At 42.2% G+C, this 259715-nt stretch overlaps 1 protein-coding gene across 3 annotated transcripts; it reads left to right on the forward strand.

The window, feature by feature from the left end:
* The first annotated feature begins 68437 nt into the window (after positions 1–68437).
* On the forward strand, positions 68438–240802 carry LOC125453513 (NADPH oxidase 4). 3 transcript variants are annotated; one of them, XM_048533215.2, is made up of 18 exons: positions 68438–68780; positions 68937–69032; positions 104417–104527; positions 116650–116734; positions 119630–119727; positions 128663–128690; positions 129941–130013; positions 130137–130217; positions 137492–137696; positions 157561–157725; positions 161038–161100; positions 189811–189871; positions 197711–197792; positions 216742–216861; positions 222576–222684; positions 229205–229273; positions 231094–231194; positions 237273–240802. In XM_048533215.2, exons 1-18 carry the CDS (start codon positions 68724–68726, stop codon positions 237391–237393), a joined length of 1725 nt encoding a protein of 574 aa, XP_048389172.1. In that variant the 5' UTR covers positions 68438–68723; the 3' UTR covers positions 237394–240802. The 3 variants fall into 3 exon arrangements, with proteins under 3 accessions (XP_048389172.1, XP_048389173.1, XP_048389174.1); XM_048533217.2 differs by lacking the exon at positions 68438–68780 and having other exon boundaries at positions 68865–69032; positions 104421–104527; XM_048533216.2 differs by lacking the exons at positions 116650–116734; positions 119630–119727.
* Positions 240803–259715: the final 18913 nt, after the last annotated feature.

Consider the following 259715-nt stretch of genomic DNA (forward strand, 5'->3'; position numbering starts at 1 on the left):
TTGCTGTTGGTATGTGAACTTAACAGGGAAAGAGTCACACTATGCCCAAATGGAGTAAGAGAACTCATAGCCTCATATTCAGGAAGGTGCACACCCTAGAAAGCCCACCAACATCTGGCTTGGAACAGTTAAATGGCTTAGCAACATCTAAACCAGAATTCATCAAAATATCAAAAGGCCTCCTACCCTCCCTTGAACTCTTCATCTCCAACTGCCGTCAAGACATCAACCGCCTCAACCTCTCCACCCTTCTCACCCACTCCAACCTCTCCCCCAATGAACGTGCAGCCGTCTGCTCCCTCCATTCCAACCCCAGCCTCACTATAAAACCTGTGGACAAGGGTGGCACAGTTGTAGTATGGCACACTGACCTCTACATCGCCGAGGCCAGGCACCAGGTCTCTGATACCTCCTCCTACCGCCCCCTTGATCATGCCCCACCCCCGACCACCAAAACATCATCTCTCAGACCGTCCACAACCTCATCACTTTAGGTGATCTCCCACCCACAGCTTCCAACTGCATCGTTCCCCAATCCTGCACTGCCTATTTCTATCTCTTTCCCAAAATCCACAAACCTGACTGCCCCAGTCACCCATTGTCTCCGCCTGCTCCTGCCTCACTGAACTTATCTCCATTTATCTCAACTCCATTTTTTTCCACTCTGGTCCAGGAACTCCCAGCCTATGCCCGTGACACCACCCACGCTCTCTACCTCCCCAAGAACTTCCGATTCCATGGTCCCCAACAACTCATCTTCACCATGGACGTCCATTCCCTATATGCTTGCATTCCCCATGCAAATGCCTAAAGACCCTCTGCTTTTGCCTGTTCCACAGGCTTGACCGGTCCCCCCTCCACTGACAGCCTTATCCACTTAGCTGAATTCGTCCACACCCTTAACAACTCCTCCTTCATTCCTCCCACTTCCTACAGACAAAGGGGGTGGCCATGAGTACCTGCATGGGCCCAAGCTATGCCTGCCTCTTTGTAGGATACGTGGAACAATTCCTCTTCTGAAGTATCTCTGTCCCTATCCCCCACCTCTTCCTTAGTTACATCGATAGTAGCGGTGCCGCCTCGTGCTCCCACAAGCTCGAACAGTTCATCCACTTCACTAACACTTTCCACCCCAACCTCAAGTTCACCTGGACCGTCTCCAATACCTCTTTCTCCTTCCTGGACCTCTCTGTTTCCATCTCTGGCAACCACCTGGAAACCAATATCCATTTCAAGCCTACCGGCTCCCTCAACTAACTAGAATACACCTCCTCTCACCCATCTTCCTGCAAAAAGGCCATCCCCTATTCCCAATTCCTTTGTCTCCGCTGCATCTGCTCCCGAGATGAGGTAATCCACTCCCGGACATCCCAGATGCCCTCGTTAATCAAGGACCGCAACTTCCCATCCACTCTGGTCGAAAGCAGCCTCAACCACGTTTCCCGCAACTCATCCTTCACACCCCCTCCCCACAAATAACATCCAAAACAGAATCCCCCTAGTCCTCACGTACCACCCCACCAACTTCCGGATCCAATGCATCATCCTCCAGCACTTCCGCTATCTGCAATCTGACCCCATTACCAAAGACATTTTTCCTTCCCCAACCTTATCTGCCTTCCAGAAGGATCCATGACTCCTTTGTCTGTTCCACACACCCCACCAGCCCCAACACCCCCAGCACTTTTCTCTGCAGCCACAGGAAGTGTTACACCTGCCCCTACACCTCCCCCCTCATCCCCATCCTAGGCCCCAAGGAAACCTTCCACATCAAACAGATGTTCACCTGCACATCTGCTAATATGGTATCGTGTATTCACTGTTCCCGATGTGGCCTCCTCGACATTGGGGAAACCAAGTGGAGGCTAAGAGACCGCTTTGTGGAACGCCTATGCTCGGTTCACGACAAACGACTGCATCTCCCAGTCACAACCCACTTCAACTACCCTCCCACTCCTTGGACAACATGTCCATCCCAGGCTTCCTGTGCCACGACAACACCACCCGAAGGCTGCAGGAACAGCACCTCATGTTTTGCTCAGGAACCCTGGAGCCCAACGGTCTCAATGTGGACTTCACAAGCTTCAAAATCTTCCCTCCCCCAACCGCATCCCAAAACCAGCCCAGCTCGTCCCCGCCTCCCTAACCTGTCCGCACCTTCTCCCACGTATCCAGTCCTCCCACCTCAATCCCCACCCCCATCTATTAGCCTCATCCCTGCCTCCATGACTGACCAATCCCCACCCTAACTTGTGAGACTAGCCAAGAGGAAAAAGGAAGCATACATGAGATCTAGGCGACTGAAGACAGACGAAGCTTTGCAAGAATATCAGGAATGTAGAGCGAATCTGAAATGAGGGATTAAGAGGGCTGAGAGGACATGAGATATTGCTGGCAAACATGGTTAAGGAAAATCCCAAAGCCTTTTGTTCATATATAAAGAGCAAGAGGGTAACTAGAGAAAGGATTGGCCTACTTAAGGACAAAGAAGGAAAGTTATGCGCTGAGTCAGAGAAAATGGGTGACACTTTTAATGAGCACTTTGCATCGGTATTCACATAGGGACATGACAGATGTTGAGGTTGGGGATAGATGTTTGCTTACTCTAGGTCAAGTTGATATAAGGAAGGAAGAAGTGTTGGGTATCCTAAAAGACATTAAGGTGGACAAGTCCCCGGTCCGGATGGGATCTATCCCAGGGTATTGAGGGAAGCGAGAGAGGAAACTGCCAGGGCCTTAACAGATATCTTTGCAGCATCCTTAGACACGGGTGAGGTTCCAGAGGACTGGAGACTTGCTAATGTTGTCCCCTTCTTTAAGCAGGGTAGCAAGGATAATCCAGGTAATTATCGACCAGTGACCCTGATGTCAGTAGCTGGGAACCTACTGGAGAAGATACTGAGGGATAGGATCTATTCCCATTTGGAAGAAAATGGGCTTATCAATGATAGGCAACATGGTTTTGTGCAGGGAAGGTCATGTCTCACCAACTTAATAGAATTCTTTGAGGACGTGACAAAGTTGATTGATGAGGGAAAGGCTGTAGATGTCATACATGGACTTCAGTAAGGCATTTGATAAGGTTCCCCATGGCAGGCCGATGGAGAAAGTGAAGTCACATGGGGTCCAGGGTGTGCTAGCTAGATGGATTAAAAAAAACTGGCGAGGCAACAGGAGATAGAGAGTAGTAGTAGAAGGGAGTTTCTCAAATTGGAGACCTGTGACTAGTGGTGTTCCACAGGGATCTGTGCTGGGACCACTGTTGTTTGTGATGTACGTAAATGATTTGGAGGAAGGTGCAGGTGGTCTGATCAGCAAGTTTGCAGATGACACTAAGATTGGTAGAGTAGCAGATAGTGAAGGGGGCTGTCAGAGATTACAGCAGACTATAGATAGACTGGAGAATTGGGCAGATGGAGTTCAATCCGGGCAAATGTGAGGTGATACATTTTAGAAGATCTAATTCAAGGGCGAACTATACAGTAAATGGAAAAGTCCTGGGAAAATTGATGAACAGAGAGTTCTGGGTGTTCAGGTCAATTGTTCCCTGAAGGTGGCAATGCAGGTCAAAAGGGTGGTCAAGAAGGCATATGGCATGCTTTCCTTCATCGGACAGGGTATTGAGTACAAGAGTTGGTCATGTTGCAGTTGTATATGACTTTGGTTCAGCCACATTTAGAGTACTGTGTACAATTCTAGTCACCACATTACCAAAAGGATGTGGACACCTTGGAGAGGGTACAGAGGTGGTTCACCAGGCTGTTGCCTAGTATGGAGGGTGCTAGCTATGAAGAGAGGTTGAATAGAAGGATTATTTTCATTAGAAAGATGGAAATTGATGGGGGACCTGATTGAGGTCTAAAAATCATGAGGGGTATAGACAGGGTGGATAGCAAGAAGCTTGCCTCCTCCCCCCCCAAAAATTGGGGGACTCAATTACTAGGAGTCATGCATTCAAAGTGAGAGGAGGAAACTTTAAGGGAGATGTGCATGGAAAGTTCTTTACGCAGAGGGTGTTGGGTACCTGGAATGTGTTGTCAGCGGAGGTGGTAGACACAGACACATTAGTGTCTTTTAAGATATATTTGGACAGGTACATGGATGGGCGGGGAGCAAATGGACACAGACCCTTAGAAAACAGATGACAGGTTAGACGGAGGATCTCGATCGGCACAGGCTTGCAGGGTCGAAGGGCCTGTAGCTGTGCTGTAATTTTCTGTGTTCTAACTCCCCAACTACACTTGCCTTTAGTGGCTCCTTCCCTGCCTCCTTGACCTGTCTGTCTCCTCTCCACCTATCTGCTCTTTCACCCATGTTCCCCCTCTCTGTATTTATTTCAGAATCCCCTTCCCTCCCCCCATTTCTGAAGAAGGGTGCAGACCCAAAACATCAGCTTTCCTGCTCCTTTGATGCTGCTTGGCCTGCTGTCTTGATCCAACTCTACACCTTGTTATTCTCAGATTCTCCAGCATCAGCAGTTCCTACTACCTCTGTCAAAATATGTGGTTAAAGGTTCACCCACCTCTCATGGAGGGTGATACTGGTGCAGCGATATCGGTGATTGCAGAACCAGTCTTTATGACAAAATTTGCTGGGGACTCCACCCTTAACTTTGTGTAAGCCTCGGCTAGACTGAGCACCTTTATCAGGGAACCTTTACAGATTAAGGGTACAACCTTGGTTCTGATCTTGTATGAGAAGTAGCTGATTCAGTTTCCACTGACTGTAGTAAAAAGCTTGGGCCCAAGCCTCATCGTTCAAAATTGTTTGCAACACAGAAGCATTAAAAAAAAGGTACACGTGTAGGCTTTTCAGCCCTTCAAGCCTGCACAACCATGCTTAAAGTCACATAGCACAGAATCAGATCCTTCAGTCCAACCAGTCCATGCCGAACGTAATCTCAAACTAAAATAGTCCCACCTGCCTGCTCCTGGACAATATCCCTCCAAACCTTTCCTATTCGTATACTTATTGAATGTCTTTTGAATGTTGTAAGGGAACCCACATCCACTACTTCCTCAAATAGTTCATTCCACACAAAAAAAATTGCCCTTCATGTCTTTTTTAAACTGCTGTCTTCTCATCTTAAAAATGTGCCTACTATTCTTGAAATCCCCCATCCTAGGGAAAAGACAACTACCTTTAACTCTATCTATACCCATCATTATTTTATAAGCTTTAAAGGTTGCCTCTCAATGTATTATGTTCCAGTGTAAAAGGTCCCAACCTATCCATCTTCCCTTTATAGCTCAAACCTTTTTTACCCGGTAACATCCTGGTACATCTTTTATGAACTCTCTCCAGATTACTAATACCTTTACTATAGAATAGTGACTTCCCAATTTCTATACTCAAAAAGGACAGAGCAATGAAAGCAAGTGCGCAAACATATTTTTAACCACCCTGTCTAAATAGAACATAGAACATAGAACAGTACAGCACAGAACAGGCCCTTCAGCCCACAATGTTGCGCCGACCATTGATCCTCATGTATGCACCCTCAAATTTCTGTGACCATATACATGTCCAGCAGTCTCTTAAATGACCCCAATGACCTTGCTTCCACAACTGCTGCTGGCAACGCATTCCATGCTCTCACAACTCTCTGCGTAAAGAACCTGCCTCTGACATCCCCTCTATACTTTCCACCAACCAGCTTAAAACTATGACCCCTCGTGCTAGCCATTTCTGCCCTGGGAAATAGTTTCTGGCTATGAACTCTATCTATGCCTCTCATTATCTTGTATACCTCAATTAGGTCCCCTCTCCTCCTCCTTTTCTCCAATGAAAAGAGACCGAGCTCAGTCAACCTCTCTTCATAAGATAAGCCCTCCAGTCCAGGCAGCATCCTGGTAAACCTCCTCTGAACCCTCTCCAAAGCATCCACATCTTTCCTATAATAGGGCGCCCAGAACTGGACGCAGTATTCCAAGTGCGGTCTAACCAAAGTTTTATAGAGCTGCAACAAGATCTCACGACTCTTAAACTCAATCCCCCTGTTAATGAAAGCCAAAACACCATATGCTTTCTTAACAACCCTGTCCACTTGGGTGGCCATTTTAAGGGATCTATGTATCTGCACACCAAGATCCCTCTGTTCCTCCACGCTGCCAAGAATCCTATCCTTAATCCTGTACTCAGCTTTCAACTTCGACCTTCCAAAATGCATCACCTCACATTTATCCAGGTTGAACTCCATCTGCCACCTCTCAGCCCATCTCTGCATCCTGTCAATGTCCCGCTGCAGCCTACAACAGCCCTCTACACTGTCAACGACACCTCCGACCTTTGTGTCGTCTGCAAACTTGCTGACCCATCCTTCAATCCCCTCATCCAAGTCATTAATAAAAATTACAAACAGTAGAGGCCCAAGGACAGAGCCCTGTGGAACCCCACTCACCACTGACTTCCAGGCAGAATATTTTCCTCTACTACCACTCGCTGTCTTCTGTTGGCCAGCCAATTCTGTATCCAAGCAGCTAAGTTCCCCTGTATCCCATTCCTCCTGACCTTCTGAATGAGCCTACCATGGGGAACCTTATCAAATGCCTTACTGAAGTCCATATACACCACATCCACAGCTCCACCCTCATCAACTTTTCTAGTCACATCCTCAAAAAACTCGATAAGGTTTGTAAGGCATGACCTACCCCTCACAAAGCCGTGTTGACTGTATTTGATCAAGCCATGCTCTTCCAGATGGTCATAAATCTTATCCCTCAGAATCCTTTCTAACACCTTGCAGACGACAGACGTGAGACTTACCGGTCTATAATTGCCGGGGATTTCCCTATTTCCTTTCTTGAAGAGAGGAATTACATTTGCCTCTCTCCAGTCCTCAGGTACGACTCCAGTGGAGAGCGAGGATGCAAAGATCTTCGCAAGTGGCGAAGCAATTGCATTTCTCGCTTCCCAAAGCAGCCGAGGACAAATCTGGTCCGGGCATGGCGACTTGTCAATCCTAATGTTTGACAAAATTTTCAGCACATCAGCTTCCTCTATCTCTATCCATTCCAGCATGCACACCTGCTCTTCAAAGGTTTCATTCACTACAAAGTTCGTTTCTTTCGTAAAGACAGAAGCAAAAAACTCGTTTAGGGCTTCCCCTACCTCCTCAGGCTCCACACACAAGTTCCCTATGCTATCCCTGATCGGCCCTACTCTTTCGTTGATCATTCTCTTATTCCTCACGTAAGTGTAAAATGCCTTTGTGTTTTCCCGGATTCCTTCTGCCAAGCCTTTCTCGTGCCCCCTCCTGGCTCTCCTCAGACCATTTTTGAGCTCCTTCCTTGCCTGCATGTAATCCTCTCTAGCTGAACTTGACCCTAGCTTCCTCCACCTTATGTAAGCTACCTTCTTCCTTTTCACAAGAAGCTCCACCGCTCTCGTCATCCAAGGTTCCTTTATTTTGCCCCTTCTTGCCTGTCTCAGAGGGACATATTTACTCATCACTCCCAACAACTGTTCCTTAAACAGTCTCCACATGTCTATAGTTCCCTTACCATGGAACAACTGCTCCCAGTCCATGCTTCCTAACTCATGTCTAATCGCATCATAGTTTCCTCTTCCCCAATTAAATATCCTCCCATTTTGCCTAATCCTCTCCTTCTCCATAGCTATGTAGAATGTGAGGCAGTTATGGTCACTATCACCAAAATGCTCTCCCACGACAAGATCTGATACCTGCCCCGGCTCGTTTCCGAGCACCAAGTCTAGAATGGCCTCTCCCCTCGTCGGCCTGTCAACATACTGCGTTAGGAAACCCTCCTGAACACACCTTACAAAAACAGCTCCATTCAAATCTTCTGCTCGAAGGAGGTTCCAATCAATATTAGGAAAGTTAAAGTCACCCATTACAACAACCCTACTGCATGCACACTTTTCCAAAATCTGTCGACCTATGATTTCTTCAATCTCCCTGCTGCTATTGGGGGGCCTGTAGTAAACCCCTAACGAGGTGACTACTCCCTTGCTGTTCCTAATTTCCACCCATACTGACTCAGTAGGCAGATCTTCCTCGACAATGGAAGCTTCTGTAGCTGTGATACCCTCTCTGATTAGTAGTGCTACACCCCCTCCTCTTTTTCCCCCCTCCCTATTCTTTTTAAATGTTCTAAACCCTGGAAGATCCAGCAACCATTCCTGCCCATGAGAAACCCATGTCTCTGTTATGGCCACAACATCATAGCACCAGGTACTGATCCATGCTCTAAGTTCATCACTTTTATTCCTGATACTCCTTGCATTAAAGCAAAAACACTTTAACCGATCCCTTGGTTCCTTCCCAGGAAAATCCTTCCCACTAGCTGGTCTACCTCTTGCTACTGCCTCACCTGCATCAACGCTCACCTCTGGTATATAGCTCAGGTTCCCACCCCCCTGCCATACTAGTTTAAACCCTCTCAAACTACTCGAGCAAACCTTCCACCCAGGACATTGGTCCCCTTCCAGTTCAGATGCAACCCGTCCTTCTTGTACAGGTCCCACCTTCCCCAGAAGGCATCCCAATTATCTACATATCTGAAGCCCTCCCTCCTACACCAGCTGCGTAGCCACGTGTTCAGCTGCGCCCGCTCCCTGTTCCTCACCTCGCTATCTCATGGCACCGGTAGCAAACCAGAGAACACTACTCTGTTCGTCCTGCTCTGCAGCTTCCATCCTAACTCCCTGAAATCACTTTTTATATCCTCAATCGTATTTCTGGCTATATCATTTGTGCCAATATGTAACACGATTTCTGGCTGTTCGCCCTCCCCTTTTAGAACCTTATACACCCGATCGGAGACGTCCCGGACCCTGGCACCAGGGAGGCAACATACCTCCCGGAATCCCGATCTTGACCACAAAATCTCCTGTCGATTCCCCTAACTATCGAGTCCCCTACCACGAGTACTTTTCTATTCTGCCCCCTTCCCTTCTTTGCCACAGTGTCAGGCTCAGTGCCAGAGAACTGACTACTATGGCTTTCCTCTGGTAGGTCATCCCCCCCAGCAGTATCCAAAACGGTATACTTATTGCTGAGGGGAATGCCCACAGGGGATCTCTGCACTGTCTGTCTGTCCCCTTTCCTCCCCCTAACTGTAACCCATCTATCCTCGTCCTGAGCCTTAGGAGTGACCAACTCCCGATAACTCCTCTCAATTACCCCCTCTGCCTCCCGAATGATCCGTAGTTCATCCAGCTCCAGCTCCATTTCCCTAACACGGTTTTCAAGGAGCTGTAGTTGGGTGCACTTCCCGCAGATGTAGCCAGTGGAGACGTGTGCCACATCTCCCAACTGCCACATTCTGCAGGAGGACAAGCAACTGCCCTAGCATCCATACCCCACTTATCTGAACACCCACTCAATACTAAAGTAGAAAGCTTACGTCAAGTAATAATAACAAATTAATAACAAACTTATATTCAATAGAGAAAGTTTAGAATGAACCTTACCTTATTAACTAGGTTAGAGGAGGAGGGCGGGTGGGAGACTCTACAGTTGTAGAGTCTCGGGTTTAGCCACCTTGCTGATATATATGGTCACTGCTTTCCTTCCCGGCTGCCCCTCTGGTCCTCGTCACTTCCTCTGCTGCTCCCGCTCTTTCTCTGAAAGAGGAAAAACACCGCTGCCCGCTACCGGTAAGTAATTTTAAAAATAAACTGCTTTACCTTAGCTGCAGTCTTCGGGTCCGTCTTACCTCCGCTGCTGCTCGCACTCAAAATGTGTGACTCTAAATGTGACACAATTCAAAGAATTATGTACCTGAACCGCTACATCTCTCTCTTCTACAACAGTGCCCAAGGTCCTTCCTTTAATTGTAAAAGCCCTTCCCTTGTTTGTTGTATGAAAACACAATACTTCACATTTGTCCAGATTGAACTCTATCTGAATTTTTCAGCCCACTGACCTATTTGATCAAGATCCCATTATAATCTTACAGAATATTCACAGTCTACTATGCCACCAATTTTGGTGTCATCTGCAAACTTGCTAAACCATACCTTCTAGATTCTCATCCAGGCCCCTCTTTAAATATATCTAACAAACTGGCCCCAGTGTGGTAGAGAATTCCACAGGTTCACAACAACTCACCTCAGTCCTGAATGGTTGACACCATATTCTTAGACTGCGACCCCTACTGCCCTTAGGTGCAAAAGTAGGGATAGAAATCAGGAGGCTGTAAAGTGAAGGAATCAAACCAGTCCAGTTTGTGGAATGGGCAGCACAGGTCATACTGACTGTGAAGCCCAAAGGGTCGGTTCACCTTTGTAGGAAATTCAAATGAATGGTAAACCGCTTCTTACAGGTGGATAAATACCTAGCCCCGCACATGGAAGACTGATACACAAAAAAGGGTTGTCTTTCACAATGCTGAACTTGAGCCATGTGTACCTGCAATTGCAGTTACATGAGGATTCCCAGAAGTATGCTACAGTTGATACTCGTAAGAGTTATACCATTGTAAAAGTCTGCCATTTGTGGTATCATCAGCCTTTGCCATTTTTGATCAGATGATGCAGAACATTTTACAAGGCCCATCCTCGATCCCCATTGTTCAGGATGACATGCTAATAATAGGGAAGGCCAATATAGCACCTCAAAATCTTGGACACAGTCCTTTGACATTTCTCCATGGTGGGAGTATGCCTTAGAAGGAAAAAAATGAGGCAGTGTTTCAGATACCCCACGTGACATACATTTGCTACTTATTTGACAAGACTAGGTTACACTCATTTGAAGATACGGTGAACTTCAAATGTGCCCTGGCTCCCACGTCTGTACTGGAGCTTAGGTCTTTCCTTGAGTTGGCGAACTATTACAGAAAGTTCATACATAACTCGTATGCCCAGATAGAGAAGGAAGATTTGTCAGTCATCTTTGGTGTCATGATGTACCACCAATACCCTCATGGATGCAAATTTGTAATGGTAACAACCAACAAACCCGAGCTGGGGCTACTCAAAGAGGACAAAGCCATGCTGCCCATAGCTTCAGGTCGAATTCAGCGGTGGGCTCTCACACTAAGTGTGTAGAGTTCCAAGTTAGAATACCATCTGGGAGGCCAAGTAGCTAATGCCTTGCCTAAGGCCTTCAAGCACCTCCCGCTGGCAGATACACCGCTAGTGATGTTACTACTGGTTGAGTCCATTTTGGTTTCAAATTTTCTAGACACCCTCCGGTGATAGCTGATCATATCAATCAGACTGTGAATATGAAAATCTCCACTCCTGGCAAAACGCTGGTAGTGATGGGGGCAAAAGGGCCATCACAGCCTGAATTGAAACCTTTCTGGACTCAGTGAGACTAGATCTCCATAGTGGATGGCATTTTATTAAGGGCAGCAGGAGTGATGGTCCCAGAGCAAAGATTACCACTAGCTACTGGCTGAACTCCATCAGGATCATCTAGTTGTGTACAAAATGAAGATGTTGGAAGGAGCTGTGTGTGGTGGCCAGGATTAGATGCAGACATAGCCATAAAGTTGGGGCAGTGCCCAAAGTGCCAACAAGGTCAAAAATCACTGTCAGGATCTCTCTCACATTTGAGAGAATGGCCAGGTAAACCAGAGACTCAGTAGCATATCAACTATGCTAGCCCTCGCATGGACCCAACATTCTTAGTCATTGTGGACACTCAAAGAGATTGGACGTGCATTGAGTTCATTCATCAAACATGAGGAAAAGCTGCCAGCATTTTTTGCAGTATGGATTCTCCTGAAAGTATTGGTCACAGACAACAGGCCATCATTTACTAGCAAGGAATTCAAGTATTTGTTGAAGTTTAATTGCATTCGGCATAAAGGACAGCTCCATACCATCCACTGTCCAGTGGTCAGCCAGAAAGAGCAATCCAAACTTCGACTTGCAATCCTGCTTTCAATGTAGAAATTTCCCACCTGCGTCCTTAACAGCAGTCTCCATGTTTCAATGTTTCAAGGCTGTTGTTCAAGTGTAATTTGTTTGTGCAGTTACTGCTGAATCCTGACACTACTAAAGTGCTGTTTCGTTTTTGATATTGTCTGCATAGGCTCATTGGTCCCTTCCCTATGTATCCAAGCATTGAAGCTGTACTTATCTCTGTAGTTGCTACATGAACAGATGAGAAACATTTGCACTTGGAAGTCTAGGGCTAGCATTAAACACAAGCTGATATGGAGGTACTTCATACTGTAGCGTTTACAGCCTAAGGCACCATCATAATGTGGTAGGGATGCAGGAGAGCCACAATCACTCTTCTTCCATGGACTGCTGTGTAGATGAGAGGGGGGCAGTGGCATCACACTCTGTCCAGGGATCGTATCCAAAACATCCTGTCTGATGTCCAGTGTTTCTGCAGTACAACGCTTTCTTCGACCAAGGCCATTTTGGGTTTCATTACATTTTTCTTCCGCATCAGGTTTCTATGGAGGTTGTGTTTCAGGTTTTAGTACCAGTACTGTGTGGACAGAAGTCACCATAAATCAATAAAATCTCTGTTCCAAAAGCTGGAAGACGCACTAAGGCTAAGTGATGCATGATGAGGATCTGAGAGCCACGACAATGTGTGGAGTAAGAACACAGCGATGTTCAACTGGTACTGCACCTTCAGCATCCTACAGCTCAACAACAGCCAAATTAACACAGGCAGGACTTCTTTGTAGACCTCATTTAAATAGAACTGATTTACATAACGTCATCTTTCATGGACTAAATGTTTTAACATTGTTGAGATTAAGCATTTCCTGCAAAATCTTAACTTCAAGTGCAGCTTAATGATCTGATTTTCTCTGCATTCAAATTGTAAACTTAACTTACATTAAACAAACAGATTGAAGATTTCATAATATCTAATGTACCCTTATTCAATAATTACACCGTTTCATGTTAGGAATGATGCTATGGAAAGGATAAGTATCATTCAGTTAAGGTTGGTCAATTGTATAGCGTTGCTACCTTACTTCTTTTTGGTGCAGCTAAAATTATTTTGCTTATACAGATGATCATGAAAATATTGCCTGATCATGAATATATTTGCAAATGTGATAAGTATTTACAATGAAGTGTCACCTATGCTACTAACGATCCTTAGAATCTGTGCCCCCCCCCCCCCCCCCCACCGCTGCCACTTTCTCTCCCAATTTGTCTTGATGTAATCCCAGGTCCACAGCTAGGGTAGTTAAGAGTCTGCACAATAATAGGGCCTTTTGGTCTTGGGGTTTTTGTGGTTTCCACCCATGGACATTGGTAGCCTGAGTATGTCCTGCCCTGATGCAAGGTTGGTGTCCTTGGCTTGTACTCCCACAAGTTTGGACATGCAGGAAAGATAGTGGTGGAGGGTACAGGCACTTCGGAATGTCCTAATAGGAGATTTCTGGAGTGCCTGCATGTGATCTTTACTCCAGCCAGGTACCTACTAGCACTACTGGTGATAATGGGAACTGCAGATGCTGGAGAATCCAAGATAACAAAGTGTTATCATCATCCATATTGGATTAAAGTCACTGGAACTCCGGGAACTATGGCTGCAACTGAGTTAGGAAAAAGCTGACTGGAACAGACTGGGGAATATACAAGCCCAAGGGCAGATGTCTAGGACAGGGGTTAACCAAGTAAAACCAAAGGAAACTGCCCCACTCACCCCAACCCCATTCATGCCTCAGCTAAAACAATGCAAGCCAGTCTACAGGAAATAAACAACCACAACAATTTCAGACCCTTTGGAGCCTACACAGGTATCAACCATTGAATTCCAAATCAGTGCTCAGGCACAAAGTTACTGAACATTCCACATAATTGTGTTACGTGAAAACCTGTTTCACCTTGGAACCTTCACACCACGATGCAAACTGAACAGATACCCATCCAAAGGAAATGCTGGACATTCCAAACCCAGCAAAACCGTTCTTTCCAATAAAAAAAATCGATTGTCGCCACTCCAGTGCTCAGGAAACCTTTTCATCCCTGAAAGGAGGAACAATAGCTCACACATTTGGCAGGAGATAAGGTGGTGGTGGGCGGGGGGGGTGCAGTGGGGATTAACTGCAGACCCCGAGCCCAGCACAGGGCAAGAGAGTGTGAAATGAAAGGTGCAGCGAAAAAATGAAGGAAGGAAAAAAGGAGAGACAAAAAAAGACAGCGAGAATCCTACACTGTGAGTTGGGTATTGCGAAATCAGTACAGTGAGACCAACTACTGAAAACTAACAAAGAACCTCCACTCGACGTCCGAAGGCAACTGAAGGCATCCCGAGATACGACACACCAACCAGGCCAACACCAGCTACAACAACAACCCACTCACACGACCCGCAGGAGGAGGAAATCCAAGGTACTCACAAAGCCAGTCCCACACGTCTAACTGCATCGACAGACATTGTCCAACTAACTGACCGTTATCAGTACCTGCAGCCTTTCACGGAGTCCCAGCTACGGCAAACGACTACGGAGAGAGCCAGTCGAAATTGTGGTTTTCACACTTTGGGGTGGGCCTAAAGGTCATTGAGACCTCTAACCCAGCTGGGCTAGTCACAGACAGAGAAATAGGGTTTGGGGGTCAATGATGTAGGGCACCTCTGAGGAAGGAAAGTGGATTAGAATAGGTAATTCTTTTTCCCTTTTTCCCCATTAGTATAATAACATTCACTCATTGTATTTGTTTTACTCACTATTAATTAACAGGGAGAGACAGTCAGAGACGGAGGGGGTGGGGAGGTTTCAATTTGATACTCATGTTCTTGCTTTGTAAATATATTAATTTTGCTTGTTTGTTTAATAAAATCAGTTTTCTTGGCTTCTGAAACATCTGCCTCCAGTGTTTTTTCCACTACACCACATCACACATAATAGAGATAACAAAGTGTGGAGCTGGATGACACAGCAGGCCAAGCAGCATCTTAGGAGCACAAACAATGCTGCTTGGCCTGCTGTGTTCATCCAGCTCCACACTTTGTTATCTCAGATTCTCCAGCATTTGCAGTTCCCACTATCTCTGATACATAACATACATAAGCCCAGTTTCAAAACCAGGGAGCTGTTAAACAGTAAACAGGTAGTACTTCCTACATTAACAAGACTTCCAAGTTGTGCAAAGGAAGTCAGCCTTAATTCCATCATTAGTTTTTTCAAAACTTAACAACATTAAAGACAACGAAATGTGAGGCTGGATGAACGCAGCAGGCCCAGCAGCATCTCAGGAGCACAAAAGCTGACGTTTCGGGCCTAGACCCTTCATCAGAGAGGGGGATGGGGTGAGGGTTCTGGAATAAATATAAATTCCAGAACCCTCACCCCATCCCCCTCTCTGATGAAGGGTCTAGGCCCGAAACGTCAGCTTTTGTGCTCCTGAGATGCTGCTGGGCCTGCTGTGTTCATCCAGCCTCACATTTCGTTATCTTGGATCCTCCAGCATCTGCAGTTCCCATTATCACTGATACAACATTAAAGACAACTGTCCTAATTAATGTAGGATGGAAGGTCATTTCTCATTACATAACGTTTCCTTCTGAAGAGACTTTATGGTGTTTGTCTTTGAATTTGCCTTGTGAGTTGCGGCACTCTACCATTCTTTGAGCTAAATTTAACATTCAAAGAATTCTATGTTGTATGTTATTGTTGTGACTATCTGCAATTCCATTTTATGCTTCCATGCCGTATGGCAAGTGAAGTGGTGTACCTTGGCTAGGACTAGATTAATTAAATTCATCTTTTAGGTGAGTTATCTTCCATAACCTGTTTTGTCCATTGAAAGTCATGAAAGCTTTATAAGGTCTCGGCAGTTAGCTAATTGCATAATTGTTATTTAATTTAAACACTTACCCAATTCTAAGGAGGTTACTTGGCTATTGGCTAGTGTGGAGTCCTGGTCTGCATTAATTGAATTCCCACTCTGATCTTATTGTTAAGGACATTACTCTTCCATTTAAATCTGGTATTACTTACACTTTTATGCTTCCTGCTCCTGCTTCACTGTATCCGCATAACAGCATAATTCATTTTGCCACTATCTGTCACAAGTTGATTAACTTCAGCTTCAGCTCCCTTTCTCTCCTCAATCGAACAAGCTGATTCTATCTATCATTTGTGTGTCCCAATGCTCATAGTAACAGCTGCTTTCTCTCTATTATCAGACTTAATATCAATTTTATACAGTTTATTTTCTCTGTAAGTGATACTCAACTCTCACTAAGTATTACAAACCAGGCTTTCTCACAAGACCATTAGCTTGCACTTGCAGAAGCAGCTGTTTCCATCAGGAGACATATTTTACACTGAGAATGTAGTAGTGTGCCACTACAACAATTATCCCTTGACCACAATATGTTGTTTGTCCAGTTATGTTATAAAGTTATTGTCAGCAGCACACTATGGTTCAAATGTGGATAAGGCTCATTGGTGTCTCACAGTGTCTTCAACTCTTACTTTTGCTGCTAAAGACCTTATAAAGTACACCAGTGAACATATTCTGTTATCTCACCTCAGCTGATGAGCTAAAGGAAGTGAGTGTAGCATCAGTTTGGTCTGGTGTTGTTACAGTATGTCATCCCTGTAAGTACATGAAGATGAAAGAGACCCTTGTAAGAGGATATTGGTCCTGATGGCATACATTAGCAAATTTGTGACATGCCCAGGATACTCTCCTGATGAAGCGGACTTGTCGTCAATAAGCTGGCACAGGATTAAGGGCTTACTGAGTCACTTCACATTTAGCACTGAAATGGGGTAGCGTGATGGCACAGTGGTTAGCACTGCTGCCTCACAGTGCCAGGAATCTGGGTTTGATTCCACCCATGACTGACTGTCTGTGTGGAGTTTGCACATTCTCCCCGTGTCTGCGTGGGTTTCCTCTGGGTGCTCCAGTTTCTTAATAGTCTAAGATGTGCCGGCTATGTGAATTGGCAATGCTAAATTGGCAATTAAAGTGTAGGTTAGATGGGTTATAGGTGGATGGGTACGGGTGGGATGTCTGAGTTGGTGTGGACTTGTTGGGTCGAGGGGCATGTTTCGACAATGTAGGGATTCTGTGATATATCATAAAATTGCTGCTTACAGGAGAAGCAACTGGTACAACTTTGCAGTCACCACTCAGCAAGAGGAAGAAATGTGAAGAGTATCCAAATATATTGGTCAGATTTATTTATAAATGAGAAGATATATCAAGGTAGTAAGACATAGTTAAAAAAAAGTTGAATTAGCCCATTGGAAATTAAAATGCCTCTTTCAAATTTAGTTCTGAGATAGACTGGCAATATGTAAGGATTTTAACTAAGTTAGGGACGTCCTTGTACAATTTCAGTGGATATGTAAAAAACATAACCAATAACTTGAGATAACACGGTGTGTAGCTGGATGAACACAGCTGGCCAAGCAGCATCAGAGGAGCAGAAAAGCTTGATGTTTCGGGTCGGGACCCTTCTTCAGAAATGGGGGAGGGGAAGGGGATTCTGAAATAAATAGGGAGACGGGGGAGGCGGACAGAAGATGGATTAAGGAGAAAATAGGGTGAGAGGAGACAAACTGATCAAAGAGGCGGGGTTAGAGCCAGTGAAGGTGAATGTAGGTGGGGAGGTGGGGGGGATAAATCAGTCCAGGGAGGATGGACAGGTCAGGGGGTCAGGATGAGGTTAGTGGGTAGGGGTTGGGGCTGAAGGTGGGAGGAATGGTTAGGGAGGCGGGGACTAGCTGGGCTGGTTTTGGCATGTGGCTGGGGGAGGGGAGATTTTGAAGTGTGTGAATATAACTCTCATCTAAATATTGAGCGGTTTTTCTGCTGCCTCTGCCTCCGTGCTTATTTCTTTAATCATGAAACTGACCCTCCCTCTACTGACCCCTTCTCCCACCTCCAATGTACCCCCTCCTCGCGGACAGCACCCCAAGGCCTCCTACCCTCCCTCGACCTCTTCATCTCTAATTGTCGTCGAGACAGCGATCGTCTCAACCTTGCCACCCCTCTCACCCACTCCAACCTCTCCCCCACAGAACGTGCAGCCTTCCGCTCCAATCCCAACCTCATCATTAAACCCGCAGACAAGGGAGGTGCAGTTGTAGTATGGTGCACTGACCTCTACGTTACTGAGGCCAGACGCCAACTCTCTTGAGACCCCTTCCTACCGTCCCTGGGATCATGACCCCACCCACAAACACCAAACCATTATCTCCCAAACCATCCACAACCAGGTGACCTCCCACCCACAGCCTCTAACTTCATCGTTCCCCAACCACACACCGCCCGCTTCTATCTCCTTCCCAAAATCCACAAACCTGACAGCCCCGGTCGACCCATTATCTCCACCTCCTCCTGCTGCACCGAACTCATCTTCTCCTATATGGATTCCATTTTCTCCCCCTTGGTCCAGGAACTCCCTACCTACATCCATGACACCACCCACGCTCTCCACCTCCTCCAGAACATCCAATTCCCTGGTCCCCAACACCTCATTTTCACTCAGGACATCCAATCTCTATACACCTGCATTCCCCATGCAGGTGGCCAAAAACTCTCCACCTCTTCCCGTCCCACAGACCCGACCAGTCCCCCTCCAGTGTGGAACAATCCCTCTTCCAAAGCTACCTATCTTCCTATTCCCCCATCTCTTCCTCCATTACATTGATGACTGTTTCGATGCTGCCTCGTGTTCCCACGAGGAGCTCGAACAGTTCATCCACTTCACTAACACCTTCCACCCCAACCTTAAGTTTACTTGGACCATCTCTGACACCTCTCTCTCCTTCCTGGACCTCTCTGTCTCCATCTCTGGCATCCACCTGGAAATCAATATGCATTTTAAATCTACTGACTCCCACAACTACCTGGAATATTCCTCCTCTCACCCACCTTCCTGTAAAAATGCCATCCCCTGTTCCCAATTCCTTTGCCTCTGCTGCATCTGCTCCCAAGATGAGGCATTCCACTCCCGAACATCCCAGATGTCCTCTTTTTTCAAAAACCGCAACTTCCCCTCCACAGTGATCAAAAATGCCCTTGACCATGTCTCCCGCATTTGCTGCAACTCATCCCTCACACCCTCTATTCGCAATAATATCCAAAATAGAATCCCCCTCATCCTCACGTACCACCCGACCAACCTCCAAATCCAACACATCATCCTCCGATATTTCCACCGTCTGCAATCCGACCCTACCACAAAAGACCTTTTTTCCCTTCCCACCCTTATGTGCTTTCCAGAGGCACCACTCTCTCCATGACTCCCTTGTCCGCTCCACACTCCCCTCCAGTCCCACCACCCCCGGCACTTCCCTGCAACCGAAGCAAGTGCTACACTTGCCCCTATACCTCCCCCCTCACCCCCATCCCAGGCCCTAGGAAGACTTTGCACATCAAACAGATGTTCACCTGCACATCTGTCAATGTTATATACTGTATCCGCTGTTCCCATTGTGGCCTCCTCTGCATCAGGGAAATCAAACGGAGGCTTGGGGACCGCTTTGCGGAACACCAATGCTCTGTTCGCAACAAACAACTACACCTTCCAGCTGCAAACCATTTTAATTCCAACCCCCCACTCCTCAGACGACATGTCCATCCTGGGCCTCCTGCATTGCCACAATGACGCCACCCGATAAATGCAGGAACAGCATCTCCTATTTCTCTTGGGAACTCTGCAGCCCAAGGGTATCGATGTGGATTTCACAAGCTTCAAAATCTACCCCCCCCCACCACCGACCACATGCCAAAACCAGCTTAGCTAGTCCCCGCCTCCCTAACCATTCCTCCCACCTCAAGCCCCAAACCCATCCCCTACCCACTAACCTCATCCCGCCCCCCTGACCTGTCCATCCTCCCTGGACTGACCTATCCCCCCAACTCCCCACCTACATTCACCTTCACTGGCTCTAACCCTGCCTCTTTGACCTGTCTGTCTCCTCTCACCCTATCTTCTCCTTTATCCATCTTCTATCCGCCTACCCCTGTCTCGCTATTTATTTCAGAATCCCCTTCCTCTCCCCCATTTCTGAAGAAGGGTCCTGACCCGAAACTTCAAGCTTTCCTGCTCCTCTGATGCTGCTTGGCCCGCTGTGTTCACCCAGCTTCACACGGTGTTATCTCAGATTCTGCAGCATTAGCAGTTCCTACTATCTCTCTAACCAATAACTTGTTTGTTCAAGCAATCAACGTGAACTTTTTTCCTGTGATCTGACTGGATTATTTAAAAAGTGACAGGTTCCTTAAGGTCTGAGAACAATTCCATTGTATAACTAGATTCTCCTTCACATTATGTTATTATCTACCTGAATCTGAAAGAATTCTATTGTATAAAGTTGAACATGTTTTTGTTTGCACCGGAATATATGTGAATAATTATGTTCCTATCAGGTGTCAAAATGAATTTATTTTAAGGCAATATTTAATCCACAAAGACATATTGCAGGATGTTCTCTGCACACAAATATTTCTGTCAGATAATGGTTCATGAATCCTCTACATTATTCAAGACATGAACAAAATATTATAGTGTCGTGGACAAGAGTGGGAGGAAAACTGATTATTCTTTGGAACTCCTGTTCTAAGCAGTGATGGTTTTCAGAGCTGAACTTATGTTTTCTTCGGCTAAATCTAAGTTACATTGAGTTTTTCATTGTAAAGAGGGTGATCAAACAGTGACACACCAGTGACACTTCATCAAAACGGTTCTGAAGAAAGGTCACCGGATCCAAAACGTTAACTCTGTTTTTTCCTTCACAGATGCTGCCAGACCTGCTGAGCTCTTTCAGCAACTTCGTTTTTGTTCCTGATTTACAGCATCCGCAGTTCTTTTGGTTTTTATTGAGTCAGTCCGGGTTCTGTTCCTGTAGGTGTTCTGTAAAGTCAACCCCAAGCCTCTGCTTGGTTTCCCCGATGTAGAGGAGGCCACAACGGGAACAGCGGATGCAGTATACCACACTAGCAGATATGCTGGTGAACATCTGCTTGATGTGGAAAGTCTTCTTGGGGCCTGGGATGGGGGTGAGGGGGTAGGTGTAAGGGCAGGTGTAGCACTTCCTGCGGTTGAAGGGGAAAATGCTGGGTGTGGTGGGGCTGGAGGGGAGTGTGGAGCAGATAAGGAAGTCACAGACAGAGTGGTCCCTCCGGAAGGCAGTTGAGGGTGAGGAGGGAAAAATGTCTTTCTTGGTAGGGTTGGATTGCAGATGGCGCAAGTGTCATGTCGGAGGATGATGCTTTGGATCCGGAGGTTGGTGGGGTGGTACATGAGGATGAGGGGGATTCTGTTTTGATTTTTATTGCAGGGAGGGGGTGTGAGGGATGAGTTGCAGGAAATGCGGGAGACACAGTCAAGGGCGTTCTCGACCACTGAGGGGGGGACATTGCGGTCCGTGAAAAACGAGGATATCTGAGATGTATGGGAGGGAATGCCTCATCCTGGGAGCAGATGTGACGGATGCGAAGGAATTGGGAATAGGGGATGATTGGTGGGAGGAGGTGTGTTCCCAGTAACTGTGGGAGTCGGTGGGATTGAAATGGATATTGGTTTCTAGCAGGTTGCAAGAGTTGGAGACAGAGATGTCCAGGAAGGCGAGACAGGTATTAGAGATGGTCCAGGTGAACTTAAGGTTGGAGTGGAAGGTGTTGATAAAGTGGATGAACTGTTCGAGCTCCTCGTGGGAAAATGAGGCGGCACTGATACAGTCATCAATGTAACGGAGGAAGAGATAGGGTTTAGAGCCAGTGTAGGTATGGAAGAGGGATTGTTCCATGTAACCTACAAAGAGGAAGGCATAGCTTGGGCCCATGTGGATACCCATGGCCACTCCCTTTGTCTGTAGAAAGTGGGAGGAATTAAAAGAGAAATTGTTGAGGGTGAGGATGAGTTCAACTAAGTGGATGAGGGTTTCAGTGGAGGAGACTGGTCGGGCCTGCGAGACAGGTAGAAGCGGAGGGCCTTTAGGCCATCTGTATGGGAATGCAGGTGTATAGGGACTGGATGTCCATGGTAAAGATGAGGTGTTGGGGATTGGGGAATTGGAAGTTCTGAAGGAGGTGGAGAGCGTGGATGGTGTCATGGATGTAGATAGGGAGTTCCTGCACCAAGAGGGAGAAAATGAAGTCAAGATAGGTGGAGGTAAGTTCAGTGGGGCAGGAGCAAGCAGAGACAATGGGTCAACCAGAGCAGTCAGGTTTGTGGATTTTGGGAGGGAGAGAGAAGCGGGCGGTCTGGTGTTGGGATCTCTGAAACCATTTAACAAGTGATAATTCCTTTCAGAGATAATGGGAACTGCAGATGCTGGAGATTCCAAGATAATAAAATGTGAGGCTGGATGAACACAGCAGGCCAAGCAGCATCTCAGGAGCACAAAAGCTGACGTTTCGGGCCTAGACCCTTCATCAGAGAGGGGGATGGGGGGAGGGAACTGGAATAAATAGGGAGAGAGGGGGAGGCGGACCGAAGATGGAGAGTAAAGAAGATAGGTGGAGAGAGTGTAGGTGGGGAGGTAGGGAGGGGATAGGTCAGTCCAGGGAAGACGGACAGGTCAAGGAGGTGGGATGAGGTTAGTAGGTAGCGGGGGGTGCGGCTTGGGGTGGGAGGAAGGGATGGGTGAGAGGAAGAACCGGTTAGGGAGGCAGAGACAGGTTGGACTGGTTTTGGGATGCAGTGGGTGGGGGGGAAGAGCTGGGCTGGTTGTGTGGTGCAGTGGGGGGAGGGGACGAACTGGGCTGGTTGAGGGATGCAGTAGGGGAAGGGGAGATTTTGAAACTGGTGAAGTCCACATTGATACCATATGGCTGCAGGGTTCCCAGGCGGAATATGAGTTGCTGTTCCTGCAACCTTCGGGTGGCATCATTGTGGCAGTGCAGGAGGCCCATGATGGACATGTCATCAAGAGAATGGGAGGGGGAGTGGAAATGGTTTGCGACTGGGAGGTGCAGTTGTTTATTGCGAACTGAGCGGAGGTGTTCTGCAAAGCGGTCCCCAAGCCTCCGCTTGGTTTCCCCAATGTAGAGGAAGCCGCACCGGGTACAGTGGATGCAGTATACCACATTGGCAGATGTGCAGGTGAACCTCTGCTTGATGTGGAATGTCATCTTGGGGCCTGGGATGGGGGTGAGGGAGGAGGTGTGGGGACAAGTGTAGCATTTCCTGCGGTTGCAGGGGAAGGTGCCGGGTGTGGTGGAGTTGGAGGGCAGTGTGGAGCGAACAAGGGAGTCACGGAGAGAGTGGTCTCTCCGGAAAGCAGACAGGGGACGGGATGGAAAAATGTCTTGGGTGGTGGGGTCGGATTGTAAATGGCGGAAGTGTCGGAGGATAATGCGTTGTATCCGGAGGTTGGTAGGGTGGTGTGTGAGAACGAGGGGGATCCTCTTTGGGCGGTTGTGGCAGGGGCGGGGTGTGAGGGATGTGTCGCGGGAAATGCGGGAGACGCGGTCAAGGGCATTCTCGATCACCGTGGGGGGAAAGTTGCGGTCCTTAAAGAACTTGGACATCTGGGATGTGCGGGAGTGGAATGTCTTGTCGTGGGAGCAGATGCGGCGGAGGCGGAGGAATTGAGAATAGGGGATGGAATTTTTGCAGCAGGGTGGGTGGGAGGAGGTGTATTCTAGGTAGCTGTGGGAGTCGGTGGGCTTGAAATGGACATCAGTTACAAGCTGGTTGCCTGAGATGGAGACTGAGAGGTCCAGGAAGGTGAGGGATGTGCTGGAGATGGCCCAGGTGAACTGAAGGTTGGGGTGGAAGGTGTTGGTGAAGTGGATGAACTGTTCGAGCTCCTCTGGGGAGCAAGAGGCGGCACCGATACAGTCATCAATGTACCGGAGGAAGAGGTGGGGTTTGGGGCCTGTGTAGGTGCGGAAGAGGGACTGTTCCACGTAACCTACAAAGAGGCAGGCATAGCTGGGGCCCATGCGGGTGCCCATGGCCACCCCCTTAGTCTGTAGGAAGTGGGAGGAGTCAAAAGAGAAGTTGTTGAGTGTGAGGACGAGTTCAGCTAGGCGGATGAGAGTGTCGGTGGAGGGGGACTGGTCGGGCCTGCGGGACAGGAAGAAGCGGAGGGCCTTGAGGCCATCTCCATGCGGAATGCAGGTGTACAGGGACTGGACGTCCATGGTGAATATGAGGTGTTGGGGGCCAGGGAATTGGAAGTCCTGGAGGAGGTGGAGGGCGTGGGTGGTGTCACGGACGTAGGTGGGGAGTTCCTGGACCAAAGGGGAGAAAATGGAGTCCAGATAGGTGGAGATGAGTTCGGTGGGGCAGGAGCAGGCTGAGACGATGGGTCGACCAGGGCAGGCAGGTTTGTGGATTTTGGGAAGGAGATAGAAACGGGCCGTGCGGGGTTGGGGAACAATGAGGTTGGAGGCTGTGGGTGGGAGGTCCCCTGAGGTGATGAGGTCGTGAATGGTGTTGGAGATGATGGTTTGGTGCTCCGGTGTGGGGTCATGATCGAGGAGGCGGTAGGAGGTGGTGTCGGAGAGTTGGCGTCTGGCCTCGGCGATGTAGAGGTCAGTGCGCCATACTACCACTGCGCCACCCTTGTCTGCGGGTTTGATGGTGAGGTTGGGGTTGGAGCGGAGGGAGCGGAGGGCTGCCCGTTCTGCGGGGGAGAGGTTGGAGTGGGTGAGAGGGGTGGAGAGGTTGAGGCGGTTGATGTCTCGACGGCAGTTGGAGATGAAGAGGTCGAGGGAGGGTAGGAGGCCTGGGGGTGGTGTCCAGGAGGAGGACTTGTGTTGGAAGCGGGTGAAGGGGTCAGTGGAAGGAAGGTTGGGTTCCCGGTTGAAGAAGTAGGCATGGAGGCGAACACGGCGGAAAAACTGCTCTATGTCCGACCGTGACTGGTATTCGTTGATGTGTGGTTGTAGGGGGACAAAGGTGAGCCCCTTGCTAAGGACTGACCGTTCGTCCTCAGTCAGTGGGAGGTCTGGGGGGATGGTGAAGATGCGGCAGGGCTCAGTGTGGCTGTCTCCTCTGGGGTTGCAGGCTGTGGAGGTTGTGGGCGGAGCGATGAGGTCGTCCATTTTCTCCCCTTTGGTCCAGGAACTCCCCACCTACGTCCGTGACACCACCCACGCCCTCCACCTCCTCCAGGACTTCCAATTCCCTGGCCCCCAACACCTCATATTCACCATGGACGTCCAGTCCCTGTACACCTGCATTCCGCATGGAGATGGCCTCAAGGCCCTCCGCTTCTTCCTGTCCCGCAGGCCCGACCAGTCCCCCTCCACCGACACTCTCATCCGCCTAGCTGAACTCGTCCTCACACTCAACAACTTCTCTTTTGACTCCTCCCACTTCCTACAGACTAAGGGGGTGGCCATGGGCACCCGCATGGGCCCCAGCTATGCCTGCCTCTTTGTAGGTTACGTGGAACAGTCCCTCTTCCGCACCTACACAGGCCCCAAACCCCACCTCTTCCTCCGGTACATTGATGACTGTATCGGTGCCGCCTCTTGCTCCCCAGAGGAGCTCGAACAGTTCATCCACTTCACCAACACCTTCCACCCCAACCTTCAGTTCACCTGGGCCATCTCCAGCACGTCCCTCACCTTCCTGGACCTCTCAGTCTCCATCTCAGGCAACCAGCTTGTAACTGATGTCCATTTCAAGCCCACCGACTCCCACAGCTACCTAGAATACACCTCCTCCCACCCACCCTGCTGCAAAAATTCCATCCCCTATTCCCAATTCCTCCGCCTCCGCCGCATCTGCTCCCACGACAAGACATTCCACTCCCGCACATCCCAGATGTCCAAGTTCTTTAAGGACCGCAACTTTCCCCTCACGGTGATCGAGAACGCCCTTGACCGCGTCTCCCGCATTTCCCGCGACACATCCCTCACACCCCGCCCCCGCCACAACCGCCCAAAGAGGATCCCCCTCGTTCTCACACACCACCCTACCAACCTCCGGATACAACGCATTATCCTCCGACACTTCCGCCATTTACAATCCGACCCCACCACCCAAGACATTTTTCCATCCCCTCCCCTGACTGCTTTCCGGAGAGACCACTCTCTCCGTGACTCCCTTGTTCGCTCCACACTGCCCTCCAACCCCACCACACCCGGCACCTTCCCCTGCAACCGCAGGAAATGCTACACTTGTCCCCACACCTCCTCCCTCACCCCCATCCCAGGCCCCAAGATGACATTCCACATCAAGCAGAGGTTCACCTGCACATCTGCCAATGTGGTATACTGCATCCACTGTACCCGGTGCGGCTTTCTCTACATTGGGGAAACCAAGCGGAGGCTTGGGGACCGCTTTGCAGAACACCTCCGCTCAGTTCGCAAAAAACAACTGCACCTCCCAGTCGCAAACCATTTCCACTCCCCCTCCCATTCTCTTGATGACATGTCCATCATGGGCCTCCTGCACTGCCACAATGATGCCACCCGAAGGTTGCAGGAACAGCAACTCATATTCCGCCTGGGAACCCTGCAGCCATATGGTATCAATGTGGACTTCACCAGTTTCAAAATCTCCCCTTCCCCTACTGCATCCCTCAACCAGCCCAGTTCGTCCCCTCCCCCCACTGCACCACACAACCAGCCCAGCTCTTCCCCCCCACCCACTGCATCCCAAAACCAGTCCAACCTGTCTCTGCCTCCCTAACCGGTTCTTCCTCTCACCCATCCCTTCCTCCCACCCCAAGCCGCACCCCCCGCTACCTACTAACCTCATCCCACCTCCTTGACCTGTCCGTCTTCCCTGGACTGACCTATCCCCTCCCTACCTCCCCACCTACACTCTCTCCACCTATCTTCTTTACTCTCCATCTTCGGTCCGCCTCCCTCTCTCTCCCTATTTATTCCAGTTCCCTCCCCCCATCCCCCTCTCTGATGAAGGGTCTAGGCCCGAAACGTCAGCTTTTGTGCTCCTGAGATGCTGCTTGGCCTGCTGTGTTCATCCAGCCTCACATTTTATAATTCCTTTCAATTGGCTTCTTGTGCCACTTGGAAAAAGCATCAAAGGTGGAGTGAAATAATCTTGATGATGAAATGGTCCTTATTGGACTTCTCTTTCAATTCTGCCATACATTTCATCAATACCCAGATTGCTCAGAATTGTGTATGATTCTGCCCTAACCTTTTGCTTATTTATTTCGCCATTTGGAACAGGTAGCAGTCTGCTCACAAAACACTCTTGTTAGCAATTAACTGCACTATGTCCAAATGAAAAAAAACCCATAGCAGAGGCTATGGTCATTGTGACTCACAAGCATATGAGAAAGAAAGGCAAGAAGGAAAAGAATTAAATGAAAAGAAACTATAATTATGAATAACTTTTGAAAAGTCCAAGAAATGGTCATTAATTTTGATGAATAAAAATCCAGTAAGTAAACATCCATTAAAAAATTTTGCAGTTGGACAATCTTGTAGAAATCCTTGACATAGCAGTTTGAAGGTGGTCGCAGTTGAAGCTATAATAATATGATTCTTGTAGACTGGGAATTAGTTCATTTTTCAGGCAGGATTCTTCCTGGAAGTCACGTTTTGAGAGGGGTTAAAACTAGAGTCTAGCGGCAGGCCTAAGCTAAGCCTGGATTGATTGCTGTTCTTTGTTCCAACATTAAAAGCAAACAGATCAAAAAAGTGCATCACTGAAACATTTCAAAGATGAGATATGCTTCGGTCATGGGATAATATTCCTGGATGGGTTAGTTTCAAATTAACAAGAGAATTTTGATATCTCTAATCCATTTAGTGTTATTGGAGACAACTGTGGAACTCTTAGCACCACATCAGACATGACATGGTTAGAGGACTCTTCCTTTGTTATCACTGCATGCTCGGAGACAGAAAGTCTGTGCTCTTAGGTTTTAACTGCTTTGAAGTTAGACACATGATTTTCCCATTGGAGGCTTCTAGAAATGCCTACACTTTAACAAGATTGCACATTTTGTGGTTGATAGCAACCATTTAAGTTCAATTTTTAAATTAAACAGTGAATACAGTTTTTAAAAACAAATTGGAATCTCTGTCCATGACTTGTGGGCAGGAACAGGGATGAGAGAGAACTGAAACCTTTTTTTCCCTTTCCCAGACTAATCATATCAGAGTTTTCTTTGGAATAAAATGTGTATGTTTCTGAACACTGAGCATGTAGTCAATTTTTGGATAAATAACATCAAAGTTTTGTGAGTTTAAATAAAAAAGATTATTCATCCCAAAAGTCGAATTTCACATTAATCACTTACGCACTTAAGGAAAAATACAGAAGAGAGAAAAACGCACTTTAACTAGTTGTAAACAAAAGAATAGTTCATGTTTTGGCTCATTATATATTTAAAAAAACATCATTGAAAGCTCATTCAAAAAGGCGTTTTGAATGGTAACCTAGGTGCTTTCAATACCTGGAGCCATTTTTCACGATTATTGCAGGATTTTCTGAAAGAGATGGCTTTTTCTGCAGATTGTTCACTCTTCTTTTTCTTATCAAGAGATCAATTTTGTGTGTTCATGAAGTTTTTAAAAGGGAATGGCTGGCAAACTTTATGACATCTCTCTACTTAAAAAGGCATCAGTTTTATGCCTTTTTCTGCAGCTGCTCTGTTTTTGTTATGCTCTTTACAATCTGCCCAGTTTCTTTGTGGCTCTTGGGAGAATAGTTTTGTTATCTGCAGTAGGTTTTACAACACTTTTAATTTTAATTTTCCACCCGGCATGATTAAAAGGTAAAATCCATTGCTATAATCTGGAGAAGGGTTGGGTAGCGGGGTTGGCTGTTCATAACCCACTTACAATTAAACTGTTCTCTGTAACTGATTTTATTGAATATTGAGGAATGAGCCAGGTAGTCCCAAGGTAAAATCATGCACAAAAAAGTGATAAAACGAGGGAAGAAAGACAGGATAATGAGAGAAATAGAAGCAACAGTAAGAATTATAAGTTCGAATCTTATAGGGTTCCAAGTAATGTAGGCTTTAGTGGACTTTGTGACAGAATCAAGTGGCAAGTGTGACAATGCCCATCTTGACATCGAGATTATCTTACTCCATATTTTATTATATTCACCAGCAGTGTGCGGGATTGTCACTAGGCAGTGGTGAAATATCAATTGATTGGGATTGAATATTGTTGATCTCCTCTTTAACAGTACAATTTGCCTAACCAATATTCAGCGTCCTATTTTACCAAACTTATCAAACAAGCTCAATATCAGCAAAACACAAGAAGGAAACCAGGCAGAGTACCTGGTGGATGCAGTTTGCCACTTCCTCTGAACAACCTCCAAATTTAAAATCAGGCATCAACATATTAATATTGTTAAACTTGAAAGGATGCAGAAAAGAGTAACAGGAATGTTGTCACAACTGGAGGGTTTGAGTTATAGGGTGAGGTTGAATAGGCTAGGGCTTTTTTTCCCGTGGAGTTTCAGAGCTGAGGGGTGATGTTATAGAGGTTGATAAAATCATGAGGGGCATGAATAGAATGAATTGCTAAGGTCTTTTTCTTAGGGTGGGGGACTCTAAAATTAGAGTGCATAGGTTTAAGGTAAGAGGTGAAAGATTTGAAAAAGACCTGAGGGATAACTTTTTCACACAGAGGGTGGTGCGTGTGTGGAACGAGCTGCCAAAGGAAGTGGTGGAAGTGGGTACAATTACAACATTTAAAAGGCATCTGGATGGGTATATAAGAAGGAAGGGTTTCGAGGGATGTGTGCCAAATGTTGACAAATAGGATTAGGTCAGATTGGGATGTCTGGTTGGCATGGATGAATTACACTGAAGGGTCTGTTTTTGTGCAATATAACTGTATGACTCTGTGACTGTCTCAGGATATACTGCATGGGCACTAGTGACAGATACCCCATATCCACAGATATTGGCATCCGATATGTGTCAACCTCAATAAACACTTGTAGCATATCTCCAATGCACTTATAGTATGATTCTGCAGTTTAATGTGGCATCTTGGGGCCGCATTGAGAACCATCATTGTAATTCTGCAGCAAAGACACTGTATGCTCAAGGACATGCATCTAAATCATGGATTGTACATCCTGGGCTCTTTGCTCGCTGTCCTAATGCTCACTCACTTTGACTGTCATTGCTTTGTCTTGCCTTTTTGTGTTTTGCCCAATCAGCTAAAGCTGTACAGCTCAGAAGCCAGGAAATTTGTCAAGATTGTCAGCAGACCTCAGTCAAAGCGGAAGAAATCTGTGCTAAGGGGCCCTGTCTCAATAACCCAAGGGCAACCTTTCTTACAATTTCAGGGCCTGCTTCAGGTGGTCAGAGTCAGAATTCTCTTTTCATAAGGGATGAGGAGCCAAATGATGGGCAGCACACCACCCATCTTGACTCTTTTGGCCCTGTTTCGGGCTGTTTTCCTCTTGGAGTCAGAGGGAGGCCGATATTATGGAGAATCAAAGTGGGTGGCAAAGCTATTACTGTTAGTGTGGTTTGGAGAATTTCCTGAGTAAGTATGCAGCCATGCAGGGCTAGTGATCTCAGGAGTTGGGCTGGGTGAAGGGGAGTGGGCAAGGTGTTATGGACAATAGTAAGCATAGTCGAGCATGAGCCTTGATAAGAGGTGGGTGCAGTAGCAGAGATGTAATGAATGTAAAGTATCAGGGAGAAGATGGTGGCACTTGCGTCGACCATTGATCTAACTCCTACAGTGCTGGGCATTCCTTCAGATGGCTGGGATTGCTTTAAACCCAGGCTAACGTGATCTGAAGGCACAGCTTCCACTTCTTCATGTTGAGAATTCTCGGCATCTAGTTTATTCAGTAAATTTGATAAGAAAGAAAGCTACATATTAATGAGGAAAGTTGTGACTTAATAAGATCATCAGCAAGCAATAATTCCCCTAAATAAATAACTCACTGCTGCCTAGTGACAATCTCCGGCATCCAGCAGTTGCATAAAAAATGTGACAAGTTGCTCCCACTGTCAAGATGGACCTCACTGGACTTTGTAATTATTCTGCCACATTTCTCACCATAGCCCATGAAGTTCAGACCCTAATAAGATTTCACCTGTAAAAAATAGGTGCAGGAGTAGTCTATTAAACTAATTGAGCCTTTATCGCAATTCAATGTGATCATGGCTGATTCTCTTTATCAACACCATACTCCTCCTCTGTTCCCATACTCCTTGTTGCTTTTATTTTTTAGAAATCAATTTCTTTCTCAAATATTTTCAGTGACTTGACTTCAACAATCTAATGTGATAAAGCATTCTACATTTCATCGCCCGCATGATGAAATTTCTTCCCATCTCGGTCCAAGATGGCCTACTATGTATCCTGAGTTTTCATCTTCTTATCTGAGGAAGGATGTTCTAGGTAGAGAGAGCGTCCAATAAAAGGTTTACTAGACTGATTCTTGGATAGCAAGACTGATGAATGAAAAGATCAATTAGGATTATATTCACTTGAGTTTAGAAGAATGAGGGGGAATTTCATGGAAACCTAGAAAATTCTAACAGGCCTAGACAGAGTAAACATAGGAAGGATGTTCCCACTGACTGGAAAGTGCAGAACAAGGGGTCACCGTCTCAGGATAGGCGGTAAGCCAATTAGGACTGAGATGAGAAAGAAATGTCTTTACCTAGAAAGTGGTAAGCCTGTGGAATTCTCTGCCATAGAAGGAGGTTGAGGCCAAAATCTTTAATGGTTTCAAGAAGGAGTTACATATAATTCTTAAGGTAAAGGGCCCAAGAGTGTGGCGTGAAAGTGCGAACTAAGTACTGATTTGGATGATCAGCCATGACCATATTGAGTAGTGGAGCAGATGTGAAGGAATGAATGGCCTATGCCTGGTCCTATTTTCTATGTTTCTGACACTGTGACCCCACGTTATAGATCCTTCAGACAGAGGAAACAGCATCTGTGAATTCAGTCTGTCAAGTCCTATCAGAACTTTGTGTTTCAATGAGATCACCTCTCATTCTTTTCCAGTGAACTTTCTGGAACCAGTCTAGTGAAACGTTGCTTCACTGCCTCTATGGCAAGTATGTCCGTCCTGAAATAAGGAGACCAAAATTGCACACATTATCTCAGGTCTTACCAAGGCTCTGTACAACAGCAGTCAGACATCTTTGCTCCTGTAATCAAGTCAAAGATGATTTTTTAAAGAAGAAATCTTTTTAAAATTAATATTCAAAGGAACTAGAACCTACATTTTTAAAGTAAAATTTCAGGACTAGAGGGAATGTTCAGCAGTAATTAAATTATAACATGTTTAAAACACACTAACATTGGAATAAACAAACACCAATGTTTTCTGATGTGTTTAGCAGGTAGTTATTGGGTACATGCTGTTACCTGATTCTCTTCACAGCCTTTAAGACCAAGCATCTTGACAAGTTAGGGATGTAGCTGAGGAGTGTAGCGAAGGAACTCTGATTCTCATGTTTAACCATGCATATTTTCCAAGCTAATTTATGGTTTACTTCTATTTTTTTTTAACTTCTTTTTTACTTCTTAGTAATAAATGTTATTGTTGATTCTACTTCAAAATATGGACCAGCGCATTGTTGTCAGGAGCCAGGAGAATCTGGCTTGGTCATTAGCTTATACAGAGAGAAGAGTCTTTTATTGTAACCTCACAAATGACTTTTTAGTATATTAAACAAGACACATGTTGCTTAAATGTTTTTATCATAAGACTAGACCTTATATATTTTCTCACAAGGAGCTAGGACTACTTATATACCCACAAGAGTCCTCCGACACTCCCAAAGTAGTCACAGAATATAAAAGCTAATACTCCCGATTAGGATAGCTGCTGCTGCTGATGAGGGCTGATGCTGGCCAGGCGCTGTACTCGATGTTGTAACCACGTTTTTGACAGAGGGCCTGTTTCTGCAAAGGTTGGTGTCTGGAGTTTTTGTTGGCTGCATGCCCCGAGGGTCTTCTTTTTATTTTTTCTCTTTTCTCTCTCAAGTCGGGCTGGCTTCTTCCCGTTGGCTCAGGCTAATTCACTTATCACATGCCTTTACGTTATTAGCACTGGCCCAGAGACTTAGGTAGCGTTACCTCATTATTTCTCATCCAAATAAGGCTTTTGGATTACTTTATCTTTCTTACTTTTTGCAGAACTTAGTTAATTCAAACCGGCTCAAACTAGCACCTGGGTGCAGGTCATTTTTAGTTCACAAGCTGCTTCTTTCTTCGTGTCAGCATCTTTGCATTCAGCACTTCCTGTTAGCGATGTCAGCAGCTGGTGCCCCTCTCTCTCTCTCTCTATCTTTCTGCAGCCTCTGGCTAACATCTCCCCAGGAGGTGATGTCAGCAGCTTGAACCTTTCTCTATCTCTCTCTGATGCCCCGCAGCTAATAGTATTGACATCCTCCCAAAGAACTATCAAGTAAAATTAATCACATTCAAAAACACAGTAGAATTTTCTGTGTATTGAACCACTTGGCAAACACTTCTTCATACCTCAATGAGGTCAAACGTTTTCATTAGTACTTATATCTTGTAAAATTTGATGAACGCCTGGATTAAGTCATTTTCTCAGTTTATTATGTCTCAGACCAGTAAGGTTTGTTCTTGAGCATTTATTTTGCCAGCTATCTATCCTAAAATTGGCTAAGAAAAGTCACCTACCAGTTTAATTTAGCTTATTTGAAAAATATTGCACATTGATAGAGGATGAAAACATTGTTTTTGTCACATTACAGTACTTTTGATACTTGTCAAACTTCATTTTATGTATTCTATAGACTTTTGAGTACTTTAATCAACATTAAATTGTGAAAAACCTGAAAAGCAGAGATTGCATTTTAAAAAGTTAATCAGCTTGGAGCTCATTCTATCACTATTTATGATGTAATTTTATTGTCACAATGTCAAAATTTTGCAATGTTCTTTAATCCAGCTTTTGTTTTTAGCATTTCACATGAAATTAATAAGGAAATTCCATCTGGAATTTAAAAGAAATTAAATTAATTTAATTGATGCAAGAAAAATTGCTTTCCATTTTTACTTCAACTTTCCTTTAGGTGGCAATAGACATAAGAAAATGGCATTACCTCTTTAAAATTGATGTACAGAAAACAAAATTGAGAATAACCTATGTAAAACCTTATGTCTGTTTGTTATTTTCGTAAGCAGACCCTTCAATCAAACTCGTCCATGCTGACCAGGTTTCCTAAACTGAACTGTTCCCATTTGCCAGCTTTTCGTCCATATCCCTTTAAACCTTTCCTACTTACGAAACTGTTCAAATGTCTTCTAAATGTTGTAATGGTACTCACCTCTACCACTTCCTTTGATAGTTAATTCCATATACACATCACCCTCTGTATGAAAAAGTTGCCTCACAGGTTCCTTTCAAATCTTTCCACTGTCACCTTAAACCTAAGACTTCTAGTTTTGGACTCCCTTCCTACTGGGAAAAGATCTTGGCTATTCATCTTATCAATGTCTCTCATAATTTTATAAGTCTCTATAACGTCACCCCTCAGCCTCCTAATTTCCAGGGAAAAATGTCAGAGCCTATCCAGCCTCTCCTTATAACTCAAACACTCCAGTCTCAGTAACATCTTTGTAAATATTTTCTGCACCCTTTGCAGTTGAAAACATTCTTACCATAGCAGGGTGACCACAATTGCAAGCAGTACTCCAAAAGTAGCCTCATCAATATCTTATACAGCTGTGACATGATCTCACAACTCTGATACTCAGAGCTTGGCCAATGAAGGCAAGCATGCCAGACACCTTCCTCACCACCATTGAGGTCTACCTGTGATACCACTTACAAGATCTATGCACCTGTACCCTTAGGGTTGTACCCTCTGTTCTACAACACTCACCAGAGCCCTACCTTTAACTGTGTAAGTCATGCCTGGTTTGCCTTCCCAAAATGCAACACCTTGCATTTGTCTAAATTCAACTCCATCTGCCACTCTTCGGCCCAATAGCCCAGTTGATCAAGGTTTCAGTATTTTCTTAGTAACCTTATTCACTGCCCACTGTACCACCAATTTTGGTGTCATCTGCAAAATTACTCACCATGCCTTCCAATATTCTCATCCAAATTATTTATATAAATGATAAACAACAGCAGACCCAACACTGATCCTTGCGGCACACCACTGGTCACAAGCCTCTGGTCAGAACAACAACCCTCTAACACTGCTCCCTGTCTCTAGTTAATTCCTGAATGCATTGATCCAGAAAACCATCTCATACATGTTCCAGAATTCTTCCTCAATGACTTTGTAACTGATTTGATTTGCTCAACCTATACACAGATTAAAGTTACCTATAATTACAACTGTACCTTTATTGCTCGTGTCTCTAATTTTCTGTTATCATTACACTTTGGAAGTTTACATAAAACCCCCATCATTTTCAGCCCTTTGCTGTTTCTAATGTTTATCATATAGATTCCACTTCACTGGAGTGAATAACCTTCCTCACTATTAATTAATGTCCTCTTTAGCTAGCAAAGCCACCCACTTCCTTTTCCCTTTTGACTATCCTTCCTGAAAACTGAATAACCCTGGATATCTCTGGTCATCTTACTGCCACATCTTAATAATCCCATCTGTAACACACCTGATTCATCTACTTTATGGTGAATGCTCTGCACATTATTGCACATGGCCATAGGGCTTGTCTTTTTAACATTCTTAGTCCTGCTCATGTGATTTTGCATTGTGGCCCTGTTTGATTCTTGCCCTTGAATTCTCTGCCAATCACTATTTTTATTTCCCATTCTATTTTTTTCTATCTGCACTTGTTTCCTGCTCTTCTGTCTCCCTATAAAGGTTACCACCCCCCCGCCTTTGCCATTTTAGTTTAGACCCTCTCTAATCGCACGAGCAAATGTTTTCCTGGGATGTAGCAAGAACTGCAGATACTGGAGTCAGAGATAACACAGTATGGAGCTCGAAGAACACAGCAGTCCAGGCAGAATCAGAGGACCAGAAAAGTTGATGTTTCGGGTTAGGACCTTTCTTCAAAAGTCTGAAGAATTTCTGAAGCAGGGTCCTGACCTGAAATATCAACTTTCCTGCTCCACTTTCCTAGGATATTAGTTCCAACTCTAACCAGTTACAACCCATCCACTTTATACTGGTCTCATCTCTACAAAACTGGTCGCAGTGTTTCAGCAAATCTGAAATCCTAACCCCACACATTATCTCTTCAGCCATGTGTGCATCTGAAATAGAGGCAATTGCATTTGCAATTTTGTAGACCAAAATTTTGCATGTGTGCTGAAGACCCTTATATACTCAACCATGTATGTCCTACATATTCTGATATTTCTACTCTGACTAGCACATGGCACTGGTAGTAGTCTGAGATCACTACCTTTGAGGAAAAGTCACTGGACCCAAAATATTAACTTTGATTTCTTTTCACAGATGCTGCCAGACCTGCTGAGCTTTTCCAGCACCTTCTGTTTTTGTTTTATCTTTGAGGCCCTATTTTTCAAATTTGTTTCCCATCTCTCTATATTAGGCTTTTAGGACCTCATTTCTTTTCTTAACTATGTTGTTGGTACTAATATTTACTGAAACAAATGACCGTTCACTCTCGCATTCCAGAGTATCTTGTAGCCACTTCTAGATATCCTTGAATCTAGCACCCAGCAGGCAGTGTGTCCTTTGCAGCCACAGAAATGTGTATCGATTCCCCTTACAATCAAATCCCTATTACTGTAGCCTTCCCTCACTTATTCCTTCTCTCCTGTGCAGCACAGCCAACCATGTTATAACAAATTTAGCTGCTCTCAGAGGTCATTCCCCCAACACTATCCAAAGCAGCATATCTGTTTTGCAAGGGTATCATACAATCCTTACATCCCTGGAAGCAAACTATTCAGCCCATTGAGTTCACACCGACCCTCTGAGAAGCATCCCACCCAGACTAATACCTGTAATATCTGCTATCCCTGTAACCCTGCATTTCCCATGGCTAATCCACTTAGCCAGCATATCCCCTGGATGCTATGGGCAATGTAGCATGGTCAATCCACCTAATCTGCACACCTTTAGATTAGATTAGATTAGATTCCGTACAGTGTGGAAACAGGCCCTTCGGCCCAACAAGTCCACACTGCCCTTTGAAGCATCCCACCCAGACCCATCACCCTATAACCCACACAGCCCTGAACACTACAGGCAATTTAGCATGGTCAATCCACCTAGCCTGCACATCTTTGGACTGTGGGAAGAAACTGGAGCACCTGGAGGAAACCTACACAGACACAAGGAGAATGTGCAAATTCTAGATTGTCGCCTGTGGGAATAGCCATAAGTGACTCCTGCTTTGCCTGCTCAGTCCACTCCCTCCCTACCTGTGGGGTCTTAGCTTGCAATGTGACTACCTCCCTGTATGTAATATCCACCGTACTTTCCACCTTGCAGGTGCACCATAGTGTCATTAGCCACTGCCTCCACTCTGAAAATCCAAGAACTGTAGCTGGAGAGACTTCCTACATAGAGCAGAAGGAGCATACCATGACATTGAGCTCTCCTTCCATGACTTACCCCTTTAGATTAAACCCTTAGATTTCCCTGAAAATCAAATAATATTAATCACTCCTTCTTCTCTAGCACCTGGTAATATTGCCCTTGCAAATTTTGAGCCCAAAATAAAGACCTTCCAAGCAGAATGCGAAAAAATAGGATAAATACTCATTTGACCCTACTCACCCAATCTGCTTCCTCTTGCCACGTCACTTTATTGCACTCTTCCCAGACTTCTCCACCATGAAGATGCTGCAGGTCTCTGATCTATATGATAAAACACAACTGTGCAGTGGGCATTGGTGACTGGTTTTCTAAGATTAGGAAAAGATTTTAAAAAGACATGAGGGGCAGTTTTTGAACACAGATTGGTTCACATGTGGAATGAACTTCTTGAGGAAGTGATGGATATGAATACTTTTACAATGTTTAAAAGACATTTGGATAAGTACATGAATAGGTTTTGAGGGATATGAGCCAGGAGCAGGGAGGTGGGACTAGATTGGTTTGGGATTATGTTTGGCATGGACTATTTGGATTGAAGAGTCTGCTTTCTTGCTGTATAGCTGTATGAGTCCATGACTCTATGATAGACTTCAATTTTGCAAGGTAATAGTGAACTACGCCTCCAATATTATGTGCCTGTTTTTGGACTTCTTATTTTAAAAAATGCATGTAAATGCATTAGAGGCACTCCAGAGGAGGTTTCATAAATTGTCTTATGAGCATAAGTTGGACAGGTTTGTTTTATTTTCACTGAATTTTAGAAGACTAAGGAATGATAATGTTTAAAGTGTTTAAGATCCTGCCTAGTCTTGAAAAGTTAGATGTGGGAAGGATGGGCTGAATCTTACTAGAAAGGTCATTTTTGTTGAGTTTCAAGGAGTGTTTCTTGCCCCAAGGCCAAGCAAGTTTTAACACCTTATTAATTACGTGTCATATTACTATGGCTTCCTTTTTGCCCCTACTAGCCTGCTTCTCCCACTTGTTGCAGACCAGAGTACTTACCACTGCTGGGATGTCAGCTCCATATCTAAAAGGACATTGTGCACCTGATCAAGGACTGGCAGTCTAGAGCTGGCCTGCACAGCCCTTCACCCTGGACCTGGTAGAGAAGGGGAAAATGTCATTTCAGGCAGGACCTGGATGTGCTACTGGATTGAGTTGTCTGGGTTGTGCAGAGCAAGGCCTTCGTCTTCTCTGAGGAGACAGAGAGGAGGCCAAGACACCAGACCCTGCCAGCTTGACATTACTCATTTTTTTCTGACCACAACAGCCCCACAGACAGGTAGACACACACAAAAACACAAACACATTCTCTCTAGCTCTGCCTTTCTTTCTCTCTGTCTCTTTCTCATGCTCTCTCTACATTACTAACTCTGTACACTAGTCTACATTGCCTGCTCACTCACTTGAGATATCTCACCATCTTTCCACCATCTTTCCACCATCTGCACCAGCAATAATAGCTATTCACGTTTGCCTGATTTATTCTTTGTCTTTCCCGTCGTAGGAAAAATGGCCACTAATAGGGCAAAAAGTGTGAGGACAGTTGGTGAGGGGCTAGACATTCATCCCTTCACTTCCTATGAGGAGAGAATTTTGGCCCTAGCAGGTGAAGATTGAGATTGCATCTGTGGAGATGCTAAGACTTCCATGAACCAGCAATCAAGTAGGAATCACTTTTGTTCTGCTTTTGCATTACCCCAGCTGAATGTGTTTTTATCATGTCATAACTTCTACCCTGGGTCGCAATGATTTCTTTCTTCATTATCTTGTAGATATGAGCAGCAAGTCCACATTCTCTGTGCTAAAGAGGTAAGCGCTGCAGGCCCCACCCCTCCCCCCAGCAAGGAAGTGAACATGGACGCTTCAGGTGAAAAACTGGTTCGGCCCAAAGATTCACCCCCTTTGAGTAATGACGTTCCTCATCATCTCAATTCTAAACGGCTATCCTTTTATTCTTAGTCTGCGCCCTATGATTATGAACTCCAGAATCTGCAGAAACATCTTTTCTACACCAGAACTGTTTCTCCCTTTACAAATTTTGTAATTTTCTAAGAGATTACTTCTCATTCTTTTCAATTCCATAGAATAAAGGCACAACCTCCTCAATCTCTGCACATAAGATAGTTCTACTATCCTAGGTATAAGTCTGGTAAGCATCTGCTACGCTCCCTGTATGCGTATCCCTCTATTCCCTTCCTATTCATGTCCTCATCCAGGTGTTTCTTGAATACTGCTATTGTGTCTGCTTCCACCACATCTTCTGGCAGTGCGTTCCAAGCACTCACCACCCTTTGTGTGAAAAACCTGCTTTGCACATCTCTTTTAAACTTCCCCCCGCCCTTGCACCTTGAACCTGTGTCCCCTAGTAATTGACCCCTCCACCCTGGGAAAATAACCTCATACATTCCACTCTATCTACGCCATTCATAATCTTATAAACTTTCAGGTCGCCCCCCCCCCCCTCAATCACGAGCAAAAATACTTCCAGCCGATCCAACATTTCTTCCTGGCGAAAATCCCCCGTATCATTCAACATCTAGTAAACCTTTTCTGTACCCTCTCCAAAGCATCCACATCCTTTTGGTAGCGTGGTGACCAGAATTGTATGCAATATTCCAAGTGTGGCTGAACTAAAGTTCTGTAAAGCTGCAGTATAACTTGTCTATCCTTACACTCAATGCCCCTTCTAATGAAGATACATACACCGTAGGCCTTTTTTACCACCTTATCTATCTGTGCTGCCACCTTCAGTGATTTGTGAACATGCACACCCAAATTCCTTTTCAATATCAATACTAAGGGTTCTGCCATTCACTGTATAATTTCCATCCATACTTGACCTTCTAAAACACATCATCACCTCATATTTGTCCGAATTAAACTCCATCTGCCATTTTTCTGCCCATGCCTCCAACTGATCTATATCCTGCTATATCCTCTGACAATCCTCCTTACTATCTGCAACTCCACCAATCTTTGTATCATCTGCAAACTTATTAATTAGACCAACTATATTTGCTCCAAATCATTGATGTAGATCATGAAAGGCAGAGGTCCCAGCATTGATCCCCATGGAACACCACTAGTCACAGCCCTCCATTCTGAAAAGGATCCTCCCCACCCCAGGCCTCACCCCGTCCAACCCTCCATCTCATCCCCACCTCCTTTATCTGATTCTACCTGTCCGTCTTCTTCCCCAACTGTCTGCCTCACCTTTGCCCCACTACTCCTACTTGCATCCACTTATTGCCATCCCACCTACTTTCCTCCAGCCCCACCCCACTTCTCTCTATTTATTTCCATGTTCCCTTCCAACTCCTCAGTCGTGATAAAGGGTCTAGGCCTGAAATGCCTGCTCCTCTAATGCTGCCTGACCTCTGTGTTCCTCCAGCTCCACACTGTTTTGGTCTTGATTAAGACACACAACACCTCTTCACAGAATATTACAGCACCGTACAGGCCCTTCGGCCTTCGATGTTGTGCCGACCTCTTCCTTTTCATTAGTAACTTGGCATGGAAATTCAACATTTCCCTCCCTAAGATTATCTTCCACCAATACCTTCTGTCTGAGAAGTTGACAAGTTCAACTCACCTATTGCCACCCTTCCAACTTGGTGTCCCATATGCACAACTTCTCTGAACAAGGTCCACCAGTATACATTTTTTGATCAAATCATGGAAACAGAGGACGTTATTAGCAACTTCCTTCCACAAAACCTATCTGTTGAATGGGAGGCTTTGAACTGCTATAGCAAGAGTGATCCAAGTTACACAAGTTCGGGACCCCTGAGCAGCCCACTACCACCTTCAATGTGCAGGTCTTCAATGTGCAGCTTGTATGCCTTAGAGGAGAGTTAGAAACAATGATTCATCGTGTCACTTCAACAGAGACTAAGTGACTAACTAATCAGCTTAATCTCAGCATATGAGAAGGTGCTTGCTTGGCTCTGGGGATTTGCATTTGTTAAATAATAAACAAAAGCTCTTCTCAAGGGCAATTAGGATAAGTAATAAATGCTGGAGTTCCCAATGTTCAAATCATATGGGTGAATTCGCATAGATTAACATCAAATCCTGCTTCTGTCTGGGATTTTCAATAACCTAATATAGATATAGGAATTAAGCTACTGTCCACAAAGTCAGTATGGACAATTAGGTTGGATTTTATCAGCAATCTGAAGACAGACTGCAAGTTGGAAGGTTTTGTTGCCGCTGTGGGCTATTCCCACTGATGGGAACCTCAGCTGTACTTCTGTACACTAGTTGGAAGCAAGCAGCCAATTAAAGCAATTGTACAGCCATTTAAGGGCTATTGGCCAATGCTGCTGGTATTTTATAGGTATCAGAAGGGACCCCTGCTAAGTGAGGAATCCCTCAGTCAAATCCTGGTGACCTCTCAGCAAGTTTCCAAGTGGTAGGGAGAACTCTTTTGTATCATCTTCACGGGTCACAGCGGAGTCCCCTGATAGCAATAGTCATCCTTGTCTTGAAGGCAATGTACTGGAGCGTTCACTCCGTCCCTCTTTGACTACCATGTCCAGCCTGTAAGACCCTGGTATGGCATGGTAAGTAAAAGCTTACCTTGTCTTTGAGGCTGCTTTAGCATGGCTATCAAGATGCCAGCCTTTGACGGTGAACTGCCATGTTCAGTTTGCCCTGTTGCTGGCCATTGTCCCCATTCCACCTATGTAATATCTGACCAGCGTTATGGTAGTGGAACATTTGGACCTTTCAGAAAACTGATGCCTGCTCTAATTAGATAATTCAGTAACTCATCTACACCAGAAAATTAACTGATTTAATCACTGAAGATGTAGTTCATTCTGCAGAACAAGTTAGTATGGATTGACACATCAAAGGTAAAGAAAAATTACTTCATGATACGAACTTCAAAATTGTTCAGAAACTGAAAAATAGGACTTTAAAACTTACAGTTTTATTTGACTGAAAATGACAGGTGAAACTTAAATTTCCAAAGTATATAACCATCAGTTAGAAAACCAAATTTATAATATTACTCTTTTATTGCAATGTCCGACACAGCCTTGTTTGTAACCCAGTTATCAACCATATTACGTATTTTAATTGGCAATTGTGATGTTTAAACCTGGATTTCTTATCATATTTTACAAATTCTGTATAGTGATAAACAATCAAACTCACTTCCGTAAAGGCTACCAATTGTTAACCGTCAAGCTCTACAGGAAGTCTTTGAACACAGATATCCGTTATGACAGGATTGCGCTTGACTCTTTTGTGACACCTCTCTCCACTGATCCCCACACTCCTTTCCAATCCCAGTCCTTCACCATTGACAGCCCTTCCAATCCCTGACCCCAACAGATAGATAGCCTGTTGGTACTCACTATCATAGCTCAACATGAATAATTCTGATTCAATTCGTTTAGATTTTGAGAAGAGGAAGAAAGAGGAGAACACTGGCATGAAAAAGATCTTTTGAAATCTGTTAGAATGTATTTATTAAGATATCAATAAAGTAATATGTTATTAACCTACTTGCTGCATTAATTAAACAAATAACAGAAACCATTTATTTTGTAGATAACACAGCGTGGAGCTGGAAGAACACAGCAGGCCTGACAGCATCAGAGGAGCAGAAAAGCTGACGTTTCAGGTTCAGAAGGGTCCCAACCCGAAACATCAGCTTTCCTGCTCCTCTAATGTTGCCTGTCCTGTTGTATTCCTCCAGCTCCATACCGTGTTATCTCTGACTCCAGCATCGGCAGTTCTGACTATCTCCGAGTGAGTTGCTACCATTTATTTTAGGTAGGTTACTACCTCAACTAAAATAACATACAGGGGAATGGCAAACAAATGCATCATGTCTTCTCAAATCCTCAACACTAATCTATCGGTTTACATTACTATGTAACCTTTCCTAATCAAATTTAAGTTCAATCTTTATATTCAGCTACTTATATTCCAGTTGTGTAGTTAGAATTCACTATTCTGTCTATGTGACTACACTATTACTTGCTAAAGATTAAAATGGGTGGGTTAGTAAATTTGCAGATGACACAAAGATCAGTGGAGTTGTGGACAGCGTAGAAGGTTGTCAAAGGATTTAATGGTATATAGATCAGTTGCAGATATGGGCGGAGAAATGGCAGAAGGTGTTTAATCTGAGTAAGTGTGAGGTGCTGTACTTTGGGAGATCAAACGCTAAGAAAAAACTGTATAGTTAATGGCAGGTCTCCGACCAGCGTTGTCGTACAAAAGGATCTCGTTGAGTACAAGAGTAAGGATGTCATGTTGCAGCTTAGTAAGACTTTGGTTAAGCCACCCTTAGGGTATTGTGTTCAACATTTTGGGAAGGATGTGGAGGCTTTGGAGAGGGTGCAGAAGAGGTTTACAAGGATGCTGCCTGGAGTAGAGGGTATGAGCTACAGAGAAAGGCTAGAAAAATTCGGATTGTTTTCTCTTGAGCAGTGGAGGATGTGGGGAGACTTGATAGAAGTTTGTAAAATTATGAGATGCATAGACAGATTGACAGTCAGAATCTTTTTCCCAGAGTTGAAATGTTTAACACTAGAGGACATACATTTGAGGTGAAAGAGGGAAAATTCAAAGGAAATGTGAGGGGTAAGTTTTTTTACACAGAGTGTGGGAGTCTGGAATACACTGCCAGGGGTGGTAGTGGGGTATTTAAGGGTCCTTTAGATAAACACGTGAATATGCAAGGAATGTAGGGATATGGACATGGGTAGGCAGAAGGGATTCATTTCGTTTGATGTCATGTTTGGCAAAACATCATGGGCCAAAGGGCCCATTCCAATGCTGCATTTTGTCAATGTTCCATGTTCTAAGTAAACTTACAGTTACGTAGAGAGGTGTTACACATAAAGGTGAATGCAAATGTCCCTGCATATATCTAATTGCATGCGAGATAGATGAATTAGTTGCAAAAATAACTATTTATTGGCACAAAACAGAGTATAAATGCCATCGCCGATTATTGCAGAATGTATGATTCTAATTCTATGGAATTAGAATGACATAGTCAGAAAGAGTTTAAACGGAAGTTGCTGAGACAAAACTTGCTGTATTTTGGCATTAAGCCAGCTTGTTTTTTTTAATGATTGGTGGTATTTGTATTGTGGCAACAGAGGATTTTGTTCCAGCTGGTGCTGACTTGCTCTGTTAAACATGTGGTATATTGTCAGTTGGGCACGACACTGATTTTCAGACTGCAACAATGCTCTATTAGTAGTTAGATGTAATATCACCAATGTGATCATTATTTTTAAAGAAACCAATGAAGTATTACACAAATAAACTTTAGCTAATTCAAGTTCAACCATGAACTGTTGATGCATGAAAATGCAAATTAGAGTTCAGCATGCCTTGGATCAGTTCTTTCGGTTTTTCTTTGATCAGGTCTGATGACTAGCAAGAGTTAATAAGGCCTGGCCTTTATTGTTTTGATGCACAAGAAGAAAGATGAAAGATAGAAAAAGAACTTTCTGTCAACACAACAGAACCAGAGATCTATGCCGAGTCAACTAGGGTTGCAAATTGGCAGATCAACGTGGTTAGGCTGAAAACTTCTTCCTGAATTATGCAAATTCTGTAAAACTTGTGAAAACATATTTGTACCTCAAGTGTACATCAAGAATAGTAAGCTTTTATAATAGGAATGTACTGCTGAAGTTGGAGATCTAAAATAAATGCAGAAAATTCTGGAGAAACTCAGCAAGTCTGGCAGCATTTGTGGGGAGAAGCAGAGTTAACGTTTCAAGCCCAATATGCCACATTTTTGGATTTGTTCTCCCAAGTTCGGTCTATAAATTGTAATTGACTTGCTTTACAATTAATAGGAGCACCCAAATCAATGGTGGAAAAACTAAAATCGAGAATACTCAAGAGTCCAGAATTGTATGATCAAAAATATCCTGCAGCTTTATGGATCAGAGAGATTAAAGAAATGATTAGGGGTGTGGCCATAATGGCATTTGAACGCATAGTATTTTCAAGGCTTATTTGATCGCGTGCTAGTATGAGTTAGCAAGCACAGCGGTGATACAGAAAGAAGTACTTAAATTGTTAGGCACTTGAACTGCAGAACTTTCATAGACTTGATGTATACAGAGAGTACAATGTCAACACCAGTCATGAGTACATTGGAATAGGCTTGTTTCACATTCAAATATGTTAGCAAAGTTATGCACAGACTAGATTTAACTCACGCTTTAGTTAGGGAAGGAAGTGGAGTTAGTAGCTCGGGTTTGGTGTTTGGAACAAGGATTGAAAGTAATAGTTTCAGTCTTTCAGCATTTAATTGTGGAAAATTTCTGCTCATCCTGTTTTACATATTAGATTAGCAGCATGATGGTTATCAGTCATGGAGGAGTTGAGAGAGATGACACAGTATTGAGGGAACTGGGTGTCATCAGTTTTTGCATGATATCACTTATGCTTTAAATAACATCAAGTCCTGTAGACCAAAGTCAGGCAGGAGGGATCAATTTAGTTTGGCCTCATGTTTGACACAACATCGTGGGCTGAACAGCCTGTTCCTCGTGCTGTACGGTTCTATGACCAATGTTCTGTGTATGAGATAAAAAGAGGACACAAGCATTGATCGCTGGGGATGTCAGAGATCAAGGAGCGGAAGAAGGAAGAGAAGGCATTGAAATTGATTCTGTAATTTTGGTTATGTAGGTAAGAATGGAGCTAAGTGAGCACAGTTTCGTTCAGCTAGACAGCTGTGGGGACGAATGGGAAGGGAACAGTGATTAGATGCGACAAAGCTGTAGTCATTGTTGAAAAAGATGTGGAGGATAGTTTGTCAGTCATTTGGATACTACATGTGACATTGATGAGAGTTCTTCTGTAACTGTGGCAGGAGAAGAAAACAGTTTGGAGAGAAAACAGCCTCTATCAGCACTGTAGAGATTCTATTTTGCCTACTGAATCTGTACCAAACCTCTGAGCGTCCCATCCCCCATCCTACCCCATAACCTTGCTTTTACCATGACTAACCTATCTAGTCTGCACAACTCTGGACTCTGAGGGGTAATTTAGCATGACCAATCCACCTACACTGCATATCTTTGGACTATGGGAGGAAACTGGAGCACCTGGTGGAAACTTAACGCAGATACAGGGAGAATGCGCATACTCCACATATTCACTCAAGGCTGGAATTGAACGTAGGTCTCTGGCTCTGTGAAGCAACAGTGTTAACCACCAAGCCACCCTAAAATAACAGGCTTGTATTTTGCATACATTATTAAAATAAGAACTGGTGGGTTTTCTTGACTGCAGCTTGTGGTACTATCAACACTTATAGAATCAAAAGCATTGTAGTACAGAAGTATGCTCTTTGGTCCATCAAATTTGTTCAACTGTTTTTGTCTTTGATTCTGCCAGTGATATTTCCTTGGTTTCAGTGATTTTGGTTACTCCATTAACCATCTGAATATCCTTCTTTTAATAAGATTTGATCTACAACAACCAATGTCCACTTGAATGATAATTTTGAAGTGTATTACAATTCACTGGGGACCTGATCCATGTGTTTCTGTTTTTCCTCTAACGATGAACTGATCATACACTTGACATAATAGAGGTAATATGCTGTTTAATTTGTTTTTGAAATACAGCAGACTTACAAAGTATTCGTTAAGACTGGATTTATTTAATACAATTTGCTTATTGTTTAATCACAATAGAAAACAATTATTTAAAATGTTAACAAAGTACTGGAAAAATTCTGCAGGTCAGCTGAATTCTATGTAGAGCGGAATAGTTTATATTTCAAGTTATATTTCAACTGCTATTGAGTCCAATTTTCGTCATTGTTTAATTCACTAAAGAAGTCACATAACTGTTGTCGTCTTAACATGACCTTCCATAGATGTATGGAATCATTAAGTTCAACCGTATTGTTATTTGAGCTGACAATCTCAAAGTTCACAGTAAGTGCAAGTGCAAGTTTTTATATGTTTTCAATATTGATATGTGATGGCCAGAAATAGATCAAATACATTAATACCCAGTTCTCTGTTAGTATACACTATTCCTTCATTTTGCAGAAATCCTGTATAAGTCTTTGTTTTACTGACGCTGTAGGATGAATAAATGGATGTCTCCAGTGACAAAGGTTATATTGTTTTACTGTAGCTTGTTCCTCTGCTAATATGGTGGCTCAGTGGTTAGCACTGCTGCCTCACAGCACCAGGAATGTGGGTTCAATTCAGCTGACTGTCTGTGCAGAGTTCGCACGTTCTCCTTGGGTCCCTGTGGGTTTCCTCCCACAGTCCAAAGACATGCAGGCTAGGTGGATTGGCCATGCTAAATAGGCCATAGTGTCCAGGGATGTGTAGATTAGGGGCGGATGGGTCTAGGCAGGATGTCTGAGGTTTGGAGTGGACTTGTTGAGCCAAAAGGGCCTGTTTCCACACTGGAGGGAATGAATGAATAATAAATAATTTTACTCACAATTAATACAATGAAGATTACCTCTGAAGAAAGAGGATGACAATATCATATTTGTTAAAGAGCTGATCAAGGCCAATACTTTTAGAAATTGTACTCTGGTGCAAGGCAAGTTTACTAAATCCTCTACATTTAAGTTTGAGAAAGACGGACAAAAAATGAGGCCAAATTGTTTATTGTTTAGTTACAATGGAAAACAATTATTTCAAACAACCAGACACCAGAAGACCATAAAGGCATGGGAGCAGAAATTAGGCCGGTTGGCCTATCGAGTCTGATGTATCATTCAATCATGGCTGATAGGTTTCTCAACTCCATTCTCCCACTGTCTCCCCAATAACCTTTGAGCTCCTTGACAATCAAGAACCTATCTTTATCTTAAATATAAATATACTTTACGACCTGGCCTCTACTGCCTTCTGTGGCAAAGAATTCCATGGATTCACCACTCTATGGCTGAAGAAGATTCTCCTCATCTCTGTTCTAATGGGTTTCCTTTTACTCTAGAACTGCGCCCTTGGTTTCTCCTACGCATGGTAACATCTTCCCAATGTCCACTCTGTACAGGCCATTCCATATTCTGTAAGTTCCAGTTAGACCCAGAGTCAAATGTTTTTCATATGTTAAGCCTTTCATTCTTGGGATTACTCTTGTGAACATCCTCTGGACCCACTCCAGGGCCAGTGCATCCTTCCTGAGGTATGGAGCCCAAATTTGCGCACAATACTCTAAAATGTGGTCTAATCAGAGCCTTATAAAGCCTCATAAATACATCCTTGCTTTTATATTCTAGTCCTTTCGAAATAAATGCCAGCATTATATTTGCTTTCCTAACTACCAACTCAACCTGCAAGTTTACCTTAAGAGAATTGTGGACTAGGAATCCCACGTCAATTTGTACTTCGTACCTCTGAATTTTCTCCTCTATTTAGAAAATAGTCCATGCCTCTACTCTTTCTACCAAAGTGCATGATCTCTCAATTTCCCACATTGTATTCTGCCATTTTTTGCCCATTCTAACCTGCCTAAATCCTTCTGCACCCTCCGTGCCTCCTCAATGCTACCTGTCACTGCATCTATCTTAGTATCATCCGCAAACTTAGCCAGAGCACCCTCAGTTCCTTCATCTAGATCTCAACAATTACCCTTGTGGAATACCACTAGTCACTGGCTGCCATATAAAAAGGATCCTTTTATCCCCACTCTGGCTGTTTGGCAAAAAGCACAATCTGCTAACCACGCTGGTACCTTGCCTCAAGCACTATGGGCTCTTGTCTTATTCAGCAGCCTCTTGTGCGGCACCTTGTCAAAAGCCTTCTGGAAGTCCAGGTAGATAATATCCATTAGCTCTCCTTGGTCTAACCTGCTCATTACATCCTCAAAGATGTCCAACAGATTTGTCGGGTATGTCCTCCCCTTGATGAAACCATGCTGACTTTGCCCTATGTTACCATGCACTTCCAAGTATTAAGAAATGACATCCTTCACAATAGACTTCATAATCGTATCAATGACTGAGGTCAGGCGAATTGGCCTGGAAATTTTCATCTTTTGCCTCACTTGCTTTTTAAACAGGGGGGTTACATTAGCAATTTTCTAGTCCTGTAGGACCCTCCCTGACTCCAGTTGTTCCTGGAAGATCACCACTAACGCCTCCACTATCTCTTCAGCTATCTCTTTCAAAATTCTGGGGTGTAGTCCATCTGATCCAGGTGGTTCATCCATCTGAAGACCATTCAGTCTTTTTTCATACCTTCTCCCTGGTGATGGCAACCATACTCACCTCTGCCGCCCCACCCTGAATCTCTTGAATCTTTTGTATGTTACTCATATCTTCCACAGTGAAGACTGACACGAAGTACTGATTCAGTTCCTCTGCCATTTCTTTGTTTCCCATTACTACTTCTCCAGCATCACTTTCCATTCGCCCAATGTCCACTTTTACCTCTTTTACCCTGTATATATTTAAGGAAACTCTTGTAATCTTTCTTCATATTACTTAGCTTACCCTCATATTTCTTCAGCAGAGAGCGGCAGGAGCTGGGCGGAAGTGAAGTCGGAGCAGACAGGCAGTTGGGAAGGTAAGTGATTGTTATTTAAGCACTTACCTCCGAGCCCCAGGTCCTACACAGTAGGGCCTCCCTCCCTCCCTCCTCCTCTAACCTAATTAAAAGTCCACAGAGTCACAGCAGGAAGAGCAGGAGCATTGATCAGAGGCCTTACAGGTGGGTGAGTCTCTGCTTTAAAGATTAGAAAATACCTACCTTGACCGGCGGAGCCCTCCATTCCTGTTCCAGCAGTAGAAAGAGCGGGATCTCTAACCGAGAAGGACTCTCGTGTGTTGTTAAGGTAAGGCTTTTCAATTTATACTTCTTGTGTATTGTGCAATTGATTAAAAGTTTATTGTTTAATTGAAAAAGAGCGTAGCAGAGAAGTACTAGAAAGCATTTAATAGATAAATTGTAAAAGTTAACTAAATAAGTAGTAATGGCTGGACAGGTGATATGCTGTAGCTGTATGATGTGGGAGCTGGCTGATCCCATTGTGAACGGCAGCGACCACATCTGCAGCAAGCTTTGGTTGCTGGAAGAACTCTGGATCAGAGTAAATGATCTGGAATCTGAGTTTCAAACTGTGAAACATCCGGGAGGGGGAGAATTACCTGGACACTTTGTTTCAGGAGGCAGTCACACCCGGTAGGTTAAGTAATTCAAATTCAATAAGTGTTCAGGGAGAACAGGGTGTGACTGTAAGTGAGGCAGGTAGGGGGATTCTGAGTTCAGGAGTGCAGGAGCCTCAGTCCTTGACCTTGACCAACAGGTATGAGATTTTTGCTCCCTGTACGGATAAGGGAAAGGACTGTGGACAGGATGAGCCAGCTGACCACGGCACCGTGGTGCAGAAGGCCATTCAAGAGGGGGGAGCAAAAAGACAGGTAGTTGTTATAGGGGATTCTATTATTAGGGGGACAGATAGTATCCTATGCAAGCCAGATTGGGAGTCCCGCATGGTGTGTCGCCTGCTCGGTGCCAGGGTGCGGGACATCTCCGACTGGCTTGAAAGGATATTGGAGCGGGAGGGGGAAGATCCAGTTGTTGTGGTCCACGTTGGGACTAACAACATAGGCAAAGCTAGGGTAGAGGACCTGTTCAGGGATTATGAAGCACTAGGAAAGAAGTTGAAGTACAGGTTCTCAAGGGTCATAATCTCTGGATTGCTGCCTGAGCCACGTGCCAATTGTCATAGGGAAAAGAAAGTTAGGGAAGTAAACACATGGCTAAGGGATTGGTGTGGGAAAGAGGGATTCCATTTCATGGGGCATTGGCATCAGTTTTGGAACCGGAGGGATCTGTACCATTGGGACGGTCTCCACCTGAACCGATCTGGAACCAGTGTTCGAGCGAAAAGGATAAATAGGGCGGTCAGGACTTTAAACTTCTGAGTCGGTGGGGAAGGGAAAGTGAAAGAGACAGGGAGTATGGAGTTAAATGGAAAGATAAGCAACAGGACAGCAGGATAACAAAGTGTGGAGCTGGATGAACACAGCAGGCCAAGCAGCATCTCAGGAGCACAAAAGCTGACGTTTCGGGCCCAGACCCTTCTTCAGAGAGGGATAGCATGTGTATAGGTGGGTTTAAGCTCGAGGCAGACTAGCAATACAGCAAAAAGGAAGGATAGCTTAAGATATCTCAGGATTTCCGATCTCTCTAATAATGATAAAAACGTTAGCATTAAGGCACTTTATCTAAATGCTCGTAGTATTCGCAACAAAGTAGATGAATTAACAGCACAAATCCTCTTGAATGATTATGATGTTGTAGGCATCACAGAGACATGGTTGCAGGGAGTTCAGGACTGGCATTTAAACATCCAAGAATTCACAACATATCGAAAAGACAGGGAGGTGGGCAGAGTGGGCGGGGTTGCCTTGTTAGTTAAGAAGGAAAACGAATCTACGGCACTGAATGACATAAGGTCAGAGGATGTGGAGTCTGTGTGGGTGGAGTTGAGGAACCACAAAGGCAAAAAAACTATAATGGGGGTTATGTACAGACCTCCTGACAGTGATCAGGACCAGGGGCGCAAGATGCACCGGGAAATAGATCGGGCATGTCAGAAAGGCAAGGTCATGGTGATCATGGGGGATTTCAATATGCAGGTGGACTGGGCGAATAATGCCGGTGAATCCAAAGAAAGGAAATTCATGGAATGTTTGCAGGATGGCTTTTTGGAACAGCTTGTGATGGAGCCCACAGGCAGCAGGCTATTCTGGACTTAGTGCTATGTAATGAGCCAGACTTTATAAAAGATCTTAAAGTAAGGTAACACTTAGGAGGCAGCGATCATAATATGGTAGAGTTCAGTCTGCAGTTTGAAAGAGAGAAGGCAAAATCGGATGTAATGGTATTACAGTTAAATAAAGATAATTACAGGGGCATGAGAGAGGAATTGACGAAAATCGACTGGAAGCAGAGCCTAGTGGGGAAGACAGTAGAGCATCAATGGCAGGAGTTTCTGGGTGTAATTGAGGACACAGTACAGAGGTTCATCCCAAAGAAAAGAAAGATTATCCGGAGTAGGATTAGACAGCCATGGCTGACAAAGGAAGTCAGGAAATATATCAAAGAAAAAGAGACAGCATATAAAGTGGCCAAGAGCACTGGGAAATCAGAAGATTGGGAAGGCTACAAAAACAGAGGATAACAAAGAGAGTAATAAGGAAGGAAAGGATCAAATATGAAGGTAGGCACGCTAGTAAAATTAGAAATGATAGTAAAAGCTTCTTTCAATACATAAGAAACAAACGAGAGGCAAAGGTAGACATTGGGCTGCTCCAAATTGATGCTGGAAGGCTAGTGATGGGAGATAAGGAAATAGCTGAAGAACTTAATAAGTACTTTGCGTCAGTCTTCACAGTGGAAGACATGAGTAGTATGCTGACAGAGTTGAGTATGGTAGGCATTACAAAAGAGAAAGTGCGAGAAAAGCTAAAATGTCTAAAAATTGATATATCTCCTGGCCTCGATGGGCTACATCCTAGAGTTCTGAGGGATGTGGCTGAGGAAATAGCAGAGGTTTTGGGTGTGATCTTTCAAATGTCACTGGGGTCAGGGATAGTCCCAGATGATTGGAAAATTGTTGTTGTAACCCCCTTGTTTAAGGAAGGATCAAGGCAAAAGATGGAAAATTACAGGCCGATTAGCCTAACCTGGGCAGTTGCTAAAATTCTAGAATCCATTGTCAAGGATGAGATTTCTAAATTTCTGGAAGTGCAGGGTCGGATTAGAACAAGTCAGCATGGATTTAGTAAGGGGAGGTCGTGCCTGAAAAACCTGTTGGAATTCTTTGAAGAGGTAACATGTATGTTAGACCAGGGAAACCCAGTAGATGTTATCTATCTAGACTTCCAAAAGACCTTTGATATGGTGCTTCACGGGAGGCTGCTTACCAAGGTGAGGGCCCATGGTGTTCGAGGTGAGCTACTGGCTTAGACTGAGGATTGGCTGTCTGACAGAAGGCAGAGAGTTAGGATAAAAGGCTCTTTTTCGGAATGGCAACCGGTGACGAGTGGTGTCCCGCAGGGTTCAGTGTTGGGGCCGCAGCTGTTCACCTTATATATTAATGATCTGGATGAAGGGACTGAGGGCATTCTGGCAAAGTTTGCCAATGATACGAAGATAGGTGGACAGGCAGGTAGTACTGAGGAAGTGGGGAAGCTGCAGAAAGATTTAGACAGTTTAGGAGAGTGGTCTAGGAAATGGCTGATGAAATTCAATGTGAGCAAATGTGATGTTTTGCACTTTGGAAAAAAGAATACAGGCATGGACTATTTTCTAAATGGTGAGAAAATTCATAAAGCAGAAGTACAAAGGGATCTGGGAGTGTTGGTCCAGGATTCTCTAAAAGTTAATTTGCAGGTAGAGTCCGTGATTAAGAAAGCGAATGTAATGTTGTCGTTTATCTCAAGAGGGTTGGAATATAAAAGCAGTGATGTGCTTCTGGGACTTTATAAAGCTTTAGTTAGGCCCCATTTAGAATACTATGTCCAATTTTGGGCCCCATACCTCAGGAAGGACATACTAGCCCTGGAGCGTGTCCAGCAGAGATTCACATGGATAATCCCTGGAATGGTAGGTTGAACATATGACGAACGGCTAAGGATCCTGGGATTGTATTCATTAAAGTTTAGAAGGTTGAGGGGAGATCTAATAGAAACTTACAAGATAATGTATGGCTTAGAAGGGGTGGATGCTGGGAAGTTGTTTCCGTTAGGCGGGCAGACTAGGATCCGTGGGCACAGCCTTAGAATTAGAGGTGGTAAATTTAAAACGGAAATGAGATGACATTTCTTCAGCCAGAGAGTGGTGGGCTTGTGGAATTCATTGCCACGGAGTGCAGTGGAGGCCAGGACATTAGATGCCTTCAAGGCAGAGATCAATAAATTCTTGATCTCACAAGGAATCAAGGGCTACGGGGAGAGTGCAGGGAAGTGGAGTTGAAATGCCCATCAACCATGATTTAAATGGCAGAGTGGACTTGATGGGCCAATTGGCCTTACTCCCACTCCTATGTCTTATGGTCTTATATTTCAACTTCTCCCTACTTATTTCTTTTCTCATTGTCCTCTGTTGGTCTTTGTAGGTTTGCAAATCCTCTGGCTTCCCATTGCCCGTCACTGCATTATAGGCTTTTTCTTTTCATTTTATGCTGTCCCTGACTTCCTTTTTCAGCCATGGTTGCCTCATCCTTCCTTTAGTATACTTCTTTTTCTTAGGGAGTAATTTATGAGACAGCAAAAATTAATCCGAGAAACTCATGCCATTGCTGTTACACTGTGTTTCCTGCTAGGCTCCTCTCCCAGTCAATTCTGGTCAGCTCTTCCCTCATGCCTCTGTCGTCGCCTTTATTCAACTTTAAGACCATTATGTTTGATTCCGCCTTCTCCCTCTCAAATTGCAGAGTAAATTCTATCATGTAATGGTCACTGTCTCCCAAGGGTTTCTTCACCTTAAGCTTCCTTATCGAGTCTGCCTCATTGCAGATCACTAAATCCAGAATTGCTTGTTCCGTAGTGAGCTCCACCACAAATTGCTGCAAAAAGCCATCTCAGACATCCCACAAATTCCCTTTCCTGTGATCCACTACCAATTTGATTCTCCCAGTCCACCTGCATATTGAAATCCCCTGTGATGACCGTAACCTTGGCTTTCTTAGATGCCTTTTCTATCTCATGGTGTATCTTATGCCTCACATCTTGACTACAGTTTGGTGGCCTGTACATAACTTCCATTATGTTTTTTTTTAAACCTTTGCGGTTCCTTAACCTTACCCATGCAGATTCTACATCATCTGACCCTACATTGTTTCTTCCTATTGATTTAATTTCAGTTCTTACTAATAAAGGTAACCCCAACCCCTTCGCCCACTTGCCTGTCTTTTTGATAGGATGCATATGCTTGGAATATTTAGCTCCCAGTCCTATCCCCTTGCAGTCACGTCTCCATGATCACCACATCGTACCTACCAATTTTGATCTGCGTCACAAGCTTGTTTACCTTATTCTATATACTGCATGCATTCAGATACACCTTTGATCCTGTATTTACCATCTCTCTTCTCATTGTCATCCCTTTATCCAGAGTGCTTGAAGTTTGATTCATAATCCTTTCCAAACACTCCAACCTATTTTGTGTTCTGGAGACTTTAATAACCACTCCTGAGTTCTCCTTTTTCATACTTTTCCTTGAAGTTGAATCCACTCTCACAGATGTTCACTTGCTGCTTTGTTTCCCAATGGCCTTTATATTTATTGGAGTTTTAGCCTTCCCTCCCCCCCACTTTCTATTTTAAGGTCTTGTTAACCACCCTATTTGCATTTTTTCACTAGAACATTGGTCCTAGAGCGGTTCAGGTGGAGACCATCCCAACAGTTCAGATCCCTCCTGTTCCAATACTGATGCCGGTGCCCTCTGAGAAGGAACTTCTCTTTCCAGCACCACTCTTTTAGCCTTGTGTTTACTTCCCTCATTCGTGTGTCCCCATGCCATTTGCACATGGCTCAGGTAGTAATCCAGAGATTATAACCCTTGAAGACCTGTTCTTTAATTTAGTTCCTACTTCCTGATAACCCCTACACAGGTCCTCTTTCCTAATCTTGCCTATGTTGTTTGTTCCAATTGTGGACCACAACAACTGGATCCTCCCCCTCATATGCTACAAACACAAGGGTTAATTTCTAGAGGGATAGGACTGAAAAGCAGAAATATTTCTTTAAACTTGTAATAACCCTTGTTAAGCACTTGTTGTAAAGAGTGTATTAGATATAAAGGTAGTCCTCAATTAATATGGTAGCTACATATTTGAAAATTACTATGTTAAGTGATATTGCATAATATGAAAGATTATCTAGGTGGATTGGCCACGCTAAATTGCCCATAGTGTTCAGGGGTGTGTGGGTTATAGGGGGAGGTGTCTGGGTGGGATGCTGCAAGGGGCAGTGTGGATTTGTTGGGCTAAAGGGCCTGTTCCCACACTGTAGGGAATCAAAAAAAATTAACTCGAATGAAGCAATTGTTCCCACTCAAATCCATGGTCCCAGAATGTCAGAAATCAAGCACAAAATTAATACCAAAACAATAAAATAGATGAGAAAACAAGCAAAAAGAATATTTAGCAATGTTTCTTGCCTCATACAAGATTGCCTTTCTGGAAGTCGAAAGATGTGGATCTTCATCTAACTCATCTGCTCTAGAAGTTGAAGGTTGAAGATCATTAGAATACTCTGTTGTATCCTTTGAGATATTTTTTAAAACTTATCCAGCCTTAGCTGAAGCAGGTGACTGTCAAAAAGAGCTGAACGAACATTAATTTGCCTAGAAATGCTGGGTTTTGGTGTGCATTTTTCCTCTGCATTGCTGGGGGTTGAGTAAAAACCATACTATCACAAGTCAGTCATGTGTTATTGGCATGATGGGTAGTAAACTGATCACCTTCCCTTCTTGTGACCTGACGCACTTTCACCTACTGGGATCTGATCTGTCTCTGTGCACTATGTCACCCCAACAAGATCCGAACTCCCCCACTCCCCCCATCCTTTGTATCTGATTTCCCTCTGTCATCCAACTGCAACCACACCCAAAACACTGGGGCCTGATCCCCCTTCCTCTGCATGTGGACCAGACTGTCCTCTTGATCAAAACTACACCCGCAGTCCCTGATTGAGCCCTGACTACCCTGACCTGCATCATTTATTTGGCCCCCTTGCTATTTTGAACCCTGGCACCCAAGTCCTTGGCACTCTACCCCCTACTCAACTGATGTCTTGCTCAGCCTTGCTTACCTGGCACTATGACCTTCTGTTCCAGCATCCAAACTTTACACTTACATATTTACTCATTGACAGCAGCTATCAAAGTAGCTGTCTATGATTCTGGACCATTAAATGTCAGAATACAGCAGCTGATTGCTGTGGGAAGGGGGGCATGTTTTGCCTTCCTCCTAGCAGTTTCTGCACTATGAGAAAACTGCAGAATGGAAGTACGGCTCAGCAATTCTGAACGAGCCCTGAAAGTAATCTCTCCTGTCAGTAATGCAGAGCTCTCTCCTTTCGCAAAAGGATCTCCCCTGAGTGAGTTTGCCACTCCTCAAATCTGACCCAATATTTGAAACATGATGTCAGCAGTGTGAAGTTATAAATTGGGGTACCAAGGGGTACAGTGCAGTGTGCAAGGTGTTAAATAAGTGATTCCATGCACTTGGTGATTGAGTGAATTTTCTAAGTTATAAGAAAGTAAACTGCTGTGAAAGCATAGCAAGGAGAAAATGAAACTAATTTGCAACTTTTGAATATTTGGTGAGTCAGAATGGCTGTGCATTTTCCATTCCCCCTGCTGCTGTGGAAATGAAAGGAAATGTGAAACAGAATTGGATTTTTTTCCCCTGTTCTCAGTAGATAAACTGTAATATTTAGAGGACTAAATGAGAAACTTGAATTAAGAAATGCAACCTTGTTATCAGAGCTATATGAAGAGTAATATTAGTTATATTGCAGCCTAGATTTTGCTGAGAACAGGAGACACAGTCAAGAGAAGATTTGGAATTTTTGAAATCATACTTTGAATGCCATGTTAATGTTATTTTTAAAGGTAATGTGATCAACGTAGAACTCTCAGGAAGGGTAAAACTATTGATTAGTTTGTGATAGCACTGATATATGTAGCTGAATCTTAAGACCCTGCATCGCTGTAAGATGATTGAATCAAAATAAAATTGGCTTAGGCATAAGAGATCCTGCCATGATATCATGTCTGCTGAGAGAGGAGATACTTATTCTCAAACAAATTAGAGACATATGCAGAAACTCTTAAGCTGTCAGTCACCAGCTGGAGCATATAAATGATAGAACAATTGAGGTTTTGTGTTACACAGAGATATTCCTAGTTGAATGACAAAAACATGTCAGAGACAATGAATAAATATTTGGAGAAGAACAGCAGAAAGATCAGGGCCGGATGATAGAAAAGAATGCATCTCCATTATGCAGAAAACAGTGCTCTAACTGCAATAGGGCTAAATTACTTTGCATGCGTGTGTTTAACTAGAAATAAGAAAAGCAAGCCTATAGAATTGGCTGCTGAAGAGATATCAGCTGATGGTACTGTAGAATCTCTGTGCACCATACAACAGGTTGGCAGTGTCAGGTATAAAGACAATAAATTGTTTTTTGACTGTTAGACTTATGACTGCAGGGGAGAACATCAAATGAACGTTAAGCATCAGACACTGGTTCTTCAAGCAACATCATGAGCTTGTCAGGCCTGTGCGAAGTTGCTCAAGATAGTGACCCAAAATGAAGCCTTTGAAAAGATGGTTAAGGCTGTATTATGGACTAATACCCCAAGACGATAAACAATGCTGAGACCTCAAAGCACTAGAAAGAACGAAAATCTGTAGTTCCAAAATTCATGCAGCATCTCAGCTGAAGCAAGTCAAAAGCTTGGACTGTACTCCTTTGCATGCTGGAAGAGATATTCAGCACTTCTCAGGCCACTAAGTTGCTGACAATTTGAACAAATTCTAAAAGAGTATGAAAATGTTTTTACAGATCTTGACTGTATTCTTGCTGAACATCATCTCAAATTAGATGACAGTGTAAGAGTGCAACTTAGCATCTGCTGAGATTTCTAACTGCACTGCAGTCTAGACTGAAATGCAAAACAGAAGAACTGGTGACTCACTGACTCAGGTTCCCTAAAGAAATGGAAAAAAAATAAGAAAGCAAACAAATCGTTCTTTGAGGTGATGGCAACTGGTGAGAAGCAAGCAAAAACAAAACAGGCAGTTATCACACAACAACAGAAGAAAAAAAAGACAGATTAGCAAAGTAATGGGATAAGAATAAAAAATTGCAATTAAAGAAGCCTAAAGTCAAGTACCTAGGTGCTGTACTGTCCACAAAAGGCTTTAGTCTGGATCATGACAAGGTGAGAGCTGTAGCAGAGGAGCAGTGACCAGCAGAAGTAGAAGTAGTGCAAACATTTATTGGGTTCATTAACTATCTAGCAAGTTCTTACCTAATTTGTTATCACAATGCGAACATCTGTTTAAGTATGAGTTAAGGATATGCAATGGTATTGGGATACAGAATGAAAAGCAGATTTAATGCAAATCAAACACTAGTAATGAAAGTTTGGCATTCTCTGGAAGCCATCAGCCCAGCAGAGACATGGAATCTAAAATACCAGTGTCTCACTATGATTAAGCACTCACAGGAATGACACCTAAGGCACACCACACCAGGAATGAGCCGTTACCAGATGGACTGACAACAACTACCATGTCCATTATTAAAAGACCCTTAGAGATAATGGATGAAAGCATGCGCAGTGACTGATGAAAGCAGGTCAGACTAGAGATACAGTTTTAACAAATGGCATTTTTTCTTAACTCTGTAGATTGGATAACTTGGATAATTGTAGCTGCAAATAGTCATGCGTGCAATGTTATTTTCTGAAAAGTGGGATCTTCGAATAAATACGTTTGTGCATAGTATTCTACCACAATTTTTGCTGTAACTTGTTTTCACTTTTGTTTGTGACAGCCATTAAACTAATCACTTGAAGTGGGTTGAATCTAAAAGCACATTCTTCTAGTGAAGATGGAAGGGTGTACTTGATTTTGAACTTCAATTATTGACTTTTTTTGGGTCTCCAAAGTAAAGAAAGAGAGTTGCAGAGAACTGGAGTCTTTAAAAATTTGCAGACATGGCTAACTTCCTGTTTGAGACATCAGCCCACTGCTGCAAACTGTCCTGGCCTACAATCTGGATTGGGTGTGGAGCTTCTACTTGTGCTGCTAATTGGGTACAATCCCATTTATTGGTTATCTGACACCTCATTCATTGAGATTAGTGGGTCACTCACTTTCTGTTTCACCTCCTCAGTCTGCTGAAATCTAGCCCTATGTTAATCAAAATCGACTAGGAGTAAATCCTAAGGATTTCCTGGTTTGCATGAGTCAGTTTAAATACTTCAGTTGGAGAAGGACTTCATTCTAGGTTCTTAAAAGAAGTGGCTAATTAATCATAGCCATTCAACTCCTAAAATTCTCTCGATTCAGGAAAGGTTCCTTCAGACTGGAAAATCTCAGATATAACCCTTTAATTCTACAAAGATGAGAGACTAAACACAGGAAATTATAGGCCAACCAACTTGGTTGTGAGGAAGGTGTTTGACTCAAAATCGGTAAAGAGATTACAGCAGCTCCCTTAGAAAAGCTCAAGGTAATCAAGATCTTCTAAGGTAATCTTCTAAGGATGCCTACCCTGAAGAAGTTACCCTCCTCCCTCCAGAAAAGCTTCAGTGGATCTCTCTCCCACTGCAACGCTCTCAATCTCTTCGGCCTTGAAACTGCTCAATCACGTCCTGAAGCAAACCAGGTACCACAGCCACATCACCTTTCTTAGTACCTGCCTACAGAACCAGATCATCCCCAATGGACTACAGTCCACATTCAGGCCTTCCCAGTTTGGCCCCAACCATGACAACGTCTACATTCAGAACAATGAGATCCTTCAGAAGTGTTTCTCCCTGCAACTCCTGAAACACACACTTGCAGCAATGTGCTGGCATCTCCTGGCACTGCAATCAAGCCTACTCCAGCTCAGAGCCTCCCTCTCCCACACCTGCAAAGGACCTCTCCTGTTTTTTATTCTTCATAGGATCCACAGCCTAAACTCACAATTCTACTCAGCTTTATTGGACACGAGAAACTGTAGTACAGTAAACTTACTGGTGCCTACCACCCAAAACGGGCTTCCTCCACCTCCCAAATCCCCAACACTACCCAGGACCTTCCCACAATGTGCCCACTGCCATTGGCCATGTGACCACTGTTGGAGCACCCACAGATGACGTCACATCTTCCGCTGCTGGTGACACCACTTCCGGGACAGCGAACGCCATCGGCACTGCTGTTGATGCCACCGCCTCCATTTCTGAGGCCAACGCCATAGACAGTGATGACGCACCTGCCATCACCGCTGCTGCCACCAACATCACTCCCCCCACCGCTGTCGCCTCCACAACCAGCAGCTCTGGAGGAGACAGCAGTACCCAGCCCTGCCAGATCTTCACCGTCCCCCCCAGACCTCCTCCTTACTGAGGATGATCAGTCAGTCCTCAGTAAAGGGCACACCTTTGTCCCCCTCCACCCAAAAATCATTGAATTAGTTTGGTCACGTTTGGACATTGACCAGTTTTTCTGCTGCGTCCACTTCCGTGCTTACTTCTTCAACCATGAGCCTAGCCCTCTCTCTGCTGATCCCTTCTCCCACTTTCAACACACCCCCCTCCTCCTGGACACCACCCCAACGCCTCCTACTCTCCCTCAACCTCTCCACCCCCTCACCCATTCCAACCTCCCACTTCACCAACACCTTCCACCCCAACCTTAAGTTCACTGGACCAGCTCTACTACCTCTCTCACCTTCCTGGATCTCTGTCTCCATCTCTGGCAACCAGCTAGAAGCCAATATTCATTTCAAGCCCACTGACTCCCACAGCTACCTAGAATACACCTCCGCCCACCCACCTTCCTGAAACAAAAAGCCATTCCCTATTCCCAATTCCTTTGCCTCCGCCACATCGGCTCCCAGGATGAGGCATTCTACTCCCGTACATCTCAGGTGTCCTCGTTTTTCGAGGACCGCAACATCACCCCCGCTCAGTGGACGAGAACGCCCTTGACCGTGTCTATGCAATTCATCCCTCAAACCCCCTCCACACTATAACAACCAAAACAGAATCCCCCTCGTCCTCACGTACCACCCCACCAACCTCCGGATCCAATGCATCATCCTTCGACATTTCCGCCATCTGCAATCGGACCCCACCAAAGACATTTTTCCCTTTCCACCCTTACCTGCTTTCCGGAGGGACCAGTCTCTCCATGACTCCATTGTCTGCTCCACAATCCTTTCCAGCCCCACCACACCCGGCACTTTTCCCTGCAACTGCAGGAAGTGCTACACCTGCCCCCACACCTCCCTCACCCCCACCTCAGGTCCCAAGAAGACTTTCCACATTAAGCAGACTTTCACCTGCACATCTGCTAATATGGTATACTGCATCCGCTGTTCCCGTTGTGGCCTCCTCTACATTGGGGAAACTAAGCAGAGGCTTGGGGACCACTTTGTAGAACACCTATGCTTGGTTCGCACTAAACAACTGCACCTCCCAGTCGCGAACCATTTCAACTTCGCCTCCGATTCCTCAGACGAAATGTCCATTCTGGGCCTCCTGCAGTGCCATAACAATGCTACCCGAAGGTTGCAGAAACAGTAACTCATTCTGCTTGGAAACCCTGCAGCCCAATGGTATCAATACGGACTTCACAAGCTTCAAAATCTCCCCTCCCCCTACAGCATCCCAAAGCCAGCCCAGATCATCCCCACCTACCTAACCCCACCTTCCTCCTACCTATACCCTCCTCCCACCCCATTGACCTGTCCATCCTCCCTGGTCTGACCTAGCTCCTCCTTACCTACACTTACTTTTACTGTCTCCATCCCCACCTCTTTGACCAGTCTCTCCTCTCCACCTATCTTCTCCTCTATCCTCCTCCCCCTCTCTCCCTATTTATTTCAGAAACCCCTTTCCCTCCCCCATTTCTGAAGAAGGGTCTAGGCCAGAAATGTCAGCCTTCCTGCTCCTCTGATGCTGCCTGGCCTGCCGTGTTCATCCAGCTCTGCACCTTCTTATCTTTAATCAAGAAGAATGCATGGTTTCCTGAAAGGAAAATAACAACGTTAATTTAGTGGAGTTCTTTAAAGGAAAAATATGTTGGGTTCTTGTGGTGCAGTGGTAGTGTTCCTACCCTTTGATTGTGAGGCCCAGGATCAAGTCGCATTTGCTCCAGAAATGTTACTGCACACTTCTGAACAGATTGGTTAGGAAAAATAGGGTAAAATAAACAAAAAAGACTAATGTGTTGGGCTGTTGAAGTTCAGTGGTCATGCCCCTACCCTTGAGCCTAGAGTCTTGGGTTCAATCCCTACTTGTTGCAGAAGTGTGTAACAACATCTCAGAACATATTTAGAAATATCTATGAGCTTTACAATTCAGATGTAGAGTACAAAAGCGTAAAGTAGTAATGCAGGGCTTCTGAAGTGTAGTGATAGTGTCCCCACCTCTTAGTCAGGAGGACTTTGGTTCAAGTCCCACCATTTCCTGAGGAGGGTAAATAACATCTGTGAACAGGTTGAATTGAAAAGATATTACTTAGAAGGACAAAGACAGCAAATACACAGAACACCACCACTTGCAGGTTCCCCTTTAAGCCAACTACCAACTTGAGTTGGATACATAGCAATGTTACTTCCTATCTACAGTGCGGACAGAACACTGTTATTACATGAACCGCATCAGTTTAAGGAGGCAGCTCACCAGTACCTTACTCAAGAAACCTAGAAGCGGACACTTAGTATTGACCTTGCCAAAAATGCCCAAAGCTCAAAATTGAACGTTAAATATAGTAGTATGAGGGTTCTTGTGGTGCAGTGGTAGTGTACCTACCTCTGAGCAGGAGGACCAGATTCAAGTCCCACCTGCGCCAGAGGTGTGTAATAATACCTGAACAAGTTTTGAGATATACCATTAAACTAAGAACCGTGGTTCTAGACTCGTCTCCCTTCGGGGACATTGTTCCTGCATCTTTTCTGCATCTTCCTGCATCTAGCACGTAATCAAGGTGGCTAATGGGATACTATCCTTCATAATGAGAGGAATTGAATATAAACATAAGAATGAAATGCTTCATTTATTCAGGGCATTGGTGAGAACAAATCTCAAACACTGTGTGGCTGTGGTATGGGGACTGCTTTGCAGAAAGTGGAGGCTTGGGGACTGCTTTGTAGAACATCTATGCTTGATTCGCAATAAACAACTGCACCTCCCAGTCGTGAACCATTTCAACTCCCCCTTGCATTTCTTAGATGACATGTCCATCCTGAGCCTCCTGCAGTGCCACAATGATGCCATCCGAAGGTTACAGGAACAGCAACTCATATTCCGCTTGAGAACCCTGCAGCTCAATGGCGTCAATGTGGATTTCACAAGCTTCAAAATCTCCCCTCCCCCCACTGCATCCCAAAACCAACCCAGCTCGTACCCGCCTCCCTAACCTGTTCTTCCTCTCACCTATCCCCTCCTCCGAGCCACACCTCCATTTCCTACCTACTAACCTCATCCTACCCCCTTGACCTGTCCGTCCTCCCCAGACTGACCTATGCCCTCCCTACCTCCCCATTTACACTCACCTCTACAGGCTCCATCCCGCCCCTTTAACTTGTCTGCCTCCTCTTCACCTATCTCCACCCTCTCCCTATTTATTTCAGAACCTTCTCTCTTTCCTCCTCCTCCTCCTCCTCACCCCCCACTTCATTTCTGATGAAGGGTCTAGGCCCAAAACGTCAGCTTTTGTGCTTCGAAGATGCTGCTTGGCCTTCTGTGTTCATCCAGCTCCACACCTTGTTATCTCAAATACTGTGTTTTAGCCTCCTTATTTAAGGAAGGATGTAAATACATTAGATGTAGTTCTATGATTCAATAAATGGTTTGTTTTATAAGGATAAGTTGGCCAGGCTAACTTGTCTCCCTTGGAGTTTAGAAAAGTAAGGGGTGACTTGATTGAAGTTATAAGATCATGAATGATCTTGACAAGGTGATGTGGAAAGAAAGCTACTTCTAATGGGTCAGTTCAGGGGCATTGTTATAAAATTAGGAGTCTCCTTTTTGAACAGAGGAATTTTTGCCTCTGCCCATACTATTCTAAAAACACTAGCTCTTGTCTGATTTTAGAAGCTAAGCAGACTCAGGCCTGATTAGTATTTGGATGGAAGACTCCTGGGAATACCAGGTGCAACAGGCTTAAAGTTTTCAGGGGGACTCAGTGGTTAGACCTGCTGCCTCACAGCACTAGGGATCTGGATCAATTCCACCCTCGGGCGACTGTCCGGAGTTTGCATATTTTCCCTGTGTCTGCGTGGGTCTCCTCTGGGTGCTCCAGTTTCCTCCCACAGCCCAAAGATATGCAGGGTAGGTGGATTGGCCATGTTAAATTGCCATCGGCATCCAGGAATATTTAGGTCATTTGAGTTAGATATGGGGAAAATGCAGGGTTAGGGGACTGAGTCAGGGTGGGATGCTCTTCAAAGGGGTGATGTGGATTTGTTGGGCACAATTAATCCCTACAGTATGGAAACAGGCCAATGATTTTTCTCTCTGCGGGTTGTGCAACTTTGGGACTCTGACTCAGAACATGGCAGAGATGGGATCATTGAATATTTTTTAAGACAGAGATTGATAGACCCACATCTCTCTAAAACCTTCCTATTCATGTACCTGTCCACATGTCTTTCAAATATTGTAACTGTCTGCTTCCACCAGTTCCATTGGCAATTCATTCCATATGCACACATCTGTGTGAAAAAGCTATCCCTTAGATTCCTTTTAAATCTTTCCCCTTTCCACCTATGCCCTCTAGTTGTGGACTCCCCTAGCCTAGGGAAAAAGGGATACGTTATTTACCTTATTTATGCCCCTCATGATTTGATGAACCTGTATGAAGTCACCTCCACAACCTCCTACACTCCAGGAGGAAAAAAAAACTGTCCCAGCCTATCCAGAGATAATAAAAACTGTTGGTGTTGGAGTCAGAGATAACAGAGCATGAAGCTAGAGGAAGACAGCAGACCAGTTAGCATCAGAGGATAAGGAAAATTGACGTTTTGTGTTGGGAAGCTTTTTCAGAAATGGGGGGTAGAGAAGGGAACACAGAAATAATGAGAGAGAGGAGGGATGGAGCTGAGGAAGGTAGGTGGGATGGTGATAGTTGAGTGCAGGTAGGGAGTGGTCAGTGAAGTGGGAGGAGTGGATAGGTGGGAGAGGAGATGGACAGGTTATGTCAGGTCAATGAGGTAGGGTTGGTCATGGGATAAGGATATGGGTGGGGAGATGTGGTAAAATCCATATTTAGGCCATTGGGCTGTAGGCTCCCCAGGTGGAATGTGAGGTGCTGCTCCTCCAGTTTCCGGTGGCGTCATTGTGACACTGGAGGAGGCTCAGGATGGGCATGTCACGGGTCGGGGTGGAAATTGAAATAGTTCGCGACCGGAAGGTGTTGTCGTTTGTCGCAAACAGAGAGCAGGTGTTCTACAAAGTGGTCTTCAAGCCTCCACTTGATCTCACCGATGTAGAGGAGGCCACATTGGGAGCAGTGGATGCAATAGACCACATTAATGGAAGTGAAGTTGAACCGCCATCTTACGTGGAAAGCCTATCCAGACTCTCCTTATAACTCAAACCCTCCAGTCTTGGTAATGTCTTTGCAAATCTTCTCTGCAGCCTTTCCAATTTAATAACATCCTTCCTAAACTGGAGTGAGCAAAATTACATGCAGTGCTAAAAAATAGCCTCACCCATGACCAACCCTACCTCATTGACCTGACATAACCTGTCCATCTCCTCTCCCACCTATCCTGTACAACCATAACATGAAATTGTAACTCCTATAGTTAATTCTCTGACCAATGAAGGCGAGCATGCCAAAAAAACTTCTTCACCACCCAGTCTACCTGTGAATCTATTTTAAAAGAGCTATGTACTTGACGCCAAGATATGTGTTCAACAAAACTCCCCAGGGCCCTACCTGTGTAAGTTCTGCCCTGGTTTGTCTTACCAAAATGTGACATCTCACATTTATCTAAATTAACTGTATCTGCTACTCCTTGGCTCATTAGTCCAGCTGATCAAGATTCCACGCTAATTATTTCTCTTCAATTATTTATTTAATTTTATTCTTTCATAAGACATGAGTGTCAGCAAAGCCAACATTTGTTTGCCATCCTTTTCCCTTGTTTGCTAGGACAGTTAATAGTCAATCATATTGACTATATCTGAAGTCACAAATGTCAGGCAAGTTAATGATGGCAGTGGCAGATTTCCTACACTGAGGGACATTGGTGAATACTCAATAGCAGTTGACTCCCAGCAACAGACCAACTTTATATACCAGATTTATTAAATTAAAACTTCTACCAGCTGCCAAGGTGAATTTCAAACCTGTGTCCAAAACATGAGTGTGGAGATCTGGAAAGGTGATCTTGTGATGTTATTGCTGGACTGTTAATCTACAGGACCAGAAAACGTTCTGGCAAAGTTTTGGCGTTCTGAAGGATCACTCACCCTGACATGTTAACTGTAAATCCTGTCCATAGATGCTACTGGACCTGCTGAGCTTTTCCAGCAATTTCTGTTTTTGTTGTTAATGTTCTCAGATCAGTAGATGGAGGAATTTGAATGCAATAAAAATCTGGAATTAAGAGTCTAACAATGAACTATGTCCTTTTAGGAAGGAAATTACCATCCTTACCTGGTCTGGCCTACAGGTGATTCCAAATCCACAGCCATGTGATCACCTCCAAACTGCCCTCAGGGCCATTTCAGATAGGCAATTAATGCAGGACTAATCAGTGACACCCTGATCCTGTGAATGAATAAAAGAAAGATACTAGCTCAGTGATATTACCACTATCTATTACTTGACATGATTTATTAAATCAGAAATAGTAGTCATATCTGTATTTCCAAGCAGACTGTCTTCTGAAAAACAAAATACTGCTGTATACCTGTTGCTCTGTTCGGCTATAAAATTATTTTTAATCAACTTGTTATGTGGCACAACGCAAGGACAGGAGATTTGAAAGTACACCTCCTGGTCGAGAAGTAAGGACACTATCGCTGCGCCTCAAGATCGCTCGCTGTTATCAGTTTCATTTGGCTTTCTACCTACATGTGATGATGTACTGAGTGAAAATTACCTGCTGGTGACTTCAGACATTGGATGCTCGCGTTTACACCACAACGTTAATGCCATATACGAGCTGCATTTCATCTATTTTTGTGCAGCTATTTTGTCCCCAAATTCAGTTTTTCTAAACATTTTCATGACCTCTTGTATTCTAATTCTCTCAAGCCAGTGATTCTGTTTTGAGTCATTCTGGTGATACTTAAAGAAGACCACGTTGGTTTGTTTCTTTAGACTGCTGTCTCCACTCCCAACCCCCACATCAATTCCTCCCCCACCCCGCCTTTCCGATGCTTCTCAGTTCCTTCCCTCCCGCGCCGCCGTTATTTTACAACTTTTAAAGATGCTGTTGAGTGAGTTTCGTCCCGAAGGCAGAAGTTGCCGCTTCTGACCTATGCCAGGAAATGTACCCACAACAAAATCCTGGAAATCAAAGAGAAACAAGGGGCGGAAGAGCGCCATTGCAGCTCGGAATCTGGGAAGGTATTTAACGCCGTGGAGCCGGGAACCCAAAGCTTGAGAGGAAGGCAAGCATTCACAAAGCGCTGTACCATGGCTTTGTCCTGCAGAAGCTGGCTGTCCAACGAGGGCGGAAAACATCTGTTTTTGGTAGGGCTGGCGATGACAAAAAACGCTCCTCGCTCTGAGAATTACAAAGCATTTAAAAACTTTCTGAAGTAGGCGAATCGGCAATCTCCACTGTTCAAATAGCATAGATTTGATTTTAAAGCAGCAGCATTTTTCTTTCCTCCTTCTCCCTTTCAGCTTTTCTGGTTGGCGGTGAACGTGGTGCTGTTTTGGAAAACCTTTACGCTTTATTACTACGGTACACAGTATTATTACTTGCATCGGATGCTTGGGGTAAGTAGAACAAAAGATCCGTTTCTGTCTACTCATGGAGAAGCTTCTTTGGTGGCGTGGGGGGGGGGGGGGGGGGGGGCGGCGGTGCTGTGAGTCTGACAGATGAGCTTTTGCCAGTGAGCAGCTCCCTGTCTTTTGAACAGGCTGTTTCCGAACAATAGAAAGTCGGTATCATGAACCCTGTGACCGAACAATCAAATATTTTAAACAGTAAAGTTGGCATTCTCATATAATTAGTGTATTAATTGTAAGGTCGATTAATTCTCGTTGGTACAGTGACCGGAAAGAAAAGGACAGTGGCCTGAAGTTGGTGAATCCTTTTATGTTTGGAGCATGTGTAAAGAACTAGTCGTGGGCTCAAACTCTCTTTTGGTTACAAAGGAAATAGGCAGGGAGTGTACTAAATGATGATATTTGGAATAAATTTGTACCTAATTGTGTCAGTACAATGAACATTGTGAAAGAATATCACAATAGTATGGTTTAAATCACCAAACTCCTGGCTACGTGCAATGCGTGTAAACTCTCCTGGAAATAAACCAGGAAGAAGCTCTACAATGTGAAAACGTTTGTGCTACTGAGTAACTATGTTTTATCCAAATTGGATTTCATTAAGGTTGGTGCAAAGCAACTGTGGTCAGGAGAGGTGCAGGGTTTTCGAAGTGTTAATCCGAAATGTGGCCTGTGTTTTCTTTAGACTTGGTTGGCCTGGCTGGGCTAATAACTTTTGTGTAATGGGTAATATTGGCTATAGAACATAGAACAATACAGTACAGAACAGGCCCTTTGGCCCTTGATGTTGTGCCGACCTGTGAACTATCTAAGCCCATCTCCCTACGCTGTCCCATCATCATCCATCTGCTTATCCAAGGACTGTTTAAATGCCCCTGATGTGGCAGGTTAACTAAATCTAAGCATTAAATTTTGTTTTGTTTCCACTCAACACTTCAATTCAGACAGATGGTCACTTTCAAAAATGCCTCTATTTTGTATATTCATAGAATCCCTACAGTGTGGAAACAGGCCATTTTGGCCCAACAGGTCCACGCCAACCCTTGCAGCATCCCACCCAGACCCATCCCTCTATAATCCACCTAATCTACACATCCTTCAGCACTATAGACAATTTAGCATGGTCAATCCACCTAGTCTTGCACATGTTTGGACTGTGGGAAGAAAGCAGAGTCCCTGGAGGAAACCCACACAGACATGGGGAGAATGCAAACTCCACCCAGACAGACAGTCACTCAAGGGTGGAATTGAACCCAAGTACCTGGTGCTATGAGGCAGCAATGCTAACCACTGTGCCAACCCTTTGTGATAGAAACAGATCACTAAGTTTTGAGGTTCAATGTTATAACCAAAATGCTGAGATTTCAAAGTGGTTCTACTTTGGGTATTAGAGATAATGGGAACTGCAGATGCTGGAGATTCCAAGATAATAAAATGTGAGGCTGGATGAACACAGCAGGCCAAGCAGCATCTCGGGAGCACAAAAGCTGACGTTTCGGGCCTAGACCCTTCATCAGAGAGGGGGATGGGGGGAGGGAACTGGAATAAATAGGGAGAGAGGGGGAGGCGGACCGAAGATGGAGAGTAAAGAAGATAGGTGGAGAGGGTGTAGGTGGGGAGGTAGGGAGGGGATAGGTCAGTCCAGGGAAGACGGACAGGTCAAGGAGGTGGGATGAGGTTAGTAGGTAGCTGGGGGTGCGGCTTGGGGTGGGAGGAAGGGATGGGTGAGAGGAAGAACCGGTTAGGGAGGCAGAGACAGGTTGGACTGGTTTTGGGATGCAGTGGGTGGGGGGGAAGAGCTGGGCTGGTTGTGTGGTGCAGTGGGGGGAGGGGATGAACTGGGCTGGTTTAGGGATGCAGTGGGGGAAGGGGAGATTTTGAAACTGGTGAAGTCCACATTGATACCATATGGCTGCAGGGTTCCCAGGCGGAATATGAGTTGCTGTTCCTGCAACCTTCGGGTGGCATCATTATGGCAGTGCAGGAGGCCCATGATGGACATGTCATCAAGAGAATGGGAGGGGGAGTGGAAATGGTATGCGACTGGGAGGTGCAGTTGTTTGTTACGAACTGAGCGGAGGTGTTCTGCAAAGCGGTCCCCAAGCCTCCGCTTGGTTTCCCCAATGTAGAGGAAGCCGCACCGGGTACAGTGGATGCAGTATACCACATTGGCAGATGTGCAGGTGAACCTCTGCTTAATGTGGAATGTCATCTTGGGGCCTGGGATGGGGGTGAGGGAGGAGGTGTGGGGACAAGTGTAGCATTTCCTGCGGTTGCAGGGGAAGGTGCCGGGTATGGTGGGGTTGGAGGGCAGTGTGGAGCGAACAAGGGAGTCACGGAGAGAGTGGTCTCTCCGGAAAGCAGATAGGGGAGGGGATGGAAAAATGTCTTGGGTGGTGGGGACGGATTGTAAATGGCGGAAGTGTCGGAGGATAATGCGTTGTATCCGGAGGTTGGTAGGGTGGTGTGTGAGAACGAGGGGGATCCTCTTGGGGCGGTTGTGGCGGGGGCGGGGTGTGAGGGATGTGTCGCGGGAGATGCGGGAGACGCGGTCAAGGGCGTTCTCAATCACCGTGGGGGGAAAGTTGCGGTCCTTAAAGAACTTGGACATCTGGGATGTGCGGGAGTGGAATGTCTTATCGTGGGAGCAGATGCGGCGGAGGCGGAGGAATTGGGAATAGGGGATGGAATTTTTGCAGGAGGGTGGGTGGGAGGAGGTGTATTCTAGGTAGCTGTGGGGACTCCCACAGCTACCTAGAATACACCTCCTCCCACCCACCCTCCTGCAAAAATTCCATCCCCTATTCCCAATTCCTCCGCCTCCGCCGCATCTGCTCCCACGATAAGACATTCCACTCCCGCACATCCCAGATGTCCAAGTTCTTTAAGGACCGCAACTTTCCCCCCACGGTGATTGAGAACGCCCTTGACCGCGTCTCCCGCATCTCCCGCGACACATCCCTCACACCCCGCCCCCGCCACAACCGCCCCAAGAGGATCCCCCTCGTTCTCACACACCACCCTACCAACCTCCGGATACAACGCATTATCCTCCGACACTTCCGCCATTTACAATCCGACCCCACCACCCAAGACATTTTTCCATCCCCTCCCCTATCTGCTTTCCGGAGAGACCACTCTCTCCGTGACTCCCTTGTTCGCTCCACACTGCCCTCCAACCCCACCATACCCGGCACCTTCCCCTGCAACCGCAGGAAATGCTACACTTGTCCCCACACCTCCTCCCTCACCCCCATCCCAGGCCCCAAGATGACATTCCACATTAAGCAGAGGTTCACCTGCACATCTGCCAATGTGGTATACTGCATCCACTGTACCCGGTGCGGCTTCCTCTACATTGGGGAAACCAAGCGGAGGCTTGGGGACCGCTTTGCAGAACACCTCCGCTCAGTTCGTAACAAACAACTGCACCTCCCAGTCGCATACCATTTCCACTCCCCCTCCCATTCTCTTGATGACATGTCCATCATGGGCCTCCTGCACTGCCATAATGATGCCACCCGAAGGTTGCAGGAACAGCAACTCATATTCCGCCTGGGAACCCTGCAGCCATATGGTATCAATGTGGACTTCACCAGTTTCAAAATCTCCCCTTCCCCCACTGCATCCCTAAACCAGCCCAGTTCATCCCCTCCCCCCACTGCACCACACAACCAGCCCAGCTCTTCCCCCCCCACCCACTGCATCCCAAAACCAGTCCAACCTGTCTCTGCCTCCCTAACCGGTTCTTCCTCTCACCCATCCCTTCCTCCCACCCCCAGCCGCACCCCCAGCTACCTACTAACCTCATCCCACCTCCTTGACCTGTCCGTCTTCCCTGGACTGACCTATCCCCTCCCTACCTCCCCACCTACACCCTCTCCACCTATCTTCTTTACTCTCCATCTTCGGTCCGCCTCCCCCTCTCTCCCTATTTATTCCAGTTCCCTCCCCCCATCCCCCTCTCTGATGAAGGGTCTAGGCCCGAAACGTCAGCTTTTGTGCTCCTGAGATGCTGCTTGGCCTGCTGTGTTCATCCAGCCTCACATTTTATTATCTACTTTGGGTATTACTGTTTTTAATAAACTTGCAGACAGCCAGAGGTACAGCACTAAATAAAAGGCCAAAAGAATTGCGGATGCTGGAAATCAAACAAAAACAAATAGCTGGAAAATCTCAGATAACAAAGTGTGGAGCTGGATGAACACAGCAGGCCAAGCATCTCAGGAGCACAAAAGCTGATGTTTCGGGCCTAGACCCTCCTTCAGAGAGGGGGATGGGGAGAGGGGTTCTGGAATAAATAGGGGGAGAGAGGGGGAAGTGGACCGAAGATGGAGAGAAAAGATACGTGGGGAGGTAGGGCGGGTATAGGTCAGTCCAGGGAAGACGGAAGGTCAAGGAGGTGGGATGAGGTTAGGTAGGAAATGGAGGTGTGGCTTGAGGTGGGAGGAAGGGATAGGTGAGAGAAAGAACAGATCAGGGAGGCAGGGACAGGCTGAGCTGGTTTTGGGATGCAGTGGGGGGAGGGGATGAGCTGGGCTGGTTTTGGGATGCAGTGGAGGAAGGGGAGATTTTGAAGCTTGTGAAGTCCACATTGATACCATTGGGCTGCTGAGTTCCCAAGCGGAATATGAGTTGCTGTTCTTGCAACCTTCGGGTGGCATCATTGTGGCACTGCAGGAGGCCCATGATGGACATGTCGTCTAAGGAATGGGAGGGGGAGTTAAAATGGTTTGTGACTGGGAGGTGCAGTTGTTCATTGCGAACTGAGCAGAGGCGTTCTGCAAAGCGGTCCCCAAGCCTCCGCTTGGTTTCCCCAATGTAGAGGAAGCCACACTGGGTACAGTGGATACAGTATACCACATTGGCAGATGTGCAGGTGAACATCTGCTTAATATGGAAAGTCCTCTTGGGGCCTGGGATAGGGGTGAGGGAGGTGGTGTGGGGGCAAGTGTTGCACTTCCTGCGGTTGCAGGGGAAGGTGCTGGGTGTGTTAGGGTTGGAGGGGAGTGTGGAGCGGACAAGGGAGTCACGGAGATAGCTGGAAAATCTCAGCAGGTCTAGCAGCATGTGGAGAGAAAACACTTAATGTTTTGGGTCCAGTGACCCCTTCTTCGGAACAGTAGTTGTGTCTCCTTTGTCTCTAGTTTGTCTCCATAAGCATTATGACAGGATGTTGAAGATACATATAAGCAAATGAAAATTAGATATGTTTCTGGAGGTAATATCCACAAGAACTCTAACAGTGTCCTGCAATGACAGCTTTTGTATTCTCTAGTTTCCTGTGACATATTCAAAATACTAACCAATTGGCAATGTTTTTCTTATGGATGTGTTTGGGAAAAGGGTGACTATTTCTAAAACTGGGAAAATTTTTCCTGTTGCATTAAACCAGCTTGCAAAAACACTTAGTCTGTGTTTAAATAAACTAGTGAATTTTGTTTAATTGTAGGGTGCTTAAAGGAAATTGACAAAGTATCAAAAGCATTTGAGGAAAAATTATTTAAAAATGTCCAAGGATAAAATCATATTTAAACATTAAAAATCAGATGTTGACTTTCTAGCCAGAATAACCTTTCATGCTGAGTACTTTCTCCATCTTTGAGGAAACTCTCCTGCTTTTGGTCTTCATGTGTATAAAAAGTTAGTAGTACTGATTTGGTGTGTTAATATTTTGATTTTACTACAGCAGCAACACTACTGCTTCAGAAATAAAAGTAAACTAATCAGATTATTTTGATTATTTATTAGAAATGGTTTGGAAGAAACTGAACAAGGAGCCATAACCTTAAATTTTAGGTTAGGCTACATAGTGGAGGATTCAGGAAATACTTCTCTGGTGAGGGTGTTATCTACAATTCTCTCTGGGAAGCAGCTTTTAAAACTTAACTGCTGGTATGGTTTGGTGCTGTTCTTTATTGGGGTTCATACTCCTGTACCTTGGTATTTTTTATTGTGTTAAAGCTGCTAATGTAAGTGCAAGTTACTGTTACTCAGCAGATTCCTGTTATTTAAGCAAACCAAGATATATGGGACATGGACAAGTAAATGGGTTGAGTTTCTGATTAACAATGATCTAATTAAATGAGGCAGTTATTTTCAGAACATAGGTACTGGGGGAAGACTATATCAGTAAACCCTGTTCCACTACTTACTTACATTATGTTTAATCTATAATCCCAACTTCTCCCAAAATATTTCAGAACTACCATTGGTTTTAAGCCCTTTCAGTTTTTGCATGATATTGTCACATTCTGCAGAAACGATTGAATGCTTTAGTTTCCTTTATGCTGGTCTATCGAGGATATTTTAATTGAAGAAAACTGCCCGCAAACCTCAGCTGTTCCTAAGAGATACTGATGCTGTAGTAGCCCATCAGTATTGAAAATGGCATTTATTATTCTTCCTATTTTCTGCATGGCTTGTTTTGTATCATGTCTGGGAACAGAAACGTCATGGATCTGGAATGTGTACAAGAAGCACACAGAATGGATTGTTTATGATACAGCTTAGCATTTAACACCATTCTTCAAATCAACCTGTTCAGAGCTGTTACACTTCTGGAGCATGTGCAGCTTGAACCTGGACCTCCTGCTACAGAGGTAGGGACAACTGTGGCTGCTTGTAAGAACACCCTCCCTGCCTGGACTGGTCCTATTAGTGCCCTCAAATACACTCAGCTGAGCATAGGTTTGGCTACTTGAGTCCCTCACCACCAACAATATTTAAAAGTCTTTGCTTGAGACTGTCAAATTAGATACTTCTGACTGCTCAAGTTTGGTTTGAGCACCTGGTCAGCACAAAGCTTTCTATCACTTATGAAAATCTATAATTATAGGCAAAACCTTTAGGCAAACCAACACCAAGCATTTATGTGCACACTCATCAGTATGCTCCATCAGGGCTCCTGTTGGCCTTGCCAGACTCTGCCTCTAATCTAGTCCTCAGATAAGTTCACATCAGATGGCATCCTTGGCCCTTGGCTAGGCTGCAACCTCCTTGTGTGTGTGGTGACTTACCAGATGTTGATCATCCAGCCATTCTAAACCTCTCTCCATCCTAGTATTAAGTGACAGTGCATCCCAGTCAAAAGCCTGCTTTTGCTTAGACTGAGGCTGCATTGGCTGACCAGGTGGCAATTCCTGGATACCTTAAAGCATAGAAGATTAGACTGTTTAGAGTCAAGGAAGCAATGGATGTTGAGTTGTAGACACAAAACAAAATCACTGTCATTCTGAGATAACAAGGTGTAGAGCTAGATGAACACAGCAGGCCGTCTGAAGGAGGGTCGAGGCCCGAAACATCAGCCTTCCTGCTCCTCTGATGCTGCTTGGCCTGCTGTGTTCATCTAGCTCTACACCTTGTTATCTTGGATTATCCAGCATCTGCAGTTCCCTGATCATTATTTGAATCAGTCTTTGTCTATTTCCATTCAGTTTGCATTGCATGCGTTAAAAGGGCCTCCTGGCCATCTATAGAGACATAACATTTCACAGCCTTTCCTGACTGAAGGGCTCCCAAGAGGGCAGGAGCTTAGACAGCTCGAGCACCTGCTACTGCCAGAATGCACCCCCAGGTATTCCGCTGCAGACTGAAATTAGAAATGTAAGCTAGCTTTAACATGAACAAGCCATACACGCAACTAGATCAGAGAGTGCAGCCAATCAGCTCTGTTCTGTAGTATTGGAAAGCAATCTGGGAGATGAGCAAGCAAAGTTTTATATACTGATTGTTTGTGGATGTCTCTTGTCCCGTTACCATTCAGTCCCTCGGAAATAACTCCATGAAGGTCAGTATCTTGTCACCAAGTCACCCATTATTTACAGCCCCAAATCAAATTGGGGAACTCATTCTATGAGGTCCATCTGGCTGACCTCATTCCAATCACTGCATCCCTTCCCACTTAAGGCCTAGAACATAGGCCTGTTCGTTTCCTAGGGCATTTCTGCACCAGATTGGATTCTTCTGATTTTTGCCTCGGATACTTGCAGCATGTACTGGATTATAGCCTGTCTCTTGCGTTTCCGAAGAAATTCGTCTACTTTTGGTGGTAAGTGTTGAGGCCGTGACGTCTATGTCCATATCATTCTCGGAGGTTTGTTGGACACAAAGCAGAGACAGAGAACCCCTGGGTTCTGACAGTATTGCTGCATGTTCTGAGGGGTTGAGGTTGTAGTTGTAGCTTTCATGTAGACCACGTGCTTGGTTATGTCTGTGTCTTTGACCTGGACTTCATGTATCATGGGACCTGACCTCCTGTCAGCTGTGCCTGTTACCCATACAGAACCACAGGAATGGTCCTGGCACTAAATTTTGTTCACTCACCTGCCTCCCTCTCTCTCAGCAGAAATCTTGCTTCTGGCATTGGCATTCCTGATGCTGTTTCACACCCCTAGCCCCGTGCTCACTCCAGATTCGGGAAGTTCAGTTTAACTTGATGTGGAATTCCACCCCCCACCCGCAAACAATTAACAACTCTCCTGGAGCTGTCCTTCTATTTGCTTAAGGGGTAGTCCAACAATTAGGAACAGGAATAGTTTGGTATTGAGTGAAGCTGCAGGCTGTTTCCTTAAGCTTGCCTTCAAAATTTGGACTGCTGTTTCCACCCAGCCATCGGGTGATGGAATGTACGGAGCTATCCTTACATGGCATATGCCGTTTGACCTTCAGAAATTCTCAAACTTCCTGCTAAGTGATGGCATGCTGTCCATGAATAACATCTGAGATGGTGTAATGCAAAAGATGCTTGCAGCTTTTCAATTGCCCTCCCGACGTTTGACAAATGGACTCAATGCACATCCAGCCACTTTGAGTGGGTGTCCACAGTGACTAAGAACATCGAACCCACGAAAGGACTAGCATACTCAAGGTGTAACAAAGTCTGGTTTACCTGGTCATTGCCACAAATTTGGTGGAGCTGCTAACAGTTTCTGTCCTTGTTGGCATTCACTGCCACACCAACATGTCAGCATCCAATCCTGGCCAGTAGACACAACATTTCACCAACATCTTCATTTTAGAAGCCCTTGGATGACAGTGGAGGAATTCAGCCAGTGTCTGGCAACTACCTTTGCTTGAGACATTCACACTTGCGCCCCATAATAATGAGCCGACCTCTACAGTGATATGGTCTCATCGGGTCCAGAAAGGTTTTAATTCTGGTTGTGATGACCACTTTCTCCCCACCACCAGACCCCCTTTCTTTCTTTCCCCCCCACCCATTACCATAACCCCCCTTTCTTTTGATCCAGCCCCCTCCCCACCATTACCACCAGTTATTTTAGTTCTGCCAGGACTGGATCTGTGTGTCCACAGCCTGATATTGTTAATTGTGACTGGAAGGGTGTCCAGAAAGTTTAAAACCAGAACAGAGTCTGCTAGAGGTGGTACAACCAGTCGTGTATCAGACAGTAGGAGATAGCACAAGGCACCTGCATTTGCCACATGGCCTCCCACGTAGTGTTACAACTTGTAATTTTGACGCAGTCGGAATGAGAAACTTCCACTGAATTTTGACCTGAAGTTTTGGGGAGCATAGCCCTGTGCTCTTTAGTTTGCCCTAGCAGGGGTTTGTGGCCCATTACTATTAGAAATTTGCACCTATTTTTGAACAAAAAAGGTAGTGGTGGAATGTTTTCACTCCATAACTGCCAAACCTTTGTTTTTTATCATCAGGGCATATTTTTGCTTAGCCTCAGCTGAAGTCCAGGAAGCTTGTGTTATTGAGCGTTGCTCTCTGCTGGGGTACCAGTGAGCCAACACTCTGATACTATACGGGGAGGCATTGCATGTCTGTACCACATCTTGCTTGGGATCATATTGTGGCAATACCTTAGATGATAGCTGCTTCTCTTCCCCGAGGGCTAGTTCTTGGCTATGAGACCCTTTCCAAGGCTGACCTAGTTTCAGAGGCAGACAAGGGTGCCAAGATGGAAGTAAATTTACTTACAAATTTTCCATGATAATTCACTGACCCAAGGAAAAACCTAGGCTCTGGAACAGATGTGGAATCTGGGGCACCTTTGATCACCCTCCACTTATCATCCAACAGACGTAACCTGGTCTGTAAGACTAATAGGCCACCTGGGGTGCCTGGAACACAGATTTTTCCATTCCAAAGGTTACACCGTCTTGGAGGAACATATAAGCACCATGTCCAAGCTGACTAAGTGTTCTTTGTGGTCTTCCCAGTTGTTAGCTGATCATCCAAATAATTGGCAACCCAGAGTAGACCTTGTAAAATATTCTGTTGTCTGCTGGAAGTGGTGCAGGTTGATTATACCCTAAAAGGCAGACTCTTATTGGCACAAACCCTTATGGGTATTAACTGTAATATACTTTTGGAAGTCCTCATCTAATCGCAGTTGCAGGTATATATGGCTCATGTCCAGTTTCGTAAAGGCCAGCCTCCACGTGTGTCCTCTTGGTGGGGGAATTGGGTATTTATCCAGCTGTGAAAAGCAGTTTGCCATTTGTTTAAACACCCGACAATGGAACTGATCTAACATGCTTCAAAATTGCTGCAACCATTTCTGCAAATTCTACTGGTTTGATTATTCCTTTGCTTTCTGATTTCTGCCTGTACTTTTGCAAGTGAGACACTGAGCAAACCTTGCAGAATCATGAAATTGCTTCTTGGTCAACATGTAAAGTGACCTTGGTCCCTTTGATAGTCCCTCGACCTTGCTGAAAGACATCTGGGTATTTCATTAGGACTTCACTCAGTCAGCTGTTTTCTAATAAAAAAAACTGAGCCAATCAAGTTGAATCTTTCTCAACCAATTTTGCCCCCTCAAGCTTGGGCTCAAGCCTTTTGCTACAATCAATGGTAATTGAACCAACTGCTTCTGATAAGAGACCAGAACCAAAAGTGTGCCCTTAATCTGTAAAAGGGCCCCCAAAAAGGTTCTCAATCTAGCAGAGAACCTACACAAAAAGGTTGGTGTCTGGAGTGAATTTTGGTAAAGACCGTTTCTGCAATCACTGATACAGCTGCATAGGTATCAACCTCCATCAGAATCAGGTGACCACTTAACAAGATATTGATTCAGATGTTGTCAAGCAATTTAACTGCTCTAGACCAGATGGACTTTCCAGAGTTTGCAGTCTCCTGGTATCAGCCTATGAGTTCTGTTATTCAATTCAGACCTGGTGGGACTTTTGCTGTCTCAAATCTATGTACTGGCAATGACTACAGTGGCCTGCTGGGCCAGATCCTTACAAATTTTAACCATTTGGTTGAGACTTGGTTTTTTGGGGTTTTCCTTTGGGCTGACTAAGGGTTCCTGTATTCAGGATATGCCCTGAATGAGACTATGCAATTCCCTTCGCTCAAGAGATGACTCGCAAGCTCAGTGGGCCTAACAAGGATGCCCCCTTCTATCAGAATACTTTAATAAATGCTGCAAGTGGAGCTCATGAGTTAATGATAAAGCCAGTTATAGTGACAGGCTTCAACTTGTAGGCACTTTTGTATGCTTACAACACTGATCCCACATACTAAACAAACAAACATCTCTCACATCTCATTTAGGACTAAAATTAAATTCCCAGACCTCTGTCAGTCAGCTTAACTCAAAAGTCATGACAGATTCCCCAGTTCTCAATTGAGAAATAAAATCAATAGCATCTCAGATTTAGATGAAACTTGGAGTCATAATATTTCTTAGCTAAATCTCTCAAGACTTGAAAGGTTTCAGTATCTGGTGCCTCAGGGGACATTACATTCCTAATAACAGCAAAAGCAACAGGCCTACAAGCCATCAGGAGAATTAAGCATTGCATTAATTTTTCTGGGCAAATGAAAAGCATTATTTTCACATTGCAGGCCCAGTCTTCAGCAGTCTCAAATGAGCCAAGTTTCCAAAATAACAGCATGATGCCAGAAATGCTTACCCAAAGTCAAAGATGACTTTTGTGAGCAAATTTCTTCAGGGCCATGTTTATCTCTGTTGCCCCTGAAATAACTCCATGAAGGTAAGTATCCTGTCACCAAGTCACTCTTCTATTCACAAAGTACATGATGCTGACTCAGCTAGCTTAGATCCTGCTCCTAGAGTGGATAGAACCCCTGACTCCTATTTACATCTGTCTGCCAGGACTCCCTGATTGGGACTGTTGATGTTATCCAATCAGGAAAATTACTCTAAGGCCCACCTGACTGATCTCATTCCAATCACGATGCCTTCTACCACCAATGCTTAGTAGCAGTGAGTGCATATTGCAGATGGTACTGCATAAATTCAGCTCAGCAGCATCTTGCAAACCTATGACCACTACCACCTAGAAGAATAACAGCAAATATTTGGGAACAGCACTGGTATGTTACCCTCCAATCCACCCACCATCCTAATTTGGAAGTATATCACCATTCCTTCAATGTCACTGTACCAAAATTCAGGAACTCCCTCCCCAACCCCTGAACTCCTGGCCTCAATGTAATTCCTTGGTCCAGTCTCTCAGTGGCCTGTGATGGTCGGTTGTCTCAGCATCCGGGGTGGCTGGCAGTGAGAGCAGGGCCCAGCACCTACTGATCAGAGGCTGCAAGTGGGTCCTGCCAGCCATGTTCTCTAGGCAGCAGAAGGAGAGTGGAGATGGCAACTTCAGCAACAGCAGTAGCGATGGCATCGCAACCCATCACAGGAAGAGCGCGTGATGAAGGAGAACCACAGAATCTGTGACTGTGGCGTTGCAAACAGGTGGTTGGGGTCTCTCCAAGAGCGAGCTGAGCAGAGGAGGACTCCAGCATGGCGAAGCAATCAAGAAAGACCGTTGAATGTTTAACTTTATTCCTTTTAAATGTTTCTAGTTTATGTGAAGAAGGACTTTAATGTTAACTATTACCTTTCTTTTCTACTTTTCTATGAAGGTCTATAATGCTTAACTTTTTACTTTGTTTCTCTCATTTACTTTTTTGTACCTAAGATAGCACTGTGTGTGGTGATATTAGACACTTTTCACTGTACTTCTGTACTTGAGTGTGTGTGATGATAAAAATCTAAATCAAACAAATGTGGATGTACACCATATGGACCGCAGAAACTCAAGAGGCAGCTCACCGCCACCTTCAAGGGCAACTGCTATTGACAGGAAATGTTGGTTCAGCCAGCAATACTTGACGCTCTTGAGTGAATTTAAAAAAAATCACACACCGTGATTTCCATGTGCACGCAAACTGGCCCTATCCAACTTACACCCTAAAGTGTTCACAACTGGCACACACACAAATTGAATTTTGTGCTCGTTTGCTAGTATTTTGGCTTGGAAGAAGAGGGGAAGTCAGGTGTTACATAGCACTAGTCACCTTGGAGCAGAGACGTCCAATTAACCCATTTTCACTGAATTATGATTTGCCATTTGGCTTATCATGTCTACACTGGCTCTGAGCATTTTCATTTAGTGTCATTCTGCTGTGTCTTTCTGTAACCCTAGTTTGTGAAAACTGGTAGTTATTCTGAAATATCTATAAATATTAATATTAAATTATCTTTAACAGTAATAGGATTGCTGTTAAATTAAACTTCCTCTCAGTTTCATTATGATGATTGGAACCAAACAGAAACACCACCTGTTTTATGGAGTTCTGTGCATCTAAATTTTCATTTGTGGATTCCCTTTGAAAAGAGGAAGGGGACAAGTTGATACATCTTTTCAATACCTATATTGTTTTTCAATTAATTACAATTAATGCAGGCATTTCATCCCATTTATTCAATCTGTGTAATGTCCAGAAAGATTTATAAACAGAGCAATTAGGAAACAATTCACATCCAGCATTGATGCCAGTTATTTTACAGTGAAGATGACAAATGACCGTTGCATTGCCTCTTCAAAATAAGTGTGATTCAGATAAGCATTATATTTTTTTCTATTTTAAGCTATGATTGATTAAAAAGGAGTTGTTCATCTCATTGTCGACAGGTTTGTCCTATAGGTTCCAAGTTTGTTGTGCATCCCATATGTCAAGAGGGTCCATGTGAGTGACAGGTGAAAAAAAGTCAGAAAACCGGGTGATGGCTAAAATAGCATGATGTTTGGAGTAATTTGGTAGATAGAGGATGCATTTGTGCTAAGTGATTGGGCGTTTTGGATTGAGGATGACATTTCTATGATATGATATTTCTAATTAAGGTTATTTTTCTGTTCCAGGCACTGACAAGCTTGTTTTTCCAAATGACAACCACAATCTTATTTGGAGATTGAAACAGTGTAGTGTGCTCCTTGCATTTTTCAGAATGTTTTTAATGTTTTAAGAGTAATTAGTACAAGGGACATAAAATTCAATGAGGAAGGCTAGCACCAGTGTTTCTTCTGGGAAACTACATCAAAATAATATGGCAGAACCATGGAAAAAAAAGTAAGATAATGAAGCAAAAGGGGAAAAATAAGAATCAGAAAATTCTTTACACCAGTTTATAAAGACTAGATGTAAATGAATAAGATTCACAGTCAGATTGGTTTGTGTTACATGCATGTAAAGACTCCAAGGATATTATGTAAAATTGGTGAATCCAAGGAAGCATTGAGAATGATATTGTCTTAACAGAAAGTTTTATTGCTGATCCGAACATGAAACACTCTTGCTTTTTGTCAGAGGAATAGTATAGGAAAGAGGAAGTGTGGCTACATTAATCAATGATTGATTTTCATTTCAATGGTAGAACTTCGGAATATTGTAGAAGATGGTAAAACAGCCGAATTTAGTTAGTATTTGGAAAAAAGAAAATAATTTTCTCCATTTGAAATTTATTATAGACCACTACAGTCAAATAAATTAAACAAACACAAATTTAAAAGATAAGTGTACAAATAACAGGGTCGTCATAATGGCTGACTTCAATTTTCCAAAGTTAGCCTAAGATAAAAATAAAGTGAGTGTTAAAGAAGAAGATAGCTGTCTACAACTTGTCTAGCATGTTGCTGTGGTTAAAATGATTTTGTCATGCAAGGAATGACACAGTAATTTAATTCCAGAAAATGAAATGGAGGAAGTAGGTAATGTAAGGGCTGGGGAATATATTTGAAATAGTGCCTGTAATGTAAATAAGTCAAGTATGAAAGATAAAAGTCAATTGTATTAAGTAATATATTACCGTATTCAACTTCTTCAAAATTACCAAAACTTCTTTTTGAACTTCTTCCTTTTTCAGAAAAAAGGAATGAGTTACCCAATAACTTTTGATAGTAGGGTCATTGTTCACATTGATATTCGCCAAGCAGAAAGACATGCCTGATAAGATTTTTGAATAGATCTATAGCTCGGGTTGTGGATGGTTGGCTCACCGAGCTAGTTCGTTGTTCCACAGATGCTTCAATACTCTGCTGGGAAACATCATTGCAACCTCCAATGAAGCACTGTTGTGTTTTCCTGCCTGTTATTCAAACTCTGGTGTCCTGAGCTACAAGCCTACTCTAAGATCTTAGAGACCTACGGGCGAACGCAAATCCACATCAACCCTATGCCAACTATTCAACTGGACCAAAGACCCACTACCTATTATGGACAGAACCAATGTCATATACAAGATTTCCTGCAAAGAATGTGACAAACACTACATTGGACAAACAAGAAGGAAGTTAAACACAAGGGTACGTGGACATCAATTGGCAACAAAAAGACATGATCAATACTCACTCATCTCCATCCACATGAATTGGTGGCTCTCCTCATCCGATTGGAACAGCATCAGGATCCTGGGATAGGCACAGCAGAGATAAGCATGGGAGTTCCTAGAAGCCTGGTACACCGCTAGAAAGCCATCAATAAACAAATAGAGCTAGACCTCATATACACTCCATTGAGAAGGAAAACTGGAAGTAAGATAATCTAGCTTAGTGGACATCAGAGTTTAAATAACAGGCAAGAAAACACAACAGTGCTTCATTGGAGACTGCACTGATGATGTTACCCAGCGGGACAATGAAATGTCTGCAGGATAACGAACCAGCTCGGTGAGCCAACCAACCACAACAGATGTGGCTGATGGTAAGTTTAGAGAGGGGTTTGTGATACTCTAAGGCATGTCGGTATTAAGAAGGAAGACGTGTTAGGTGTTCTGAAAAATATTAAGGTAGATTACCATCAGGCCCTGAGGACTTACCTATCATAGAATATTGAAGGACACAAGAGAGGAGAATGCTAAGACCTTGAGAGTTTTAGCCACAGGTGAGGTACCAGAAGACTAGACAATAGCTATTGTTGTTTCTCCCTTCAAGAAGGGCAACTAGGATAATCCAGTGAGTTTTACATCAGTGGTAGGGCAATTATTGGAGAAGATTCTTAGGGACAGGATTTACTTTGATTTTAGAAAAGAATGAAGTTATTACAGATAACAAACATGGCTTAATGCAGGGGCAATCTTGTCTCATAGTCTTGATTTGAGGAAGTGACAGATGATTGAAGGTGAGGTATTGGATGTTGTTTACATGGACGTTGCTAAAGCATTTGACAAGGCCGCTTATTGTTGGCTCATCCAGTCGATTAAGTCACACCGTATCCAAGCAAGTTGGTTACAAAATTGGCTTGACCATAGAAGACAGGAGGTGGTTATGGAAGGGGTGTTCTCTGACTAAACATCTGTGATCAGTGATGTTCTGAAAGGAAATTGTGCAGATGACACAAAAAATGTTGGAGTTAGTGATAATGAGGAAGGTATCAAAAGGCGCAACAGGATCTAGACCTGTTGGGAATCTGTACAGTGAAGTGGTAGATGAAATTTAACCCAGACAAGTGTGAGGTGAAGCATTTTGGGAGGTCAAATGCAAGAGGAAAATATATAGTTCATTGGCAGACCCTTAGGAGCATTGATAGACAGAGGAATTTTGAGGCATTATGCCCGTAGCTACCTGAAAATAGCAGTATAGATGGATAAACTATTAAAGAAGGCATAATGCATGCTTGGCTTCATCAGTCAGGGAATTGAGCGTAAAAGCTGGTAGGTATGCTGTGATGGTGTAAAACTTCAGTCACACCACATTTTAAGTACCATCATAGCAAAATTCTCTTAAAGTAGTGTTTCAGAGTTGGTGGGGCGGTTTTAATCTAATCTTTGAAGAAATGGGATTTGGTGAATTTGGGTTTGGGGGTAATGCAGGAGTTTGCAGTAATTAGGGTTCAGTGATTAAAATTGTATCAGAGATAATGGGAACTGCAGATGCTGGAGAATCCAAGATTATAAAGTGAGAAGCTGGATGAACACAGCAGGCCAAGCAGCATCTCAGGAGCACAAAAGCTGACGTTTCGGGCCTAGACCCTTCATCAGAGAGCTGTCTGATGAAGGGTCTAGGCCAGAAATGTCAGCTTTTGTGCTCCTGAGATGCTGCTTGGTCTGCTGTGTTCATCCAGCTTCACACTTTGTTATCTAGGGTTCAGAGATTGTTGGGTTGTGTATTGCGGCAAGTATGTTGGGCGTAGAGCACATGCTATGCCCTGCATAGCCCATAAGCCGTGCAGCCAGAGTAATTAGTTAATGGATCCAGCTCTTTCTGTATCCACCAGGGTCCTCAAACCTTGGGAAATATAGCAAACGTTTTAAAAATCTTGTTTGAGACAGTGTTAAAATGGAGATATGAAACATCCTTAAAGTTTCACCGATAATTCAAGATCTTTCCCATCCCTCACATTGCCCCTGTTAAAGTTGAAAGTGCTGTTGGGATTGAAATTGAAACATTTTGCCTTTCACTTGAATCCAATCTCATCTTTCTTGGAGGTTAAATTTCCGTATTTGTGGTTTGTTTTTGGTCTTTTTCATCAATTGTTTTTTCCTTCTTGAGTAGCCTCCTACATCACAGTAGCAGAAAAAATGGACAGTATGTTCCGGCACCCCTGCGATGTTTGATTTACCTCTCGCTAAGCTGATGCACTATTTGTTTAATCATTGCTTTTAACATGAGTTGATGTTAGTATCCTGCAACAATGAAAAAATTCCAGCTTTTTTTGCACCCTTGGCTACTGTAACATGTTAGGTACATTAGTAGTCAAACTGCCTTCAAGTGAAAATAAAGTACTGTGGATGCTAAAGATTTGAAATAAAAGTAGGATATGCTAGAGAAACTCGGAGATACAGTTAACATTTTGAATCTCATCTGACTTTCTTCCTTGGAACTGTCAAATTGCCTTATTTCATTTAAAATTATTAGCCCTTGAATCTCAATCCCAAGTGTGTACTCTCAGTTCTATTCTTTTTGAAAATAGAAATTTGTTATTTTCCTACACTCAACATCAAAACCAGGATTCCAGTGTTACATTTTAGTTGCACGAAAGGAATGCATAGTGAATGCTTTTCCAGCACAGAGATATCTGGCTGGTCCATGTAGAACATGTAAAACATCTGGGCTACAGGATTCCTCTGGAAAGCCCTCTGCTCATTTCTACTGCATTGTGTAAAAAGATTGGGAACTGCACAGAGAATTCTTTGTCAGCACCAGCAGTTGTACCTCCAGGCTGCGTTCATGTGGATTCCTAAGTAAAGACTTTTTGCCCATTGAGAATGTCTGATTCACAAAGAAGTTGGCAAATTTTATCAAATAAGTTTTTTTTTCTTTATTAAATTCTATAGCAACTTCATTTGAAAGCTTGATTAAAATGATTCCTGAAAATACTTGGTGCATTGCTCATAAAAGAGGAAATCTGTTATGATTTAGGAAAAAACTAAATTACATTGCATTTTTATAGCTTTTGACCTTTGTCACTTGTGGATAGCTTTAAGTTTATACAAATTTTGAATTAAATGGGTAATATTTAAACACAAATGGATCATGCTGAAAAATATGTAAAGAAACAAGTCAGGCAAAAATGAATGTAACAGTTTTGGCTAAATTTTCAACTGTTAGACAGGCTTCACTTTTTTCCTTGAAAGCTCTTTGCCTGTATTTATAATTGAGTTTCTTTATTGCTTGTGCTAGCTCCAGAGAACTTATTTTGTGCACTGTACAAAATATAGACAGGAAAAATGACTTTTTTCAGTTGCCAAGTATGTTTATGACAAAATGTCATACTTTATCTATCCCATCTCTGCATCTGGCTGAGAATCTCCCGTTCTATTGCTCAATGTAAGAAAGGTAATAATTTATGCCACTTAGCATTATATTCTGTTGTTATGCTTCTGTCTTTCCTCTTTTTTATTTTTCTCTAGTATTTTTATTTTCTTGCTGTCTCATGGTAACCAATTTGAAAAAAACTGATTTTTGAGCTGTTAGTCATCTCAATGTACAATTGAAAAGCAGCCCTCAATAGAAACCTATAGTCAAGGTTACTGCTAATGGTGAACAGATATGATTTTTTTTTAAAAGAAAAACTTTAGTTTTCAGGATTTTCTGCTTGTCCTCATTAACATTCTGCAATTCAGTTTGAATTTCTGGTGAAAATTGGAAACTTTCACCAGTAGAAGGTTCAAAGACCCTAGGGATAGATTGAAAGATCTTGTCTAAAAGAATCTCAATTTGACTGATTAAGAATTATGCCTAACAATCTGCTCAATGCATCCTGAAGCTTAGCAACAGAAGTAACAACTCCCAGGATGGAGCAAAAACCATGCTGAGCGTGCCATAACCTCAGCATTTAAGTACATTCTAATTGTTATAAATGCAAAGGAAAGATATGCAACAATCCACGGCAAGAAAAATCAATTGGGAGAGAGCTGACTTCACTAGGGTTAGAACAAAGCTGATCAAGATTGATTTGGATTAGGAGACTGATGGGAAGAGAAGTAACTGAACAATCGCCAATCTTCAAGGAGTAGATGATTTCCATTCAGTCAAGGTATATTCCCTCTAATGCAAAAGATAGGATTAAAAAAAAATCCAGAATACCCTGGATGTCAAAAGAGATAAGTTTTCTTTAGAAAGAAAAAGATGTGCTTCGGACAGGTTTTAGGACTGTGAGAATTCTACTCCAAATCAAAAGGAATACCAAAGGTTTAGGGATGAGGTGAAAATACAAGTAAGCGCATCAAGCAAAAAACTAAGACTGGCAGCTAACAAAGGGAAATCCCAAAGTTGTGTCCGGCAAGTAAACAATAAAGGAGTGGTTAAAGTAGGAGTCTGATTGGAGACCAGATAGAGGCAGGGGGCATGGCTGGTGTTTTAAATGAATATTCTGCATATGTTTTTGCAAAAGAGAATGCTGTCCAGGTCATAGTGACTGGAAGAAACTCAATCACTGGAAGAGATCACAATTAACAGGGAACTGGTCTTGGATAGACTATGGGCCTCCTGCAGTGCCACAATGATGCCACCCGAAGGTTGCAGGAACAGCAACTCATATTCCGCCTGGGAACCCTGCAGCCCAATGGTATCAATGTGGACTTCATCAGTTTCAAAATCTCCCCTTCCCCAACTGCATCCCTAAACCAGCCCAGTTCGTCCCCTCCCCCCACTGCACCACACAACCAGCCCAGCTCTTCCCCTCCACCCACTGCATCCCAAAACCAGTCCAACCTGTCTCTGCCTCCCTAACCTGTTCTTCCTCTCACCCATCCCTTTCTCCCACCCCAAGCCACACCCCCATCTACCTACTAACCTCATCCCACCTCCTTGACCTGTCCGTCTTCCCTGGACTGACTTATCCCCTCCCTACCTCCCCACCTATACTCTCTCCACCTATCTTCTTTTCTCTCCATCTTCGGTCCGCCTCCCCCTCTCTCCCTATTTATTCCAGAACCCTCACCCCATCCCCCTCTCTGATGAAGGGTCTCGGCCCGAAACATCAGCTTTTGTGCTCCTGAGATGCTGCTTGGCCTGCTGTGTTCATCCAGCCTCACATTTTATTATCTTGGATAGATTTGTGGCACTTAGTTAACAAGGCATTAGGAACAGGTGAGATAATGCATCCAAAGAGTTTGAAGGAAATGTGGTTAAAAGTTGCAGAGGTACAGGTCGTAATATTTCAGACTTCCAGGGAAATGCCAGAAGACTGGAGAATTTCCGGCATTTTAGCCTTTTTCAAAAGAAGATGTAAGGATAATTCTGCCAATTTCAGACCAGTTAGCTTCATGTCCATAGTGAGGAAAATTTTGAACAATTATACAGGGTGGAATTTGTGGTCACACGTAGAAAACAGTGGTTTGATTGGGAAGAGTCAGCATGGATTTCTGAAAGGAAAATCATGTTTAACCAAACTAACTGTTTCAGAGGTTTTTTGAAGGGATATAAGAAAAGATTGGTGATGCTAATGCTTCTGGTGTGGTATACGTATACTTGCAGAGGATATTTGATATGGGGCTTCACAACAGATTTATAAGAACAGTTGTACGTCATGGTATAAAAGGGACAGTAGTAACATGGATACAAAATTGGCTGAGTGATAGGAATCAGAGTAATAGTCAATAGACACTTTTTTTGGGCTGGAGAAGACTTATGGTCGACTTCCATAGGAATCAGTATTGGGACCAGATAATGATCTGGATCTTGGTGTGAAGGAGACAGTACCCAAGTTTGCAGATGACAGCAAACTTTAAAGAATTTTAAACAATGAGCAGGATTGTGTGGAATATTAAAAGGATATTGATATGGCTTGTTGGTGGGACTTGAAGCTCAATGCAGAGAAGCATGAGGTGGTGTACTTTTGGTTGGAAGAACACTGAAAGACAACATAAAAATAAAAGTGGGCGCAGGAGCAGAGGCAACTTGCTGCATATGTGTACAGCTTATTAAAAGTGGAAGCACAGGTGCATAGAGCAGGAAATAAAGCACACCGTGTTCTTTGTTTAATTATTAGGAGCACAGATTATTAGAGCAAGGAAGTGATTTTGAAATTGTACAAGATACTTATTGGATCTCAAGTGGAGTATTATGCAACGTTGTGGTGCCATGTTTACAGGAAAGTTTTGAATATATTGGAGAGATCATCATGGGTACAATGTCCGGATGTTTGTTGGAATCATGATTGAAGAGTGTACCAGGTAATAATGGCTTAAAGTGAGGTGAAAGCAGAAATTGAGATGGCCAATGTAACGCTTGTAAATCTCAATGAAAAGCATTTGGAAAGTATGGGAGGCCAGAGAGAGGAATCAAGGTAGAGGGAAAATACTGGAGATGTGTAAAAGGATCTGCTGTTCAGAAATTAGACTCCTGTTGAATGAAGTTGGGACGGAGATGAAAGTGACAGAATGAGAGTTCACACTGAGTTCAGAATTAACCGAGGTGTAAGGAGCTTAAGATGGGGCCTTTGCTGGAGGAAAAAATGTTCAGGGTTAGAGAGAAGATTGTTGGTTGTTATTGATGATACGTGCAAAAGATAATATTCAAAGGAGGGAAGGGGAAGAAGAATCCTGCAAACCAGGGAGTGGCATTGCTAGCACCCGAGCATTAAGAAACTTTGATCTCTTTGAGCTTTTAAATGGAAGATGAATAAATATTTTTATTAAAATGACATAAGCTTTGAAGGATGAAACAAAACTGTGGGCCTGGATGATTTTGTGACTGAGTGAGTTGATGCTGTTTTAAGAGAGAGGCTGACAGTGTAACTGCAGCATGCCTGGTGTTAATAGACAATTTTGGTATGTAGCAAGTTTAGCAGTTCAAGACATTCCATACTGAATATCTGAGAAATCTGTAATCATGTATGAGGCTGAAATTCAAAAAGAATATTTTACATGGATTCTGCATGGAATTAATCTGGCTGTGGGTGGCTGCTTTTGAAGGAGATGTGACTGTAAAAGCATATTTGATAAATACTCGATTTAAACAAGAAGGAAAATGGAAAGCGCTGAAGATGAACAAAGCAGAAGAGATAAATGGAAATCTCATTGAGAGAAGCTGAGCAGAACTTATACAAGGCAGGCATTTCTGAAAAAGAAATCACAATGACAATCACAAGGAAACCTAACCAGATAAATAGAAAGCAGATAAATAGACACCAGCGCTTCGTCGGACGCTCACTGATGATGTTACCTAGAATGGTGACGAAACGTCTGAAAACTAACCTTCCAGCTCAGCGAGCAAACTCACATCCAGAACCTCAACCTGAGCTACAAATCTCCTCAAAACTCGCTAAATCACAATGAATTAGTTTCTCTTTTATGCAATGAAATACAAACAGTAATTTCTTCAAATGTGTCTAGAGAAGGTGGCTAATAATTCCAATTAGTTTGCCACATTACAAATTTTAAATGCTATGAGGCATTGCATAAAATGTGTGTTGCATTACAAAGTATTGAAGTGGAAAATTTTTTGTTTTTTTTTAATCGACATGTGAGAGGAGATTGAAAGGCTAATGTGATTTAGGAAATGGCTTTGGAGATATTGGTGTGAAAATAAATGCATTTTAGTTCAAGAAATATAGAAGTATCAATAAATTCTAAAGTATTGCAAGATCAAAACGTCAGCATAACTGAATATTGTAGCTGTCAGCAAATGGATAATACCTAAAATTGTGAACTTGAATAACATTTGAGTTAATCAGTGATTCACTTTACAATACTCCAAGCAGGCTTTATCTGAATAAATCACAGGCTAAGAGCCCAATAAGTCTAGAAACTATGAAGTATCAGTTACTCAATTCACTTTATAAGTCATCCTTTTCAGTTTATGCTTTCCCACATTACTCAATGTGTAGAGCCGGATATTCTGTAAACCATTGCCTTGAGACTTGGTTGTGTCTGGCCCAGACTGAATTCTTGTCTCCACCTATCCTGATATCATTCTATCCAGCTTCAAATGGGAGACAGTTATGAAATATTTAAATGAGTCCTGGAAGTTGAACTAATCTGGGCCTCTCACAGGTTTGACCGTGAAGAATTTCTGTATGGTCCATGTTGCACCCAGGATGAAATGAGCTTAGTAACTGCATGGACCTTTTCCTTTGGATAGAGCCAAGACAATCAAGTTATTTAGTCTTACTGGTATGTTACTGCAATCTTGATTGAATTTATATTACTTATTAATTTGCTCATGGCACACGGGCATCACTAGTTGGCTAGCATTTATTGCCCATTCATTAGCAGCCCTTGAGAAAGTGGAGGTGTGCTGCTTTCTTATAGATAGTATACCCTGCTGTGATTCTGAAATGGTTCCTACTAAGGAGTGCCATAATGACATTGCATGGACTTGGATCTTAATCCTTTTGAGAACCCCCAACATCTAAAATTTCTAACAATGTCATAATTTATTGTATATTAGCAATGTTTACATACCTTGTTCATTCCAGCAAACTCTTCTAGTTAGACTAGTTAGACCAGGTAGACGTTTCCTGTACATGCCAGACCACGTAGTTAGACCTGTAGTTTCTTGATGCTAAACAGGATGATAATAGCAACCATCACCTTGAGAAGTAGCTGATGTAGCATAGTGAGCTGCTGGCTTGCCCATACAACATGGTGAGCAGGTTTGATTTGACTGCACTTAGAAAATGTGTGATCTTCAGACTTCACTTGAAGGTATTGGTTTATACAATATAGTCAGCAGAAGGGAAGAGCTAAAAATCTAACTACCCTACAGAAGAAACCATTGCAGAAGCCTTCAACATGAGAGAATATGCATCTGAACGGTAAAAGCATTTCAGACCTGCTAAGAGGATAATTAGAAGCATCCTGGAGAAAGCAAATTCTTCACTTCAAAGCAGATGGAAAGCAGTGGTCTCTGGAAGTGGTCCCCAGCTGGAGTTCAATGGTGACAGCCAACAAAGCTAACAGTCAACAACAGCTCTTATGAATAAAGCTGGAGCTGTCATTTTTTGAGTGAGGAAATTTAAAATGGGGCACAGTAGTCTAGGGTAGGAATGCAAGAAAAAAATTTTAAAATGCTTATAGCTGAGATCAAGCATGACACTTTCATAGCGAGGGATTACCACTGTAGAAAAGCAAAGGGCCCCAAAAGAAATATTAACGCAAGGTCACAGATCAAGGGATATTACAAAGTCAGTAATTAAAGTGATAACTTTGCTTTGGCTTTTAATCTGCTCAGATTTGGTCAAATGGGGGCAAAATTTGGGAGATTTTATTTGGCTGTGATAAAGGCAGGAATTATTTATTTAAAATAAATAATAAAGTAGGGTAGGTGATGGCCTAGTGGTATTATCGTTCGCCTATCAATCTAGAAACCCAGCTGATGTTCTGGGGGCCTGAGTTTGTATTCCACCACAGCAGATGGTGGAATTGGAATTCAAAACAAAAAGTCTATAATTAAGAATCTACTGATCACCATAAAATCATCACCAATTGTCAGAAAAACCCATCTGGTTCACTAATGTATTTCAGAGGAAGAAATCTGCCACCCTTACCTGGTCTAGCCTACGTGTGACTCCAGACCCACAGCAATGTGGTTGACTCTCAACTGCCCTCTGAAATGGCCTAGTGAGCCACTGAGTTGTACCAATCACTGCAAAGACTCAAAGAAATGAAACTGGACGGATCACCCAGCATTGACCTAGGCACCAGAAAAGACAACCGGCATAAACAGCCTTGTCAATACTGCAAAGTCCTCCTCACTACCATCTAGGGGTTAGTGCCAAAATTGGGAGAGCTGCCTCGCAGACTTGTCAAGCAACAGCCTGACATTGCCTGTAAGGTATGATTCCATGAGTATGACTGTCCCAGATCCCACCATCACCATCCCTGGACATGTCCTACCTCACCAGCAGGACAGACCCAGCAGAAGGGTGGCACAGTGGTAGACAGTTGGGAGGGAGTTGCTCTTGGAGTCCTCATCATTGACTCTGGACCCCGTGAAGTCTCACGGCTTCGAGTTAAACATGAGCAAGGAAACTTCCTGCTGATTACCACATACTGCCCTCCCTCCGCTGATGAATCAGTATTTATCAGTGTTGAACATCACTTTTGAGGAAGGGGTAAGGACGGCAAGGGTACAAAATATACTCTGGGGATTTCGATGTCCGCCACCAAGAGTGGCTCGGCAGCAGTACAACTGATGGAGCTGGTCGGGTCCTAAAGGGCGTAGCTGCTAAACTGGGTCTGCAGCAGTTGGTGAGGGAAGAACATACTTGACATCATCCATACCAATCTGCCAGCTGCGGTTGCAGCTGTCCATGGCAGTATCAGTAAGAGTGACCATCGCACAGTCCTTGTGGAGATGAAGTCTCATATTGATGCCTTCATATTGAGAAGAACCTCCATGTTGTATGGCACTATCACCATGCTAACTGGACAGACTTCGCACAGATCTAGCAACTCGAGACTGGGCTCCCATGAGACACTGTGGGCCATCAATAGCAGCAGAATGGTACTCCAGCACAATCTGTAACCTCATGGTCCGGCACATCTCCCACTCAACCATAACCATCAAGCCAGGGGATCAACCGTGGTTCAATGAAGAGTGCAGGAGTGCATGCCATGAGCAGCACCAGGCATACCTGAAGATGAGGTATCAATCTGATGAAGCTATGAAACAGAACTACTTGCATGCCAAACAGCAAATGGTAGACAGAGCTAAGAGATCCCACAACTAAAGGATCAGATCTAAGCTCTGCAGTTCTGCCACATCCAGTCGTGAATGGTGGTGGGCAATTAAACAACTGGAGGAGGAGGCTCCACAAATATCCCATCCTCAATGATAGAAGAGCCCAGCACATCAATGTAAAAGATAAAGCTGATACGTTCGCAGCAACTTTTCAGTCAGAAGTGCTGAGTGGATGATCCAACTTGGCCGCCTTCAGTGGTCCCCAGCATTATAGATATCAGTCTTCAGCCAATTTGATTTGCTCCACTTGATATCAAAAAATGGTTGGAGACACTGGATACTGCAAAGGCTATGGGCCCTGACAACATTCCGGCAATAGTACTGAAGACTTGTGCTCCAGAACTTGCTGCTCCCTTAGAAAAGGAGAATATTTGTAGAGGAGAAGACTGATTTACGGCCTACTAGAATTGAAAGGATTGAGGTTAGTAAGGAGGAGGTGTTATCAATTCTAGAAGGTGTAAAGGTAGATAAATCCCCTGGGCCCTATGGGATTTTTCAGAGGATTGCCTGGGAAGCTGGGGAGGAGGTGGCGGAGCCCTTGGCCTTGATCTTTGAGTTTCATTGTCTACAGGTTTAGTACCAGAGGACTGGAGGATTGCAAATGTTGTGCCTTTGTTCAAGAAGGACAGTAGAGATGACCCAGGTAATTTATAGACCTGTGAGCCTTACATCTGTTGTAGGAAAAGTTTTTGGAAAGGATTATAAGAAATAGGATTTATAATCATCTAGCAAGCAACAATTTAATTGGAGATAGTCAACATGGATTCGTCAAGGGCAGGTCGTGTCTCTCAAACCTCATTGAGTTTTTTTGAGAAGGTGACCAAGCATGTGGATGAAGGTAGGGCAGTTGACATGGTGTACGTGGACTTGAGTAAAGCCTTTGATAAGGTTCCACGTGGTAGGCTATTGGAGGCATGGGATTGAGGGAGATTTAACAGTTTGGATTAGAAACTGGCTTTTTACAAAAAGCCAATGAGTGGTGGTTGATGGAAAATATTCAGCTTGGAGTCTGGTTACTAGTGGTTTGCCTCATGATCTGTTTAGGGACCACTGCTGTTTGTCATTTTTTATAAATGACTTGGATGCAGGCATAGGTGGATGGGTTAGTAAGTTTCCAGATGACACTAATGTCGGTGGAGTAGTGGACAGGTGAGGAAGAACGTTGCAGGTTGCAGGGAGACTTGGATAAACTGCAGAATTAGGCTGAAAGGTGGCAAATGGAGTTCAATGCGGATAAATGTGAGGTGATTCACTTTAGGGAGAATAATAGGAAGCCAGAATACTGGGTCAATGGAAAGATTCTTGGAAGTGTGGATGTGCAGAGGGATGTTAGTGTCCATGTACATAGACCCCTGAAAGTTGCCACCCAGGTTGATAGTGCCTTTAAGAAGGCTTACGGTGTGTTAGGTTTTATTGGTAGAGGCATTGAGTTCTGGAGCTGTGATGCCATGCTGCAACTGTACAAAATGCTAGTGCGGCCTCACCTGGAATATTGCGTGCAGTTCTGGTCGCCCCATTACAGGAAGGATGTGAAAGCATTGGAAAAGGTGCAGAGGAGATTTACCAGGATGTTGCCTGGTCTGGAGCGAAGGCCTTATGAAGAAATGCTGAGGGACTTGGGTCTGCTCTCATTGGAGAGAAGAAGGCTATGAGGGGATTTAATAGAGACATACAAGATGATTAGATAGGGTGGAAAGTCTTTTTCCGAGGATGATGACGTCAGCTTGCACGAGGCGGCATAGCTACAAATTGAGAGGTGATGGATATAAGACAGATGTCAGAGGCAGGTTCTTTACTCAGAGAGTGGTAATGGTATGGGATGCCCTGCCTGCCAATGTAGCTAACTGCCACATTAGTGCCATTTAAACAGTCCTTGGATAAGCATATGGACGATGATGGGATAGTGTAGGGGGATGGGCTTAGATTAGCTCACAGGTCGGTGCAACATCGAGGGCCGAAGGGCCTGTTCCGCGCTGTATTGTTCTATAGTTCTATGTTCTAAGTCACTTACCATCGTGACATGGAAATATATCGCCGTTCCTTCACTGCTGTGTCAAAATCCTGGAATTCCCCCCCTAATAGTATTGTGGATCAACCCACAGCAGGAGGAATGCAGCAGTTCAAAGGCAGCTCAGCACCACCTTCTCAATGGCAAGTAGGGATGGGCAAAAAATGCTGGTCAGACAGTGACACCCACATGCCATGAAATTAAAGAACAGAAAATAATGAGGAGGAGAAATCATTCAGTGAAACTATGGTTAAAGTGGGAATTGTATATTGAATTAATGAACATCGGGGTTCATACAATAAATTCATAAGGGTGGGAGTCCTCCATTTCACCTGTGTTGGGAGGGCATTTTCCATTTTAGCCACAAGAAGGTGAGAATTCACCCTTTAACTGCAAAGTACATGTAATACTGTAGAAGAGAGCTGCAGTGCTGCTATTGCTGCAAAATAAATGCATTTTGAACAAGGAAGCTCTATAATCCCATTGGGAAGAAATGGCAAATGAAACAGTATTGTTAGGAAGACTTGAATTTGGGAGATGGGCCAAATAGAACACAGAATTGGCAATCTTCGAAAAAGACTTTGAGATATAGGATAGCTTGCAAATTAAATACTGAGTACAATTTTTTTGAGATTGAGCGAAGGTAGGTTTAATAGTAGAAGGGACATCTGCACAGGGATAGCTCAGGCTTCCTTGTACAATCGCATTCTTCTGTGTTTTAGGGCTGGTTCTTATCTTCGGGACAACTTGCCAAGGTGCTTTCCTGGATCTGGTCAGTGTGATGCTCGCTACAAAGTACAAGGAGCTAGAGATATGGCTGGCAGTCAAAGATGTAAAAAGCAGAGCAAGCTGGGGCTCCAGATCCTCTGGCATCGTACTGAGTTGGGTGCCACTAAGTCTGTGTAGCATTCTTTTAACAATGCAGGTTTACTGGATGTGTAAACAGCTGTGTGTTCTGAAATGTTATTGGCCAAACAGTTCCAGATCTGTCTGGTCTCAATGCGAAGTTGATTGTCCAAGGCCTGGTTGCACGAATACTATATATTTCAACTCTACAGTTTGCAAATAGCAGAGTCTGGCTAGGTTTAAACTTGGTTTCCATATTTTGAGTTTTTAATCCATATTTGTTAAAAAATCAGTATTTCTGTAACAGTCTTCGGGCCATGGGTGACCTGAGTTGCAGTAGTGCCTCCATCTCTCATACTCCGGCAGTTCTCTGGGCACTAAGGGCAGCAAGGGTACAGAATGTATTTGGTGTGGGTAACCTCAATGGCTATGTCCTAGAGTAGCACAACCAATGACCAAGGTGGCTGAATCCTAAAAAAAATTGCTGCTCACCTCGGTCTTCAACAGATGGTGAGAAAATCAACAAGAGTACATACCTTCTTGACATCATCCTCCCTGATCTGCCAGTTGCAAATCAATGTTCTATGACAGTATCAGTAGGCGTGACCAAAGTGCACACTGTGTACACAAAGTCCCATTATCGCATTGAGGATACCCTCTACCATGTTGTCTAGTATACTATGCTAAATGGGCAGATGTTGAATGAATCTGGCAACTCAAAATTGGGCATTCATCAGGTGCTGTGCATCATTTGCAGCAGTAAAATTGTGTTTAGCAATGATATATGACCTTGTAGCCCAGCACATTTTTCTATTCTACCATTACCATCAAGCTCAAAAATCAACCCTGTTTCAAGCAAGAGTTCAGAAGCATTACCAGGCCCTTAAAAATAGGCTGTCAACATGGTGAAGCTACAACATAGACTATTTGCATACCAAACAGTGTTCAGTAATCAGTGCTACTGTTTGCACAACCCAATGGATCAAATCTAAGGTGAAGTCCTGCCACATCCAGTCATGAATGGTAGTAGAGGGTCCACCAATATGCCTGTCCATAACAATAGAGGAGCCCAGTACATCAGTTCAAAAGCCAAGGTTGATGCATTTATATTCGCCTTCAGCTAGAAGGGCCATGTGCATCATCCATCTTGACCTCCTCCAGAGGTCGCAACATCACAGACCTTCAACCAATTTAATTCACTTTAGTGATGTTGTATCAAGAAATGTCTGAAGATGCTGAATACTGAAAACATTATGGATCTTGACAACATTCTAGCAATAACACTTCTTAAACTGAAAGAACTGCAGAAGTTGTAAATCCAAAACAAAAACAGACGTTGCTGGAAAAGCTTGGTAGGTCTGGCAGCATCTGGAGAGGAATCAGAGATAACGTTTCGGGTCTGATAACCCTTCCTCAGAACTGATAGTGGCTAAGAAAATGTTGGTTTATATACAGAAGATAGGGTTGCGGGGAGGGGATAAGCAGTAAACAATAGGTGGGGATAGAGCCTAAAGAGAGAGAACAGTTGGACTGACAAAGGAGTTGCTAACAATTTGACTAGGAGAATGAATAGCTGTTCATGGAGACTGTTAGTAGCTAACAATAGGTACTGTGTGTTGGCACACTGTGATAACAAGGCCTGGCGTAAGGGTGTGGGGGCTAGGACTTTGGAAGAGGTTAAGCCCTAAAATTGAACTTGATATTGAATTGGAGGACTGTAAAGTCCCCAACAGAAAATGAGGTGATGGTCTTCCAGCTGGAAGGGTTCAGAGGGATATGGGCCAAATGCTAGCAAATGAGACTAGATTATTATAGGATATCTGGTTGTCATAGACAAATTGGACAGAAGAATCTGTTTCCATCCTGTATATATCTCTGACTGTATGACTCGAAATATTAACTCTGATTTCTTTTTGCCTGCTGAGCTTTTCCAGGAATTTCTGTTTGTTTCTGAATAACATCAGAACTAGCTCTATTCCTCGACAGGCTGTTCCAAGATACAACACTGGCATCTACTTAAGGTTGCAAATTGCCTTGCTGTGTCCTGTGCACAAATAAGAAATCAAATGTGACCAGTCACCACTCAATTAGTCCGCTTGAAATCTTCAACAAAGTGGTGATCAGTTTTCTGTTGCCACATTTCAGTTCCTGATCTCATTATTGCCTTGGTCCAACAAGATGTTGAAAGTGTGAAATTGTCCATTTTTGACAGGAAGAATAAGGAAGATGCTATCCAAATTGTGAGTGACTATAAAACTTCAAGATAGAGGAATCTGGGTGCCCCCGTGTAATAATTGCACAGGAGAAATTAAGAAAGTTAACAGGACGTCATCGTCTATTGTGAGGAATTGAATGCAAACATTTGGAGGTTATTTTTCAAATATACTGGTCACTGGTGAGTCTACATCTCAAGTACCGCACGCAGTAGTGATGGTCTTATTTAAAGAAGTATGTAAATATATTGGTGGCATTTCAGGGAACATTTACTACTTTACCTGGAATGGAGGAGTGACTTGTGAGGAAGGTTGGGCAGGCTTGTATTCACTGGAGTTTATAAGAACAAGGAGTGATTAAATCCTGAGGGGTCTAAACAAGGTAGATGTGAAGGGTATGTTTCCTATTATGGGAGAATCTAGGCTAAGGGGTCACTGATTTTAAAAAAAAATCAGGCCTTGCCATTTGATGAGGTGATTTTTTTTCTACTGACTAGGTTGCAAGCCTTTGGAGTTCTATCCTTGAAAATGTGGTGGAATGCAGATTTCTTGAATATTTTTAATGTAGAGGTGGATAGATTCTTATGAAGAAAGGGGGCGAACAGTTATCAGAAGTAGGAGGGATATGGATTTGAGGTTACAATCAGATCAGCCATGACCTTACTTAATGGCATAGGCCTGAGGGGCTGAATGGCCTACACCTGCATCTATTTATGATTCTTGTGTTCTTATGGTCTTTAGAATGACACTCAACAGTTTTGCCGACTATTGCATTCAGTTTATTCACAAAATAGAGTGAAACACTATATCTGTAATAGCCTGCAAGTCACAATTGACTTAGCTAGACTTGACAGGAGTAGTTGAGGGACAGGGGATGCCTTAATGTCTGCTATCATTGTATTGAAGGTTGCATAGCTTTACAATACTCTTGTGGGCATGGTTGACTCTTAAGCTTCTTATTACTTGTACTTAACATTTGCACAATTTGTACGTTGTTACGTGGCATGCTTTTAACAAGAGTAAAAGTACGACTCCAAATCAGGAGAATCTTGTGAACCTGTACTTTATCAACATTCCTTCAATTGATAAACTGTGAATGTGGGTTGGATTTTCTGTACAGTTCTGTGCAGACTATAGTACAAATCATACCATGGCTTATTTCGCATAGCCTATACTGTGTGAATGCCATGGAAGGGCTTTGAGTGGTATAGATGTTATGAGGTGCTATGTGAATGAGTGGGGGCATGATTGGGCTCTGAGTTGGAGGCAGAAGCATGTGGAGTGTGGCGAAAACTGATCTTTCCTTTCAAATGGTTCTTAAATCCACACTGAGGACACCCCTGGGTGCTGTGAACCACAAATCATCTAGAAATTGACTGGACTGCATGATAATTGTGGAGGGGTAGGAGATGCCTAATCTTGCAAATGAACCTGCACACTAATAATTTGCCAGTGAAAATTGGAGGCTGAGAGAATTTGGCGGGGGGGGGGGGGGGGGGGGGGGTGGGAATCCTGGAATTTGTTCCTCCTGACATTTTTCAATACCTCTGGATTTTTTCTGACTCTGCAAAAGATCTGGGTCTATGTGTATTGCATTTTGAATATCTTCTGGTGACATAGCTGAATAATCTTATCCTTTACTCTCGTGTATCTTCAATTTTAGTGGTTCAAGACAGATCACCACCAACATCTTGAGAGCAATTAGGGATGGGCCATAAATGCAGGTTGAGCCAGTGGCAACAACATCCCATGACTGAATTAAAAATGAGAGATACTATGCAATCATTGGTAAGACAAGAGTTAGGAACAAATCACTTAACTGTTTTGGTTCTCAGTTCAGTTCATTGCCAAATATTACTGACTTTTTTTTCTTGTTGACGAAATGAACAGATCCACACTGAGGATCTGCAGTTCACCCAAGTTACAAACGCTTCAATGGGAATCAAGCTGTCTTATATCTCTGCTCGGCTGGTGCAGTGGTGCTCTTTCTGCTACCTTTTGGGCCAGGTACACCTGTGTTCAAGTCCCATCTAGTCCAGAGATGTGTAATAACACATCTGAACAGCTTGATTAGAGATTATCTATGTTATATCCCATAGTCACAATACTCAGCACAGTAGAGAAATAAATTCCTCCTGTAATGTGGAACGGGATTCAGTTTAGGAGTTCACACTGAATTTCGAAAGATGTAACATGTGGTTTTGTTTCTGTAGAATGTCAAAGCGCCAATGAGTGAGACCATGGTATCATGAGTGTTGACCTATTGCATTTGATTTTTTGTGACAAAAAATCAAATATGTGGCTGATGCATTTGCTATATTTGAATCTGCAGTGTGTAAGTATTCCCTCATTAATGACGTTGAGTTTAGCTACAACACATGCACTGCAGTGGTTTAAGAAGGTAGCTCATAATCATCTTCTCAAGGGCAACTGAAAGCAAGTAATAAATGCTTGCCAGCTGGTGACATCCACATCCAACAAATTTTGTTAAAAAATTACCTGACATGTCTAATATACTTGAACTCGTGTTTGATATGGAACTATCAAATGAGTTATATTTCCTCATGTTCCTAAATGAGAAATCACTTGGAAGCATTATACAGTCATATAACCTAAATATATTTTCATTAGTTAAACAGTGAAATTTGTACAATTCCATCCACTATAAAATTTGCTTTTATCAGAAACCTCATAACTGCCCCAGACCTATTTATTCACTTTGCTTCCTATTTGAGTTCGATTTTGCATCAAAGGATAATGGCTACCCTGATCAGATTACTTCTTGATGCGTATTGCACAAACTTATGGAAGGCCCTAAAGCTCTTGTCCTGATAAGTGTCCAGTCTACTTCTGATTTCCCTTGGAATGATAAGGTCTCTGCACAGCAAGTGAAACAGTTTTTATACTGCTACCATGTAGTAGCAACATGAGTGGTGTTCACCACTAACAGATGATGCCGTCAAGCCAAAAAGATATTCTACCTGTCATACAAATGTGGTATATATATTTCAGTACTGACGTGATGCCAGTTATGCAGGTTGTACATTCCAAAGAGTGATCGATCACATCAAACACCATGGTCCTTTGGCTGTTGCTAACATCAAGATGCCAGATCCAAGCAACCTGTGCTTGTGAAACTCGCAACACAGTGGCTAACTAGATATAATTCTTGAACTGGACAGTATTTGCTGTATGATCCTGAAAGTGTGTGAGAAATTATGATGATAACCAATTTAGGATTGTCACTCTGGATCATACTGCAGTTCACTTATGTGGACTGCAAACTACCTATGTTAATGCACAGAGCCCTCTCCTTTCTGGAAAAGCAGAGCATGTACGTGCAATATGCCTGCTTCAACTCAGAATAAATGACAGCAATTCATTGGTTCATTGGCTAGAGAATTGATCTGAAAAATCAGACACAACTTTTCTGATTTTAAAACTTAAAGCAATTTTTTAAAAAACTGTTCAGCATTAATGAATGCATTTTCCACAGCAATATCTCTACCGATCAGTCTAGTTGCACTCGTCCCATCATTCAGTATAAATATTGGTTTACCTTGAATTAGTAGTCTTGCAAAAGTCTGCTTTGAAAGTAAGACAACAAAATACCCAGTATTACTGAAATTCTGCACTATCAAATGATAACAGACATGCATAGTGGAAAATGCCAATTTTTAGTGCCAGCCATAACTAAATTGATATTGATGCAGAATGTTCAAAGCTTTTCACAATTAAATGGTATCATCCACTCAGCTTGTTTAATTGATACCAATCAGGGAAATGGCTGTTGAGTTAAAATAGATGTAAGGTGAACTTTAAAGGTATTTCTTTCCAATATATTTTGTCTGTTTTTTATGGTAGTTTTTCTGATTATTATCTTATTTGTTCAGCTAGGATTATGCATTAGCAGAGCTTCTGCTTCAGTCCTGAATATGAATTGCAGTCTTGTCCTGCTGCCCATGTGTCGTACTTTACTGGCATTTCTGCGAGGATCACAGAAGGTGAGTGAATGATATCTTTAGTTGATAAAACTTAAGTGTAAAAAGTGACCTTATTTGCGAAGATTTCTTAAAGATCCAACTTCAAATCAAAACTTCCTGTATAATTGTTTAATCTGTTAACTTTCCTTGCTCTTAATGACCCAAACCCTGGGCTGTTTTTTGATTGTTAAAGAAACTATTTCTGGTAAAGAAACTATTTCTCCACACTCATTTAATGTGGTCAGAGTGGAACCATGTGGGATGTCTGGCTGATGCAGATGAGTTTTGCTGAAGGGTCTGTTTTCCTTTATAACTCTGTGAGCCATCCCCAGGGTGACATTTTGTGACAAGAGACCATAAGAGAACATTTAATTAGGGAGGAGAGTGGCAGTAACACCCAGTCCAACCATCTCCTTGCCTCCACTTCCATTTAACACCAGGTATTAACCTTGAGAAGGTTAAGTTGGGATCCTGGAAGGTATTAACCAATGGCAGTCGTGGGATTTGCCACGTGTGGAACATGATCCAAAAATCCGTGTGTTTTGTTTTGCAAGTCACTGATGGAGGATCATCCCTTGTTCATATTCTCCGCCTGATCATAAAATCCAGCATCGGGATTTAGAGCCACGTTCCTGTCCTTTTTTTCTTTTTGTTGGCATCCTTGCAACCTGTGATCTCCTTCCTGCCATCACGCAGTTGTGCCTGGGTGCTTCCTTGATCCTGGGTCCCAGTAGGTGTCATGGAGAATAGAGCCAATCGATGTGTTCAGTCTTCTCAAAAGAAGACTAAAATAATTTCCCAGAAATGTGAGGGAATGTAGGCCTTTCAGGGGGAAATTGAAAAAATCAGTATTAGTAAAAAAAGTGATGCTAGAGAAATTAATATAGATTAGATTCCCTACAGTATGGAAGCAGGCCCTTCGGCCCAACAAGTCCACACTGCCCCTTGAAGCATCCCACCCAGACCCATCTCCCCATAACCCACACACCCCTGAACACTATATGGGCAATTTAGCATGGCCAATCCACCTTACCTGCACATCTTTAGACTGTGGGAGGAAAGTGGAGCACCCAGAGGAAACCCACGCAGACACGGAGAGAATGTGCAAACTCCACACAGGCACTCACCTGAGGCTGGAATCGAACCCGGGTCCCTAGTGCTGTGAGGCTGCAGTGTTAACCACTGAGCCACTGTGCTGCCCCAAATGGGGTTAAAGGCAGAAAAATCACCAGAGTCTAATAATCCATATCTCAGACTACAAAAGGAGATGGCCCTGGAAATATTTGTAGTCATCTTCCAAACTTCTACAGTATCTGGATAGTTTCTATAGCAAGAAGTGTTTCCAACCTCTGGCAAGTAATTTAAGTGTTTAACAAGCCTGTATCCCATAAGACCATAATAAATAGGATAGGAGTAGGCTGTTTGGAACCTCAAGCCTGGCTTATCTGACATTCTTCACATCTGTTTTCCTAGCCTTTCCCCACTATCATTCCCCTATTAACATATTGATCCAGTCCTTAAATAACAAGGAGTTCCAAAGACGCCTTGAAATTCTTCCTTATCTCAGTCTTAAATTAGAGCCCCTTTATTCTGAGACAATGCCCTTTTGTCCTACGCTCTCCCATAACATCCTCTCAGCATTTACCTGTCAAGCTTCTTAAGAGTTGTGTATGTTTCAATGAAATCACTTCATATTCTTTGAAGCTTCAGTGAGTAGAGTCATAACCTGTGTAGCCTTTGTTCATAAGACTGTACCAGGGCTCATCCTAGTGAACCTTCTCCGAACTATCTCTGATCAAATGATATCTTTCCTTTCAATAAGGGGACAATTCCAGATGTGGTCTCATCAACAGTTGCAGCAAGATTTTCCTACTTCTTTACACCGAGTCCGATGAAAGAGCATTCCATTAGACTTCCTGGTTAACTGCTGCTCCTGTGTGCTAGCTTTGTGTTTCGTGCATAAATAACCCAAATCTTTTTGTGTTGCATCAGTCTCTGTCTTTTCTCCATTTAAATCCTATTTTGTTCTAATGAACATCTGAACTCCATTTGTCAACTTACTTAACTTGTTAATACCTCCCGGTAAACTGTTTGTATCCCTCTCATCCTGCCTTTCCACCTATTTTTGCGTCTTTTGCAAATTTACATGCAGTACATTCACTTTTCTTACTCCAAGTCATTAATGTATGTTGTAAACAGTTGAATTCCCAACACTGATCCCTATGGAATCTGGCTGGTCATGAGTCGACAACGTGAAAAGAACTCCTTATCCCCACAGGTTTCCTGCTCATCAGCCAATTCTCTTTCCATCCCAATATACTATCTCCAACACCAAAGGCTTTTATAACTTAATCTTTTTTGTGAGGCGCCTTGCGGAGTGCCTTCTCAAAGTCCAAATACAATACTAGTTATCCTCTCTCCACTTTGGTTCAGATCCCTTTGAAGAAACTAATTTGGTCAGACACAATCTCCCTTTCATGAAGTCATGCTTACTCTGCTCGATTAGGTTATGATTTCCAAATGTGCTATTACTTCCTTAAATGATTCAAAGTGGCCTAGTGGCTCATACTGCTGCCTCACAGCACCAGGGACCTGGGTTCAGTTCCAGTCTTGGGTAACTGTCTGTTTGGAGTTTGCTCGTTTTCTCTTTGCCCGCGTGGCTTTTCTCTCATAGTTCAAAGATTAGCAGGCTAGGTGGATTGGCCATGTCCTTCAATGTCTGCAGTTGCTTGCTTACTGTCATTCTGGCTAATCTGTTTGCCCAGTTCACCTTAGATAAATATATCCTCATTTCATTGTAATTCCCTTTATTTCAGTTAAAAACAATTGTTTCTGATTCCAGTTTCAAACTGTCAAGCTGAATATTAAATTCAGTGTGTTATGAAGGAGAAAATCATGGTGGACTGCAGGACCTGTTCCTGTGCTGCACTGTTCTATGTTCTACGATCACTACTTTCTTGGGGATCTTTTACCTTTCTTTCCTGGACCTGGCTCATTACCTACTATGAGATTGAAGACAGTGTGCACTCTGGTTGGGTCCAGGACACATTGCTCTCGGAAACTACTCCGAGTGCATTCTATGAATTTGTTTTTCATAGCCACTGTTTCCAATTTGAGTAACCCAATCAACAGGAAAGTTTAACTTATCAGTAATCGTTGATGTATTCTTTTTACATACTCTGGATGTGACCTCCACTTTTTGACTGTACACCATTTATTGATCTCCCTTAATTGATAGCACGCTACTGCCAAGTGAGAAAAGTACCATGCTGCTTGTCAGAATTGTAAAAGATAGAGTGATTTGCTCCTCACCAGACTTTTCATCCAATTCTGCCAGGAATCTCACCATAGCCTATGTCATTGCGTAAGAAACCACCAATTTTATTTGATTTCTTCTGATAAGTGTTTGCTTTATTCTGAGGAGTCCATTGCCAAAATGATTTGCAATTGGGTGTTAAGTAGCTTTAGATTTGAGAATGGAAATTGCAGGTTTCTTCGTTTTTTCTTTCTGGCAACAAAATCACTTTTTTTTTTGATAAGTACACACTTCACTGGGAGACAAATTAGCTTTGTCTTAAACAATCAAAACGCATACTGGTTTAAAACAGTATTTGTTTCTGTTATGTTTGTTGGCTCCTGTAGACTGCAAGTTTGAAACAAACCAATGGTCACTACATGATCTCCTCCTAGCTAGACTTTGAAACATTCAAGGGCTTGGAAATGAGGAGAAATGTCCGAGAATAGCTATTATCTATTTTATGCATTTTTGACCGTGATTGGTAATTTTATCCTTAGCCCAGGACATCTTTTGACCAAGTTAGTCTCTTCACAGTTGACTAAGGTGAAGAGTAAGAAAATCAGACAGAATGTTGGTACTCTTTGTCAGGTGATCAAATACAGCTCCTATCTTTGACATTGCACATATATGTGTGAGGAGGCTGCTTAATTCATTTTACAGATTAGCCATGCCTCAGTGATCCAGCTGGCTTATTTTCAAAATGTTTGAATCTCCTTTTGTTGCATGTCACTCATGACCTATTTAGGATGGCAGTATAACAACTTCTGAGGCCAGCAAGAGGAAGGTAGAGATTCTTGGAACTATTTCTAATTTAGACGGTAAAACGATTTATTATTATAAGTGCAGATTGATGTGTATTTATAATTTTCTGTAATCAAAGAGGAATAGTTGGTTCAAAAAACAATTCAATCTATGATGTTGTCTTAGCATGTTTACATTTTCAATTATAATTAAACTTGAAGCCACAGTCAGATGGCATTCTTTTTTCCTGCTCTTGAGTATTTTTCCACGACTCCCTTGGACGTGACTAGTAGGCTTATGGCTTAAGCAGTGTTTCTCTTTGCCAGATACCGTGCATACATAATAACATGCTAGCTGGTAAAAGTCTAGCTTGTAGAAGCAAGAACTGCAGATGCTGGAGTCAGATAACACAGTGTGGAGCTGGAGGAACACAGCAGCCCAGTCAGCATCGGAGGAGAAGGAAAGTTGACAATTTGGGTTGGGACCCGTCACCCCCTTATCACTGTATCTTTTGTAATTCTGACAAGCAACATGGTACATTTCTCACTTGGTAGTGGTGTGCTGTCAATTAAGGGAGACCAGTAAATGCTGTACAATCAAGCAGAAGAGATCACCTCCAAAATATGTAAAAAGAATAGAGCAATAATTACCGACAAATTAAATCTTCTTGTTGATTGGGTTTCTCAAATTGGAAACGGTAGCTACGAAAAACAAGTTCATAGTATGCACTAGGGGTAGTTTCCTTGAGGGTCCTGACCCTGGTCATCTGATGTTGCCCGGCCTGCTGTGTTCCTCCAGCTCCACATTTTTCTTTATTCATAAATGGGATGAGGACGTCGCTGACCAGGTCGCATTTATTGCCCATCCCTAATTGCCCAGAGTCAACCACATTGCTGTGGGTCTGGAGTCACATGTAGACCAGACCAGGTAAAGATAGCAGTTTCCCTCCCTAAAGGATATTCAACATTTTGTTATCTCCAGCTTGTAGAAGCAGTGTTTTGTGTTGAGCCTTGGGAAATTATCCTCAATAGATTAAAAAGTTTGTACCATGATCTAAAAATGCATTTATTTCCAATTTAGAAACTGATGAATCTCCCTAATCAAATTTGTGACATGACATTTTCATGTCTTTCATCAGTCCTTTGACTCCTACTTATACTCTGTGCTTCAAGTAGCTTTAATAACCTTTGCCTTGGTTGAGTGTTTATTTGCACTTGGCTAAAATAAAAACTGAAAATGCACTACAAAGGCATGTAGCGATATTAAGAACTGCTGATGCTTAGCCCATTTCTGAAGAAGGGTGCCGACCTGAAACGTCAACTTTCCTGCTCCTCTGATGCTGCCTGGCCTGCTGTGTTCATCCAGCTCTACACTATTATCCAATACAAAAGCATTTGCTTGTTTTTAAATAAAATTGTTCATAGCCACTTAAAGGTAAGCTTTCAGAATTGTTTTAAATTCACTACTTTAGGGCTGTGTGGTGGCTCCATGGTTAGCACTGCTGCGTCATATTACCAGAGACCCAGGTTTGATTCCACCCTCGGGTGACTGTGGAGTTTGCACATTCTCCCCGTGTCTGCGTGGGTTTCCTGCAGGTGCTCTGGTTTCCTCCCATACTCCAAAGATGTGCAGGATAGGTAAATTGACCATGCTAAATTGCCCATAGTGTCCAGGGATGTTTAGATTAGGTGGGTTGGACAAGGGAAATGCAGAGCAGTGGTGTGGACTTGTTGGGCCAAATAGCCTGTTTCCACACTGTAGGGCCTCTATGAACTCTTAGATGTGAACATCGCTGGCTGGCCAGCATTTGCTCATCTGTAGATGCCTTGTGGAGGCGGTGGTGAGCTGCCATTTTGAACTGCTGCAGTGAACATACTGTAGGTTGATCCTCAATACCCTTCGGGAGGAAATTCCAGGGTTTTGATATTGTCCAGATCTTGTTTATATAGACTACTTCAGCATCTGAGGAGTCATGAATGGTGTTGAACATGGTGCAGTCATTGGTGAACATCTTCACTTCTGACCTTATGATGGAGGGAATGTCATTGAAGCAGCTGAAGATGGTTGTGCCTAGGACACTACCTTGTGGACTTCCCCCAGAGATATCCTGGAGCTGAGGTAATTGACCATGACCATCTTGAAATTTGCCAGGCATGACTCCACCTGGTGGAGATTCTGACCCCAGCTGCCTGTTGATTCCATTTTTGCTAGGAATCCTTGATGCCACACTCTATCAAATGACGACTCTTGACATCAAGGCAGCAGCCTCTCTTCATCTGTGGAGTTCCGTGCTATTTGCTATGTTTAAATCAAGACTGTGAGTTCAGGAGCTGAGTGGTCATGGTGGATCCCAAACTGGGCGTCAATGAGCAGGGTATTGTTGAGCACGTGGTGTTTGATAGCACTGTTGATGGCAACTTACATCACTTTGTTGATAATTGAGAGTTGATTTGGGGTGGCAATTGGTTGGATTGAATTTGTCCTACTTTTTGTGTACAGGAGATACCCAGGCAATTTCCTCATTGCCGGGTAGATGTCAGTTTCACCACTGCACTGGAAGAGCTTGGCTCGGAGAGTAGTGTGTTCTCAAGAACAAATCTTCAGTACTATTGCTAAAATATGTCAGAGCCGATTTGCCTATGCAGTATCTAGTGCCTCTATCTGTTTCTCAGTATCATGTGGAGTGAATTGAATTAGTTGAAGACTGTAGGAGGCCAAGATAGATCATCCACTTGGCACTTTTGGCTGAAGACTGCAATGAATGCTTCCATCTTCTGTGGTGATGTGTTGGGCTCTTTAGCTCACATTGAGGATGGGGATATTTGTGGAGCCGCCGCCTCCAGTACATTGTTTAAATGTCCACTACTGTTCAGAACTGGATCTGATCTGTTGATTCTGTGATCACTTAGCTCTGTCTTTTGTTTGCCGTTTATGCTAATTGACATGCAAGTAGTTCTATTTGGTAGCTTTACCAGGTTGACATTTTTTTTTAGCTCATGGCATGCCTTCTTGCACTTTCTGTTGAACCAGGGTTGATCAGGAATGATTGGGTGGGGGATATTCTAGGCCATGAGCTTGCAGATTGTGCTGGTGTATAACACTGCTGCTTTTGATGGGCAGCAGTGCCTGATGAATGCCCAATCTTGAGTTGCTAGATCTGATGGAAGTCTGTCCCATTTAATATGGTGATTAGTGCTGCACAACACGATGGAGTTTATTTATGAGGGTGTGACTCTAATTCCACAAGGACTGTGTAGTTGTAACTTTTAACAACATGGTCATGGGTAGATGCATCTACTGATTTGTTAAGGATGAGGTTAGGTATGATTTTCCTTCTTCCTTGTGCTAAGCATGACTTCAACCAGCAGAAATTTTGCCCGATGCTGACCGTTGATTCTAGTTTTGCCTCCCCACCTGTCGCAGACCCAGTCTAGTAGCTATGTCCTTTAGCAACTGACTAGCTCAATCAGTATTGCAGCTGCTGAGCCACTCCTCGTGGTGGATATTGAAATCTCCCACCCAGAGTACATTTTGCCACCCTTGGTACTCCCTACAAGTGTTGTTCAACATGGAGAAATACTGATTCATCAGCTGCGGGAGGATGGTATGTGGTAATCAGCAGGAGGTTTCCTTGCCCAGGTTTAACTTGGAGCTGTGATACTTCATTAGGTCCAGAGTCCATGTTGAGGACTCCCAGGACAATTCCTTTCAGTGGGACAGAAAACATCCAAGGGTGGTGATCATGGTAGTGCCTGGGATGTTGTCTGTAAGGTATGAGTGTGTCAGGCTGTTGCTTGTCTGGCTTGTGAGACAGCTGTCTCAATTTTGACACTTGGCCCCAGATTTTAGGAGAATCATAGAATCCCAACAGTGTGTGGAAAAAGGCTCATTGAGTCTGCACTGACTCTGCAAAGGCCATCGATTTGATTTATTATAATCACATGCTCCTAAGTATAGCGAAAGACTTTATTTTGTGAGTGGTACAAGCAAATCATAGCAAACAAGGACATACAGATCATAGGGTTCTTGGACACAGCAAGGCATCCAAGGTTACGAATGCACAGGAAGTGCACAAACGTGAGGTCAACATTAGATTTGAAATTAGAGGTCTGGTCAGCAATCTAATGACAGCAGGGAAGAAGCTGATCAGGAACCTGTTGGCTCATGTGTTCAAGCTTCTGTATCTTCTGCCTGACGAAAGAGGTTGAACGAGAGTATTACTGCGGTAGAAGGGGTCTTTGATGTTGGCAGCCTTTCCATGGCAACGAAGAGTGTAGCTGGAGTCTGTGCTTGGGAGATTGGCTTCCATGATGACTTTGCAGGGTTGACAGGGCTGATTCTACCATTGTCTTTTCCAGTGCTTAGGTCAATGCCATGGGGTCTATCTGGTTACATTTCTTTGTGGAGACTTCATACCTATTGATACAACTAGGTGGCTTGCTAAGCCATTTCCTTCTTCAACCATGGTGGGATTCAAATTTTAAATGATAGCAGTAGTCACCCCAGTGATAAACGCTATTTAAAATTAACCTATAACATTAGCCTATAATGTTGAAACAGAAAGGGGAGAGGAAGCTGTTGTGTCCAGATAGCCTTGAGGTGAAGGACAGCATCCTGTGGGTCTGGTCTGAGGAGCTAAAGCCTTTAGGCCTTTTGTGAAGTGCTAAGAGGTAAATGATTTGAAGTTGTTACATCCCGGCGGGTCAAGCCTTAGTGCAAGCCAGAGGGTCATGGTGGATTGAAAAAGCCTGGAACCTGGGGAAACCTTCCTCCTCATGAAAGGAGAATATCATCAGCCACAAATCCAGTCCTCCTGGAGTATCTTGCAGAAAAGGAGCAGGCCAGATGCAGGAGTGAAGAGGTAGCAGAGGCATCATTGCAGCAGCAACAGGATCAGCCTCTGGCTGGTAAAATCAGAAGAATACAGAGTTGACTGGCTCATCCCTGTCCCAGTGTTTTTCAGATTTACCGTAACTATATAGAGTTTATAGCACCCTTGCCAAGAAACGCTGTCAAGTGCAGATGTCACACACACCTGTGTGTGATGCTGCAACTTGGCCTGCAACCCAGAGAATTTAGTGAAAATTCGGTGTCTGTTGTGTGGAAAGTCACCTTTTGATGTTGACTTTTGATGCATTGAGTTCCTATGAGGGATCCACAAAGGACATGTGCAGGGTCTCAAGGAGATCACCACTGTATTGTTCAAGAGGATTGTGCTGACCCTGATTGTCAGGCAGAAAGATCCATGAGCTTCTTGGCCATTCCAGGATATCCAGTGTTTCATTGCATCCACTGCTTTGATTGCATCCATGTAACTATCAAGGCTTTTGACAAAGTACCACATGTTGTTATTGAGTAAGGTTAAATGTCACAGTATCCAGGGGGAGCTAGCCAATCGAATACAAGATTGTCTCCTACCGTCATGCCAGAGAGTAGTGTTTTTGCAGGCCTATGACCAGCAGTGTGCCACAGGGATCAGTGCTGGGTCCACTTTTTGTTTTCTTCATTTTATATAAATGAATTGGATGAGAATTTAGGAGGTATGGTTAGCAAGTTTAAGGTGCTCCCAAGATTGATGGTATATTGTACAGTGAAGAAGGTTATCTGAGAATGCAGCGAGATGTTGCTCAACTGAGCCAGTGGGCTGAGGAATGGCAGATGAGTTTAATTTAGATAAATGCAAGGTGTTGCATTTTTGGAAGGCAAACCATGCAAGGACTGACCTAGTCAATGGTAGGGCCTTGGGGAGTGTTATAGAATGAAGAAATGTCAGGGTGCAGATTCATAGCTTTTTTTAAAACATGTAGACAGGGTGGTGAAGAAGGCTTTCAATATGCTAGCTTTCATCAATCAGAGCAGTGAGTGTAGGAAATGGGATGTCTTGTAACACTTGTGCAAGACGTTGGTGAGGCCACGTTTGAAGTACTGCATGCAGTTCTGGTTGCCCTACTGTAGAAAGGATATTATTAAACTAGAAAGAGTGCTGAAAATATTTAGAAGAATGCTCCCTGGACTGGAAGGTTTGAATTATGAAGAGAGGTTAGATAGTCTCCTACGCTCTACAGCCTGAGTGGTGACCTTATAGAGGTAAATGAAATCTTGAGAGCCATGAATTAAAATATAAAGCAAACAACTTTTCCCTATGGTAGGGGAGTCTAAAGCTCGAGGGCAAATGCTTAAGGTGAGAGGGAAGAGATACAAAGAGTCCAGAGGACCAATTCTTTCACACGGTATCGGAGGGAGCAGTGGAAGCGAGTACAGTTTTATCATTTTAAAAAAACATCTAGACTGGTACATGGCTGGGATAGGTATGGAGGGATATGGACGAAGCACAGGCAAATGAGACTAGTTTAATGGTGAAAACTGGACGGCATGGGCTAGTTGAGCTGATGGGCCTGTTTCCAATCTGTAGGCCTCTATGACTCTAAGCTCCTTCAGACTGACGAGAAGTTTTCATAAGCAGGAAAGAGTTGTTGTAAAGTTACATTTATCCTAGACAATGAAGATCACTCTGAAGCTATGTTCTTGCATTTCCACTTGTGACATTCATAGACCTCAACATGACAAGATGCCACCACTGTTCTGGTCTTGACCTCTCCCTTGTCCCCCCATGAGCGTTCAGAGCTGGATCCTCTGGGACCATTGGTAACCCACTCAAGACAAGAAGTAAACATGGCCCTCTACAATGCCACTTCTCTCTCGTTCTACACACGAGGTACGTAGCAAGCTTTCACCAGGCCCTGGAAGGCTAAGTCAAGCTTGCCAAGGGCTGCTGACCAATCAGAGGCCAGCAGCTGTCTTGAACAGCCATGCCACTGAAGAGATTGTGGCTGTTGCCCAGTGCAAATCTTAGGATCATGCTTGGATCACAATCCTGAGGTGAATGATGGCAAAAGCAGGCTCGTGGGGTGGAATTTTGGGGAGTAGAAAATAATAGGGATTAGCAGCAAGGGCAGAGGTATGTCTTAGAGTGAAGTCCTCCCTTCCCAAGGCTAGGTCCCCTCAATTAGGCCGTTACTGACTTAGAATGAGGACCTATTACTGGAAGTTCGCAAGCAACTCTATATATGTTGTACCTCTTTGTTCTGTGTAATACGGGTCTCAAAGAAATGACACTGTTCAGGAAACGTTAATTCCCACTTGATGGCCTCAATTGTTGGTGGGACATATGACCTTCACATCACAGCTTTCATTAACACGGAGGTGGGCACCCTAAACAGATGCATGATAAAATTCCCTCTGACACCCAACTTGCCATGGTAGATGGCATAGGTTCAGCACATGACTGCTGATGCTGATGAGGAATCCTTTCCGAATCTCTAGAATTTCACAGTGCCTCCCACGGGTTTGAACAAGCCATGATCATGCTCTCCTAAAGACTGAACTTTTTTTTTACCTGGACTGATCCAGTGGACCTCTGCTGTATGCTCCAGAGAAGGTTTCTGTATTATTGCCATTTCTTGTGCTATCCACAGCCTTTTAGTGCAAATTAGGTTGGGATGGGTTTTAGCCTGGCATCTGGAAGATTTAGAGGATTCTTGTTCTCATCTGATGAGAATTGTGCAGAGCATGTGGAGTTGGTTAACGAACCTCCTGCATCACAGACTAAACCATTGGGAGACATGCAAAGAAGGCTTATGTTCAGACCGATATCCATCACCCATGATTGCTACACTCTCAAGTGCAACCTTGCTGTCAAGTGCAGCACACTCACCTCATTCTCTCATCATCAAAAGCAGAGGAAAATGTCAAAGATTCAAGAGAAATATCAATGTCGGTCTTAACCTTGTTTACGTTTAGGTATCACTGTAACAACTTACCTCTGATAGGGGCAGGAATCCTTCAAATGCCTCCTTCTCTGAATTTGCGCTCCCATTGAATACTGCACAGACTTAGCAGTGCAGTGGGATGGCCTGGGCGTGCATGATCACCTGTAAGGTGGACAGCCCCATTTTCAGGTATCTCTGCAAGGGTGTGTCCAATATACATCCAAATGTTCAGCTTGGGTAGCAGTTGTCAGTCTGTACTATGGTAGTGTACATTTGTCATTTTATTCATTTCTAAATACAGTCATTGTAAAGACTTGTAAAATTCATTTTCACAGGTAATGAGCAGAAAAGCACGAAGATTATTGGATAAAAGTAAAACGTTTCATGTAACGTGTGGTTTTACTATATGTTTATTTTCAGGTAAGAAACTCCTGGCTTGTCAAAGTATTAGAGAATTGTAGAGTAGCAGGCACCCCTTCCCAATGCCAGATCCCTTGAGTCCACATATTGAAGATTGTGTATTGGTATGGATAGAGAGCTGATTCATGGGCAAAAAACAGCAAGTGGGGATTAGAAGTTCTCATTTGGGTTGACAACCTGTGACCAGTGGGGTTGTACAGGGATCAGCACTGGGATTGCAACTGTTTATTACATATATTAGTAACTTGGAGGAAGGACGTAAAGGTACTGTAACCAAATTTGCAATGTCATAAGAATAGGTGGAAAGGCAGGTTGAGAGGGATACAAACAGTTTACAGAGAGAAATTGATAAGTTAAGTACATGGGTGAAAAGTTAGAAAATGGAATATAATGTGGGAAAATGTGAAGTTGTTCAATTTGGAAGGAAGAACAAAATATTATTTAAATGGAGAAAAGTGCAAATAGATGCAACACAAGTAGATGTAAGTGTTCTTGTACATGAAATATACAAAGGAAGAACACAGGTGCATCAGGAATAATGGAATATTGGCTCTTTATTTCAAGACGGTTGTAGTATGAGTAGGGTTGGCTTACTGCAACTGTAAAAGGTGCTGGTGAGACCACATTTGGAATAGTATGGGCAGTTTGGTCCCCTTCTTTAAGGAAAGACATCATATTCAGTGTAGACAGTTCAGAGAAGGTTTATTAGGATGATCCCTGGTATGGTCTTCTGAGCAAAGACTAAACTGGTTGGGACTCTACTCACTGGAGTTTTGTAGAACAACAGATGATCTTCTTGAAACATGCAGGATTCTTAAGAGGCTTGACCGGGTAAATGCTGAGAAGATGTTGTCCCACATGGAGAGTCTAGGACTAGAATTAAGAGGCATAAATTTAATACTGATAAGGAGGATTTTCTTTTCTCCGAGGCTCAAGAGTCTTTGTAACTCCTTACCACAGAGACCTGTGGGAACAGAGTCCTCATGTATAATTAAGGCTGAGACAGGTAGATTCTTGATCAGTAGGGAAATCTAGGGTTAAGGGGAAAGGTTGGGAAAGTTTACATGAACAGTGTTGGATCAGCCATGATCCTATTGAATGGTAGAGCAGGCTTGAGGGGCCATACAGCCTACAGCTGTTCCTGTTTCCTGTGGTCTTATGGAATGAGGTAAACCTCCTAGGAAAACTGCAGGCACTTGATGAGGTATCGAAAGTAATTCTGAAAACTAAAATCTTGTGGTATAATGGGTAGCATATTGACATGGATAGAAGATTGGTTGGCTAATAGGAAACAGTACACATAAATGAATCGTTTTCAGGTTGATGACATATTATGAGTGCTCTGCCTCAGGGATTAATGTTGGGGCCTTCACTGTTTACAACTTAAATGACATGGAGACAACGGTGAATATTGTTGTTGAATTTTCTGACAAGACAGGGATAGATAGGAAATAATTTATGACGACACCTTAAGGAGATTATGAAAAAATATAGTGATATTGAGTGAATGGGGTGACATCTGGCCAATGAGGTATAACGTGGGGAAATGTGACATTGTCTATCTTTCTAGGAAGAGCCAAAAAGAAGCACATTATCTATATGGTGAGAGAATGCAGAGCTTTCAGATGAAGGGTCTGGGGTCATTGTGCATGAATTGGAAAAGATTAGTATGCAGACAATGATTGACAAGGAAAGCTGATAGACTATTATGAGGGAAATTGAATAAAAGCAGGGAAGTTATGCTTCAATTATACAGGGTATTGCTGAGACCACATCTGGAATTTGGTACATAGTATTTGTAACCTTATTTAAGGAAGGATATAAATGTGTTTAAAGTTAGTTCAGAATATGTTTACTAGTCTAATTCCTAAAATGGGGAGGTTACCTGCTGCAGAAAGATTGGACAGGACAGACCTGTGTCCTCTAGAGTTTAGAAGAATAAGAGGTGACTTAAATGAAAGAGATATCTCTAAGGGGTCTTGACAGTATAGATGTGCACAGGATGTTTCCTCTAACTGGAGAATCTAGAACTTGGACTATATTCAAAAATCATACATTACCCATTTATAACAGACGGGAAGAAAATTTTTATCTCCAAGTCTTTGGAACTCTCTTCCTGGAAAGGTGGTGGAAACAGAATCTTTGAATTGTTTTGAGGCAGAGGTAGGTAGATTCTTGTTAAGGTTATCTGGGTAGGCAGGATTGCAGATTTGAGGTTGCAATTAGATCAGCCATGAAGCTATTGAATGATAGAGCAGACTCGAGGGGCCGAATAGCCTACTCCTGCTGCTAATAATCATATGATTGTTACGTGATGTGGGTTTGTTTGTTCCCCACACAGTCCCGTGCTTGCCATTAGGTTAATACCATGGCTGCAGGAGTTCCTCAAGGACATTAATCACTAAACTAAGAGCCAGGATTGGTGGCAGGGTAGGAAGATTGTCCATCAGCCCTCGCCTACAGATTTGATTGGGATGGAGACAGGAAGATAGTGCAATCCCCATCTACCTCTCCTGTCCCAAACTAAATATTCTTCTAACTTCAAATCCATATGTAGGATGGGATTGCATTCAAAAGATCCAAAGAACTCGGCCTGAAGAGGTTTCAGCCTAAAGCCAGCTTTTGAAATGAGACACATTCTGTTTCAATAAATTGCTTTCAAGTTTCTTCTACTGAATCATTATGAAATACCACACTTTGGAGTTGACAAATTTTTGTTCTTTGTGTGAACAATGTAATAATTCATTCTTGAACTCCTGACAATTTAAGCAAATTCAGTATTCAAAAGTTCATAGACTGATTTAAGTGGAGTATTTCACTGAAGTAGTAGTTTTGCCTTTTGTATATAAGTAATTAGTGGGTAGTAATGTCTTTCATTCACTCTCTTGATTTCAGTAGTCCATGTTGCAGCTCACATGGTCAATGCCCTGAACTTTTCTTTGTGCTACAGTGAAGACTTTCCAGCTCTCAATGTCGCTCACTATCAGGATGAGGTCAGTGCCATGCTGTGCTTCTTATACTTTGTCACACAGAAAGATTGTTTTAAAGCCAGCTGTTAATCTCACTGTGACGAGCTAAATGCAATGATTTTAATTGCTCACTCTACTGTAGGAGGACATTATTATTCCTGATCAGTTTAGTGTTTGTGTTGTGGAATGTAATTTAAATGATGCAGTAAGGAGTGACGATAATTTTTTTTAGTGAAATGTTCAGTTCTGTTTTACAAAAGCATTGCTGGCCTGAATTTCTGATTTTTAGTTAATTTTTTTGTTACGAAGTTATGTAATCGTGAATTGGAAGGCAGGAAGCTAGAATTTGTTGGTTTAAAAAAATAAGTGGGATAGAGTGCATAGTCCCTTTACGAGGTGATGTGCTTCTCGAAGTTTGGAGATTTGAACAAAGCCAAAAGATGTACAGCCAGTTCTGAAATGGAAACGTGTATCAATTGGCTATGTGATTGGAAACGCTTAGCTTGTTTTGATGTTTTGGCAACTAGGTCGAGTCAGCTAACTAATTTAAACCAAGCCGTTAGCAACTAAAAGCCAATTGAATTTAAATCTAATGGTTTTGACAACCTTAGACCAGTGCTTTTGTAAGAAAATCGTCATGTCATCCAAGGTATACAAGGAGAGGGCTTTTGAAAGTTGGCGTGAAGCAAACCACCGTCTGAGGAATAAGCATGTAGCTCTCACAAGAAATTACTTATCTCTCTAAGAAAACACCATCAATCCATAAAAGGTACCATGGTACTTTTAGCTAAGAGCCCTCACAGAAGACTTCACAAGAAAACATCTCGAACAGCTAGCTCAACAGAAGAAAGGCGTTCTTGACTTGAGAACAGCAGAAGAAAGACATGTAGATTTTGAGAGAATAAGTTTTCAATTTATTTTCTTATTATTTGGGTTTAAAAAATGGGACTTGTGTTTATTGGAACAGCATACCAGTAGAATTTAGTTCAGTTAGGGAATAGAAGTTATATGGGAATTGTTTGGTTTGTTAATGCTGTTAATTTGCTCACAGTTAGGATTAAATAAATAAACTGTTACTTGTTGCTTATAAAGTGAATATCAGGACTTTTCTTTAAGTTAATCTCCCCTTCTCTGTGCCAATTTGTTGAATGAGATGAAAGATGCCTGGTCTGCCATGACCTCATGCAGTCTTCCACTCATTCCCACACTAATTGTGCGTCTGGCTTTATGACATTCTTATCTTGAAATGACACTTCAAGAGAGGGAATACTGTGTATCAGTGCTGGGACCTTCTATATTTATGCCATTGACGACATATTTTATGCCCAGCTGCATTGTACTTCAGACTCCTCAGATTCGGAACTGCCCCTCGCACTGATGTGCACTCATTATTGCTGAGTAAATAGCCCAGAAAGAACCTGCCACCCTCCTTTACTGACAGACACCAGAGGGTGCTGGTGAATAGTGTGGTGGAAAGGAGGGCAGTATTTTCACCTGCTGACCAGCAAAGGAAGATATACCACCAGAACTAGCCAGCTTGCACCAAGATAGCAGCCTGGATCAGTGTTGTGTCTGAGGTAAAAAGAAATGCACTAATGTGTGGGAAGGTTGTCAGCGATCGTTTACACTCTCAAGGGAAAGTGCCCCCAACTTCTATCTGCGACCTCCAACTTGGGTCCTCGACTCACTCTAGCTCAGCTGCTGCATATGCATCTCACAAGGCTTGTGGGCCACAGCTCTTACTATTACATGTGTCATATCCACTCAATGTCTCTGGTCCACCTCAACACCCCAAATGAATAACTCTTCCTATCCTCTGCATTTCCTGAGCACTAACCAAGGACACCTTGTCAGTTTGCCTGTTCCTGCATCACGACTGATTACTCTTCCAGCCATTTCCATCATACTCATCATACCCTTTGTGCCATTACAGAAACATTTTAACAACATGTGAGCCTAGAGGGGCCAAGACCACTGGAGAATTGTTCAATGTAGAATCTACACTCAAAATTAGCAGAAAATTGTCAAACTGCTTAGAGAAAAGCATGACAACCCATAGGGATGGGGCAACCTTTATCTCCAATAGCTCAATAAGCTTCATTATGCTGTGCTGCACTGTTCTCCCCATTACCACCAAAGCTAACTCATTCTTCATCTGCACCAGTCTTTATCCCTCTTTTACAAATAATTTCATCTCCTCTGTTAGAAGCACTAGTTGTACAGAGGAAAGCTTGATCAAAAAAGTGTCTGTGCAGGAGACCTTTGCCTAAACCTGAAGAGGAAGCCAAACAACCCTCAGGAAGTGCCAGTAAGGCTTCCACCTGCACCTTCCACCAACTGAAAGACTTTCACTTCAATGCATTCACTATGTGGGTTAGACTTGGAAGCTCAATCTGGCGAGCACATCACTGATATGTGTCTGCAGTTGGCTGAGGAAGAAATACCCCAGGCCTTCGGCACGTGGAAGACTGCCAGAGACCAAGAACCTGCTCATATCTAGGCAGAAGATGATCTTATGCTTACAGCCATTTTTTTTTGTGTAAATGCACCAGCAGACAGATACTGAATGGAAGAGTCTACCAGCTTTGTCAGTACTGTGCTTGCAGCAAAATATGTGCCTCTGCTGTCTCCATGGAGAAGTTGGTGACTGCAATGGTCCAACACTCTCCATGTTTGCCAGATATGTGAATGGGCATGTAATCTATCATTGTAGCCAACAAGTGTTTGACATCAATGGCAAGAGGAGAAGTGTTTGAGGAACTTTGACCTCACTGACAGGAAGAGTACCTGGAAGGAGACAAGCTGATGGCTGTGGCCTAATCCCCATGCTGCAAAGACATGGATACATGGGTTCTGGTAAGACCTAGCACCTGACTGACAGTGGTCAAACCCTGGACTGTAACTAGATGGTACCTTTTGACTCTGACTCTGCTGATCCCCGTGACTGACTGACAACCCTATTTCACCCTACTAAACCTGATCCCCTTTGACTTTCAGACATGCTCATTTGATTAAAGCACATGCATTGAGTTTGCTGTGCAAGCTTTTGGCACATGCTAGACATGACATTACATGACGCCATACAACAACACGTACTCCCCTCCCCCCCCCCCCCCACCCCGATGTTCATGGCTCCCAACAATAACAATCTGCCCATCTTTTTATCTATGCAAAAATGCAGTGCAAGCCACAGAGAATGACAGCATCTATGTAAGCACAAAGTGGGAGAGTGCGATTAAGTGAAGAAGTGTTAAAGGATAAACGGATGTGTTGTGGTCTCACCTGTTTGCAAGATCACCTCTCAAATTTGGAGGGATAATTAGAATAATGGGCCAAATGTTCACAAGGTAGGAGTACAGATAGCCTGAACTCCAAATTAATTTCAAGGGTCGTGGTTTCTGCAGTATACCTATGTATATTGGATTTCATAGTAAATCATTAAATAATAGAAACTTTTTTAAAAAAATGAAGGTAGGAGCCATTAGGTACATTTGTTTAAATGCCTGAGTAATCCCTGTTGACCAAACAACTTCGCAGAGGCATGCAAATCCTAGGTGTCCATAAGCTCCAAAGACATCATCTGTAGGGCTAAAGTGATGTGTTGGCTGGTCTGAGAGATGATGTGTTGATATGGTGAGGCTGATGGTTTGCCGATATCGATTTTCATGGATCAAGGGTGGAGCCAGATCTTGACATGCAATGATATTCTGGTGAACGCAAGTTAGTTGATGCCCAAGACAAACATTCAGTGAGCTGAAGCTGCCAGGTGTCCATTCTGAGTTTCATGTTGAGAGTTTGCATGACCGTAGGAAGTTGGGCTAATACGATTTGCAAATGATTTGAAATAGTGAGGTTCTGAAATAGCCATTTAAAGCTGAAGGTGAAATTGAGAAACATTTTCCAAGTGATCAGATTATGCATTTTTTTTCAGTCTCACTGTGTTTTCTCAGCTTTCTTGCCATTTCCCATGCCATTCCAGGAAGGGAAAATTGTGCCCATTGAACGGAGAAACACAGGCTGCCCTTCTTCTTTATGGTTACAGTGAGGCAGAATAGGTCGTATCATAACCTTGCCTCATTTTCCTGGGTCAGGACTCTGTAAACATGACAGCTTGCTAACTTACTGGAGTAGATCAAGCTGCCCCTGTGGAAGGCTGACAAGGGATGGGAGGGGACGGGAATATGTGTTTGGTGGTGGCATCCTGCTGGGGATGGCGGAAACGGCAGGCAATAATCCTTCAGATGTGGATGCTGGTAAGGCCAATGAACTCAAGGTTAGATTGGTGAGTGGGACTAGGATATTATAGCCACTGCAGAAATGTGGCTAAGGGAGAGACAGGACTGGCAGCTTAATGTACCAGGGTACAGGTGCCCTTATTCAAGAAGGGCTGTAGAGAGAAACCTTCGCATTATAGACCAGTGAGTTTAACATCTGTGGTAGATTAAGGGATAAATGAGGCATTTAGAAAAACAGGGTTTGATTTAGGAGTAGTAGCATGGCTTCATGTGCGGGAGGTCATGCCTCACAAATTTGTTAGAGTTCCTTGATGAAGTGACCAGGAAGGATGATGAGGGCAGGGCAGGAGACATAGTCTGTATGGATTTCAGTAAGGCCTTTTATAAGGGCTCACCTGATTGGCTGCTTTGGAAGATTAACTCGCATGGAATCTAGGGAGAGTTGGTGCAAGTTAGATACCCTATTGGCTTGATGGTAGGAAGCAGAGAATAACAGTGAAAGGATGCTCGTCAGACTGGAGTCCTGTGACTAGCAGTGTGCATGAAGGGTCGGTGCTGGGCCAATTGCTGTTTGTTATCTGTATCAAAGATTTGGATGAGAATGTACGAGGCATGATTAATAATTTTGCAGATGACACTAAAATTAGGTGGTATCATGGACAATGAGGAAGGTTTTCAGAAATTGCAGCAGGATCTTAATCAGCTGGGGAAGTGGGCCGAGAAATGGCAAAAGGGGTTTAATATAGATAAGTGTGATGTGTTGCATTTTGGAAAGTCAAATCAAGGTAAGAGTTTCATGGTGAATGGTAGGGCCTTAAGTGTGGTGGAACAGAGCAACCTTGGAGTTCAGGTGCGCAGTTCTCTGAAAGTGGAGACACCTGTAGATAGGACAGTGAAGAAGGCTTTTAGCACACTGGCCTTCATCAGTCAGAGCAATGAGTACAGAAGTTGGGAAGTTATGTTGCAATTTTATAGGACACTGGTGAGACCGCACTTGGAGCATTGTTCAGTTATCGTCACCTTTTTTTGTAGGAAGGATGTTATTGAACTGGGAAGAGTTCAGAATAAATTTACAAGGACATTGCCAGGACACTCAGGACTGAGTTATAGGGAGAGGTTGGGCAAGGTAGCATTTTTTTCCTTGGTGAGTAAGAGACTTAAGGGGGGATCTGATTGAAGTGTATGAAGATCATGAGAGACATGGACAGAGTGAATGCATTTGGTCTTTTTTCCCAGGGTTGGGGAATCAAAGACTAGAGGGCATCAGGTTAAGGTAAGAGGGGAAAGAATGTGTGGGAAGCAGAGGGTGGTACACACATGGAATGAGTTGCCAGCAGAAGTGGTTGAGGCGGGTACATTAACAACATTTAACGGGCATTTGGACAAATATGTGGATAAGAAATAGGGTTAGCATGGATGGACATTTTGGTCAGCATGAACTATTTTGGGCAGAAGGGCCTGTCTTCATGCTGTAGCTCGCTCTCTCTTTTTCTCCCTATGGTGGAAAGATGCGTGAGAAGGAGGGGGACCCTATCGCTGTTGTGGGAGAGAAGAGAAAGTGCCAGGGTCGAAGTGTGGGAGGTGAATTGGACACGGCTGAAGGTCCTGTCAACCACATTGGTGAAGAATCTTCTGCTGACGAAGAAGGTAGATGTCCTAAAGAACCCCTGGTCAAAGTTGGCTTCATTGGAACAGTTGTGACAGAGAAATGGGAGAATGGAATTCAGTCCTTATAGAAAGCAGGGTGTGAGGATGTACAGTCAAGGTAACTGTGGGAATTGATGGGTTTGTAGAGGATACTGGCAGCCAGCCTACCCCCAGAAATGGAAACCCCGATTGATGAGGAAGAGAAGGGAAGGGAGGAGTCATTGAATCCTACAGCACAGAAACATGACCTTCAGTCCAACCAGTTAACACCAGTCATAATCTCAAACTAATCTAGTCACACCTGCCTGCACTTGGCCATATCCCTCCAAACACTTTTTTTAATTCAGGTTGTAACTGTACCTGCATCCACACCTTCCACTAGAAGTTCATTCCACACATGAACCACTCTGTCTAAAAAGAATTGCTCTATGCCTTTTTTAAAATCTTTCTCCTCTCACCTTAAAAATATGTGCCCTGGTCTTGAAATCCTCCACCCTAGGGAATTGAACCCTGCCATTCACCTTATCTATGCCCCTCATGATTTTGTAAACCTCTTTAAGGTCACCCGTCAACCTCCTATGCTCCAGTGAAAAAAGTCCCAGACTATCCAGCCTCTCCTTTATAACTCAAACCCTCCATTCCTGGCAACATATTGGCAAATCTCTTCTGAACCCTTTCTAGCTTATTAATACCCTTCCTATAACAGGGAGTTCAGAACTGGACATAGTAGTCAGATCTGGACCAAGTGAAGGTGAGAACGGGTTGGAATTTGGAAATAAAATTGATAAACTTTTACAAGTCTGGGCGAGAGAAGGAAGCAGCACTGATGATGCAATCGATGTATCAGAGAAAGAGTTGTGTGTGGGGGTCAGAGTAGGACTGGAACATGTAAAGTTCCATGTACCCCACAAAAAAGCAGGTATAACTGGGGCCCATGCAGGTACCTGTTCTCACCCCTTTGCCCTGAAGTAAATGGGAATAGTTAGAGGAGAAGTTGTTCAATGTGAGAATGAGCTTGGCCGATAGGGGTGGATCAGGACAGTTCAGGTTAGGAGAGAGTAGACTTCGTGTTCCAATTCTTGGTGGTTATCGTTCCAAATTTAAGGTTGAATTATGGAGAATAATCTTATCCATCATCTTGCACATCAGTGAAGAAGAGGTTTTCATGAGAATCCTTTTTATTTGAAGAAGTATTAGGCACTGCTGAAAGGAGATATGAAGTCTAAGCTTTTTGTCTTGTACTTACCAGAACTGAAATATAAGAACACCAACTGAGAAAAGAATAATTTAGACCCATATAATAATATTGTTGCACAAATTGTTGCTTCCTGTCCAAGTTGATTTTGTGCTTCAATTTTATCTCTTCAGCAATATTTTATGTACTCTATTACTAAGCAATGTTTTTGACAATTATAGATTTTGCTAATTTGCTGCAAGGTGTTTTAATATGCTGAATGCTCAGATTCTGATATTTCTTAGTAGTGATTAGTACTGCCTTCAGTTTGTGCAGAATCAATCCTGTTCATCTATGTTTTTCATACACACTGCTATGAATGGGACTGTGCAGCAATCTGTTTAAATTACTTGGATATTTTGTAATTGATATTACTCCTTTATGTGATTTGAAAAACTGAAATTGTGCTTTCTTGGCATGAAATCCCTGTGCATGTGTGTGTGAGATTGTGTTTGTGTGTGTGTGTGTGTGTGTGAGTGACAGCTGTGTTACAGAAACTGGAAAAAGTCAACTGCTGTGAATTCAAACCATGTGATGGCATTTTGGGAATTACATTCCATAGTGCTGTCCAATTCTTTTTATATATTTTTATTCTTGCACATCTCTCTAGGCTTCTATTTGTTTGTTTAGTAATTAATGAAGAGGCATGTCCTGTTCTAAGGAAGGGAAAATGTGAGTTGTGGTTTTGTGGTCATGTCCTAATGAGGAACTAATGTACAAAAGTCATTTTGGGGAAAAAAAAGGCTTGCAGTCTTTAAAGACATAAGCATGTCTGTCAACATTCCAGTTTTGCTGATTCACTGTCAGGATCCACAGGTGGGCTTCACTTGCCAAAAGAAACCCCTCTTTTTCTTACCATACCAAGGGATTATTATTATCTGCTTGTATTTTTCTCCTTATTTCTATGTTTCCAGCCTAAGTTATTCCTTTCTTTTCTCCCTTAGACTTCTCTTTCTCAATGTACTGAGTAATGCTGTCATACTTTTTTAATCCCTGAGCTTTCTTGTAGTGAGGCATGAGATGGAGTTAAGGGCACATTTATTTTATGCATCTAATTCTAGTTTACTTTTGCATAATAATTGTTGTTGTATAAGAATAAAACTCTGTTAGTTTGGATGCTCTTTAAACTTTTACTTTAGTAACCCAATAGTTGACTGTGGATATGCCTCAAATTACTTGTGTTATTCTTTGACAAAGTCTTTCCTTAACCTTTTGTATTATTTGAGAAATTTGAACACTAATATTTCTGGTTTTGTTATCAACTTAGTTACAGTGATTTAAAAAATGCAAAAAACATAAATTGTGACATTCACTTTGTTCACAAAATCTGTTAGAGACAAAGTATATCAAAAGATTTATACACAACTGAAGAAATAAAGCTCAACAGTCAAATAGATCAGCCAGTATATGCATGAAGCGTGGAACAGATTGACATAGGAGATAATAACTGGAGAAAAGTCTAGGTTAGCTTTGATTTCATTTTCTTCTTTCAGTTGACAATTTTGAGACACAAGAAATAAATGTGGTTGTTTTTTTTTAGAAAACTTTGCATTTCTTAGATAATTATATCATCTTATTTGTATAATAGAACAATAAAGCACATCATGGGTGCCAAAAATGACTTGGGTAATTGTGTCAATGTCTGTAGACTTTTGGAGTAATGGATTTGGTAGTGCATTGTCTGGTGCAGTCTCAGAGACTTTACACTGTTCAAATTTTTTTAGTATTCCTTTGGATTTCCTTATCAGAAGAAAGTGATATTAAGAGAACAATGTTAAATGAGACAGTTTAACATTTAGAGTAGTGACTTTAAGGATGTGACCATGTTTTTTTTTCACTCCAGGATCCCAGGAAGATTCTCTTCACAACACGTGAGTTTCTTTTCTGTGTTGTTGCTTTTCCAATAGCAACAAATGACTGTATTATTGAAATGGGGTGCAGTTGGTGCTGAGATCTAATTTTGAACGAAATTACTGAGCAGAATTTTGTTGAGGTGTCAAGGATCTCGGTTGTTGGCTGAACTGCTGGAGAAAACCAATCCAGAGATCAGAATACTTGTGGGCCTTCCCTGAAAACAAGATCATGCAGGCAGGTCTTGCCTACTGAAAGCTGCCAGATAATCATAGGTTGCCAGCTCTTCTGTTCACACAGGGGAAGCCATGGCTGCTGTAGAGAAAGAGAAAATACCCACCAAGGTCACCGGATCATGGAGTGATCCAGACAAAAGGTTAGTAATGTGAGGTAGGGGGCTGTCAGGGTGTGAGTAATGGGACTGGGCAACAAGAGCTCTCAGAAATCCCAGCACCTATCCACTTCCTGATGTCCAGTTCATCAATCAGGCAGTGAATACCATTTTTGGTTGACGGACCCATCCCCACTGAGGTAAAAAGCTGGCTGCCCTGTTTTAGCTGTCATGCCATGTGGCAACAAGTCCATCTCTCAATGGGTTAATACTAGAGATGATAGAATCAGGTCCTTTAAATGGTGGTTAACTGCTAGTGGCTGTGGGTCATGAAGATTGACCATGGCCCTTAGCAGAACTTAATTCTGGAGGAGGTGGGAAGATGGAAGTGAACACTCCACCAAATTAAAAGCCCTTCCCACCTCCAATATTACCACCAATGACAGCAGAACATTCTGTATTGGGAAAACAAATCAGAACTGATTTATATTTATCTGGTTCTTGGCACTGACTGATTTAAAGAATTATCCTTTGTATTGTATGTAATGGTTTGTCCTGAGATTAAGCTGGTTGGGAGTAAATTGTGCCAGATATCTAGTTTACTACTACTGTTACAAAGTGTACCAAGGTTCTATTTGCATGAGAAGTTATGCTTTGTCAATTATTAAAAGAAGGTTTTAAAAAAAATCCAGGTCTTAATCATCTTTTTGAGACCTAGCAATTTTAATTATTTCCTTTTTTTGATTGTAAAAATTGCTATATCTCCTCTGAAGGAGGTTTAACAAGCTTAATGGTCCTGTTATCAATGTTCCTACAAATGGGCTCTTAGTGATTTGCCACATATTGTTGTCGCTGTTCTGTGAAGCTGTTTGTTTGATTTTAATGATTTCAGTAACTGCTAATCTGAAGTAATTCCATTGTCAATAACTTATTATTTAGTTCCAGGAGTAACTGGATTTTTCATGGTACTGGTGCTTTTCCTTATGTGTACATCTTCATCATATTCGTTAAGGTAAGAATGACCATTGACAACATTATCTTGATGGTCAAATGAAAATGAGTGAAATAACTATTAAAAGTTAACTTTTTAATATTTGTGTTGTTAATGTGTGCTGTTGTCCTTTTCGCTTTGCAGGTTTTCCAACTTTGATATCTTTTGGTATATACATAACCTCTTCATAGTATTCTACATTTTACTTCTGCTTCATGTGACTGGGTAAGTATGTTGAAGTAATGTTTTTCAGACATTTTATTTAGCAATCCACTGCTATGTTGGCCCAAAGACTATAACAATGGCCACATGTTGCACATCTATAAGAATTATAATTAGTTAAAACTATTGGTAATTGTAGTCATTTGTGACGAGGTCAGCCAGGCGGACCTCAAAGAATGAGTTCCCAGATTGAAACTGTTTATTTGGTCGAAACAGTGAATCGGATAAAAATGAGTGTTAGGCATGCTGTCACTGAGAGCTTGCTCTAAGGGATCTTGATCAGTGTCAAGCACTTTCCACACGTGAATAAAAGGTGACTTGGTGACTGGATACCAGCCTCTGTCAGATTATTTCAGTAAAGCAATGCATTTTCTTAACTAAAAGTTTAGCATATCCAAATGCTGTCTATCTTACAAAAGCAAAATACTGTAGATGCAGGAAATATGAAATAAAAATGGAAAATGCTGTCAATACTCAATAGGTCTGCTGAAATCTGTGAAGATAGAGTCCAAGCCTGTTTGAACTTAGCAATGAGTTCAAGTGGCCCTGCGGAATTTGGGAATCTCGCATGTTAGAGCTATGTCCTTTGCTTTTTTTCCACAACCCAGTGCAAATGAGATTTTTTGGAAATGGAGGTGGGACTTCTGGATCAAGTTTCAACCTGCCACTTTGTAAGGTCTCTGGAGTCTCAAACCCTCTGCAAAAAAAAAGCAGAGTCTGTTGGATTGTTTCTGATGCATGAGGTATTCTTAAAATGCAATGACCCTCATTTTTATGTCAAAATAATGATATGGCTAATTGCAGTCATTGTTATTTAAGCACAAGTAGTACAGTTTCCAGATGTGTGATTAAACGTCAATCCACAAAACTTAAATGTTACGTTGCATTGTATATAGTTAACTATGTGAAAATGATATCCAGCTGTTTAATCACCCCTGAAGTACTTGAATAGTATGAAGTTGCTGCTTTTATATGGTTGATACAAACTAATTTTCTGTGACATGTTAATTTTATATCATTACAAATGAAACCCACCCTTTAATGATGTGATCTAAAATATTTTTTAATCAGCCTGTTCAGACATGTAATGATACACCTTTTAGGGAAAATGGTACTTGAATACAGATCTTTAAACCCAGAAACTGGTACACTCCACAGCAATGCACCCTAAACAATATGATACATGTTGAGAATTTTTATTGCCATTGAAAATCAACAAATAATGGTAAATGCTGTGAAATTTGATAATGCTGTGAAAACCGACAACATTATCACGAAATAGAATTAATCTGTGCCATCTGTAGTTTGATAATCTTTTATTAAGGAAGGGTATCCTTGCTTTGGGGGTGTGTAATGAAGGTTTACCACACTCATTTCTGGGATGACAGATATAAACAATGAAGAAAAATAGTGTAGACTAGGTCAATCTTCTTTGGAGCTTATAAATTTAAAGGCAATCACATTGAAATATCTTCATCAGGGGAGGTGTTGGCCTCGTGGTATTGCCACAGACTGTTAATCCAGAGATAATGTTCTGGGAACCTGGCTTCGAATGCTGCCATGGCAGATGGTGGAATTTTAATTCAAAAAATTCTGGAATTAAGAGTCCAGCGATAAATCCATGAATCCATTTGCCACCAGTTGGAAAAATCCATCTGGTCCTTTTAGGGAAGAAAATTGCCATCCTTACCTGGTCTGACGTACATGTGATTCCAGACCCACAGCAATGTGGTTGACTCTTAACTGCCCTCTGGGCAATTAGGAAAGGGCAATAAATACTGACTGGCCTGTGACACTACGAATGAAGTAAACAAAAAATATATTGCGCTCCTAAGGAGCTTGACTGAGTAATTTGGGATCGTACTTATGCTGGACAGAGAGTCCAGAACTTGAGTTCACAGCCCTAAAATAATGGGTAATTTGTTTTGGATCAAGTTGAGGATAAATTTCTACATTTAAAGGGTATAAATCTTTAAAATTCTCTTCCTCTGTAGAGAATAGTAGATGCTTTGTTATTGACTATATTAAATTTAGAGAGTGACATATTTTGGATGGTAAGGGAATTGGACTGATCATCACCACCACTGACCAAGTTTGTTGAGTCCTAAAGGAGACAACTGTTAGACTTGGTGTATGACAGGTTGTAAGGAAACCAACGAGAGGGAAAAAGCTGTTTGAGCTTGTACTCCATATTCTACCTGTTGCAGACACTTCTGCCAATTACAATATGGATAGGAGTAACTGCAGGTCCTTGAGGAGCGGAAAGAACATCCTCACGTTGAGAATATCTACCATCATGCTGTGTGGCACTACCACTGCATTAAGTGGGATAGACTTTGAATAGAACTAGCAATTCAAACCCAGGCATCCATGAGATACTGTGGGTCATCAGTAACAGTGGAACTGATTCCAACTCCAACCTATAGGCTCATGGTGTGGCAAATCACCTATTCTACCATTACCATAAAGCTGAGAAAGATTAAACTTGTTTCGATGAAGATTGCTAGAAGGCATTTCAGGAGTGGCACCAGGCACACCTAAAAGTGAGGTGTCAACTTGGTGAAGCTCAAACATAGGACTACTTGCTAGCAAAATAATGTAAGCAGCAAGTGATAAGGGGGGCTGAACTATATCACAGCCATTGGATCAAATCTAAGCTTTGCAGTGCTTCTACTTCCAGTTGTAATTGGTATAACTAACAGAAGATGAAGACTCCACAAACATCTCAATCCTCAACACTGGGAAAGCCCAGCAGATCATTACAAAAGACAAGGCAGTAGAAGTCTTTTGCCACAAGTGACAAGTGGAGGATCCAACTTGTCCTCCCATGGTTCCCAGTATCATAGATGCCAATTTTCAGTTAGTTTAGTTTCTGATAGCATTCTGGTTGTGGAGACTTGTGCTTCAGGAGGAGGCATATTGAGTACCATTATGCTGCAGTACAGGCTGGCATCTGTCTGACAGTGTGGAAAATTACTCAGATATATCCTGTGTGCAAACGGAAGACAAATCCAACCTATCCAATTATTGTCTGAACACTCCCTTTTGTTTTGAAATCATCAGTGGAGTCTTGGAATTGGTTCGTGGCAGTGCTTTCAAACAGCACTTGTAAAGGAGTCGCCTTCTCACTGAAGAGCAATTTGTGTTTCAGTAGAGTTTTTGGATCCTGACCACATTACAGCCTTGGTCTAAACATAGACCAAAGTCTGAACCCTAGAATTGGGGTGAGAATGACTGTCCTTAACACCATACCAGCATTTGATCAATTATAGCATCAAACAACCCAAGCAAAGCTGGAGTCAGTGAATCAGGGAAATGTCTCCACTAGTTGGAGCAAAACCTAGAACAAAGGAAGTTGGCTCTGGTTGTTAGAGGTTAATCATCTCGACCACGCGTGATTTTCTCAGGTTAGGGTCCTAGGCCCAACCATCTTTAGCTTCTCCATCAATGACCTTCTTTCCATCATAAGTTCAGAAAGGGATGTTCACTGACGGCTGCACAATGTTCAGTAATGTTTGCAACATCTTTAGACCCCTGAAACACTCCATGTTCCCAGAACAGGATCACCCTAGTATTCTGGTGTAGGAAGAGGCCATCCCACCCATTGTCTTTATCAAAGCAATAAATGCACATCATTACTTGGTGCCATTCTCTACCCCTTTCTCCATATTGTTCCTATGCAGTATGACCTAGACAACATTGAGGTTTGAGCTGATAAATGGCAAGTAACTGTGCAAAACACAAATGCTGGGTAATGATTAGCTCCAACAGGAGAGAATCTAACTATCACTCCTGAACTTTCAATGGCATTATCATTCACTGACTCCCCCACTATCAAAGTTCTAGGGGTTTCCGTTGACCAGAAACTGATCTATCCAGCTATGTTACCACTGTGGCTACAAGTTTAGAGGCTATGGATACTGTGGCAAGTAGCTCACTTCCTGGCTATCCAATGTCTGACCAGCATCTACAAGGCACAAGTCAGGAGTGTGATAGAATACTCCCATTTGCCGAGATGAGGGCAGCTGCAACAACCGTCAAGCTTGACACCATCCAGAGCAAAGCAGCCTGTTGATTGGCACCGCACTCTCCACCTTTAACATTCACTCACTGTCTCCACCAGTGATACACAGTGGCAGCAATATGTGTCATCTACTAGATGCACTGCAGTGCAATGGGACTCACTTAGGCTTTGTCAGCAATTTCGAAACCTGCAACCTCTACTACTTAGAAGGACAAGAAGTGTCATCAGTTGTAAGTTCTCCTCCAAATCACATGCCATCATGACGTGAAACTATGTGGCTGTTCCTTCATTATCACTGGGTCAAAATTGTGGAGCTCCTTCCTTTCTGACCCTACAGGCTGAAGTACAACAGCAGTTCACCACCACCTTCTTTAGGAAACTTATGATGAGCAATAAATGCTGACCCCACCAGTGATGCCTGCATTTCATGAACAGTTTTGAAAAAGTCAGTATGGCAGTGAATGAGGAAGAGGTAGAGGAGCAGGCAGGCAGTGATGACAATGAAACACTCCGGACCCATAGTCATCAGCTGAGATACTAACACAGTGTGCCCTTTGCATCTAATGGGCCAATGGACAGAATTAACCTTCTAACTATAACCTGCTTGCCAGAGGTGAGATTCTACATGAGCTTCACTGTGGGTTGCATACGAAATCTTTAAGAATATGGTTTACAAGATAAACCTGACAGATATATGCAAACAATGTATGCAGGTCTCCATCATATTCTCAATGTCATTGAGCATGGAAGAACCTGGCACCAACCCCCGCAACTGCACAGAGCATTCCACCTAGTCTTTCTGGTGTGCAAGTGGTAGACAACTGATTTACTCCACTTTCAGACTTGACCGTGAATGCAGTGTGTTAATGGCTAGGTGTAATTCAGTTTCATTGCTTCACTTGCTATGCAGATATTTAGATTGCTCTGGTCATAGTTCTAGTTGCCAGAGTAGCAACTAGAATTCATGGCATTAGTAGACAGTGAAGACGGTTTTCTGAGATTACAAAGCAATCTTGATCAAATTGGTCAGTGGACTGAAAAATGACAGATTGGAGTTCAATCTGGATAAATGTGAGGTATTGCATTTTTTGGTACAACAAACAAGGGTAGGGCATATACAATTAATAGTAGGGTCTTGGGTAATGCTGTAGAACAGAGGGACCTAGGGGTGCATGTGTGTAGTTCTTTTGAAGTTTGTGTCACATATAGGTAAGGTGCTTTAAAAAGGCGTGGAGCCGGATGAACACAGCAGGTCCTAAGATGCTGCTTGGCCTGCTGTGTTCATCCAGCTCCACACTTTGTTTCTTGGATTCTCCAGCATCTGCAGTTCCCATTAACTCTGGTTTAAAAAGGCATTTGACACGCTCATTGCTCAGTCCTTTCAATATAGGAGTTCGGAAGTCATGTTGAGAGAGTACAGGACATTGTTGAGGCCTCTTCTGGAATACTGTGACCAGTTATGGCCGCCTAGTTATTGGAAGGATATGATGAAGCTGGAGAGGGTTCAGAAGAGATTCACCAGAATGCTGCCAGGTATGGAAAGTTTGAGTTATCAAGGCTGGATAGGCTGGGACATTTTTCACTAGAGTGTAGGAGTTTGAGAGGTGACCTAATAGAAGTTTATAAAATAATGAAAGGTATAGACAAAGTTAATGGTAGTTGTTTCTTTCCCTAGAATGGGAGATTTCAAGACTCTGGCAGGTTTTTCTTAAGTGAGAAGAGAGAGATTCTAAAAAAAGACATGAGGGGCAAATTTTTTTACACAGGATGCTTCGCATATGGAATAAACTTTCTGAGGAAGTGGTCGATGTGGGTACGGTCAGAACATGTAAAAGACATTGGGATAATTACATGAATAGGAAGAGTTTGGAGGGGTTTGGGCCAGGAGCAGACAAGTGGGACTAATTTAGTTTGGGATTTTGTTCAGCATGGACTGGTTGGACCGAAGGGTCTGTTTCCATGCTGTATGACTCTGACTCTATGAAGAACAGTCATGAACCAAAAATGCTAACTCTGCTTTTTCTTCCCAGGTGCAGCCAGACTTGCTGAGTTTCCCAGCAATTTTTATTTTTGTTTCTAATTTTCAGCATCTGCAGTTCTTTGGGCTTTTGTGTTCTGTTGAATTGACCACTGGCCAAAACCTTCAAATAAAATACGCATCAAATTGGAGAAAGGGAACTTTATTATGAGTTTGTACGCATAGATAGTACCAGAGGATAAAAGCTGTAAAAATATTAATGCTTTCCATCTAGGGAATAATTTTCTTGAAGGTGATGAAGAAAAGTAAAAGATAGAAATGAAAAAAAAATCTAAGTTGGAAAAATAAGAATCTTAAGAGGATTTTAAAAGAATTGTCACCTGAAAGAAATTATTTCCTGTGTACTTAGTGCTATGGATTGCCATTGAATTACTCACTATGGGAGTCAAGAAAGCCATATGGGGGAATAAGCTATACTCTTCCTAAGTAAACATAAAATGGGTTATTTTTGTTTTCTTTAAACTTTAATCTCTTGTTTCCCTGAGCAACTACAGACATTACTTTGACTCCTCTTGAAACACTGGAATTTGTTTGGAAGAAACTGTAATAGTATTTGTTTTTTAACGTGATAGTGTGTTAAGCTGGGAATTTATATTCCCATACTTCCTTAGCAGAGAATGTCTGGGCAGTGCTTCACTAGAAACAATGATATATTTGTCAAAGGCAGACTCTTCTCTGTCTATGTTGGCTGAATGAGTAGCATTTCCTTTTTGAAGATGAAGTGTAGATCCTGTGTGGTGCATCTGGTAATTGTACATCAAAGTGAAACAATTGCAAAGATTAAAAGCTACCAATGTCTTTAGTTGATAATTTCACTGATAGAGGAGCTTTTGATTTAGTATAATTATGATATACATATGACATCACCTGAAGTGACAGAGACTCATGATGAGGAGACAGGCACAATAGCTTTAAACTTAATAATGCAAGCATTTTTCTCCTAATATATATAACATGAGACTTTTTTATGAACAACAATGACGTGGATTTGAGTTTTTCTTTAGGAAAGCTGTTCATAAATGGCTTGTATTTCTCTTTGGAATTTAGTTGTATTGGTATGAAATTTGGCAGTGCTGAATTACTGAAAGTGACTTTTTGAAAATAAGCAAGAATTAAAGTGAAAAGGTATTAGCGAGAGTTTAGAAACTTCTCAAAAAAATGCATAAAATGCAAGGAACTCTTTGAAAAAAACCACACTGTTGGCTTGTCTTCCAGAGGCATGTTGAAATATCAGGCAAATTTGGATCAACATCCACCTGGCTGCATTAACCCGAATAAAACATTAATCGATGATTTGCCTGTGACAGAATGTCCTACAGAGCAATTTATAGAAGTCGATACTGAGTCAGAACCTGGGATGGAGAACAACTCCAAAAAAGTCTGCGGTGAAGCTCCAAAATTTCAGTCTAATTTACAGGAGGTATGTAAAATTTGGTTGCTCAGCTTGGCACATTTGATTTGATTTTGCCTTTGTGTTTGACATTCCTTTTTTAGTTTTTCTTTGTGTGTGTTCTTGTTTGTAGCATTAAGCAATTAGTTCTGGATTGTAGCGTGGTTGCACGGCCAAGTATCTGTACAGTTTAGAGTGTGCATTGCCAGTAACATAAGGTAACTTAATTTTGGATTGCAATATTTTATAGAACGTTCAGGCCATAAATATTTGAAACATTTTGAAGAATCAGATGTATGTGAAACAAATAAAAACAGAAATTGCTGGAGAAACTCAGCAGATCTGGCAGCATCTATGAATAGAAAACTGAATTAATGCTTTGAGTACAGTGAGCATTTTTTAGAATTCTTCTCAGTGCAATCTCCACCAATGAAAGGAACTGACTAGAGAATAAAAATGTTCAGATACATCAAGAAAGCTTCCTTTGCAAAGAAACACTCAACATCAGACTGAGAGCTACTACTAAGGCCTACTTTGACAGGAAGATCCCTGAACTTTTTGATTTTAATAACAAATTAAGTAGCTGCTACCCCTGAGGCCAGTAGAGGGTAACACAATCTGGCATGGGTTTTAGCAGGTAGCTATGTGCCAGTCTCCATTATTGATTCTGGTAGAAATCTTCATAATTCCCTATGTTTCTTTTACCATGTTCCACAAACAGAATGGCACAACAGCGAATGTGAACACAGGCTATTGGAGAGACTTTTGTACGATAGATGCATCACAGCAGTGTTCCTTATTTATATTTAAGTGGATTTCGTTTTGTATGCAGAGTGGATTTGGGGTGATTATTAAAGCAAATTGTTTTGTAGGTGATTGACCTAAGTTCTAGACTTCCATTTTGAGAATATAAACGTTGGCTGGTTTTGCACTGAAGAAAATGTCTGTTGCACATTCTTGATTAACGGTATAAATTGTGATTTGAGATCATAGGGTTTTTATTCATGAAAGCTAGTCTTAACCCTCGAAATCAAGACTTGTGGTTAACTATTTTTAATTTTTGAAATTAATTGATTTTGATTTAAAGGTGAAAAATCAAGGTTTATGCTTCAAGAAGACCTGTTTCCTGGTTGTACAGATCATGCCCATGTTGAAGCAATGTAAAGTTTTACAACTAATGAACATTGAATTAAGTACAAATGCTCATCCTTGACATAACACTCGTTGTTTCAACATAAACATTTATTGCCACTCTTTAGCTGTTCTGCTTCTGCCCTTTGAAAGTGGATGATCCATGATGCCTTCACAGGAAGATTTTTAAGAAATTGGAGGATGCTTGAGGGTATTTTGGGGATTTGGAACTCTTTCCAACTGCTTTGCTTTGAATCAGGGTTTTGAGGTCAGTGTTGGCCTCCATTTAAACTGTTCCTGTTTCCAATGACAACACTATTATACACCTGTCAAAGTGGAAAATTACCCTGGTACTGCCTAGGCACAAAAAAGCAGAATGAATCCATTTGTTACCACCATATCTGTAAAGTATTATAAGCTATTCTGAACAGTGCGGTAAGAGGTACTTCTAAAAAATTCTTACATGGAAGGTGAGCATTGCTCGCAACATTAGTATTTGTTGCCCATGTCTAATTCTCTTGAACTGACTGGCTTAGTCAACAGTTCTAGAGGGCTGTTAAGAGTCAACCACAATGGTTCGGGCTAGTGTTAAGTTTGGTCTGGAGTTATGTGCAGGCCAGTCAAGGACTCCAGATTTTGTTCCTGAAGCATCATTAGTGAACCAGGTTGGTCTTCAGCACAATCACAATTATTGTGACTAGCTTTTTATTCTGGATTTGTTAATGAATTGAATTTAAGTTCCACCAGCTAGTGTGGTAGGACATGAACCCTTACCACCAGGATATTAGTCTGAGTATTGGATTTAGAGTCTGGTGACATTATCTCTTTGCCATCATCTCCATCTTCCCTATTTACCCATTAAGCTGTTCACTAATGCTCAGTACAGTTCAGTGAAGACCAGCTTGGCTCCAAACAAAATTACGGCCTTAATCCAAACGATGAGAAAAAAGGTTAATTCCAAAGTTCTGTTTAGAATGCCTGTACTTAACATTTGAAGTTACAAGTGTTGGTTTTGTACGAAGGGGAATGGGTAGGGTGAAGATCATATTTGTTAATGCCAGTGTGGTCAGTAGTTGAATTGATCCAATAATAGGCAAGCATGATATCCCATTCGCTGAAGACATAGTTTTGAAGCTCAGGCTGGCATAAGCGAACCAGAATCTTTGCCATGCTACTGGTGAGCTCACTGGGGATAGATAAGTCCCCTGGGACAGATGGGTTATACCCAAGGTTTCTACGGGAAGCGAGGGAAGAGATTGCTGTGCCTTTGGCAATGATCTTTGTGCCCTCACTGTCCACTGCAATAGTACCAGATGATTGGAGAGTGGCAAATGTTATTCCCTTGTTCAAGAAAGGGAATAGGGATAATCCTGGGAATTACAGACCCATCAGTCTTACTACTTTGGTGGACAAATTGTTGTAGAGGATTCTAAGAGATAGTATTATAATTATTTGGAAAAGCACAGTTGGATTAGAAATAGTCAGCATGGCTTTGTAAGGGACATGTCATGCCTCACAAGCCTTACTGAATTCTTTGAGGATGTTACAAAACACATTGAAGTTAGAGCAGTGGATGTGGTGTATTTGGAGTTTAGCAAGGCATTTGATAAGGTTCCTATGGTAGGCTCATTCAGAAAGTAAGGAGGTGTGGGATTCGCGGAAATTTGGCTGTCTGGATACAAAACTGGCTGTCTAGTCAGTGGTGATAGATGGAAAACATTCAGCCTGGAGCTCGGTGACCAGTGGCGTTCCGCATGGATCTGTTCTGGGACCTCTGCTGTTTGTGATCTTCATAAATGACTTGGATGTGGAAGTAGCAGGGCAGACTAGTACATTTACCAATGACACAAAGGTTGGTGGAGTTGTGGATGGTATGGAGGGCTGTTGTTGGTTGCAACAGGACATTGACAAGATGCAGAGTTGGCAAAGAAGGGGCAGATAGAATTCAACCCGGAAAATTGTGAAGTTATTCATTTTGGAAGGCCGAATTTGTATGCAGAATACAGGGTTAATGGTAGAATTCTTGGTAGTGTGGAGGAACAGCGGGATCTTGGGGTCCATGTCCACAGAAGCCTTGTAATTGCTACCCGAGTTGATAGGGTTGCTAGGAAGGTGCATGTTGTGTTGGCTTTCATCAGCAGGGGAATTGAGTTTAAGAGCCGTGAGGTTTTGCTGCAGCTCTGTAAAACCCTGGTTAGACCACACGTGGAATATTGTGTTCAGTTCTGGTCACCTCATTATAGGAAGGATGTGGAACCTTTAGAGAGGGTGTATAGGAGATTTACCAGCATGCTGCCTGGACTGGAGGGCAGGTCTTGTGAGGAAAGGTTGAGGGAGCTACGGCTTTTTCTCACTAGAGTGAAGAAAGATGAGAGATTACTTGATAGAGCCATACAAGATGATAAGAGGCATAGATAGAGTGGATAGCCAGATACTTTTTCCCAGGGCGGAAATGACTATTACAAGGGAACATAATTTTCAGATGATTGCAGAAAGATATTAGAGATGTCAGAGGTAGGTTCTTTACATAGAGAGTGGTGGGTGCATGAAATGTGCTGCCAGTAGTGGTAATGGAGTCAGATACATTAGGGACTTTTAAGTGACACTTTGATAGGTGCATGGATGATAGTAAAATGTAGGGTGGTTTGATCCTACAGTAGGATAATAGGTCGACACAACATTGTGGGCAGAAGGGCCTGTACTGGGCTGTAGTGTTCTATGAATGAGACTAGATCAGTTTTGGATATCTGGTCAGCATGAACAATTTGGACTGAAGGGCCTGTTTCTGTGCTGTATAACTCTGACTCTATGGGAAGTAGATTATAAAACCTGAAAGAACTGTGAATGCTGGAAATCCAAAACAAAAGCAGAAGTTGCTAGAAAAGCTCAGCAGTTCTGGCAGAATCTGTGAAGAGAAATGAGAGTTAACATTTCGGGTCAGGTTCTGTGGAAGGGTCACTAGATCCGAAACATTAACTCTGATTTCTCTCCACAGATGCTGCTCGACCTGCCGAACTTTTCCAGCAACTTCTATTTTTGTTTGGAAGCTAGATTTAGTTCTGCACCATCTCTATTACTGTTTGACACAATTGTTTTTGTACTTAACATCCTTGTCACCAAATTTAAGTAGAGAGAGGAACTTGTAAAGAGAGACGGATGCCAAGATGACCAGGTCACCTATTAAATGAACCCATCGTACAAACAAGGAACAGGAGTAGGACACCATACAAACCTCCTGTGCCGTTCAATTAGATTACGGCTAATCTGATTTTAATTGCAACTCCACATCCCTTCATCATCTGATAATCTTTCATCCATTTGGTAATCAAGAATCTATCTACAATACATTGATGATTCTGGGTCCATTTTCTTTCTTCATTCGTGGGATGTGGGCATCCCTGGTTAGGCCAGCATTTTATTGCCCATCCCGAACAGCCCAGAGAGCAGTTGAGAGTTAACTCTCGTGCTACAGCTTTGGATTCACATGTAGACTAGACCAGTTATAGACAGCAATAAAATACATTGGTTCACCAATGTGTTTTTCCTGACAATTAGGAATGGTTTCCTGCTTATTAGACTCTCAATTCCATCATCTGCCATGGTGGGATTCAAAACAGGTATCATACCACTAGATCATCTTCTCGTCCATTGCCTTCAGGCATAGACCCTTCATCAGAGAGGGGGATGGGAAGAGGGTTCTGAAATAAATAGGGAGAGAGGGGGAGACAGACCAAAGATGGATAGAGGAGAAGATAGGTGGAGAGGAGAATATGGGTGGGGAGGTGTGGAGGGGTTAGGTCAGCTCAGGGAGGACTGACAGGTCAAGGAGGCAGGATGAGGTTGGTAGGTGGGAAATGGAGGCGTGGCTAGAGGTGGGAGGAGGGGATAGGTGAGAGGAAGACCAGGTTAGGGAGGCGGGGACGAGCTGGGCTGGTTTTGTGATGCAGTGGGGGGAGGGGATGAGCTGGGCTGGTTTTGGGATGCAGTGGCTGAGGGGGAGATTTTGAAGCTTGTGAAGTCCACATTGATGCCATTGGGCTCCGCTTGGTTTCCCCAGTGTAGAGGAAGCCACAGTGGATACAGTATACTACATTGGCAGATGTGCAGGTGAACATCTGCTTAATATGGAAAGTCATCTTGGGGCCTGGGATGGGGGTGAGGGAGGAGGTGTGGGGGCAAGTGTAGCACTACCTGCGGTTGCAGGGGAAGGTGCTGGGTATGGTGGGATGGGAGGGGAGTGTGGAGCGAACAAGGCAGTCATGGAGAGAGTGGTCTCTCCGGAAGGCAGACAGGGGTGGGGATGGAAAAATGTCTTGGGTGGTGGGGTCGGATTGTAGATGGCGGAAGTGTCGGAGGATGATGCGTTGTATCCGGAGGCTGGTGGGGTGGTATGTGAGGATGAGGGGGATTTTCTTCGGGCGGTTATTGCGGGGGCGGAGTGTGAGGGATGTGTTGCGGGAGACACGGTCAAGGGCGTTCTCGACCACTGTGGGGGGAAAGTTGCGGTCCTTGAAGAACGCGGACATCTGGGATGTGCGCGAGTGGAATGCCTCATCCTGGGAGTAGATGTGGCAGAGGTGAAGGAATTGGGAATAGGGGATGGAATTTTTGCAGGGGGCAGGCATAGCTTGCGCCCACGCGGGTACCCATGGCCACCCGCTTTGTCTGTAGGAAGTCTCCCCCTCCCCCACTGCATCCCAAAATCAGCCCAGCTCATCCCCGCCTTCCTAACCTGTTCTTCCTCTCATCTATCCCCTCCTCCCACCTCTAGCCGCGCCTCCATTTCCCACCTACCAACCTCATCCCCCCTCAGTCCTCCCTGGACTGACCTGTCCCTTCCCCATCTCCCCACCTATACTCTCCTCTCCACCTATCTTCTCCTCTATCCAGCTTCGGTCCACCTCCCTCTCTCTCCCTATTTATTCCAGAACCCTCTCCCCATCCCCCTCTGTCTGATGAAGGGCCTAGGCCCGAAATGTCAGCTTTTGTGCTCCTGAGATGCTGCTTGGCCTGCTGTGTTCATCCAGCGTCACACTTTGTTATCTTGGATTCTCCAGCATCTGCAGTTCACATTATCACTGATCACATTCTCTTGGCTTTCCTGATTACCTTCTCTTGGCTTTCCTGATTACTTGCTGTACCTACAGACTAATCACCTGCAATTCATGTACTAAGATACCTAGATGTGCCTGCATCTCAGGGCTCTGCAGTCCCTCGACATTTTGATAAATAGCTTTTTTTAAATACTTTCTGCCAAAATGGATAATTTCCCACTTTCCCACATATGTTACTCCATTTGATTTGATATTTTCCCACTCATTTTCTAACATTTCACTATATTGTTGTTTGGTCCTCTTCACAACTCACATTCCTACCTGTCTTTGTGTCATCAGCAATTTTAGCTACCATATATTTTGGTCTTTTCATCCCAATTTTTTTTTATAAATTGTAAAGAGTTGAAGCCTGAATACCAACCCCTATTGTACAGCATTCATAACATTGTTCTAGCCTGAAAAAGACCCTTTTTGCTACCTGTTAGCCAACTAAACTTCAATCCATGCCAAAATGTCACCCTGAACCATGAACTTTTATTTTCTGCCATCAGCTTGATGGCTCAGTGGTTAACACTGCTCCCTCAGGGTGCCAGGGACCTGGGTTTGATTCCACCCTCGGGCGACTGTGTGGAGTTTGCACATTCTTCCCGTGTCTGAATGGGTTTTTCCAGGTACTCCAGTTTCCTCCCACAGTCCAAAGATGTGCAGACTAGGTGGATTGGCCAAGCTGAATTTCCCATAGTATTCAGGGATGTGTAGATTGGGTGGGTTATAGGGGATGGGTCTGGTTGGGATGCTCTGAGGGTTGGTGTGGACTTGTTGGGTTGAAGGGCCTGTTTCCTCACAGTAGGGATTCTATGATACTAAACCTTTATGAAATTCCTTCTGTAAATTTAAGTACAAAATATCCACTAGTTCCTGTTTATCCACAGCATAAATTATTTCTTCAAAGAACTCCGCAAAATTAGTTTAGCATCATTTCCCTTGGACAAAATCATGTTGACTTTACCTTGAACTTATCCAATTGTCTTGTCATAATATCTTTGATGATAGCTTCTAACATTTTCTGTTTTTTTGTCATGCACTAGGCATGGTCATGAAATGAATGTGGAAAAGAAATTGAAAGGAGTAGCAGTGGGTCTGTGTTGGTAGGACATGTCTATAAATTCACAAAATGCACAGCTTCAAAAACAAAGTTCAACAAAAATGGTTCAAGAAGCAATGAGGAATGGGCAATAACTGTTCTCATCCAGCAATGCCGACATCCAATGAATGAATTAAAAAAACAACTTTGGGCAATACTGAACACACAGGAGGATTCATCAAATGAAGTCCACAATATCAATATTCAGCACTGTAAGATCATTATGCACGTCTTTGTAAGTTACCCAATAATGATGTTTTCATTCTGCACTGGTTAAGTCCTGCACAGATCTTCACACTTTCCAGCAGAGTCAGAGCCATGCTTGGTAAGGATGCAGAAGATGACATCTGTAAACAGTCCTTCCACTGAAGCTCAGGAAAGTTAACATTAAAAGCTCATGACAGAGAGTAGTCATTGAGCTAATGATCAAAATACTGAAGGTGTGATTCATGTAGCTGAATGGATCTTGGGGCACACTTCAGTATGAATCTGGAGGAATGCCATGAATGATGTGATTTGTCTGCATCACCTTGCACAACATTGTGCAGCAGAGCAGATTGGAACTTCAAGAGGATAAACATGATGAGCACTATGTGCTTTTCAAGGAGAAAGGTGTTCAGGAACCAATGTGGTAGAGGGCTCCTGTAGATCACTTAGCTCCCAGGATCCTCACGGCATTCTCATTCAGGAACACAAGCCAGTCTAAGCGAGTACAATCCTCTAGCATGTCAATCTTGAACCCAGTGTGTCAGTCATCCTCCAGAATTCTGTACAACATTTTTCTGCCGCCAAAATCCATTCCTCTTATTGACACTTATTGGTTATCTTCTACTCTAGTCAAATAATTTTCTTGAAGGCTAAAAGTCACTTAACAAGTGATAGAAATGGAGAGCATGGGATAGTGGGACTTTGAAATAAAGCTTCTGATTCATGGATATTGAACACAAATTAACTATTTATCGCAGTATTAGGTTCTCAACTGATTGTGCCGATTCTTTCTGTTCCTTTTTGCTTTATATCTATATGGCAGAGGTGTTAACTCAAGTGGCAGGATGACTGGTTTGTGATGGCAACAGCTTGGATTCATCTTACCACGCCGGCTGAGGGCACAATGAAGAAATCTCCCTCTCAACCTTGCCCCGAGGCATGGTGACTCTCAGGTTAAACCACCATCAGTTGTCCTTTTCTAATGACAGTAGCCTTATAGTCTGCTAGGATAATAGTGCCTTTACCTTCACATCAATATCTGAATACAGCATAGCTTGAGTCAGGCTCCTCATTTCCTTCCTTTGACTGCCCAGATGATTGTGGCTGATATCCTCTCGGAAATTCCCAGGTCCTTTGACATTGGACTGGGAAACAGGAAAATGGAAAGAATTGGAGGAAGCAAGCATTGAGCGACTACTGGATATCTTTTTGGCAACATACCTTTTGTCAGTGTGGGCAAGATGCTAGCTTGGCCTCCCACCTGGGGCCCAAATGAACCAATTAAATGACCAGTTGTGGGATTATTCCCAATTCTGTGGTTAGCTACCTGCTTTTGGGAACCTGTACTCCTATACGGAGGGCATCCAGTAAACGTTGGTTTAAACATGCTCTGGGAAAGCCCTCCTTTGTACTCCAAGGTACTCTGTTGCCAAAGGAGAGGACCTTCTGTCAGCATTGGCTGCCTCAGCAGCAATAACTTTGCTTGTACCTTGTGATGGAAAATTTTGAGTGATCAACTTTGAGCAATATCTTCAGAAATGATTAATGGAATTGCAGAAGTATGTAAACAAAGAAAACAGCACAATGCTACATAAACAAGATAAGGAAGTAGATGGTTAAGCTTGTCAGAGCACAATGTAACATGAGCAAGATAAGGTTAAGCTTGTAGAAGAATTCCACATATGGTATTGAATTGTACTGGTTCAGTTAATTGTGTAAGTCTTAATGTAACCTGCCCAGCACCAGCATATGTATAAAACCTGATAAAGTCAAGTGTGGGGTGCGCCTTCCTCTTACTCAAGTGGTGGGGGGAACACGTCCTCTGCGCAGAGTCTGAAATAAAGAACTTACTCTTATCCGTGACAACCTGACTCTGAGTCTTTAGTATTAATTACTAACCCTATCATGACAATTTTAATAACCACGACAATTTGGCGACGAGAATGGGATCCCGTGCTTGAGGGGAACGGAGAATTCCAGGGAGGCGTTAGCGCTGACGCCTTGAAGACTTTTCACTTCATCTCAAACACCTAAATTGGCATTTGGTGTAAGAGGACCAGGGAATTGCTGTATCACCTCAACACTGGGATCAAGAACTACATTGTGGTAAGAAAAGGGGTTAGAAAGATCATGGAAACCTGACTAACATCCTCACAGTAGTCGTTTGTTGGTTTAGGAAAAACCAACCTTGGTTGTTTGTCCCCCAACCTTGGTCGTTTGGTTTAGGAAAAACCAACTGGACAGACTTAGACTTGGGTCGGTCCACAGGTTGGACCTGTTAAGGTACCTGAGGGGCGGGTATTCGTTTGTTGGTTTAGAATGGATGGATGTTTTCTCTGCGGAAGCAAGGATCATTGGAAGAAGGATTGTCCAAGGACCAAAAAAAGAAAGACAAGAGAAGACGGTAGAGAAGGTGACTGACTGGAGGAGGCTGGGTACGACAGAGGTATGCCTGAGAGGAAGGATACAAGCTCAAGTCAAGGAAGCTCTACTGCAATCAGCCAGAGGAAAATTGCCTGACTTGCAACCAGGAGACTGGATAGTGGTAAAGGACTTCAGGAGAAAGAGTTGGAAAGCTAAAAGGTGGCTGGGACCGTTCCAAGTGCTCCTCGTAACGCAGACAGCAGTCAAGGTGGCGGAAAGAGTGACGTGGATTCAGGCTAGTCACTGTAAGCGAGTGCCGGAACCATTGCCTGCACCAGAGGAGACGATATGAAAGGAATAGCCCGGCTCCTAGTGATTGCCCTGCTGGGACTGGCAGGGGGAGGAGCAGCGGATCACACAGCAACATTGACTAGGGGAAAAACGGGCACATTCACATGTAACCTATGGCTCGGCTGTTACTGGAGGAAATCTTCGGCAACGGGTATATATGCGAATACGTATATTTTGTGTCGGGATCCGTGCGGGCCACAGGATTGGTCTATAGTGGGGCCAACCACAGCAATAGGAAGCCGAATCAGGATAACCCAAGCAACAGGGGAGGATGCCAGGGTAACGATTAGTGAAGTAGAAGACACGGATGAAGGAATATACTTGTGCGGTTTAGGTATGCTGGGGTCCATTTCCACCTCCCCCCCCCCCCCAGCTTATATGAGAGGGTTGTCATTACTGTAGCAGACCCCCTAGACAGTTGAGTTTGATGAATTAGATACATTAGACCTAAGCAGTAGCGAGGCAAGGAGAGGGTTGGAACACTGCGGAGGCAATAGTGCATGTGCACTGGCTCTCTTGCATAAGGAAAGTCTGAAGGTTCAAGATCTGCTACGCGTTGGCTGCACGATGGCAAACTAAGCCAATGACACTGGAATTTGTCCAACGGGCCCATACTGAGGAAGCTTGGGGAATTGAAGAAGATGCGAATTGTATTTTCCCTCGAAGCATGTTTATGGTCTTGTATGTGGGCAAATTGCTTAGGGGAATCGAAGCTGTGATCCCACACCCCAATATCACATGCCTGGATAATCATCCAGTAGCCAGTTATATGGTCTTTGAGGTACCTCTGCACCATGCAGAAACGTGCATGTGTTCAACGCGTCCGGGGGGCCAGAGCTAGGACGATCCAGTTGTGTGACCCAAATATTAGTAGATACCACAAAATCCCCAATTTCTACCTCACGGTGGGTGAATGGCACTACCTGTGCTTTCCCATGCCGATTCACCCAATTGACCTCACAATTGGGGCTTTATATGGGTGTGTGGAAGGAAAGCTTAGCACACCTTACCGTCAGAGTTCAACTGGAAAGGATGCTGCCACCCTGCAATTGTAACTACGGGAACACTAGTGTACCCAACCCCGGAAATCCAAGGTGGCCATTATAACACACATTAACATAGGAGCCAACGGGAGGTCCCCTCCCACTACCAAGGCTATGTCCTGACCAACCCATGGACCTCCCCCGGTGCCAATATAGGATAGTCATTCCTTCTTGGGGCAGGCACGACCGAAGCTCTCAATAAGATCAATGGGTTGGCATGGTCAGTCCTGGAGCTAGCAAATGAAACTGAAGCAGCTCTGTCAATCATAAACAGTGCAGTGTCAGCTATTAGAACTGCCATAATCCAGCACAGGCTGGCCTTGGACATCGTACTAGCTGAGCGAGGAGGAGTCTGTAAACTGCTCAATGTGTCTTGTTGTTTCCACATACCTGATGTGTACGAGAATGTTACTAACAACATCAGAGACATGCAGGAGGCTATTCAAGTGCCTCCTAGGGCTGACGACTCGTGGTTTATATGGCTTACCCAACTATGGGGGCGATGGGGACACTGGCTTATACACACTGTTATACCTATTGTGATTATACTCTTGATTTTACTTTGCATGGGACCCTGCCTATATAAGAGTTTGCGACAGTTAGTTGTGTCTACAATGTCCAGCAGATACCAAATGGTTAAACGAGTAGATGCAGAGGCGCTAGTGGAATTGGGATGGCTAAATGAATGGGTACGCCCATTCACCAAGGAAGCAGCACTTGATTAGACCAAGATTTCAGTCAGACCCCATGCTATCAGAACTGAGGTAACGTGTATGAGCAAAGTTGAGATACATTAGATTTGAGAAGGACTCTGCTCCTGTCCAACAATTGTATTATGTAATCTGTGAGTATTTAGGATTAATGAAGGTATTGTTGAAAGCCTGTCAAGGAGAGACTATGCCTGATAAACATTCTTGGATAACCAGATATTGGTGGCAAAATTGTAAGTCACAGCATGGAAGCCTAATGTTGAACATTCAAAATGTTGTCAGATATTGTCATTATATGACAAAAGGAGGGAATTGTGATGGAAAATTTTGAGTAATCAACTTTGAGCAATATCTTTAGAAATGATTAAGGGAATCGCAGAAGTATGTAAACAAAGAAAACAGCACAATGCTATATAAACAAGATAAGGAAGTAGATGGTTAAACTTTGCAGAGCACAATGCTACATAAGCAAGATAAGGTTAAGCATGTAGAAGAATTCCACATATGGTATTGAATTGTACTGGTTCAGTTAATTGTGTAAGTCTTAATGTAACCTGCCCAGCACCAGCATATGTATAAAACCTGATAAAGTCAAATGTGGAGTGCGCCTTCCTCTTACTCAAGTGGTGGGGGGAACGCGTCCTCTGCGCAGAGTCTGAAATAAAGAACTTGCTCTTATCCGTGACAACCTGACTGAGTCTTTAGTATTAATTGCTAACCCTATCATGACAATTTTAATAACCACGACATATATCTCCATTCCCCAACATAACAGTGGGCCCCATACCCATCTCCTCTTCTTTGGGAAAGCCTCAGTCATTGAGATGCATTCTCTTTGTGACTGTATCCTTGGTAATGACCATTTCTAACAGCAGTGCTGCTGAAGTTGGTGAGCTTGTGGTTCTCTGATTAGGCTAACAGGCCTTGAAGGTAAATGACATTCTTAACAAGGGCTGTGATCCCACTCCCACCCCATTTAATTGGTGGCCACTGGGATCCGCTGCTGGGTAAAATGGCGAGTGCTTTGAGCAAAGTGTACACCTTCAACTTTCTGTTCTCCAGCTACCATCTCATAGCCCAACTGCACTTAGCTATGGGCCAAGAATACTATATGATTGAGGCTTTCCTCCATTATACTAATGTTAGCAGGCAGAAGGTGTAAGCCATTGGTGAGGACCAGCAGCATGTGATCATTTGCTCACCATTTCTGATGCCCCATGTAAGTGTTTGGTCCTTGAAGGTGGGCATTAGCTGAAAGGCCAAGAACATCATGATACTCATGGTAGACCAGACTTCTCCAGTCTCTCCCCAGTCGTAAAGTGTATCTGGAAATGGTGACAAAATCTTTCACACATTTTGTTGCTGGACCAGAAAAACTAGCTTCATGATGATGCCCGAGGTTCTGTGTCTGAGTCATTGAGTCATAAATGGAGTCATTGTTATAAAGATGTACAGCACAGAGACAGACCTTTTGGTCCAACTCATCCATGCAGACCAGATACCTTAAATTAATCTAGATCCAATTGCCAGCATTTGGCTTCTAACCCTACACCCTTCCTTTTACATATCCATTCAGACGCCTTCTAAATGTTGTAATTGTACCAGCCTCCACCCTGTTGAAACAGAGCTTGCAGGATCTTATATGGTTCAATGGAGTTTTCCCTGCAGCTGCCACCAAGACCTGCACATGCTATTGTTCAGCTGTGATCTGAAGATCATTATTTGATAACTTAATTACTTGTGATGGAGTAGGGGCTGCTGGGGTTGTGGTTTGGGGTAAGTTGTGTGTGTGTGTGTGTGTGTGTGTCTTGAAGGTGCATCCATGACACTATCAAATAGATCAAGCTACAGTATAGTCATGGCAGGTAGGAAGAATGGGAAACTCTCCTGGCCAGCTTGAACTGTGTGGTCAGTACAGCACAAGTCTCCTCACTTTAAAAGAATTATATGCCGGTTCTTGTCGCAGACTATACTCCTTGGCAAGTATCCTCCTTACTTTGAGGTACTACCAGAAGATGAAGGACAAAGTTGGTCTGTCAAATTGAGTGGATTCTCAGTAATTACTCTACAGATCATTATATAATCATTGCTTGCCACCATCATGTCTCAAGTGAGTGTTATGTATCATTTGGCTGCTTAATATTCAGTTATGAAACTAGATACTTCTAATGCCTCCATGTTTTATCATTAATGGGTATGTATGTTGTTACTCAGCTTATTTCCAGTGCTTTGTACGTCTATAGTGTTCAATTTCATAATGACTAGAGGGCCAACCTGGTTCTCTGTCTCAATTTTATATCCCTTGCTCTTTTTTTTTCTTTTTTGCAAGGACAGAAAGAAGACACTGCAAAATAGAATGTTGAATCGATGAAAAGACAATCTTTGTGAAAGATCACTGGGATAAAAGAGAGGCGTTTGCAATGGCAATAAGAGGGAGGTGGTAGGCTGATTGGCTGGGATGTGAATAGGTACCTCACGTGAAGGAGTGTTGCATGTTCGTCTGTTTCAATCTGAGTGCTGAGCAGGAAAAAGCCAAGCAAGTAGGAAGGGATTTGTACTTGTGATAGACAATTCACTTATCTCTGCCCTGATACGGTCACTAAACTTCATATACATTGCATCCAGGAGTGCTTCCCACTGCTTACCTCTGCCACTTGCAGCCATTCCAATGCAGGATTATTCCTCCCCTTCCACTGATCAGAAATTTTCTGTGGATTCTTACAGCCTGTAAGCATCATGTCTAGAGATTCAAAAAAAGGAACCTTGGGACAGCCTTCATTGAATCTCCATCTCCAAGGTGTTAGATCTTGATTTAAGTACAATATTTTGGCTTCCTCTTGGCTTACCTTTTTAAGTAGTCATTATATAGGTCAGCGTTGTGGTCAGGGCAATAAGATGTGAGATAGTAATGCTGTGGATCAACCTTAAAAAACTAAAACTTGTTATCCAAACACAAGGTCTTGACATATATCCTACTTCACCTATTGCAAGTGGCTTGAAGCATTAAAATTGAGCACGTGTCAGAACATCTCCTGATTGAATTCAAGCATGGTTCACCTTAGCTTTCTAAAGAGGGTGATGACATCATGTCATAAGGTGTGGGTATGAAACTGCAGAGTACAGAGATTGAGTAGTCCTTTCCACACTTTAGGAATATTGTCGCAACTTAAAATGTTGAATGTGACATTCAATATGTGTTTCCTTATCTAACGGAAACCAATTGACTCACCCTGTCTCCTTTCAGGATTTTGTAATTTTTCTGCATGGCTTTTGAAAAAATAATAATTTGTCATACTGAGTATTTAAAAACAATGTGCATTCTCAAGGGTACTCAGACAAGAGATGATTAATAGACAAAATGACAGTTGATTTACCCATTAACTAACTAAACAGTGCACATTAGAATATCTAGGAAATTTGGAAAACCTATCTCAGCCAGTAGATTGGAAAACCAGTTGGATTTCTTCCTGTATGTGAAGTTGGTTATAAAGAGACCGAAATACTGAGGGACCAGAATGGTAGTCTGGAAATAGGACCTGCACAGCAAGCAAGCAAGCAGAAATCAAAAGACAGTGGAAGCTGAGAAGTAAATAAGTTCCATCCTGGATGGTCTGAAAGATTTCAATGGAGTTATTTTATTTAAATGTGATTACCCACCCAAGTAGGTTAGCTTTGTTCGTGTTAAATTTATTAAGTCATTGCATGAAGATACATTTATGATGGATTATATCCAACCGGCTCTTATTGTCGCAGTTATTCCAACAAGCAGTTATTGCTCCAACAATCAACATACTTCCTTACTGCAGAATAAACTTGTGCAGTAATTTGAATCAATAATTTAAATCAGTATTAATTCCATATGCCTAAAGAGAGAAGGAAAGAATGTACGTGACCAAATTGGAGCTTTGGCTTAAATCACTGGCAGGTTTTATTGTTATGTAACTCACCTACAAGTTACATTATCCGTTATAAGTCAGCCGCTATACTCTAACTTCTTGGGGAGCTGTTGCTGCCCTTGAACAGATTAGGTATTTGCGCCACATCTGAATTCATAATAATTGGTAGCAAGTATATGGAATGCTTGGGTGACAGTGAGGAGCCAGAAATTTAACGGTCAACAGAACATAATCATTAATGTCACCCAGGTCAGAGTCTGTAATAGTTGGAAATGGACTCTACCATGCATAATGTGGAACTGTAGCTGGATTAAGATGGTTCCAAGAATGAAATATGAGAATGGAGTACTTACAGGCTGCTTTCTTTGCAGTGAATAGATTCCCAATGGCTGGGGGGTGGGTAAAGGAAGGGGAAATGGCAGACATGGTGTTTCACCTGATACTGTGTAAATGGGCATCTGCAGTGAACTGTAATGCAAACAATGCACTAATTGAACTAAACTTTCTCTGAGGATTATTCAGTTGGCTTTGCTGATTAAATTGGATTAAGCTCTGAAGAGGACACAAGGAGGTCACAAAGATATTAGTTTGTGAGTGGGCAAAGATATAACAAATAGACTATAATGTGAGAAAATGAGAAATTGACCATTTTGCAGAAAGAATTAAAGAAGCATGTTATTGAAATGTTGATAGAATGCAGAGCTCTTAGATGCAGGGGATCTGCCTGGTCTCTAGCACGAACTTGAAAAGACTATTATGTAGTTACAGCAAGTATTTAGTAAAGCTAATAGACAGTTTCTCTTCTTGCCAAATGAAAACAAATACAAAAGTCAAGGGTTATATTTCAGTTAAACAGGGCACTGGTGAGACTGCATCTGAAGTTCTGTACACAGTATTGTTCATCTTCTTTAAGGAAGAATGAATTGGAGACAATTCAGAAGAGGCTTATCAGACTAGTACCTCGAATATAGATAACACGCTGTGGAGCTGGAGGAACACAGCAGGCCAGGCAGCATCAGAGGAGCAGGAAAGTTGACATTTTGGGTCAGGACCCGAAGGGTCTTCTGATGCTGCCTGGCCTGCTAAGTCTCTTCAGCTCCACACTGTGTTATCCCTGACCCCAACATCTGCAGTTCTGGCTATCCTGAGTGAATTAATACCTCAAATGGGCGGTTCACCTTATGAGGAAAGGAACAGGAACTAAACTAGGTTTGTATTCAGTAGTTTAGAAAAGTAAGTGATGACTTGATTGAAAGATAGGAAATCCTGAGGGCTTTTGACAGGGCAGATGCGGAGAGAGTGTTTCTGTTTGTGCAAGAATCTAGGTTTTACTGTTTCATGATCAGAGTTTTCCATTAATGCAGAGATTGGGTGAAATCTTTTCTCAGATGTTCATGAGACTTTGAAACAGTCTGCCTGAAAAGGTGGTAGATGCAGAATCCTTGAATATTGTTAAGGCACAGGTAGATACATTCTTCTTAAATAAGAAATTGAAAGGTTATCTGGAGGAGGCAGGAATATGGATTTGACTGAAACCTCAAATCAGCCATTATGACAGAATGGCAGGCCACGCTGAAGGGCTGACTGGCATACTCCTGTCCCTGATAGGCCTGATAAAATATATGCATATTCATCTGCCATGTTGCATTGTTTGGACTAGTTGAGCATTCAGTCTAAGAACTCTAGACTTCTTTCAATCATTTTGTGGATTTGACATCGCTCCTAAAATATTTTTCAATCTTTTTCCTTTTACATTGTGCACTACATTCCACTAGTTTAAAATCCAATATAAGTTTAGCTGTGAACAGTAATACAACATTTTAAATTTAATTAAAATAGATTGAGCAAGCTTTAAAATTGAATGCCTAACCTAATCAAAAGCAGTTAAGAGTTTGAGCAGAATTTGAGAAGGTTTTCAAGGAAACCTGATATCGGCTATAAAACTGGTACCAACCTTACTGTACTCCAGGCTTCTGAAGATTGGGTCAGCATCTCTTAATATCAATAGAATCTTAGCCACCAGAGTTCCCAGCCCAGTAGAGGACATTTTAATTGTTACAGTGTCCTAAGACCTCCTAGATAATCAGAGGCCAGAAATTCTCTATCACTGGTGGAGTCAACAGCAATCAATGCTGCTGCAGTTGCTGCTAATTCAGTTGGGCTTTCACCAAGATGCATTCTGAGGCCCCTGGAGCAAGCAAGTGACAACATCATAGGGTTGTGGTTGCTCTCAGCAAGCACTCTCTTCCCAGTGCAGAGCCCCTCTTTCAGTGTCTTGATTTAGGGTTAAATACTAAAATCAAAACAAAGCACCGCTGTGTTTGCCTGTTGCTCTCCCCATGTGGTGTATTCCCAACCTTGCCATTGCCTTTGGTGGGTGAATAAGGCTGTTAGGACTTTAACTAATGTTTACACTGGAAGGCTGCCTGCAGATGTTCCACCCAAGACTCCATGATATGGAGGTGGGTGCTGTGAAAAAGTTAGTGGCTGACAAAATTACTGAAATCATGGGATAAACTCCACCCGTCAGGATATAAGGAGACTGTTCTTAGGAAGAGATAATGGGAACTGCAGATGCTGGAGAATCCGAGATGATAAAGTGTGTAGCTGGATGAACACAGGGTCTAGGCACGAAACGTCAGCTTTTGTGCTCCTAAGATGCTGCTTGGCCTGCTGTGTTCATCCAGCTACACACTTTGTTCCTAGGAAGGCTTAGCTAGTGTTTTTCAAGGTATCGAAGTTGTCGTTCTTGTGCTTCGTCTTTGCAGTTGGCTGTCATGTGCACTTATGTATAAAGTTGAGTCTGATGTCTTTATAAGAGGCTATCATGTGTCTCAAATGTAATGTAACCAGCTATGTATAAGTACTGTTGTACTAAATAAGTACCATACAGGTACTATGTAATAAACCTGTATATTTGTTTGCTAAGATTAAGCTTATCTTACGCCAAAGATTTTGTGTGGGCATTCCTCCCCACTTTCTTTTGCTTATTCATTCACGGGATGTGGACATCACTGGCTAGGCCAGCATTTAGTGGTCTTTCTAATTGCTTGGTGAGTCTGTAGCCACAGGTAGGCCAGACCAAGTAAGGACAGCAGATTTCATTCCCTAAAAGCATTAATGAACCAGGATAATAAAATGTGAGGCTGGATGAACACAGCAGGTTTTTCCAACAATTGACAATGATTTCATGGCTATCATTAGACACTCAGTTCCAGATTTCTTTTCCAAATTCCACCATCTGCCATGGCAGAATTTGAACTCAAGTCCCCAGAACATTACTTGGTCTCTGGCTAACATTGATAAAACCACCTGCCATCACTTCTCTTATACTTGTTATCAGTGACTTAGACTAATACTAATACTAATACCAACGCATGGTGGCAGAGGTTCTGCCCAAAGAATCTTGAATAGTTGTGTAGGATCTAAGCACAAAATTTATCATGCTGTTAGAAAAATAGATTTAACTACATATACCAGAAAACTGTCTCCACTTTACTCCCTCCTGCTCAACCACACAGCCCCAACTCCCACCTCCAGACATACCTGCTGAGGTAGTAACACTCACCTTTTACCCTTTGTCAAGCCAGGCTACAGGCTTTAACAACAAGCTGATGAAATTTGTTTTTCAGGATCTGAGATTAGTTATTCTTGATACTTCGACAGTAGCCCAAGAAAAATGTTGGTTACTTTATCCGCAAGCAAGCAATTAAAGAATATATATAGTTGAAGATTCGGCAATTTTTTTTTTACTTTAGCCTGTTGCCTTGCTCAGATTTCTCTTGAGGGTCATAACTATGTATTTGTTGCAAAACGGATGTGTATTTTGCAGCCCATCTGAAATAAGCACTAAAACATTTCAGAGGAACTAACCTTCCATGTGACTTACTTATGCTATAAATGTGCTTCATGAGAAATAAGTTTATGACTTAAAAGTAGATTCTATTTAGTATTGTCATTTTCTAACTGGATTTTTTATTTCTTTGCTTTTAAGACATGGTTTTGGGTGACTGGACCTCTCTGTCTTTATTGTGCAGAAAGGCTGTATAGATACATTCGGAGCAGCAAACCAGTCACCATTGTGTCTGTGAATTCTTATCCCTGTGATGTAATAGAATTACGAATGCTGAAAGAAAACTTCAGAGCAAGGCCTGGTCAGGTAAGTTCAAATAAAGTTAGCTTGCAATGTTATATTCTTGTCATTGTTAGATTGTCAAGGGAAAAATAATAAGCTTGCTATTGTATGCTTACTGAAATATTAAAGGTCACAATCTCCAATAGCTGTCTATCTCTCTCAAAAGAATACATTATATCAAATTATATAGCTGAGATCATAAACTCCTTTGGCTGCTTGACTGTCTTTCCTTTCTATGTGACCAGTTTATCTTGCTCTATTTTTAATAAGAGATGTGGGACTTTGTCAGGATGTGATATTCATGTACTAAATAATATAACACTAAATAACTCTAAGGAAAATTTGTGCTTCTCCATATCGCTAAAATGTTCACTGTGCAACTCTTCCTCCAGGTTTGAATCATACCTGCTAGGAAAAGCAAGGTTGACTATGGCATTTGCACTAGTAAATTACAGTTCATATTTGATGAAGCAAGCATAACATTGAAGTTTGCTGTAAAGATAGTTGGAAAACATATGCTACATTGTGGACAAAATGAAGGAGAAATTTGTTCATGTTGCTCTGCTTCTAATGGCATCATGTCTAAAAAGTACAGCTGGAAGACATGCCATGTGAATAAACTTCTCCTTCAAGGGCCAGCAAACATGAATATGTAGACATATTAAGTAAGTGGACAAAATCATGGCAGATGAGTCTAATGCAGAGGAATATGATTACTCATTAACATAGGAAGGATATGAAAATAGAATGTACTTTAAACAGTGAGAAACTGTTATGTTGGTGCTCAGGGAGATTTGGGTTCCCATGTATTAGAATCACAAAGTTCTCACACAGGTGAAGAAAGCAATTAGGAAGACAAATAAAATTATGGACTTTATTGCAAGGAGGTTAGCATACAAGGAACTGAAATATAGAGCACTTTGTACTACAAGTATGATCTCAGCAATGTACAGTCTTTGCTACTGGTCCTTTTTGGGGCAGGGATTCACTAGATCAATTCCTGGGAGCTCTCCTTTTGAGTAACAGACCTATGCTGTCTCAAGTGCAGAAGGATGAGAGATCATTTCACTGAAACATGCCAGATTCTTATTCTTCTGAATGATATTTGAGATATGAGACAAGATGCTATTATCAGAGGAGAAAAGCAAGAGCCTGGTTACATGCCTTTACAGGATAGGAGAAGAAAAGGATATACTTGGATAATGGATATGTGAATTGATGAGTCCTACATAGAGGTCTGATTTGTGGCATTCCTTGTTCTATATATAGTCATTATTTGTGAGGTAAGATAGAAATTTTGTGAGACATCTAGGGGAATTTGAGATTTACTAGAAAAAGAAGTGAAGTTGAGTTTTCGAAAATGGGGAAAATGCATGTGAAAGAATTGAGCATGGATTTTCATTCTAAAGATCGGTATAGGTGTTGAAAAATATTTGAGTTAGGCTCAGCCACCTTGGGAGAAATCGCTAGTGTAGGTGGGATCATGGGGAAGGTGAGATGGATGGCAGCAGTTAGCCTGCCCAACCTGGAAGAATGTTTGGAGCTAATGACAGGAGTTGCTGATTACATGTTGGTCTGCAAAAAATGCCTATGTCAGTTCCGGTGTCTCCATCTCAGTAAAAGCAGAAAAACCTTCCAGCCCTCATTCCTCACATCCTTTCAACTCCCTCACAGACTCTGTACACCACCCACGCACCTTCTGTTTTCTCCCCACCCCCCCGCCACTGAAACAATACTTATGATCCTTCATGCCCCCATTACAAAATATGTTCCCCATAGGCCTTCATGCACTTTCCATGCTAATTCTGTTAGTGACCACATAACCATTGTCAGTTGTTGTTAAAACACATCTGGTTTACTAATATTGTTTAGGGAAGGAAATCTTCCATCCTTATGCATTCTGACCTACATCTGACTTCAGATGCACAGATGTATGGTTGATTTTTAACTGTTCCCTGAAATGTCTTAGGGAGACAGGCAGTAGGATGGCTAATGAATGCTGCCCTTGCAAACAACACCTAAATTACATGTAAGAATTTTAAAAAAGAGCCACTGTACATTAAGTAAAAGCCACGTACCTTGTCGTACTATTTTGATGTCTAAGAAGAGCTTTTAAAATGTAAACCAGTAATTCACAGATAACTGAGATAACACGCTGTAGAGCTGGATGAGCACAGTAGGCTGAACAGGAAAGCTGACGGTTCGGATCCAGCTCTACACAGTGTTATCTCAGATTCTCCAGCATCGGCAGTTCCTACTATCTCATTCACAGATAACTGTCCATTTTGTTTTAAAACTTAAGCTCCTTTCTGTTACAGGGCAATTGAAGTGTCAATCATCTAGATCCTTCAAAGGTTCAGCAGCTGAAACTGCAAATACTTGATATTTATCTAAATAAGGTTAGAAATTTGTGTGAAATTAGTTAAATGGTTAATCAAACAACAATTCTCATGTTTCAGCAGACTGATCGATTGATTGATAGATACTTGGACACTCAACCAAGAATTGCTCATGAGGCAGGTGGAAACTCATGTTCTGACCAGCCCATAGTCTTTAAAATTCACACCCAAAATCAGAAAGCCCAGAATTGGAGTTTGCAATTCCAGAATCCAGGACACACCATAATGTGTATGAGGCTCCGGGATCATCCCGACTCTGTTAAAATCTAGGTCATACAAACTACAAATGCATGAAAGTCATAGGAGAGAAGTATGGAGTTTGAATGAGAAAGACTGAGATGGAGAAAAAGAATGAAAGTAGTAGAGTGAAATACTGTTTGGACAAAACTGAAGATCTGTGCTGTACTGTTCTGTGTTCTATGTGTATATGCAGAGAAAAAGTTGCAAGAAAAAAGCAGCATTCATCTTGAATGTCACAGAAGGTTATTTAGCCAAGGTTGAAGTCATTAAACTCTTTGATTCCTGATTTACTAAAAAAAAGTTTTCAGTACATTGCAAAAGTAAATATATTACAGCTTTTGTTTCTAAAACTAGAACTATCAGTGCAAAAACATGAAGTGATAGAAATGTACAGTAATTGTAGCATATATAAGATGAATCAGATAGGTTAGCTGCAAAGTACTCCATGAAAATTTATTTTGAGCTTAAAGTTATTTAAAAACAAAATGCAAATACTAAGCTTGATTTTTGTGGGGTAAAATGACCGAAGGTCATGGAATTTAGATTGGAGGATGGAATCATGTTTCATGTTTTGAGAACGGCTTTGAGGGACTGATTGGCCTAATCGTGCACTTGTATTCCTAAAAACCTATTGGGTAATGATCTTTGGATTCACTTACTGTTTTTCCTCTCCTCTTCCCCTCCATGTTTCCTCTAGTATATTGTTCTGCACTGTCCGAGTGTATCAACATTTGAGAGCCATCCCTTTACCCTCACAACAGTAAGTACGATTATTTATATTGTTTTTAAAAGCAAGTCATCAAAGAAGATTTTCATATTTGAAAAGCTAAAGTTTCAAATCGCTGACGGCCCCATCAAATCTTGTTTTTTAGAATTTAGGAACTAGAGTATCTTGGTTATGAATTGTATGGCTGTGGTCAAAACTTGGCAGCAATATTGAGAATGTTCAGAGTCAAATCAGTGTATATCTTTCTAAACTGAAGTTAGTTCATGGAGTGCTCTGTGACTGAGCTAAAATTATACTAGAAAATTGCTGATTTGAAACATGTTTGGAGCTTGTAAATTTAATCATGCCTCTTTGCTAAATCATGTTTTGATACTATTCACAATGAGGAAATAGAAAAGTTTCTTTTTAAGTTTGAAAGCTTTCCAGCAACTAGGTTAAATAGTGTCTAGAACCATTCAGCTCAATTTCAAATTGTTCATTTTCATTTCCTAAATTTCATGTACCGGTGGTTAGACAGGGTTATAAACGTTATATTTTAGAAAACACCTATGCAGTCTACAAAATGTCCACTGAGGAACTCCTGTTGTAACTTTGGTAGCAATCTTGCAAAAAAAAGTATGAATGGGAATCTCTGAAATGTATTCAGTGTTTCTCGTGCAGCAGATGATTGGGAGAACCCCAATCGAAATTTTATCTTGTGTTCCTGAATATCAAGATCTGCATTGGAATGACTAAAAGTATGTTCACATCTTACTGAAGTGCAGCGCTATTAACCTGCCTGATGCTGAATTGATCATGTTCTAAGAAACGCGTTTTGCCAGTCACAGGTTACATGGAGTTAAAATTGACTGCTGCTTATTGTCACAGGCTGGGTTTAAAAAAAAAGATAAGCTGAGGTACAGCAGTAAAATACCATAGATATGGGAAATCAGAATTAGAACAGAAAGTCTTAAAATACTGAGCAGGTTGGGCGGTATCTGTAGAGAGAATTTAACATTTTGGGTTTCTGCCCTTTTCCAGTTCTGATGAAAGGACACAAACTTGGAATGTTAATGCTAGTAGCTCATGTGCAGATTTGCTCACATTTTTTTCTAAAACGTGTGGTTTGGGAAGGATGTGCTATCCAAGGGTTAAGTACTGCCGTTGTTCCGGGATGATTAATTACACAGATATTTTAAGGCATTTTGAACACATCAGTAGGTCAAACCATTTTATTCAATTGCAGACATCTTGAGGCTGATCAATTGGCAACTGTATTTACCTAATTGCTTTGAATCCTCTGAATGCCTGACTAATTAAATGTAATAAAAAAGAAATCATTATTTGTCTTGGGATATCTTCAAAGGTATTTGAAGGTGTGTCCTTGGGCTTGAATTCATGAAGTAACAATCATTCTGAAAACATTAAGTCAGATGTTTCTGTTGCTGTAGATAGGCTTGTAGTAAGGTTGTGATCATCCATCATGAGTCAATATTATTAGGAGGGGTTTTATGTAAAGCCCTATCTTTGTTTGAATTTTGAGGAGGATACTGAAGTTTGTATGCAGTGTTAGTGTCCTGCAGTTCATCAATCCATTTTAATGAGTAATAAATTTGTCTGGTCATCTTTAACCTGGGTCTACAAGTGCTTATTTATATTCAGCTGAATACAAACACATCACATCCAACAGGTGACAAGTTGCAGCACCGTGGCATTTGTTTTTGTTTTTGTTTAGTTCTTGAATCTTGCATTTACTTTGATGTTGACTAGGTCTTAGGGGTGTCTAACTCCAAAATTGTAATAACCTTTAGCAGTAAAAGGTCACTTTTGAATAGGTATTTTCTGTACATTAAATTTCTGAATACTAACTCAAGATGAATATTGCTTCTCATGGATTTTTCAAAAGCAACAATAACAACAAGTTGTATTGATATAGAACCTAATACATAGTAAAACATCCTAAGGTACTTCACAAGGACATTATAAAACAAAATAGGACACCCAGCCACATACTCGGATAGATGACCAAAAGCTTGGTCAGATGTAAGTTTTAAGAAACATTTTTAAAGACATTGCCTAACCAGACACCAGTGCAAATCAATGAGTGCAGGGCTGATAAGTGAAGGGGACAAGGCACAAGACAAGACACTGGCCGTCACATTTTGTATTTTTGAAGTTTAAGGAGATTAAAGTGAGATACTAGTTGCAAGTAATTTGGAATAGACTCATTTAGCAGAATGATGGTCTCAACAGCAAAAGAACTGCGACAAAGGCAAATGGTATGGTGTCGAGGTGGAAATAGGTGACCTTGGTGAAGATGTGAATTTGAAGTTGTAAACCAGAGTTGAAATGTAACACCAAGGTTGCAAGCAGACTAATTTAATCCCAGAATGTTGCTAACGAGAAAAGTGGACTCAACAGCCAAGATAACAAAGTGTGAAGCTGGATGAACACAGCGGGCCAATCAGCATCTCAGGAGCACAAAAGCTGACGTTTCGGGCCTAGACCCTTCACCAGAGAGGGGGATGGGGAGAGATGTTTCTGGAATAAATAGGGAGAGAGTTGTGGAGTAATAGTGGAGTTTAGAGTTGGATTGAAAACAATGGCTTCAGTTTTTCCAATATTTCATTGAGAGATTTTTCTGCTCATTCATTACTGAATGTCAGACAAGCAATCTCATAATTCATACTGGATCTGCTGGGTTGCTACCTCATTCAGAATGAGGAAAGCCATCTCATTGGAATGAGGGCAGGTTTTCTGTATATTCAGTTTATAATCTGGCATAGTTTTGGATGCCTCTGGACATTTGGAATGCCGCATCCTATTCAGTCAGGACAGACATTACTGCCTAGTCATAATATTTATGTGGCGCTTCCCAGGTATGGGGTGTAGAATTGATCTTATCAAAGCGGTGAATGGAGTTACTGTCTCATTGTTGGAATTGCAATGTCTAAAATTTTTATACTAATTCAATTTTTACCACTGAATGCTTCAATACCTTGTATTCTTAAGTTAGACTTCAAGTCATTTTAGTCTGTTGACAAAAGATTCACTGCCTCTGTCAGCACCTCACTTCACCTGGTGAAAGGGCTACACTCTGAAAGCCTGTGATTTCAAATAAATCTGTTGGACTATAACCTTGTGTCGTGTGACTTCTCACTTTGTCTATCCCAGTCCAACACTGGCGCATCTGCATCATATTCAGTACCCATATTCAGAAGTGCTATATGCTTGAAATGGGGTATCCAATTGTCATTGCACAAGTTGTAAAGAACTATTTGGCAAATGAAGTGAATTCATTGGGTCAACTGTGCCTCATTTAGTAGTACTGTTGCCTCCGAGTCATAAGATTCTTTGTTGAGGACCCCCCCCCGCCCACCAAATCCAGATCTTAAATGCAAGCTAGCAAAGTTAATAGTCCAGTGGGGATTACTGCACTTTTCAAGGTGCTTATTTCACATGAAACCAAGGCTCAATTGGATGTACAAAAATCACTTGGCACTATTTAGAAGAAAAGGAGATTCTCTTGTATCCTGGCTAATATAATCCTTCAATCAACATCACCAAAAAAGATTTTCTGGTCCTTATCACAATGCTGCTAGTGAGAGCTTTTTGACTCTAAAGGGTTTTTAGATAACTGGAAGTTGCATAAAGCACTAAGTTAAACCCTGTTTTTCTTTCCATTGGATGTTTATCTTTAGACCTGTATTTTGGGATAAGAAATTCCAGCAACAATGAAACTGGCAGTTTTTTTCCCCCATTTTTGATGCGATGCATCCTTGTATATTTAAAGTGGATGCAATATTATTAAATTTAAAATACCATATTGTAGCCTGCTGTGAATATTTGCTTAACCAGTAAGACAGAATAGCATTGTCCCTACTTACAAACTTGGAATGTTATTGGTTCCTGTAGCAGGAAATGTAATCATACTGCTTAAAGTCTCTGGTTTGTGATTATGAATCATAGCACAATAACTAACGGGGAGACAAAAGAAAGAGGAAATGACAAGAGTGCATGAAAGAGAATCAATGAAAATGAAATTGGGAATAAAAAGGAACAAGGAAAACAGAATAAAAGAAAGAGTGATAGGAATGATTGAGATGCATTTATAAGAAAAATGTGCAGAATTCAGTTTGTTTGATGTGGCCGGATGCCCTTGGCTGGGGAACATACATGACTTTTAAAGGGGAGGCCTGATTGGATTAGTGCCAGGTACTGTTGGTAATGGGCCCTGCCTGGATTTAGCACCTTAGCACCAATATTCCAGCATGCTGTGAGCTTGCAGCAATTCAAAAACTGGCAGTGAAACCAGGGTGGCTGCTACACCCAGGGAGTGGCTTGCAATTGGTGATCAAGGACAAACAGGGTTTACATGGCGAATTCATGGATGGTGAATGGCGTAGGTGAGGTTAGAAGAAAGGACAGGCTTGTTGTGACCAGTTCCTTTCACAATGTTATTTTCTTGATCAGGCACTATATCCCTTTGATATTTTAGCTAAATTATGTGTCTAATTGACAGTCTTCCAAGAGTTAATGAATTTTTCTCATGTACAACTTATCGTCTCCGCCTTAATGATGGGGGCTTTCCTGCACTCAGACTCCTATTCTGACTAATTAGATCCAGAAGCCGTATTTCTTGTTACAACCTGCATTAAATCCAACCCAATATGGGGTTGATCAAGGAAGTGTGTAGAATTTAAGCAAATTTACGAATGATATTGTGTCCAGTTCTGGTCGCCCTATTACAGAAAAGATGTGGATGCTTTGGAGAGGGTGCACAGGATGTTTACCAGGATGCTGCCTGGACTGGAGGGCTTGTCTTAGGTGGAGAGGTTGACTGAGCTTGGACTTTTCTCTGGAGAGAAGGAGGAAGAGAGGTGACCTGATTGAGGTGTTCAAGGTAATGAGAGGCATGGATAGAGTCGATAGCCAGAGACTTTTCCCCGGGACAGGATTGACTGCCACGAGGGGTCATAGTTTTAAGGTGTTAGCAGGAAAGTATAGAGGAGACGTCAGAGGGAAGTTCTTCACCCAGAGAGTTGTGAGCGCATGGAATAGTTTACCAGTGGTAGTCGTGGAAGCACAGTCAGTAGTGACATTTAAGCGACTGCTGGACATGCACATGGACAGCAGTGAATTGAGGGGAATGTAGGTTAGGTTATTTTATTTTTGGATTAGGATTATTCCACGGCACAACATCGTGGGCTGAAGGGCCTGTACTGTGCTGTACTTTTCTATGTTCTAATAATTATGTAGAACCTATTTAATCACCAGTATTCTTGCCATCCTGATTCAATACGAAGAAATATGACTTGCATTCATATACCAATTGACAGACAATTCAAAAACACTTCACTTTGAACTATTGTGAATGAATTTCCACAGGGAATCTTTATCACATTTCATAAGTTCAACAGAAGTGTTGTAAAAGCCTTCCCAGATGCAGCTGGCAATTTACATGACCAAATGCTTACATTGAAATGGGAATCTGGGGTCCCTGATGTTTGGAACTCAGTGTGAAGATTAGACTAGGTAGCAACAGGTCTATTCTCTGTGCATTTCTTTTGGTTAGCAGGATATAAGACCATAAGACATAGGAGTGGAAGCAAGGCCATTCGCCCCATCAATTCCACCCCAACATTTAAATCATGGCTGATGGGCATTTCAACTCCACTTCCTTGCACTCTCTGCATAGCCCTTGATTCCTTCTGAGATCAAGAATTTGTCGATCTCTGCTGTGAAGGCATCCAACGTCACGGCCTCCACTGCACTCCGTGGCAATGAATTCCACAAGCCCACACTCTCTGGCTGAAGAAATGTTGTCTCATTTCTGTTTTAAATTTACCCCCTCTAATTTTAAGTCTGTGCCCATGAGTCCTAGTCTCCCCGCCTAATGGAAACAACTTCCTAGCATCCACCCTTTCTAAGCCATACATTATCTTGTAAGTTTCTATTAGATCTCCCCTCAATCTTCTAACCTCTAATGAGTACAATCCCAGGATCCTTAGCCGTTCATCGTACGTTAAACCTACCATTCCGGGGATCATCCGTGTGAATCTCCGCTGGATGTGCTCCAGGGCTAGTATGTCCTTCCTGAGGTGTGGGGCCCAAAATTGGACACAGTATTCTAAATGGGGCCTGACTAGAGCTTTATAAAGTCCCGGAAGCACTGAGACCTTTGGGAATCTGACCGTACCCTGTAGATATCGGGGATGAGTGTCAAATATTTAGGGCTAGGAGTGAAGCACGTTTGTAGGTATTTCAGGTGTCCTTTGGGACTGTGAAGAACATTTATGTGTAAAATATTCCTAAACCCATTGTTCCTCTTGATACGATCAAGTGTCAAAATTGTATAATTATTCATGAGAGTAGTTTTCTCATTAAAATGTTCTCAGCTATATATAAATTTAAGCAATGAGATTATATTTTATCCTGGTACTTTACTTGTAGAGCCTTGATATATTGGCATGGTAAGATCATTGGGGAGGTTAGGTGTTGTATATGAGGGGTGACTAAATTTGCAGAGGGATATGAAGGGCAAGTGAGGTAGGTACAGGGACATAGTTTGACATGGATGGGGCATGGAAGAGTATGGGTTGGGGATTTGTGAGCAGGATGGATGACACAAGATTTAATTTTCACTTTTAAACTTTCACCACAATATTGGAGCCCGAATGCAGGCTTTCCACCCAGTTCATCTCAGGATCTGGCAGGTTCTTCCCAGTTCATTTAGCCTGACTCCCAATTTAATCATCCATACCATTACCAAAATTGGAAGTGCAAGCAGTCATTGTTAAAGGTTGGGTTTATTGAGCTGAGATTTCTCCCACCTCTGAACCTAACCCAGGAACAGAGCTGGGGGTCATAGCAGCTACATGAATTTGAGAGATGTTCACATGCTAAGACTTCCTTTCCATTAACTACATATTGTCATGGACACTGAGTTAACCATGCTGATGAACACAGTGGAAAACCAGGAGTTCATAATATATGATGAAGGCTTTGTGAAGTTAATGTAATAACTCCTCCCAATGACCTGTCTCTTAATGTACTGACCCTGAGCTATACTAGTCACCAAGGCTTCTGACATTGTCTGTTTCATGTAAAACAATAATAATTATTTATTCCTAGCAAAACGTACTTGACAAAATTTGTGGAATGGCAATGATAAAAGTTCTTAAAAATACTAATTATCTGCATTATTACCCCCAAATCCCTTCTTACTCTCCAACCTAGCACAACCTGGCAGACATGACAAAGATTAATAGTGAAGATTAGATATTAATTTTAAACCAAGAAAGATACTAAGCTGCAAGGCTGGACTCAGTATTTGAATATCAGGATAGTGTTTCCATTCTCTAGCCATCAACTCCTCATGCAGGGCTACAGGGTTTGGCTTTACAACTCTGGCCCCTTGTTTTTCCCTTCAGATTGTAACTTTGTAACTCTTCTTACTGGCCATTTTGCATCTATTGCGTGACCGCAGGATTGAACTGCCTCTTAAATTTGTTTGGCTTTCTGCAGCTTGGAGGAGTGACCCTAATCAGTGGTCAGTCCTGATCGAAGCTGATTGCTGCTGTTCCCAAGATAGATTCCCTGGTAGGTAGGGTTGCTGGTGGTGGGAGGAAGACTGTGGGGGGTGGGGTGCTGTGCTGAATCATGAACAATTTACAGAATCCCAATCTTTATTGATAATTTTTAAAATTTGCTAAGTTATGAAGGAAAAGTTGTAAAGAATGGAGGAATGGAATTGTGGGAGATATAGCAGTTTGGATCGGAAATTGGCTTGCTGAAAGAAGACAGAGGGAGGTAGTTGATGGGAAATGCTCACCCTGGAGACCAGTTACGAGTGGTGTACTGCAAGGGTCGGTGTTGGGTCCACTGCTGTTTGTCATTTTTATAAATGACCTGGATGAGGGCATAGAAGGATGGGTTAGTAAATTTGCAGACGACACTAAGGTCGGTGGAGTTGTGGATAGTGACGAAGGATGCTGTAGGTTGCAGAGAGACATAGATAAGCTGCAGAGCTGGGCTGAGAGGTGGCAAATGGAGTTTAATGCAGACAAGTGTGAGGTGATGCACTTTGGTAGGAGTAACCGGAAGGCAAAGTACAGGGCTAATGGTAAGATTCTTAGCAGTGTAGATGAGCAGAGAGATCTCGGTGTCCATGTACACAGATCCTTGAAAGTTGCCATCCAGGTTGACAGGGCTGTTAAGAAGGCATACAGTGTTTTAGCTTTTATTAATAGAGGGATCGAGTTCCGGAACCAAGAGGTTATGGTGAAGCTGTACAAAACTCTGGTGCGGCCGCACTTGGAGTAATGTGTACAGTTCTGGTCACCGCACTATAAGAAGGATGTGGAAGCTTTGGAAAGGGTGCAGAGGAGATTTACTAGGATGTTGCCTGGTATGGAGGGAAGCTCTTATGAGGAAAGGCTGAGGAACTTGAGGCTGTTTTCATTAGAGAGAAGAAGGTTGAGAGGTGACTTAATTGAAACATGAAATAATCAGAGGGTTAGATAGGGTGGATAGGGAGAGCCTTTTTCCTAGGATGGTGACGGCGAGCATGAGGGGGCATAGCTTTAAATTGAGGGGTGAAAGATATAGGACAGATGTCAGAGGTAGTTTCTTTACTCAGTAGTAAGGGAATGGAACGCTTTGCCTGCAACGGTAGTAGATTCGCCAACTTTAGGTACATATCAGTCGTCATTGGACAAGCATATGGACGTACATGGAATAGTGTAGGTTAGATGGGCTTGAGATCGGTATGACAGGTCGGCACAACATCGAGGGCCGAAGGGCCTGTTCTGTGCTGTAATGTTCTATGTTCTAATGTTCTATGTAACATCTTTGCTTCTGCTGTATCTGAAATATCAGATACTCCAGTTTCTAATTTGATGTTTGTTTTTTGCTGACCATTGACTACAATTTCAGAACTCTAGTAATTTGCATTTAATCATGTAACTTCTCCTGGGAAAGATGCTTTGCCTTAAACATGTCCAATTTTTCTTAGAGGTTGAACAGTAAAAGATTGCTTTATTGTAGCTTACAGACCTGACACAGATTGACAAGATAAGTGTGGAAAAGATTATTTCTCTTGTTGGGGAATCTAGAAGTAGGGATCACTGTTTGATAATAAGGTGCTTCCCATTTGGATCAGAGATAAAGAGACATTTTCTGCTGAGGATTGTGAGTTTGAAACTCTCTACATCAAAAGGCAAGGGAAGCAGAGCCTTTGAAAATTTAAGGCAAATGTGGATGGATTCTTGGTAAGCAAGGAGTGGAAGATTTTCAGGGGTAGGCATGGACGTTAGGTTATGGTTGCAGTCAGATCAGAGATGATTTTATGGAACGTTGGGGCAGAATGGCCTCCAATTGCTCGTTGTTCATGTGTTCACAAGTGTGCATGCATGAATTCCAACAGTAAACAGTACCTTAACATTTATCACCCTTTTTTTAACCAGTTTTTTTTTAAACATTGTTTTACCACCATCTTTTCTACTGACATTGTCTGTTATCATTGTGTGTTTGTGGCTCGGTTAAGATTGACGGAAACTGTGGGAAGTGAACTGTTGGCAACTATATACTTGGTATGAAGCTTCACATACAACTATCTCTTGCACTCTTCTGTTTATATGGCTTTGCATAATGGATAATTCTGACTGCGTAGGTATATGTTGAATATTGACCACTTACTGTAGTTAGGAGCTAGGACCTGGAGTGAAGTTGCAAAATATCACATAATACATGTCACCGAAGCATTCATGCCAGAGATGGGGTTAATGTGGCTGTAACTACACGTCTGCAGTGGCAAAGAACCAATTAGGCACATAAATAGCCCAATTGGAGAAAACCTATCACAGGAATCTCCCTAGAAGTGGACGGGGCCTCTGCTTCACTATAACTAACTTAGTATTTAACTGCTGGTTGCCTCCTGGTGGCATGCTAAGGGATCCATTTTACCTTCTTTCAATCATCTCAGTACCAACCTCTTGGAATTCAATTGGAAAAAGTCACCGGCAAAACCCTTTCTGTGGAGAGATTGTCTGTCTTTCTACAATGACGGGCTGACAGTTCTGGCCATGCACAATTTTTAACCTTCCTTCCCTGTTGTAGAGAAAGCCTTTGATTTGAGATGTGCTCGCTACTTTCTGCTTGTCTCAACACCATTTGTCTACCTTTGGCCCAGCTGACTGGATATTGCTGTCTCTTGTTGAGCATCCTACTCCTTTGGCAATGAATCATTCATTTTGAATCAACTTCTTAATTTTCTGCTTCCTGCAAGATTGGCCCCAATATGGCTGGAGAGGGTATGTGGATCTAGTGAACATGTGGGTTGGGTTAAGATTTGAGGAATGTGAGTTGGGCAAATTATTCTAAAGTTGGAGTGCTGAACTGATGTCCCAGCTAACTAAGGTGACCTTTCTAACCCTAAATCTCAATACCTGTAATCATCTGACTCTGCCTTCACAGTTTGAAAATATGAATCCTACCCAGGAACTGAAAATAAGGTAACTATGAGAAAAGGAAGAGGACTCAGGTTTCCAAACTTGGTAACTGACCTGACTCTTGTTTCTGAAGATCAACAAGAAAATGCAGGACTCGGAATATAGGAGATTGTACTAAAACTTTATAAACATCAGTTATGCCTCAGATTGACTATTATGATCTGTTCTGGGCATTGTTCATGGGGAGGTTCCTGAGGTTATAAAAAATGGGAAAGATTCTTGCCAGAATGGTACTAAGGACGAGGGACTTTAGATATGTGGAGAGACTGGGGATCCTGGAACTGTTCTCCTTAAAGCAGACAAAGATGAAAGAAAATTTGATAAAGGTCAGGAAAAAAATCATGGATGGCCGTGATGGAGTAAATAAGGAGAAATGACTTTCAAGTGTCAGAATCTCTTGTACCTAGAGGAAACATAAATTGGCAAAAGGAAAATGCTCTAGGTAGTGAGTTGCTAGGATCTGATCTGCAGGGTTGTGGGGCATGTGTGACTAATCGAATAACTTATTCAAAGACTGAGCACAGGCAGATTGGGCCAAAGAGCCAAGGTCTGAGCTGTCATTTTATGACTTTTTAGTAATTGATTTTGGCTAACTTATTTTGCAGCTAATGTACCAGGAAAGGTTTGAGAATCCTAGAATCGGGTTCCAGTCACTATTTTTAAAGGACCCCAAGTCAATCCAATTTTATAAAAATCTGGCCCAATGTTTTCAACATGTTCCTACGTAAACATGTTTCCAATATTCCCCACAAGTGTAAACACTGCATAATTTGAATTAGATGTTGGGAGGCACAAGTTAATTTACTTGATCAAAGCTAATGATGGAAGGATTGTAATTGTTTCTTGAGTGTCTAGACATCAGAAAAACATATGCTTAAAAAGAATCTGTAAGATATTAGAATTTTGGCTTTGGAGGCTGTTACGCCTAAGCCATTGGCTGTACTGAGTCAGAATTTTTTTTTTAACTTGGTCAATGCAAAGTTGTATTAATTGAATATCAGAGTTTTTTTTTGTCAATGGTTTCACAGAATTGCCCATAAGAAAATTTGAAGTAACTTGGGCATTGTGTAAATGCTCTCATTAATCATTCTTCTCTAAATTTTCTCAGTCTTCATAGAATCATAGAATTCCTACAGTGTGGAAACAGGCCCTCTGGCCCAATAAGTTCTTGCTGCCCCTCCAAAGAGCATCCCATCTAGACCCATCCCCCTAATGCCCACCGAGCTACACATCTTCTAATGAAACATTGGGATTGCACCCCGTTTAGACCTTTGAAATGCTGAAAATTACAAGACAGTTTGACCATTATTATCATGTCGATGTTTGGGATCAGAAAATGAAATGCGATAGAAGTTTCCTAAAAATGACCTTGAGATTCTGGTTGCCTGCCATTTCAACACATCCCCCTAGTCCCTGGCCAACATCTCTGTCTCAGGCTTGTTGAATTGCTCTTGAAAAAGTCAGCACTAGATAGAAGAAGAAGACCTCATTTTCTGACTGGGGATCCTGCAGCCTTCTGGATTTAATATTGAGTTCAACACTTTTTGGGCCTGAGTGCCTTCTCCCATGTCTTTTCTCTAACTCCCACACACCAGATCTTGTCATCACATGGGCTGCTACCACAAACAATCCATTGTCTGCCCCTAATGGTCCCCATTAGTAGCTATTTATTCTCTCAAGCGGGCATTTACCCACCCCTTTGTCTGCCCAATTGTTCTCTCCCCCTCTCTCCCTCTCTCTGGGATCCATCTTCACCTCTCATTTATTACCCCTACCCCCAACCCCTGTCCTGCCACTCCATAGCAACCTTTTCCTAGCTACAATTCATTCTGAAGAAGGGTCTCAGGGCATGTACATTAAGCCTGTTTTCTCTCCACAGATGTTGTCAGACCTGCTGAGATTTTCCAGCAAGTTTTTTATTTTTGTTGCTATAGAAGCTGTTTATGTTCCTAGCAAGCCCAGATTGAAATCAATAATCAATTTTTCCAGTCCACTAAAGAGTAGGAATCCTTAAGCAGCATTAATATCTGTTATAAAGGAAATAATCAATTAGGAATGAAAATAAGGTATTGGGCTAATTAAAATACACATCGCAGTGGAATGTCACTTGATATAATTGTTTACACATAAATGTGGCAATTGAATTATTAGCTCATAATGACTAAGGATTAAGTTCTTGAGTTCTTAGTTCTTAACTGTTTTCTGTAAATTGACCATTTTCAATCATGGTGGTGGCCCCTCCACCGCCATCATATTTAAATATTATGCAGAATGTACAAACATGAAGGGTTGTTGTTTCAAATAATGTAAAGGATCAAGCCAAGACTTTGGCTCCTGGATCAGGTACACAGACTGGAGAATCCTGGTGTATTGCAAAAAGGATGGGACATCCCTCTGTTTTTCTGTAAATAGAAGCTGAAATGGTGAGAAGAGGCCAGAAAAGAGCTCCCAGGGGCATTCTGGATAGTGTTTCTTTCTTTCAACTTTTAGTTACAGAGAAGGAAACCAAGATTTAAGTTGTTCATTTACTAGAAACTGAAACTTTGGGCTTTGTCTTTAGATTCATGTGGCACGGTTCTAGATGCAATTAGAAAGTCAGATCGCTGCTGGGAAATGAGGAAAAAATAATTTTTACTGGTTCAATCTGATAAAAGCCAGTGAGGTTTCAAAAATTCCTGCAACGAATGAAGTGATCACAAAATCTCCAGCATCTAAGTTATGGGGTCAGAAAAAGATCCAGACTTTCAAAGTAAATTGAGAACCAGTTCAGGCAGAGTGGGTGATGCCCCAGATACATAAGCAGAAGCTGACTATGCAGTACATCTGTACAAATGTGCACAGACATCATCCAGTGTGAGGTTGACAAGTTTAGGGGAACAAAATCTTCAATTTTCAGGAACAGCCCTTGAAGTAGTACAACTCTAAAGTAGCTAATAAAAGCATATCCAGAAGAAAAGGGATCCTTAAGTCCAAGGTAGATCATGTTAATACTCACTGTGCAAAAATTATTGAATTGTGTTAATGACAGCAGGAGTCTGCAAGAGAAACCTATCAGCAAGACATAGAAATCCTTGGGAGGTTTTTCAGCTAATGCCTTCAAGACCAAATTATTAAGCTATTGGAGACACAGATGCCTTTAAAGTTGAACACCAAATTTAGCTTGAACAGATCAAAACTCAAGAATTGGCAAGTTAAACACCTGAGTGCATGTATTGAGCAAAACCCCCCAGCTATTAACTGGAGATGTCAAACCTGCAGAAGATTTAAGAAAATATTGTACTCTGACACCGTGTTCTTACCTAGTAACGCAACAGAGAGATATATTGATGGGGGGAAAAGCCTCTCTTTTGTAGACATAGGTTAGAACTTCCAAGATCATATTGAACGACTGAATACTGTCCTGTAGAATTAATGACCAATGACCTAGCCTTTAAAAAAAACTGGAGACACAGAGAGAAAACAAATATCCTCAGTCCCTTCTTTTTGTTGACAAAGATCATCTGCATAATGAGGTTAAGCTCATGATTAGATCTGCAGATCAGAGTACTACATGAGAATTTCCTATTAACCCTGTTTCAACAGTTTATTCTTTTATCCATGATCGTACAGTCCTCCACTCTCATGAAATTCCCAAGATATCTTTGCTTGCATCTCAAGAGCATCAAGTGCCAGCAAGAATCAAAGTGATACCACTCCAGCCAGAAAGAGAAAATTCTACACTAGAATCAGTGGGAAACTCTTAAATTTTTTTGCCCCCTTGTTTCCACCTTCCAAGGAAATGATAGCTGACCTGGTCTCTCAAGTAAACTGTTGAAGGCTAAAAGTTATGTATGCATTCACCCGAGTACAGGTATGTTGTAGTGAGACTGATGCTTTCCAAATGCTGATTTGTGTACACTGGAGCTTGTGAAACATGGATGGACATTGTCCTGACTTAGCAATACTATAATGACTGGGACAAGCATTCAATGAGCTACAACTGCCATGTACTTGCTGTGATTTATATATCAGGAATTTAAGTCAGCTGGAGAGGAGTTCCTTGGTGAAGGAGAGAATTGGAAGTGGTGTAGTAATAAGACCAGTACAGGCCTTTAATCAGATGCAATTGTGTAGAAATAATGTAATTATTGTTCAATGACAAATTCTAAAATTGCCATTTCATGCCTTATGGAAAATTTGAGAAACTTCTTTCCAACTTTGAGAAGCTGATTGTATTTTTTTTCATTCTCACTGTATTTTCACACCCTTTCTTGCCACTCATGCCACACCAAAGGACAGAAAAATTTCACCTGGTGACTCCGGTTAGTAGCTTTTTCTTGAAAAATGTCATCTGTAATTGTGATGTTTTTCTGCTGTTCTACTGACAACAATTTAGGGTGCATCATTGAACCTTAACAACATTAAACTACAAGTTGGATTTTGGTACTGGGGTAAGGCACATCACATCTCCATCACAGCTGGCCCAGAGACACCCTCTTGATCAGGTCAAAGGTTGGGCCAGCAAACGTCATTTTAAAAGACAAGCCTGCACTTCTGTTTTGAAGATAAGAAATCCATTCATATAATAGCCAGAACCACAGGTATCTAAACTCAGCACCTAACATCTGTTGGAAAAAGATCAATAATTATCCCTGAGAATTTGTTTTAACTTCACTTATTTATTCACTAAATTTCCCCCATTTCATACATCATCTGCTGTTGTTCACATTTCCTCTTTAGGGAATGGTTAATCAACTTCCTAGGTTTGGCCTGTAACTGTCCAAAAAGAGAAGGCATTAGCTGCATGTCAGCAACCAGACTGCTATTCATTGCTAGGCATTTTGCTCATAAAGCTAATAATTCCTACAATATCTAAGAATATCTTGCAAATTTAAGGAAAGAACCTTCTTTCAGCACTGTAATGACTCCAATTAATGGATGTGAGTTTGCTCGCTGAGCTGGAAGGTTCGTTTTCAGACGTTTCGTCACCATTCTAGGTAATATCATCAGTGAGCCTCCGACAAAGCGCTGGTGTTATGTCCGGCTTTCTATTTATCTGATTTAGATTTCCTTGGGTTGGTGATGTCATTTCCTAAGTTGGTGATGTCATTTCCTGTTCTTTTTCTCAGAGGATGGTAGATGGGCTCCAAATCAATGTGTTTGTTGAGGGAGTTCCGGTTGGAATGCCATGCTTCTAGGATGCCTGAGTTTGAGATGCACGCACGAGAATTCCTAGAAGCGTGGCATTCCAACCGGAACTCCCTCAACAAACACAAAAAAGTGGAAGATTCAGAAACCTCAATGCTCTCTCCATTTAAAGTGCCCAAAGAGTAGAATTTGGCTGGATAGCTGTTTGATTGGCAATAGACACAATAGGCCAAATTCTACTCTTTGGGCACTTTAAATGGAGAGAGCATTGAGGTTTCTGAATCTTCCACTTTTTTAGTAATTTTGTACGTAGAAGTTTGAAAATCCAAACACGTCTGACAAACAGATGAACCTGAATGAATAGTTTAAGAAGGGTGCATCATCTTAATTAATTAGCTTGTGGGACTGTGAAATGAAAGATGTGAAGACTGAGAAGGAAACACAAATTTTGAATGTATGGATTCATTGCTACATTGGGTAGAAAAATAGAAGTAGAGAGCAGAAAGAGGAGGTAGAAGTTCTTTAAGAAATGAGACTTCATATTTATAATTTTCTGTGGTTGACTAGCAATTCTTGTAGTTACTTAGTGAATGCAAACCCCAGGTGCCAAACAATCACCTTCTCATTGTCTGAGTCTAAGATAAATTAGCCTACCACGTAGTCTAAAGAGGGGACACTGCTCAGTAGTGTGCAGCATTGTCTGTCTCCAAATTAAATTAAGTGAACTCTACAAAGACAAAGAAAATTACAGTACAGGAACAGGCCCTTTGGCCCTACAAGCCTGAACTGATGTGCTGCCCGTCATAAGTAAAACCCTCCACCCTTCCAGGGACTGTATCCTTCTACTCCCATCCTATTTATGTATTTGTCAAGATGCCCTTTAAAAGTTACTATTGTATCTGCTGAGTTCCAGGTACCCACCACCCTCTGTGTGGAAAAATAAATGTGCCTCGCACATCACATTTAAACCTTGTCCCTTGTACCTTAAACTCATGGCCCCTAGAAACTGACTCTTCCACCCTGGAAAAAAAGCTTCTGACTATCCACTCTGTCCATGCCCTTCATAATCTTGTAGACATCTGTCAGGTCGCCTCTCAATCGCCATTGTTCCAGTGAGAACAACCTAAGTTTCTCCAACCTCTCCTCATAGCTAATGCCCTCCATACCAGGCAACATCCTGGTAAATCTTTTCTGTACCCTTTCCAAAGCCACCACATCCTTCTGGTAGCATGGTGACCAATTCTGAACCCTTAGAAACCCTTACAGACACAAACAGATAAACATAAACTGGGAAATAAAAAATACATGGGCAATGGGAAAACTGGGATAAGTGTTCTGCAGCCTTTGGTCCCAACAGATCTTGCTAACATTAACCTTCTTCCTGGATTGCTGCATGGACAGTGTGCTGACCCTGGAGGCAGCCATTAATAGGGTGACACGTCTGGTTCTGGGGTACCATCTGACAATCCTGAGGCCAGCAGATAGTCTTCTCCATCACCCCATTCACAAATATCTCTAAGACCCTGAGAGCAATTTCAGGTGCCACCTTGCATCTGTTGGCCATCTTCTTGAAAATTCTTCTCACACTGGAACTGTGAAAGGCAAATGCTGGCTTGCAATGAATGATCTAGTGCATAGCTGGGCCTTTATATATGGTGGCAGCTGCAGAGATCCCAGTGGGTCCAGGCAGTAGCAAATATTTCCATTGCTAATGAGGAGAAAATGACTTGTGCTGCCATCAAGTTGTGAATAGATAATGAAGTGAGTAGCAGAGATAGAAAAGTCATGAGGGCTCATGGAGAGTATCCCTTCATGAAAATCCTGAAATAGATATTTACACAAATTTTGGCTAACATTCAACCCAGTCCTGTCACTTAAATATGACTTTTGAAACAGATTCCTATTGACTTGAAACATGAAGTCTGCTTCTCTTCATATAAGATGCAGGACCTGCTGATTATTTAAAGCAATTTATTTAAAATTCTTCTGGCAGCTTGTTCCCTACCTGCATCACCCTCTGCGTGAAATGTTACCCCTTAGGTCCCTTTTAAATCTTTGCCTTCTCACCTTAAACCTTTACCCTCTAGTTTTGAACTCCACTACCCTGAGAAAAAGACCTTGGCTAATCACCTTATCCATGCCCCTCATGATAAACTTCTGAAAGGTCACCCCTCAGCCTCCGTGGAGAAGCCACACCTAATTGAAAATGCACCTGTGCCTCCAATCCTGAAGATTGACCCTTTAATCATCCAGAACAAATTTTGCTGGAGAAAATGTGGGATGAATTTTGCACTTATACATTTTACAGAATGTTTACAAGTGCAGCTGACTGCAAGAACAAACAATGTTTGTCAATGACATTTCCAAAACCTGACTGGTTACTTGGTGTAAAAGTTTTGAAGCAAGCAGAAGGTCTTTAGAGAAGTAGAGTAACCTTTTGAAAGGTGCAGAAAAGTGCATAAAGTACCACAGATTTTAAACATTTCAAGCAGCACTGATACCCACAGGAGTTGCAATGTGGGACATGTGGCCTTGCAGGGCCACTTCATTTCAGTCCTGCTGACTTGGGTACCCAGGTGGAAGAGTAATAGTATGTCTGTGGAGATGATTGCCTTGTGGTATTATCACCTGACTCTTCATTCAATAAATTAGGAACCTGGGTTTAAATCACACCCCAGTAAATGGTGGAATTTCAATCCAATTTTTAAAGGAAGTCTGAAATTTGGAATCTAAAGATGACATGAAATCATTGCCAATTGTTAGAAAACCCTTTTCAGGTCCTTTCTGGAATGAAATCTGCTGTCCTTAACTGTTGAGGTGGTTCCTCTGGTTGCAGATCCTTCCATTGTACCATATTACGATGTGCGTAACATATATTTGACTATTCTTGAGATCCTTGCCTGAAAATATGGTAGAACTCCTCCAGGATGGTAAAGGCTTCAAAAGCACACCTTCAGGATGTTGATAGGTTGCTCCATTGCAGTGCAGGTCAGCAAGTAACTGTTGTTCAATGCCTTTTGGGCTACATGTGCAACCACTTATCTGGGATCATCAGTCATCAGCACATTCAAGAGTGTAGAGATTTCCTGTTTATGTAGTTCTCTGATTGATGTTGTGCCCTTCTGTCAATGTTGGTGCAGTCAATAATGGAAGGCCTGGCCTAAGTGTGACTCTAGACCCACAACAATGTGGTTGACTCTTAATTGCCCTCTGGGGCAACTAGTGATGAGCAAGAAATGCTCACTTAGCCAACAATTCTGACGTCCTGTGAATGAATAAAAAGCAGGAAAGGTGCTCATCATGTCAGGGAAGCTGCAAGTAGGGGTGATACCATGGAATCTTCTCACTGTACAGGCAAGTGAACAGAAATAACGTCTAAATAAAAACCGAAAGAACTGCAGATGCTGTAAATCAGGAACAAAAACAAAGTTGCGGGAAAACTCACTTTTCTGTGAATTCATTTCATATTAAATGTTTGCAGGTGGCTTTTACTGTTAAACCTACTATTAAGTGCGGTGTACACTACCCTTCTCTCATGAGAATAACAAGTATTTCATACATGAGAAAATGAATATAGAACTTTTACTGACGTTTAATGAAAAAGTAAACATTTAAATTATTCTATTTTACCAAACCATTAGCCTTTTTCTATCAAATAACACAGGACAATTTAAGTCAGCAACACTGATCTAATCATATGCACTAATCATTTGCAACAAATGTATATTTTTCCAAGCCAAATCTTTGTTTTCCTTTTAATGTGCATTTGAAAGTGAAATAACATTTCCCAGAGATTTTGAATATCTTTTTGGCCTGGCTGTGATATGCAATATTATTGTGTAAAGTGATCTTTTGTCTATTAATTAGAAAAATTAATAATGTAATACTGTATAAGATGCATAATTAGAAACTTTATTTCCTGATTTTGCAATTGTATCCGAAATGATTACATGAAGCTTATGAACTGGTTTTCTGTTCAAATAGAAGATCTTCAGTCTTTGTAAAATCAATGTATATTGTCATGACTCACTGGGCTGCAACAGAGGGCGAGAACCAGAGGGGCTGAAACAGACTGGGTGAAACAGAGGCCCTACAATTCCTGGCATTGTCACAAATGTGAAAATCTAATTAAATCATGCATGTCCCCAACTTTTTTAATTGTCTTACTCTGATTAAAAAATATGCGTACCAGGTTTTCCATGAACAAGAATGTAACTTTTTATTATGAGAATTTTTTTTAAATCAATGGCAGGAAGGACACAAGAATTGCTAAATTATACTCCGTAACGTAAACTCTATGCCCTTTCTAAAATACCCATACACAAAAGACTGCGGTGGAAAAAGACGGGAATAAAAGCAGGAAAAAACAGTTGAATGCCACCAATCTAGACCATAGGGCTTGATGAGTGATTCTTTCAATTCCTTCCACTTCCTTTCACTTGGTTGCTGATAAGACTGGGTTATTTGCATACCAAAGTTGTCTTTTATTGACTGCATGAGAACTTTAGTGATTTTGATGAGATTTTCCTGTTTTTCTTTTCAACAGGCAAATTGTAGAGGGCAGTTTATAGTGAAGTAGTGCATGAGAACAACTTCTGGGAGATTTTTGTTTTACATGTGCAGACAGAGAGGATGAGAGAGATTGACTTTTCGATTGACTAACAACTGTCAATCAAAGGATTGTCCCTGGGCAAAATTACTCTGAAAACACATACATGTTTACATACGTGCGCACATGTGCACACACGTGTTGCTCACACATTCTTTGCATACTCACACATATATACACACCTTGTTTTTAAAACTACAGCATCATCTTTCAGTTTCCTTGCTTTAAAGCAGCGTATTTTCTCTTTTTTTCAGTCCACAGTCCAAAAACTAAAAATGATCTTTCCAGTATCCTCTGCCTACCTCTTTCCTAAGCTAACCACAATTGACTAATGATCACTGGGTGAAGTATTGATTGATTTATTTTCTAAGTGTAGGATATGTAAGCAAAATGAGATAGGAAAATCCAAACCCAAAACATCAGCTTTCCTGGCCCTCTGCTGCTTGGCTTGCTGCGTTCATCCAGCTCTACACCTTGTTATCTCTTTAATCATTATAGGATTTTTTTGGTTCTGAAATGTTGTTACGTCCCTCTGAGGCAGGTGGGATTTGACCACATGCCCCCGGTTCAGATTAAGGGACATTACCACTATGCCACAAGAGCACTCTAATTACTTTCAATGGAGAGGGAAATCTTACTGTAACTGAACAAAGTACTGGTGAGAGTACATCTGGAGTACTGTGAGCAGTCTTCACCTCCTTATTTAAGGAAATATATTATTTCATTGCAGACAGTTCAATGAAGGTTCATGATGATGATCCCCATACGGAAAGATTCCTTATGAGCACACAAGGAACAATGAAGGAATTGACTTGTCAGAATTTAGAAGAATGAGAGGTGACCTTGTTGAAACATATAGGATTCTTAAGAGGCTTGACAGGGTAAATGTTGAGAGGATGTCTCCCCTGAGAACTGAGAATCTTTGGAACTCCTTTTCACAGAGAACTGTGAGGATGGAGTCTTTGTGTGGATTTAAGGCTGATAAATATGCTGATTCTTGATCAGTAGGGGAATCATGGGTTATAGCCTTAGGACAGAAAAGTGAATGTAAGGAATGTTAGATCAGCCATGATCTTATTGAATGGTGGAGTAGGCTTGAGGGACCGAATGACTTCTGTTCCTATTTCATATGGTTATTACTGTCTTGGATCATAGTGTGTCAAGGCAGTTTCTTTCAGATTCATTTAAATGTAGTTAAGAGAAGACTCGACAGCAGCAATTTGCTTAAACATGAATGTTGATTGAGTAATAATAAAAGACGAAAAAGAAGGAATTAAGTAAATAAAATGAATGTAAAAGAAAGGGGAGGAAAGCCTCCTGGCCTTCTGCTGAGGCTGGATCCCTCGATCAACAGTTGGTCTGGAGGCTTAGATTGTTCCTGGCACCATTCACAAGCTGGTCTGTAGTGAAGTCCAATGACTTGGAACGAAACTCTCTCTCTCATACAATGCAACAAACAGCAAGGTACAGAAAAACAAGTACAATTTGTGCCATCTTTAGCATGTACAGGAGTGTTCACAGGACTCATTCAAGGTCATGCAGCTTCCAAATAACATCAATAATTTTAGCCCTTCAGCTCATCCTGTACAATCCACCCCAACGATATTTGACAGCACATGTTACAATAGCAGATACAGACACAAATCAGCAACAGCCCCACAATAATACCTGATAAATGTATGTAACCTACAACAGAAAATTAAAACTATAATGAAAATAGCTGTCATCAATATAAACAATACAACAACAGTATGTACCATCAAATAAATGACCACAGTGGCCTTCAGGGACCAACCCTCAAATATACTGGTGGCTCAGTGGTTAGTGCTGCTGCCTCACAGCGCCAGGGACCTGGGTTCAAATCCAGCCTCAAGTGACTGTCTATGTGGAGTTTGCACATTGTTCCCATATCTGTGTGAGTTTCCTCCCACAGTCCAAAGACGTGCAGTATGGGCTGATTGACCATGCTGTCATGCCCAGGGATGGATCGGTTAGACATGGGAAGTGTACGGGAATGGGTCCAGGTGGAATGCTCTTCAGAGGGGCAGTATGGGCTGAATGGCCCATTCTAGGGATTCTATGATATCCCACCCTGATGTGCAGTCAAGGTTGTGATGGAATTAACAAGTCGCCTTAACATTAAAGTCTTGTTTCGCCATGTACCTTTCTGCCTTCAGTGGGATGAAATTTAAGAGGAGCCCCCCAGAAGATTAACATTCTCATGCTAATGCTAATATCAGCATTATCCTAAATCACAGTTGCCACGCAATCGCATCACATATATAGCCACAATTTAATCTACTCCGGCTGCTGTCCTGGGGTTGAAGATCCCGTTCCTGTTGAGGACCTTCAAAACCTGCAAGAAGGAGAGAGGAAGAAAAGAGAATGCCAGACTAGCTGGCTGCTCGTCAGTTCCTTTTCTGTTCTGGCATTTGGATCTTTCTCTGCACTTCAATTTTAATTACTGCTGCCACTTGGTGTATGACTAGGATCTCATGCTGAATTGTACACAAAATCAACGTAATATAGCTTTTTCTTGCCCAAGCTACCATGTGTCATGGATGACACCAAAGGCATTTTTACTGTCTGTGTAAATGTTAACTCTGTCCTTTTCCTAACTGGAGGGCTTTTAGCTCAACTGCCTGGGCAGAGCAGCATCCTTCTATCCTCTCTCCTGCCAAAAGTTTTACTTTCAAAATAACCTTGGCCCAATCCTGTCTGGGCCTCACCATCATAATATTTCCGCACCACATCTAGAAACGTGCATTTCACATCTGGCCCCTTTTAATGGCTCTTTCTTAACTCGACCTTGTCTCTCTTCTTACTGCTCCATGAGGGGGATACAATCATGTATCTCTCCCTCCTGATTCATATAGCTTGCTGAGTTCTTTTTATTGTCTTTAACCACATCTATATGCTTATCCCCTGGCAACAGTGTGGCTCCCCATTTAGCTCACTGACTGTCCGTAACACCTCTCAATTTGCCAGCTTCCAATAGTTGAAGTATGCTATGTGGAGTTTAATGTACAGCTGTGTCAAGGGAGAGGAAGTCAGTGCCCAGGTAGCACGTTGGATGGCACAAACACAGGAGTGTTGTCCCATCATAATCGGGTCCATTTTGCCTGAGTAGTATCCCACAGGCCTGGGACTTTCTCTGTGTCTGTGTGGTATTACTGCAGACTAATCACCCTTGCTTTCACTGCAAAAGAAGTGAAAGGGCTTTTTCAGGTCTGGGAGTTCTAGCACTGGTGAGGAAGCCAGTGTATGTTTGATTTTGATAAAGGCTGTCTCTTGCTCAGGCCCCCATTCAATTTTCTCTGAGGGGGCTCGCCCCTTTAATAAGGTCTTGCAGGGTTCCAACTTGTTTGCTGTAACTGCAGAGTTCCTGCAGTAGTTAAATTGTCATAAGATTTGTCATCCTTTAACAGTAACTTTTTTGTTAATTTCTGAAAACGCCACCTTATGGAGGCAATTACTTTGTTTTTCAGTTACTCTATTCCCATTATTTGCTCTAAAATTCTGTATATTTGCAGATTTAAGTTTCTTAATCTTTTTTTTTAATCCTCCAGTTCCCTATTCACAGATCACTTCACCCAACAACAGTTAAATAATATCATACGTAGACTCAAAATTTCTCCACCTCTCTTCCATCTGTATCTGTCTTGAGGATACTTCTTCGATATGTTTCCTTCCGTGCCGATTTTATGAATGATTGTATTATTGACTAATTACTACCTCCATACACAATTGCTCCTATGAGCTACAATATACATGAGATCAAACAATACAACTCTTAACGTTCGTCAGGCTTCATCTTCAGCTTACACTTCCTGCCTTTTATTTTCCTTGGGGTTCTCCTACCACAGACTCCTGCACCCTCTGAGTCTGAGCTCAGCCTTCTTTCACATACACTAGCTGTCCTAACACATGACAATTTCACCTATTGATTTAAACACTGGAACGCAGGCATCATACAAACGCTCAAGATGTGGTATCTGTATGTCATCCGATGGGCCCTTTCACTCAGTCCAATACTTCTGCTCTCAGAATCCATATTCTTTCAGTTCTGTACCATTGTGACATATAACGAATCACACTTTTGTTTTGATTGTAATTCTTCTTACATTCCTTTCACTAATACTTCTTGATTGTTTTAATATCAGTTTCTGTATGGATTATGTGTCAGTTTCTTATCATTTGAACTGTTTTTGTGCACTTCAAGTCCACACCGATCTTTTCATCAAGTGGGTGTACATGTTTGAGACCCATTCTTCAATGCATATCTTTTAATCATGTATGCCCTTATATTTGTTACCTCCAAGGTAACATTCGCTTTTGCGTGCTTACATCGATGTCCTGGGACCATGTCTCACATTCTTGTCTGCCACATGATCTTATCAAATGATCTGTGAGATTTTAGTTATCTCTGCACATATCATTGATGCCTTAGGTAGGGGTAGATCACCAATTAAAAAGAAAGACAAGGACACAAACATCACCAAGAGAAAGTTATCAGTTCTCGTCTAAACTTCCTTTTCACTAAGCTGCATTTTAACGTCAATTGTTGTTTCAACCCATTATTCGAATTATTTTTTTCTGCCACCAGAGTCCACCCCTAATTACTTTGTCTCATCTAATTTTGTAGCTTAACTATTACTACCATTTCTAATTCCAAAGATCTACAGAGATTTGTAGTTCATGGAACATAGACTTCTGTTTTAAAATATTAGAAGATTAACATTTCTAGCGAGTTTTGAGAAGATTTGTAGCTCAGGTTGAGGTGCTGGTGTGAGTTTGCTCGCTGAGCTGGAAGGTTAGTTTTCAGACGTTTTGTCACCATTCTAGGTAACATCATCAGTGAGCCTCCAACAAAGCGCTGGTGTTATGTCCTGCTTTCTATTTAACTGTTTAGGTTTCCTTGGGTTGGTGATGTCATTTCCTGTTCTTTTTCTCAGGGGATGGTAGATTGGCTCCAAAATCAATGTGTTTGTTGATGGAATTCCGGTTGGAATGCCATGCTTCTAGGAATTCCCATGCGTGTCTCTGTTTGGCTTGTCCTAGGATGGATGTGTTGTCCCAATCAAAGTGGTGTCCTTCCTCATCTGTGTGTAAGGATACGAGTGATAGTGGGTCATGTCGTTTTGTGGCTAGTTGATGTTCATGTATTCTGGTGGCTAGCTTTCTGCCAGTTTGTCCAATGTAGTGTTTGTCACAGTTCTTGCAAGGTATTTTGTAGATGACGTTCATTTTGTTTGTTGTCTGTATAGGGTCTTTTAAGTTCATTAGCTGCTATTTTAGTGTGTTGGTGGGTTTATGGGCTACCCTGATGCCAAGAGGTCCGAGTAGTCTGGCAGTCATTTTGGAAATGTCTTTGATGTAGGGGAGAGTGGTTATGGTTTCTGAGCCATTTTTGCCTGTTTGTTTGGGTTTATTGCTGAGGAATCAGCGTACTGTGTTCGTAGGGTACCCATTCTTTTGAATACGCTGCATAGGTGATTTTCTTCTGCTCTTCGTAGTTCCTCTGTGCTGCAGTGTGTGTGGTGGCTCGTTGGAATAATGTTCTAATGCAGCTTTGTTTGTGGGTGTTGGGATGACCCACCAACACAGTAAAACAGCAGCTAATGAACTTAAAAGACCTTATACAGACAGCAAACAAAACAAACAGATGAGGAAGGACACCACTTTGATTGGGATAACACATCCATCCTAGAACAAGCCAAACAGAGACACGCACGAGAATTCCTAGAAGCATGGCATTCCAACCGGAACTCCATCAACAAACACATTGATTTGGAGCCAATCTACCATCCTTTGAGAAAAAAACAGGAAATGACATCACCAACCCAAGGAACCCTAACCAGATAAATAGAAAGTGGGACATAACACCAGCGCTTCGTCGGAGGCTCACTGATGATGTTACCTAGAATGGTGACGAAACGTCTGAAAACTAACCTTCCAGCTCAGCGAGCAAACTCACATCCATTAACGTTTCTGTTTGATTCAGGCACAACATACTTTGTACTTTCTCTAAGATGACCCACCTTTTTGATGTTACTTGATAAATCTTTCCAGATATTTGATGTATCTCTATGTAAATTTATCAAAATTCGTAGTCCGTTTAGTCCCTTAAAGTTACAAACCATTTTTTTATGCATTAAAACCACTAAGACTGTGTGCATGCACTTTATCATTTCCCAGAATCCCTTTAAATTTTCAAGTAACTATTCCATTTAAATGGTTCAAAATACCTGGGCATGTGAGTCTTAATGTACTTCTTGTCATGATATGCTTAGGTATACCGAGGCTCATTGGTTTCAAGATTCCTGACACTCAATACATTTGATGTCTCCACAATACTTCTCCATCACTGTGTTGTGACATTGAAAGTCTGCAAACAGGGTGAGCATCCTGCATCTCCAATTTCTAAATAACAAACAACCTCCATCCATTCCATATCAAGCAAAATGGGTGAATTAATGTTACAGATTTAACAAGGGTGAGGTTTAAACTCCTACACATAATTATGTCATTAACAAAGGAAAAGCCCACCTCTTTTGCTAGATCTTCCCTTTTTTAATTCCTCTATCAGTTTTCTCAGATTTTCGGACGTACCATCAGAATTTTGTTCAAAGAGAATTACATTTCCCAAATTCCAAATTTCTCTATTACCTGCATATTTTCACACCAAATATGTTTGCAATGAACAATCTGGAATTAAAGATTCACTCATGTTAAAACAGTATTTAGAAGTTCACTCTGGCCAGAAAATGAAATTCCAAATCGAGTAATTTCTGTGATTAAAATTTCCTCAGTCCAAACACAACACGGACCCAATTCCAAAAGGTAACTTTTTACCAAGCTTTGCGAACCAAATCTTTGAATCAACATTTTGTTGCAGATTTTTGCCTTACACAACTATTGATTTCTTAATTACATTAACCACATATGTTACACACTAATACAGGCACACAAAGGCATACACCAAACTTTCAAATCACAGCTCAGTTCCAAAATGCAAACTAACTTCCAAGTATCCCCAGATCTCGAGCTTCAGGGAACAAACACACAACTTGTACCAGCCGACGTTTAGCAACCAGCAAACAAAGCTGCATTCAAACCAGACCAGAAAGAGTTAACACTTTTACAAGGTTCAGTGCACTTGCACAGCACAGAAACCTGGCCTCCACTTTGTTTCTTTATCCAGTTCTAACCGTCCCTCATTCTTTCAGGTGCCCTAATTGTGCTAACATATCAATTATCGAGCCAAATCCAAAGTCTGCTACATTTCACCCTGGAATATGGAAGCTTTTCCCTTCTCTTAAACATTTTCCTGAATACCATCATCATTGCTAAAAATATCTTGGATCATAGTGTATTCAAGCGGTTCTTTTCGGATTCAGTTAAATGTAGTTAAGAAAAGACTTCCCGACAGGAATTTACTTGAATATGAAAATGTATTGAATAATAATAAAAGATGATAAACAAAGGATCAGGTAAATAAAAAAATGAAAAGTAAAGGGGGGGTGGACAAAAAAGCCTCACTCCCTTCTACCCATCGAGGACCCCTTGTTTGATAACTGGTCTAGAAGGTTAGGTTGTTCCTGGCACCATTCGTGATCCTGGTCCAAGATGAAGTCCAATTACTTGGAATGAAACTCTCTGTTTTACACAGTGTAACAAACAGCAAGGTACAGAAAAACCAATACAGAATGTGCTGTCTTCGGCACAAAAAGGAATGTTCACAGGACTCATTTAAGGTCATGCAGCTATCAAACATCATCAACAATTTTAGCCTTTCAGCTCATCCTACACCATTATCTTATGGATGTTCTATAATCAGCAATCTTTTACACATCTCTGGAACAGGTGGTACTTGAATCTAGCCTCCCTGCTCCAGAGGTAGATTCATGAATGCTGCACCACAAGAACTCCTCCAGATCACAAGAATTGGATGATTTTTATGACAATTTATTGGATGAGTTTATTGACAACAGTTTTTCAATCTGTTTGAATGTATTGATTAATTGAATTGAAATTCCTCTATGGTGAAATTTGAAACCATGACTCATCAGACATAAATCATTAGTCTAGTGAAATCATCACTGCACCATTATTTCCCTTCCATAAAATGATAGTTCTCTCTTCCTATTCCAATTTTCTTTCCCCATCCTGTTGGTAAAGAATCTTTTGATATGACAGACTACCAAATGAGTATTCATATGCAAGGCTAAAGATGAAAAATCATCAATATGATATCATGACAGCAGCTGACTCTGTCTGGTCAGTTTCCTGCATAGTGATAGACTGGGGAATCCACGCTCATCTTTTTTGTTCCTAGCCCAGGAACATTTAAAGTCTAAAGATCCTGCTGATAAAATAGATTTATTTTCAGTTAGAAGACTAGCACTAGCAAGTTTCATTTACTGAATATTGTACCCTATTTCATAATTAATAGGAAGTGAAGCATAGACTTGATTTTTCATTGTATAATAATTCCTACATTGGTTCATTTCATAGAGCCCTACAGAAAATCGAGGAACATTTGGTATCCATATACGTGTTCTAGGAGATTGGACAGGTGAGTCCAAAATTTTATAGTTGAATCTAAATATGGAGATGCAGTGTGTCTTCTTTTTCTGATAACCCTCCCCAAGCAGCTTTCTTGTCCAAGCCTACCCTTGTATTCTGATTTCTTGCCCCATTTTCTTTCATTCTTTTGTGGGATTCATGTGCTGCTGGCAAGGCCAGCATTTGTTGCCCATCCCTAATGGTTATTTAAGCTGAATAGTTTGTGAAGCCATTTCGGAAGGCCGTAAAGAGCCAAGTGCATTACCATAGCTCTAGAATGATATGTAGGCCAGGCAACAGTGGTACATTTCCTTCCCTAATTGACATTATTGAACCAGATTTTTTAAAAAATGACCAATCAATTATTGTTTCATGGCACCATTACTGAGAGTAGCTTCATGTTCCAGATTTATTAGTTGAACTCAAATTCCAACAGCTGACATGATTGAATTCATGCTCCCATGGCATTAGTCTGTCCCTCAGAATTACTAGTCCAGTGACATTGCCAATTCATCATCAGTGAATTATCAACAGTGGGAGATTCATTGATAGTGAAACCATGATTGTTAGATGCTATTTTATTGGAGAGTACTTAGCATTTGTACAGCGTGAATGTCACTTGTCAGACTAAAGGTTGTCTAGGTCTTCCTGCATGTAGACTTTGAACTGCTTCCTTGTCTGTGGAGCAGTGAATGTAAGAGATTGTTATACAATCGTGAGACGACATGCCCACTTGTGACCTTGATGAAGCAGTTGAAGGTCATGGCTCGGGACACTACCCACAGGAGACCCTGTAGCATGGGCCTGGGTGTAAGATCATTGGCCTTCAGCCGTAACCATCTTCATTTGTAGTAGCAATGACACCAGCTGATGGAGAGCTTGTTTTTGTGACTGGAAGTTTGTGCCCAATGTTGTAGCATGGGGTTTGGTCCTATCCCTTACTATTTGTAGTGTCCATTAATGACTTGGAGGTAAAGATAAGAGGTTTTATCAGTATACTTGCAGATGTTGCAAAAGTTGGGATTTGATAAATAGCTGGAAGGAAAGCTTCAGATTTTAAATATAAACAGGTAAATGGGAAGAACAATGACAAATGAAGTTTATTCCTGAAGGATGTGAAATGATGCGTTTTTTTGGAGGACTGGCAAGGCAAGGGAATGTGTAATGAATGGAAAAACCCTGGGTAAGCATTAAGCACGGTAGGACTTTGGTCTCAGCATGCAAACATAGATTCTTGAAGGCAACAGGACAGGTTGAGAGAGTGATTAAAAAGGCATACAAGATACCTTCCTAGGTTAGTTGAAACTTTGAATATAAGAGCTGGAATTTTCTGGTGTTAAATAGGATGTTAGTTAGGCCACAGCTGGAGTACTGTGTGCACTTCAGGTCCTCATGCTAAAGGATGGATGTAATTGCGCTGGAAAGGGTGCAGAGGATGTTCAGCAGAAAGTTGTTTGGCTGGAGCATTTCTGTTATGAAGAGATACTAGATAGGTTAGAGTTGTTTTCCTTGTTGAAAAGAAGGCTAAGGGGATTCTAAGAGATATATAAAATTATAAGGGGCATAATTAAGGAATATAGGAATAAATCTTTCATCTTTAGTTGAGGGGTCAATTATCAGGGACAGAGGCAGAAGCATAGAAGATAGAAGCAGGAGGAGGCCATTTGACCCTTTGAACCTCCTCTGCCATTCTTCATGATCATGACTAATTGTCCAAGTCCATAGCCTAATCCTGCTTTTTCCCCAAAATCTTTGATCCCATTCGCCCCAGTGCTTTATCTGGTCGCCTCTTGAATACATTCAATATTTTAGCATCAACTACTTCCTGTTGTTATGAATTCCACAGTCTCACCACTCTTTGGGTGAAATGACTCCTCATCTCCGACCTAAATTGTCTACTCCAAATCCTTATACTGTGACCCCTCATTGTATATACACCCACCATCAGGAACATCCTCCCTACATCTACCCTGTATAGTCCATTTGAATTTTATATGTTTCTATGAGATCCTCCCTCATTCATCTGAACTCTAATTAAAACAATCCCATCTTGGTCAACCTCTCCTCATATGTTAGACCCACCATCCCCAGAATCAGCCTGGTAAACCTTTGCTGCACTCACTTGAGAGCAAAGGCATCCTTTCTCAGAACGAGACCAAAACCACATACAGTGTTCCAGGTGTGGTCACACCAAGGCCCAGTACAAGTGCAACAACCTATCCATCTCAATGCACCTCTCCCAGTTCCATGCGTTTTAATCTTATACATTAATCTTTTAGGTGGGACTTTGTCAAACACTTTCTGAAATTCCAAATATGTGACATCGACTAGTCCTCCCTTGTCAATTTCCCCTTCATAAATCCATGCTGACTCTGTCTGATCCTATCACTGCTTTCTGAATGTTCTGCTATAAAATCCTTGACAATAGATTTGAGAATCTTCTCCACTACTAATGTTAGGCTCACTAGTCTATAATTCCATGTTTCTCTCTACTGATTGGCTGAGAAACCAAGGACAAGATTCAAACAGAGTTATTGAGAAAAATAAGGAGGAGATAAACACTGTTAAAAGGATAAGCTTAAAGGCTTTGTGCCTTAATGTGTGGAGCATCTTCAATAAAATGGGTGAACAAATCACCCAGATTGATGTAAACATGTACGATATAATTGGGATTACGGAGACATGGCTGCAGGGTGAACAAGGATGGGAACTGAATGTCTCAGGGTATTCCGTATCTAGGAAGGCAGGCACAAAAAGAAAAGGTGGCGAAGCAGCATTGTTGGTTAAAGAGGAAATTAACACTTCAGTGAGAAAGGATATGAGCTCTGACAATGTGGAGTCTTGTATGGGTAGAGTTGAGAAATACCAAGGGACAAAAAACATTAGTAGGTGTCATATATAGACCCCCAAACTGCAGCAGTGATGTCAAGAATGGCATTAAACAGGAAATTAGAGATGCTCATGATAAGGAAAAAGCAATGATCATGAGTGATTTTAATCTGCACACAGGTTGGGCAAATCAAATTAGCCACAATGCCATAGAGGAGGAATTCTTGGAATGTATATGAGCTGGTTTTCTTGACCAATATGTGGAGGAACCACCTAGAGAGCAGTCCTTCTTATACTAGGCGCTGTGTGATGAGAAAAGAACCATTGCCAATCTAACTGTGTGAGACACCTTGGGGAAGAGCAACCATAACATAGATTTTTTTTTATCAAGCTAGACAATGAAGTTGTTGGTTTGGAGGCTAGGGTGTTGAATTTTAATAAAGGAAACTACAAGGATATGAGGCATGAGTTGGCCCTGATAGATTGGGGAGCATTACTTAAAGGGATGATGACAGTGGATAGGCAAAAGCAAACATTCAAGGAATGAATGAGGGAACTGCAACAACAGTTTACTCCTGTCTATCGCAAAAGCAAAATCAGTAGGAGGGCCAATCCATGGCTTACAAAGGAAGTAAGAGATAGTATCCTAAAGAAGGAAGAAGCATACAGATTAACCAAGAAAAATAATAAATATGAAGATTGGGAGCAGCTTAGAATGTAGCGAAGAAGGACCAAAGGATTGATTAGGAAGTGGAAAACAAAGTACCAAAGTAAGCTTGCGGGGAACGTAAAGACTGACGCTAAGTTTCTACAGGTGCATGAAGAGAAAGAGATTGGTAAAGACAAACGTAGGACGCCTACAGACAAAAATGGGGGAATGTATAATAGAGGACAAAGAAATGGCTGAGCAACTTTGGTTCTACCTTCACAAAAGAGAACACAAATCAGATACCAGAATTGTTGGAGGATGTAAGATTTGGTGACAGCGAAGTGCTGACGGAGATCAATATTAGAAGAGAAATGGTGCTGGGAAAATTGTTGGAATTGAGGCTGATAAATCTCCAGGTCCTTTACGGTCTACATCCCATAGTACTTAAGGAATTAGTTCTGGAAATAATGGAGGCATTGGTGGTCATTTCCCAGGATTCTATAGACTTTAGAATAGTCCCTGCAGATTGGAGGGTGGCTAATATCACTCGAACATTCAAAAAAGATTTAGAGGGGATTTAAGGCAAATTTATTTTACTTGGATATCTGGAACTCATGGCCTGGAACGATGGAAGTATTTGTATGAACACTTTGAAAAAGCATAATATATAAGGCTGTGGGCTAAGTGCTACCAAAGGGAATTAGACTAGATCGGTGCTTGATGACTCGCATAGACACATTGGACTGAAGGATCTCTTTCAATACGGTAAGACTTTATGACTCCATGAAATATCTTTGCACATGCTGCAAGATTTCCTGGACTTCAGAGTCCTGCATGAAGTCCTTGACGCTGAATTTTGAAAGCCCAAGGGGAGGTCCTCCGAACTGAATACTGCTCTGATGCCTCTGACCTCCCACCTAAGAGATTAATGGGACTGGGAGAGGTGTATTGCCAAGTGGCTCTGACCTGTTGATGAGACAATATATACCCAGGTATTATGATGGAGGGATCTGAGATATTGACTGGTATGATGTGATTTAGTGTATATAACTATGTCAGGCTTACTCCACTGTGGGACTGCTCTTGCAGTTTTGGCAGACAAGCCCTAGAATGTGGTGAGAACTTTGCAGGGTTGCCTGTGTTGACTGTGCTGTTGCTCATCCACTACTGGACATCAGATAAGCAGTGAAATAGCTCATCAACAATTGAGGAGGAGAGAAAGGAAGTAGTGAGATTGAGCTGGGTATTGTCAACATATATTTGAAAAGTATTGCAGCATTGGAGTGAATAATGCAGATTTGGGTGGTGAGCAACTCAAGGAAATGATTGGACATGTCCTTACCCATAAGTGACATAGTGGATTGTGAGACCAAATGAGATAGCAAGATCAAAAGGGGTAACCATGAATATAACTGGGAGTTTATATGTTGAGAGAAATTAAGGGGTCAGTGAATTGAGGAAAGAGAACCATGATTGTATAAGATGGAGTTTGAAGTCACTAAGGATAAGAAGTCACTGGACACAAACATTAAGGGAGAAGAGTAATGGAAAAATCTTTGTGAGAAAATGTTTATCATGAAATAACTCCACAGAGGTCAGAATCCGTCACCAAGTCACCCTTTATTTATACTGATTCAGTTTCCTCAGAGCCAGCTCTCAGTGAGCAGAACCTCTGACATTCCTGTTTATATCTGTCAGTCTTGGCTCACTGATTGGACCAGATTAACAGCTCCAATCAGGGAACTCAACAGAGTGAGGTTTAGGGAAGTTAGAATTTTTGTCCTAAGGAGCCACATGGAGTGACTGAAATATTTGAACGATACCAAGAGAGAGACAGAGTCAAAACTACAGACTTAACTGCCAGGGTTTTCAAGACTGTGATGGCAGCAAAACAGTAGGAAAATTGAAGAGTTCTGAGTGTTGGCACAGAGAATTCAGAGAGCACCTGAGAGTAGTGAAAAGTGACATATCAATACATCACCAACAGTTTATGCCTGGCACTAATATTTCTCACTTTGAATAATTGTTCACGATTTCAGTATCTCATTGTTCTTCCATTTACTAATTTTTATTTGATTCTCTTTGAAGAATCTTAACTGCTCCTTCTAAACCACTATTTCAATTATCACATTTGAATTTACCCAGTTTGCCTTGAGTTTCCATGTTTAAACCAGGAATGTAGGCTAGTAGTAGTCCACCTACTAATTGGTAGTGGAGAGATAGTAGGAACTGCAGATGCTGGATGAACACAGCAGGCCAAGCAGGATCAGAGGAGCAGGACGGCTGATGTTTCAGGCCTAGACCCTTTTTCAGAAATGGCCATTTCTGAAGAAGGGTCTCGGCCCTAAACGTCAGCCTTCCTGCTCCTCTGATGTTGCTTGGCCTGCTGTGTTCATCCAGCTCTACACCTTATTATCTCAATTGGTAGTAGAGTCCAGTCTTGCACTACCATCATTCAACCAGCAATATTTGTTGTTTCTTTGCTTCAGAAGAAATTCTTGTATGAATCAACTTGATGTTTCCCCTGATTTCCCATTATTTTCAGTTTTGGAAGAAGCTTTAAATGAAGAATTTAATGAACGTTTTTCTAGAAATTTTAAGTGTTAGTTCCCAATGGGTACAGATATCAGGAGTTATGTTCGATCCGATCACGAATCCAATTCTCACTGACACAAAACAGAATGCAGCTGCTATTTTGACTTAAGTCGACAGTTTGCTAAAAGATGGGTCCACTGTCCGATAAGCTTGCACTTACATAAGTTAGTCAAAAAGCAGGCCACACAGTGATTTCTTTCTGCAGCCACTGCATATTTTTTTTTAGGTCAAGAGTTCATGAAATTTAAATTTTCTATAGTTCAGAAGGCAGTGGAAGGCTTGATTCCTGGGACAGGGTAGGCTGATGATGGGTTCTTTAAAATTAGTCACTTTTTTTGATTGTCCAACATTCCTCTGCTGTGCTCAATCTGTTCAATGCCACTTCAACAACACCTCATGTAAAGATAATGCTGACCCTGTTCTGCCTTTATTGAGCTGCTCTGATTCCTGACAACAGCTAAAATCCAGTCACCTTACTTTTTAAAAAAAAGAATAAAAAGCATTAACTGAGAACTTCCTCTTACTGAGTACCTCTTTGATAAGAACAGGCGTATTCTGAAGCACTCACGCTTTGCCACCAGGTAGAAACACAGGTACAGAGTGTTCTTGTGTACGCTGATATTGTCTCTGCTTCTGCATCAGGAAGCCTGGGCCCAAGTTCCACCCACTTCAAAGGTTTGCAAAAACATCTTTGAACAGGTTGATTGAAAAATATTGAGAAACATAAAGTGTGTGCCAGGCCACTTGTAGTTTGATGTGACCTTGTGAAAACAGTCCTTCACATTTACTTTGAATGTTTTCATTTGCAATGCCTACTTAATTTTTCTTTCAAAAGGGTTGCTTTTAAATTTTTGGTGACACTTGAGCTCCATGCTCCTGATCAATGGCTATCCCATGCATAGGAGGGATGGGCCCACTCCTGAGACCATGGGGTCCACTCCTGAGCTGGTCAAATTAGCCATCAGCAAGTCTAACCAATGGGCAATGAAAGGGATCATAACACCTGACTGCCTGTCGCTCTTTGGTGGTTATGGCCTTGCTTGGGTGCTCATGGAGAGGGAGCGTGAGCAGTCCACTAGAACAGTAGAGACCTTTAGGGACTTTGGGTCTGGGGTACATCATCATGCCTGGCAATGGTACTGTATTTTAGTTTAGTTGGTAAATTTCCATTGACTCTTGATTTTGTGTTCCAATGTCCCCCCCCAGAGGCTGCTCAAAACCATTGTTGTTCATTTAAAAAGATTATAAACTGAAGTGGGCTTTCGGCTATCATCCTTGTGAACCATTCTTTTTTCAACCATTCCCCTTCTGTACCTGTCTAATAAGGACATGAAAATATAGCCCAAATGTACGGCACTATCTCTATCAGTATTGCAAAATATAAAGTTGGTTAGTCTTTATGGAGCACAATGTTTTTTGATAGCCAGATTATATTGGAAGTTTCCTCTGCTAGTTTATCACACCTCTTAAACTTAAGCTCTTACTATCTTCATTCTGCACATCATGTTGCCTATTTCATACCAAATCCGCCGTATCGAAATTTAGGTAAGTACTAGTTTTTTCTGCCTTTTTCCCCAAGAACTGGCTATATATCAACAGTATTTATTACATAAATTCACTCAGAGAAATGGGATATCATGCTACCTTTAGCAGAGACCTATACGCTGATGTGCATTGAATTTTAATACACAGCTTCATGACTGAAGAGTAAATATATACTAAGGTATAACAGAGCATTTCTGTAACCTTTCTCTTAATCTTTGTAATCTCTTGCAGAAAGATTTAGGGAACTGCTGCTACCCGAACCAAATTTGGATGCAGAAATACTGCCCATACTACAGCAGAGAAATTACCCAAAGTAAGTCAAGTGAATCATGCTGTCCTTCACAATAATGAATGTTATCTAAATTGTAATCATTGTTAAAATGATGCTTATACCTCCTTAATATTAGTTGATATCTTACAGTGCCTGAATTAATATCAAAGGCAGTAGTCATACAAGAAAGTTAGAGAATGTAGTATGATTTGACCAAGGTAGAGGGATAGGATAAGGGAAGAAGGAAAAAATACAGTGAAAGAAAGAATTCAGTGACCACAGCCCTATGCCCAGATCATCAGCCAATGAGGGAAGTGTTGAAAAAGCAAGTGGAATTCAGATTACATTGATAAGTAAATAACTGAGTAGTATAATTTCCTAAAAGTTGAACAAATGACAACTAATATCTTTCAGGCCTACTTTAAAATAGTTATTTCCAAACTGGCATGTATATCTGACTTCAGTACTAATTCCAATCCTAGAACTGACTATATGTAAAAGAACTGGCATAATTGATCAAAACTGAAAGAACCGCAGATGCAGCTCTGTTCTGAGGAAGGGTCACCGGACCTGAAATGTTAACTGATTTTTTTCTTCACAGATGCTGCCAGACCTGCTGAGCTTCTCCAGCAACTTCAGTTTTTGTTGGTGTAATTGATCATCTGTTTTTGAACTGAATCAACTGGGTAGATTTTCCAATCATGTCCAAATTCATTCTAGTAAACATTTGGCTCTGCATGCCGTTTATAAACCAAAACTTCATGATACACTATTCAGGCGAGCCTTTACAAAATTTCCATTTGGAGAAGCCGTGCAGCTTTAGTTGTTCATTCTTAAGACTGTCAGCCTAATTATCAGCAATGGATAATGAGTCATGTCAGGTTGCTGTTTTATTTCCAATACTGCATTCCTCCACTGTCTTTCTACATGTGGTTACTTGACTTGAGTTGACAGCTGTCTAGCACATGAATGTGATCAGGAACACAATGGAAAGTATTCACAGTTCAATTCTAAGTGGACTAAGGAAAATATGTGGTGGTTTTTCTACATCTCTATTCTGTTAGCTTTGAGGCATAGCTTCCCAAGCAATTAGCACATCAGCATATGCTCATTGATCATTAAATAGGGCTGAGTGAATTTTAACAAAATAATGTTTAGCTGAAAAAATGTTTAGCTGAAAAAATGTGTAACTATCATGCCAATGTGTATTATTAGTCATCAAGTTCTTTTAAGGGCAAGTAGTTTTCTGACTAGACAAATGACTTTTTTAATGAATCACTGCTATGCTGCTGCAGTGGATAGGAAATGAAGGATTACATTAACAGTTTAAAACACTGAGCACTCAGCCAGTTCATGCTGTTAGTAGAGCCAGTCAAATAATTTCAATCACTTTTAAGATTGTTGGATTTGATAAACAAGAACTGATCTATTTGGCAGAAATGTTTCTTACAACTGACTGTCATATTGATTCTTGATGAATGTATGATAAATCCTTGAATAATCTTCTTTGTGCATTCCAGACATAAATTCTTGGTGAGTGTACTTTTAACTTTTTGTGAGGATTTTAGTTTTGCAGTGACAAGTACTAAAAGTCTTATGAGAAACAACTAAAAAAAAAACTTTATTCAGTTTAAATATAAAATTAAGAGACATAGATCCAAAGTCTGTTTACTTCTGACCCCCTCAAAGTAGCAGATTGATGAAAAACCAAAATTTATTTACAGTGTGTTAAAAAAACATCTCTAGTAATTAAGCTGATAACACCCTCCATATTCACAACCACGTTTTTTTAGTGTCGTGGAGATGTCTGGAATATGATGACAGGAACTCCAATGTATTCATTACTAAATACATACCCAAATATTCTCATTAGACTGGCAACACATTGATGTGATACATTTCAAGACCTATGCCTTGATAAAATTCAGAGTTATGAAGCCCTTGCCTCCTTTTGTGACTGTAAGCCATGGGGTGTTCAGCCCATTTCCATTCAAAGAGATCATGTCTGATAATCTTCAACTCCACTTTCCTCCATATTCCCATTGCCCTTGATTCCCTTAATGATTTTAGATTTGTCCACCCCAGCCATCTGTGGTAAACAATTCCATAGATTCACCCCCCCTTTCAGAGAAAGAAAATCCACCTCATCTTTGTCTTGGGTGACTCCTTACACTGAGATTATGCCCTTTGTTCCAAGATTGTTCCATAGTGGATGTCCCCTGCCCACTTGCCATAGCTAAAAATTAGATTAAAAAAGGTGTTGGAACAAAAGTAGGCTATTCACCCCATCGGGTTTACTCCATCATTCAATGGGATCAACTCTGTTTCCTGCTTTCTCCCATAACCCTTGATACCCTTACTGAGTAAAAACTGGTCTATCTAGTTTTGAATGTACTTAAAGATTTAGCCTTCACAGCCCTCTGCACAAAAGAATTCCACAGATTCACTGTCCTCTGAGAGAAGAAATTCCTCCTCATTGCTTTCTTAAATAGAGAACTGCATGCTCTGAGATTATGCTGACTGGTCCTAGATTGCCCCAAGGGTAAATAACCTCACCATATTTATCCTGTCAAACTCCCTAAGAATTGTACATGCTTCAATAATACCTCCTATCATTCTTCTAAATACCAATAAATACAGGTCTAACCTATTCAACCTCTCCTTATCATAAGGAAGTCCCTTTCTACCCAGATTCAATATATGAAATTTCTCTGGACTGTCTGCAATGCCTCTGTCTTTCCTTAGATAAGGAAACCAAAACTGTTCAGGGTATTCTGGATGTAGTATAACTAGTTCTGAATATATTTTTCACAAGCTTTCCCTATTTATACATTCCTTTTTATTTGAAATTTATGCCAACAATCTTTCCCTATTACTTGAGGGACTTGTGTGTTAGATTTTTGTGATTCATGCATAAAGACTCCCAAATTTCTTTGTGCTGCACTTGCAGTTTCTCACTGTTTAAATAATATTCAGCTCTTCTATTCTCCCATCAAACTATGTAACCGCTCATATCCCAATATTATATTCCATCCAGGTATTTTACCCACTCACATGATATATCTCTATCTCTCTGCAGACTTTTGTGTCCTTCTCACCACTTTCCGCCTATTTTGTGTCATCTGCAAATTTGGCTATAATACATTCTCATCCAAATCATTAATATATATATTGAAAATAATTGTATTCCCCACACTATGGCAGGCCACTAGCTAGAGGTTACCATTCCTGAAAACATCCCCTTTATCACAACTCTCTATCTCCTATTTGTTAGCTCATCTTCTGTCCTTGCTAACGTACTATTGTAACATAGAACATAGAACAGTACAGCACAGAACAGGCCCTTCAGCCCACAGTGTTGTGCCAACCATTGATCCTCATGTATGCACCCTCAAATTTCTGTGACCATATACATGTCCAGCAGTCTCTTAAATGACCCCAATGACCTTGCTTCCACAACTGCTGCTGGCAACGCATTCCATGCTCTCACAACTCTCTGCATAAAGAACCTGCCTCTGACATCCCCTCTATACTTTCCACCAACCAGCTTAAAACTATGACCCCTCGTGCTAGCCATTTCTGCCCTGGGAAATAGTCTCTGGCTATCAAATCTATCTATGCCTCTCATTATCTTGTATACCTCAATTAGGTCCCCTCTCCTCCTCCTTTTCTCCAATGAAAAGAGACCGAGCTCAGTCAACCTCTCTTCATAAGATAAGCCCTCCAGTCCAGGCAGCATCCTGGTAAACCTCCTCTGAACCCTCTCCAAAGCATCCACATCTTTCCTATAATACGGCGACCAGAACTGGACGCAGTATTCCAAGTGCAGTCTAACCAAAGTTTTATAGAGCTGCAACAAGATCTCACGACTCTTAAACTCAATCCCCCTGTTAATGAAAGCCAAAACACCATATGCTTTCTTAACAACCCTGACCACTTGGTTGGCCATTTTAAGGGATCTATGTATCTGCACACCAAAATCCCTCTGTTCCTCCACGCTGCCAAGAATCCTATCCTTAATCCTGTACTCAGCTTTCAACTTCGACCTTCCAAAATGCATCACCTCGCATTTATCCAGGTTGAACTCCATCTGCCACCTCTCAGCCCATCTCTGCATCCTGTCAATGTCCTGCTGCAGCCTACAACAGCCCTCTACACTGTCAACGACACCTCCGACCTTTGTGTCGTCTGCAAACCTGCTGACCCATCCTTCAATCCCCTCATCCAAGTCATTAATAAAAATTACAAACAGTAGAGGCCCAAGGACAGAGCCCTGTGGAACCCCACTCACCACTGACTTCCAGGCAGAATATTTTCCTCTACTACCACTCGCTGTCTTCTGTTGGCCAGCCAATTCTGTATCCAAGCAGCTAAGTTCCCCTGTATCCCATTCCTCCTGACCTTCTGAATGAGCCTACCATGGGGAACCTTATCAAATGCCTTACTGAAGTCCATATACACCACATCCACAGCTCGACCCTCATCAACTTTTCTAGTCACATCCTCAAAAAACTCGATAAGGTTTGTAAGGCATGACCTACCCCTCACAAAGCCGTGTTGACTGTATTTGATCAAGCCATGCTCTTCCAGATGGTCATAAATCTTATCCCTCAGAATCCTTTCTAACACCTTGCAGACGACAGACGTGAGACTTACCGGTCTATAATTGCCGGGGATTTCCCTATTTCCTTTCTTGAAGAGAGGAATTACAAGTGCCTCTCTCCAGTCCTCAGGTACGACTCCAGTGGACAGCGAGGATGCAAAGATCTTCGCAAGCGGCGAAGCAATTGCATTTCTCACTTCCCAAAGCAGCCGAGGACAAATCTGGTCCAGGCCTGGCGACTTGTCAATCTTAATGTTTGACAAAATTTTCAGCACATCAGCTTCGTCTATCTCTATCCATTCCAGCATGCACACCTGCTCTTCAAAGGTTTCATTCACTACAAAGTTCGTTTCTTTCGTAAAGACAGAAGCAAAAAACTCATTTAGGGCTTTCCCTACCTCCTCAGGCTCCACACACAAGTTCCCTATGCTATCCCTGATCGGCCCTACTCTTTCTTTGACCATTCTCTTATTCCTCACATAAGTGTAAAATGCCTTTGTGTTTTCCCGGATTCCTTCTGCCAAGCCTTTCTCGTGCCCCCTCCTGGCTCACCTCAGACCATTTTTGAGCTTCTTCCTTGCCTGCATGTAATCCTCTCTAGCTGAACTTGACCCTAGCTTCCTCCACCTTATGTAAGCTACCTTCTTCCTTTTCACAAGAAGCTCCACCGCTCTCGTCATCCAAGGTTCCTTTATCTTACCCCTTCTTGCCTGTCTCAGAGAGACATATTTACTCATCACTCCCAACAACTGTTCCTTAAACAGTCTCCACATGTCTATAGTTCCCTTACCATGGAACAACTGCTCCCAGTCCATGCTTCCTAGCTCATGTCTAATCGCATCATAGTTTCCTCTTCCCCAATTAAATATCCTCCCATTTTGCCTAATCCTCTCCTTCTCCATAGCTATGTAGAATGTGAGGCAGTTATGGTCACTATCACCAAAATGCTCTCCCACGACAAGATCTGATACCTGCCCCGGCTCGTTTCCGAGCACCAAGTCTAGAATGGCCTCTCCCCTCGTCGGCCTGTCAACATACTGCGTTAGGAAACCCTCCTGAACACACCTTACAAAAACAGCTCCATTCAAATCTTCTGCTCGAAGGAGGTTCCAATCAATATTAGGAAAGTTAAAGTCACCCATTACAACAACCCTACTGCGTGCACACTTTTCCAAAATCTGTCGACCTATGATTTCTTCAATCTCCCTGCTGCTATTGGGGGGCCTGTCGTAAACCCCTAACGAGGTGACTACTCCCTTGCTGTTCCTAATTTCCACCCATACTGACTCAGTAGGCAGATCTTCCTCGACAATGGAAGCTTCTGTAGCTGTGATACCCTCTCTGATTAGTAGTGCTACACCCCCTCCTCTTTTTCCCCCCTCCCTATTCTTTTTAAATGTTCTAAACCCTGGAAGATCCAGCAACCATTCCTGCCCATGAGAAACCCATGTCTCTGTTATGGCCACAACATCATAGCACCAGGTACTGATCCATGCTCTAAGTTCATCACTTTTATTCCTGATACTCCTTGCATTAAAGCAAACACACTTTAACCGATCCCTTGGTTCCTTCCCAGGAAAATCCTTCCCACTAGCTGGTCTACCTCTTGCTACTGCCTCACCTGCATCAACGCTCAACTCTGGTATACAGCTCAGGTTCCCACCCCCCTGCCATACTAGTTTAAACCCTCTCGAACTACTCAAGCAAACCTTCCACCCAGGACATTGGTCCCCTTCCAGTTCAGATGCAACCCGTCCTTCTTGTACAGGTCCCAACTTCCCCAGAAGGCATCCCAATTATCTACATATCTGAAGCCCTCCCTCCTACACCAGCTGCGTAGCCACGTGTTCAGCTGCGCCCGCTCCCTGTTCCTCACCTTGCTATCTCGTGGCACTGGTAGTAAACCAGAGAACACTACTCTGTTCGTCCTGCTCTGCAGCTTCCATCCTAACTCCCTGAAATCACTTTTTATATCCTCAATCCTATTTCTGGCTATATCATTTGTGCCAATATGTAACACGATTTCTGGCTGTTCGCCCTCCCCTTTTAGAACCTTATACACCCGATCGGAGACGTCCCGGACCCTGGCACCAGGGAGGCAACATACCTTCCGGGAATCCCGATCTTGACCACAAAATCTCCTGTCGATTCCCCTAACTATCGAGTCCCCTACCACGAGTACTTTTCTATTCTGCCCCCTTCCCTTCTTTGCCACAGTGTCAGGCTCAGTGCCAGAGAACTGACTACTATGGCTTTCCTCTGGTAGGTCATCCCCCCCAGCAGTGTCCAAAACGGTATACTTATTGCTGAGGGGAATGCCCACAGGGGATCTCTGCACTGTCTGTCTGTCCCCTTTCCTCCCCCTAACTGTAACCCATCTATCCTCGTCCTGAGCCTTAGGAGTGACCAACTCCCGATAACTCCTCTCAAATTACCCCCTCTGCCTCCCGAATGATCCGTAGTTCATCCAGCTCCAGCTCCATTTCCCTAACACGGTTTTCAAGGAGCTGTAGTTGGGTGCACTTCCCGCAGATGTAGCCAGCGGGGACGTGTGCCACATCTCCCAACTGCCACATTCTGCAGGAGGAGCAAGCAACTGCCCTCGCATCCATACCCCACTTATCTGAACACCCACTCAATACTAAAGTAAAAAGCTTAAGTCAAGTAATAATAACAAATTAATAACAAACTTATATTCAATAGAGAAAGTTTAGAATGAACCTTACCTTATTAACTAGGTTAGAGGAGGAGGGCGGGTGGGAGACTCTACAGTTGTAGAGTCTCGGGTTTAGCCACCTTGCTGATATATATGGTCACTGCTTTCCTTCCCGGCTGCCCCTCTGGTCCTCGTCACTTCCTCTGCTCCTCCCGCTCCTTCTCTGAAAGAGGAAAAACACCGCTGCCCGCTACCGGTAAGTAATTTTAAAAATAAACTCCTTTACCTTAGCTGCAGTCTTCCGGGTCCGTCTTACCTCCGCTGCTGCTCGCACTCAAAATGGCCGTTGGCGTCGAAGAGTGAGTATTTATACTCACTGCTTTCCTTCCCGGCTGCCCCTCTGGTCCTCGTCACTTCCTCTGCTCCTCCCGCTCCTTCTCTGAAAGAGGAAAAACACCGCTGCCCGCTACCGGTAAGTAATTTTAAAAATAAACTCCTTTACCTTAGCTGCAGTCTTCCGGGTCCGTCTTACCTCCGCTGCTGCTCGCACTCAAAATGGCCGTTGGCGTCGAAGAGTGAGTATTTATACTCACTGCTTTCCTTCCCGGCTGCCCCTCTGGTCCTCGTCACTTCCTCTGCTCCTCCCGCTCCTTCTCTGAAAGAGGAAAAACACCGCTGCCCGCTACCGGTAAGTAATTTTAAAAATAAACTCCTTTACCTTAGCTGCAGTCTTCCGGGTCCGTCTTACCTCCGCTGCTGCTCGCACTCAAAATGGCCGTTGGCGTCGAAGAGTGAGTATTTATACTCACTGCTTTCCTTCCCGGCTGCCCCTCTGGTCCTCGTCACTTCCTCTGCTCCTCCCGCTCCTTCTCTGAAAGAGGAAAAACACCGCTGCCCGCTACCGGTAAGTAATTTTAAAAATAAACTCCTTTACCTTAGCTGCAGTCTTCCGGGTCCGTCTTACCTCCGCTGCTGCTCGCACTCAAAATGGCCGTTGGCGTCGAAGAGTGAGTATTTATACTCACTGCTTTCCTTCCCGACTGCCCCTCTGGTCCTCGTCACTTCCTCTGCTCCTCCCGCTCCTTCTCTGAAAGAGGAAAAACACCGCTGCCCGCTACCGGTAAGTAATTTTAAAAATAAACTCCTTTACCTTAGCTGCAGTCTTCCGGGTCCGTCTTACCTCCGCTGCTGCTCGCACTCAAAATGGCCGTTGGCGTCGAAGAGTGAGTATTTATACTCACTGCTTTCCTTCCCGGCTGCCCCTCTGGTCCTCGTCACTTCCTCTGCTCCTCCCGCTCCTTCTCTGAAAGAGGAAAAACACCGCTGCCCGCTACCGGTAAGTAATTTTAAAAATAAACTCCTTTACCTTAGCTGCAGTCTTCCGGGTCCGTCTTACCTCCGCTGCTGCTCGCACTCAAAATGGCCGTTGGCGTCGAAGAGTGAGTATTTATACTCACTGCTTTCCTTCCCGGCTGCCCCTCTGGTCCTCGTCACTTCCTCTGCTCCTCCCGCTCCTTCTCTGAAAGAGGAAAAACACCGCTGCCCGCTACCGGTAAGTAATTTTAAAAATAAACTCCTTTACCTTAGCTGCAGTCTTCCGGGTCCGTCTTACCTCCGCTGCTGCTCGCACTCAAAATCATCATGGCTTTTGCCTTATGTGCAGTACCTTATCAAATACCTTTTAGTAATTTGAATATATTGCAATTTCTGGTTCTCGTTATCTCTCCTGCTTGCTACTTCCAAAGAATTATAGTAAATTTACCTGGCACAATTTCACTTTCATGAAGCCATGCTCACTCTGCTTGTTTATATTATGTATTTTTAAATGTTCTATGATTGTAAGAGATGTGAAGCTAACTGGCCTACAGGGATTACTTTTTCTTGTCTTCTCCTCTTTGTGAACACGAGTGTTACTTTGCCAACGTTCCAATTCTCCTGGACTTTTCTTGAATCTGGGGATCATTGAATGATTACTGCACACAGTGCATCCACTGTCTGTGTCACTACTTCAATAATTTAGATTGCTTCATTGATTTCTAAGAAAGTGGGAAACAAATAATGAAGTTAAGATTATTCTATTCTTGGGCTGCAGGAGAGTTTATGATTTGCAAACTTGCGGAATGTAATGTGGAGATTGTTCCAACTTCTATTATGCTTTAGCCTTCTTAATCAGGCCCATCTCCTTGTAAGAGTTCAATTGTTAAGTACCGTGTGACGTTCCCCCACCATAGATGCTTAAAATGATTTTTTTTGGCAGTCTGCCTGGTGTTTCTTGCTTGACACAAGCAATATGATAGAAGTAGATCAATTACCAAGGTGTAAATTCTCAGGTCTATAGGTGTAAGGCTGGAAAAGCACAGCAGGAGACAACATCCGAGGGTAAGGTAGGTCAACTTTTCCGGCTGAAACCCTTCATCTGGATGGGCTTTGGCCTGAAAAACTGACATACCTGCTTCTCAGATGTTGTTTGACCTGCTGTGCTTTTCCAGCCTCACACCTCTCGACTCTGGCTTTCTGCCTCTGCAGTCCTTATTGTCTCAGGTGCAGAAATTCTCCATATCTGCCATGACTGGACATCTTTATCTCTTCTGTGATGTGCCTATGTTATACATTGTAATTTTGTTTAACGTACGTGAACTTGTAGATATTTCTACCCCTCTTTAGGAGTACAGTTTTAAGTTTGATTTGTAGGAGTGAATTGGCTATTTCTTGATTCAAAGGTATACCAGTGTATAACTGTCTGTGCGGAGTTTGCACATTCTCCACATGTCTGCGTGGGTTTCCTCCAGATGCTCCGGTTTCCTCCCACCGTCCAAAGATGTGCAGGCTAGGTAGATTGGCCATGTTAAATTGCCCATAGTGTTCAGGGGTGTGTGGGTTATAGGGGGATGGGTCTGGGTGGGATACCCCAATGGGCAATGTGGACTTGTTGGGCCAAAAGGCCTGTTCCCACACTGTAGGGAATCTAATCTTAAAAAAAATTGTAGACTGGCTTCATACGGATCATTTGACATTCCATTATAATGTCTCTATATTTCCAATAACTTGTCCAAAACTATTTATGAAATCAAATGGGCTGGAATTGTCACGGCCTGAACATTACTTTTATTAGCTCATGGAATGTGGGCATTGCTGGCCAGGCTAGCATTTATTGCCCATCCCTCATTACCCTTGAGAAGATGGTGATGAGTTTGTTCTTTTGTGGTGTAGGTACATTCATTGCGCTTTTAGGAAGGAAGTTCCAGGATTTTGACTAAACAACACTGAAGGAATGGTGATATATTTTCAAGTCAGGATGGTGAATGCTTGTTGGGGAACTTGTTCCTATGCATTTGTGGTCCTTGTCCTATTGGCTGGTCGAGGTCATGGGTTTGGAAGTGCTGTTAAAGGAACCTTGGTGAGTTCCTCCATAGTATCTTGAGGGTGAGACACACTGCTGCTAGCGTGCATTAGTGGTGCAGAGACTAAGTGTTAAAGGTGGTGGATGAAGTCTCATCAAGTAGCCTCCTTTAAGGTATATAGTGTAGAATCTTACAAGTGTTGATGGAGCTGTGCTCATCCAAGTAAGTGGAAAGTATTCATCAGACTCGAATTTGTGTTTTTGTAAATAATAGAAAGTCTTGGGAACTCATGATGTGGAGGTGCTGACGTTGGACTGGGGTTGACAAGGTCAGAAACCGCATGACACCAGGTTTATAGTCCAACAGGTTTATTTGAAAACACAAGTTTTCAGAGCCTTGCTCCTCCTCTGTGCCAGTGAGAGAGGTGGTTTCAGACATAGAATTTATAAGTAAAAGATCAAAGGGTCATACCACTGATGAGGATGTATTAAATAAACCTAAGATGCTGTTAAATCTTAAATCAATTAGAAGGTTTTAATTGATTAATGAGTATATGTAAATGTCTGAAATTTTTTAGGTCACTGCCCTGAGAGAACTAAAGGTTTTTACCTAAATGTCTGAACTAAAATGTCACCTCAACTTTACACTGATAACACCTGTGGTTCTCTCAAGACGGTGATTTGAAAGAAATTTAGAGATTTGCAGAATTCCCAACCTCTGACCTGTGTTGCTATAATATTTATGAATGTTACGGTTCTGTTTCTGGCCTATGATAATTCTCAGGAATGTTGATATTGGGGGTTCAATTATGCTAATATCAAAGGAAGATATTTAAATTCTTGAAATGATCATTGCTTGGCACTCCTGTTGTGCAAATGTTACTTCCCAGTTTTGACCCCAACTCTGAATGTTGTCCAGTTCTTGCTGTTTATGGACCCAGATGGCCTCCATATCTGAGGAGTTGCAAATGGCGCTGAACATTGTGCAAACATCAGCAAACATACTTAATTGTTTATAATTGAATAAATATAGGAGTGCAGGTACATTACTGTTTGAAGTTTGCGTCACAAATAGACAGGATGGTGAAAAAGACATTCACCACGCTCACTTTTGTGGCTCAGTTCTTTGAGTATAGGAGTTGGGAAGTCATGTTGAGGTTGTACAGGACATTGGTGAGGCCTCTTCTGGATTAGTGTGTCCAGCTGTGGTTGCCCAGTTGTAGGAAGGGTATTATTAAGGTGGAGAGGGTTCAGAAGACATTTACCTGGATGTTGCTAGGTATGGAAGGTTTGAGTTATAAAAAAAGGCTGGATAGGCTGGGACTTTTCTCACTGGAATGTAGGGGTTTGAGAGACAACCTGACAGAAGTTTGTAAAATAATGAGATATATAGACAAAGTTAATAGTTGTTGTCTTTTCCACACGAGGGTGAACTTCAAGAATGGGGGGACATTTTTAAGGTGAGAGGAGAGAGATTTAAAAAAGACATGAAGGGCAGATTTTTTATGGAGGTTGGTTCACGTGTGGAGTGAACTTCCTGAGGAAATGGTGGATGTGAATACGTCTTACAACGTTTAAAAGATATTTGGATAAGCACATGAATAGGACAGGTTTGGAGGGATATGGCCCAAGAGTAGGCAGATGGGTCTAGTTTAATTTGGGATCATGCTCGGCATGGACTGTTGGGACCCGAGAGTTTTTTCTTCCCAGCTGTATGACTTCTTTTTAATGAAGCTGTTGAAACCTAAGATGTTGTTGTCTGAAAGAATTCCTGCAGTGGTATCCCAGGACTGAGATGACTGTTTCAACCATCTTCATCTGTGTTAGGCATGACTAAAGCCAATGAAGGCCCCTCCCCCACTGCCACCAACTCCATTTGTCTCTAGTTTTACTAATTTTCCATAATGCCACACTTGGTCAAATGCTGCTTTCACCTCAAAGTCACTTTTCACTGTACCTCTTGAGTTCCACTCTTGTCCATGGTTGAACCATGCCTGTAACGAGGTCAGGACCTGAGTGACCCTGACCGAAGCCAAACTGAGCAGAAGTGACCATGTTTTTTTGTTATTCAGTTGTGAGATGTGGGCAATGGTGGCAATGTGTACCAACTACGTTATACACTGCACAAACTCAGCAAGGCTTCTTCACTGCACATTCTGATCCCCAACTCCTTCTACTGGCATCTGCAAGTTCCCTTCCAAACCGAACACAATCCTGACTTGGAACTATATTGCCGTTCCTTCTCTATCTCTGGGTCAAAATCCTGTGACTCCCTGCTAATAGCACGTTGAAATATTCTTAGGCCACATGAACTTCAGTTTAAGAAGGCAGGTCCATATTAGTGCATTTAGGAAGAGGCAATAAATGCTAGTTAGGCCAACATTTATTGCCTGTCATCGCTTGCCCTTGAGAAAGCAGCAGTGAGCTGTCTTCTTCACCTGCTGCAGTCCAAGTGCTGTAGATAGATCCACAATACCATTTGGGAGGGAATTTCAGAATTTTGACACAGCAACAGAAAGAATAGTAATATATTTCCAAGACAGGATGGGGAGTGGCTTTGAGGAAAAATTGTAAGTGGCGGTTTTCCTATGTATCTGTTGTCCTTGACTTTCTAGATGATAGTGTGTTGGAAGGTGCTGTCTAAGGATTTTTGGTGAATTTCTGCAGTGCATCCTTTAGACAGTACACACAGCTGTTGCTGAGCATCATTGGTAGACATTATAGATGCATGTGGATATGGTGCTGAAAGCAGGCGCTGCTTTGTGCTGGATGATGCAAAGCTCCTTCAGTATTGTTGGAGTTATCTGTACTGAGGTCTTATTGTTTTTAGCTTCTTTTGTGAAGACTTCACCATTTTCATATCTCCAGGCTGATGGCTGACTGTTTTAACCTCAATGTGCTGAAGACTTACAGTTTTAACACCCTTGTCCTGAGGTCTCACTGCTTCATGCCTTCCATCTGGAAATCCAGCTGTTTTTAACCCAACCATCCTAAAGTCTTGCTGTTTTAGTTTATCCCTCCTCAGTCTGACTGTTTTCACCACACTGTCCAAAAATGTGACTTAGTCACAGCATCATGAAATCTCGTGAGCTTATCCTTTCCATCCTGAAGACTGAATGTTTTAACCACGCTGTCCCAAAGTTTTGTTGATTTTATTTAAAATTCAAGTTAGCTTGATTAAAATTTAGTTTAGATAGGAGAAAAGAAAAACAAAAACTTGTCTATTGAATTCTTGTGATGTCACATCTTGGTTTTCTTTCTGAAAGCAGAGCTGACTGGCTCTTGGCTTCAGTTACCCCATGAGTGAAACCCAACAGAAACCTACATAATCCTCTAAGAAGGTCCTTCATCCACTGCCTCACGTCCCATTCGCTCTTTTTGTCTCTCCCGAACTCCCATCTGCTCTTTTGCACCTCGAGTGCCCAGTTTTAAGTTGCTTGTTCAAAATTTAACCCACTCAGCAGGATGGCAATACCATACAATATACGTATGATATCCTCAGTGTGGATATGATAGTCTTGTCTCCCTAAGGACTGTGTTGTTGTTATTACTACTGATATATCGTAGACACACCTGTGAGGGGAAGATTGATGAGGTCAATGCCAATTGATTTTTCCCTTCTGTTGTTTCCCTCACCACTTGCTGCAGCTGCAATCTACAGCTATGTCTTTTCCGACTCTGCCACTTCAATTGGTACTGGTACGAGGCCATCCTTGTTGATAGCGATAGTCATTGAAGATCTCCATCCAGAGCACATACTGTTCTGTGTCTCTCAGTGCTGCTTCTAATTGATTTCAACATTGGAAGAATACTGATTCATTATCTGAGAGGGGTAATAATAAGCGTTCTTCAGTAAGAAGGTTCCCTTCCTATGTTTGCCTTGAAGCTTCAACGTTGATATATGTGACATATGAGACATGAGAAGTTGAAGCCACAAGGTTAGTTCAAAATTGAGGTCACAGCTTATTTCATTCAATATTGTCACTTGCTGCTTTGATTATTTGATTTATTGTCGTCACATGTACCTAAGTACAGTGAGACGTTTTGTTTTGTATGCAGTACAGGCAGATCATAACATGCAAGCACATACAGATCTGAGGGTGATTGAACGTAGCAAGGCATATTTGAGATTTTAAGGTGCAAAACAATTGTAAGAGATTTGAGAATAAGATCTGCTGTAGAGAGCTCACAAAGAGTTGCCCTGTGTTGGCACCAACTTGAATCCAATTGCTTCAGAAGAAACCTGCTGTTCACCACACAACCAGGTTGTGTGTAAGTAATTATCCATTGTAATTATTATTGAGTAACTCCTTGAAGAGTCAAGAAGGGACTGGAATGTGAGGAAAAAGTGCTCAATAGGAATCAGTTACGCCACTGTTGATTCCATGTGAAAAATGAATATCTGCATTTAAAAACATACCTAACGATAACTTTCAAGCCATAGCAAATGCTGAAAAACTTAATAGGAGATAATTTGCCATAAAGGATTCTTAAACCTATTAACCCCCTTATTATCATTTGCATAGTGTCAGTTTTAGATAGCCACCCAATATGCCTGAATATCTTCTGAGTCCAATTTGTAAAACATGAGGATAAACTAAAGGGCTGAAATTAAGGCTTCACTATACAGTTTTCGGATGACAGGAGAAATCTTAAACTAGCTGCTTGAAGTGAGATATGAGCACTCGCTTCTGACATAAGGTGCATAAAAGGTTTAATTATAGAGGATTCTGTGTTCATGAACCTGATGATTGCCAGCAGGTTTAAAAATAAGCATATCATGATGTGATTCAAAATGGTCAATTTTCAAGTTCTCTGCTGCAGCATATGTCCTTTCTTAACATTGTACATGGCACAGATGTTCCATCGGTTGAAGGACACTCTCATCAGTGCTATTTGAAAGAATCATTAACTTGCAGGTTAATGAAGGTTTATTTCTTATGAATGGGTGCTTTTCCATACTAGTTTGAAGTTTCGTAGACCAGTTGATTCCCAACATGGTGGCTTAACAGGTTGTCGCCTTCACCTTAAACACACCTGAGTGCATGAGGAGAGACCATTGAAAGATGGGACAAGCCGATAGGAGCAATTGGATGATGAGGGAAGATAGGCTGCCCACAATTCTCCTTTCCATAATAGCAAAGCTGTGTCTTTCATAAAAATAATAGCATTAAATTATATTTCTTTCTATCATTCTTGCACTCTCCTTTGTGCACCAGTATCTCTTGCAAGAATGAAGGCATCAGCGAATATCTTGCAATACACGTGGGTGAAATGACTGTTGTAATTCAATCACTGCCAGTGTTCTAAGCTATGAGAAATAGATGTTTGACTTACAGCTAAGTGCATGAGGCTTAGGTAAAGCATATGATTCATTAATTTAAAATCCTGATTGATATTGTTGGTTAGTAAGTAAGGCGGTGGCGAACTTACTAATGACTGAGGTTAGTGCTACAGGTGATTGAATATAGGATTTAAAGATGCCCTGCTGAGTGTGACAACTTCTATCAGATCATTAAACTGTCTCCTGCATTGAATCCAAGTCTAAAGAGCTACATGCCTGATATTGAGTTCTGATGCAATCTGTTGTCACAGTTCCCTGAATATATGCCTCAAGGATTTTCTCCAGCATTGCAACAGATGCAAGAAATCCTTCCTTCTTTCCACCTGTTCCGCAAAGACTCCTGTCAGGCGTCAAGCAGTCTCTGTACATGATCTCTTCCCTGATCATTCATTATTCATTTCATTTAAAATAAAATCATTCATGGGATGTACACATCATTACCTAGCTAGTATTCAGTACCCGTTCTGAATTACACTGGTATGGAGCTACCATCTTGAACTGCTGCAATCCAAGTGGACTAAGGACACTCAAAATGCTGTTAGCAAGGAGAGGCAAGATTTTGACTAAGACATAATGAAAGAATGGCAATATAATTCCAAGGATTGTGTGTGGTTTGGAGGGGAACTTGCAGATGATGTTGTTTCTAGGCATCTTTCGCTTATCCACTAGGTAATAGGGGATGGGGTTTGGAATGTGCAGTGAAGAAGCTTTGAAGAGCTACTGTAGTACATAATACTGTTGGAACACATAACCGTCATTGTGTGTCGGTGGTGAAGGGAAGTAATGTTGAAAGTGTTGGATTACACACCAGTCAGTGGGCTGTTTTTCTATGAAAGGTCAACTGTGTTGATGGAGCTGCACTGTTGAGGCAAATAAGGAGTATTCCGTTACACTCCTGATTTGTGCATTGTAAAATACCTCTTCAAAGGCCAGCATCCCATCATCAATCATCCCTTATTTGTAAGTACATAACCTTTGACAATAACACTACCTCTCACTGAATCAGGCATTCAGGGGCTCCGTATCCATGACATTCATCCTTTTATGTCAGCTAGGTCTCTCTAATTGTGGCTGTTAATCTGGTCCAATCGGGGAGCTCATTCTGTGATGCCCAACTGGCTGACCTCATTACAATCACTACACATTGTGGACAGGGATTTGAGAACCGGGTGGTGAGTTTGATTTCCTAGCCTTAGCGAAAATGGTCTGGTTCCATTTTTGGTCGGTCAGAACTCTCACTATTTTGATAATGGGACATTCAGTGATGGTGATGCCATTACACATCAAAGGGTAATGGTCAGATTCTTAACAGTCATATCTTAGCACTCTTGTGCTGTAAATGTTAACTGCCATTTAGTTCATATTGTCCTGGTCCTTTGCTACATTTGAACACTTTCTGCTTTGCTGTCTTGGGATCTACACGTTGTGCAATCATAAGTGAATCATCACCCCCTTGTGATTTTATGATTGAAGGGAACGTCATTGATGCAATCTATGATGGATGGGCTAGGGTGCTATCTTAAGAAATGCAGAAACATAGAAAATAGGAGTAGGAAGGGGAAAATAGGAAACCTTTCAAATCTGCTCTGCCATTCACTATAATCATGGCTGATTATCCAACTGAATAGTCGCCTACTGCTGCTTTCTCCCCAATTCCTTTGATCTCTTTACCCCTAAGAACTATATCTAACTCCTCCTTGAAAGCATTCAATGTTTTGACCTCAGTTGTTTTCTGTGGCAGAGAATTCCATTGGGTCAACACTCTCTGGGTGAAGAATTTTTTCCTTATCTCAGTCCTAAATGGCCTCCCCATATCATTAGTCTGTGACCCCTAGTATGGACTCCCTGATCAGTGGAAGCATTTTTCCTGCATTTACCCTGTCTAATCCTGTTGGAATTTTGTAGATTTATAAGAGATCCCCTTTCCCTATTCTTCTAAACACCAGTGAATGTAGTCCTAACCGTTTTAGTCTCTTTTCATAACTTCTGCAGCTATGTCCTTGGGCTGAGATTATTGACCTCTGACCATGACAACCAGCTTTCTTTGTGACAGGTTTGAGTCTATAAAGTGGAGTGGTTTTCCCTGATTCTCATTGATTCCAGTTTTGCTGGGACTTCTTGATGCCATACTTAATCAATTCCTGCCTTAATATCACTCTCACCTCATCTCTGAATCCAGTTCTATTGTCCATGTTTGCATCAAGGCTGTAATGAGGTCAGAAGGCACCAGTTGAAAGCCAAACAGTGTTGCTGAACAGGTTATTTCTCTACACATGCCACTAGATAGCACTGTCAATGGTCACTTGCATCACTTTTTTTGTTGATTTGAAAGTAGAAGAGTGATAGTATGGCAATTAATTTGATTGGATTTGCACTGCTTTTTGTGCACAGGACATACTTGGACAATTGTCAATATTGTTGCATCAATGTCAATTTTGTAACTGAATCCCTTTTCTAGGTTAAATCTGGTGCACAAATCTTCAGTACAGTTGTTGGAACATTGTCAGGGTCCTAACCCTTTGCAATATCCAGTGTCTTCAGCAGTTGCTTGAGTGAAACAAATTATTTGAAGACTAATATCTGAGATGCTGGGTTCCTCGGCAGGAAATCAAGATAGACCATACACCAGCAAGTCTGACTGAAGATACTGCAAATACTTCAGCTTTGCATTTTGCACCAATGCGCTGGCCCCCTGTTGAGAATGGGGATAATTGTTGAGCCTCCACCTACAACTCCTGTTAGTTGCTGAATTGCCCTCCTCCATTTACAACAGGATGTAGCAGGATTCATAGAGCTTAAATCTGATCCATATTACCCCACTTTAAGAGTTACCGTGGATGGGTAATAAATGCTGACCCAATGAGTGAAGCCTATGTTCCACAAGTTTTTAAATTATTTTTAACAAACTGAAATAAAGTGTTCATCAAATTATTGATTTAAGATATTCTAATTTAAATTGTTGGAAAAAAAATATCTGTAAGCACCTTGGCAACTGTCTTTACCGATTTTGATTTATGGAGAAAAATTAATTATGTTTTCTTTCAACAGATTATATATTGATGGTCCATTTGGGAGTCCATCAGAGGAAGTCTTTAACTATGAGGTTAGCCTTTGTGTGGCCGGTGGTATTGGAGTGACCCCTTTTGCTTCAGTTCTAAACACACTATTGTACGTGCATTTTCTTTTTGACAGTTTGTTCATGGTTAATTTGTGTTCTTAAATAAGGAAGAGTTCTGTGTGTTGTTGCTGCCAAGGGAGGAAATTGGAATAATAATGCGCAATCATCCAAATTTATTTGAGAGAAAACATACCTATTCAGCTTAATTCAATTTTTCAAGGGCAAAATATTCTCTATCTTGTCTGAAGGATGTATGGTATACCAATTTTCCTCCTTTATTCTCAATTATGGAAATGTGCAAATATTTATCTGCAACCTAGCAATGCATCTGTTTACAATCAAGATCTTTCAATTATTTTTAAAATCTCCTTCCAATAGTTAACTTAGTGTACTTTTATCTGTGAAGCCTAGCAGAAATGTGTCAAACGATTGGAAAGGAAGCATCTTCTCTGCTAGATTTAGGATGTCTGATATAAAAACAGTAACTCAAGCCAATTAATAGTATTTTCAACTTTATTGCATAATAATTACCATTAAACTAATTGCCTTATCAGTGGTTGGAATAGGAAATAGAAATACACGAGTGAGTATTTTTCCCAACTTTAAGCTGAGGTCTGTTGGTGAGATGAGAGTAAAATCGGTTCATTCAAATCATTTTTCGTACCTGATTCAGCACTGTTTTATAATGAAATTAGTGAAATTATTCCCTTCTAGAAACATGTTCTAATGGGTTTTGATTGCAGACATTTTTAAAACTCCCCTCAAACTAAACACTTCAAAGCAAGTCTTCCTTTTCAAAATAGATTCATTTTTTTCTTCCAAGTTTCCACTGACTGATAGGATGGTAACCAATGGGTACACATTTAAAATAATCCCCTAAAAGGCTCAGGAGGCAAGTGAATATAGACTTTTTTTATGGAAATGCATTTCTATTGCACAGAATGTACTGCCTACAAGAGCAGTGGAAACAAATTGAATAGTACCTTTTGAAAGAGAGCTAGATACATATTTCAAAAGGAAATAATTGCAAGTCAGTGGGGAAAGAGCAGCAGTGTGTATTTAATTGGTTGACACTGGTACATTAATATATTGCATTGAAAAATCAATTAAATTTAAAATTGTTTGCTTGTGTGTGCTATCGGATCACTAACCTAGCAACAATTAAGTAGGGTGCTGGCATTGAAATGCCACTCTGTTTAATCACTGTTCTCCCATTTAGGAAATAACAAAAGTAGCATCATGATTATTTTTGCACCTCAGCTAACATCAGGCTGAAAAGCAGTAAAAGTGGGCATCTACAAATAGTTCTTTTATTTGCCCAAAATTCCACATGATCATTAGACCAAGAGGAAAAAAGAAGTGTGTGAATTGATTAGAGAGCAATGCAAACATACATCGATAAATTGAAATGTACAAGCTCCTCTCACATGAATGAACTGTTTTACATTTTAGTGATGACATGTAAATTGATGATTAAAAATACACTACTGAAGTAATCTGGGAGATGTTTGTGAGGGCTAGTACTCTAGAATGTTTGATCCCTACTAAACAACACATCAAAAAAATGTGTGGGAAAAGAGATTTCAGAGTCTCCCAAACTCCAAATAGCTCTCAGTTATAGCTCCAAGTAACTGGTTGCATACACCAGGAAATGTATCTTGGGAATAAAAACCAAAAGAACTTCAGATGCTGTGAATCAGGAGCAAAAACAAAGTTGCTGGAAAACTCAGCAGGTCTGGCAGCATCTGTGAAGGAAAAAACAGAGTTAACGTTTCGGGTACAGTGACCCTTCCTCAGAACTGATGCTACCAAACCCCCAAGCTTTTCCGGCGACTTCGTTTTTGAAACATATCTCAGGACCTGACTCAACAGTCAGGTAAAACTAAGTGAGCGGTAAGTTAGCTTTGAATGATATGAGGACATGATTCCTTCTAACATATATTCAATCTGGGAATGACAGAAGTGATGAAAGATCCTAAACATTTTAGTGGAGACCAACAAAGTGTTTATTTTTCTATTGTTCTGGATGTAGCCAGTATTTGTTGCCTGTTGTTCATGGGTGACATGCCAGAGCCATTTTGGAAGAGTTAAAAATCAATCAGATTCGTGTGGATCAATAGGCCAGACATGACAGGGATAGCAGATTTAATTTCATAAAGGATATTCATGAACGAGATGACTTTTTACAACAATGGTTGGACAGTTATCATTAGGCTAGCTTTTAATTCCAGACACTTAGGGAATTCAGATTTCACCATCTGCCAGGTGGGATTTGAGCCCAGCCTCCAGAACATTATTAGTAGTAATAACAATATTAAAAACATAAAATGCTGGAGACACTGAGCAGATCTGTGCAGAGAGAAATTGGTTGTATTTTGATTTTCATATGACTTCTATTGATGTGACCACAACACCCCTACCTCCCCATAGCCAAGGGCACAGTCATGAGACTATCTAAGGCAAAGTGACTTTTCGCCTGTGGATCTCTCACAGTATAATCCTCATTGTTAGTTGTGGCAAATGATAGTTGAAGAACAGGAAATTCAAAAAAGTTCAGGCCTCCTGCCACTGATTTTGTTGTCAGTAATGACAGGAAAGAAAAAAAATCTTGTTGAACAAAGTAAGCAACAACTTTATTAAAAAGTTCACCTGAAACCTAAAATGGAGGTCAGCTCTGAGCCTATTGTGTTCAATTGAAGAGATAGTTTCTTAAGAACAAGAACATGGAATATAAAGACTTCATAGCAGGCTGACAGCTTGACAGTTGCTAAGGTTATGAATAGATGCTGTTTAAACTTAATTAGATTTGCAGAGATCATTATTTTAGTCAACTTGTTCGAACACATTATGACGTATGTCCAGGGTAAGTGGGACATGAACCCAGACATCTTGGCCCAGAAGAACAGGCATTGCCACTGTGCCACAAAAGGCCTCGTTGCATAGTAAGGGTTAGAATCTGGCCTGATCTTGAACTTTGTTGAAAGATGACATGAAGTCAAAGCTTTTCATTTGCATCCTAGTCCAGATGAATGCAAGAAACCAGACTTGGAAAATGAACAACAGATTTGTACATCATGAAAAGAGTGTGTTGTTTAATTGGGACAGCATTGGCATGGAGTTGCAGCAGGAACAGTCAAGTGCCAATCATGGTCAGTCAGGGTATTGCTGTAGGAATGCAGCAGAGATTTGAACTATTTGTTTCCAAAGAAATAGATAAATGTATGTATGAATTCATAGAATCCCTACAATGTAGAATATGGCTGTTCAGCCCATCATGTCTGCACAGACTCTCTGAAGAGCATCTCACCCTATCCCCATAATCCCACATTTACCATGGCTAATCCACCTAGCCTGCCCTTCCCTGGAAACTGTGTGATAATTTAGCAAGGCCAATCTACCTAACCTGCATATCTTTGGACTGAGTGAGGAAATTGGCGTTCCTGGGGGAAATCCATGTAGACAGGAATAGAACATAGTCTCCAAACAGACAGTTGCACAAAGTTTGAATTGAACTTGGGTCCTTGGCACAGTCGGGCAGCAGTGCTAACCACTGTGCTACCCTATTCCTTTTGCCAACATAAAATAGTGTCTTATGTTAACATGTATTTTGCAGTGCATGCAACTGCATCATATTGCTATTCAACCATGTTATGAAAACACCTGCCTTGCCCATCAAAGTTTGAAGCAGGATTTGCATCTGAATGTTCTGGCTCAGAGGCAAGGATGCTACCCACTACACCACAAGAGTTCTCTGTTCTATATTTCAACATGAGAAATAAATAGTGCACTTCACCAAGGCTATAATTGATTATTGCTGAGCATTGGAAAATGGGACAGAAATGTGACTCTCCCCTCTTGAGCATTGTTAAAAAATATAAAAACATAGCAATAATCAGCCAATTAAAAATTAAAGTTTCAAGGACCTGTTCTTTAGCAGCCAGTTTTTCATGCTTGATATGCTGTGCTGCTTCCATGACAACAGCGATGGTGCCATGTATCAGGTGTTTGCTCTGCTGGATGATTTTTTAAAAAAAATTGTTGATCTTCATAAGCGAGTTGCACAGAGAAGGAATACTGTGACTTCAGTTTATGTTAGTCAATTGCTGATTGACACCAATGCTGTAATTTTGAAGCTCAAAGCTCCAGTTGATGCCATGTTGTAAAAATGCACTACGGAATAAAGACAAATGTTTAATAAGATCAAAAACTATTTTCAAGTTCATTGCTGGGTTTTGTATTTCGAAGCAGCTATTGCTGCGATTATTAGTATTTGGTGGTTTCCAGAGTTTGTTAAAGTAGCAGAGGTCTCCAGAGAGTGGCACTTGTGTGAGTTTTGCATTCCCCTGGTGTATGCGTTACAGGTCAATATTAGAAGAAACATTAAGTGAGGTAAGCTGTTAAGAGAGAGAACTGGGATGATGAAATAAGGAAAGGCTGATTATCAGACCAGACCATTTCACCCCAGAAAATTCAGGAATAATTTCCTCCTGGAACAGTGGATGAGATGTCTTTGCTCATGAAGAGATTCCACACTGAAACCTTCCATTTACTGCAGCCTCACAGCAGCGATGTGAATGTGAACTGGCCATGAACATTTATGTGCCTGGCATCTTCCTGACCATTGTAGATGATACTTGCAATATCTCCTGGTTAGCCGTCTATTGTATGTAAAGACAGCTGAGTTAATTCTGTTTTGTTAGCGATTTTGTGGGCTTTCCCATAGTCTTCTGTTTTCACAAAGTATTTCTGACGGAAACCTAGGTACAGATTGTCTGTATATCCTTGAACAGAGTGGTAGATGCATGGGAAGTATAAAGAAAAAAAGAGACTAAAGGTAATTTAAACTTTGTTTAGGTAGTTTGATTTTAAAAAAGAAATTGCTAAAGCCCAAGGAATGAATTTCACATGGAACACTGAAACTATTGATTAGAATTGAACCCAAATAAAACATGGAAGAGTAGTTTTAAAAATAACTGCATGTTATCATTAACTCTAACAGATGTCACAAAAACTAGTCTTGGAATAATTCACTGTGCATAATTGATTCTAACTAATGTGAAAAAATAATTAAATTATTTTTCATGGAATTCAACTAATAAGTGAGTTGCTACTTTATTTCTCTTTCATCACATTCGGCATAATCACTTTTTGTCTTTAATTTCCATAACGGTACAATTCTTAGAGTTTCCAGGCATTTACACATGTTTCAGTCAGTGTTAAAGTTTATTTACACATTAACTGATTATACTTAATGGTCTGATACTCAGATTTTTGATTCATCCACCAAAGTCTCAATGGCACTAACAACAGTCTTTTATAAACTTCTGAGCCTGTAAATGATACATCGTTTTAAGATAATTGGCAAAAGCCAAAAGAGACTTCAGGTACAGATTCTTCTTTCAATGCATCAGTCCATAATGATTTTAATTACACTGTCTAGTGAAATCAGATTCAATAATAATTTTTGGAAAAAAAATAGCTTTATAAAAGAGAATTATAGATTGCTCTGGGCAAAGTGCAAGGGACTGAGGGCAATTTGATCGTTTTATCAAAGAGCTGGTTCAGGCACAATAGAATGAATCATCTTGTTCTGTGCCTTTAATATTTTGCAAAAGTAAGGACAAATAGCACTGATTTGCTCAGGTTGTCGGTATTAGATTACCAGGAAATGGTATTCTGCAGTTGAAGAAATCCTGATTTACAGAATGGTAGAAAGTGAGAACCTAATGCGGCTTTTAGAGATTTTGTTTCTTTTTTCTTGCAGAAATGATTGGAAACAGTATAAGCTCAGACGACTTTACTTTATTTGGATATGTAGGGAAATTCAGTCTTTTTTCTGGTTTGCAGATCTGCTGTGCATTTTACATGACAAGGTAAGACCACATAGTGAACCTGAACAACAACATCCTGGTTTGTGTTATGCAGAGTAAAATCTTCCATAATTCTGTCAACAGCTTCCAAGAAATGTGAGCTGAAATTGTTTTCCAGAAATCTCATGTCATGCTAGATTGAGTATTGTATTGTTCCAACTTTAATAATGAATGGTGTTTTAACAGATTTTTAGCCTTCTAACTTTAAATGTTACAGCAGCATCAAGTTGAAAATGTGAAAATGTTCCTTTGGAATTGCAAAGTGCACATAAAGTTACTGTTGTTTTGCTTGGATATAAAACTAAGAAGATGGTTAACACACAAATGAAATAAAAATGAGAGTCGAATCTTATGTTTATTTGGCTAAGTCCAAGTTGCGTCAAAATTTTTGGAGGGCTTTTCACCACTAGACCATAAGTTTCTTGGCCTTTCTTGCAAATCTTGCTGAATTAATGATGCACCTTATCCCTATGGTGACTATCATATCTGATTTCTGCCCCACTTACCACATGGCATTTGCGGAAAACCTATGACTCAATGAATATCTGCCAAAACATCTCTTATGCTGCACAATCTTTGAAAGGTTGCTGTTATCCAGACCAGCATTGGCAATCTGGCATTTCTGTCCACAAAGATCATGGCACAGCTTTCAAAATGCCATACTGTCCATGGCAAATAGCCATCATGGCTGACAGTCCCTTACACATATAACGTCTTCTCTTACCCTAGTCACTGTGAATCACCAGACTACATACTTTACCTGTCCTTGGCTACAACCCTCTGCACACCATCTAAGTCAATGCTACCCTGTCAATATCAACTGGATACCTGTACTTTGGCACTTTCCAGGAGGGAGATATCACATACAGTTATCCAACAATTCCAAGCGCACATGTGAGCTTTTATTTACAGAAATGTCAGTCCCGTTTAGTTTTGGCTAATGGTAACCCCAATATATTGATAGGAGGTTCAATGATGACAATGCCATTAAAGCCAAGGGACAGTGATTAGGTTCTCTCTTATTGGAGATGGACATTGCTTGGCACTTACGTGGTATGAATGCTACTTGCCTGCCCAAGCATGAATATTGTCAAGGTCTTACTGCATTTGGCTGTGGATTGCCACAGTACCTGAATAGTCACAAATGGGGCTGAACATAATGCAAACATCTCCAGTTCTGACCATATGATGGAGGGAAGGTCTTTGAAGTAGCAGAATTGTTTGGTCTAGGATATTACACTGAAAAACTCCTGCAGGGCTGTTCTGGAGCTGAGATGGCTGATCCCAAATAACTGCAACCATCATACTTTGCCAGGTGTGACTCCAAACAGTGAGAGTGTTTTTTTTTCCATGATTTCCATTGATCCTGGATCTGTCAGGGCTCATCACACTCTGTCGAATGCAGCTTTTGTCACAGGCAGTCACCTTATCTCACCTCTAGGTCAGGAGTTGAGTGGCCCTGGCAGAGTTTCAATGAGTAGGCAATTGCTGAACAAGTGCTGCTTTCTGTCACTGTTGATGATACCGTTCATGACTTTAGTCTACTGTCAATTATTAATAATGTAGTGTTTATTGACTGGTTTAGATTTGACTTGCTGTTTGTGTACAGCACAAACCTGGGCAATTTTCTACATAGCTGGGTTAGATGCCAGTGTTACAGCTGTAGGTGAATAGCTTGGTGAGGGGCATGGTTAGTTCTGGAGCACAAATCTTCAAGACTAATCCCAAAACCAGCCCAGCCTGTCTCCGCTTCCCTAACCTGTTCTTCCTCTCATCCATCCCTTCCTCCCACCTGAAGCCGCACCTCCATTTCCTACCTACCACCTCATCCCGCCTCCTTGACCTGTCCGTCTTCCCTGGACTGACCTATCCCCTCTCTACCTATCATCATTTCTCTCCATCTTCGGACCCCCTCTCTCCCTATTTATTCCAGTTCCCTCTCCCCATCCCCCTCTCTGATGAAGGGTCTAGTACTGATAATCCTCAATGCTATTTTCCTGCATTTTCCCTGTAACCCTTGATTCCCTCACTGATTAAAAGTCTGCCTTAAATATGTTTGTCAACCCAGCCTCAACAACCCTCTGTGATAAAGAATTCCTACCCTCAGAAGAAATTGCTCATCATCTTTGTCAACTTGAATGACCCCTTGTTCATGTCTTCTGGTCCTAGACTCTCCCATAAGGGGAAACAACCTCTCAACATTTTCCCTGTAAAATCCTGTGAGAATCTTGTATGTTTCAATTCTTCTAAATTCCAATAAGTACAGTTGCAACTTAATCAACCTTTCTCCCATAAAATTCCTGCATGCCCAGGACCACCTTAGTAAACTTCTGTGCCTCCAATGCCAGTATATCTTTCCCTAGGTTAAGGGTCCAAAACTGTTCACAATATACTGTGGTCTAACTAGTACCTTGTGTAATTTTAGCAAAACCTTGTTACTTTTTCTGACACATTCCCTTTGAAGTAAAAGCTAATACTTCATTACAAAGTGAATAACAAGGGTCTGTTCCCTAGGGTGAGCGAGTTCAAAACCAGGAAGCCTTTATTTATGGTGAGAAGAGAAAGATTTAAAAGGACATGAGGGCAGCTTTCTTTTACAGAGAGTGGTTTATATGTGTAATGAACTGCCAAAGGAAGTGGTGGATGCAGGTACAGTTATAATGTTTAAAAGACATTTGAATAAGTTGATGATTAGGAAAAGTTCAGAGAGATATGAACCAAGTGCAGGCAGGTGGGGCTGGTTTAGTTTGGAATCATAGTTAATGTGGACTGGTTGGACCAAAGGGTCTGTTTGACTCCGTGACATTTGTCTTCCCTACCACTTGCTGAACTTGGACGCTAGCTTTTTGTGGTTCATGAATGAGGAATCCCAAGTCCCTCTGCTCTGTAACTTTCAGCAGTCTTTTATTATATTGAATAATATTCAGCTTCACTGATCTTCCTGTCAAAGTGCAGAACCTCATATTTACCCACATTATGTTCCATCTGTCACGTATTTTTCCAAATCTCTTAAAGTGCTAATATCCCCCTGCAGACTCTGTCGCATTCTGACCATAGGCCCATCAGAAATAGGAACAGGAGTAAGCTGTTTGGTCCCCTGACCTTGCTCTGCCATTCAATAGGATCACAGCTGATCTGAAATTCATAGAGTCATGGCATCCCTCCAGTATGGAAGCAGGTCATTCGGCCCATTGAAACCACATTGTCTCTCCAAAGGCCATCTCACCCAGAACCACCGCCCCTCCCCCCCCAACCCCGACCCTGCCCTGTAACCTTGCATTTCCCATGGCTAATCCACCTATCCCCCATTTAGCATGGCCAATCCACTAGTCTGCACATCTTTGGACTGTGGGTGGAAACCACAGCACCCTGAGGAGACCCACTCAGACACTGGGAGAATGTTCAGACTCCAAGCAGACAAACATCCATAATCACCCCAAGGGTGAAATCAAACTGAGGTCCTTTGTGCTGTGAGGCAGTAGTGCCAACAACTGAACCACCTTGCTGCCCACATCCACATATCCACTTTGCTGCTCTTTACCCGTAATGCTTGATTCCCCTATTGATCATTAATCTATGTATTGTCTCAGTTTTACATTCAAGAACTCTACCTCCACAGCTCTCTTTAATGAGGAGTTCCAAAACTTCTCATCCAGAGAGAATAATTTCCCCGTCATCTGTCTTAAATTGGTGCCCCTTTATTTTGAAAGTATGCCCATTAGTCCTAGACTCTCCCATGAGGTGAAACATCCTCTCAGCATTTACAATGTCAAGCCTGTTAAGTATCCTATATGTTTCAATGTCATTATCTGTCATTCTTCTCGACTCCAGTGATTAGAATCCCAAACTGTTTAGCCTTTGCTCATAAGATCATCCCTCCATATCAGGGATTATCCTAATCCTAGCCCTAACCCTAACCTTATTACAAGTGAGCCTTCTCTGAACTACCTCCAATGAAATGATATCTTAAATAAAGGGATCAAAACTGCACAAAGTACGCAAAATGTGGCCTCACCACCACGTTATACAGACTTTGCTATTCTTATACACAAAGCCCCTTGAAGTAAGAACCAGTATTCGATTAGCCTTCATTATTATCTGCCGTATCTGTGTGCTAGCTTTATATGTTTCGTGCACAAGTAGCCCAAGATCTTTTTGTGTTGCATCTGTCTGCAGTTTTTCTCTATTTTAAATAATATTTTGTTCTTTTGTTCTCTCTGCCAAAATGAACAACATCACATTTTCCCATATTATAATCCATTTGCCAACTTATTTAACCAATCAATACCTCTCTGCAACCAGCACCTCCAACCCCCATGAAACCATGCTGATTCTGCTTGATTATGTATTTTCCAAACTCTTTGCTAGTGCATCCTTTTATCATAGAATCTAATATTTTCCTAAGAACAGGTGCTAAACTAACAAAGCTGTAGTTCCTTCTTTTTTGATCTTTTGCTTTTCAAACAAGTGTTATGTCAGCAGCTTTCCATCCTCTGGCAGATTTTCCAGATTCAAAAGGTTCTTGGAAAATTACTAGCAGCGCATGCAATATTGTTGTAGCTACTTCCTTTAATAGCATAGACGCATCCCACCAGGTCCAGAAGACCAATTAGCCCTTAGTCCCATAGCACGTCTTTTCTAGTGATTGTTATTATATTTATTTCCTCTCCCCCTTTATGCTTCTTGATTATTTAGTAATTTTAGAATGTCATTAGTGTGTTCTAATCTGAAAACTGATGCATGTTTGTTCAACTTCTCTGTATTTCCTTGTCCATTCTTATTCCCCCGCCTTGATCTCTAAGCGGCCAACGTTCACTTCGGTGCCTCTGTGTTTTTATATATTTAATAAAGCTCTTGCTGTCCATCTTCAGTTGAAATGGAAGTGACTTGCACAACTTTTGGTACTAGTGCAGGTGAGGTAAAGGTGATGACACATCTTTAGTAAGCGAGTAGGCAGTGCAGAGGTCATGTGGGATTAGTAATTAGGGATTTGAGATGGGTGAGAGTGTGTAAGGGAAGATGCTGCATGCTATAGCGAGTGGCAGACCATGAGAATTGCTGGGAGTCCTGCACAGTAACAGATTTTAAGTGCATGTGAAGTAGCAGAGAAAAGTAACAGTATGTGGTAGCATTTACCCTGGTAGAGCAGAAAAGGTCAGAAAAGGACTTTGATACACTGCAAGATGTTTCTTCAGACAGTGGAAACCTTGCTGACTTGTGTAGAAACTTCAGATGAAGCTGATGGTCTGGTGTTGTGGCCTCCTTTGCTGGTCCCGGAGGAGGAGGCTAGCTGTCCCCTGCACCACCCTGTCCATCTCCAAATTCCTGTCCACACAATGTTTGGTGTGTCGCCAACTTCTCTTAATTACATCTGGGACATGTTACTCAAAATAGGGCGGTTCTGGACTGTCAGGCTTTGTTTGGATGCACAGGTCCCATGCAACTGTGATGCCAATGCCAGGATGTCCCAACAATCACAAGTACTTCTGCCAACAGTGAGAGGCAGAAAAGGACCAAGGAGGGTTAAGAATGCATAGTTAATGAGGTGACTCTGGGATGATAATATGAGAAAACCCACTAGGCTTTAGGGAAAAAAACCCTTGATGAAACGCACCAAAACTGACATTGTTGATATCCTGTAAACTATAGTCCCAAATGCTTATACCAGACTGGAAGATTAGTTGTGCCCTTTAATTTGAGATATCAAGATGAGGCATAAGTGGTCTGAATGTGATATGCAAAACTCAACAATTGAGAGAAATCAATATAATGCAGTTAGTAGTGATGAAGTTATCTTCACTTGGCTTAGTGAGTCAGAAAAAGTGATAGAAAATTAGGATTTATAGTGATGCACTTTTGAAAAAAATCCCAAACAAGCATAATACTTTAAAATGGATTAAATAGAGAGAATGCTGGAGAAACTCAGCAGATCTGACAGCATCTGTGATGAGAGAAACATTATTAATATTTTGAGTCCATTATGAGCCTTTTTCAGAACCCTTCAGAAGTAGTTTGCTTTTTATTATTTAGAAATGGATTCTAATTTTAGCATATTTAAGATATAGGGAGGAAGCAAAAAAGTTGTAGGATGTGATATTTACAATTTATAGAAGTGACGAGAAACAAGTTGAGGCAAACTGCACACAATGACAATGATCAAGTTAAAATAAATTCTTACAGAATTTGGTGAATTTGACACTGTCAGTTCAATTTCCCAGAATTACAACCCACAATACAATGTATTCAGTTAGTCAAAAAGGATATTGGACACATTCTTTCTGCAATAAGTCCTTCATAGGCATTATACATTTCCTTGCAAAATATTGAGTCAACAGTTCAAGGTTCTTATGGTGATTATGCTTTCCCATAGTGCTGCAAATAGATTTCTAGGATTTGTCTGTGCTGTATTACATATGTTTTTGAAGCTAGTTAACGAAACCTGTCCTGTTTGCTGGGTAAATTGCTGGGCTTTTCAGTTCTGTCATCTTAAATGATTTTGACTGGTCAATTTTTCTATTTTCAGCTTTGGCAGGAGAACCGACCGGACTACTTAAACATTCAGTTGTACCTCAGTCAAACAAATGGAATACAGGTAATTTAAAGTTGCTTGAATTCCAAATTGATTCCCTCATTTACATATACGTTGTCCCAATCACACTCAATGATTCAATTCACAACTTTCTCTTTAGTCAAAAAGCAATTGAAATCGTCCTCCTTTTTGTTTTAAAATCAGCTAGAATCACATGCCATTTAATATCTATATGCCATGCATTATCTGCAACTAGAGTGGATTTTTCTTAAATTATTAGAAAGGATCAACAACAATAAATCCTAATATAAAAATTAAAATTGCTGGAGAATCTCAGAAGCCTGGCAGCATCTTTAGATAAAAAGCAGCGTTAATGTTGAAAATCCAGCAATCCATCTTCAGAACCTGCTGAATTTCTTCAGGAATTGCTGATTTTGTTTCAGATTTACAGCATCCACAGTTCTTTGTTTTACAATAAGTCCTAAGATGTTGTTTAAAAAGAAATACAGTTTTACAGTATTTAAAACACAATGAAAATAATCAAAGTAACAATCTGTTGACACTGAGAAAACAATAAGCAAAAATGTCCAAGGAAATGATAAACCTTTTTGTCATTAAGATTAAAAGAAAAAGAGTTGTCACACAAGAACCATGCAAGAGTAGGAAATTTGACTCCTTAAACTTGCTTTTCTATTCAGTAAGATCATGACTGATCAATATGGCCTTAATTCTCCCTGGTCAATCAAAGATCCATTTGAATATGTTCAATGATTCATCTTCAGTGTTTACTGAGGGACAGGATTCAAAAGAGGAGTAGCTCTCAGAAGAAATATATTGTCTGTAGCTTAAATACTGAAATGTCATTTTTAATTTAAAAAATATCAGTTGAGAGGGATGTGATTGGTCATTGGATTAGAATAATGTGCTTTTGTTGCTGGGATGGACATAAATTCAGACTTGGCTAATAAAAGTACCTCTCTCTGGTGACTAACCCAGTCCCTAAAAGATGAGGGCCTAATGCACCAATGTCCCAGAGTTCAGCAGTAAGTAAATGCTTTCATTTAAGAAAGTTTAATGATAATCAACATGAAAACGAACAATTAAATTCATGCATAAGTGGCTTTCTCAGAATAAAGATAAGTCTGTGATTGTTAGCAATCTGAAATGAAGCAAGAAAATGATAGCCTGTACAAGACGCCTGACAGCATCAGAAAGAGAAAGTTAAGTTGACTTTGGAGCGATTACCCTTTTTTTGATACTCGAGGTATGAACTGCATCTTATCGCTTCTCTGTAAGTGTCCTGAGAAGGTGCTGATGGGTAAATATTTAGGATCAGACTCTTCAACAGAACTGATTTTTAGTCTACCCATAAACATTCACCTATCTTTTCTCTTTGAGATACTGACTCATCAAATGCATGTTTCCATCCTAGTGTTTTGAGTTTTCTCCTATAATATAAAGAAATGCTCGAGTAGAAATGGGCCATTTACATCCTAAAGTCCATTGATCAGATTATGCTAATCCATAACTCAATTTCTCAACATCTGCCATATTAAGCTCCCTGACAGTCTCATATGTTTCAACTCTAATGAATAAAGGCCTAACCTGTTTAGCTGTTCTTGATAAGCGAATCACTTCATCACAGGAAGAATCTCTTTTATACTGTCTCTTTTGAACGTGGATGTCTTTTTTTTTACATTTGGGAACAAAAGTATTTGTTACTCTAGATTCAGGTTCACCGATAACCTGTGCAATAGTGATAAGATTTTTAAACTTCAACCCCACAGCAATGAAAACCAAGTGTATATTTCCTTTCTTAACTACTTGATGCACCTGCATGCTTACTCATTTCTGTTTATATTGTTTTGGTTTTCTCTTTGTAGAATTTAAATGGAGAAAAATATCAAGCTCTGAATTCGAGGCTTATTATTGGAAAACCTCGTTTGAAACTTCTGTTTGGAGAAATAGCCAAGTGCAATAGACAGTGAGTAAATGTTTAGTTTCTAATGTTGCAAGAAATTGAAAACAGAAAAATGGGCTTTGTGTCACTGTGTTACTATGAGCGCTGTCACAGACCTCATGGTATTACTTATAGTCAGATGCTCGCTTCAATCTTGAACAAAGTCAAGTACATAGTAATGGGAACACCTAAGATAATTACATTTAGTTTTTGACATGTAAACATCTTCTGTGATCCCTGGAAGCTGTTCGTGAGCTGGATTTTACAATGGCAAAGAATGACTCTAAATAAGACTAACAAAGATTCAGGCTTGATGTTTGTTCTCCCATCAGGTGGGGAGAGTAGGGAGAAGCCCCAGTTTCATGAACCTGAGTAGCAAAAAAGTAGCCCTGATCATTGAGTTTCAGTGGATGGGGAATGATGAGATAAAATGAGAACTAGAGTAGATGACCCAGAAATAGTGACAGGTCCAGCACTCAAGTGGCTACAAAATGCAAACCTACAGAAAGGTAGGAATTAAATGGTTGTATGTCTGAGCTATGGAGATGATATAACCAAGCAATATAGCTTGGTGAGTGTAAACTATGTGAGTGTTGTCACAGAGTTGTCTAGTTACTGATTTGGAACCTTTTTGGTAAAACTGATGCACTTGATAAGTACCTGTACCTGAACAGATCCAACTAATTATGCAAAAGCTATGCCTCTGTATCTGGAGTACCAACTGAACTGTGAAGTTAACATACTGCCCAAAAGAGCAAACGTGGCAGTGGCATTGGTTACTGTCTTGATGTTCCAGATAATTTTCCCCTTGAGCCTTGTAAAAAGCCAAAGTTTAGGGCTTGGCAACCTTTACATCTATTTGCATGACAATGGAGTGAGGAGAGTATTGAGCACGCTATTACTGGGCCAACCACCTTATGTCAGTGACCATTCAACAACTTAATATTGTCACTGTTCCTGGTTATAATGAGCTATGATCTCCAAGACCAGTATAGCCTTGCCACAGAAGAATATCTAATTTATCTTCTTTACCTACAACTCTTTTTTTTTCCTTGGTGTATTACTTCTGTTTTCTGGCTGTGGTCCCCCTATAATAGCCTCTGATTGGTCACATCCATTTTGTCTCTTACTCAGCACAGCAAAATGCACCCTTCCTGTCATCTGAGTGCTTGAGTTAGTAGAACGATAATGCTCAACCATGTCTAGTAGCCTCACCCTTCCCACTTCCTTCAGTTAAAGCCAGAGACTTGCTAATGAATTTTTTGCAATTTCTGTGGCAGTTATAGTAACTTTTGAGCAATTTTCAAGGGGCCTCTGCACTTCTCCCAAAGAGTACCTTACATAATCAGACAATTTGGCAAAGGTTAGACCTGCTTCTACCAAACCTAGTTTGTACATAGTGTTTCCCACTCCTAGTTGTCAAAAATCAGACATTACTGAAGGCAGCTGTTGTTTATGTGAAAACTTGAATGCGCAAAGCTTGACCTGCTTCATCCCCACATATCCATCAAGTCTGCACTACTCTGAAGAGCATCCCACCTCGACCCACCTCACCCCATAAATGCACAGAGGTTGTACCCCATGGCTACCTATCTTACATATCACTGGACACTATGGAAAAATTTAGCATGGTCTATCTAACTAACCTGAACATCTTTGGACTGTGGGAGCACCCAGAGCAAACCCACATAGACAGAGGGAGAACATGCAAACTGCGCAAAGACAGTTACCCAGGGCTGGTATTGAATCAGGGCGTTGACCTTGAAGTTCCACACAAAAATGCCATTAATTATCCATTTTTTTTTTAAAGAAGTTGAAATACAGATCTTTGTAGGGTTGACCAGCTGATTCGGGTTGTTTCTTCCGCAAAGTAATCAAAGAAGTTGGCCAAACAGGACCTTTTTGTTGTAAAACTTCATTGACTACTATTCATGCCTACTTGATTGCTTTGGCTGATGTTGTGTAGAAAATACTCAAGTTTGCTTACAATTCGTTACGCTCAGGTTCTTGAATAGATTTGTAGCTTGGGTTGTGGATGCTGTGGCTGGTTCACTCACTCCGCTATGAATCCGATATGTGGATGACACTTTCATCATCATTATATGGACCAATCTAGAGGAGACACACCAACTAATAAACGCTATTCTCACTGGCATCAAATTCACCAGGGAAGAAGAAAAGAGCAAACAGCTCCCAATCCTACACATCATTGTAGAACTCAGGAAAAACCGGGAATTCCTGACGAAGGTACACAGAAAGCCCACACACAATGACCAAGTACTGAATATCAACAGTAACCACCCCAACACCCACAAACAAAGTTACATGAAAACACTATTAAAATGAGCGACAAGACACTGTAACAACTTGGAACTACATCAAAAAGAAGAGGAGTACCTCTAAATATTTAAGGACTACGGATACCTGAACAACTGGATCCAACGATGCGTATCACACAAACAGCAACAGAAGATATTACACGTCCTAACACACTCATCATGCAACCATACATCAAGAACATATCCGGATTGACCACAAGACTCCTATGACCATTGGGTATCAGAGTAGTACACAAACCACGTCAACCGCTAACTCAAACCAAAGACCCCTTATCCCATATGAACAGAACCAACATAATATACAAAATTCCATGCAGAGACTGCGACAAACATTACACAGTACTGACAGGAAGAAAATTGGCCAGAAGAGTACATGAATACCAATTAGCAATAAAAAGACATGACCGATACTCACTCATCTCTGTTCGCACGGATAAGGAGAACCACCAGTTTGATTGGGAAAACACCAGGATCCTCAGACAGACAAAGCACGGAAATTCCGAGAGGCCTGGTTCTCCAAGAAGACCATCAACAAACACCTAGAACTAGACCCTATATATACTCCACCGTGAAGGAAAACCGGAAATGAGGTAACCAAATTCAACAGATGCCAGAGTTTAAATACCAGGTAGGAAAGCACAATGGCGCTTCATTGGAGGCTGCAGTAATGATGTTACCCAGCATGGTAATGAAACATCTGCAGAATATAGTCTGTTCTCCTTTTTTTTGTCATTTTTCCTGGGACATTTTTGCCCCAGGTATGATTCTTCCAATCTTTACTCAGACATGGGTGACATGGTGGCTCTGTGGTTAGCACTCCTGCCTTGCAGCACCACGGACCTGGGTTTGATTCCACCCTTGAGCAACTGTCTGTGTGGAAGTTTGCACATTCTCCTCGTGTCTGCATGGGTTTCCTCCAGGTGCTCTGATTTCTTCCCACAGTCCAAAGATGTGCACACTAGGTGAATTGGCCACACTAAATTTCCCCTAGTGTTCCAGGATGCGTAGATTAGGCGATTTATTGGGGGTTGGAAATGGGCCCAGGTGTGATACCTGGAGGGTCCGTGTGGACGTGGGCCGCTGAAGGGCCTGTTTCCACACTGTAGGAATTCCATGAAATTACTGGACTGTAGCCTGTCTCTTGTGCCCAGAGCATTTGAGGAGAGTTTCCACCTCTTGAAGTGGTAATAGTATCAAGGGTGCACCCATCTTAGACTTGAGGTTTCTTCTACGCTAGAGAGAAGAGTTGAACCCATGTTTTTTTTGTGGCTGTTGTGAAGGGACAGGTATGTTTTGGTCCCTCTGTCTGCAAGATAGCAACTTTCAGGTGGTCAACATATTTGTTTGGACAGGTAGGGCAATCCTATACTTTGTACGTCACTGGGCCTGACCTCACATCAAACTTGCCTCATTCATGCAGGCCCATTTTGTGGCTTCAATGCCAAATTTCGTCCGCTGAAGTAAACTGTCTCTCCTGCTTAGAGGGGGCATATAGCCAGCAATGGCATTTCTGCTGCTATTTCACCCTCTTCTCCAACCCAGGTCTAAGAATATCAGCTTTAGCCTGTTGCAGAGAATTCTCCCCATCAACAACTCTACTGGAGCTATGCAAGTAGTTACAGAACAGGTGGTCCTATAACCAAACAGGAACAGTTTGTTATCAAGTGATATGTAGTTGACTCGTTAAAGATCACCCTAATTGTTTTTCCTAAACTGTTTCTGAATTCAGTGTCAAGCTGTTTTATTCAGCCAGCCATCAACATTTGGACTAGTGAGGATCTGTCCAAATGTGCTGAATGCCATTTGACTTGTGAAATTTTCACAACCCCTGCTGGTAAATGGCATTCCATTGCAAACGATGCTCACAGCTTTTCAGTTGTCATCCCTGAGATTACTACATGAACTCTATGCATGTCCAAACATTTTGAATGGACATCCACAATGAAAGAACATTGAGCCCATGAAAGGACTGGCGACTGGCATACTCTACATGTAACCAAGTCCACTGTTTACCCAGCGAGTCCCATAAATTGAGGTTTTTTTGGTCCTAGTTGGTAGTCTGGGCACTGCCCTACCAACGCAGCTATGTTGGCATCCAGTCCTGGCCACTAGACATAACTTTTGCCAGCATCTTCATCTTGTAAACCCTGGATGACCCTGATGGAGTTCAGCTAATTTCTGGTGACAACTTTTACTTGAGCAATCACTCTTGCTGCCCATGATAATATGCTGTCCTCTACAGTGATTTGCTGTTGCTGGGTCCATAAAGGTTTCAGTTCTGGTTGTGAAGACCCTTTTATTTCACCCATCACTTGTAACTGAACACATTTTCTAAGGAGAAAACCAGTTGCAATGCCTGTTTGAAGCCCAATTGGACTTCAGCTAGTGGGCACTTCTGTATGGTTACATTAATAATCCCACATACCAAACAGTCTCTCAGCATCTCTTTCATGTTATCTCACAAAAAAAATCCACACACTTCTGCTAGTCAACTTAATCTCACCAGAAATCCTTAAGAGTCTCCTGGTTCTCAAACTGCCAAATAAAACCAATAGCATCTCAGAATCAGAGGAGGCTTGGGGTTGTAATATTCCTTAACTAAATCCGTCAACTCTTGAAAGGTTTTAGTATCTGGTGTCACAGATAAAGTTAGACACCTAATAACTAAAAATGCTGCAAGTGCACTAGCAGTCTGAAAGTTTAATGGATGCTTTTCATCTACCTCATGTCATTTGCCCAAAAATAAAACACATTCTTTTCACATACTGGACCCAGTCTTCAACAGCAAGATTGAATGAGACAAGCTATCCAAGTGAATGCATGATGCCAGAAATGTTGACCACAATTCAAAGATAACTGTTACAAGCAAATTTTCTTCAGGAGTGTACTATTTTCGCTCATCACCACTGAAATAACCACACAGAGGCTGGTATTCCATCACTGAATCAACCTCTATTTATATGTGCACAGCATATGCGCTCTGACCAGCCAACTCAGAGCCAGTTTCTAGAATGAGGAGACTGAATATTTTGTTTATATTTTTCAGCCAGGGCTCCTTGATTGGCCCAGGTTAACTACCCCAATCAATGGTCTCATAATCAATGGGATCCACCTGGCCCTCATTCCAATCAGTATACCCAAGTGTTCATTCTCTAACAGACAGATACCTCAAAAAAACCATGACTGAAATATGTTATATTTGGAATTGAGTTGGGATTGAGAGTTACTGGGTAACCAGCATTACCACTTATAAAGCTAGATGCAATTATTCTGAGAGGAGCTGTTCACAATTTATAGTAAAAGCATAGGCCTGAAATTTAGTCCACAAAATATTTGTTTTAGCACAATTCTTTGAAATGTTTCTTTCTTCTATTTTATCAGCGGCAATAACCAGTTTTAAAGTAAATAAACTTTCACAGATGAATGCATGAAAGAGCTGTTTGTTTATTTTCATGATTATTTTAATGTTTGGGAATACATTTTATCCTTTACTACTGGGCAGAAAAGTGGCAGGAGCAGAACTGTCATCAGTGAACAGTGGAAAAGGAGATAAATGTATATTTTGAAATAAAGTTTCAAAGATTTGCTTCCATCATGGCTGGCAGATTATTGCTTGACTTGAGCTAATAAGATACAGCAAAATGTTACAAAAATATGTCTTCTACTAATTTGCACCTACTGATATTAGTATTCAGCTAAAGTATTGTACTAGTTTGAGAAATCATTCTAAATGTCACATGCATTTTTTCACCTTTTCTGACAGAAAATGTGTTGGCGTTTTTTGCTGCGGGCCTAACAAGCTCTCCAAGGAACTGCACAAGCTTAGCAACAAAACCAGTTCACACGGAACAAAATTTGAGTACAACAAAGAATCGTTCTCATGAAGATCAATAAGGAAAAGAAAATTAGCTGTGAAAATGTGAAGTGCAATTATTAATTGACATGATAATTAGCAGGATGTGCCTTATACAATCCCTAGTCACCAAAGAGTGAACATATTGAATCAATGCCAATTCAGTAGTTGGTGTGGCAGAGGTACCAGTTTATGTCTAGGGTTTGTCAATGTCAGTTTATCAATTTGGTATTTTTTCAATATCAGTGAGTGAATACCAGCTATTTTATTTCTGTTAGAACAATTTAATGGAAGGTTTGAAGTGTTGTTGCTGTTTTCATAAATCTATTTCTTATACAAGAATTTACATGTAGCAGCAGAACTCAAGTCTGACATATGGTGATGGGAAAATTGGATGTTGTACTCTGAAATGTCAAAACAGTCCATGCTTCTGTGCATCAATTACTTCCCCATACTATCTTAATTAGTGTAGTTTGCTGTAACTGGCTGAGAAGAAAAGTGCCTTTACATCATTTATACTTCCAAGAACTGGATATTAAAGCATATTTATTGTATTAATAAGGTGGCTGGAAGTAAAGATTTCTTATTCTCAAAATCTATGACATTATCATGATAATACACTTGTAAGTGTGGTACTTATTAAGTGTCACTGGATTTTAAACATTGACTTTGCTTTCTCCCCACAGATGTTGCCTCATTTTTGTTTCAGATGTCCAGCATCTGCCTTTTTTTATATAATGCAGATTTGGTTTGTTGCAATCAGACCGGGTAGATTCCAATATTACTGAATCCTGTCAATACAAATTGTGCTTCCTGAAGAATAATCAGAAGGTTGGTGATTTAAAAGCTTGAGCCAGTGAAAATTTTGAATAACATTTGCTCTCTTAATTTACTACATCAGACCCAACAGCTTTGTACTACAGTTTTGCCAACAAAGATTTTTGGAAGTATTATGAATATGTAGAAGCAGTGATCATATTGTAGTGCATCACTTTAATGCACTAACATCCTGTGCCAGACAGTGTTGAATTATAGACTGTTCCAGAATATTTATATCTAAGCTGTCAGTCATATACAGAGAAGCAAAAATCTTAAAATGGAAAGAGAAAGACAGCCTGACCTGCTGCTGCGCAAATCCTGTTCATTGGTTTACTGACAGTTTTTGGCAGAGATCTTGAAATGGGTTTTCTGAATAGTCTTTTGGTAGACGTCTGATGTTAGGAGACCTAGGGAATAACTATGGGAAAAAATCTTTGTCAACAAATTTCTAACCATTCAATGCCAGAAAGAGCCATCTCACTTTTTTCAATTTAATTTTTTAAGTCCTTCAGCTTTTATCATTGTACAACCAAAACTGAGTATTCGGCTTGCTTGTTTCAACACTAAATTCACAGGGGACTGTCGTTAACATTTGTGCTGAGCTAAAGTGTCTGTGTCGCTTATAACACATACAATGATCTGATTGGTAGGACAAATACTTCACAACCTGCATTCTTTCTTCTAACTTAACTTAGATCCTTACAACAATATCTACCCTGAACACAATTCTGGAAGGAATTTTTTTGTACAGCTACAGAGATTACCACTTCCTCACCATCTGAGAATTGGATGAAGTAAAATAAATCCAGTTTCTCTCTGATGGAAACCATGTTGTGTTATAATTTTTATTTTATCAGCACAACGCCAGTCAGTTCATAGCTGAAGCCCAGTAGGGAATTTAGTTGGTAGATTGTTTACAATTTCTCAAATCTGTCAAGTGTCAAATAAAGATGAGCCCAGCACCAAAAAGTTAACATTTTGGCTTTCTAATCAGATTTTGCCACATTAGGTAGTTTTGGCTACAAAGCATGATATCTAATCATCCTAATAATAATTACCATTGTGCATTTTTATATTGCTGGTCCTTTTTGAATTATTCAGAAGTCAATGGCAAAGAGGTTTTGGGAGCCAAATTTTAGTAATATCCATGTATAATTTTAAATTAAAACATTTAATTAGCCCTCACAATAATCCAAAACTACATGATTAATTAATATTGGTTGAGAAACATGACCAAATGTTTCCTCTGACTAGTTAGAGAATCTCACTCTATGAGCAGTGCTTTGTATATCACAATATATAGTCACAATGGTGTAGCGGATCTTTTCTGGATTTTCCTATTAAGATTTTTATCCAACTTAGCAAAATTGATAGTAAAAAAGTATTTTTCTACATTAGACCTTGTATTCATTCCACTTCCACACCAATTCTGTGTAATATTTATGTTTTTACTCACCTGGCATTATTTCAGATCTGCATGTTATTCTGTGAGTAGAATGAGTAGGCAGTAAGTATTGTAATGAACCACAATTCTTTAAGCATTGAAGGTAATTGGGCAGAACTAACATTTGTTAGTATATCTTTCAATGATGGTTGGTTAGTTGTTGCACATGCATTGATTTGTACTCTCTACCTGAGTAATAGTTATTAAAGTGTTAACATACAAAGTATATAATAATCACAGTACATCCTTATAATTTCAGGGCAGGAGGCAACAAGGCCAAAACATAGCTATGGATGTTAAACTTCAGTGAAAGTTGTAAAACTAAGCATGAACATAAGATCTCCAGGGATATTAGAATGATAGAATAGAATGCAAATCTGCCCAAAAGGGAAATATAAAGGAATAAATTGAGAATGACTGAATGACAATGAACAAATACATGGCAAAGTCCCTGAAAAAAATACTTGGCAATGGATGCTTTTTCATTTTGGCATCACCTTGTCAACTGCTTTCTGGATCTTACATATTTTCTTAACCTCTAATTCTGCTAAACTTCAATAATTTCAGGCTCAACTGTATCCAATCTTTCCGCATAACACATTAATTCCAAGAATTAGTCAAGTGAACATATATAGTCTGTAAAACTCTGTCAAAACTTATATATTCAATTCCCCTTGCAATAAATGCCAACATTCCTTTTACCTTCCTAACCCCATGCTGTGCCTACTTACTAACATTTTTACAACTCATGCAAAGGATGTTCAGATCACTCTCTGTATCTTCAGGTACGATTTCTATTTAAATAATACACTGCTTTTGTATTCTTCCTGGTAAAGTGGGCAAGTTCATATCTTCCCACATTATTCTCCATCCATCAGATTTTTGTCCATTTATTTAATCTACTGATATCCCTTGCTAGACTCCTTTTGATTGATATACAACTTCAGTTCTAAATCACATTGAAAATGTCTCTTTGGTTCACACTCAGAATATGTGTAGAATTAAGTAAAATGACATTCTTAGCTTCTTTTTGCTCCAAAATGTTTAGGGAAAGGAATAAAATCATGTTGAAACTTCTCAGAGGCAACTTTGATAGAGTGTGGGTTATAGCTTTCTTATTTACAATATTGCTTAAGGTGACTCAACCCACTATCCATTCTATACATAGTACAGAAAAGTTTGATGTTCCATATGTAATAAAGTGCCACCTTTCTGTATGTGTTTATTTAATTGAATTTTATTTTCATGTTTTCCTTCAAAGAAAATCACATTTAATTTAAATTTGATTTGTTTTTATAGCATCCAGCTGTGAAAGATTGCATTAGGTAGCAAATTGAAACATTAAGGTGTATTGGAACATTACCATCTACTGGAATATTAGCACCATTACAATGGAAGCAGAGGGCTAAGTTTTCTGGTGCATCATGTCTTGTAGCAACTTTTCTCAGAATCTTCTGCTGTTCACCTCATCCATAATGTAGCTGGGCTTGTTTCACAATTCTGATGCAAATGCATGGCAAGGAAGTCAGTAATGCTCAACATAGCAAGGACCTACCAGCCGCCTTGCTGCAGGGTTAGGGTTCACCCCCAGGATTATCCTCACTGATAATAACTGTATCCTTACTGATAATTGGGCAGTTACCTCACTGTGGAGGGGCAATTCCTGGATTGCAGTATTCAGTAACACCAACCTTATTGCACTTGCATGCCACTTCTGAAGTGTATTCCAGGAACTGCCCCTCGACAGTAAGATAATTGCCCATTATTAGTGAGGACATGGCCCAGAAAGCAAAGCTTGCACTCACTTTGTTGACTGGGACATGGAAGTGCTGGTGGATGGGGTAGTGGAGAGAAGAGCAGTCCTTTTCCCTGCTGACTGCCAAAGGAGGTCAACCCAACAACCTGTAGCCTAATAGCAGCTTGGGTTAAGTGCAGGAAGAGGTTAAAGATCTTTTATGCTCCACAAGTGTAAGTGCTAGCATCTTCTTTCTGCTACCTCTCTTACAGGGCCCCCATTTGCTCTTAACTCTGCTACTTTTTCCACCAAAGTTCATGGGCTATGACTCCTCAATATTCCATACGTTATGTTTATGCAATAATCCTAAACCGCCTCATCCTTCCAAACTACTAAGTCTTCCTGCCCTTTGCACTTCCTATTCCTTAACTGGGGACACCTCACTACCTTTTCTACTCCTGCATCACTCTTAATCGCTCTTGCATCAACTTGCAACATACTTAATCATTCTTTTTGTCTGATCGCAGGAAAAACTGGCCCAACAGCCAGACTGATGTGTCCCCATCACCACCCAACTGACTTAGCTCTAATCCCTGGAATGGCTCTTGATCTGCAGGATTGACTGTTGACCAATCCATGAACTGAAGGGTTACAAATCCCAGAACTCTAGATGGACCAAGCATCTAACTAACCATTGCCAATATCCTAGATTGGAATCGGATGAGCCGCCAAACTGTAATCCCCCTTAACCCCACAAGGGTTGCTTCTGTCTGTGCAATTTTATTGCTACATATCCTGCTGGCACATGCTGCTGATGTGATGTTGACATAGCCCAGTGTTGTAGAGTGACATGTCCAGTCCCTTGACTATTCAGTGCTTACTACCATGACAAGCTTCCCATTTTTTTCCCTTTGTACTAAAAATCAACGCAAGATACAGAAGCCGGCAGGCTCCAAGTAAGTGTAAAGTGAGCGAGCAATATAAAAGTTAGCTAAGAATCATAAAATTCACTCCATATAGATTCATTTGATGTGTGTGTTTGCATGCAAAGTTGACCTGGAAGAAGCATACAAGTCATAATTTCCCTGAGCTCCAAAGTAAGATATTGAAGAACTTAAATGATTATATGTGTTGCTCTGAGAAGTGGTGAGGCTGGTGGTTTGCTGCTGGTAACTTCTGTGGACCAAGGATAGCTCTGGAGCCTGGAGGAACATTGTGATGAAGACACAATTAGATGCTGGTCAAGTCAAGCAATCAATGAGTTGCAGCTGCCAGATACCCACTCTGACTTGCCTGTTGGGAATTTGTTCTATCTGGTTTCTCAGGAAGGAGAGGAGGTTGGAGGTGTTATATAAAGATAGGGAGTTGAGGCTGGATGAAGGCCCAGAGAAACAAGCAATAAGCTGTGAAACTGGGTAACTTCTCTGATTTTCATTTTGGAAATTGGTGCCATTTAGTTTCTGGTAAAAGATGGGGAAGGGGGAGCTGTGTAGAAATGGAGCAAGTTGGGCTATTAATGAGACGCAGATGAATGGAAATAAGGTATTTGCCACTCAATAGCAAGATTCTGAAGTCACCATTTATAACTTGAAGATAAATAGAAAATGTCATAAAAACTGTTCTTTTCATTATCACTGTAGTTTCCCAACTTGTCAATGTTCATGTCACATTAGGGAGGGTCATTTATGTTGAGCAGATCATATTGTCTGACTCCAGACAATATTTTGTCAGCATGGTGTGAAGGTGAAGGTAGCACCTCCAAACTGCACAGCTCCATTATGCGAATAGGCATCTCCTAATTCCCCAACATTTTGATGAAGTTAGGCTAGCTCCTCCATGACTCATAATTCATAGCATTTCGTCGTCAAGAATCATAAATTGGACTTGGGAACCTGTTGAAAAAACTTTTATTCCATATCCTCGCCTGGCCCATCCATTCCCCATGCTCCTCGTAAAATCTATATTAATTCAGTGCTAACTCATCGTTTGCAGTCACTCATCATGGGACCTCATACTCCCCATACAAGCCATGCCCTTTGATGTCCATTTGCCTACCATGCGCTATGTACTTTATAAATAAACCATCTGATAAAAATGACAAGTGTAGTAAAAAAAGTTACATTCAGAGATATTCTTTGAACAAAAAAGTGTTGTTCCTACAACTCTACACAAGATCCAATCAGACAGACCCATTAAGTATCATTAACAGCAGCCTCAAATTCTTCTTGTTTCTGGATGTGAGTTTGCTCGCTGAGCTGGAAGGTTAGTTTTCAGACGTTTCGTCACCGTTCTAGGTAACATCATCAGTGAGCCTCCGACGAAGCGCTGGTGTTATGTCCCGCTTTCTAATAATCTGGTTAGGTTTCCTTGGGTTGGTGATGTCATTTCCTGTTCTTTTTCTCAGGGGATGGTAGATTGGCTCCAAATCAATGTGTTTGTTGATGGAGTTCCAGTTGGAATGCCATGCTTCTGGGAATTCTCGTGCGCGTCTCTGTTTGGCTTGTCCTAGGATGGATGTGTTGTCTCAATCAAAGTGGTGTCCTTCCTCATCTGTATGTAAGGATACGAGTGATATGGACCCTATGAACACAGTCCGCCGATTCCTCAGCAATAAACCCAAACAAACAGACAAAACGGGCTCAGAAACCATAACCACTCTCCCCTACATCAAAGACATTTCCAAAATGACTGCCAGACTACTCGGACCTCTTGGCATCAGGGTAGCCCACAAACCCACCAACACACTAAAACAGCAGCTAATGAACTTAAAAGACCCTATACAGACAACAAACAAAACGAACGTCATCTACAAAATACCTTGCAAGAACTGTGACAAACACTACAGTGGACAAACTGGCAGAAAGCTAGCCACCAGGATACATGAATATCAACTAGCCACAAAACGACATGACCCACTATCACTCGTATCCTTACACACAGATGAGGAAGGACACCACTTTGATTGGGACAACACATCCATCCTAGCACAAGCCGAACAGAGACGCGCACGAGAATTCCTAGAAGCATGGCATTCCAACTGGAACTCCATCAACAAACACATTGATTTGGGGCCAATCTACCATCCCCTGAGAAAAAGAACAGGAAATGACATCGCCGATGCAGGAAATGACATCACCAACCCAAGGAAATCTAAATCAGATAAATAGAAAGCGGGACATAACACCAGCGCTTCGTCGGAGGCTCACTGTTGATGTTACCTAGAATGGTGACAAAACATCAGGGAACAAGCCTTCCAGCTCGGTGAACCAGCTTACATCTGGAACAAAATAAAGACCCACTCTTCTGTGGACTGAGAGGAGGAGAGCGCTGTGTTGGAGGTGGAAGGAAGACGTCGGGTTGTCTGTGCACCCTTGCAACCGATGGATCTTAATGCTGGCTTCGGCTTAACGCTGGTTCAGGGGAGCAGCCAACCTGCAATGATGGCTGCGGCAAGTGCTCGTGCCCCAGGTCAGGGGGTCCGGAACACCATCCGTGTTTCCGTGAAGAAGGCGGATGAAGGTGCACCTGTGGACCGCACCTTCTTCGTGAAGAGGGTCCTATTGGACTGTTGTGGGTTTGCTGCTGCGGACATTTACTGCCTGCAGGATTTCCCCGGAGGAGGTTTTTACGATGTAACCTTCAGGAGTGCCAAGCTTTGCGAGTGCTTCCTGGAGGTTTTCAAGGAGAAAGAAGGTGAGGGCCCCCTCTCTGTATTGACCGCTGTCCCGCTGTTCATGATGCCAGCCCAGAGGAGCCGTATGGTGACTGTACACATGTACAACCCGCATGTGTCAGCAGTTGATGTCCTGACCTTCCTTGGAAGGTACGTGAAGGTGGAAGGGGACCTAACCGATATCATGGACCCCTTTGGCATCTGGACCAGTAAGAGGCAGGTCAAGGTGATGCTGAGAATGGGCGCGGATGGGAACATTGTACACCCACCGTCCAGCTTCGCGATTGGCGGGAGCAAGGGCTACCTGACCTACGCAGGGCAACCTAAAGTCTGCCATGCCTGTGGTAGGTCAGGTCACGTGGCGGCCGACTGCAAAGCCACCATCTGCAGAGAGGAGGGACACCTTGCAAAGGATTGCCCACAAGAAAAAAGCTGCAACCTTTGCAGGGAAGCGGGCCACCTCTACAGGGCATGCCCACGGCTGGGAACCACCTACGCCCAGGTCGCTGGCAGGGGCAATGAGGGGCCAGCACCCCCCGGAGGAGAGGAAGGCACCAGGGCCCTGCAAGGACCCCACTAATGTGCAGGAGGGCCAGGTCGTGCGGGAGGGCCCAGCCCCGCAGGATGGGCCTAAGGCCAGCAAAGCGCCCCTCCAGGATCCGCTCCCCCCCGCCACCACCGACAACCCGGAGTCGATGGAGGCGGCGACAGGCGACCCAGGGGAGTGGACGACGGTCCGGAAAGCGGGGAGGAAGGCGCGTCGGCGGGCCCAGGAACCGCAACCATCAGGCGGGAAGGGGCAGCTACAGGGAGGCTATAAGAGCTCCTCTGACGAGGGAGATTCAGAGAGGGCCCGCCCAAAGCAGAAGCTAAAGATCTCAGGGGAGAAGGAAAGCAGCACGCCGCTTCCAGGTGACGGGAGGCATCCTGAGGCTCCCTCCAACACCCAGTCATGTGCTGCTGGGACCCTGGAGGGCCCCCCGGAACTTCCAGGCGGGAAGGAGGAAACAGCGCGTCCCCAGCCTGACCCAGAGCCGGACTCTCCTGCCTCCGTAACCCCGACGGTGGGATGCCACCCAGAAGGCAGCACGGACGGTTTCCTGAGGCCGGAGAGCGTCCAGCAGTTAGCCCGGGCAATGGGCATGAAGGGACTGATGGAGCGGCTGGACCTTGGACTTGGGGAGGGTACTGCGGTCACTGCCCACAATGGGGGTATGAGTTGCGAGCATTAATGTGCGCAGCGTCAAGTCCACCACAAGATGTGTGTCCACGTTGGCCGACCTGACCACCGTCAAGGCAGACCTCCTGTTTCTGCAGGAGTGTGGGATACCGCACCTCAGCAGGTACGGGAAATGGTCCGGCGCCTGGACCTGTGGGCCTTCAATGTGGTCGGGGGGTAACTACTGTCGCTCCTCGGGCCTGGCTATTCTGCTGCGGGGGTGCAACTTCACCATCTCTCAAGTTCAGGAGGTGGTGGGGGGGGCGCCTCCTAGTGGCTGACGTCACCTCCAGGAACACTCCCCTGAGGCTGATCAACGTGTACGCCCCAGCAGTACGGAGTGAGCAGTTGGCCGTCGAGCAGCGGCTTCCACCCCTGCTGGCTACGTCCAGGCCGGTCATCCTAGGCGGAGACTTCAACTGCATCATCGATGCAGATGGAAGATCCGGCGTGGGGACAGCGGGTGGGGGGAGTCAACTGGACGTCACGTCCAGATTCCTGATGGGCATGGTGAAGGACGCCAAGCTGCTCGACGTCTTCACCCCTGCAGACAGAGCGCAGCAGAGGTACACCTGGTCACGGCCAGACAGGTCTATTCGCTCAAGGATAGACTTCCTGTTTGTGTCACGGGCGTTCTCGGTCAGGTCCACCGGCGTTGAGCCGGTGTTCTTCTCTGACCACTGCCTTCTGCTGGCCGACTGTCACTTACAGGACGACTAGCCAGCCGGCAAGGGGACGTGGAAGGTCAACACGACTCTGTTGACCCCAGAGAACGTCGAGGAGCTTAAGAGAGAGTATGCCGGTTGGAGAACCGTGAAACCCCTCTTTGAGTCTCCGGGCGACTGGTGGGAGACGGTGAAGGAGAACATCAAGAGGTTCTTTGCCCTCAAGAGTGTTCAGAAGGTGAGAGAGAGGCGGGGAAAGCTGTCGCGACTCCAGAAAAAGGTGCAGAACCTGCTCCTTCTGCAGTTGATGGGGGTCGATGTCATGGAGGAACATCGCAAGGTGAGGGCCCAGCAAGCCTCGCTGTTCGCCGCGGAGGCCTCCAGGATAATCTGCCAGTCCTGGGTCCACTCCGTGGAGCAGGACGAGATGTGCTCGCGTTTCTTCTTTCAGAAGGTGCACAAAGAGAGCTTTGTGCTTAGCTGGCTGAAGGAGGACGACGGCTCGGTGATGTCGTCTCAGCCCAACATTTTGAGGATCAGCAGATCCTTCTATGCCGGACTGTAGGACACGACGCCCACAGACAGCACGGCCTCGGGGTCGTTCCTGTCGTCTATCACGGAGGTCTTAGACGACGGCACAAGGGAGTGTCTGGACCAGCCAATATCCCTGGACGAGCTGACCAGAGCCCTCAAGTCCATGGAGAGGAATAAGACTTCCCGGGAGCGACAGCTTACCGGTCGTGCAGTATTCCGCTCTGTGGAACCTGGTCGGCCAAGAACTGCTGGAGGTGTACGATAGTGCGCTTCGGGCAGGGGACATGTGCAAGTCCATGAGGAAGGGCATCATCACCCTCATTTACAAGAGGAAGGGGGAAGAGGGAAGAAATTAAGAATTGGCGTCCCATTTCACTAATGAACGTGGACTACAAAATCCAGGCCAAGGTCATAGCCAACCGGGTCAGGTCTGTCCTGGAGTCGGTGATTCACCCTGACCAAACCTGTGCTGTGCCGGGCAGGAAGATCGCTGAGAGCCTCGCGCTCATCAGGGATACGATCGCCTACGTGCAGGACAGGCGGGTGGACACCTGCCTCGTCAGCCTGGACCAGGAGAAGGCCTTCGACAGGGTCTCTCATGCTTACATGAGGGACCTCCTCTCCAAATTGGGGTTTGGGGAGGGCATCCGCAATTGGATCCGGCTGCTCTACACCAACATGTTAGCGCAGTCTCGATCAACGGGTGGGAATCAGACAGTTTTCCCGTCAGATCTGGAGTCAGGCAGGGCTGCCCGCTCTCTCTTGCCTTGTTCGTGTGCTGTGTGGAGCCCTTCACTGCATCCATCAGGAAGGACGTGAGCCTGAAGGGCGTGACTATCCCAGGCAGCGGAGGCCTTCAGGTCAAGGCCTCGCTGTACATGTACGACGTCGCCATCTTCTGCACCGATCGTCGGTTGGTGAGTAGGCTGTTGGACATCTGCAGCCAGTTTGAACTGGCCTCGGGTGCCAAAGTCAATAGGGGTAAGAGCGAGGTCATGTTCTTCGGGAACTGGGACGACCGCTCCTTCATCCCCTTCACCGTCAGGACAGACTACCTGAAGGTGCTGGGTGTTTGGTTCGGTGGAGCTGGGGCGTGCACTAAGACTTGGGAGGAGCGTATCACCAAACTGAAGCAGAAGCTGAGATAATGGGAACTGCAGATGCTGGAGATTCCAAGATAATAAAATGTGAGGCTGGATGAACACAGCAGGCCAAGCAGCTTTTGTGCTCCTGAGATGCTGCTTGGCCTGAAGCAGAAGCTGGCCAGGTGGACGCTCCGGTCCCTCTCCATCGCGGGTAAGAACCTGGTTGTCAGGTGCGAGGGGCTTACGGTACTGTTGTATGTGGCGCAGGCCAGGCCTATTCCCTGGGCCTGCGCCGCTGCGGTCACCCGGGCCATCTTCCACTTCATTTGGGGGTCGAGGATGGACCGGGTCCGCAGGGACACCATGTACAAAGACCTGGGAAATGGGGGAAAGGGCGTACCGAACGCCACCCTCGCCCTGACGGCTACCTTTGTGTGCGGCTGCATCAAGCTGTGCGTAGATCCTCAGTATGCAAACACCAAGTGTCACTACTTACTGAGGTTCTACCTGTCCCCGGTGTTGCGAAGGATGGGCCTGGCCTCGTTGCCGCGGAACGCTCTGAGTAGTTGGACCGTCCCGTACCACCTGTCCTTCGTGGAGAAATTTTTGAAGGGAAACACCTTTGACCACAAGGCCGTCAGGCAGTGGTCAGCACATAGTATCCTCGAGACCCTTCGGGAAAAGGAGAGGGTGGATCCTGTCATGTGGTTCCCCACGCAGACTGCCAAAATCATTTGGCAGAATGCCTCATCGCCAGAACTTTCAAACAAGCACAAGGACATTGCTTGGCTGGCGGTGAGAGGGGCTCTGCCAGTGAGATCCTTTACGCATGCCCGGAATCTCTGCGCCACCGCACGCTGCCCTCGAGGCGGCTGCGTGGGCGGGGGGGGACGAGACTGTCGATCACCTCCTTCTGGAGTGTGCCTATGCGCAGGAGGTCTGGAGGGGGATGCAGTGGTATTTGTCGAGGTTCGTCCCGAGCAGCTCCGTGACGCGGGACTCCGTGCTCTACGGGCTGTTTCCCGGGACCAACATCAACTGCGCCTGGAGGACCATCAATGCGGTGAAAGACGCTCTTTGGTCTGCCCGCAACTTGCTGGTCTGCCAGCTGAAAAACTGACCCCGACCGAATGTTGCAGACTGGTGCACTCCAAGGTCCAGGACTACGTGCTGAGGGACGCGCTAAAGCTTGGGGCAGCCGCCGCCAAGGCGCGGTGAGGAAAGACCACCGTATGAAACCCCTCGTCCAGAATAGAAAAAAGGGCCCTATCTGGTAACTGGGCCCAGCTGGTGCCTTCCCCAACTGGTCAGGGGGCCAACTGGGACTGTGCGGGGTGACGACTGCCGGGGTATTTTCTTTGCTTTGTTTTTGTTTCTTCTTTGTTTGTGTTTTTCCTTTAGTTGGTGTACGTACCCCCTGGGTAACCCGGAGCGGCTTGCATGACTGGGTAGGTGTATAAATATGTTTTATTTTTTGTACATCTTATGAATAAAGTATATTTTTTCAAATTAAAAAAAAGTGACGAAACGTCTGAAAACTAACCTTCCAGCTCAGCGAGCAAACTCACATCCAGAACCTCAACCTGAGCTACAAATCTCAAAACTCGCTCTTCTTGTTTCTCGATCTTATCCAACTAATCAATGGTACATTGATGAAAGAGTTTGAGAGAAAACAAACCTTAACCTAACCATTTAAAAATGCCAGTTAAGCCAAGTTAAAAATTCACTCTTTATAAAAGAGTTCCTGCAGAAATCAGATGTGGACAGATGGAAACCTCGGTTTTTTTTTTTTTAATTTACTTTCTTTTTAAAGAAAATTTTTCAATATGTTTATTTTTCAAGCAGATCCACTCTTACTGTTATATTGTTCATTGGTTTTATATGTGGTGAATATGCATGAAAGGGCCATGAATTGTTACTCAGTAGTCAGGCAGAAGATGAAGGGCAATGGAGAGTGACTGGGATGCATGAATTAGCATGGAGAGAGAAAGCCATGGCAGTGTGTGGGGATGCTGAGATAGTGTGTGAGGTGAGTACTCATATGCCTGACTGCTTTTATTCTGATTTGAAAGTGGGTGTTGTGCTATCTGCCCCCTCTCCATACCCCTACCCAATGTGAAAATTGCATGTGGCTGGATGCTTTACATCAAACCAGTGCTGTAATGTCAGGAAATTTCCCAGTGTAAGCAATCCACCCAAGTAGTGAAAATCCAGCCCATAATGTTATTTATACATTGAATGTAAATGTCACGTGCATTTAATTGTGGCTTTCAAGAATTCAGGATGCTCCAAAGCACTTTACTGCTAATAATTGTCTTTATAAATGTAGACACAGAGGTAATGGTTTTAGAAATGACTTCATGAGCCAGATGCGGGCATTGCACTTTTTTTTTGTAAAATGAGCTATTGTTTGCTTTAGGCAAATTGTCTAACAGTGCAGTGAAGAACAATGTATTAAACCAGATTAAATTTTAAACCGACAATACAACCATATATTGCGATTCATAGTACCAATCCAGCAGCGTGATAAAGCAGTATGAAGTGAAGGGGAGTGCAGTCCACATACACATTTTGTTTAGAGAATAATAATTCTACAATGCTCCCCCTTCAATAATGCTTTATTTATAAAGATTTTGTTTTCAATTTATTTACTGACCTGATATTCCATACTGAAACCTCTGTCGTTCTCTCCTTTTAAGATGTTACTTTAAAACCTATATCTGTGATGAAACTTTATTTGTCCATCCAAATATTGCTTCATGTGGCTTGATATTTAACTTTAACAATATTCCTTTGAATCACCTTGGGATGTTTTACTATGTTAAAGGTGCTGTGTTAGGTGGTGGTGGTATGGCATTTCTGAAATGGTCCTTTCCTCATGTTATTTTTAATAGTCTACTGAGATTACTTTTATTAGGATGGCAGATGTCATTACTGGATAAGTCAGATTCCAGACTGAAATTTGGCTTGATAGATTTTTTTTTGGTTTTTAACAAGGTGATCATTCACTGAAATAGAAACACACAATGTTGCAGATTAATTTTAACAATAAAGTATAAATTTATTATGCAAAGGAAATTATGACAGAATAAACCAGAACATTTACATATAACTCAGGTTTAAAGATTTTGAAACACATGCTAAAATGCAATCACATTAATCTGAAAGGATAGCTAAGAGGCATAAAACCTACCCCATGTAAGTTCATCACAATCTTTTTTTAGAGGTGACCTTGAAAGAAATTGAAAAATAGGTGATGCCTGCACTGTTCATTGGCAGTCTTGATTTGCTTCAAACCTGAGAGAGCCTTCTTTTTGAATTGATAGTACTGCCCAATAATGCCATGCAGTAAGTTTAGCATTTTGACTCAATCATATAAAAGGATTGTGGTTATACATTTAGGTTAGGTTCAAGAATCAAAATAAGTGTGTAAAGGAATGCTGAACTCTTCTGGTTTATTAGAAGACTGCTTATTTTTATTGTTTGGTGAGCAAGCTTCTGTAATATCTGAGTAACGTCATACAATGATACAACATACAGCAAAAATGAAGCACAAATGTCACTGATAATTCAAGAGACTTTTTTTAGTTGCAATGGAATTTTTTTTGAAATATGCAGAACATTTAATAATTTATTTACAATTAATAAGCTCACCTATTCAAAGTTAAAATAGGGTGCATGTTCATTGTTGTGATTACTACGAAAGACAGCATTTTCCCAATACATACATAGTGCTGCCTTTGCAGACAATTCCAATTTTCTACTGATTTATGAAGGATGAGTTTCTATTACGAGCTACATTGGGATATTCTGTTTTTGATTTTCTATCAGAATTTTTAATTGGCAGTAAATATTAATTAGCATCAGATTCTATGGTACCTTACTTAGTGTATAACAAGGACTAAGAACTTTTATTTAGTACATTAACATAATGAAGTATTCCAAGATGTTTTACAGGAACATAACCAAGCAAACTATGATGTAAACCACAAAAGGGAGATATTAGATCAGATAACGAAAAGCTTGATTAAAGAGATAAGTTTTAAAAAATGTCTTAATCCATGAAAATGAAATGGAGAGATGTAAGGTAGGAATTTCAGATCTTGGATCCTAAGCATGAAGGCATGTCCACCAGTGGTGGAATGATTTGATTGGGAATGTAGACCAGAATGAAAGGGGCAGTATTTCTTGGAGGGTGTGCAGATGGAGAAGGACAAACCAAGGAAGGATTTGCAAATAAGGATGAGAACTTGAAAATCAGGATGTTACTTGACTGGGAGATCAACAAGTAAAGTGGTGAAAACTCACTTTGAGCTCAGAGACTGAAAATTCCTGGGTGGCTTCAAGCTTAGAGAGAACAGTTGGTTGGAGATCAGTCAGGAGTAAGTTTAAATGTTCCAGAATTTTTTGAGTGTACAAGCAAAGGCAAGGATGAAAGCTTCAGCAAGAAACATTTTCCAGTATGTTTGTACATTATTTCCAATATCCTGTTGCGTTTTGACATCTTGTTATGTTTTGTACCACACAACAGTTCTCTTCAACATTTGGCATTTTTTAAATGCATTATTTTACTATTTTAATTATAAAGTTGGGTAATTATATTAGTACAGTGTTTTTCTGTAGGTAACACCATGAATAAGGAACGAAAATAAGCCACTTGATTCTCAAGCCTGTTCCCTCATTCAATAAGATTATGACTGATCTGATTTTAATATCAACACTGCATTCCTGTATACTCCCAATAATTTTCAACCCTTTGGTAATCAACAATCCATCTCTGCCTTGGAAATACATAATGTTTTGCATTCACTGGCTTTTAAAGAAGGGAATTTCAAACACATGCAGCCCTCTGGTAGAAATGTTTTTTTCCTACGCTCTCTCTTAAATGCCTTTTAACTTTTTTTTTAAAACTATGACTCCCTAGATCTAGATACTCCCACAAGAAGAAGCATCCTTTCCACATTCACCCCGTAAAGTTCCTTCAAAGATCTTAAATGTTTCAATCAAGTTATCCCTGCTTCTTCTAAACTCTAGGGGATACAGGCCTAACCTGTTGCCGTTTTTCATAAGCAGGCTGCCCATTCCTGACATTAGTCCAGTAAAGATTATCTGAATTGCTTCCAGAACATTTTCCCTCCAAAAGTGCGGTGACTAGTTCTATACACAGTACTCCAGATGTGGTCACCAATGCTGTGTATAATGAAGCATGACCTCCCTACTCTTGCATTCAATTTTCCTTGCAATAAAACATAAACATTTAATTGGCCTTACTGATTACTTGCAGAACCTTCATATGAACCTTTCGCAATTCGTGCATAAAGGCAGCCGGATACTTCTGCATCTTGGAGCTCTGCAACTTCTCAACATTTAGCTAATGTGCTTTTTTATTCTTTCTGGCAAAATGGACAACTTCACATTTTCCCACAGTATATCCCATTTTCCAGATCTTTTCCCACTCACTTTACCTATATCCATTTTTAGGCTCCTTATGTCCTCTTCAGAACTGACTTCCCTGCCAACCTTTTTTGCCATCAGCAAATTAACTACTACACATTTGGTCCTTTCATCCACATCATTTATATGAAATCCATCAGGATCTGGAGACTTGTAGTTGCAACAATTTACTCCCTAATATGTCCCAGATAAATGTAATTTTCTTGAATTCCTCCCATCCTTTCAATTCCCAATTTGTAACTATTTCTGGGATGTTAAATATATTCTCTCTAGTGAAGGGTAATGCAAAATATACTTTAAATTTGCTGCTGTCTCCTTATCCTCCATTACTTATTCACCAGGCCCATTTTTTATAGGAATAACATTTAATTTGTTATCCTACCTGCTTTTATATTTTTGGCTATCTTTCTCTCATGCTCTAATTTTTGGTCCATATTAATCTATTGGTAATTCTTTCCCCTTTTTTTAAATATTCTGTCAAATTTTCTGTCCTGCCACAAATCTTTGTACCACTATATGTCTTATCTTTCAGTTTGACACTATCTTTGACAGTTTTAGTTAACCACAGTTAGCAGGCCCATTCCTAGGAATTTTTCTTATCCGTTGGAATGTATTTTTTCTGCACTTGCTAGAATATCCCGTTAAATGTTTGCCACTGCATCTCTGTTGACCTATCTCTTAATCTTAATTGCCCTTGTTTAAGTTCAAAATAGCAGTCTTGGACCCACACATCTTCCCTTAACTTTATGTAAAATCCATTCATATAATGGTCACTGCTATCCAGGTGCGCGTTCACTCTGTGGTCAGTAATTAAACACATTTAAACGGTCAAAACCAGGTCTAGTATAGCCTAATTACTTTACCCTTTCGGCAAGTTTCCATTATTCCTTCCTTGATACCCTGTCCTACCATGTGGCTACTGTAAGAGGGACTGGATGTAACTCCCATAAATTACTTCTTGTTTTTATCATTTCTTACCTCAACTCAGACTGCCTCTATATCCTGGTTTCCTGAATTTGGGTCTTGCCTCTGTATTGTGCCAATATCATTGTCAACCTGTCCTTTCTGAATGTCACAAACTCTTCAGTTTTCAGTTGCCTGTTTAGGCCAACCTGCAGCCACTTTTCAGTAATGGACATTAGATCATACATATTTTGTAGAGTTTGTGCTGCTTTGTTTCAAATGCTATGTACAGTCAAATATGGAGATTTAAATTATGACTTTTTAAACTCTAGTTTTTCCTTCCTGCATATTGCAATAATACTGTTAATGATTACTACATCACTCTACTAATCTGCTATTAATAGGAAAAGAATAAAATAGTTACTGTGAAATGAATATAAAGAAAACAAATAATCTACCTGCAGTGAGAATTGGACAGAAAAGCCATCATAACCTATTAAAAATATGAAAAGGTTAGTTATTTTACTTTAGTATTACATGAACTTTGTTAGTATGTTTGAGACGTGCTCCATCTTTTAGTTATATGCTGAAGCCATTATTTCTGCATTCATTAAAATATATCAATGTTTAGCACCCCAAAGTTTAGTTGTCCAATTTAAACATTGGATTTGTTACTAGTAACAGCTGTGTAGATCTTTGTTCCAGAGGCAAGATTTCTCCATCCAATAATTTGATGGGCTAGATCTCCCTGCCAAAATAAAAGTGAGGCTAATAGTACTCTTCATTATTTCAGCACAAAGAGGAGGATAACATCAGGCAAGAAACTCAAATATTCAAAATCTATCCAAGTTGTACTGCTCTACAGGCAACTTGTCAAATAAAAACTGCATTGCTATCTCTGTTTTACCCAACAGTGATGCAGTAGGTATCACTGATTGCTGGTCAACCTCTCATACTGAAAATTTAACAATTACAATCAGTCTAATTTCTTTACATTTTAATCGTTGAAAATATAAAATTTCTCATTTTTCTTTACCTTTCTGCATCTTTCTCTTTTCCAATTCAACTTTTTTTTAAAAATTACTTTTACTTTCTCTGCCTGAATTTCCACTGAATTCACCCTTATTTCCTTTCCAGTCATTCAGTGTGGTTTGTTAAGGAGATATGATCACTTTCCCTGCTGAGTTGGTCCCAGATGTCCAATTTTCTTAGCTGGTACATTATAAGATTGCACTTTCAACAACTTTGTCTTGCAAAAAGAATTAAATATTTGAGTGCAAGTCTATCTATGCTGATAGTATTAGCTATGCTGCTATATCCAAAGCTAATAAGTTAATAATGTGTTTATACGTTTATGTGCTCATTGAAGAACATTAATTTCATAGAATATAAAAAAACTTGACTAAAGTTAAAAGGCCAAGTTATACTCTGTACTGAGAAGAAAAAATTATTAAGAATTTAAGTCATCATGAACCATTTAGGTGTTGCTGATTGTACTATCAGCATAGATTATTCCAACAGGAGTTGTTCATTCTGGGGTCCAATGTATTTTTTTCATTAAGGATAATAGATAAGATTGGCAACATTTGGTCTCATTATGCATGTACTTTTTATAGAATCCCTACAGTGTGGAAGTCCACTAAGCCTATCAAGTCCTCACTGACCCTCTGAAGAGCATCCCACCCAAATGTTCCTCTACCACCCACTGTATGCCTGTAACCTTTCACTTCCCAGAGCTAATTCACGTAGCTTGCACATCCCTGAACACTATGGGCAATTTAGTATGGCCAGTTCACCTAACCTGCTCATCTTTGGACTGTGGGAGAAAACTGGACCACCCAGAGGAAACTCATGCAGACACAGGGATAATGTGGAAGCACCACATGGGCTGCCAGTGGAAGCAATCCCAGGTCCCTGGTACTGAGGTTATTGAGCCACCATGCCACTTTAATTTAGTAATACTAAGATAGGTGCTGGAAAAAAGAAACAATGCCTTGAACTGTGGGACACATAGAGTACTGAGATCTAGATTTTACAGGCCACAGTGAGCTGTAAAATAAATTGGCAGACCTGTAAAATAGGACATAGTACCACCAGCTATGTACTACAGCCTGCTCATCCAAGCCACAGTTATACGGGTGACAGGACATGTCAGGAGAGTTGCCTGTGGGCCAGTTAGGGAATGTAGGTCTATCATTGACAGCCATAGGTGAGGTGTTGGAAGACTGGAGGTTGGCTAGTGTGGTGCAGTTTTAAGAAAGGCTGTAAGGAAAAACCAGGAACTATAGACCAGTGAGCCTTACGTCAGTGGTGGGTAGATCGTTGGAGAGCATTCTGAAGAACAGGACTGACGTGCATTTGGAAAAGCAAGGACTGATTCGGGATAGTCAACTTGGCTTTGCACATGGGAAATCATGTCTCACTAACTTGATCAAGTTTTTCGAAGAGGTGACAAAGATGACTGATGAAGGCAGACTGATAGACATTGTCTGTATGGACTTTAACAAAATGTTTGACATGGTAGACTGGTTAGTAAGGTTAGATCACATAACATCCACAAAGAGCTAGCCAACTGGATACAAAATTGACTTGAAGGCAGGAGACAGAGGGTGGTTTTAGTTGTTCAGACTGAAGACCTGTGACCAGTGGTGTGCCACAAGGATCAGTGCTGGGTCCACTACCTTTCATCACTTACATAAATAATTTAACATGGATAAAAGAGGTATAGTTAGTAAGTTTTCAGAATGACACCAAAATAGGTGGTGTAGTGAACAGTGAAGATTATCTCAGAGTGCAATAAGACCTTGATCAGATAGGCCTATAGGACGCGGAGTGGCAGGTAGTGTCTAATTTAGATAAACATAAGGTTTTGCAAGACTTATACAATTAATGGTATGGCCCTGGGGAGTGTTCCAAAAAAAGAGACCCGGGGTGCAGGGGTATGCTTTCTTGGCAGTGGAGTTGCAAGTACATAGGGTGGTGAAGGCAGCATTTGTGTCATCATGTTGCAGCTGTACTGGACATTGGTGAGACCACTTTTAGAATGTGGTGTAAAATTCTGCTCACCCTTCTTTAGAAAGGATATTGTTAAACGTGAGAGGGTGCAGAAAAGACTTACAGGGATGTGCTGGACTGAAGGTTTTGAGTTACAGAGAGAGGTTAAATAGGCTGGGGCTTCTTTCCCTGTACTGCTGGAGGCTAAGGGATGGCTTTGTAGAAGTTTATAAAATCATGAGAGGCATGGATAGGGTGAATAGCCAAGATCTTTTTTTCATGTTGAGGAGTCCAAAAATAGAGGGCATAAGTTTAAGGTGAGGGGGAAAGATTTAAAAGGGACCTGATAGATTACTTTTTCACGCAGACAATGGTGCGTGTATGGAACGATCTGCCAGTGGAGGTGGAAGTGGTGGAGGAGGGTACAGTTACAACATTTAAAAGGCACCTGGATGGATATATGAATAGGAAGGGTTTAGAGGGATAGGGATTAAATGCTGGAAAATGCAATTGGGTCAGATTGGGATGTCTGCTTGATGTGGAAGTGTTGGACCGAAGAGTCTTGTTTCCATGCTGTATGACTCCATAATTCTAAATAATGACCATTTAAGGGCCTTATCTCACCACTGTACTGATTTAACATGTCAGAGGAGATCTGACCCTGCAGGCTGGTGTTTCCCAACAGGTTCCCCACATCAACTGCACCCTTTGCTAGAGTATGCAAACCTTGCCAAGGTACATTTTTTGACTTACCTGGAGCTTAATGTCTCTACAATATCCTTGGTATAGTAACAGCAGTGCCTAGAACTCTCAGTGGCACTGTAAACCTGCCATCTTCTAATTGGCCGTTAGCTCTGTTGCAGGACTTTCCTGAAAAATGGCTACAGTCTGATCTTGTAATGATTAAAGCCTCGTTGGTCAAAAGATGGAAGTGGGGCAAGCTGGCAAAGCAGATGTGGAGTAATCTTCAACATTTATGCTGGGATGGGAGAAACCCATCCCACGCCCAGCTCCCATACTGTTGACAGTATTAGCTTGAGCGTTACATGAGCGCCCAGGAAAATTGCACCTTAGGCAGATTATAATATCAATGTATAACACTGATTTGATACATGATTGCCATTTCTGATTCTGATATTCTAGCTATCATCCTATCAATCATGAGCAACTGAACATGGGTTTGGCAGTGTTGGGAACTCTTCCTAACTCTTGTTCGATCTTTCATTCATCCCCAGCCAGAAAGCACCTTGTCTTTAAGTCGCAAGCCCTGCAATGAATTGGCACCAGCATGGCCCCCATCTAGTTGAGACATACAACCATTCAGCAGCACGTTGAGTATTAGGTTGTGTACCATAATCATCATAATTGGCAGTCTGTATAAAGTTTACTTGTTGCCTTCATTGCTTTGAATGGATTTGGAGTAATCTGAAAACTTGACCCCTGCACTTGATTTTGAAGCTATCCAATCCCTCAAAGCTTTTATTGGTCAGGGTTTAAGTATTTAAATATTATTTTAGTGAAGGTTTTAATATTCATTCAATAATCTGCCAGAACAGTGGAAAAATAGTAATATTCCCATTTATTCCCCACTGGGAATGCTCCATTGTACACTTTATTTATCTAATTTCTCCTGGAATCATCTCTGCAGTAAGGTATTTACCTATCAGTGAATCCAACTCATGTCTTTGCTACAGGGAATCAATGGATTCTAATTAGTTGATTTTAATTTTTAACTAGCAGTTAGATGCTGGGAATTCTCCCTTACGTAAGTACTTACCAAATGTCCATATTATTTAATTACACAAATGTGAAGTATCCTATATATTAT

This window comes from Stegostoma tigrinum, chromosome 6 (assembly GCF_030684315.1).
Source record: "Stegostoma tigrinum isolate sSteTig4 chromosome 6, sSteTig4.hap1, whole genome shotgun sequence".
Lineage (NCBI taxonomy): Eukaryota > Metazoa > Chordata > Chondrichthyes > Orectolobiformes > Stegostomatidae > Stegostoma > Stegostoma tigrinum.

What these genes read in the sequence shown, in the direction of transcription:
- LOC125453513 (XM_048533215.2), top strand. Translation starts at nt 68,724, where the DNA reads ATGGCTTTGTCCTGCAGAAGCTGGCTGTCCAACGAGGGCGGAAAACAT. An exon ending in GCGGAAAACATCTGTTTTTG is followed by an intron (nt 68,781 to 68,936) that starts GTAGGGCTGGCG and finishes TCTCCCTTTCAG; the next exon opens with CTTTTCTGGTTGGCGGTGAA. An exon ending in TGTTCTAGGAGATTGGACAG is followed by an intron (nt 189,872 to 197,710) that starts GTGAGTCCAAAA and finishes AATCTCTTGCAG; the next exon opens with AAAGATTTAGGGAACTGCTG.